Genomic DNA, 259,360 nt, shown 5'->3' with positions numbered 1-259,360 from the left:
AAAGTGGGATCCTGAAAATTATCTTGGTGTCATGGTGGAAAAGAACTGCTTACAAGTCTTCTGTGAAGTTTTTTAAGAAGCTAGCTAATCTGATTTTGGATATATAGGTAAGACTAATAATAAATTGGAAAGTGATTTTATGTCTGAATACATACAGCGAGACCAAAAGTGAGCAGCTATGTGCTTCTTAGCATCACCATTTAAAAGGATGTTGGAAGAATTGGAAAAGGGTTAGAAAAAAGCCCTTCCTCCACTTGTTTAAAATCTAAGGTCAAGATTTTTTAGTAAGAGATTTAAAGAGCTGTATCTTGGTTTATGAGAAAGAAATAGTTGAAATTATTTGAGTCATTAAGATCATGGCGATCAGGAGAGGTGCCTGAGGACTGGAAGAAACCAAATGTCACTCCAGTCTTCAAAAAGGGCAAGAAGAAGGACCCAGGCAACCACAGGCCAGTCAGCCTCACCTGTATCCCTGGAAAGGTGATGGAGCAGCTCATCCTGGACGCCATTTCCAAGCATATGAAGGACAAGAAGGTGGTCGGGAATGGTCAGCATGGATTCACAAAGGGGAAATCATGCTTAACCAACCTGATAGCCTTCTATGATGGGATGATTTGCTGGGGAGAGCAGTGGATGTTGTTTACCTCGACTTCAGGAAGGCTTTTGACACTGTCTCCCATGATGTCCTCATAGGCAAGCTGATGAAGTACGGGCTGGATGAGCAGACAGTGAGATGGATTGGGAACTGGCTGAATGGCAGAGCTCAGAGGGTTGTGATCAGCAGCGCAGAGTCTAGTTGGAGGCCTGTAGCTAGCGGTGTCGCCCAGGGGTCAATCCTGGGTCCAGTCTTGTTCAACTTCTTCATCAGTGACCTGGATGAAGGGACAGAGTGCACCCTCAGCAAGTTTGCAGATGATACAAAAGTGGGAAGAGTGGCTGAGGCACCAGAGGGCTGTGCTGCCATTCAGAGAGACCTGGACAGGCTGGAGAGCTGGGCAGAGGGGAACCTCCTGAAGTTCAACAAAGGGAAGTGCAGGTTCCTGCACCTGGGGAGGGGAGGAATAACCCCATGCACCAGTACAGGCTGGGGGCTGACCTGCTTGAAAGCAGCTCTGCAGAGAAGGACCTGGGAGTGCTGGTGGACAATAAGTTGACTGTGAGCCAGCAATGTGCCCTTGTGGCCAAGAAGGCCGATGGTATCCTGGGCTGCGTTAGGAAGAGCATTGCCAGCATGTTGAGGGAGGTGGTGCTCCCACACTACTCAGCCCAGGAGAGGCCACACCTGGAATACTGTGTCCAGTTCTGGGCTTCCCAGTACAAGAGGGACATGGAGCTACTGGAGCGAGTCCAGCAGAGGGCTGCTAAGATGATGAAGAGAGTGGAGCCTCTCTCCTATGAGGAAAGGCTGCAAGAGCTGGGTCTGTTCAGCGTGGAGAAGAGAAGGCTGAGGGGGATCTTATCAATGCATTTAAATATCTGAAGGGAGGGTGTCAAGAGGATGGGGCCAGACTCTTTTCAGTGGTGCCCAGCGACAGGATGAGAGGCAATGGGCACAAAGTGGAACACAGGAAGTTCTGTCTGAACATGAGGAAAAACTTTTTTACTGTGAGGGTGACAGAGCACTGGAACAGGTTGCCCAGAGAGGTTGTGAGTCTCCATCCTTGGAGATATCAAAAGCTGTATGGATAGCTTCCTGGGCAGCCTGCTTTAGGTGACCTTGTTTGAGCAGGGGTATTGGACTAGATGACCTTTAAAGGTCCCTTCCAACCTCAACAATTCTGTGATTATGTCAAAGAAATGAGAAAGGTGACAGAAGAATTAAGGACTGGAATCTGCAATCAGGCAAATTAAAATTAGGTATCTAGTTGATGGTAATAAACCCCTGGAACATATTTTTAATTGAAACAATAGAATTCTCACAGTGGTGACAATAAGACTACCCACATATAAGAAAGAATGATGAAGCACATTACTTCAGGTATCTCTCCAGAATTCAGTTCTTTCTCATTTTAGAGCTAGTGAGAGAGATGAAATGGAAGCCTAAAAAGAGAGTTCTGAGCCCTACTTGTACTTTTAACATAATGAGAAGTGCCTGCTTTACAAGCCCTTGTGCCTTCATCAGCACAAATAAGCAAAAATATGAGCAAATATGAGCAAAAATATGAGTCAAAGAAATGCATCAGTTGTTATCACTCTGGTATCAATAAAAGGAAATTGAAAATCAGGAGGGGAAAAGTGAACACAGTTTTTGTTCCCATTGAAGGAGAACTTTTCCAAGTAAATTGAGGGGAAAAACAATACCTGTTTTCATACAAATTTTTATATTAAACAAGGTATTCTTGTTTGAGCTCCAGCTTTTGTATCTGAAAGAAATGAAGCTTGTGCAGGGGGCACATATGCAAAGCATAAAGTATTCTTTCTGCAAGCATACAAGATACAGTTGTCATTCTCCATCCAATTATTGAAAGTAGCACATGGCTAGACAGCTTTATTTGCTGCTGAATCAATCTCTCCCTGACTTTTCTTGCAGATAAAGGATTTAAAACCAGTTATATCAAGTGATAGGATGGAGAAGGAATTCTCAAGTGCAATTACAATGATACCGTGTTCATCATGTGTGGCTGTTAAGGAAAGACTTAATTATTAGTATATAGTACTTTGGCCTCTACCTTTCAAAACTGATACCATTTTGAATTTGCTGTAGTCACATAAGCATAGGAAAAACTCCTCTGAGCATCAAAGAAGTTGTATTCAATATTTTTCTGCACTCTACTTTTAAAAATGATAAAGGAAAACTAATAAACATTAGGACTGTACACTTCAATTACTGGATTTACCAGTTGTGAGGATATTCATAAGGACAGATACAGGTGTCAATAGGAAAATAATCTCTCTCAAAGCAACTGCTATGTTTCTGTCCTCTGCACTGATCTTCACGGGAGATCAATGTAACACCTTCAAGAGATGAGTCTGGAAAGGAAAATTTATTGGATAAGAAAAATCATGGAATCAATTATGCTGGTTTCATGGCATGTTACAATCTTCCCTATGCCTTTTCTCTCCACTAATCTCTGTTGCATAGCTGCACAGTTCGTTTGTCCTTTTTCCTATTATTGGTAATGACCCAATCATCTCTTCTGATAATGCCCACCTGCCCCCTTCCTCTGCTCCAGAGATGGGAACTAACTGCCTTTTCTGTCAGATATCCTTGCCAATGGACATCTAGTTAAACTCAGGAATCTGTTCTTGATGTGCATTTAGTTCCAAAATACGCTGCTTCTGTTTCGTAATCAAAGAAAAACTTTTATAGTATTTCATTAGCTTTTCCCCATTTGCATTGATTGATCTAATCAAGTATCTCTAATGTTGCAACCGAATCTCTGTGTGCGTGTGTGTCTATCAGGGAATTAGAGATTGTTGCAATGGGAGTGTTTAAAAGTTTGATAGATCAGGCCAATTTTCAACTTTTAAACAAAACTTTACTAAATTCATTCATTAACAACACACTTTCTGCTAGTGGTTAGTTCTTACACATTATTAATCATTGTTGCTACATATATAAAACCGTCAGTCAATAACACTCGTATGCTAAATTAGCTGTGACTATACAGTACCGTGGAGCTGATGCTGTGCAGTTAGCATCAATTGCTGGGGTCCTTGCTAGCCTCCAAGGTCAGGGTGATCAGGCTTGAGAACTCTTCCTCAAGAGCAGTCGGAGCTGAAGCAGCCAGATATCCTTCTTCACCTTTCCCCAGTCATTAATAGTGTTTTATGCTTCTTGCACCCCTCCCAAAAGGGGGATCTCATCTGCTTCCGGTGTTGCTTAACTTGGTTTTGGTTTTGCCGGTCATCCGTCCTGCGTACTGAGCAGGATGCCCTGCCAGTTTGCATTCCCCGGTGCTTAGCTTCATCTTTGCTTTTTATCTTGCAGCTTCTGTCACTTGGGTGCCTCCGGAGTGCAACTACGCAAGCCTTTGTTTGCCCCTGTGACGCTTGCCTTGCTCACTACATGAAATGCTTGTACATTGTATTTGCCTGTGCCATCACAGTGTTACAAAATACTTAGTTGGTTACACTATTTAAGTATGCTTATATTTGGGTTCTGGCCAAGCTGGAATTACACCCTGATTAATACACTTACAGCTTTCACAGACCTCTCTACTTTGGTTTTATTAGCTACAAACCTTGCTCTGTATTATTATTATTTGCAATTCCAGTAAAGAAAGAGAATCATCTCAGATGGCTAAAAGTTTAAGAAAAAATCTAAATTCAGAATGAAAATCTTCAAGTTTTGTAGTTAAAGAACCAGATCCAGTATATCTGGATCATGCCATTTTCTAAACCTCAGAACACATCATCCTTTGGTGAACACTGGGACGCTTTGGTCTTTCCTTTCAAGGTATTTATTCCATCAAAGGCCTTTCTACAAAGTCGGTGTAGGCTGTAGTTCTGAAGCTGCGGCTGTTGAGATACCAGTCCTCAGGAAATTTGTTCAGCAGCTTGCCATTTTGTGCTGTAGTGACAATTACAATGTGAGCTTGTGATATTGCATCCCTGATTCAAACAAGCAAAGTGTAGGAGTTAAATCAGATACAGTCAAGCAGAGAATCTGCCTATTTTAGAAAGACCAAAGGAAGAGTTTTGTTTTCTTGCTGATATTTAAATGTTCCATTTATAGACAACCTTGGATTACTTTTGAGCATGAATTATTATTTTCATTATCAAAAAACTTTTATTTCATTAGCTTTCCATATTACTTTGGAAAGATGCACAAGAGGAGATTTATGTTCCAACAAGGATATGGGGTTGATTTTCATTTAGTCTCTTTTAAGAGAGGCAAAATCCTACTGTAAAAATTGAAACATGAAAGGCTGGGTGGGAGGAGAATATAAATGAGGACACATTTTCTTATTGTTTCTGAAATGTAGAATGCTCAGATCTTCTGCAAAAGGCTCAAATATTGTTTGTGGCTTTGAAGCAGGGAAATATTCCCCTCCAGCTGGATTCTTTCTATAAGCTGACTATCTGAATGTTACTATCGTGACCAAGGTTTATCTCTTCCATCTTCCCACTTTCTAGAATGTCAAGTCAAGGAAGGTTGAAAATGATTTCTTGTCCTTTTTCTGTGTAACATTTATTCTCTGGCTGAAGCATCCTGGTCATCATCTAAAATAAACATGCTGTGCAGTGCTACTGCAGCAGTCCTAGTGGTAGAATTAGACTTGTCAAATTTTAGGTGCGCGTAACAACTTACTGTTACTTTAACATCTTCATTTTCCAGATATTTTCAGGTAAGCAAAACTCATAATTGCAAATCTTACTGCCAATACTCAAAGCAAATACTCTAGTAATTAAATTGACACAATTTTTCTGGCTATAACTAGATGTTACATTCTTACTGATCATTTTTTATTAAATTGTACACATACAGAAATTGTAAGTGATACAATAAAAGCTTTAAGCTAGAGGCCAGACTTCAAGTCACTTCTTTTGCACTCACTGATTAGTCACACTAAAAAAATCTGACTTGGCTGAAGAGTAAAAAAATAATGCATCGGGATACGGATAATTTTAATACACTTTTATAATTTATACATTCTATACAAGACATTGAGCTCTAATGTATAATGAAATTCTACTGCAGTAGTCAATACTGCTGGTATTTCAAAGTATTGAATTGATTTCTTTTTCTACCTATCTAATTATTTCTACAATGCCCCAAATGTAGTATTATACATCAGTAATTTATTATGCTTTGAAATGTTAGTTTTGATACTATAAAGTTTTGATACTATACTTGTTTTCTTTGAAGTCATAGCTGCTCAGCTGAGAGGAAACTTGTTTTATGCAAGTATTTGCATGAAGGCATCAACATATGGTAGCCATGGACTGGTAAGCTATGTACATCAAGTTAATTGCTATCTCCTTCACACACTGGAAGTGGTATCTTGATTTTTAGCTATATGGATGATCTTTCAGTAGAAAATGTCTTCTTTCACTGTAATTTGAGTAAATTTATATGGAAATCATAGCGAGAAAATAAATATGAATGAAAGTGATAATGGGTAAGTCACTCCTCATATCGCACAAGTTTTTCAGAAATGTCTCTGTTAATATTGCTGCTTAGTTGTCTATTTTCAGTCTAAATTCCACTTTTCCTTCATATGGATCATGAACATTATCAGAAATAATTCCAGTTCCAATCACTCTGCACACTATTTTAAATTCTTCATTCCTTGTAATGTTGAGAAGTTTCACAGCTACCAAAGGATTAGTGTAGGTGGGCTAGGAGAAAGAAAAACCATAAGATAATTTAATTTTACACTATCAGTTTAGACATACAGCCTTAAAATTAAACTTCTGTCCAGCTCATGTAAGATGACATAAATGCTCCAGATATTTCATTTTATAAGAAAAACAAATTCAAGGACCCGGACACCCACCTGTGCCTTTTTTCCGTAATAAGGGAAGTAGTGCAGGTTAAAGGTACCATTCACGGGGTAGTAGTCTACTTCAAGTGGGCGAGAATCATCACCCTGTTTGTAAAGTAAGACAGAAGAGATGTCTATACAATTGTAAGTCAGCCCTGTACAAATGTTTTATTGCTGGTAAAAGCCATATAATATGTATTGAAACTCAGCAGTCTATTTACCTCCAGTCTTGTTTTTATTTTTCAAATAAAAACGGAAATCCCCTGCTGCTACTATTGCCAAGAAAAACAGTCAAGAGTTCATATGGCAACAATGAATTCAATGAATTAGAATCAGCTGAAATTTGCAGAAAGCCTGAAGGAGTTGCTCTGATTTATGAACTTCCCTATCAGGAACAGAAAGCAAAGAGCAAATGTCTTATTAAAGCAAATATATTTCACTATTATAATTTATGCAGCATAGAAAAGCAGTTTTTCAAGTGATTTAAAATGAGCCAAATTTTTGGTTCTTAGGATGTTTAGTGGTGCAAAAGGGTGCACAGAATTAAGAGTAATCCTACTGTATTTTGCCAGAACAATCTGATTTCCAGAGATGCAGGGTAATCTCTCTGATCACAATTGCACTTTGCTTGCTGTCATTGCTGCAGTGCTTGAAATCTTTGAAACTTGGACCCCATATACTTACTACATAGGTGCAGTCCACTCTTGGTGCAGTGCCATTGCCAGGGTAAAATTTGATAATCTGAAGTAGAAAACACACATTACTCATCTAGGAAATTGTTGTGAGATAAAAATGAGCAAAGGATTAACACAGGTTCAGATGCTGCTCAACATGTTGCTTGGTAAGGCACTGTCCAACAGATCACTTCATCTTACGTAGCTGGGAGAAAAAAACATGTCATGCGGCTGGACGTTTCCCGAGCAGCCCTGGATGGGAAATGCAGGCGTGCTCACTTCCATCCAGGGCTGATAGCACTGCATCTAGTGCCAAGTCCCGCTTATTCACCTGTGTGTGATGGTTGCTCTTCCTGGTGCCCAGGCAGTGGGTGTCTGTTAAAGCAGCTAGTTGCAGGGAAAAAAAAAAAAAGAAAAGCTGTATCCCCTATGCTTTTCATTATATGTGGTATTAGAAAACCCTGGCATTGGCAGAAAATCCTGGGCCCATTTTATCCTAGGAAAATATCAGGACCACGTTCTGTAGTGGCAAAGACAAAAGAAAGTAAGGCCCATGAGGCAACATAAACATGCCTTTCTCCATCCCGGGCTGGCACGCAGCCTTGCTGAAGAAAGCAAAAACTTTTGGAGGGGAAAGCCTGCGTTTCACCTGCAAAAATCAGGTGCACGTCTCTCCTCTCAGAGCTGGATCTTGCACAGACTCTTGAAAACGCTCATTGCCAGAGACTACAGTGCAAACCGAACCAAAAAACGAGTAATTTTGTCTGTCAGTAACTGGTGAAAAATATGAACTCTTTTTGTTGATGTACTGAAGCTGAACTAGATGCCTCAGGCTCTTACCTGAACACAAAAACAAAATCCTCGTCCCTTTTGCTATGTCCTGAAAAATTTAAAGGAAGCATGGAAGACTTCCTTTTCCCTCTTCAAATAATGTGTTGATGGTGTTTACTGAAGAAATACCCACCAGTCTTGAATTTTATTTTTACAGGTTCAGCTAATGGTATTTTCTGCAGCACGGAGAAGTAAGATGTGCAAGTATCGCATCTCTGAAAGCCCTTCATTTACAATCTCATCCTAACACTTTAACTGCAGGCACAGGATCCTGAAATTGCAGAAGATAAACTGTTTTACATGCTAGCTTGTCAGATAATAGCACTGTGGAGATGCTAACAAATCTAAACAAACACCAAAGCTTCAAAGAGTCTGTTTAGAAAGCACTTTGCCCTCTCTTACTTTCCTAGATGCGATGAAAATATCTCACTAGTTCTCTAGTAACCCTGCAGAACCTCTCAGAAAAAGCACAGTATTTGCCTTTCCAGTACAAAGCAGAGTTTAATGTTTGTGGCAATAGATTATATAGCAAGTCCCCAAATGAGAATTATGCTATCTGATGTTTCTTGATGAATCCTTTCCTGTGCAGCACTTGAGATTGTACTTACCCTGTTCATTTTTATAATTAAACAGGGGTTTCCTTCTGGAAATCCAAAAGTAGGATCTGTGAGGCCAGAGCAGTTTTGAAGCATGTCTGATGTAAATTTGCAAGATAGTTTTGTTTTATTTGGGCCATCAAAGGTGTCCTGGATGAAGTATGTGTCACTTGTGCAGTTGACATTCAGAAGCTGAGCAGCTGGCGTATATGCTAGATGTGTGAAGGAAGAAAGAAAAATTCCCCTCTGAAGTTTTTCATATATAAACTAGACATCCCAAAATCATGTTGGAGGTTATATCATGGGGGACTTTACTTCAAGGGAAAATGAGGTTAGATGGAATGAGGAAAATTTAAATTTAATTATTTTAGAATACCCAGGCCAAAAACAAAAAAAAGATCAAATTGAGTTAGGGCTGGCAATTTGTGTCGATAGTTCCATATAAAGTTCATTTCAGGTATAGCTTTTCTCAAAATGTGCATTAGAAACACAGAAGTATGAAATTAAGCCTCACAAGAGATGCAAATGTATTAAGATATGAACAGGTAGAGTGACTAAGGTCTTCTGGCTATACCTTTTGACGACAGTATGCAAGGGCTTCACAAGAGTAATGGCACTTTGATATTTGTAGTCACAGATAATATTAGATTTGTTTAGATAAGATTAGTTTAAATACCTTTTTTCCTTCCCCTGTTCCTTCAAAATACCTCTATTTTATTAAGACTGTCCAGGATAATAAGGAGAAAAAGCTCTGACACAGGACTCTACTTTTAATAGCTATATTTACATTTGTTGGATTTGCTGGTACCTTTTCAGAAGATATATTATCCACTCAAAATCTGTAATTTCAGGAGGACAAATAGAAAATGGAAACACTGATTCTCTGATTTAAGGTCTTCAGACCTAAAAAGGGAGGTGTGACAGCAGGTCTATTCAATATTATGCCGGAAACCTCATTACTTTTTTTACCTGTTAGAAAAGTCTGAAGAGTTGTCACGAATCCATCCCAGGTTTTGTTGTCAGATATGTTGTAATAGATTTGTAATCCTCTCTCGCCGTAAACATCCGGTCGTAATGTCACACCTTCAAAAGAAAAGAAGAGTGAAGGGAAGGCAGGGGCGAAGGGTCAGGCATAGATTAATTTCTTTAAGTCGACACTAGCTACTACACTGCATGAAGAGTTGTTATTGTAAACGTACTCGATTCCCAGTCTTTGTTAGAAAGGATTCAACCACGTACTGAAACCGTCTCAGCTGTGAGTTATGTAATTGAAAATCTGTGCTACTTCTAAACTTTTCTTTTCATGAATATCTGTGTTATCATCAGAATAGCTTGCAAAATCGTTTCAACAAAATACCAGGATAATTGCATCAGGTCGAAGAAACAGCACGTACTGCACCGTGAGAGACGGCTTCGGAAAAAGCCAGGCTTAATATTTTACAGGAATTATTTTGCCAGCCTGCAGGAGGTGCCTGAGCCCTGGGGCAGGGGTGTGGACGGGGCTGTGGTTAGGCCCCATCCTACCCTAACACCACAACATAAATGGAGAAAATCAATGCACCCCTATTTCTAGGACCTAGGATGCGTTTTCACACTGTGGCTAACCCGCGTAGGGATCATTTGGGCAGAATCGGCTCCGTTTATTCCATGTTTGCCTTTGCTGGCCCCCGGGGTGTTCCCAGCGCCTCCCAGCCCAAACGCGCGGCGGAAAACAGGGAACTCTGACACCCCACAGGCGGGAGAGGGTCCGACCAGCAGCAATACCTGGGGACTTCAGTTGATCTTGATAATCCGGCTCGTACGGATTCAGCGTCCGCATTAAGGAGTACAAGGCAAGCGAGAACAGCCCCGTCATCACCACGTAGAAAGCAAGGTAGTAGAGGCTGATCCACACTGCGGAAGAAACGGAGGTTAAAACTCTTGGTTTGGGGCGCTGGAGGCCGAGCAGAGCTGGGCACCAGGGCTGGCATTTTCCAATCTTTTTCTCTAAATTCAAAAGAATGCTCTTGTAGAAACAATTGGCTTTGCAAGAAAGGACGTGAAGGTTAGAACAAATATTCAGCCCTTCTTTGTTGACCACATCTTTTAGTTTGGATGCAGCAGCTGACGGTGTCACACTAGACATTTTTTGAGGTAGTTGGTGCTTAGCTCAGGTTATTTAAAGTTTAAGAGATTGTGCAGCTTCTTGAACTAACCTCACATATTAAGACCATTTATCTGCTCATCTGCTCATAAGCAAAACAGCCCATGCATTTCACTGACAAAAACAAGTTGCCAGTATTATTATTTATGTCACAGATTTCAGTATTATCTCAAGCGTGTTGATTTTAGACCTGTATCCTTTCATTGCCTTTTACAGCTGAAATCATCTTCAGCAAAATGCATCTTCTTGCTATTTTATTCTCCTGGTATGAGATTTAGAATAATGTTGTGTTTCTTTCTATATGTGCATAACGTGTCTTACACACTGCTGGTGCCATACAGAAGACCAGGGAGTGTTTTGGGTGGGCAGCTCATTGCAAGGCAGAAATCACTTCCTGCAGTCATTGGCACCTCTTCGCACCTTCTCCTCTCCAAGCTGGAAAGGTTCACATTTGATTTTCTGTAAAACTCGAATTCTCAGGATGGCCAATAAGCTCTGCCAGCAGGTTTCACATGAGAAAAACTTTCTTCTAGAAACCTGCAGCTACCCATTACCATCTGTGGGAAGAGCAGGGACCTTCTTTAAAATATGTAGAGTTGCACTATCCAGAATATAGATCATAAAACACATTGTTGATGCAGACACAAGTTTGGCTATGGAGAGCGAGGTTCAGCTGAAATGTGCATTAGTGTGCTGTGATAAAAGAGAAGATCTGTTAAACAGACAATAATACAGAAAAGGAATCTTGGAAAGGCATAATGTGTTTCCAGAGAACTGGACAAAAATTATTTTCCCATACTTCCCCAGCTAGATCTAAAGACGAAAAGCACAGATACAGGCTTCTGCATCATGCTGCTGCTTTTGCATAAGTACAATGAGGCCTGATTTCTGCAGGCCCTAGTAATATAAACCCATAAAGTAAATTAAGCAAAATTTCCCGTACACCAGAACTCACTATAGTCAACAATGCTAGAAACGTATCATAAACAAAATCCTTGGCTATTAATAAATTAAGTAATGTGCTAATGTGTTAAATTTTGTCCTTATGAAATATTTGGACCAGAATTGTTTTAAAATATTCTTATGCTTGTAGGAACCACCCAGATCAATGTTTTGATCTAATTTATTCAATTTAAAGGACCCTTTCTTCTTGTCCTGTTGTCTAGATTGCACGGGACCCCTAAACTGGTCTCTAAAACCTGTTTATTTCTGAAACAGTTTTGAAATGTGAAGTCTTGTTCTGTAATTTCACCTCAACAGCAGTGTAGCAAACAGACTTCAGCTTTAAGAACATGTCTCAGCAGCTCTAGAGGTGATTCAGAAGCATATATGAAAACCGATACTTTCAATAATTACGAAAAAGCTGTCACCACATCGTATCCCACTCATAAGGAGGACCCACCCCCCTCAAGACTTTTAAGCATACTGGAGGAAGAGAAGACTCTTGGGTGTGAAAACATACCCCAGTTAATTAAGGTCCTTCCCATAAACTGCTTTGTTTCTGGATTCCAGACGAAACGCCGGAAATTTTCCATCCGTTCACTGCAGGTCTTTTTTTCACTTAAAGTTGCCATTTTCTCACAAAATTTCCCCAAAAGGCGTCCTCCTCAGACACTTAGAAATTCAACAGCTGCACAAACAGTTGGCCAAGAAAAATACTTTGGTTTTTATACCTTCTTCTCTCCTGAAGGTCAAGGAGATTGCTTCCTATACCAATGAAAGCACCTACTTACAATTATCAATCCGCAGATACTGTTCTTTATAAACAATGTTGATAATGTTCAGTGTTCAGACTGGCAAAAAAAAGTTAGTTCCTATCAAATGCCCTTCTACTTTCTCTTGAATACCTTAGCAGATCTGCAGAATTATGTGTTTTGTAGAGTGCCTTTAAAGCTTGTGATATATATTCAGTGTGATAGCTGTTATCAAGGCAGATAAAGCTAAGGAGAACTTGTTTCTCTATGTTTTTTTTTTTCTTTTTTCAATTAACTTGCAAATACTGGGTACAATTCTCCCATTACAGTCTGTTCAGATATATGCGATTGCAGCAGGAATGTGTGTGGTAGAATTGACTCCATTACCTGTAGCGTTTGCTGTGTTTCACAGCTGGGCAATTTAAGACCAATATTTTTCTCTCTGTTTTCTCTGGGGAACGTTTTTATGCCATCTCTGATAATGCTAACTCAGATACAGAGGATATCCGTATCTTTTTTTCTGAATATCCCTGCCTCTTTCTCAGCATACCACCAGCAAAACCAGAAGAAAGACAGGGAAGAAGAAAAAATACTGTATAACAAATGATAGTTTTGCCACACAGGTATATATAAAGAGGCAGAGCTGCGATTGCTTGGGTGTAATTTACCCGCCATTTCCATTTGCTTTGCAACCGAAGGCCCCGATACGTTCAGAGACGTGCACTTAACCCTGCGCTCGGTGAGCAGCTCATCCAAAACCAGCTGTGTCCCAGGTGGGACCATTAAAAGCCTTAATGATCTTTCATTCTTGTTTTTTGTTGGTCTTTTCTAATTGCACTTGCATATGTGTGTGTGTGTGTGTGTGCATATACCTGACATGGAGCAACGGCAGCGCCTGTGCTGATGCTGTTGCAAGGGGGGAAAGGGCTGAGGCACTGCCGGGTGCTCAGATGGGCCCGTCTCCAAAATGGGGTGTGCAGCACTTGTCCCCGCCAGGCCCTGCAACCAGCCAGCTGCCACAGCAAGGCTCAACCCCTTCAGTTCCTCCAAGTTTCTGGGAAATAAGGTGACCATGCAGAGAAGCAGGACTTGAACGGGTCCCCAGCACCTCCAGCTGGCAGAAAGGCGAAGGGCACTGGAGAGCCAGAGGGCTGTGGGAGCACCCGGGGGCTGCATTTGCTGTCAGCCAGGAGACACCCATCGGTGGGGAGCCGGGCTTCACTCCCAGCACAAGCACTTTGCAACAAGGCGGATGCATGGGGACAGGGCAGGTCACGATAAGTCGGCTTGGCTGCAGAAAAAGGGAGGGCTCAGATTATGGCTTTTATTTTAGAAAGTGCCTCTAGTCAATGCCTCTCAATTCTTCTCATTGAAGTTGTTCACTAACGATGTTACTCTCTTATTGGACACCAGTGACGCCAAAGTCCAGAATTGCCCTTTGAATTCAGCAGGGCCAGGATTTCATCCCTTTGGATTTGGTATGTTGTCATGTCCTCACTTCGCAGGACACGTTGTGGGGTCAAACGTTTTAAAATGAGAACATATGAACCAATTACCTGATAGACCTTTGATTATTTGGATACTGAGACAGCCATAAGTGGTCTCATCAGCTGGAGTAATATAGCAATTTTCATTATCAGCTAAATAATGCTGAATTTCTGAACACAGCTAGAGATGTATTACGCTTTTCTGCATCAGATCAAGCAGCACGATAGTTTAGGCTAATAGCCACCAATCTGGGGTGTTTCATTTGTTTTCAGATTGTAAAATAGGAATCAGGCCTAAAAAACAAAAGTAAGTAAAACAAAATAAAACAAAAATAAGATTCACAGACATTTGTCAAATTTGTACTTCCCACAGAAAGGGGGGGAAAATGAACAAAAAGGTATTTTCAGTAATCACACCATGAACTAACCCATCTTTAGGACAAATACATATTTTAAAGTCAAAATAAGACAAGGAGATTGGGCAATAGTCTGAAAATAATGAAAATCAAACTGCTACTCAGTGTTTAAAAGTATTATACTCCACTCGTAGATATGTGATATCTTAACAGTACACAACTTGAGTACACAACTAAATCAACACAATGACAAACAATTTAACTATTCATAATGAAATCAAATCCTAAATTATGTTCTAAAGGAAAATATTGTTACTTCTGTGTTTTCATACCCCAAAGGTTGATCTAGAAATCAGCAAGGTTTCTGTTGCAAATAGATGTAAAGCATTGATCATCTAGGCACAGCAGAAGCCCAGCATAAGTATGTGTATAAAAGGTGGAATCAAGTCTGCCTAAACTTAGGATTTTGTATTCAGCAGCGTGGAAAGCTGAAGACAAAGCTAATGACATCGAGGCCAAGGATTTCAAGTGATCTTCTTCTCTCTTATATTACACCCTGTTTGTTCATGTGCATCACTGGAAGGTAAACCTAAAAGTCTGTTGAGTTCAGCACTGTTTTGCCCATGAATGACCAGGCGTCCAAGAAATGTTTCAGAATTTGCACGTTACAAAATAGACAGGGAAAATGATGGTTAAAGGAAGGGAAAGCTAAGTTTCAAATGGAGGGGGAGGGCCTGGTGGGTTTTAATGAAGTCTATAATCTGCACATAATCTGCTGACCTAGATTCAACAGTGCCAGGTATATTAGACAAGGATAAGGAAGCTAAGTGATTTAAGTGGATTATTTAAATTAAATTTCCTTATTTCTGAACTGGGGTTAGAAGAGCTCATTTAAAATTGAAAATGAAAATGCACAAAGTTAACAATAGTATCTACAATAAAAGATACGAAAAAAGGAATAATATTACAGATGGAAATCTGGCTTGACTAGAAACTCCGTAAATACAGATTACATAAATACATTAACCATATTAATATAAATGCATAAGTACAATTATTATAATAACTTAGGTATATAATTTTAAGTAATACATAAATGAAATACATAACTATTAAATATAATAACTTACATAAATTACAAAAATTACAGAAGAAAAACAAGAGGTAAAAAATCATATGACAAAAAGTGGTTGGATTAAGACCGTTTTTCTGTTAGATTTCTTCTTCAGTATTTGAAATGGTCAAATACATTAGACATTTGCCAATGAAAATGAAAGATGTCACTACTTGGAGAGTAATGGAACAGCAGACAAAAGCTGAGAAACTTGAGTTTTACTGAAGAAGTCACCCGGAGATCTGAGCCAGCACCTGAGTTAAGAAAAGAAACACTTGTGCAAGTCATGCTGTGTGTGCAACCAGCCAACTGCTTGCCACAGTCCCCGGGTGTTTGCAAACAGGCACCTCCTACTTAATATTAGATGGGTAGCTGCAAACACATTTTTCATTAAAAAGTTATATTTCACCTGCATGATTTCTAGATAGAACTAAAGAAAACAGGATGGGCTCGAAATTAAATAACTACTTTACAAGCAAATCCTCCTGGAAGCCATTTCCAGGCACATGAAGGACAAGGAGGCGTTTGGGATTTGTCCATCGCGCCCACCAACCTGGCAGCTTTCTCTTGTGAGACGACAGCTCGGTGGGCAAAGGCACAGCAGAGGACACCTCCTACCTTGGTTTTATCACAGCTTTTGACACTGTCTCCCCATAGTATCCTTGTAGCCAAACTGGGGAGATACGGACTGGCTCAGTGGAGTAGAATGTGGCTGGAAAGCTAGGCAGGTGGCCGGGATTGGAGGGTGGTGGTCTGTGGGTCAAAGTCCAGCTGGCAGCCGGGTACAAGCACCGTTCCTCATGGGTTGATAGTGGTGCTGAGGCCATTTAACACCTTCATTAATGACCCAGGTGAGGGCAGAGCACACACCCTCCACATGCTCCTTGGGGACACAGCGTTGTAGGGCAGCGGTTGACACACTGGAGGGCTGGCGAGACGTCAGCCAGCCCCAGAGAGGGGCTCGCCAGAGCTTCACGCAGCTCAGCAAAGGCAAATGCAAAGTCTGGCACCCGGGCAGGATAACCGCATGTCACAGCACAGGCTGGGGATTAACTGGATGGGTAGCAACTCTGCAAAAAGGGACTTAGGGGTCCTGGTGAACAACAAGTTGAACAGAAGCCAGTAGTCCATCCTTGCAGCAATGAAAGCTAACAGCACACTGGGCTGCATTAACAAGAGTACAGCCAGGAGGCTGAGGGAAGTGATTATTCCCCTTCATTCAGCACACACCAGACCCCATTCTGGAGCACTGTGTCCAGTTTTCAGCCCCCCCCAGTACGAGAAAGGCAGTAACAAACTGCAGCAAGCGCAGTGGGGCCACAGTGACAGCCGGAGTGGGAGCTGACGTGCGAGGAGACACAGTGGGAGTGGGAACTGCTCAGCCGGGCGTGAAGGCTGTGGGCAGGTCTCACTGCCGTCCTCACCCACCTAATGGGATGTTACAGAAAAGACAGAGTCAAACTCTTCTCTGAGGAGCACAGCAAAAGGACATGAGGTGACACACACAGGTTGCAGCAAATGAAATTTCAATTAGCTACAGGGAAAAACCTCTCCATGAGGGTGGTCCCACATGGGAACAGGGGCCTGGAGAAGCTGTGGACTCTCCATCCTCACAGAGACTAAAAACTCGGCTGGCGTAACCAGGGAAGGCCCTGCCAGAGGCCCCTTCCAACACTGTTCTTGCATCTCCAATTCCAATCTGTTTTTAATTAACAAGATACAAAACATAAAAAGAACCATAACACTGAAAAATCATAATAATGTTGTAATAGGGTAGCCCTTTGCATTTCCATATTTGTCACTTCCAGGCGTATTGTTGGACTTGACAAAAATAAATACGTCACACCATATGCAGTGTTATGGGAATGACCTGACTTTGAAGAGTTCTACCATCGTCTTGGCTGAGAAGGCCTCAGTATCCCTCAAATATTCTCCACGCAGCTCTGCTGCTCCCTTCCTAAAAGCTGGTGTATCGCATAAACTAAAGGTAGCAGCAGCCCTCAAACCTTTGGTGTCTGCTCTGAATCTTGTCCATCAAACATCAGTGATCATATACACTCATTGACCAAAAACCACGGAGGCATCATTCTCATTCCCTTCCAGTGTAGAGCTACTGGTAGACTATTGAAAAAGATTGTTTTTTAACCTGTGGTTTGTGGCCCCTGAGGGCTCTGTGTGGATGACTTCTAACAGCCTCGGGAGAGGTAATTAAAAAAAGCAGACCTATTGCCCAAAGACTTATATTCTCTGTACAGGGATCTGCACCTCTACCAAAAAAATCTCTGGGGATCCACAGTTGGTAAAAGCTAAATCTCACTGATTTAGAAGGCAACTTATGAGGGGTACTGCTTTAATGTTATAAAATGTTATAAATGTTATAATTAATGTTATTGTAGTCCTATAACCACTATACTTACACAATCAGTAAGTGCTGGCTTTGCCATTTCTTTATGGTTTTCTGCAGTTCTAACTGAAAATATAAAAAAATACATATTTTATTCCAGGCTTCTGCACCTAAATCAGAGGATTTTTCTTCTCCTCAATTTGCTGTCTAATCAAGCTGTGTTACTTTTGGTTCGGGTTAGTGTCAGTCCATACCTGCAGGCGCTGCGAGCCCCCTCAGGAGCAGCAATTTTCATGTCTCTGGGTCCCTGTGCCCCCCATTCTGCCCTCCGAGACTCCCGTGATGCCACAGCAGGGTTGCATGCAGGGACAAGGGTTTCCTGGGCAGAAATCAGGATCCTGGACAAGCAGCCCGGACCTTTTGTCTGGCCAAGGGGAAAAAAGGTGCTGAGGCTTGAACCCCCCATGTAATGTGGCGGCACAGGCTAACCCAGCCTAACGCTGACCTCACCCGAAATGAAACATTTTAGAATTTCAGGAGTTTTTTTATTCTTTGCCTATTTGGACATTTCAACCTTTCTTCCCGTCAGCTCTGGTTGGAGGCTGCAGACCGCCCCCTGCTCTGCTGTCACTGCTGCCACGAGGGCTGCACTCTCCTTCCTGCCGTTCCTCTCCGTCCCCCCAAATTTCTCGCCCTGCTTGCAGCTCCTCCTGCCCCATCAGCAGGATGAATTACGTCCCCCAGAGGTGAGTCTGTCAGTGTAACTGTGCACGTGTGCCCAGCCCTGTGTACGTGCACGCATGTGACGGTTATTTAAACACTCAGCTCTTCTTCCAAACTGACAATGATCCAGTGAATCAGGAGGCTCTGATGCAGATTTGCTGCGAATTTAAATCCATTTTGCAGCATTCTGCTGAAGACTAGTGCTGCTGTTGTAAAGCTTCTGTTGCTACTTGTTTTGCAGGTGAAAGCAAGATTTGAAAACTGTTTTCAGATGGTGGGTGGAAATAAAACTTATTTTGTTTCCGTAGCAGCATGACCTCTAAGCTGAAAAGTACAGAGCAGTACAGCAAACCTCCTGTTTTTCGAGACCTAGAACTGAGAAAGCATGCGAAAATATTGATTGCATCTTAGGAGGGGCCCGGAGGAGGCCCAGGACCGTGCGCCGTGCGCCGTGGATGTAGCCAGCCTGCTCCGAAGGTGCAATCCCGAGACGGCGAGGAAGATGTCCAGCACTGCCACCTTGCCTGTGGGCCAGGGCACGTCCCTGGCCCCTTCTGTTCAGCCCCATGAGGGACTGTGAGGCCCTGTAAGAGCTACACCTTATTCGCTGAATGAGTATTAAAGAGTTAAGAAATTTCCCCATGGGAATCTGGGGATTTTCCACCTCTCTGCAAACACACTGACTCAGAATTTGATGTTTCCCCTGAAACGCTGGAGGAAAAGTTTGGAATTAAAAGGGTAAAGAGTAATAACAGATTTTTCTTTGAGGGTTTTGCTGAACAATGAGTGAGATCTGGTTGCAAGAGCTGACAGAAGGCCTCTGTACCTATATTTCCCTGTTGAATTCCACATGAGGCCACAGAAACCTGCCTTTTCTCATCTCGTGCCACATCAGGTGGACAAAGTAACAGAGGTGGAGGGCTGTTAGTGGGAAGCAGCGATGTCTGAGCGCAGAGGTATGGCCAGTCCTGGGGTGCAAGTGGGGGTGAGAAATGTGCTGGAAGAGCAGAAACAGGTAACGGTGATGCACAAAGCCAAGCTCAGTGCTACAGCAACATGCCAGCTGTGTGGCACTGCTGAGCTGTGGACAAGGCTGATGTGTAACCATGACAAGTATGGAGTCTTCATGGAAAGTTTGTACATGGGAGTGAAGAAGAGCATTGCCTGCCTGAAGAGATTTGTTAAGACAGGACAGAGGCATGGCTACAGCTGCTCTGTGAGGTCTGCTGAAGCATTGGTTGGCTCCTGGCTGCTGCAGTAATTTGTCAGGACAAATTCCTGAGCAGTGTACAATTTCCTCTCATGTCTCCACGGGAAGGTTGCTGGCCTAAGCACCTTCTGGGCCTCATCTTTTCCCTATGGTCCATCAAGATTCAAGCAGCACCCATTTCCCCCCCCTACTGCGCAGGGTTTTCCTTCAGCCTTTAGAGCATTGCACAGATGTCCCGGCCTTGCAGTCTTTGCAGCCAGGTCTGATCTGCTTGCTGTCCTGAAGCCTCAGGTTGGGGCTTTTTGCCCTCAGGGTGCGGGGGGTGGGCATGCCTGCATGCTGCGGTGCATGCGGGAGCAGGCACGCAGCCCCACTGGGACAGCCATGAGGTGTTTAATGTACTCAGAGCTGCTTGAACAGGGGCTGATGTTTGCTTTCCCCGGCTGGTGTATAACGTCTGCATCTCTGACCTTGGGCTCACCATCGAACTGAAGGACGAGCATGCTGTGGGAACAGTCACGCAGGAGCATGTGGGTGCGCAAGGCCTGAGCAGAGGCACCTCGGGACGGCATGGGCAGAGGCACCTCGAGGCAGATAATTTGACCCCTCAGAGCTGCACTGCCCCTGCCTGAGGGTGCAACATGCACTGTCCGCTGAGCTGGACTGACTGCTGTCTTGGGGGGACTTGGATAAGAGCATGGCCCTCAGTTCCACCTGTGCTGGGGTTGGCAGCACGGCTAGCACCGGTTTTGGGGGCACCCTGAGATGTGATCTCCTGCCCAGCACAGAGGGGTTACAGACAGGGCCAGGGGAGGCTTCATGTATTTTCTCTCTCCTGCTGACCCAGTTGTGGACAAGGCAAAATCTGGCCTCATGGAGGCTCAGATTTGCCAAAAAAGTAATGGAGGTGTGTTTGGGAGAGCCTTGCTGTGGTGATTGGAGGTGGCTGTACTTGTACATACAAGGAGGGAGGTAATGTCCCTTCCTCTCTCATGGGTTTGTACCATTAGCGAGCTTAGGCAATAAGCTTTAACACCTCTCCTGGAGGACCATACCTTAAAGGTTAGACGCTGTCTGACATGTTAGCCCTCTGAGATGAACAGATAATGCTCTGCCTATTAACCTGAGCAGAAATCGATGATGACGTGCCTTGGATAAACCCGTTTTACGGAGACCTCATTACCAGCCATACCTGACTGTGCTGCGTTAGGTTTGCATGATGCTGAACGGGAGCTCAGTATTGTTAGTAAAACATTAACACCATTCACTCATGATAATGGGACTGATTTCTTTCTCCTGGGGCGGGTGCTCAGGAGGTGGTGGTGGGGGAAATACCAGGCAGGACTGCTGATTGCCCACCACCTTTTCATTACTGGAGGGAGCAAGGCTCTCTGATGGACCATAGGGAAAAGACGAAGCCCAGAAGGTGCTTAGACCAGCAATCCTCCTGTGGAGACGTGAGAAGGAATTGCACACTGATCAGTAGTAATTTGTCCTGACAGTGGCCAGCACATCAGCGGTGGGGTCGGCTGCCAGTTCTGTTGCGGATCCAAGGCTCGGCCCCTCCAAGCTCCTTTTGCCCCTGTGATTTCAGTCTGGCTCCCCAAAATAGGCCAGTCAGTGCCTTCTGCTAACTCCCTACTCACCACCAGCCCCAGGACGCCCTGAGTGGGGATACCCCCCTCGAGCTCCCTTTTTTAGTCCCATGCAGCAGCAGCAGAGGTGACACCCCCTTGCTGCTGCCTGGGCACCATGTGCCTTGATGTTGTGCAGCATGGGCCACACTAAGGACAAAAAATTGCCCTCATGTAGAAGAGGGAGAGGCATCTCTGCTGGGTTCCCTACCCTCTGCGTGCAGAGGTTGCCGCTGAGGTTTTATGTTAGGGCTGACATTTGAAGTTAATCTCCTATGGATGAAATGAGGATTCTGCCCTTCTGTTTGGCCTGTGGCTGTTTTCTATATTAAAAGGTCAGTTTTAGGCTTGCTCTGCCTTTCAAATGAATACTGTAAAGATAATTTTCTGAAATCTGAATCCTAAAGAAAATTTAGAATACAAGAGAATGCAGCAAAAATTGTTGCCAGTGCCTCAGACTGTAGAACATAGTGAAGAGGTGCTTTTCATATCCAGAACTGCCTTTAGTTTTAAGGTTTTGATATTTTTTTCAGGTGGGTTGTGTGTTTCACTAGCAATCCCTTTTACTTCTCTCCTGTGTCTCAGCTGACAAGAGAAAATGTGCTGACATTTTTAAGGCTTGGGGAGAACAGTTATTCTGTGTTTGAGAATAAAGACATCAAATCTGCAGCCTGAGCAATTCTGGTCAAGACAACAGTGAAAATATCTTTGGGTTAAAGTATACTGGTGTTTCCATTGCTTCAAGACTTGGGGCAAGTTATAAGAGCAAGGGGGGTTAAGGAAAGGCTCAGTGCTAGATTTATGATAGCAGGACGATCAGCACTGTGGAAAAAGCAAAGCAACGTCTCTTCAGGACTGACCTACTGCTCACCTCTGTTTTCCAGACTGAGCTTCGCTTGTCTCTGCTTTTCTGTCCTGCTCCTGTTTGGCCAAGCCACTGTGAGCCCAGCCAGCTCCCTCCTGTCCCCCAAAAAATGAAAAAAAATTAGTTATGCAAACCTGCTAATTTGCATGCAAAAATACATCTAGTAAAACCCAACGATGTTCCTTTCAGACTGGTAGTGAATGAGTGCCAAAGCCTGGCATCATGAGGGCAACATACTACTGCTCGTGTTGTCTTTCAGATGGAGAGTAATGAGGTCCCTGGAAACATTAAACACCCCTTGAAACATCTCCAGCAGTTCTGGCCTCGTTGACTTTTGCTGAAGGGCTTTCTCCATCTGCACAGAGCATCACAAGCATAGAGTTTCACGCAGCATTGCAAGGAAATAGGCCATGCACTCAGCCAAATGTCCATCTGCCTCTTGTTAAACTCAAAATCTTGTTTATGGGCAAAGGCGACACACATATACTTATATATAAGTGCAGTCAAGAATTTATCGTTAGTATTACTGAAATCTTAAGAGTCTAATCATTTTTAGTCCAGCTCTAATTGTTGCAGTAAAAGATAGAATAATAATGCAGTTAAAATTGTTAAGCACATACTTCTTAGTTTCTACCCCTTTCCCTGATGTTGTGCTCTCCCTTCCCCTTCTCCTCTGGTCCTAAGGTTGGTGGTGTCGCTGTGCTGGTGGTGGTGGGTGTTATGGTGAGTCCTCAGCACCTGGAGTCCTTCATGGGGAGGGATGGGGGCTCATGGTGATGGCTTTTGCTGCTGCCCTCGAGGAGCCTCTCAGGGGCAACCCTGGCTGTCCATGGACATGCTTGGGCCCCTGCACTCACCTCGCTACTCTGCAGCTCTGCGCTAGCACTGGAGGCCCTGTCCTGGGGCCGCCAGCGCCTGCTCCAGCCTCGCTATCTGCTCTCCTTCCTGTCCCTGAAGGTGCTGTGCTCCAGCTCCTCTGTTGCCACTTCATGAGGCCACTGCTCTCCTACCAGCTGGATGTTTCTCCCCATGACACCCTTATGTCGGAGTTGTCACTGTCTCCTTCTGCCCGGAGGAGTTGCTTCTTCCTCTCATCCCAATAAAGCTAGGACTGGAGCACACAACGATGAGTGCCAGTAAAGCACAAGGTTGCTTTACTTGCCAAGGCCATCTAGTCAATTAGGAGAACTGCTGTGACAGCTAAACCACGCCAAACAAAGCTGCAGGCAGGTCAGGAAAACGTCGGATGCAGCAAACTTGGTGAGCCTCTGCCCTGAGGCCTTGCAAACTCATTGCCAAGCCTGCAGCTGGTCCATGGCAGCACTGTACTGCAGGGCTACGTGGTTACACTTTCTGGGCACCTGGTTACCCCTGAGGAGAACAGATACCCCTCAGGGCTGCAGTCTGCGGGTGGCCCGGGGCTTCGCAGGGGAGCAATGGCCACGTCTCGTGTCTGTGGTGGCAGGAGGATCCCCTTGTAGTATCAAGGTGCCATCATATGTTCTTTAGCTAGTGAGCTGAAGTTAAATACTCAATACTTAAATTTTAATTAGCTCAGCCTTCAAATTTAACTCCGGAGTGCTTCAGGAAGGAGCTGCGTGTCCCAGGAGGAAGCCGTGACATGGCCGGCGGGAAGTGCCAGTGATCCCCAGGAAAAGAGTGGCACCAACATGTTTCCCAGGAAAGTTTATTTAAGCAACTGAGCCGCCTCTTCTTGTCCTCAGACGGGAGCACTGTGCCACCGTGTGGGCGACAGGAACCACAGGCGCGCTCTGCTGGGTTTTTCCCCAACTCCGCTCTTGCCGTGGGCCTTAATGGGATTGCTGTGCTGGGAGGGAAGGGAAACCAGGCCTAGTTACGGCTGCTTGTCCCAGCAAGTTGGGGAGAAGGGGAGAGGAGGGGCAGGGGAAGGGAGATGCTGTCAGATTCGTTCGCAAGTCGGAGTGTTACCTGCAAGCCAGGTTTTATTATGTACATGGGACACCGTGGTACAGACATTGCTTTTTATTGCCACCAAGGGAAATTTCGCGAGAGAGGCACCGGGAGCACCTGCCCCGTGCACCGGCTGCGAGAGCCACAGCGGCCCAGCCACGGCAAAACTGGCCACGGAAGCTGGCTAGGGGCAGCCCCACTGCGCTCTTGTCAGCCTGGGAGATGTGCTGACGTGTCCTCTGTATGGAGTCAAACATAACACAAGTACTGATCTGGCTACCAAAGGCCCGGTGACAGCAGAGACTGCCATTTGGTGCCTGCAAAAACATGCAAAGTGCTATGGGAGAGCATTTCATCTTCATACGTGTCTCCAGGATTTAATGAGCAGGAGCACCAGGGCACCACATTATCATCCCTTTTAACAGCACTGTGTCTCCAGAAAATGTTCATGTGCGTAACAGATGAAGCTACGCAGACAACGTCCTAAAGAAATGCCATGCTAGTACTTCTGCTCATAGCTTGGCATTGCAACTTAACGTGATCCCATTTACTAGGGCCGAAGCCCTTTTAGCAAGGGGTTGCACTGGATCATTCAGCTGGATTATTCTGGTGAGGAGGGGAGAGGGGGAGCTTGTGAGGAAGGCAGAGGTGCACAAAACAGCACTCAGACCCCAGAGATGGTTTTGAGCATCCCTTCCTGGCCAGTTTTGGCACATTTCTGTGTAATGCAAAGCAGTCCTACCCATGTACAGGTGCCACGGTTTGTGCTTGCAAGGATAGGCTTAAGCTGCAGCATTGGTCAGGCTTCAGGCTGCTGAGAGTAGGAATGTGCATTAGGTGGCTGCCACAGGGACATTTAGGTTGACATTAAGCATCGGGAAGTGAAATGTTATGAAATGTTACGGACATATATCTTTTAAATGGAAACATTGATTTTTTTCATGCATAAGTACGTGGTGATAGTCTGCACACTCAAGGCCTGAATCTGCAAGGAGCCAGCAGGACGGCGTAATGCTGTGCCCGGATGAGGAGGGTCCTGCTGTAGCACAGCCCCCAGCAGGGCTGAAACCCCAGCAGGGTCCCTCTCCCCATCGGCCGGAGGGGGGTTACAGCCCTCCAGGCGCCCGCCTGGGGTTGGAGGTAGGAACTGGCTCATCCCTTCTCTGCTGCTTGCACAAGCTGCCACGGCGGGTGGCAGCACCACTCAGCAAATGGGCGACTTTGGGCAGCGAGGCTGGCAGCTCTCTGGTGCAGGCCTCCCAGAGCACTTTGGGGGTGGCAGAGGGCTCCCCCAGGGCTGTGCGAGTCCTGGGAGACAAGCGTGAGGGTCTCCCGTGGGACCCTGCCACTCAGGGCAATCTCATTTATTCAAAAGCATATACACTGCCTTGGCAAAAAGCAAAAAGGAGACCCTAGCATTTGGCTTCCTTTTGCATTTGTGACAGAATTTTATTTTTTTTTGTCTCTGCCCATCGTTTTTTTGGGTAGGACTTTGTGAGGTGTGAAATAATAATGTGATTTTACACATTGTCAAGAAGGGACCAGCGGTGAAGTTCGATCACCAGTCTGATACGCTTCCTGGCGGGGTCACAGCCAGTTCCTCTATTTTGACATCTCTGTAAAAAATAGACAACAAGGTGTGGATTTAAAAAGCATAGAGATATCATAGACAGTCTGTAGTCAGATATTTTGATTACCACTTAGCAATACTAACTATTAATATGGCTTGTTTGTTACTAGTTGTTGACCACTCTTAACTAGACATAAAACAACTGGTAGTTTTTCTCCTTTTTGCCTGTGTATCAAAGGTCTCATCACCTGGTCTCTCCCATCTTGTCCTTCCCCTTCCCAGTCTCCCTCTGGCTACTACTGCAAAGAGTAGGATTCAAAGTTCAATAAATCCTCCTGCATCCAGAGGAGGTTTCAGGTTGGAATTGTTGTTTCTAATGCTGGTGCTTTTTACCATCTCATATGGTTAGCTCTGGAGAGCATGTATGAATAAATTCCATAGCTATAGGAAAAATGATTGATATTTTGATAGGATACTGAAAAATAACCAAATCTGGTACTTTGCTTCAGGGCCTTTGTATAAAGTAGCCTTTAAGCCAAAAGAAATAAAGTATGTGTTAAATGCAGGTGCATGGTTATGCAGGCGGTTTTGGACTCTTTGCCCTCTCCCCCATGCATATGTCCCAGCCTCTGAGGCCTCCTGCAGCTCTTTCCTTTCTGCCCTCACTGCTCCCACTGCCCCATCCCAGACAGTCTGTCGGCTCTTCAGTTTAAGGATGATGGTTAGGGGAGACACTCCTTGCTCCCACCAGCGCCCATCACAAGCTCCAGGGATTCATGCAATCCCTTAAAAACCTCTCTCCTGTCCATCTACCTGATAATGTGGGGACCTTGCTTATTATAGGTATTTGGGCCTCATGTGAACAGCCTGGACTATATGTCCGAAACGAATCTCAGACTGGGAATATTGCTTCCCCTCGCCTTTCTCTTCTTCCTTTATATTTCTGTGCTTCAAAGACTGTTGAGATATTGCTTAGCCAAGCTGTTAATAATTTACTAACTCTTCAATCTTACTTCATAAGACAGTTTTCCAGTCCTCTATTATTGTGGTTTTTATTTGAACTTCTCCCAGCTTGTCAATGCCTTGGGAGTAATAAGGTGCTCCGAATTGAATGCTGCTCGGGATGTGGCCTCACCAAACACAAACCCACTAAAATCAATAGCAATGTCCCCACTGACTTAAATTTGCCTGGGGATTTGGCTGAGGAATCGTGCTTTTCTGCTTGGTAACGTGATGTCTCAGCACGAGCCATTCAAAATGACTTAGGTCTTTTTTTAACAGCGCTACCAAATTTCAAATTCACGTGTATTTACTATTCAGCAAATTCTCCAAACCACTCTGAGTGCTACCTCTTCTCATAGCCCTTCCTCCCATTGAATGTTAGCCATTCACGTACTTCCCCTCTGGCTTAGTATCTTACACTTTGACATGCTGAAATCCACATTGTTTTCTGCCAAAGTCCTTAATCCTGCCAGACTCACTGTATTCTTGTTCCTTTTTCTGTTGCCAAGGCCCCATGCCAGCAGGCTGATCCTCTCTCTGAGCATCTGTAGCCGACACACACAGAGTCTCTGTTCAGTTTTCAACTGACATGAAACAGTAGCAATGCAGAGTCTGTGTCTTAATTTTGATGTATCTCGTTTAGTTTATATGCGTACCCCAATCACGGTCCAAGCACATTGAAAGATTGTACAGGAAACCTTATTTTTAAAGGTCACTCTGCTCAATATCTGTGCCTAGTTTTCAGAAATGAATTCTGCACCCTATTTTAAAGCTCCTCGGTGACTAAGGCAGGAAGCAAACACTCCTGCTCTCTGCACAGCTTCCTCTCCAGAAAAGTCTTCCTCCATGTGCAACCCAGCAGAGCAAAGACAAACAGCTTCAAAGTGTATCTTTCCAAGACTGAACGTTTGCTTGCATGCTAAGGGCAAGATACTGGGAAAACTGTATGTAATGGCATCACAAGGGACACCTGCCATCACTCTGTGGTACCACTGTCTTGTTCCGGTGCAACAAAGCTTCATAATATAAATGTCATCCTTCAAATTCATGACTGCACTCTTTACCTAGCCCCTGCTAGATCTTTAACGACAATATTCAGTAAATCCATCACTAACACAGGTATTTCCAGTACTTCATTAAACCTACAGTGTATTTTGAGGAAGAAAGAGCGTATCCTTGGATCAAGAATACTCTCCCGGTTTACATCAAAATATGGATAAGTACAGATAACTGCTGAAACTACTCTTTGAGAACAGCTTTTTAATCACTTGTGAACCCAGCTAATAGTTATTTCACCTAGATTACATTATCTTAGTTTGCTTAGAGGAATACTATGTCTACTGCCGCCCTCCTGGGCAAAGAAAGAAATGAGATTGGTCTGGCATTTTCAGCTTGACTTAAACCACCCTATTAAGTTGTAGGAGTTTATAAACTGATGGTTTAATCATTTTCCTAGCTCCTTCACCTGTATTGAAGTGGGACTGACTTATTTTCCCAGGTCCATCCTTTCTGTCTGTAAATGAAGGTGATGCATTTACCTTTCTCTGGACCCCTGGGAAGGAGGCTGGTCCTCAAAAAGTTTTTCAGAGATTGCTTTGACTCGTTGCTGAATTCCACTGCTCTCTGCCAGCTTGAAAACACACATTTATCTATATATTCTTTAACCTGATCTTTCTCTGTTCTGGCCTGCAACCAGTCTTAGCTTTGTTTGATATTGGGATGCTGCCGTCTGCCATTTGCTAAGTTAATTTATCCCAGGTAATGGTTGAATCAAAGTTCAGTCTCCCCTTCCCTCCCAACCAAAAAAGATGAAGCCATAACCTGGCATTAGCTCAGTGGGATGCACCTGACACAGCACAATTAACAGGACCCTTGCCAGATCCAAGTGTGTTTGGTTCTGCCTCAGTCACCTTCAAATTTTAGCATATTTTTAAATGCCTGAATCTAGTAACATGTGGCATTGTACATTCTGTTCTGTAGACAAGATAATTGTTTTCATTATTGCATTTTTAGGGCTGGGTCCACTAAAAGATGCTGCCCTGTCCAACACCACAGATAGCCCAACTGCACTAAGGATCTGCCACTTGGAGTTAAAATTGCCTAGAGACATCATGATTTGTTTGCATACAATGGGTTTACACATTCCTTGGGTATGCTGTATTGGACATTAATTCTCTGCCAGACTGGGCAGGGAAAGGTCAGCTTGTTTACCGAAGGCCAAAAAAGCTATTTCCGTGATCCAAAGCTGAGGGACTGTTTAGGATTTGCGCTCAGATTTTAGTTACCGGGCGGCTCTCCTGCTCAACAGCCCTGCTTTACATCTGTTTTTTGCCATTCAGGATAGCTGCAAGGAAGAAAAAGGGCTGTTGTCCCCCAGTAAGTGTGTTCCATGTCCTGGGGCAGGTGGTGGGGAATGGCTGGGCCAGGGTTTAGCCCTGCTCCCCACCAGCAGCTTTACAGGGCTCCCTGGGGGTCGATGCTGCTCTGGAGCAGGAGCTGCCTCCACTAGACCAAGAAGCCTGCGTTCCCACTGACCTGGGAGGGAGCACAGCCCTGGAAATGCCTTAAACCCGGGTAAGAAATCAAAACTGAATAGAAAGAGACTGAATTGGTAGAGAGGGAAACTGCACTGATAAGCTTCCCAGGGGGCATCTCCAGATGCAGATGTTAAAATACCATCAGAGAAATCTGCTTTTACAGATGTCTCTCATACTGTCTCATTGAAAATGTGTTTTCCCTGAAGTATGCATGGCTGATTCCTCTTCTGCTGTCATTTTGAGTTATACCGTATTTGTTAAGAGCTAAATCCCCGTGGGCCTTATTTCCCCTAGTGGTGCCAATGTTATAAAAAAAATTTTAATGGCATTTTTTTACAGGCTGATACAAGGTAATGAGGCCAGTTGGAAAATGTGGTATTATCTTGCAGTCTAACCACACTGGCTGCTCAGTGATTAATGAGCTTGCTTTACCATAGAGATGTCCTTTTACCCTTCCTGTCCCTCTAGCACTTTCAGTGGTCCTCCTGGTGTTGTTATAACAGACTGATGTTCTTCTAAATGACATGGCTCCCATCACTGCTGAAAGAGATGTTTGACTGTGTCAAATACAGTAATCTGAGCTATTTAAAAGCACGATCTAATTGTACATCAGTGCATCACTTTTTTCCCTGTGTGTGTCACTTTGCAATACGGGACCCCGAACCCAGGACTGGTTGTTTCTTCAAGAATCAGCTTTTATTCCCCCGCCAGCAGCCCGAGGCGCTGGCAGAGCACCCTGCTGTGGGTCCCTTGTGGGGCCGCCCCGAGGAGTGGGGCTCAGTGCAAGGGGGAAATTGCTCCCGGGGTCCTCCGTGCCGAGCAGTGAAGGGGGACACCACTGCACAGCTCTGGAATTAACTGTACGTTCCCCTTTGCCCATCTCCTAAATGGTGCATACTGAGAGGCTAAGGCATTTTAAAATGGTACCTAGATTATTGAAGAAAAGGTAAAAATGACACATTTGGTTTTTATCCAGAGACAGAAATATTTCTTATGTTCCAGTAAATATTGCTAACAGGGAAAAGATGAAGAGACGTTTCTTGAGGGCATGACTGTAAGCGCTAAGGAGAGATCCTCAAGAAAAGAAGAGGTGAGAGAAATCTGAGGACAAGGGTTGAGCACAGGCAGGTTTTACTATCCAGTGATCTCAGTGTGCCTAACTGTGCAGCTATTAAACCGCTGGTCTAAGCTAAACTGTCTTCTGATACAATCTTGTATTTAGCAACCTGGCAGTAAAAAAGTGCATGGTTATAGATGAAACAGTTGCACTTTTGGCTATTTGGCTATGGGACTTAGAAAATGGTATTTTTCAGAGAGACAAGGTGAACAGTTTTAATTGAGATGCCATTAATATAAATGCTGGCTGAATCAACATTTCAGAGGAAGGCCAGAGTGAGAGAAATTATTCTAAAACTGAGTGTTTCACCAAAATGGGTTAGGAGCATTTATGGCACTTTTATGTTTAACTGTCATACTGCTGAGATGGGAATATTTCAGAACATTGCTATGCATCAGAATTTAAATATGTCTGAAATGGCAGTTCTTTATATTGATTTGACTGTCTGGGATCAGCATTGGTAGTGAATAATGAAATTTGTGATCCCAAGGTGCCATTATGATGTCTGAGTACTGGAAATTAACCACCACTATAAGCAGAAGTTGTGCAGAGACCTGTAAATACCAGGCATGGTTCTCAAAATATATCCCGGCTGCTGTAAAGAGCTTGTTCTTTTCCTAAGCTATAAGACTAGCTGAAGCAAAGATGTATTCGTTACATTTATCTGTTGTTTCATATCTGTTGCTAGATTTGTTCCTTCCTAAAAGTAACCGTTAAGATGGGCGGACTTAGCAGGATCAATGGCAAAGATCATCAGCCACAGAATAAACTCGTAAACCTGATTCTCATCTGACTTTTATAGCATCACCAGAAACCAAACTTGTAAACTTGTGACACCAACTAAGAAAGAGAAAACAACAGATCAGATCTAGTCCTCAGTTTACCCCAATGACTTGTAAGACTCTATGCGAGATTCTTGACATAGATTTCAAAAAAAATCCTCCCCCTGCTGGGTAGGGCAGCTCCTGCAGAGGGTCTTCAATGAAATAGCTGCCAGTGAGATTTTGGCAAGTTTCTTTTACTGAAACTCAAAATCAAAATATCCTTTGAATAAGCAGAGTTTTTGATGCCATGTTCTTGTGCTATAAATAAGAAAATATGCAGTACATTCAGGAGGTCCCTTTGGTGACCAGTGTTGTGTGGCTTTGTTCAGTTCAATATTTAGGGATATACTACTGCCCAGTTATTGGGCCAGTATTTGAGTTCTTACCTCTACATTAATCAGCAAGAGGTGCCTGAATAATGGTATTCCTCAGAGAACTGCTGCTATTAGGGGAAAAATATTATAATGGAGAGATATCAGGAGAGAAAGTAAGAGATCACAGAATTATTCATCAGAAACTTTTAAATAAAGGAGAGAAAATAATTTTTCAAATAGTTTATACAAATCACTGATCAACCACAGGGTCATGATGGTCTTAGAGGGGCTGGGGGTCATCTCACCTCTTTCTGAAATATCCAAAGGTGTCAGTCAGGGGAGCAGGTGGGAACTGTAACCTCCCTTGCAGGGTCTCTCTGCAGCGGGGCTTCGGGATACAGCGAAGGCACTGGGAAGGGGAGCGCTCCCAGCCCCTGCGGCGCGGTCAGGGTCGCCTCGTGGCTGCCCCGGCTGCTCTCCCACCATGGTGGGGTGAAGGCCTTGGCTGCCCCGTTGGCATTTCCAGGCCTGAGGGGGGCACGGGGAGGCGCAGCCGGCACCGAGCTGTGAGCGGGACGGCAGTCCTTGCAGGGTGCCACTGCTTCTTTTGAAAGAAAAAAGGGCGGGTGTGCATGCACTCAGGGCAAGGAGGCATATTTACATATAATAGTCCTTAAATGAACCATGCACCAGTGCTGGGAGCGGTACTCATGAGCCCCTCAGGCCCCCTAACCTGGGGCACGTGCTTGCGCCATCTCCCTCCTCCCGGCCTCACAAGCCTTTCACTTCTCCTTGCCGCAATCACACTCCAACAGGGCAAGGGGTTGTTCTCTGGCCCTGTAACTCTTGGATGCTCTTTCCCTGCCTCCCCACACAAAAAAACCCTGCAGCCCCATGGCTGAGAGTAGCTCACGCAGCATCCGGGCCCCACGCCAGGTGGGGCGGGCGCCCCCAGTCTGCAACTGCGGCGCTGGGCTCTCAGGTTTCTGCATCGTGCATCTTGCCTGAGGTCGTAGTGGTTTTTAGGATGTGAGCTGTTGTCATCCTGGGGGGGGGTATTGTAACAGCGAACCTGCGCTTAAAAACATACAAAGGGAAACCACAGCCTCCACAGCTCTGTGGAGTGTTATTTGACTGCTTTGATGAATGAAGCTTCATTAGCCTTAGTGCTCTGCGTATTCGTAATGGGTAACAGCACTGCTTAATCCTTGCACAGCGGCAGAGATCCTCTTATCCAGGGTCTCAAAATATTCTCCAAAGAAGGGTCCGTACCACTGTGGTGTGCTGCAGATGGAGAAATGAAGGCAGGGAGCATTCACGTGATTTGCCAAAGGCGTATTTTGGGTATGACTGTGTCTGATAATTTTTCCAGCCCTGAAGCACACATGCGTCCAGAAATAGATTTTATTTACTGTTCTTATTTCCCTCTCTGGACATATTTTCAGCCGGGCATGAAAATGAATCATGAATTTATCTTTCAAGATTAAAATTATAGTTTCAGGGTTTTCGATGAAATTGTAGAAGCTTATTTATTTGCTCAGCGAGTGAGATTGAACAGGTAGTCATAACATTTTTACAGGTTATTCTGTTTACCTGGATATCTGTACTTTATATTCCAAGGCATAGCCAGAATGAAAAGATATCCTGCAGACACAAAACTGTGATGTAGACGTCAGACTGTAACAGAGCAGTGAATCAGATATTCAAGATGTGGTGATAACCTCTCGCAGCCCCTGCTGTATACTATTTCAGTATGAAGAAAAGTGAGTTAGAAATACCTTGTAACTTATTTCAACAATGCTATAGGTTCTTGTCCAGAAGAGTAACAGCACAGGGTCTTTGGTCCGATTGCCCAAAATACTTACATGTACACAGACGGTGCCCTTTTTTATGTTTGCAATACATGTTTATGTTAAACAATTCATGTTTTTCCTCCTGCCATTTATACTTCATTGTGCAATCTACCACTGTGAAATTGTTTCAAGCAAAATCTGACTTCACATTTGAAATGCAGCTTGGTAATAATATATCATTTGGAAAGTGTCTCACATAATAGTGTTCATCTAAAAAAAGAATTAGTGGTATGATGCATAATAGAACTAGAGGGAAACAGGCACAATAAGAAAAGACATGACTAATATCCGTGACAGGGAACAAGATACTTTTCAATTAGAAAGCCAGAGCATTATCTGAAGAAGTTTCTTTTGTTTTAGAAAGACATTAAGGCTTGTCCTACGGGTAACCATATAGACACAGAAATTCAATAAAAAATTCTCTATACTTCAATCACCGAAATACAGAAAGGACATGGGGGGTACTTTTCTATGAGCCTAGTGTAGGTCAGGAGAGAGGATTAAAAAAAATTCTCCAAGTGCTCCATTGCAGACTGGTGGAGAAGAGAGACTTCTCTGGGATTGCTCTGGGCAAAGTCAGGCATACCAGTCAGCAGTAGTTAGTAGTTGTTCTCTTCTTGGTTACTTATCCTATGCCCTTGGCTCTTCTAGCTCATGTAGTGGAAAAACAGACCTCCAAATGGTCTAGCACAGACTCGGCCATTATTTTGTCATGTTTTTTTGTATCTTACTCTTACTCTCAGCTGCAAATAATCTCCGCAGTGTCTCTGTGAAACTAATGGGCCTAGATAACTTGGGGGACCTGGACCTTATGCATGTAGGAGCCTATGCCTTGCTGAAAGTGGATAAAGTGCTTATGGCTAAGGGAGGCATTCATGCTGCCTCCCTACTGGCATGGGAACTGAGCATTGACATTAGGAGCCAGGGCACCCTGCGGAGTCAGCAGAGAAGGTGCCCTCAGATACCTGCTCACGCCATGGCTGGGAGCCCGGTTTAGCTTCTCTGAGGCTGAGTGTGAATTACTTACTTATTTGGGATCATTTCTGAACTCCTGAGCCTAGAAAGATGCCATCTCAGGTGAGCCCTGGCCATGCTACCCCACGCTTTCTGGGACAGGTGGGTGTGAACTTTCTTCCCCTGGCTGCACCAGCCACCAAAGCTGACAGAATTTATCACACATACGGAGATCGAGGTTTATGGTCACACAAGGAATACCAATAGTAGTATGGTGCTCAGGCAGGTTTGAACGGGGAGATTGGTGGCTTTATTCTCTATCAGGTTTGGAAGTTTTCACGTTCCCACATGCAGAAGCATACTTAGTCTCATCCTGACTCATATCACGGTGAGATCCAGGCACACACTGCTTTTGTCTCCCTGTTTTACAGCGCATGAAAACAGCAGTGCAGAGACTAGAGGAAGGAAGCAGTAGGCTTCAACTGGTCACTCGTCTGTGCTCTGGAGGGACCAGATCACTTGGGCACACAGAGCTATGCTACTGAGGTCTGAATGAAGCTTATCAGGTGCATGCAATTGCCTTTTGAACTTGTGGAGCGAAAGGAAAGCTTCTGATGCACCTTGAGAACCCACGTTAACGACGAGTATGTTTTTGCTCCCTGTGGAGATGTTCATGCCTGCTCCCTCCTTCGTTGTCTGCTGCTACGTTTCTCTCCTGCATTTCACCTTCTGCTTCTTTCACCCCCTGCTTTCCAGCTGCTGTGGTTTCCTGGTGCTCACCCAGTTTCATCTCCCACCACATGTCCTGCTGCGGTTCGCTTCTCTTCAGCTGCTTCCGTCTTGCTCAGAAGCTGCTCGCCGGCCACGGGATACTGTTGGGGGGCATTAGACGTTGTTTCTAGATGTGGCAGCAGTCTTCAAGTCACATGTTGTACTAAAACTGACAATCTGGGGGTTTCTAGCTCAGTCGCATTAACTGCTGGAGGGCCTGTCATGGCTCAGACAGCAAGGTAAAGTGCTGCCTCGCAAATACTACGTGCAGGAGGAAGTATTGCCTATCAGCTGCCAGCAAAAGCCCTGCAAAGAGGATGCTCTTCTACTCAGCAAGTGTGTGCCCTACAAAGCATACACTGAGAAGTGTTTTCTGTCTAACAGGTGCCCTAAAACGTGTGGGCTGGATAAATGTCTTCTTTAGGAAGTAATCTAAAATTATTTTTGTAATCTTGTAAATTATTCCTAGCTGAATTCCCATTTACATGCCTACCTGTTCATTGCAGTACTTGCTAACAGATGCCAACACATGGCCCAGAGCTTCCATTCCCCTGGGAGATACTGGACAGGAATAGGATAGCTCTGTGTATAAACATACCCCCATCACTGATTTGTACGTGGTTTCATTCCATCAAAGCATGTAAAGTCTTATTATTTGAATCCTACATTGGTGGGGTTGTGTAAGGGGTTGCTCAGAGAGAGATTGGCAACCATGTGTTTATGCTCATGTGCTGTGCATGCACATGTGTATGCTCAATTGTTCCTAAGCATTTCTGCAAACATATTTATAAATTGATACAATTTCAGCCAGTCAAAAGAATCAATATTCACTAGCAGTCAGTATGCTATCTGCCATTGATCCTCTTCTCTTACCAGCACAGTATGAAGTAAAAGTTCAGTGTATGCGGTAGCTGTTAACAGTTGCCTTTTTAAATGCATACTTTATATATATGCATGCACAATTGCACCGATCTGAAGGATTAAGCGCTAATTCAGTGAATACATGCTTTTCATCTAGAAAGTGAGAATGGATGAGAAAGCAGATTGTAATCTATTGACTACAGGTATTATCTGGTACTGTAGTTCCAGAAAGGCATCAGTGGTGTTAAGATTCAGTGCAAAGAGCAGCAGATGGAGAGATCTGTCAGGTTATTAATTAAACATGGGAATAATAGTTGCTACAGGAGGGCCATCCAGCAAAATTAGACCTGCTTCTCAGAGTGAGAACACACTTGTTCAGGTGTCCTTAACACATAGCAGGAAGTAGGGAAGCAGACCTTTATGGTACAATAGTGTTTGATTATTGGTCATCTTGCAGAGGGTGTGAATTAAAGAAAACTTCTATTTTCTAAATGTAAAGTTCGCTTTTCATTTAAGCTGTTTTTGCTAATACTTAGGGGACTTTAGATGTGAAGTACTGAGTATTAACATTTCAGGTGCTTACGCCCTTCTTGGGAATTTCATCCATAAGTCTTCAGATCAGTTGTAGATAACTTCTAAAACTGTAAGTTATGAGATCACTGTAGCAAAGACTAGGTAAAATTTCATGGTACATGTTGTACAGCAAGGAGTAGGAGCAGCTGTGAGCCATGAGGGCTTTCTTTGGCCTCCATGTCTATGAAGCAGTATGGAGAAGGTAAAGAATAGTTTTCCAAAAATAGTACTGAAAGTTCTACCTCTCAGATGACAGTGTAATAAGCACCACAGAACACTTTCATCAGCAAGGAGACAGACTGGACAACTTCCTAGGTCTTTATTATCTGTCATTTCTTAGGTTCTAAGAAATGCAAGTCAGGCAGTGAATATGAGAAAGTAAAATATTTTTCATTTTATTTTTTTAATTTATTTTAAAAGAATTTAAATTAACAAATTTCCTTCTCTCACTGGTTTAATGGGCATAGTCAGTTCAGATTGCTAAATGAAACCCAGTTTCATTAATTCCATTAGCAGCTCTTTACATGCAGCACCTCTATTGACTTCGAAAGGGATTTTACACAAGGAAGAAAAGTGAACTTAAATAATATGTTGTATTCAGGAAATTATGATAACTCATTTGCTTTAATACAATACATTATTCTTAATTTCCTCTAGTAACAGTAGCACAGAACAGCTAAAGTTTCTTACAACAGATATCCAGAAACTCAAGATCATTGATGCAATCGACTTCAACAAGACTGCCTTTCAGTACTCTTTTTGATGTGTCCTTCCCTGTTGGCTCTGAAGACTGGTCTTGTATAGATTTTTTGTTTTTACCAAACTGATGGAATCCTTAAATAAAGTCTGACTATTTGAACAGCAATATGAGCAGAGCATATAAGGTGTCCCCAGTACATACGCAGGGTGGCAAATGAGATGAATGCAGACATGCATGAATGAGATCCCAGCTGGGTGGCTTGGAGGCTGGGTTGAGGAGCTGGTCTCCCCAGTTCATATGCTACACATTTTAATGGCTTTCCTTTCATACAAACAGTTTGCAGGACACCAAAGAACATCTAAGATACACATTTTGTCTCTGTCTTGTCCCAGATCCATCATATTTCAAAGAAACCTGGGTAGCTGTAAATGCACACTAGTTCAGCTCGGTGTCACCCCACGGGTCACCACAGCACATGCTCAGTTCAAAATACGGTTGTACTTGCCGGGTGAGATTTTACACTCACCCCAGTTCCTCGAAACCTGCTAAAGGGGCTTAGCCAGACTCTAGAGGCCCTTAATCCAAAAACCAACTGATGGAGAAACGGCTCTGCAGCACACACTGAGTCTCTTGACACTGCTCTCCCTGGGCAAGACTGGCCCTCACTGGCCCCCCTCTCCTCCTCCACCCTGGGATACAGCTGGCTACTGAAGCCCGAGTCCGGCCCTGTTGGGCATCAGGAAGCCTGGGACAGGCCCCCCAAACTCAGCAGCTGCCAGGACTCAGGGTTAGATGAAACAGCAGGGGCTCCCTCATGACCTTGCAGCCCAGCAGGGGCAGGCGCCAGGAGGGACAAACTCAACCTCCTTTCGCCTTGCACCACTAGGTCCGTGCTCTAAGGCACAGTCCAAAATCTAACTGGCAGTGATCAGAACAGGGGTTGACTGATGGGATGTCCCTTTTTCAGTAGCACTTGTGCTAGAAGATGAGAGTGGTCATATGGGGTGAGACCAGAATGGCACATCGCCCAGGATGCTGCCTCCAGCAGTGCCCGGAAGCAGGTCCCAGGAGGGATATGAGGACAGAGCTGCAGGAACGCTCCCATGATCTGTGGCTCCAGGACTGCTTGACCCAATGGTGGTGACAATTTTTTCAATTGGTCTGGGTGCTTTCTGAGCCCACATAGACTTTTAGCATTCAAAAGGTAATGCAGTCCAGAGATTACTTGCATGTTATATAAAGAAATTCTTTTTTTTATTTTAAAATTGCTGTCTGCTAGGTTCATTTGCTGCCCTGTAGCTCTTGCATTAGAAGAGACAGTGAACATCTGTCCCCTGTTGACTTCCTTCCTTCCATTCATGATTTTACCGATCTCTCTCCTACCACCCCCTGCTCATCTTTTCAAACAGAAGAGCCCTAGTCAATTTAGTAGTTTCTGGTACACAAGCCACTTCACACCTTTGATCATTCTGATTGCTGTTTTTCTGAACCTTTTCCAGTACTACTGTAGCTTTCTGGAAGTGGGAAAGATCACAAAGTATTCAACTTATGACATGCCTCCTCCCCTTAAAATCAATGTATCTGTCCACAGCAATATTAATGGTGCCGATCACTCACTCAGAGCAGCAAACAGGATGCATCCAGAAGGGGCAGACAGCTATTCAATTACATTAGAGCCCAATAAATAAATGATAGATTGTCTGGTAAAGTGATCTGGGCTATCAGATGCCCTTTCATAATAAGGAAGCATAAAGCATTGTTTCCTGTTGGGAGAAGGCCTCCTTGCAAGCAACACAGATGTGCTTGGTGAAGTTTTGCTGGTTGCTACAGGTTACTTGGTGGAGTTCTGATAGAAAACTTTGTCTCTCCCTTCCTATAACAGCAGTCAGTCATGATTTCCTTCAGTGGGCTTTACAAATTCTCCAGGATATTGATGAGATACTGTGATGCAAATTAGCACAGTATATATGCTTTGAAGTTAGGAAACCACCCAGTAAGCCATCACTCATGTTCTAGATAACTTTGCCATACGGACTGCACATAGAAGAAATGCTATTATCTTCTGTTGAGGGATATAGATAGTTAAAAATGCACAATCCATGGCAAGACAGGAAGAAAGCTGATTTACTTTTTGCCAGATATCCCTTTTCTTTAAGTGGTTCTCTTTTAGCCCTAGGGATTGGATAAATAAGCCTGCAGCAATTTATTCTTGAAGGGAACAGTGCCGGGGTGCCTCCTGAACACTGTCTATAAAAGTTACTCACAATAGAAGATCAAATTTTATTCAGTAGATACAATAAAACGGAGCTGGACTGAACTAGTCCAGCATACCTCATATGCTTGTAAAATTATTCAGAGGCTGAAAGACAGACAGACAATTTATCTACATGCAGACATGTACTTGATGCTGTCAGTGCAAGCAGTCCATTTGAGTTTTTGAAGTTAGTGTTCCTCAGACAAACTGCTCCATGAAGACCAGTATCGGCAGAGGCTTTTTTCTGTGTTTCTCTTCCCTGTGTAAATTCTCTAGTGCCTCCTGATGTGGTTGTTCTCTCCTTGAAACCCTTCTGCAGTGAATACACTAACTTAGTCCCTCTCCCTTCTTCATCTGGTTGCCTCTTTCCTATCTATATCATCCTTGAGATATCTATTCCTTTGCCAAGTGTGAATAACTTGGCCAGTGGGTTCAAATGTCGTTAGAGAGGATTAGCAGGCAGCACAACTGCACAAGTCTCAGTTCCAACAGAAACAAGGGTAAAAAATCCCCCACAGAGAATGAAAGGAGAGAAATCACAGGATTTCAGAAACCTCCATGCATTCCTTGGCTAAATCCTGGGGCTAATAGAGCTTTCTGAGCCAATACTCTTTCTCACAAACAGGTGGAAGAACATCCGTGTGTTGCAGATACGCTTATTGCACAAGACTGAACCTGTGGACTCTGTTTGATATGGTATAGATAGATAGGTTATTTGCATATCAGCTAACAATAACCTGCAAAAGAAAAGGATTGGACAATTACTTTTAACATGGAGACTGTAAAATACATGCTTTTGGTGCCTTTGATGTCCACCTTGGAGTATGAAAGAACTGTAGAAATATCACTTGAAGGGACCTCAGTTTCAAAGGAGCCAAAACTAACCTAGATTTCAACATGCAAATCAGCTGCATGGCAGATTTTCAGTTGCAGCTGCACATGCAGACCCCGTGCTTAACATACTTCATACAAGCCAAGCCCACTGGTCCTTGAACACTGTGCATGTAGACATACTGTATATCCCTACATAGGCTATGTACAGAAGTATTAGCTCTTGTATTGGGCCTTTTCAGGGTGCCTAGATTTTCTTTCTCAGTTCTGTGAATATACATGTTGCTGACTCTCTGGGACTAGAGCCCCAAAGACCAGCATTTCCATATCAGAGCTCTTTAATTTCTTGGTGATTGACTATTTTGGAGGTAGGTATCTCAGTTTTCACCCAGGAAAAATGACAGATCTCAGTTGCTCTGTTGCTTTGTGGCCATATTTTCTGTTTGTGCAGTGTCACCCTTTATAGAGTGTGTGATGTATTACACCAAGTCTTTCTAAAGGAATGAGATATCACCCTGGATAATCTTAGAACTCCTAATTGGCAACATAAGCAACCAAGCATTATTTATAAATGAAAGTGAAGTAATCGATAGGAGTAATACAGACTCTGAGTTCAGCTTCCCTTCCTGAAACTTTCAGCATTGCCTGTACTCAGCACCAAAGCTCAGATCTGGCTGCAACTGGGTATTAAGCTGAACTAATAACTCAGCCAATATGAATTTTATTTTCATTCAGCATTTGCAAACTAAAGGGTAGGATATTTGTGGTACTTAGGGATTTGGGGTTTCTTTGCTCCTCCAAAGAATTCTGGCTTCAATCAAGCTCTTTTCTTGCATGTTTTCCAACTTCCAGACCAGCTTCTTTTTTGCCAGGTGCTTGCCGGTTTTTCCCTTTGTGGAGGTGCCAGAGAGAGCCCTCATGTGATATGAATAGATGGATTTATCATTTCTCTCATTTATTCCCTTCATCTCCTCCAGCCTCCAAGTGATGGCCCAGTCATCCTCCTGGCAAGGAGGGCTGTCTGTCTGCTAGGATTTTTACAAGAAATGTATTTACTTCAATGACTTTGAGGCAATTCCTGTCTAGCTGCTTGGAGGGTTGCTGTGAGGTTTTCTAGATGGCGATGACTGTATATATATTAAGTGTTTCATATGAGCATATTTATGACCTGTGCAACGCACAGCTTACAGTAGGACAGTGCCTCTGGAACGTGCTGCAAAATCATTGCTTTACCTAACGTCTTTGGGTTGGCAGTCACTACTATGTTTTATACTTGCCCTGTTGAAGATAGGCAGGGCAGTGTGGTTCCAAGGCCATGATTCACATTTTATATCTTACAATACCTTCACTCTTGGGCCTGCCAAGCCATTTGAAGAGTTTCATCACATGCAGCCCATGCTGGTTCAGGGTCTTCATCCCCTGAAGAAGAGTTAGGATCACCAGCACCTGTAGAAACTGCTCCTTTTCTTTGCTACAGTCAGAACTCAACTAGCCAGAGCTTCAAGTGAGAGATGAAGATCACTAAGATAGGTGGAACTGCAAAAATCCCCCCAAACAAGCAGTTGCACCCAAGCTGATAGGAAATAACTCAGGGCCGTGAGACAGGTCTGCTGCAATTATAGAGAAGCAATGCAAAAGATGAAAAGCAGATGAGGGAAGAGAGGGAGTATGATCAGAAGCAATGGTTAATAATCAGACAGGATACACAGTTAAGAGTGACTGTTCTGCAATACCAAGTGGAGGAGGGGAGATAATCCAATTCCAGAAACACTGCCAGAGCACCACAACACTCTGCCTGTCTTTTATTTTGGTAGCAGAACAGCACCACCAAATGCAAATCATCATTATAGAAGAGAAGTGTTCATTTCTCTCTTGTTCACTTTGCAACTAATTAAAAAATTATCTTCTATTTAAAAAATTATCTTCTATTTGTAAACTCACCATAAGAATAGGGTCATTTTATGTCTTGCTGAAAGCATAAACCAGGGGTTAAAATCTTGCAGAGTTTATTACCTATCTCCCCTTGCCCTCCTTAAATCCTTCCTCATCCATTCTCCTTTCTCTGCAATCAAGCCTTGCCCTTGTCCTCTTGGTCCCCTATGACTCTTCCCAACTGTTTCCCTCTGTCCCTCACCATGTGTCCCTCCGTGCCTGTCCCTACCATGAGACTCTCTCACCCCTAAGCATCTAGAAGGGTGTCCAGCCACTTGTGTTGTGGGCACTGAGCCTTGTTTTGGGGGCATTCCTTTGGGCAGGGTTCAAATTATTAAGGAAATACCCCCTCAAACACTTGTAGGCAGCATGATTGCTTCTGCCACTTTTCCAGAGGAAACCAGGAGAACAGCAAATCAAAAGCCTGTTGAATGAGCAGTACACTGCCAGCCTCCAACCCAGTCAAGGTGTTTGTGTCCTGTTTCCTTTCTTTCCATTTGTATTTTTCCTATTTTTTTTTAGACTTAGAGTCTCTAAGGCAGGCACCCAGACTTTTATGCTCGTATGAGAACTGAGGACATGATGGATGCTATTGGAAACATGAACAGCCCATACACAACAGACTAACTGTATACATTTGTCTAAAGGTGTCATTCAAGGAAATGGAAAGGACAGAAGTTTCCACAAACAACTGGTATACATAAATAGACAAGGAGGTAATATTAAGATTGAAGACCTGATGTTCTTTGCTTGTTAAGGAAAATGTAGAATGCTGTATAATAGGAAATTTTAAACACAATACAAAAATTACAGCTGATAAATCAGCAGGTAGCTTCTAGTTAAAAACCAAAAATCTAGGTAAGAAGTAAAAAAATGGAACAAAGTGCTCTAAGAAATAAAGGCTTAGTGTTTATTTACAGTGCACTGTAGTTAAAGGACAAAAGACATGGGGGGCATTTATGCCCAAAGCAGACATGAACAACCACATGCACACATGTGAATTGTTTGCCAGTATGTAATTCAAAGTCTCTGACGGCTGGGTTGGATTAAGCATTGCTGTTAGCAGGTAGCCATAATCTTCCAGGGTGATTAAGACCACTTTTGTTGAACTGTGTGGAAGTCCTCTAGATTTATGAGGACTCTGTAGTAATTAAAATTATTAAATGTTTGTGTATAGAAAGACCAACCTAAATACATCAGGAATTAGAATTATGTGTATTTTTATTTGATTGCTTTAGAAAGTTGGTTGCATTATAGCAGGAATGTTGGCCTCAGCTCTTGTTTTATTCTCATTGTTTATGCAGCTTTATTATCATTTTTCAAATTTAGCATTCTTTTTTTCGGTGAGGTGGAAAGTGGCCTTGTGTTTATCAAGGGCAAAAGACATGCACATGGGCACTGCAGGAAGCTGATATACATGAAATTTAAACACTAGTTCAACCCATAGTAAGATGGCCATTTGCCTGCAAGTTTAAGATCCTATGAGTTATGCCCAAGTTGGATTCAGACATCTGAAATAGACAGAGGCCAGGGACCTTTATGCAGAGTATGAGGAGTTAGGGCTTCTTGGCAAGGCAGCCCAAACCTTGAGCACACTGAGGGTCCACAAAGAGCAGTTTATAGCAATCCTGTACTCCAGGATTTAGGTACATCCCATAAGGCTGCAGGCAGATGTCTCTGTCCACTTAGTCTCCTTTTTAAGATATGCCTCTCCCAGCCTTTGTTTCCAAAGCATCAGTGGAGCTAACTTTTTTCTTTAAAGGTTTGGCCAAACATTTGGAGATGGTGGGAGGGATGGAGTAAGTTGCAGCAGGACACTATATTTTAGTGGTTAGTGTACTTTCCTGACACAGGGCAGTCAGGGATACTACCCCGTATGTCAAGACCTATTTTTCATTAAACAGTGGCAGGAAAGGAAACAAAATGAGTATCTTCTTGCTGGCCTCAGGCAATAATGGTGGTCCACTTTCATTAGGAAATGTAGGTAGTGTCTCTTCCCAAAGCACTGCTAAGGGCCAAGTGAATGCAGACTGTTCTGAGAGATGACCTTGGCTTGGTTTCCAACTTCCTGAGCGAGTTCTGTTGCCACAAAACTGTTAAATAAAATGCAGTCACCACCATACTTTTAACAGGTACTTGGGTTGAGGAGGGCTGCTGCACTGCTCATGGTAGGACCAGGCCCAGAGGCCCAGAGGTGTGCAGAAACAGTGCGCAGTGCCCCTGAGTAATGCTAGAGTCAAACAGGGAGGTGCCTCCCATTTTAGCTGGCAGCTGACTGGGGCTTTTTGAGTCACAACTTTGGATATCAGCTAATCTCAATGTGGTTTCAGTTCCTTAAGCCTTTTAATGGATCCAACCCTTAAGCTGTTTTTTCTGACCCTAAAAGATCACGATACTTTATATTTGTGTATAAACACTCAAGACTAACCTAAAACAGTCAAAGGACCAGAAAGAATATGGCTTTGTAGGTTAGATTTTGCAGTCATCTTCCCAGATATAAGTATATAACAACCCTGGTGGTATTTCTCCTCTCTAGTACTGTAAACGAAAGCAAAGTGGAGCTGAGTTTCTGCCCAGGGATGTTTGTGCCTGAGACACATCCCAAAGGCATCCAGAAGAGAGAAGCTCTTCTGTTCATGTATCCCACTGTAGCCAAATGCCACTGAGGACCCAGATTTTTGGAGTACCATTAACGCTGGGTATGAACACTAGCCCTGTGACACTGAGCTATCTGATGCTAAAATGAGACATAGGATTCCTGGGAATAATTGCTAGCAATTGCAGAGAGATTTAATGTACAGGTACAAAATTATGTCTGGAAAAGGAGCCTTTTCAAAACCAGGTCTTTAAAAGTCCCTCTTCCTCTTTGCTGTATGTTGATATTAAGTAAGTCTCATATTTGTACAGTAGTTTACTAGCGATTTCTGTTGGTGTTCCAACCTCTCTTTGAGTGCATTCAAGAAACTTCTAAACTTCTGTTTAATTTGAACCTTGAATACTTTCCTTGGGGTTTTTTTCTGAGCCGTGTGAATTTCTCTTTTCCAAAGATTGTGACTTCAGGCTTAGCTCATTTGACTGTGCTAACCTGAGCTGTGCCAAATTCTGACATCACATATAAAAGCTCCAGTACAAATGTAGGAAGGGCCAGACTCTAGACCTTAAATTATTCTAAGTGTACTGTCAGGGTAGAGAGCGCTTGGGTCTGATGCCACTTCCTTTGTGCACACCAGGCTACCGTTATGCTCAGCGGGAATTTGGATGCAAAAGGAAATGCAGTAGCAAGGCCCATAAAGGCAGACTGGGTTTAGGACATAAATGCTCCTGAGTGACTAAAAGGTAACTCTGGAAACGTACATTTGTAATCTCTGTTCATGTATAGAGAGCCCTCCAGGGACAATGGTCAAGTGGATCAGTAAACTTAGTTATTACTAAAGGAGCTATGCTGAAGGAAGAATGGCTTTCCCCAGAAGAATCTAAATGAAAATTTAACAGCTAAATGAAAGCCCTTTTGAAAGCATTGTTACAGGAGTAAACCATAACCACCTGAAGCGCTTGAAATAAGTCTCTCTATATTAGCAGATGTGATCACTTCTCCTGATTCATTTGGACCGTGGGGAAAGTATTATTTAAAATGGAAGACAAACACAGCATGTGTAGAGCTGATTATTCGGCTGCAGAAAGCAGCTACTTTGGACTGGGTCCTCTGTTTCCTTTTTGCGTTGTGCAGCCCAACAGATACAGACCCACAAAACTGCCTCTCTCCCTGAAGTCAGCCATTGTCCTTAGTGACCTTCAATGCAATTCAGGTTTAATGCAAACTTCTTGTGATTTCAGTAAAGGTTGGTTGGTTTGTTCTTACTAGAATGAGCCCATTACTAAACTAGATTGACGAATGTTTATTCTCTATAACTGAATATCTAGGTTCCCCGAAATGTGTAACTCTTGTTACATGTTGTTCATACCTTTGTGTGGATGAAATTTTGTTTGTGCAGATGTTTAAGAAATGGCTATTCTTTGCCTAAACAGAAGTACCGAGGAGCAAACAATGGTATATGGTATGTGTCAAATTGCTATTCAAGTTCATCTGTTATGTTTATTTTCCTAGGCAGGGTGCAGAGATGCTTGGGCAGGAGCAGGTATTTTTGTGCAATGAGGGCTGAGCCATTAGGTTCCCCACCCCAGCGCAGCCAGGGACTTCAGTGCCATCCAGGGAAGTTTCATGTTTCCTTGCTCCTCGGTGTGCATAACGCGAGGCTGAGGGCATACTCTAACACTGAGGGAATATTCTGAGGAGAAATTCTTCATTCATTGAGGGGAATCCCACGCCACGACCATAAAGACTTGGGGGTAGGTGACTGACCACATACCACAAAAGAGAAACAATGAACAGATGAGGTGAACAGCTTGTTTCTCAAAGACTTACATTTTGTCCTTAGGATTAATTCTGGTAACAAATCCATGTGTAGACGTTCAGATCAATTCACAAAGAAAGGGCCAAAGTAAAGTCAAAGATTTACAATTAGCTGCAATAAAATATCCTACTGGCTCCGAGCCCCTGTAAGGACTTATGATACGGTTCATGTTTTTTATGAATCCAACAGCATGTTTTAATGGGATGTATGAGCATGTCTATATAAATATTTAAATAGATATGTCTATATAAGGGAGTTATGGCAGTGTGACAGGTTTAGCTACGTGCAATTACATTTCCTTCACCAGGCATTTTTTACTGCCTCACCTGTACCCTGTCCCACTAATCTGTGTGCTTTGGGCCTAGTTTTCACAACTTAAATCTCGGACACTTTCAAACTGCTGCTACCACAAAGATGAACAAGTGATGTGCTCTCACCACCACCAGCTCTCAGCAAATGTTACCTTTCCAAAGAAGGATTTTTCACGTACTCCATCTCCACAGTGCTTCTCTTCTTGTCCTCTTGCCCCTCCTCATCCCTCTCAATGATACTAGCAGTGAAGAAATAAAATACTTTCCTGAAACAGTCAAGTTGCAGACCTGAATATCTGAAATCTCAAGACCCAGCAAGGCCAATACTGAAAGCTTTATCCAAGTGGAAATGGAGATTCCCAACTTTATAGCTAATCTCCTCACAGACGGTACTAAGACACCAGCCCCTAAAACTGAGATATTATTGCACATGGAAAAGCAATTCCAAACAGCTGTCAGAGAATTCAGAAACTGATCAGTTAGTTTCTCACTGTCTTTTGAGTCTGGTACCTCCGTACTAAGGCAGATGGCCACAAAATCATGTAAAAAATAGAAGCAACATAATTTTTAAGTATCTTTCCAAAATGTTTCTTTCTGCAGCAGCTTTTCTACAAGTATCTGGTTTGCATACTGCACCTCCTAGGTAATGTTTGGAGCTTTCATTGGCACATGTTTGGGATGGCCTGTATAAAAATCCTAGATGCCATTTCCAAGCACATGAAGGACAAGAAGGTGGTCGGGAATGGTCAGCGTGGATTCACAAAGGGGAAATCATGCTTAACCAACCTGATAGCCTTCTATGATGGGATGATTTGCTGGGGAGAGCAGTGGATGTTGTTTACCTCGACTTCAGGAAGGCTTTTGACACTGTCTCCCATGATGTCCTCATAGGCAAGCTGATGAAGTACGGGCTGGATGAGCAGACAGTGAGATGGATTGGGAACTGGCTGAATGGCAGAGCTCAGAGGGTTGTGATCAGCAGCGCAGAGTCTAGTTGGAGGCCTGTAGCTAGCGGTGTCGCCCAGGGGTCAATCCTGGGTCCAGTCTTGTTCAACTTCTTCATCAGTGACCTGGATGAAGGGACAGAGTGCACCCTCAGCAAGTTTGCAGATGATACAAAAGTGGGAAGAGTGGCTGAGGCACCAGAGGGCTGTGCTGCCATTCAGAGAGACCTGGACAGGCTGGAGAGCTGGGCAGAGAGGAACCTCCTGAAGTTCAACAAAGGGAAGTGCAGGTTCCTGCACCTGGGGAGGGGAGGAATAACCCCATGCACCAGTACAGGCTGGGGGCTGACCTGCTTGAAAGCAGCTCTGCAGAGAAGGACCTGGGAGTGCTGGTGGACAATAAGTTGACTGTGAGCCAGCAATGTGCCCTTGTGGCCAAGAAGGCCGATGGTATCCTGGGCTGCATTAGGAAGAGCATTGCCAGCATGTTGAGGGAGGTGATGCTCCCACACTACTCAGCCCAGGAGAGGCCACACCTGAAGTACTGTGTCCAGTTCTGGGCTCCCCAGTACAAGAGGGACATGGAGCTACTGGAGCGAGTCCAGCAGAGGGCTGCTAAGATGATGAAGAGAGTGGAGCCTCTCTCCTATGAGGAAAGGCTGCAAGAGCTGGGTCTGTTCAGCGTGGAGAAGAGAAGGCTGAGGGGGATCTTATCAATGCATTTAAATATCTGAAGGGAGGGTGTCAAGAGGATGGGGCCAGACTCTTTTCAGTGGTGCCCAGCGACAGGATGAGAGGCAATGGGCACAAACTGGAACACAGGAAGTTCTGTCTGAACATGAGGAAAAACTTTTTTACTGTGAGGGTGACAGAGCACAGGCACAAGTTGTCCAGAGAGGTTGTGGAGTCTCCATCCTTGGAGATATTCAAAAGCTGTTTGGACAGGGTCCTGGGCAGCCTGCTTTAGGTGACCTTGTTTGAGCAGGGGGTTGGACTAGGTGATCTGTAAAGGTCCTTTCCAACCTCAAACCTTCTGTGATTCTGTGATTTACCAGTTGTTTAGGCATATACCCAGTCATGTTAATAAACCTTTTCTCCCGCACTTCTAACGGTTCAGCACTCCATATGTTGGAGACATATAAGCTTATAAGCATATAAACTTAGAGGACCTAATCCTGCAGTGAGTTGTGTGCAAAAGGCATTTATGTGCCTTTAGAGTCTCAGTGAAGCTCATGGGCTGGACTGAAGTCAGAAGAATTTGCCTGCAGGTTTGCAGGATCTCCCTTCTCTATGATAGGACCACGGCAGAGGTGCTGGGGGTGTCCCATGGAAGCTGATAGGATGAATTACAGGGTGTAATGTTGAGCAGATGCCTACCACGTCTGGATCAAGGCTTTCAATATCTATTTCAATGGCTTCATTAGTAACAACATTCAATTTAAAAATAACATTTTCAGGGGTGACCTGGAAAAATATATAGGAAATCAAGATCCTGCAGAGCTGTGCCAAGAGGTCTTCTCTGCATTATCAACTCAAAGTTTCACAAAAGATGGGAAGATACAGCAAAATGCAATAATAAAGAAATGCTGCTGACATGCTCTTTCTTGGCAATTGTGACTTATTTACAATACCTAGACAATCTCAAGACTGTTCTTGGAAAGGGAAATAGCAGTAAATATTAGCATAAATAAATATTCAGGAGTGTATTCTTGTTGAAAGTGACGAACATATATTTTTGAATATATTTTCCTTGCATTTTTTTATGTTCCTTTGCACATATACAGTTCCTTGCATTACTTGCACAATAGATTCACTGAAAAAACACAAAGGTTTGAAGATGATTTATGAAAAAATTATGTTTCTTATAACTTCATTTTTCTCATCAACAAAAACAATAACCAATCACATGCTTATAGATCCTCAGGAAAAAGGGCGAGAAACCCTTGAATCATCTGCTGCTGTTGCATTTATGCTGGAATCAGTAGATGCTGTGGCTAAGGGGAACGATCTGAGAAATGACATCTTGGCCATCTGCATAAAAGAAAGCAGGAGAGATAGGGGAAGTGCTTTGATTTAGTCCTACTCCTGTTGCTTCAATTCAGTGGGATCTGTGGGGTCCATCAGGAGCATCCCCTTCATCTCTGCACAGCCCCTTACATCCAGTGTTTTAAGGGCTCTGGTTGTTGTGGTGCACAAGCAGGGAAGAGGGAGATCTGTTATTGGGGATGAAGGCCTTGCATACATCAAATACCAGTTTGACTCAAGGTCATTCTAATCCAGGCTGAAAGTTTATTCATGGCTTAAATCTCTTCAGCTAGAGAGAGATCTCTTGCATTCTTGCGGGTGCAGTCCTGCACTTTGTAAAATACTGTCCTTGTGGTCTAACTGCTTAAACAACAGGGATTCTGCTGCTTAAGTGAAAGCTTTGAGGTCAGGTGAAAGGTCTAAGACTGACAATTGAAGGAGACAAAGACTGAGAGACAAAAGAAACCTGGAAGTGACGTGCTCATCCTAGACCTAGTTTGTTGCAATCATTAGTATCACAATATGATGTCCTCACAAAACACTCTATTTAAAAAATGGACATCTGAGGAAAAGGAGGAAGACACACATATGTAATTTGTTTCCCCTAACCACTCTGAAAATGAGGGCCTTGCAGGTGAAAAAAAGGAGGGGGAAATGAGAAAACACTTTTCAAAGTCTCTGAATGTAGTTTTCTTCTATATATTTTTTCCTTTTGTGAAATGTTTTGGGCTGTGGTGGCTCTGGGTCTTCATCCTCTATCCAGATGTCTAAACATTCATGGCAGCAAGCAATAGTCCATCTCCTGGATGGTAAATCTCCAGGCAGCAAGTCACGGTCCCACCAGCTACTTTTTACTCTCTTTCTGTTATTGAGAGTTTAGTATTTTACAAAACAAAATGACTGGAAAACCATAAACTGCAGCTGAAAGTGTCTCAGCCATGAGGGTAGAGAACGCATTTTAAAACCTGTCACCTTTTTTTATTCCAGCTCTACATCTCCCCTTTATCTCCACAGGCAGCCTGTATCACCACATGCACCATTAATTCACGTATTTTCAAATGAAGCAGAAGAAACAAATCAGGCTGTGGCCTTCTTTTGTGCTGCCATAATGAACCAAGCCTGGAATTTGGAAGATAAAGTGCCAACATTTTAACTTTTAATTGAGGAATTTCTTCCCCACAGAGGTATCAACAGAGAATGGAGCATCATCCTTTATTTTAAAACCAGGAACCTAGGTGGTTCCCTAGAACCTTTTAGAAGGGAGAAAGAGATCCACTCTATTTTATTTAAAAAAGTCTCCATGGCTGCTGAATTTCCTTCTACAATAAGCATCAAAGGGTGACCCACTCATCTCAGGTCACTCTTCCTCTGCTGTTCTTCCCAACTGACTCACATTATCACACTCTCCAAATTTCTGCTGTTATCCTTACCAAGAAATTAATACACTAGAAACTGCAGTGCCTGTCAGAATTTTACTCTAATCTCATATTTCATTGTCCAGAGTTTCTGAAGAGTACTGTGAATCATCTAAGGTTAAGGAGTACATCAGTAAAACAATTATGGGATCAGTTTGACAAATGTCAGAATAGATCACAACTCTCATGGGGTTCTTGGTGCGAAGCTTAGTTCTTGGCTCTGCTCATTTTCAATTAAACTGTAAAACAGCCTGTCAAGGGAAAGGAAAAGAAGCTTTAACTGAGACTTTAAAACTGAACTGAGCAAAGTTGCTGAGAATATACTAGATGAAACAGCCTTAAAAAAGAAAGCACCTGGAAAAGAGAGGTGCAAGGAGTTCTTTTCCATTACTGAGACTGTATTATACATTGTCCTTGCCTTTAACAGTGTCTGCTACAGTGGATGTGAAGGGCACCTAAATAAGGCAAGCACCCAGCTGATATGTGGAAAGGTACAGGATGCCTCACTTACTTTCACGCTTTAAAAAAACCATAATTTAAATGGATAGTATAATTCACTATGCTCTTAAAGAAATTTCTGAAGATGACTTGAATCAGGCAAAATAATGAATCACACTTTACATTTACTACTTACAAGTATAATTGAAATTATGCCTGTTATAAGAATATCATTATCATATCTGTATTTCAGACTGATTTACTCTTTTGGCAATGACATAGACATTTTTGAAATTATGTCATGCTTTCCAGAGCAGTTTCTGTAATATGGCTTCCAAAAATTTATGATCCCTTTCTTTTTGGACTGGTATAGATACAGCTATATAACCTTTTTTACCCAGGAACAAATTAATGTAACAACTAGCAACATGAACTAAGGTGGTTCTGGTCTGGTCACACTTCTGTTGTGCTATAGTTGGTGCATTTCAAACATACCTCTACTAATTATCTTGCAGAGGGACACACCCAGTTTATATAAACTTAAGCGCTATCAATATCAAAATATTTTAAAACCAGGAACTTCTCTGGAAATCTTTTTAGTTTATTACTTTAGATTTTGAAGATATTTTCCAATAAACAGGCTTCTCGTTATGCAGAGTCTTCAATGTAATACTGGATTTGACAAATCAGGGTTGAGACTGCTAAATATTAACATATTTGTGAGCCACTGTAAGGTCTCATTTGGGAGATGGGGTGGGGACATTTAACAGAGTTGCTTGCACTTTTCCTGGAGTCAGTCAAGCTCCTTTTGTATGGATTAGATGTCCTAAATGACTCACTCTGCTCATTCCACTTTAATATTAACCCCTTTGCAGTCCATAGAAGTCCATTTCCACTCTCCTTGTATCAGTCTTATTCCCACCAATAGGTATTTCCTATCAGGTCCACAAAGGTCTGGTACCTGGTATTGCTGTACCTCTTTGTTGCTGACCTACTACTCCACAAAGGAAGTCACTTCAATCTATCAGAGGAAGAGCTGAATTTTCAGAGATTTTATTTCTATATCAAGTCAACCCTTTGGCATGCACCTGAAAGACAACAGATTCAAGTGTTTCACTATAAGCATGTTGACTGTTCCATGAAGTAAGGTTAGGACATGGTGACTTTATCTAGCTGTTAGAGTTTACAGAAATCCTTAGCATGTTTGGTTTTATTAACAGCATATTTGTACCATGGGTTGCTTGTCTTTTGATGTTGTACGTCTTCAAAGCTTGTGCTACCAAGGACACATAATTACAAACTGGTTATTTATATTAAAGGACTCTGACACATTATATTTGACATCTTTGTCTTTTGTCATGATTGTCTCCAAATCACTGCAAAAAAACCTCGTTTCTGCCTTTTGGTTATCCCTTGCATTTTGTTTTGTCTTTCTTTCTTACATCCTTTGAATAAGATGAATTCCCTTCTTTCACTAACCAATAACTTTTTCCTGAACAAAGCAGGATTGTCACCAGCCCCGCTAAAAGACTATTTACAGTTTTCTGTGAGGTCAAGTCCATTTCTCACAATTACTGTTGCCTTGATATGGTTATGAGCAATAGCACAAGAATCCAGTCTCTAGTGTGTAAAAGTTATCTGTATGACTTTCTATCATTTAGCTTTATTAAGAGATAAGTAACATAATGACTTGTGGTATCATTTGGCAATTTTTATTTTTTTTATTTTTTTTAAGGGCAATGTACCTTTCCCCAGGGACATTCTCCTATGACTCTAAATATACGTTACATTTGAGTTGACTTTGTCTAGCTCTTTTCAGTTTTCCTCTTGCTCCCACTGGAATATCCCACATCTGAAGGACAAATCCATCTATCTGAAATGGGTAACTCAAAATGAAACAACTTTACAAATATTTAAAAGAGCATTTTATATGAATCACCCATTAGGAAAAAAAAAATCAGAAATGAAAACTTTGAAAGACTGCAGAGTGCAAGTTTTGCACAATTGTTCTCATGATATGGTCATACCTTTGCCTCTTTCCTGATCAGTCTGTCTGAGTGTTTACCCTTGGGTGTCCATCTTTGTACACCTGGAGATGCTTTTATTAAAAAGTCAGCTGAGCACTTAGAGGCATCCAAAAATCAAACAGTAAATGAGAAACGAAGAGGAAAGGAATAGAGAACAGCTTATTGCTACTGTATAAATCACGGAAGCATCCACACCCAGAATACCATTTGCAGGTTTGGCCCCTCTCTTTTAGAAAGGATCTCAGAACATTTGAAAAGGTTCACAGAAGGATGACTACATTCTTTAATGGTATGGCATAACTTCTATAAAAGGGATTATTAAGCAGACTAGGTTTCTTCTGGCCTGTATTACCTAAAAGAGATGGCTGAAGGGATATGATAGAGGTCTATAAAATCATGAGTGGCATAGAGAAGGTGTACAGGGAACAATTATTTATTGCCGCATGATTGAATTGAGGGGCATCAGATGAAACTAGCAGGTGGAAGGCTCAAAACAAACAGAAGGTGTTTCTTCAAATGACACACAGATAATCCATGGAATTCCTTGTCACAGGATGTTGTGAATGTTAGAAGTTTACTAGAGTTCAAAAATTGACTGGATAAATTAACAGATGAAAAGTCTATTGAGAACAATTAAAGACTTTTGACCTGCCTTTGACATGCATGTACCTAGGTGTCATTCATGTATCTTAGATTCTCTAAACAACATTATGTACAGCTATATGTTCTTGAGTTGAGTGTCTTTTCAGGTTGGTACAGTCCTTTAAATCTTCTGCTAGTTAAAAAGAAAAAAAAAATACAGCTTTGTAAGCTGGCTGGTGCCAGGAAACAGAATTTTTAAAGTGATTTGCCCAGCAATTGTTTTTTTATAGCCATTGACTGTTTGCCTTAGAGTGACTTGCCTTGAACCTTTTTCTACTTCCTGCATGATTTCCTTATACTGCCCAGCTGAACTAAAGCAATGTATTCCTAGAGGGATTGTACCAGTAACCATGCCAATAAATACTATTTATAAATTATGAACAGAGCAATTCTACCTACCTCACTGTCATAATCCTCTGCCACTGGGTGACCTTCCTTGTTAAGAGAGTCCTGAGTTTAGTCTCACCAATGACTGGTTTACCTTTCAATTAGAGGTTCATATAACGGGAGGAGGAGACAGGCCCCAAACTTCTTCAGGAATATGACAGCAGTCTGAGTACCATGGGGAAGATTTAAGAGTGTCAGGGTTGTGTGAGCTGCTTCCCATTGGCAGTATATCTGACTGGACCTCTGAGTCCAAGGAAAAAAACTCCTGCTGAGAGCAGGAGTCATGTAGGAGGCAGGGGCTGTTTGCATGCTTTGAATTGTATTAAAAAAAAATAAACAACCCTCTCTCAAAAACACCAACAAAGAAGCCCATCATAGATTTCCAAAAGGAGTTACTCACAAAATAACCCTTGTGAGAGAACAAAGCTGATATTATAGGACTTAGCACGAGACTGGAGCCTTCTACAGAGAGACAGTGTAAATGACAATATTATAGAAGGGATAAAAAAAGGAAGCTGGAGAGTCATGCCCATTAATGGTCTGGAAGATGGAAAGTGCTGAGGTGCTTCCAATGTCAGGTACTATTCAATATTTTCATTGACGACCTTGATGATGGAATACAGAGTACACTGAATTTGCAGAGGACATAAAATCAGGAGAAACTATTGAGTATGTTGAAGGAAGTAAACTGGTGGACAGGCTTAGAATTCAAAACGATCTTGAATCTTGCCCAGCCTTTGGGCATCATAAGACATATGTGGCCAACATAGAGTGTGATGACACAAGGACTGGAGGAAAGCAATGGGAATGTCCACTGGCCTAGAAAACATGACCTGTGAGGAAAGACCAAACAGACTGGATTTGTTTAAAACAAAGAAGAGAAGACTTCAGGGACCCAGGGATGCAAACTTCACATGTAACCATCCTCAGCTCCAAACCATTCATCAGCATACTTACAACCTTCAGGACAAAAGACCAAAACCTTTGAAGCTGCAGTGTGGCACAGGAAAGGAGCAGGAGAGATCAAGGGCATCATGGAGGCCTTCAGGTCCTATGCTGCCAGGATATTTTTTAGGTAAAAAGGCCCCAAGACTATCCTAATAAATGGAGCATGTACCATGCTACACATATCAAAAAAACCTCCTAACAGCCTTGCCAGCCTGGTCTTGAAGCATGCGTGGGTGTTCCTTCTAGGCACATATCCAGCAAATGATTTCATTTTCACACACAAGCAAGGCACATGAGCTAGGTATCTCAGAAAGAGACCTTAAAAATATTAATTAAGAAAATCCAGGCCCAAGTTACATATCAAGATGGTGGAAAAAAAGCCTTTTGGCTTTAAATACAACCAGCAGCATAAATATAAATGAAGTTCTACCACATTCATAATGCAATGAAATAAATAACAGGTATTAAATAACGCATCCTGGAACACGTTTTTTGCAGTCTTTGCGGTGGACTCTTGTAAACATTGCCAGGCATATATACAGATCCCTCCTCAGTTTCACTGAACTGGGGAGACTGCATGGCTCTAGTAAAAGCTCTCATTGTTAGTTTCTAAATGTGTGAAGTGAACCTCAACCCATTTCTAATATGCTAGTATGAAATTCCTATAGTCATCAGTAATAGACTGTCTCCCAACTTCGTGTTGGCAGCACATTTCATAACCACAGATATACTCCTTATACCCAATGACACTGATGATCTTGCCTCAAGACTGGTCCCTAAGGTGGACCTCAGACAGTCCACCTCTTCCAGTATCTAGTCCCCTCTTTAGTAACCTCCTTACCTGTTGGCGACCAGTACTTACATTTGCTCAGTGTTGTTTTCTGTGAGGGTCTGTATTAAATGCTTAGCATAATCCAGAAAGATTTTGTTCACTGCATTGCTTTTGCCTCAGAAATCTATCACCTTAGCAAAGATATTGTTAGTCTGATGTGACCTAGCTTTGATGACTTATATTGCATTTGAACCCATTTTCCACTTACATGTAAGATTTTTCCTTGTCAAATGAACAGGGCATAGAGCTGCTGGGCCTTCCCCTCTTCCCCTAATTCCCTGTCTTTTTTTAACAGAGATTTCCTGTTCTCCAGCAATAGTCCTTCATTACCAACTTGACTAATTGAAAACTTTTTAAATTGAAATTATTTAATTAATCAATTAATTAATTGAAAACCTCCTATTTTCTTTCCCATAGGTTGTCTCACTGTTTTAATATCCTCTTTCAGGTACTTACTTATCCACTGGGTCTACAGTTGTTCTCTTTGAGTTTTACCCTCTTTTGGGGGATGAAAATGCCATACAGGATACATAAAGTAAAAATACCTTGGATTTAAAGTAAATCCATGATTCTTTCACATTCAAACACTTGAGTTTCTAGGTGCAGGCAGCCTCACAAATCAATTTTCCCTAATTCTTAATGTTTGTCTTGTGATATCCAAGACTGTAGGACCAGACCTATTTTTGACTCTCCTGAAATTTACAGCGAAAAACATGACTCATTGATCCTAGGTTATTTTCTATAATCAGCTTATTTTTAAAAGGTTTTGTAAGATCCTTGCTGTTTATTGAAAAGAAGTCTGAAACAACTTCCCTTTCAGCTCTTGTGGCTGCTCAGTGGCTGTCAGTAGAAAAAACTTATTGTCTATCACATCCAAGAAAATACAGTGCATTCCCCTATTTGTTTTCTGAACTCTATCTGGGGAATTAAAGTCTTCCATAATCTTCACTGTTATTTACTGTTGATGGAAATCTCTATCTGTAGCCATTCCTGAGCCTGAGGGTCTATAACAGACTTTGGTGCTTTTTTTATCATTCTTATTCATGGTCACTTTCACGCAAAGAAATATTTTATTTGTACGATCACATTTTCTGTCTTCACAATCCATTATTTTATTAATTGCTAAAACTACCTCTATCTTCATTTTTCTCTTTTCTACACAGATTAAAACCTTCAATCCCTCCAGGTCAGAGGATGCAAAGTCAAAGAACTGGCCTTGACTTGGAGTGGAAACAGTTTATCGTGGGCCTTAGTTCCCAGCTCAGTTGACTTCATAGGCTACGAGCGCTTTCTGAGATAGCTACCTCCTTTCATCTAATCATTTTCTGGGGAAATGAACCAAAGACTGAAGTAGTTAAATACATATACCTACACACATTTAGAAATTTGAGCAGAAGAAAAACAGGAATGATTTATAGCGGGAGTTACCTTTGTTACAAGTAGAAGACCATATTAGTGCAAGCAAAATGCTTGTCAACCTATCAAATACGTTGCCCATAAAAAAAATGTTCTTATGCTCTCCTCTACAGGGAAGTCCTAGAAATGGAACAGAAAGCACATACACAAGGTGATGTCTGTTGACTGTTTATTCACAGTTGTTCCCAGTCTGTTTCTGACAACAGTCACACATCCCTGCAGTGCATAACACTAAGAGCTCCTGTGTAGCAGCTGCAGTGCAGCAGCAGGACAAGCAGCAGGATCTGCTGTGGGAGTAAGAACTGTGGAAGGAAAGAGCCAGGGAGGTTTAGAAACTGATAGATAGCAAGTAAGAAAAAGAAGAGCCCTTCAATCTTGACTATTCGGGTTCCCCACCCTAACCTGTTTCTCAGAGATTCCTGTTTTTGATATTCGCTTTATAAATATATAATATTTATATATTATTTCTGGTTGCCATGATGTTTTACCTGTGTTTGATTTTAAAAAGGAGGGAAGAAGAAAGCTGAAATGAAAGCTGTGTAATTCTGATCTCTATCAGGTGACAGATTGGGCCATGTCATAGGCCAAGAGCAAATCAAGACGTGAAGCCAAGCCTGAGACACAGTTAGAACATATAATGAATTAAGTTATTGAGTGCTGCACAAATAAAGATCCAGCACTTGCCCTCCCTCTCCCCAAACACACACTAGGTCAGCCTCAAAATGAACTGTTCATGGTATGCATAGATAGTCTGGAGAAGAAAGGCGCCCAACTGAAATGTAAAAAGAGACGTTATCTCTTAAAAGAGAAAATAGATGGCCGCAAGCAAATAGACCTGCTCTTGGAGTAGAAGTGCTGTCTGTGCCAGGGCTTAGTTTCTGGCCAGTTCATTTCCCAGTCCAGGGCTGGGTATGGACCCAGACAGAGCAAAGATCCTGAGGGAGAGCATACTGCCAGTCTGCACCTTCCAGTCATGCTGGGGAGCAGCGTGAGCAGCTGGCCTGGGCTGGGCTGGGCTGCCAGGACCCTGATGGGGGCAGTGGCAAGACTCCAGAGAAGCCTCTTGGCAGAAGTGTAGGCACCCATGTTTTTCAGTTGCCTAAGGGATTACACAAAAGCTTTTTGATTGCCATCCCGTACACGGGAGCCAAAACAGGGTTCAAATCTTTCCTGGACCTAGGTCAAAAGTTACAGATCTGGGCTATTCAGTTTTTATATATGCCTTTGAATGATGCCCATTCAACATAAAACAACCTTTCAGCGTGGACCAAAGAAGTGCTGTACCCAGCCCTCACACGCGAGACCTGTGGGCACCGTTGCAACTGCTCCCCGGGAGACCGAAAGCCACTAAGAAGTACAGGGTGTCGTGCAGCAGCAGCGCACATGAGGGGTTGCAGCCGGAGTGGCCCCATGTCCATATCCGTTGCGGGGGGCAGCCACCCCTCCCCCGCCCCGCCCGCGCGCGGCGGCCGTTGGGGCACGGGGGGACCGCTGGGCCGCGCGCTCGCCCCGCCCCCTCCGCCGCCGCGCTCCCACGCGGGGTGGGCGGTGCCGGGCAGCAGGGGCCGCCGGCACCCCGCGGCCAGCCCCGGCCCCCAGCGCAGCGCAGCGCGGCACGGAGGCGCCCGCGGGAGATGATGTCGCCGCCGCCCGCTGCCGCGGTGGCGGGGCCATTAGCCGTGCTGGATCCCACAGGTGAGTCCCGGCGCCTGTCACGCCCCGCGCGGAGGCGCTGCCCCGGCCGGGCGCCCCGCGGGGCTGAGGGGCCGCGTTGTCTCGGTGCCTTGCGTAACTTTTCCGCCGCCGCGGGGTCAAGGTGCGGCAGTTGCAGCGAGGGAAACGTTTCCCCGCGCGGGCGGAGCGCAGCGGGTCTTGGATCATCCCGGGCGGTTCAAGTGAGACCGCTGAAGGGGAGCGGCGGCGATGGGTAACTCACTTCGAGAAGTGCCCTTGTCTCTCGTCGGTTCGGTTAACCGACTTAAGAGAGCAAAAAAAGCGAGGGCTCTGTTCGAGTTGTATCCCGTAGAGTTGGGTGTACTGGGGGATTTCGATGTACTACGCATCAGTAGAATTAAAGCCGTGTCGCGTCTCTTACTCATTGAGGTATTTAAAAATATCGATTTAGTTTTTCTTTTCTAGCTTTGCACTGTACTTATTAAATCCCAGTGCTGGTATTTTAACAATAAAATGAATGCCTGTCTATGGGATGTTAGTAGGCATTTCCTATAAGAAGTACTGTGGTCTCTTCGATGAGAATTACCAGTTGCTGTGTTAGAGTAGGTTGATATGTCAACAGGATGCTGAGCTGGCTGTGGCTCTTTTCCACTTGCAGAGAGGTTTATGGCCATGACGGAATACACAGCAGTTGATAGTGGCACGATCTTGGTTAGTTAGCCTCAAATCCTTGTAACAGCAGGTTTTACAGCTCTCGTTTCTAGTAGTTGAGTGGTTCATTGCTAAAAATGCTGTGATTCTTATATTTGCAGCTCATTTGCAGAAAAAGAAAAACATATGCAAAAGAATGGCCAACTATTTCATTATTCCAGTGAAATTCATTAAAGTCAAGAAAATACAGAAGATATTGCTGGGAATTACTCTGTATTGTGTCTGAAAGGATAAATAGAGACTTTGCCGTATACCCAAGGATTGTAAGAGCCAGTTAAAAACTGTATTAGATCTTAATTTTTGTCTTAAATTTTGAAGAAAAGTGGTATTAGTATTGAAAAGGTAACAGTGGAAGATGTGGCTACTGTAACTTAAGTATGTTTTCAGGTGGACAGTGGAAAAAGAGAAATCTGTATGCTATCTTTAAACTAGTAATTAGCTGGTCATTAAATTATTTATTGGTGAAACAATTGCTGCCAAAGCAATGAAGTCATAGTGATACTGCAGGATATCACTTACTATAGCTATACCACAAAGCATCAAGCAGGGTTTGGGCTTTTTTTTTTTCCCCCCATATGGGATTCTAAGAGAACGCAGGGATGTTTTCTATGTACTTGAATATATAACACACTTACGGATTCTTCCTCACGAATTCATAATAAAGATAAGAGAGACAGGCCTGATAAAAGCTGCTATCTTGTGGCTTGAATGAATGCTGTTGCATCTGGTTTAATTAGTTTCAGCATGCTGGACAAGTCAAGCATTTAATCAGGAAAGAAAAAGTAATCACCAAAAGCAGGTGTGAATATCTCTTTTAAACATCTCAGTCCATCACATTTAGTTTTTGGAGGTGATGAAGGATTAATTCAATTTCACTGACATAAACCATTTGTGAATATACAACAAAGACCATAGCCAAGAGAGGTATGGTACTGAAGTAAACACTGCAGTAATTAAAAATTATTAATTTAACTCCATAGATCTTCCCTTTAACATTAGCTTGATAGCAGCAAAGCACGGGATACAGAATTTGCATTATCCCTTTGACACTATGCTCTTCTGTCTGTGGTGGCTTTTTGCTTCAAATTTTCTTTTTATGTATGGTTAATGCCTCTCCATATGAAGCACAATATCATGATTCTTTGCAGCATTTCATAATGAAAATATACCTCTTTTTTTCTGCTACAAAACTTTCCTATCTTATCTTTCTCGTAGTAGGATGTTAATATACGTTTGGCTGGAACATGGAGAAATAAGTATCTCCACTTAACATCGCCTTAACTAGATCAAAGAGAAATGTGTAAAATGGTGTGCTATTAGTGTCCCCCAAAATGTGATTTACTCTGTATGCATCCTGTAGCAATTCTTTCCTTGCCAAAAATTATTCCCACAGTTTTATAGACTTTATGATGTCTGGAGCTAGATTTTAAAAGGAGTGGTAAAGTTAGTAAAGTATAGTTGCCTTGGTCTAGATTTAGACTTTTTTGAGTTAAATTGCAGATCATATGCAAATGTTCCAGAGTTGAGAGATGCTGCTTCACTCTATTCTTTCTCTCCTTTGACCTACTATGATGGACACATTTTATTATAAGTTAATTCCTTTTCCTTTTAAACTCACCCTTTTCTTTGTTCAAACCTAGACCCCACTTTCCATCTACAGATCTACCACTGTGCACTCTGACAAAAATCTGATCTATACGCTCCCCACAAAACCATGCTTCTTCCCAAATTTGAATTTATTCCCCTAGCTATTGTGAGCAGAGCATTATAAATATAATTTTCTTTTCTGAATGAAATGGGCAAAGGATTCTGCTGTGTCTCTCACTGTTGTGTGGCTACAAGAGCTTGATCTTCAGCAGGTACTTTTTCTTTTTACTCTCAGGAGGATCATCTCAATTTCTTTCCTCATGGGCCTTTCTGTGTCCCAAGGAGATAGCAGCCTGGTGTCTCTCCTTGTTGTCCTGATGGTGTTCTCATCCCTTTTACTGGGGTGGCAGGGCTTAGAGTCTCAAACAGATGCTTTGTCTGACAAATATTTAGTAGGCAAAGCAGAGAGTGTTTCTGGGACTCTTCCTTTTCTTGCACAATTTAAGACTATGCCAGGCAGAGTATAAGTCAGTAACATGGAAGCAGCATTATCGCTCTACTCTGTCTCCTAGCTTGTACTATAGTGTCCATTGCTGCAGTATCAAAACTTGATTAATACATCGCTGGCCAAAACTGCTGAAGAATATTGCCAATAGAAGGTAATAACATTTTCACACCCTCTGTCAACCCTGACCTCAAGCTAATGCTAATAAAGATATGATGAGAAGATTTCTTTCCACATGCTTGATTTTTGGTATGCTGAGATATGAATTTGAAGCACTAAGTAGGTTGGAGTAAGGTCCAGACTAAGATTTTATGTGTTCTTACTGAATCATTGTTAAAGGAGTTAGAGGAGATAAATGTCAAAATTTTTTGGGGGGTGACTTCAGTGTTAACAACTTGGAAAGTCAATAGCCTTTATTAACGGTGTCCTGCAGTACAAGAATGTCTGCATTGGAGGAAAATTCAGTCTAGAAATACTGACAGCAACATTTCCTCTGCTCTTAACTAACTGTTCTGTATATGGTCAGCCTTTGGTCCAGCCCCTGCCGCAGACACTGACAGGGAAGAAGACTGAATCAGACCCTCTCTCTGGGCCATGTTCCTGATGGAACAGTCTGGCATTGGTGTTGGCTACATGGACCCGTGGGTAGCTACAGTAAAAGAAGATCCAAAAAGCTGCATGGCAACTGCTATAAACACCAGTAAACAAAGATGTGCAAAGTCTTGGGAGCCAGCATGACTGAAATAGCAGAAGGAAATTAATAGTAGAAACCCTTTTGTGGCTATAACCCTTTTCATCTGAAGATACTATGCTGCTTTACAAATATTAATTTTCCTCACAATATGCTGGTGACTTGAATGCATACACATTTTGATAAGGGTGCCAAAGATTTTTATTGACTAAGGGAACCCAAACAGCCAAATCAGAAACCACTTTAGAACCTGATTTCTACCCCTCTCTTCTTAGCGCATGGCAGTCTTCTAGAATACAGGCTTGTATGTGCTGATATCTGCTCCAGAAAGGGCCTTTCTGTACATCTGTAAGTCTTTGCTAAGGAGGGAGTTTGCGGCTGCCTACATGTAATTATGAGAGCTTCCAAACCATAGTACAAAAAAGAAGAAATATGATTGGATATTTGCATCCAGTTTGAGTTGCAGCTAGTGAAAGATCAAAAAAAGGGGAAAATTGAAGGGTATCACAGACATAAATTGCTTATGCTTCCTGACAGGTGTAAATTTCAAAGTTAAAATGTAGTTCAGTCTGAAAAATGACCTTATAAATAATGTCATCTTGTTCTGGTTTATCTCACTAAATCCACATCAGATTTCTTCCAATTGTAAATAATAGCATGCTTTTTGTAACACGTTTTCTGAGCAAACTCATGCCTTTATTTCTTGCACATCATTATCGCTAAGCAAAACTCTGGAAGGCAAGTTGGACCCTCAGTTTATCACCATGCAATCTGATTAACCTTTGCCTGTGCAGGTGTTAATTTGAGAAAAATGTTGTGGCTTGGCTCCTCAGGCAGTTTTCACAAAAGCAGACATGAAAGGGTTTCAGATACACTTGGCTGAGAGGCATCTCTCCCACTGACTTTCAGAAGGGTTTTTGTTCCTGAGTCCCCTTAGAATATATCTATATGGCAGCTTCAGTTTCGTAAGAGTGGATATGAGCACGCATACCCAAGCCACCTTTAATCTAGCTGTCTGGAATATCATAAAATCATAGAATAACTCAGGTGGGAATGCACCTCAGGAGGTCTCTAGTCCAACCTCCTGCTAAAAGCAGGGTCAGCTGTGAGGTCAGACCAGGTTGTTTTTCCAGGGCTTTTTCTGGGTTGGTCTTGAAAACCTGCAAGGATGGAGATGGCACAACTTCTCTGGGCAACCTGTTCCAATGCTTGACTGTCCTAATGGTGAAAAACATGTTTCCTTATACCCAGTTTGAACCTCTTGTGCTCCAATTTACATCCACTGTCTTTTGTCCTCCTGCTGTGCCCCAATGTTTAGAGCCTGATTCTGTCCTCTTGATAACCACGTTGCAGGCACTGGAAGGCTGTTTCTAGGCACCTCTAAAGCCGCCTCTTCTCCAGGCAGAACAAGCCTTGTTCCCTCAGCCTCTCCTTGTACGGTGAGTACTCCAGCCCCCTGACCTTCTTCAGGGCCCTCTGCTGAACTTGGTCCTGTTAATTGATGTCTTCCCTATATTGGGGACCCAAAGCTTCATGCGGTATTCTAGATGTGGTCTAACAAGTGCCAAAGAGAGGAGAGTAATCACTCTCCCTGATTTACTGGTGATGCTTCTGTTAATACAGTCCAGGGGGATGCACTTGGCTTTCTTTGCTGCCAGGCCACACTGCTGGCTCATTTTCCACTCATTCTCTCTCTATCAAGCCCTCCAGCAGAGCTGCTCCCCAGCCTGGCAGTCCTGAGCCTGTATCCTTCCAAGGTGTTATTCCTTCCCTTGTGCAGGACTTTGCATCTGCCTTTGTTGAATTCCGTAAGGTTTCTGTTGGCCCATTTTTCCAGCCTGTCTAGGTCCCCCTGAATGGCATCCCTGCCCTCCAGAGTACTTACTGGTTCCCCAGTTTGGTGCCATCTGCCAGCTTGATGGGCATTCACAACATCACCTCCTCTAGGTCATTGATAAAGACATTAAACAGGACATGTCCCAAGACAGACCCCTGCAGTACTCCATTTGTTACTGGCCTCCAGGTAGAGTACAGTCATTAATCACTCCCTCTGGACCCAACCATCCAGCCAATTTTACCCATTTGGTTGTCCACCCATCCAGACCATAACATCCCAACTCGGATACAAGAATACTATGGGATACAATGTTCAAAGCATTGCTAAAGTTGAGGTAAATGACATCTACTGCTCCTCATATCCAGTCATTTTGTCATAGCAAGCAGTCAGGTTGGTCAGGCATGATTTATCCATAGTAAATCTGCTGACTGCTGCCAGTCACCCTCTTCTTTTTCGTGTGCCCAGAAATGTCTTCCAAGAGGACTTGCTTCATGATTTTCCAGGGAACCAAAGTGAGGCTCCCCAGCCCGTAATTTCCCAAATTGTCATTTTGTCCTTTTTTTGAGGATAGGTGCAACATTTGCCTTTCTCTAGTCATCGAGGATCCCCCTATCTCTGTGACTTTTCAAAGATGATAGAGAACAGCAAGGACATCAGCCAGTACTTTTGGCACCCTGTAGGCACCCCATCTGCTCCCACTTGAGAGCTGAGCTCTTTCAAGTAATCCCTAACTCAGTCCTCATCCACTGCTGATCATTTCTCTTCTCCTTGAATCCTGTCTCTGGAAAGGAGACCTTGTTGGTGAAGACAAGCAAATCTGACTACCTTAGCCTTATCTATGACTGCCATCACTAATTCATCCATTCAATGCTAAGTCCACATTTTTTTTCTTTCACTGTCTCTGTAAAGACTTGGCAAGTGGGGGTGATAGAGTGGTTCAGCGCTTGAGTAAGAATGTAAGTTTCTGAGAGTGTTTTATAGCCCTGGGCTTTTCACTGCTAGTCAGACTAGATGGATTAAAGCTGGCTCAGTTCTGTCTGCCCATGCTGCTGTCTGATTTCTTTACTGCAGTAAAGTAGCCTTCACCTGCTCTTCATATTGGTAACCTTGGTCATAGCTAATTCTCCCATCTTCCCTTAGCCCTTCAAGTGTTTGTTTATTCCTATCTGTCACAGCAATGCTCCATTTACAGGATGGAGTTTATTCCTCTCCCAGTTGTGCCAGTGTTCATGGATCTGAGCTGTAAACTGGAGTTTTATCAGGGCTTAAAATAGCCCTCCCCAAATGAGTTAAGTCATTAGTCTCAGTGCTCTTAGGAGGCAGAGGAGACAGATGAGCAGGATGGCCACTTCTTAGGCTGACTTAAATTCTGAGGCAAGCATCTTGTAGAGCCATTGCCTGGGTAGTGTCTCGATAAACACACTGGGGATACACCAGCTTTCCTTTGATGAAACGGTGACATTTTGAAGCCCTGCAACTCAGCAACCAGCATCTCATAGCCAGGGATATCAGAGGATTGGAAATATGGAGAATAAACCAGGGTTCTTCTCTGAAGCATTGAGCAAAATTGCATTTGTGAAGTCTCTGAGATTTTTTAAGACACCTGGGTACTTGTTTTAATATGATTTTGCAATGGGGATTTCTTTGAGGGAGCCTTACATTTCTGAATGCAATTCTTACAAATGCAACCACAGGCAAGTGGTTTTCTTATGCCAAAACTAAGAGTAGGCCTTACACATTTTTTTGACTGTTGGGCCCTGCATTCACTCACACATACTTACATAATTCTGAGGTGGTATATGGTCTGTGAGCTGAACTGGCTGTAGAGAGTGCACAAAGATCCATTTTGAACATTCATTTTTCTGTAGTAGCTCTTTAAAGTATCCATTAATTCTGAAAAGGCATCTTGGTTACAAAGCTTCACCGTTTCCCCGGCCTGATTTTCATGGCTGTGGAGGGTTGGGTTGAGGATTCTCAACAGTGAATGTTGATCTTACCCTCAGGAATAAAGTCATACTCCAGTTCCCTTTTCCCTTTGAACTGTTATTCTTGGATAGGAGCATTCACTGGAAATATTTTCCAGAGAGAACAGTACAAAGGCAGCGCCCTTTTAATATGCGACTTTTTTTTTCAGTGTATCCTGATATCATCCCTCGCATCACTGTAATTCACTTACGCAGAAGAGTAGATTACACATCTGTAGATATCACTGTATTATTATGTATATTAGCCAAATCTCAGATAATTCTCAGGTCTTTAAAAGTGCTGATACTTGAATATAAGTCATCACTAACACGTACCTTTCACTAACCTCCCCACACATAATCAGAGGCAGAAACAGGAGACTCAGGGTGTGGTGGTGGGAAAGCAGGCTCCAGAGGACTGGAGCCCAGGAGCTACTCAACGAGGGAAGGTTGTGGGATAGGCTTCCTCTTCTGTTGCTCACATGCTCTTCAGAGTGTCTTAGTCACTGTTATCTGTAGAATAACAGGGGGAAGGTTATATGCATGACAGTGCGGTAATAACATTGACCTGCCTTTTCAAGTTTCCCTATGATTGAAATCATTCTTTACTAAAAATGTGTAGCCAGTTACAGCTGGTTAATTCCACTGTCTTTTCCCTTATCAACTTCCTTTTTAAGGATGCCTGTTTATTTATGGTCTTAAAGGGAAGTAGTTAAGAAGTACAGACTTTTCAGTTTTCTGTTCTTTTATTTTTTCCCCTGCATTTACTGTATTTGGTTGAAGGGGAAGAGAATAAAAATTTCCGCTTGTCAAGTAGGAAGGCCAGGTTCAATCTGGGTCCAAAATGCATTGTTCGAGGGAAGGGTGTGTCCATATGTGGGGATGTGGGAAGAATCACATTCCAGATATTAATTCTTGAAGGAGCATAGAGCTCTTTGCTGCACTGAAGAAACCCACCACTACCACTAATACAGTCCTCTGTCCCATAACATGATCTTTTTTCTAGGGAGAAGGAAGATTAGTGAAGGATTTGACTCGCTTACACTAGTTGAGAATTCATTACTGCTAAAGAGTTTCTCAGCTGGCTGCTGAGAAGTTTTGAAGAGGATTGAATGGATGCTGAGAATCTAACCTCTTTTCTGTATTTACCTTTCTGTGGCTTGGAAAATGAATGTCTGAGGGCAGATAAGTCAAGTCCATGGCAAAGGCCAAAATAACTTGTGGAGAGAAAAATCTGGAAACTCCTCTGATTTCCCACTGAAAAACATTTCTGTAACATAAATGGACTGGTCAGCTCAAATTCCCCCCAGCACAGGAGGCTTGGCTGGTTTATGAAACAGCTGCTGCCACTAAATTGATAGCTTCCCAGGGACATATGGTTCCATCATATAAAACCAGTGCATCCTTGCACAAGGTTTCACACGGACTCAGCAATCTCCACCTTTTTACAGAATAAAGATTCTTCTTTCCCACTACTCCTCCTTTGACATCAATGACTTTCCTTGTTGCTTTAAAAGGTGGTGAGCATAGTCAAGCATCTAACTGTTTCCTAAATCCATGGGGACATACTATGATTTATGTGTCTCCTGTTGTAGGCTACAAAGTTATGCAGTAGGTTGGACAGATGAGAACTACAATAGTGTAAACACTATTTTGGGTTATTGCCTGGGAATCTGAAATTAAGTAGCTTGATCCATATACTGCTTGAAGCAATGGATTTTTTTTTCTGAGACTTGAGGGGTTGTCAGTGTACTTGCATTTGGTGTGCAGTGTGCCACATTTTCGTGCATTTCTTAACACCTAGCTCCTGGAACCATATCCCTGAAAGCAGCATCTTTGAGGAGGGGGAGAGACCGGTTTGTCATCTTAGCATTTTCAGAAAAACTTAAAAATGTGAACTCTAAGAACTCAAAGACCAGAAGACATGTAAAAGCACAACCACTTCAAATATTTTTAAAAGTCTGGTAGAATTATCAAATCAATTGTTTTACTTTGTTGGAAGGGGTACTGCGGAGTTAAAAGTCTAAGGTCTGCTTTCCTTTTTTGGCCATGTGAATTGACTTCATTGAAAGAACTACCTTAAACCCCATACGCTTAGTGAAGAACTGATTTATCACCTCACCATTTCCATATCCCCGGTGACCATCCATGCATTAAAGGGGAATTGCCAGAGACAGACAACTGGGGCACAAACTGGAGGGGAGATGCCTGGAGAGTCATATGAATTAATTCTTGATCTTTAGCAGGAAGACTTTATATATGCAGATGGCAGAGTCATGTGTAAGCTCAGTAGATGTTATTTGTCTTCAGTAAAGCTGGTTGCATTTCAGACTTAAAAAATGGACTCATTTTGTCTGGTTGTTCTACTGGAGGAATGTCAGCAAACATACAGATTTTTATTATGAATATATTTATTCATTGAAATTATTTGACTTTGTTTGCAAACTTAACTAATATACTCTGACTTTTGAAATGTAAACATTTAACTGAGTTACATGACTTTAAATTGACCACATAACTCAACTGACTCTTGGCAAAGGCCTTCTGGTTGCTTTCTGGCTTTACTTCCTCATTTCCCCTGCTTTTGCTTGCAGCAGGACCATCGTGCCTCACCTATAGGGAATCTGATATCACAAGAATGCCTCCTCTGTCACACCCCTCCCTGCCTGGGGCTGTTATCTCCAATATTCGATGCAACACCACAGCCTCCTGACCCACCCTGAGACTCTGTGTGCCACACTGCTTTATGAGGCCATGGAGAGGGGAGAAGTTGGTACTGCACTGCGGACAGGTTGGGTGCTCACTGGAGATCTGTGTGGCACAGTTGCAGCCTAGCGTAGGACTGTGTTGCACAGCCAAATGCTCCAGAGGTGACCCTGCGCAGTGTTGCCTTGCCTTTGAAAGCAAAATGCACCTGGAAGGAGGACCATGGGCTCTCTGTTTGATTCATTTGGTTGCATTTTGTTGGTTAGGGTGACATATTAATTGCTGTTTTTAAATAAGTCTTACATAAGTTTGCTCTATGGGCTGAGGCTCTGATTTTAGTGATCTGTGGTTGCAACTCTGATATACCACCACAGTAACAAGATTCAGTGTCTTGAAGCAGGCAGAATGCAGTAGACAAGCCTGCCATTTTTCACATCTGGGTATCTGAATCCAGATCCCAGGGAGAATGGATGTATTTCTTTGGGCTGCTGCTGTTTAAAAAGGTAGTCCCATATATCATGAGCTGATCAGCTGCATTACAGCTTTACTTCAGAAGGTATAAATCGGTTTGCTTTCCTTAATGAATATGAAGAACCCATTCATTTTCATGACAGCATGCAGAGCTTCTTCTAACCTTGTTTCAAATATAAATTTTTATGTTCTGTCCAGGTAGAGTCAAACTGAAACTTCACCTAGGTAAGCGTTGTTTAAGGCCTGCAGGATTTGACTTATGGATGCGAGCAACAACTTAATTAAAAACACCACTGCAGTTAAGGCATAATTATCATTGCTGCTAACATTCAGTTCAGCATAATAAAAACTCATCTTGTACATGTACACAATGCATGTGTATTAAACTATGTGACACTCTAGCTAACCCTGTGTGTTTTTTAAATACCCCTATTGCCTGCCAGCTATTTACCTTAGTGGAACAAGGGGTTAACAACAGAAAATGCTCTCTTATTTTGTATTTGTTCTGCCATGACTGCAATGAAAAGCTCTCTTTTTTTTCCCCCCACTCTCTACAGGGCAGTTTGCAAAAAGAAAGAAGACTTCGCTATGGTTCACAGTCTCTCTGCTGGTAGTGTCTATTTTCATACTGACCATAGGTCTGGCAGCTACCACAAGAACAGAAAATGTTACCGTGGGAGGTTACTACCCAGGAATCATTGTGAGTAAAGAAACAATTTAGATTATTGCGTGCAACTAGATGCATTATTATCAGCTGGATATAGGCAGCTCCAACTGATTAAAAAAAAAAAAGAAAATTCAGTCCTGTTGCATTTCACAAGAGGGAGATGCTGTTTTCATCTAGTTCTAGTGTGTTTGTGATGCTGCCATAGACTACAGTCCTGCAGTTTATTACGTCGGGGAGTGAACTCAGTGTTTGTCTGGAGTGCCCCCAAGAGAAGGCTTCAAGGGGATGCAAGGGTCTGATCACATGGGGTTAAGTTTGCACTGCATAGTAGTATACTGAACTCGTGGGCGTATGTTGGAGCCTGTGCTTGATTTCCAACTAATCTTTATTAAATGTAGGTGTCCAGGTGACTGAACAACAGACATGGGGTAGAGTTAAATGACCTCTTAGAGTTTTACTATGCTGATGGTAGGGAGAGTCACTCTGCTCTTGTGTCCATGTGCCAGGAATTCTGCTGGGTCAAGTGCGTGGAAAATGCTCCAGATAGACATATGGAGGCCTAGAGCTTGCCTGACCTCTACATCCTCTTGTACAGTCTTGGTGTAGAGGTTGGATCAGGCACAAACAGATGAACTCCACAGACTCCATGGAGCCCTACGGCCTTTTCTGTTCCCATCATACAAGGTCCCTTTCCAAAATCCTTAGTCTTGTTTTGCCTTGAGAACAGACTCCTTAAACATGTTCCTGCATTGGGCACAAGCACAGCTGTCTTATCATTCTCAGTAGTGAATGCTCAAATCCCATCTGCTTAGTCCTGTAGTGCCTCTGTGACCTCCAGGGAAGCGTAGCCCCACAAGACCACTGCCAGTTCAGCCCCTATGGCCGTTTTCTGATCCCTGAAAAAGTGATTAGTTGTATCAAGAAGGGTGGAAACCACTGGAGTCAAAAAGCTTTTTGAGATGCCTGGATTGAGTTTTAAAAAAGAGGGGCAAGGAAAGGAAATAGAGAAAGGACTATCTGCCTTATTTGGTATCTCCTAGCCAGCTGAGACAAGGCAATTGGTGCAAGGTTAAGAAAGAAACTCCCATACTTAGGGTTAGAAATCTGCTTAAGTACATGGTTCCACCTGTACCAAAATGTCTTGCAAGATACCATTAGCTTTTGTTCTCAATGGAATCAAATGCCCAGAGAAGAGGAATATGTATCTTTTAATACCATGCATACATTTTGCATTGCCATTAATAATTTGTGAGTTAGAACTGTTCTTCCTAAGCAAGTCCTCTTACATCTTAGTGTCAAGCTGAGAACAGGTCTTTCAGAAAGATAATTTTGGGATAATGATCTGGAAGGAGTGGTGTTTTAAAAATAGAACAAAAAGTAGTTCCAAAAATAAAACCTTAAAAGAATGAGTTTTCCTTTCATTAAACTAAAATAGATAGATTAATACTGATAAAAGTCTCCTTAAATAATTTTCTGTAATTTGAATTAAAACATTTTAGAAGACCACATTATCTGTATTAATTCTCTTGAAAGAAGTTTCATTTTTAAACAGTTATCTTTAATAAGGGTAACAAGTAATAAACCCTTGTGCACAAACCAGTTAATTTCAGCATTTAGTTTCTTTTAGGAAGCAAACAATGTCTATTCACTGAGCAGAAAAGTATAATATACTAAAATATTTTTTTGAAATCTTAGAGTCATTAATAATCTGATAGAAAAGCTAGAATTTATCAGAAGACTTTTTATTAATAATTTTCTCAAAGATTGTTAGAACTAAATAATTTTAATAAATTTCTGATTTTTTTTCATGAACATGTGATGTATTATTGAAGTAACTGAGAAAGAGTAATGGTTAATAGTCAGTGTATCCTTTATTGGTTAATACATTAAAGATTCCAAACATTTAGCAAAAGTTAAAGGTGCTACACAAACCCTGCAAGAAGTATTACCAAAAGCCTGTTTAGATGAATATGACAGAAATGATGTGATCCTGCCTCGTTGCTGGATGTTATTGACTCCAGCGTAGCATTGACAGATAGACTATGGGTGGGCCTCTCATCTGACTGTGCAGTCAGCCACCTATTTTAGAATAAGCTGAAAAATCCTCTGAAGGTGCTTCTCTTTTCCACTGACAGTAGAGGGAGCTTAGAAAACTGTTTTAGCATTGATCCTGAACTTCTACATAGCTGAAACTAGGTGAGTGAATCCCACATTACATGTTTAACTGTCCAGCTCAAAGAAAAAAAAATTTTGAGTACAGACAATTGAAATTACAATTAAAAGTAAGGTCTATTTCTCATAGGATTCAGTAGTAAAACATTAACTTCAGAGCAAGTAGATGAGCTCTGAATCTCTGCTGACCTTGGGTAAGGGATTTTGGTCTTAAAAAGCATGCAAAATTAGGCCTTTACCTTGCCAGCGTAAATGAGACTATTAACTTGCATAGATTTACTTGCATGAATAAACATTTGCAGAACAGCGTTTAAGGGCCAGAACCACAGAATCATTGGGGCATCTGCTTAGTTCCCATTGGCTTCTAGAAGAGTTAGGCACCTTAATTTCTCTGCACATGTGGTGACTTATCATGTTTCAGAAACAGTTTTTTTTCTATATACATCTTGACAGAAGTATGTTTATATAGACCCAGAGTAACTTAACATAAAATATTTCTGTGTTTAGATAAATTAGTATAATGTTGCTCATTGGAAGATGTGCATTTAGTAGATTGCAGCTTGGTTGTCCATTTGAGTTTAGGGCTCTGTTTTTGTGGAACAGGTTGCAAAGCCAAAGTTTAAGCTTCTTTAAGCTCACTTCCTTATAAATATTGCTTATATTTATTTCATGTCACTTGCCTATAAATACTGCTTGTATTATTTTCATTTGTTATTTTTATAATGGTAGCATCTTTCAACCAAGAGGCTACAGGGTCCAATTATCCTGGTCACCATACTGACCTTGATTCCTGGAGCTCCTGACAGAAGGAGCCTATCTAAACAGACAAGAAAAGAGTGCACATAGCATGCAACCGATATGGTGGCTTAAAGCACCATCTCTATCTGTGGTTTTGCTCCTCCTGATTTAGTTCTTTTTGTTCTGCATTTTCTCGTTTTTTCTTTACATGGATAATATTGCTCCCCTCCATGCCCTCTGAGTCAGCCGTAAATGGAGCTTCATGGATTGTTCCATTTGGGATGAAAAATTGGGGTTGGAACCAGGTGTCATTTTGATGTAGTTATGTTAATTTACAAAGTCACAGTCCCCTGAACACAGTGTCCTTGCTCATGGTTCCAAGTCTCTCTTCTATTCAGCAGTCAGCACAGATGCTCTTGTGCACTTTTTCTATGTCTCTGCTTTTAGTACTTTTCCAGGCTGTATTAGGTTCTTGGATGCTGCCTTCTCTCTCTGTTTCTCTGGTGTTTGCCTCCTTTTCGCATAAGTCTTCTTGAAGCACTCAATAGCAAATTCCCCCTTCCTTGCATTTGCTTTCTTGAGGAGGAATGACAACAGATTCCTGCTGTGATATTGAGCGATTAAAGTGCTTACAAGAGATTTGCTTTCTGCTGTGGGCAGTTGTGCATAACAGCAAGGAGTTCATAGGCCCTGCTTAAGCCCTTGGCCGGGAAACTTTGTCCTTAAAAATGCAATTATGCTTGGAAGAGCACAGTTGTACTCTGAAACAGGTTCAGAAACCCGGTTCCAGAAAGGGGCCTAGTTCCCTTAACAGAAAAGGGTCAGTCATGCTCCCTCCATGGGATGGAGGGATAGGAGCTGGGGAGGGGTGGTGACTGGGGAGTTCACTGAGCAGAGAGGGATGTCAGACAAATAGTGAAGAGGGGAGCAAGGGGGCAGAAGTGAAAGGGGGATTGAGACCGAGGTAACTGTGCAGAAGCAAACAGACAGTCAGTGCAAGGAATGAATTCTAGGGAAAAATCCCAGTGACACTGGCACCCCTGCTGTGGCTGTTTGTGAATTTGTAACCAGATAAGCTTTAGGTTTTTGCCACTTAGGAATCCCCCTTTTCTTTTCTCCAAGCCTACATGAGCCCGGTGGGGATCTTGAATATGGGGAGGTCTGATGAAAGGGAGGTCCTGCCTGTTGCCACTGTATCTGATATAAGCCAAGAATCCCAGGAGTTTTTACCTCTTCAGACCCTCGCTGGTCCGCCATAAAGAGGGGTTTTTTCCTGCCAACCTCATGTTGAGGTAGCGCTGACAAGAATGGTAAGGCCAGATTCTTCCAGCTTCCTTTCCTCCTCTTTCTCTTGAGGTAGCTCTAAGTATTGCAACTGTCCTTTGGTGATATTAGCTGGGCTGGTCTTTTTGGCATTTTAGCAGGGACTTTTCCTGGGATATGTGATAATATTTTGTCATTCAAACTAAGCAAACCCAACCATAAAGATTTGAACTTGGGTCACTTGCATAGCAGCAACACATTCATTTTTTTGAGGAAAACTGTTTGTCTACAGTTGCCTAAAGCTTTGCCATTTTCCAGGATAATTATGCATAGGCTAAACGTAAGTGTTCTGCTAATTTTTGCTTTACAGTGTGTAAAAATATATGTGACTATAGTAACAAGACCCAGGCTATAGAAGGGTGTCTCTGACCCAGGCTATAGAAGGGTGGCTTCCCTTTACTGCAATACAAAATTTGCTCAGAAATACCTAAGAGCTTCAGTTCTGGGCATTCCCTATTGCATTATATGATTTATGGTCAGCAATAACTTTAGGTAGGCTATTTCACCCTTTCCCCTGACTCAACCCAGTTAGTCCATCTGTATGAGGTATCAGCTTAGATGTCACTGTGATGCTTTGGTAGGTTGACCAAATAAGCCGATCTTATGTGTTTATATTGTTTTTGTTCTCTGCCTTAGCTTGGCTTTGGATCTTTCCTAGCGATTGTTGGCATACACCTGGTAGAGAACAGAAGACAAATGGTAAGCAACAACCCTTTTTGTTTTCCTTTTTTGTATCAGAATATATTAAAAACATGAAAAGAAAGGATTTCCCATTGACTTAAACCTGCTGTATCTTCACCAAAATATTAATTATTTGTTTCACCTTTCCTGGGAAGATTCTGAGAAGTACGAAGTGTTTGGTGACTCCATCTGCACAGGGCAAGGCTGCATGCTGTGGTTGGAGGGGCTTAAGGGTTCATCACTTCTGAAAGGAAAAACCTCCCTTCCAGTTGTATAGACCCCCTCCTCTATCTGTGTTGATTCTGCCGTTCACCTGGGTCCTGAGTAAATCTTTAGTAGACCCAGCAGAAAACAGTATGTTCTTTTTTTTTTTTGATGGATTCATTTCCTGCCAGTTAGTGAGTTGAATCGAGCTGGTACAGGGTCAGATGAGTGCTAGAACTTGGGCGGGATGGGGATAGAGGCAAAATGCGTGAGATTTCCCAGTTTGGGCAGCAACGGACCACATAATCATCTCAGCCATAATATGTGATCTCAACCTGAGTAAGAAGTTTAAGTCAGCAACATTTTCCTGAAAATATGTCTGTTAAAAAAAGAAAAAAATAAACTCCAGAGCTCTTACTACCAAAATTCTCCAGCTAGGTCAGGCAGGATCTAACCATGCTGTACAGTTTGCTTTTAGATTTAGCTTGGCTTTGCAAACCCTTGCTTTTATTTATGTGAGGAAGTCGCATAAAGTCCTTGGGACCGTCTGGATAAAGGAAGGTTTATGGGACAGGATTTGTGGAAAGTCTTAAAGTTTCCTTGCTCTCAGCAAAAAATAGTAGTGTCTTGGTTGAATAGCAGCATGTCCAGTGTGCACTTTACGCTAGACTGATTATAGCTAAGTGTCATGAAATACAATAAATATCGTAGTGCAGAGCCTTCACTGGTATAAATCAGGAGACTGGGGTTAAGCTAAGAGGAGGAACCGATTGACTGACTTTGCTTTTTACTAATGATTTACAAATAGGCTGTTTGTTGTTATTTGCTGTTTTTTTCTTAGTAAATGCAGTCTTGATCCCACTATTTGTAAGCAAATACCTTTCATAATATTTTTTTGCATTATCTGAAAGTTTCAATGATATATTTTCAAGTATTATCCTATTTTAAACTTGTGTTTCTATCTAGGTTTCCCAAAGAAATGAGATTTATAAGGCCATGATATTTGCATGTGTCTTTCTCTGTTTCCCATTCCATTTTTTTGAACCTGTTGACCAATTTCAGGCAAATTTAGCAGGAATGTTGAGACTTCAAAGGCATGAAGCTACTTCAAGTTTCATAAAAGTTTGCAGGTGGATAAAGGAGAGAAGTGCAAATTAGTTCCACATGGTGGTGAAGGCTGCAATGTCAGCTCACCTCTTACTAACACTAGAGAATCCAAATGAGACATGACCTGCGAGACACAAATCTACAGCAGTCCAGGCCTCGTTAATTTTGCTACTAACAAAACAGCTGATTCATTTTTAAGAATTATTGTCCTTGATTTCTACATAGGAGACCAGAATGAATAGCTGGTTCCAAGTTACAGACTCAGTGGTGGGTGGATGAAAATAGCATTGTTTTGCACAGAATTCGTGCTGCTTTACTAGCAGCCATAACATTTGGGGCTGTTTTACCATTCAGTTTTCCTCTAAACTGTCTCTTAGTTTTCTATCTCTTCTGTTCTTAGCGGAAAATAAAATGGCTGGCCAAAAGAAGTAAAGTGAGTGAGATGCTGCTAAATCATGTAATGCCCAGTGTGTTATATCATTTACCCAAGGACTGTGGAGAAACAAGCATCCAGTGTGTTTGGTATTAGTGCCTGTTTGCATTTCCCAGCATGGAACAAGGAAAACTACTTTCCGCTAATAGCACTCAGTGTTATGATCTGGCTGTTGAATGATTGTGTTTCTGGGGAACAAATCAAGAAAATAACTAGGGAGTTTAATTAGGCTTCTTGCCTTGAGTATCTTCTACAGTGGGCTAAGCCTTTAACACTGCCATTACTAATGCTGAGTTTCTTGTTTTTAAATGTTACGGAAATGAGTTTGAAAGGGTTTACATCATAGTACAATTGAGGGCAGTAATTATTCCCTGGAGTGTAACTGAGTATATTTGACTGAAAAGGCTTAGGTAGCTTGAACAAGGTTGCAGCCATCAGTAAGATTGTAAAGACTCAGATAAACATGGAAGTGTAACTGAAATGTCATATTCCTTTAACTAAAAACAATATGAATTCCATCAAGACAAAGGTGGGAAGGAAATTATTTACTGAGTTGCTTCTACTTGAGGATCTTGTTGGAAGTTGTGGGCTTTCTGAGGACCCCCAAGGAACTAGCAGGTGATTGCTGTGAACAGGAAAGGGGAAGCTAGGCAAGGACAACTGCAGGAGGCCTTGACTTCTCCTGGGAAAAGCTCCTGGGAAAAGCTCTAGCTAGGAGTGGCTGCTGCTAACGAGCTCTCTTGGTTGCCCCTGACCAGAGGGAGTTGGGGCCTTTGATCCAGGTGGCCCTTGATTAGGGCGGGTCAAGCACCCTCTTAGCCAGTGCTAGGGAGAGGCCTATATAAGAGCCAGGCCTAGAGCACAGCTCCCAGAGTACAGTGAACAGAGGCAGCAGTTTGTGCAGAAGGGCACAAGAAGGCACCTTTGTTTCTGATCCCTGTGGTGTATGCTTCCTCAAGTATGGTCGTGACACGCCGCACAGCGCGTTCCCCAGTGGCTGTTGGAGCTGCTGTGTCAGAGGCTGCGACCCAGACTGACCCTCTGACAGTAGATGTGGCTCTACAGGTCTCAGGCTGCAGGGAGTGCTTGGGGCCTCTCCGGGAGGCCTGGGCTGGCAGCCAGCTCTCCTGCAGGAGGTGTGCTGCTGTTGACGAGTTGTGTCGTCAGGTAAGGGAGTTATGGGAGGAGGTCAGTAGGCTGTGCAGCATCTGATAAGATGAGCAAGAGATAGACAGGGTATTCTTGGAGACTGTGCAGCTTTGGGAGTCCCAACCCCCCACAGCAGTGGAGTTGCTGGAGGGCTCTGTGCCGTGTGAAACGGTACATCATAACACTGTAGAAGAAGGCTGGAAACTGGTCACTGCTCATGGGAGGAGAAAGGCTCCTACTCCTCCCGAAGACTTGCAGCTGAAGAACAGGTTTAGTGCCCTCCAGGATGAGAAGGAGATGGGCATGGCTGCAAGTCTTTGGGACTTCGGGAAGTACCTGGGACAACACACCCTGTGCCTTGCTGGAACGCCCGGAAGAAGCAGCAGGTGATTGTAGTGGGGGACTCCCTGCTGCAGGGGATGGAGGCATCTATCTGCCGACCTGACCTCATGTCTAGAGAGGTTTGTGGCCTGCTAGGGGCTCGTGTGAAAGATGTCATGGAAAGACTGCCAAGGCTTGTCCATGCTTCAGACTATTACCCACTGCTGCTCTTCCATGCGGGCGCCAATGACACCAAGGGCAAACTGGAGACCATCAAGCAGGATTTCAGAGCTCTGGGGATGGTGGTCAAGGGTCTGGGAGCCCAGGTCATCTTTTCCTCAATCCTGCCAGTGAGGGGGATGGATGAGAGGAGGAGGAGACGGACTTTCCAAGTTAACGACTGGCTGCGCCGCTGGTGTTGGCAACAGAGTTTTGGTTTCTATGACCATGGGACCCTGTTTGAAGATCGACAACTGATGGCGAGAGATGGGATCCACCTCATGAGGCAGGGCACGTGGGTCTTTGCAACAGGTTGGCCAGCCTGGTAAGGAGGGCTTTAAACTAGGAAAGATGGGGGAAGGGGAGAGTTATAGTGCCAGGGTAGCTGGCAAAAGACAGCTCAAGTTGGGATGCCTCCAGCAGGTGAATGCAGCCAGGGAAGTGCGCATGGGATGTGGCTATGGAGGATCCTCTTGTATCCCTCCTGGGAAACCTGCATGCTCGATCACCTCTCTGAAGTGCCTGTACACCAATGCACGCAGCTTGGGGAACAAACAGGAAGAACTAGAGATATGTGTGCGGTCACAGGGCCATGATCTCATTGTCATTACAGAGACATGGTGGGATAGCTTGCATGACTGGAGTGCTGTCATGGATGGCTACGTGCTTTTTAGGAAAGACAGGCCAGGAAAGCGAGGTGGTGGAGTTGCTCTTTATGTGAGAGAGCAACTGGAATGTATTGAGCTGTGCCTAGGGGTGGATGAAGAGCGAGTCGAGAGCTTATGGGTAAGGATTAAAGGGCAGGCTAGCATGGGTGACACTGTTGTGGGTGTTTACTACAGGCCACCTGATCAGGAAGAGGAAGTCGATGAGGCCTTCTACAGACAGCTGGAAGTAGCCTCATGATCCCAGGCCCTGGTTCTCATGGGGGACTTCAACCACCCTGATATCTGCTGGAAAGACAACACAGCAAGGCACAAACAGTCTGGAGGTTCCTGCAGAGCATTGGTGACAACTTCTTGACACAGGTGGTGGAGGAGCCAAGGAGGAGAGGTGTGCTGCTGAACCTCGTACTAACAAACAAAGAAGGACTGGTGGAAGATGTGAAGGTCGGGGGCAGCCTTGGCTGCAGTGACCATGAGATGGTGGAGTTCAGGATCCTGTGAGGAGGCAGCAGGGCACTCAGTAGGATCGCAACCGTGGACTTCAGGAGAGCAAACTTTGGCCTCTTCAGGGACCTACTTGGAGGAATCCCATGGGTTAGGGCCCTAGAAGGAAGGAGCGTTCAAGAGAGCTGGTTAATATTCAAACATCACTTCCTCCAGGCTCAAGAGCGGTGCATCCCTATGAGTAGGAAGTCAAGCAAAGGAGGCAGGAGACCTGCATGGATAAGCAAGGAGCTCCTGGCAAAACTCAACCAGAAGAAGGAAGTATACAGAAAGTGGAAAGCGGGACAGGCCACTTGGGAGGAATATAGGAACATTGTTAGAGTATGCAGGGATGCGACGAGGAAGGCTAAGACCCATTTGGAATTAAATCTGGCTAGAGATGTCAAGGACAGCAAGAAGGGCTTCTTCAAATACCTCAGTAGCAAGAGGAAGACTAGGGAAAATGTGGGCCCTTTGCTGAATGGAGTGGGTGCCCTGGTGACAAAGGATGCAGAGAAGGCAGAGTTACTGAATGCCTTCTTTGCTTCAGTCCTTACTGCTCAGGCCAGCCCTCAGGAACCCCAGACCCTGGAGACGAGAGAGAAAGTCTGGAGAAAGGAAGACTTTCCCTTGGTGGAGGAGGATCGGGTTAGAGATCATTTAAGCAAACCTGACACCCACAAATCCATGGGCCCTGATGGGATGCACCCACGAGTGCTGAGGGAGCTGGTGGATGTCATTGCTAAGCCACTCTCCATCATCTTTGCAAGGTCATGGAGAACAGGAGAGGTGCCTGAAGACTGGAAGAAGGCCAATGTCACCCCAGTCTTCAAAAAGGGCAAGAAGGAGGACCCAGGGAACTACAGGCCAGTCAGCCTCACCTGCATCCCTGGAAAGGTGATGGAGCAGCTCATCCTGGAGGCCATTTCCAAGCATGTGGAGGAAAAGAAGGTGATCAGGAGTAGTCAGCATGGCTTCACCAAGGGGAAATCATGCCTAACCAATCTGATAGCCTTCTATAATGGAATGATTGGCTGGGTAGATGAGGGGAGAGCAGTGGATGTTGTCTACCTAGGCTTCAGCAAGGCTGTCAACACTGTCTCCCATAACATCCTCATAGACAAGCTCAGGAAGTGTGGGCTAGATGAGTGGACAGTGAGGTGGATTGAGAACTGGCTGAATGGCAGAGCTCAGAGGGTTGTGATCAGTGGCACAGAGTCTAGTTGGAGGCCTGCAGCTAGCGGTGTCCCCCAGGGATCAGTCCTGGGTCCAGTCTTGTTCAACTTCTTCAATGACCTGGATGAAGGGACAGAGTGCACCCTCAGCAAGTTTGCAGACGATACAAAACTGGGAGGAGTGGCGGATACACCAGAGGGCTGTGCTGCCATTCAGAGAGACCTGGACAGGCTGGAGAGGTGGGCGGAGAGGAACCTCATGAAGTTCAACAAAGGCAAGTGCAGGGTCCTGCACCTGGGGAGAAATAACCCCATGCACCAGTACAGGCTGGGGACTGACCTGCTGGAAAGCAGCTCTGCAGAGAAGGACCTGGGAGTGCTGGTGGACAGGAAGTTGACTGTGAGCCAGCAATGTGCCCTTGTGGCCAAGAAGGCCGATGGTATCCTCGTGTGCGCTAAGAAGAGTGTTGCCAGCAGGTCGAGGGAGGTGATTCTCCCCCTCTACTCAGCCCTGGTGAGGCCACACCTGGAATACTGTTTCCAGTTCTGGGCTCCCCAGTACAAGAGAGACATGGAGCTACTGGAGAGAGTCCAGCGAAGGTCCACTAAGATGATGAAGAGAGTGGAGCATCTCTCCTATGAGGAAAGGCTGCGAGAGCTGGGCCTGTTTAGCTTGGAGAAGAGAAGGCTGAGAGGAGATCTTATCAATGTGTACAAGTATCTGAAGGGAGGGTGTCAAGAGGATGGGACCAGACTCTTTTCAGTGGTGCCCAGCGACAGGACGCAAGGCAACGGGCGCAAACTGAAACACAGACAATTCCATCTGAACATGAGGAAATACTATTTTCACTGTGGGGGTGACAGAGCACTGGAACAGGTTGCCCAGAGAGGTTGTGGAGTCTCCTTCTCTGGAGATATTCAGAACCCGCCTGGATGCCATCCTGTGCAATGTGCTCTAGGTGACCGTGCTTGAGCAGGGGGGTTGGACTAGATGATCTCCAGAGGTCCCTTCCAACCTCAGCGATTCTGTGATTCTATTTTAACTGGACTTCATTTGAACAGTTACTTCAGTCAGATTTGAGTTGAACCTGGTGTAGTTCTGACAATTTTCTGGCCCTTGTAATCACTTGATACTTCATTTTTGTTTTTTTTTAAGTTGAAAATTAATGTAGATTCAATTACACTTGTGAAAAATTTATGAAGAAAAGGTCATTTTAAAATTGATTATATGTTTCTCTTTTTGTCTTGAAGTTGTATGTACTTTTTGCCTACCCTCTGTGATTTCAAATTTGTTCATGGCTGTTGAAATGCCAAGCGCCGTATGAAATATGTAATGGTTAGCAGAGCTATTCCAGCAGAAATCCAGCACTCAATAAGTGTGAACATGAAAGAACAAAAGCACTGTCTGGCAGAATGGACAATGGTGTGTTCTTAAAACACAAAATTAAAAATGTTGCTCCTCTTTTAAATGGTTCTCAGCATCCCAGCATCCAGAGTGGGAGTTTAATGTGCTGATCAAGGTATAACCCTGAATTCAAAGGGACTGCTGCTTGCAGAATCAGGCTCTGCCTCATTGACTAGCACTTGAGCTCTTAACATTCACACTTGCCTCTGCTCTGTTGAACTTGGCACCAGCAGAACAAAATTTCCGTTTAACTAGGGATAAGATGCTTTTGCACTGATTTGGGCTGTTTATAACTTGCAAACAGCAGAAATAAGAATAATGTGTTGATATCCCCTTTTGCCTCTCTTTCCCCCCACAAATCAGGCTTCTCTTTCCCCCCAAAAACAGGCTTACACAGCTAAGGTCATGGACTGAAGAGTAAATATAGCTGTAAGTTGTTGCATTCCAAAGGCATATTTAGCCCAGCCTGATGTGTGAAAAATATGATACTGCTCAAATCAGATGGATTTGATTGTAAGACATGAAGTGTCCTTGCTTGTTTTCTTGCTTGCTGTCTCCTCATGTTACAGTACAAAGTATTTCCAGTCAGAAAATGAGATGCTGAAACTACATACAGAGGTATAAAAAGCTGGAATGAACTGGGGGAAGTGACAGCAGAGCTGAGCTGAAAGCACTAAGCAGTGCTGAGGAGGAAGGTAGACACCTCTTTCTACTGAATCACTGGTGTTTATTTCACAAAGGACAGGTGGAAGTGCTGTAAAAGGTTTCCTAGGTTTCTTCTCAGATAAACGTGGAGGGTGGTATGAGCTAGCACCCAGAAACAAAGCACTCTCTAAATGTGCAATGTCGGTAAGACACCGTTTATGTTGTTTTAGCTAACCCAATGGATACACCAAGCACTGGCTCACACTTTCCATTCACACATCTTTCCAGTACCAATCTCATGAAGCCATACTGTTCACAAGGCTGAAAATAAACATGCTGAAACTCTGGTGCCTATAAGTGTGATTGCAGGATACAAGGGCACCATAACTGTCAGTTTTTTTAACACCTGTAACATTGCAGTTCTGCCTACAAGAGCTCTCAGTAGGGTAGTGGGAGTCACCCTGACAACAGCAGAACTACAGCAAAGCAGCAGCAAAGGAAGAAATGGAGAGCAAGGAGGAAGAGGAGAAGGTATGGAAAAGAATTGTAAAGAACCCAGAAAGAGGGGGAGGGTCAGAGAAGCAGGGATGACCCCTAAGGAGGTGTAAGTTATCACAAACTTCAGTAGTACTTGTGATGAAGATGGTTGTCTGCAGCAGGTCTGAGTCCTGTATTTATCCATTGCTGAATCTTGCTGTTGATTTTTTTTTTTTTTTTCGTACTAACACACAGTTGATTTTCTCAGGGACAAGTCTAGGACATACTTGGATATAAATCTAATGCTCAGCTGGCTAATCCTGGTCCTTGGCTTGTTCACAGAGATGATCGTAGTGATTTTAGCTGAGGAGACATTGCTTCTGACAAAAATGGAATTTGAAAACATGAGGGAGGTTAAAACATGGAGCTCTGCACACAAACAGAAAAGACAAAGCTGTTTCTTCAGACTTCTCAGGCACCTAAGTTTAGGTGCCTGAATATGCTTGTTTCCTGATCTCTGTCAACAATAATTAGATTTCAAATTAAGTGCTGAAAAACAACCATTGCAGAAGTTGGATAAGTGAAGCAAAGATAATTTTTCTCTTCTCTTTTTAGTTTAGACTTTCCTGCCAATGCACGTGTTCCTATCTTGCGCTGATATGTATGTGAGGTATATTATCTCTGATTATTTTCTTGACGCTAGACTTTGTATCCATTTCAGAAGAGCTGTTTCAAAACAGTTACATGTGCGCATGCCACTTTTCAGAAGTATGAGCCAAACCGCTTTCACTTTTTGAAATCGTTTGTATTTTGTAAATAGATTATATCCATCAATAATTGCCCTCTGGATATTTTGTGCAAAGATCGTGGTTGTTAACATATACCAAATAAGAGACATTGATATGTATACCTACCCAGCTCTGTTCAAGGAAGTTGTGCTTAATCTACTTTTTGATGCAAAGAACCTAGAAGAAACTGGCTTTAGTGCAGATTTTGATCAAAGATGCTAGTTACTGATAGAGTTCATGTCACATAAAAAGCTAATGAAAGCAGCTTGTTTACCTAAAGAGAAATACCATTAAACTTCCGTAGTCCTCCTGAGACTATCTTTACTGTTCCTGCCCAAATAAATGCAAGAAGTCTGTACTGTAGTAAAGGGAAAATGCAGATCATGTGAAGGTAATCATTGTCATTATGAAGGTATTATTTCTCCCTCGAACTCAAGCTTCTGACAAAGTCAACAGCACTTCTTTGTATCTGTGATTATTTTTTGTGTCCACATTTCATGCAATTCAGAGAAAGAACAATTAATGTTGATGTAAAAAAGATAAGAATTGAACAAATTAGCAATCATCCTTGTCTTGTTTAGCACCTTTAAAATGATCAAAACTGAAAAGACCCATTATTATTTTTTCCCAACATAAATTTGAGTTAGATTTTGTGGTGTGTTTTAACACCATGGATCAGAAACAGACAGGGAGATTTACATAAAGACAACGTATTCAGGGATACTGACACTTGTTTGAGCTCAAGCATGTTTCTCCTTGAGAAGACCTTCTTCACAGACTATAGAAATGGGCAGAGAAGAACCTTGTGAAGATCAGTAAAGGAAAATGCAGAGTCCTGCACCTGGGGAGGGGAGGAATAACCCCATGCACCAGTACAGGCTGGGGACTGACCTGCTCAAAAGCAGCTCTGTGGAGAAGGACCTGGGAGTGCTGGTGGACAGGAAGTTGACTGTGAGCCAGCAATGTGCCCTTGTGGCCAAGAAGGCCGATGGTATCCTCGTGTGCGCTAAGAAGAGTGTTGCCAGCAGGTCGAGGGAGGTGATTCTCCCCCTCTACTCAGCCCTGGTGAGGCCACACCTGGAATACTGTTTCCAGTTCTGGGCTCCCCAGTACAAGAGAGACATGGAGCTACTGGAGAGAGTCCAGCGAAGGTCCACTAAGATGATGAAGAGAGTGGAGCATCTCTCCTATGAGGAAAGGCTGCGAGAGCTGGGCCTGTTTAGCTTGGAGAAGAGAAGGCTGAGAGGAGATCTTATCAATGTGTACAAGTATCTGAAGGGAGGGTGTCAAGAGGATGGGACCAGACTCTTTTCAGTGGTGCCCAGCGACAGGACGCAAGGCAACGGGCGCAAACTGAAACACAGGAAGTTCTGTCTGAACATGAGGAAAAACTTTTTTACTGTGAGGGTGACAGAGCACAGGCACAAGTTGTCCAGAGAGGTTGTGGAGTCTCCATCCTTGGAGATATTCAAAAGCTGTTTGGACAGGGTCCTGGGCAGCCTGCTTTAGGTGACCTTGTTTGAGTAGGGGTGTTGGACTAGATGATCTTTAAGCTCCCTTCCAACCTCAAACCTTCTGTGATTCTGTCATTCTTTATGTGTGTGTATTCTTTTCAAAGTATAGCAGCATCTTACTAGCTGATAAGAAAAACAACATGTAAGCAGCTTATTCTTTGAGAGCATCTTCCTTGTCTCTTAAATCTAGCTGTTAGACACCTGTGATGAGTTGCCCTTTGGAGGTTTCTCTCTCTCTTTTGTCTCTGGGAGGAGCCTTAAAGAGTATTTTAGACTAGACTCCTGAGTATTTTAGATGGCTAAAGTGTGATAGGAAGAATCCTATGTTAAGTGACAGTTATATTTCTCTTCTGTAATACCAGGGGGATGAAAAAAGATATACTACAAGTCTGCACAATTCCGAGTTTAGATAGGGGCAGCCTCTGTTTAGACTGCCCTGTTTCTTTTCAATGCTATAAACATGGTGCAGTTTTGGATATTAGCTGCCTTATTTGGCAGGAATCAACTTGGTGACCTCTTTTTAATCCTTTCTGGGAAGGACTCTGAGTGTGGTCTATTCATGGTGAGTCTGGGAGATTGGTATAATTCCTTGTAATGCAGGAGAATGTCCAGCAAAGCCATGGGGAGAAGCAAGGGAAATAAAATGGGGACCTTGTGAAGGCTCAGTTATTTCAGCTAAAGAGGAGGAGGACAGATGTGTGTCTGTGGATATAAAAGCATCTTCGAAAGTGAAGACAAGTGAAATTAAAAGAAGAAAATTATATAGACAATGAAAAAATGTAAATAACTGAAAAGTTGATTTTACTTTATTTTAGTTAGTATAATGTTATGAAAGACATTGTTTTTGCTGGTGCTATGCATTCCATGAATAAAGGGCTCAGTAAAATATTTTGGAATCTTTTAATGCAATTCTTTGATCTTTTGTATTTAAAGTGAGGCTTTCCAAGTAGTAATACAAATAAAACTGATAAGTTTAGTACAAGTACTGAAGACATTAACTTAAAAAAGACTTAATGGAAAGTTCAAAATTTTATGCACCTATGGTCTTCTGTAAGGTTTGAATGACTCAGTATTATTAAAAGTGCATCATGTTCATTCTGAATATTGGGTATGGAGTGGTAATTTCTGCTATTTTTTCCCATTTTCATTTTTTTCCCAGAATGATAGAATAACTTAAGTTGGAAGGGCCTCTGGTCCAACAGCTTACTCAAAGTGGGGGCAATTTCAAGGTTATATCAGTTGCACAGGTTTATACTTGGACAAATTTCGAATATCTCCAAGGATGTAGATTTGACAGCCTCTGATGGCTTCTGTTCCAGTGCTGGACTGCTGTTTTCCTTATATCCAGTTGGAATTTCCCTTGTAGCAACCTGTGTCCATTGCTCATTGTACTTTCTCTGTGCACCTCCGAGAAGAGTCTGCTCCTTCTTCTCTATACCCTCTCTTTAGGCAACGGAAGACCACAGTTTTATCCCCCTAAAGCCTTTTCTTCTCCAGGTGAAACATAGTTTCCTCAGGCTGTCTTCATGCATCATGTGCTCCAGTCTCCTAACCAGCCTAGTTGGTTGGATGCCCTTCAGTTTGTTTCTGTCTTTTTCATACTTGGGAGCTGAAAACTGGACACAGTGCTCCAGAATGGGGTCTGGTGTGTGCTGAATGAAGGGGAATAATCACTTCCCTCAGCCTCCTGGCTGTACTCTTGTTAATGCAGCCCAGTGTGCTGTTAGCTTTCATTGCTGCAAGGATGGACTACTGGCTTCTGTTCAACTTGTTGTTCACCAGGACCCCTAAGTCCCTTTTTGCAGAGTTGCTACCCATCCAGTTAATCCCCAGCCTGTGCTGTGACATGCGGTTATCCTGCCCGGGTGCCAGACTTTGCATTTGCCTTTGCTGAGCTGTGTGAAGCTCTGGCGAGCCCCTCTCTGGGGCTGGCTGACGTCTCGCCAGCCCTCCAGTGTGTCAACTGCTGCCCCACAACATCACGTCCTCATTGAACATGCTGAGGGTGCACGCTCTGCCCTCAACTGGGTCATTAAACCGGCATCAGTATCAACCCATGAGGAACGGTGCTTGTACCCAGCTGCCAGCTGGACTTTGACCCACAGACCATTGCTCTTTGTTCCCGGCTGCCTAGCTGGTCTTTTGTCCACCTTGTACTCCACTGATGCAGTACCTATCACTCCAGTACAGCTACCATGTTGTGGCTAGACCATGTTAGGACTGTGTTTCAGAAGTTTGGAGATTGACATCTCTTTACTTGTCTGTCACTGATCACTCACTCTTTTGCAAGCTAATTAATCACTCTACGATCACTTTTCTGTTGGAGAGGTGGGCACAGTATTATCAGGCACCTTGCTGGGTGCCACTGAGGCTTCGTTAGTTCATTATATAAAAGGTTTATGCACACTCTTCACTTCTAAGCATCTAATAGAGAATCAGAAATAGAAAAATGAAGTGACATGTCTTCCCCACTCCTTCTCCTCTTCCCTGCCCCCAGCCAAAAATATTTTTTCACTAGGTTAGTGAGTTAAAAGGTACGTGGAAATACTCTGTTAAAATAAGTGTAGCTTATAAATAAGTGGTGGAGCATAACTAAAATAAGTGGTGGGTCTGCACGGCTGAGAGTGGAATGTGGTCTATGGGAAGAGGGAGTGGGGCCTATCCCTTTTAAAAGGAATAACCTGTTAGATCAGCTCATTGTGTCATGAAACCATAGTCTAAGTGCTGTCTGTGAGGTAAATGCCTGAAGTTAGATTGTATAAATTTCCCCACAAAGTGTGTTGAGAACTTTGAAGTTCAGGGACTCAAAAGACAAATGTAGCTGCTCTTGGTGTGTGAATTTCCAAAGGAAGTGTGGGGGATATTTCAGCTCTTCTCTGCGTAGTTCCTTGTGGATCAATGTCTCATGGCATGTATCTACAAGCCTGTGCTTTCAAATTTTACCAGTGCAAATTCATCAGCTAGTCATGTGAATGTATGTTTATGTGTAAATAATATAATATACCATATATCTGTATAATATGTAACATGTAATATGTGTTCATGTGACTATATTTTAACAACTGACATAGGCTGGCAAATCCCTGGCATAATGACAAAGAGGTGTTTTTGCCACTATGTCTTATTTTGTTCACTGAATCAGAGTAGGCTTTATTGTGCAAAATACGTTTTGCACTCTTTAGAGATGTGTTTGCTAGGATTGTTTAGCTAGTAAAACTGTAATAGGAAGTACTGTCAAGCCTGTAGTGGTCTTTCTGTTCCATCAGTCTGTCTGATTTTCAAGATGCCTTAACACCCAGGTAGGCAAGAGTAATTAGGTCTTCTGAGAGCTTTTGTTTCAGGCAGTCCATGTTCAGGCCCTTGGAGTGTGTCCACCATGGGAATTTTGAGCATTCCTGAGAATGTCAGGATTGTCCCAGTGGGGACTCCTGTTCCGCTGCCTTTGGAGTGCTGGGCCCACATTTGGGCTCCCCAGGACAAGAATGACACCGATAAACTGGAGTGATTCCAGGAGAGGGCTGCGAAGATGATCAGGGGCTGTAGAACTTGACATATGAAGAGAGGCTGAAAGAACTGGGTTTGCTCAGCCTTAAGATGAGAAGGCTAAGGGGAGATCTTATTTCTATCTATAGCTACCTAACAGGAGGGCATAGAGATGGTGGAGCCAGACTTCTCAGAGGTGGACAGTGATAGGATGAGAGGCAACAGGCACAACCTGGAATGGGAAATTCTGATTAGATATGAGGAAGTAGTTTTTTTACCATGAGGGTGGTCAGACACTGGAACAGCTTGCGCAGGGATACTGGGGAATCTTTATCATTGGAGAAACTCAAAACTTGACTGAACGAGACCCTGAGCAACCTGATCTAATTGGTCTGGCTTTGAGAAGGAGGATGGAGCAGATGACCTCCAGAGATCCTTTCCAGACTAGGTTTTTCTATGACTCTATGCCAGTGAAGTAAAAGTCCACAGGCTTGCTTTCTGCTGGCCAGTGTTTATTCCACCACCATAAACTAAATGAGTCCCATATACTTTGTGTGAGGCTCGCACACAGTCTTCCTCAGCAGGCCTTGCAAGGAAAGCTCATAAATATCTCATAAATTTTATAGCTGTGCAATGCCATGGTCTCTTTTATATTCCTTGATCTCACATGCCCAGTGAAGCTAGGGTTGTTGGCAGTTTATCTTAGCACTAACCACCTGCTGCTTGTGTTAGAAATCACAGAGCGGGGAGAGAGGCCAGGATGCTACGTTGCAGCTTGGAGGCAAGTGCCACATACCTGGAGATATGCCACCAAGCAGGTCCAGCTGCAGCCTAGCACAGTAGTGCTTTCTCTCTCATATGATCCTATGCTGGTCTACTGATCATACAAGTCCCAGGTCTTGCCTACCCCAGGGTCCCTGGCTTTACAACTCGATGCAGCGCTAGCTCAGTCTCAGTTAAGAAACTGCTGTGTTTTCACTGTTATCGTTGGCAAAATAATCTGAAAATTCAATGCAAAGGGGAAAAAAGTAGGAAATAGAGACTGGATTCTGTTTGGAGGACTTTCTTGGCAACCTGAAAAGCTTCAATTTGCTTTTGGAAGTTTAAATTCTATAGAAAAAGAAAGTGTGTGTGTATATATATATATACACACACATTATATATATATATATATATATATATACACACACACACACGTATCTATATATATATGCATGCACCATCACAGCTTATTTTCCCCATTCCAGCTTTTAAAGATTGGCACTGTTCTTTGGAGGGAGACCAAAGCCACCAACTCAGTTTAAATCCCCCATCTTGTTAAAGTGGAAGTCCTTCAGGGTGTGGTTCCTTTAAAATCTGTGTTTGAACACAGCACACAGTATTAAGTACATAATAGGACATTTCTGTTCTGCTAGTCTGTTTTTTTGTGCTGTTTATGTAATGAAAGCATTTACTGTCACACAACTGAGAACAGAAGTATACTTTATGACCCATGAAATGTGTTTGTAGAACAATAAAGAAATCTATTACTCTCCCTAGCAAGAAGGAGGCAGAGGATAAAAACAGTCTTGATAAGGAAGCCTGGGTAAGCGCCTGTGTGTGTGGATGAGAAAGTGAGGTGGAATGTGCCCAGAGAAAAAGACAGGTGATTTCTGATCCTCTTTTTGAAGAATGAGGTCAAACTAAATAGACGAGTCTCCCAGTTGGCCAGATAAAATCTTCCAGACTGTGCAGGTAGAACTTCACTACATAACAGCTTGTAATTTAATTGTGATGCATTTCTGATAAAGAATGTGTCTTGAGAAACCAGTGCATCACTTTAACATGAAAGAAGATTTGTAAAGACACTAACAGACTTTGGTGTAAAAAAGCTTCCTGCTGCTAAAACAGTACTGGCTGTAGTAGTCTTGATTTATATCAATTCTGCCATTTTTTACCAGGAAGCACAAACATTTATGACAAATGGCATGCTATTTATTTCAATTTTATTGTTCTCATACTGCTCTGAACAGCTGCTTTTGTTTAAATGATGAAATGATCTTATTTTATTTTAATCAATAAAAGAGCATCCATGAATGGAAATGTGGTGGATTACTATATCAGAGCTGCAGATCAGTGGATCTAAATTCATGTTTCAATTTTATCCCCTTTCCTTTAATGCTGTATTTAATTTTTGCTTCTTGTCTATGCATTTGGTATCCTCAAATCTGTAACTATCCTTAACCATTCTTAAAAAAGTGTTTTTATTGATGTTTGCAAAGGGAATTCTTACCAGCTTGATATGCCTACAAGACTAAGGTTCGCTTATGCTGGTTCCAAAACTGTTAGCGTATCTCCAGCTGTAAAATCCAGCTGATCTTGGGTTTTGTGTTTTTTTTCCCCTGTATAATATTACTCTGTCCTCACCAAATCCAATACATCCTCCTCTCCTTCCTCATTATTCCTCTTCCTTCCTTACGAGTCCCAGGCAAATGACTGAAAGAAAGTATCAAAGTGGAAAAGAGAAAGCAGAAACCAGAGTATCCAACATCAATGGAAGGAAAGAACTATTGACAGAATGTTGGTTTTGGCAGCACAGATACTTCCTCATCTAGGTCCCCTCTGTAACCGCTGAAAAAAAGACAGGTACCTTCAGAAAGTAATTCATCCCATCCTAAAATAAGTGTAGAAGATGTCTGGAAGAGCCTGTCTCTCCACTGACTACGGAAGAGCGTGGATGACCAAATGAGATAAATGCTTATCTTTTAAGTAGCTGAAGTATGATGAACTCTATCCTTAGGAGACTTTTTTTTTAGCAGCTCCACCACGTACAGTAAGACTGTTGGTACCGTCCAGCAGAATGGATGTGAACTGCCACTTTGCTTTGGATGAAGCACTGCAACATTCTCTTTTCAGAAATATATACTGCAACTTCACACCTTGTACTTCTACTGAGACAGAGTCTAACTGATTCCTAAACACAAGCCCATCTGCTTTGTGAAGGCATGTGGTTCCCAGTCTATACTTATATCCACACAAATGGATCAAGTCATGAGGGTACAATACCAAATGTTACAATAATTTTGCTCTCAGAAGTCATCTGAAATCAATTCATGTGAGTTGCTGTAGAATATCACAAAAAAACTACGAAATAAAATGCTAAAAAACATAGATATATAAAAGATGAAAATGAATGAAAAAGTCTATTGCCAAAAGACAGCACTTGGAACAAAGTAGTAATTTGGAAGGCCAGCTCTGATTCTAATAGAAGTAACTTTGGAACAGGAAGACAAGGATATGCAAGAACAGGAGAAGATGAATGGAGAGCACCATTACTTGTAAAAACACAGTACATTTAGAACGGCCCTGAGGAGCTTCAGTTCTCCTTTCAGTGCTGCTTTACCTAACACTAAGAAGCTGAAACAGGGGAAAGCGTTTTGATCATATAATTAGCACTGGGCTGAGAGAAAAATACAGATACAGAAATACAGAATACAGAAATACAGAAACAAATCTTCCTTAAAAGCAGCTAAAACAGGGGTGGAGCAGAACATGTGCATTGCACCTGCTCACACTAGGGAGGGTCAATCATTAGGACAGTTGTATCTGCTCAGACTAGGGAGAAAATGAACCAGTGCTGTGTGAAGAAGTTGAGTGAAGTTGAGATGCCCTGCTGCTAGGAAGGAATCAGTAACTGTGTGGTAGTGGCTACTGGGATATGAACAGGGGTCCTCGGATGCTATGGAGGCTTAAAAAAACCTGGTCTGCTTGGTGGCTAGTGCACGACAAATTACAAGTCATCCAGTTGAGTCCAGCTTCCATAGGAAAGTGGGATACATGGTAGGAACCAACAGAGAATTTTGGTTTCCTTATTCCTGAGCAAGCCTACTCAACCCAGTTCATTCTAGTTTTATTAGCATTGATAATAAAATTAGCCTGCCCCAGGAGATTAAAAAAGAGAGTTTTTTAGATTGTCTTCTGTTTTTTCTCTTGGAAAATGTGAACCAAGTACACTTTGATCTTTTTCCAACATGTTCTTGTTTTGGTAAGATCTACTGGATGCCAGTAACTGGAACTCTAAGACTCTCCCAGACTCTCAGGAGAACTGACAGTGCACAGCAGAGGTGACAATTTTAACTGAGCCAAGACTACCGTTTACTCACTAATGAATGAATTATCATGAATTTAATCTGTGTGCTCATTATTTGCAACATATATTAAATTCATTCTCTGACTGCAATGTAACTGTGGCTCCAGTGTTGAAGTTTAAGCACACATAAACTGCTTGATATAGGTTGATTTCATTCAGTAGGTGGGTTGTTCTAGTATAGATTTGCTCATAAAACAATTCCTTGAAATAATTTCCTGGCTATTTTAGATCTGGTTTTGCAGCTGAAATTGGATTATGAGAGAAGGAAAAATATATTAATCAGTTAACCCTGCTCAATAGCTTTATTTCATGTTTCATAATGGCTATTGATTGAATTCCTGCCACTCTTTCATTGCTTGAAGATAAAAATACATGAAAATTCATCTTTATTTCATACAGCATCTTTCACAGAAACTGTATCGTCAAGTGCTTTAGCAGGTTAGAAGAAAAAGTAAATTACAGCAAGAATAGTGCAAAGTGGTATAAGTTAAGGATTATTTCAAGAGAGAGTTTTCAGAGAATAAAGATAATTAAGAGAGACTAGGGAACTATTGGAGTTAACATATAAAGTTTTTAATTGGATAGTACAGTGCTAAGGCAAGATGCTTCCATGACACTGTTCTAAATGACTGAAGTTGCAAATGACTTGAGTTGTATTCAAAAACTGTGAGAGCGGCTTGGCCACTGCTAGCTAACAGGGAGAGGGGGAAGGAGAATGGGAGAGATGCTGTACGTGTGGATGACTGGGGAACCTTGTGAGGAAGCTTAACAACAAGGATACTAAAGGGGAGTTTTGTACTAAGGGCTTCCACACTCTAAAGAAAAATGATAAACAAAGATGCCTGCCTGGCAATGGCTGATATCATTATGTCCCTATTTGACAAGGTATGAAGTGAAGAGGCCATAAAGGAGGGCTGCACAACTTCTGAAATAATAGCAAATTCAGGTCTAAAAAAGAGAATTTAAACTAATAGAGACATGAAGATAGTAGTGAACATGCTGATGAATGCAGAAGGAATAATAGATGGAGACCTCTGGAACAGGTATGCCAGCATGCTGGATTGTGAAAACTGTTAAGGAAACCAAAACTGATGGAGGAGGAAGCAGAGATGGGTGTTCCTGTGCTTCTCCATAAGAAAATACTTGTTTTGAAAACATGTAGCTGAAAAAAACTGAGCCAAAGCCAGTTAAACAGTTAGTTAGTCAGCGTGCAGGGAAACTTGCTGGGAAGAAATCATTGAGCATGTATAGAGGTATTTGCAGTAGAGTATCTGCAGCAGAGAATCCACTGCTAATATTAGAAAGCGAGAGAAAAGCAGAGTAGACTGCCTCACTGACTCAGGTTAGTGATTACTGTTTCTGTCTGTAAATGTGTATAGACAGTCCCGTGACATTAAACACTTGCAGAGAACACTGGCTGTCTGGATGCCTGGGAATTTGCAGAGCTCCCCCAAGCTTCATGTGCTGAGAGGAACATGCAGCCTGCTGGTCACCATCTCACACTCCCCACTGTGCAGTGTGGTACTGCTGCCTGGCCCCTGCCCTGAGGGCCCAGGAGCTGGATATTGCCTGGTGTTGGATTGTTCAGCTGTGCCTGATAAGAAGTTTCCCAGAGCTGAGAGAGACAGTGGCCCTGTGTGGCAACCAGAAGAATATGCTGTCATTATATACATTCCCTCACAGCAGCCTGGCTCTTTGAGCCACCTCCTATCATGTGGTCAAGCACATCCATCACACAACCCTGGGCATGCTGTCAGTTAGATCAGATGCTCATTCCCTCGTCTCCATAACTGGCATAGTGAATGTCACAAATAAAGTTCCCAATAACCTGAGAGGCCTGTTTACCTGACCAATAAAGAAACAATCTGTGTCCTAAAGATCCGGTTGTGTCCCTGGACTGCTGAGGTTAGCTGATTCAGATGCTCTGTGCTACCTCTCCTCTTGTGTGTTACCCAACCGTGCGGGAGAGCTGGGACCATATGTCACCTTGTTACCCATTTCTCAACAGCAGGCAGTTCTACAGTCCCTTGCCAATGGGACTGTCCCAGTTAGATAATTACCTGCAAAAGCTGAGCATTGACACCTCCACAGGAGAAAAAGAGAAAGAAATATCCATTAGCTATGCCTACATATGATATGAATTACCTGTGTATATCTAAGGACTAACAAAAGATCTTGTGAATTCTGCCTTTTACCATTTTGCCCATCAGGATGTGAGACAAGAGAAAAGAGAAATTTTCTGAAGGAAAATGCTGACTTTAACTTGAAAGTGGATTCTAATTTGTTTTTTCTCCTTGGCAAAATAATTGATACCTCTCATGTGGTTTCTGTATTCTTTCCCAACATTTGTTTATCTAATTAATCCTTCCTTTTTATACTTGTGAGGTTGCTTAAATTTCTCATGGGAACTCTCCCCTGCCTGTGTTATACCAACTGGCCTTTTCATGTTGCTGTTTTTCTTAATTATCCCTGACATGATACTGGAAAACAGTGAACTTCTTCACAGGCAGGAAGACAAAAGTCTCTTTGACCACAAAGAGCAAAACAAACCCACTTTATATCATTTTTTCATTATGGTTAAAACATACCTCTTATTTTGATAATCCCTAGGAGTGCAAATTACATGAGCTGGTGAGAAAACCTAATAGTTGCTGCCATCACTTCTACCTCCTTTGCTTCTGTCTTGGCCATATGGTGCCACCCTCTCATTTGCACTGGGTCTAATGCTTGTCTCCCCTTATGGTAACCTGATTTAACTCACTTGTGTGAACAAATAGTTTTCTGTATGGTGAGTGAATTTAACTGGCTTGTTGTGTACTCAGGCAAGCACTGGAGATGGTATGAGGGAATGCACTTCTTTGAAAGGGGGAACAGGAGAAAGGACTGGAAGCAGGAACCGAAGCTAAGGACAGGAGGGGAAGACTCCTTTTCAGATGACAGTGGGCAGTTACATAGGCTCAGCTACATACCCTGAAATGGTAATAACAACAGTGTGAGAGAAGAAAATCTGAATCAATTACCGACAATGAATGTATTCAACAATGTATTACTGGGCTTGCCAAATTCAACAGTGATGATATTGGGGAAAGGCTGTAGATTTCTAACTTGGTCAGTCAATCTAAACACAAGACACGTCTGACTACATCATGTGTGCAGAGTCTCTGTCTGGAGGCCTTCAAAGATGTCTGCCCCACCATCTTGGAAACAGAGGTATCTGCTATATTGGCTACATTTATTAGATGTACTATATTCAGAAGGAAGTTCTGTGTTTATGGATGGGACCCAACCACAGACCTTGTCTTCTTGGGCTGTTCTCTTTATGTGTAGTTCTTTCAGTTGCTCCCAGGACTGTGCTGTTTAAACAGTGACAGTCAGTGTTTTTTTTTCTCTCCTCCTTCATTTGGAAGCCAGTCTGGGAAATGGTTCTGCAGGCTTTGGGTGGGCAGTCATAAGAGTCTTTCATCATTAGGAATTCATGTCATTGTAACCAGTGCTACAACTGAAATTGGCATTAATGAGTAATGAACATGACATAATCCTGTCTGCTGTGCTGTGGCAGCCCTCCAGCAGAGCCTCAATTACAGCAATGCTATTACTGAAGAACCAGCCTTTGGAAAGAATAGGTTGGCAGGCCATAAATTGTGAAGCGCATTACCTAGTGTAATGAGAAACCTCCTAATTAGCCCAGTTGTGAGAGCCAATGTAGGAGCCTTGCCTGAGCTTAATTTTCACCACAGAAGCAAAAGTTCTAGCCCAAGGGCAGGGGGCAAAATTGGTCTTTGTGGGAGGGGGAGGGGCCGTACAAAGGAGGAGATGCCAAATCAGAGAAAATTAGCTCACAGTTAAAGGTGCTTTTCTCTTCTATCCTCCTACCTCACAACACAGGCAGTATTTTGTTGATAGCAGTATCTCAAGTGGAATGCAATGAGTTATTTTCTTAGCTTTACAGGCTATTAATCTATAGCCTTCTTCAGTTGTCATAGTAACAGATGCAGTTCCTGGTTAAGATTGTGCCAGGTATTGAAAGTCATTGTGTTTTGGGTGGGGATACAGTTTTTGTAAACTTCTGCTCTTACATCTTTGACCTTAGTATACTGAAAAAGTGCAGTGAATTTGTTTAAGCCTGTATCAAGCTCTGAGCTTGGAGACATAGGGAAATCGAACTAGTAAAACACTCCACAGAACTAAACTCTTTCTCTGGAAATTTAATGTTAGGGACAGCCTACAACAAACTGCCCCATGTATTTCTTTAACAAATACGTTTGCTTCAGCTTGTGTGGAGATAAAAAGGGCCTTACAAACCTGTGGCATAACATTTACACAGCCTTTCGCAATGCCTTTACTTTTGAAAGCAAAAGGGATTGAATGACAGAGTTTCTCAATTTATATCAGTGAGGGTAATTGTGATTTTTCCTCTGCCTGGAAAAAACCCCAGAGACTTGATGAAGAGCACAATGCTTGGAGTCACTGAAGCCTGTGCAATGCGAAAGTAGCCATTTAGCATGAGAAGATGAGCTTATGAGATATAATGTTACTTATATCTGATGCAGCAGTGATGTAGAAAACAAAATCTATGTATTTTCCAAAGTTTCAGGTCTACTTAGTCTGAATGGAGAGAATGAGGTATCTCACAAAGCATCCAGCACTCAGAAGTGATTGCCAGTATAACATGAATAGTCATGCCTTTTGACTGAAGGCAGGTAAAGGCTAAATGAGAGCTGTGAAGAAATGAAGTATGTGTCAGAATTGTGACCTGGAACCTAGCAAGTCTCACAGGGATGTGTGATGGTGATATTGAAAACAGCTGGGGGATACTAGCCTGTAACAAGCAGGTGCTTATGCTTCAGAGTGATGTAATTTTCTGTGTGCTGGGTCTGCTAGACAAAAGTTGGTTGCATGTCTCATGGTGTCACATTGTAGGGGACACCATGCCAGCAACCTGTGATTCAGTACATAAAGTACCCGGGGACCTGATGTGTGTCGGTGAAGTATGAGAAAGGCTGCATCAGACTCCTGTGATGCTCCAATAGAGGGGCGTCCGGGATTCTTTCAGATTCCAGGATTAGCTGCGCTGAACTCATTTGTCAAGTATGACAATTTATTAGAGATAGGAGATTATAACAAAGCTAAAAGTATAGCAAAGCTAGAAATACAACAGAACTGAAAATATATATACATATCAGAGCCCCATAGTTAAACAATGGGTGCACAGTACAGTGACTGCTCTTGCTCCTTATGGGCCACCCTTCCGGTATAGTTTTCCCCAGTTTCTTCTCACCACACTGTTGACATCAGGGGCTTCCCCGCAGACGGATGGGTTGTCAGGTCTGCAGGCCAGCTGACGGTGGGGCTGAGCGCACACTGAACGTATGTGTCTTACTCTCTTTTGTAGCCAGTCAAGACCATGACAGCCCACAGTCATAGAAAAGCTGTATGGCTCTAGTGAAAAACAGTGTGCACATCAACAGGTAACCTAGTGCTCAGTCTACAACACTGCTCAGTTGATAACAACGTGCCCATTAACAGGCTCCACAGCACCTAGATGTTTATGGTGCGAGTCTGTGGTGTCACTTATCCTTTGCCTGGTCTTGTCAATCTTGAGGTCGTTAGAGGGTGTGCCCCTAGGTGACAGCAATCCCACAGTGTGGTCACTCCAGCTGTGGTGTACCTGGGGTTCGTTAACTCTTGGGAAGCACTCCAGAGGAAACCCCTCTTCTATGGGCTACACCATCCCGAGTCCCATATTTGCCTGTGTGGCGCCTGTCAACTCCCTATTGGGCATGGTTGGCATGGTCTGTGGCCCACTGTAACTCCAAAACCAGGCCTGGGATTTGTATTGGGAGACCATTAGTTGCCATGTACCTGTGCGAGGTACAGTTCTGACAACTGAACAGATTACCTGACTGACCTCCATGACCGAGGGATGTCCCCCAGCATGATTCTCTTCTCTGGACTCACTTGCACGGCAGGGCAAATGCCAGTGACTTGAGCCATGTGCAGCTGGTGGCGCTGTATGTCTGCTAAAGGGGCATGAGCTTATCTAATACACATGAATTCTTAGCAGTAAAATGTGTGCCTTTCTTCTTAAAGAAGGCAGTATGCAGGTGTTTAGCTGTACAACCTTTAGTTTTTCATTTTTGAGTGCTTTTGTATTTCTGTCACATGACTGAAGATAATAGCTCTTCACTTAATAGTGTGTGCAAAAGTCCCTCATTCTAAGTGCTATTTAGCTCCCCCATTTACTAAAACATCTGTGTTAAACAGCTGACTTTCAGTTTTAACTGTTAGGCCCACAGAGTACAGTTTTCACTGTTTAGTAATGGACTTTATATTTCCCTTGGAAATAAGAAAATTATTGTATTCTCTACCAGAACTGATAGTAAATATGTTCCAATAATAATAGTTTTAGAGAAGCCTGGTTGCATAGCAATCCAACACTGAGAGCAAAGCTCTTTCTTGAGTAACTGTTAACATACATTGTTATGAATAATGAAGGATTTTGCTGACAAAATATACTGCTATTAAAAATGGAGATGACATGATGTGATGGATCAGTATTTATTTTTTAAAGGTGCTATTTCTTTTACCTGTCAACTTCTATTTTATACTAGCTGCCTCTTAAAAGAAAAAAAATCCTCTGTATTCATTTATGACTGTACTGCTTTTCCTTCTTGACACTGCTAGGCTCAATAACCTCACAACTCCAGCAATCATGCACCACTCAGGAAAATTAGCTTTTGAATTTACAACAGCTCTTCATTAGACTGTCTTGGCTGCTATTTTAAAAGTAATTCATTTTATAGTTTGTTTATGTGCTTCCACATTCTCACTGAACAAAGGAAGGCTTGAGAGAGAATATTAATCTGTGATTTTATTTTAAGGAATTCTTTGTGTTCTCATTATTGTATTACTGCCTTTGTCTTTCTGAAACATATATAAGTTCATTTGAGTAAGTCAGAAGAACCCCAGATGATGTAGCATCACATTCTGCAACTTCTGCATTCTGCAATATTACTTTAGTCAAGAAACTGTCCTCTTAATTTCAAAGGGATCATTCACTGAAGTAGTTGCTAGTAAGCATGAATAAGAACAGCACAATTTGGCTGACAGCCTTTGACTTCCACACAACTGCTTGAAGGGTAGGTGGTCACCAGCATGCCTAAGGAGTCAATTTGCAGTACATCTTTGTGTGTGGTCTCTTATAGCTATATGGTGAACCTGAAAGGCCAGCAGACTCTTATTAGGTGATTTAAACAATCTCCAAGAGTGGAAAATGTTGGTTCGGGGATTGTAAATCATCAATAAATTGCTCATGTGTGAAATGGAAAGCCATCCTGAGGTCAGCTTCCAGTAAATTCATCCTGAGCTCAGGCAATCTAGAAGCACCTGGCTAAGCCCACTAATTATTTGATTGACTGCTATGACTTCAAAAACAAGATAGGGCTGTCAGACAATAATGACTTAATCTGAACTTTCAAACACTGCTGCTTTTTCAAATAAGGAGACCAGGGCTGTAGCAAATCTACCTGCAACAGGGCAGCACCAGCCCAAACTTTTCTGCAGTAATGGTAGTGCTCTACAAGGAATACACAGCCTTCTTGATCCTATGAGTTGCATGCCAAGATCTTTAGATAGCCAGATTTGCAAGACATGACCCACCATGCTGGAGAGCCAAGAGATAGCAGAGTTCAAAGACTGATACAGCTGGCAGTGTTTTCTTAGGGTTTCCATCTCTTCACTGCAGGATGGAGCTGGCTGTGATGGGTGTGCAGCTGGTTCACAAGATCAGCCAGTAACATCAGCTTCAGCTGCTTTTGCCTGCTTGTCCCTCCCTGTGCCTAGGATTCAGATTACATAGCAACCCCTGTGGCAGTGCTGGCTTGTTTGTGATTACAAGATATGGCCTAAAGACATAGGTTACCCATTTTCTCTGCTCCACAAGCTAATGAAGGATTAAAAGAGTATATCAAAAAGCATTTGAAAGCTGTGATTCTTTTGGGTTATTTACTTTTAAGCTGTACTTTTTGCTGATTCACTGAGAGCTCTTATTTCCAAATGTTTGATATAGCTTTAAGCCATCTTTCCAATGCTATAGGGTTCTAAGGCCATAATTTCTTACTTGTCCAATATGCATTTTCCTGAGGGAAAATACTAATGCTGTGTCCCCTGTTGATGCTATATTAACTTTATACTGTCAGTATTACAGTCCCAATTTGATAATGTATCTGTAATAAGTTGCTCTGAGATGAAACTTGGTGCCCTCTCTATAGGGTATCTGCTGTAAAAGAGTTCTAAAAGCTGATTACTAAGTTACAGGTGTCCGCAAAGACAGTGTCTTACTTTTAATAAGCTTTATTCACTTGTTTCATTACTTCTCAGGAAAAAAATGCTTGATATAAAGATTAGATGACTGAAAAAGCTGATGTTTGGCGGTGACACATGTGAATAGGTTTTTCTCTTTGCTTTTGCTTTTTCAAGTTGCAGCAATTAGGATGCAAACATCAGGTCAAATAAGTGTGGCTTGTCTTTCTCAGTGAATGCTCAGTGTGACTGTCAAAATCTCCAAAAGATTGCAGGGGAAAGGAAAGAGAAGGGAGATACTGAGAAAGCAGAAAGAGTATCCTGAAATCATTAGTGAGTAGAGTGAAAAGACAGAGAATGGGGAACACCCTCAGCAATGGTTTCCCACATAAACATTGTACAGTATGATTTATAAAAGAGCATAGGCCTGCCCTGTAGAAAGTAAGGTTGGTTTAGAAAATTGTTTTTTGTCTGGTTTATCCTGTTCATGGATGACACTCTTCTTTCTTAAGCCATAATATTCTAGCAGATTCTACCAAGCATGCTTGCTTTCTTATCTGCTACACTCAAAGGCATTTCTGCTATTGCAGCTGTGGAATATAATAATAGAGTGTCCATATGCAAATGTTGCACTAAATCATTTCTTGTGCACTTCAAAGTTGGGATCCTTGAAGGAATTCAGAAGAACAGTAATTGCTTGAAAAAAGGTTTTGTTTAAAAACAAAATGAAACAGGAGACATGATTGGACTCTGGACTACTTAGACTGTAATCCAGAGAAGTCATTCTGAAACAGAATGTCAGTCTTAAGATTGACACCTGTTGGGATAGAGTAAAGAAGATGGAGCCAGACTGTTTTCTTTGGCACCCAGTGAAAGAACAAGAAGCAATGGGCACAAATTGAAATACAGGAAGTTCCATTTAAAATTAGGAGAAAAACCTTTTTTACTGTGAGGGTGGTTAGCACTGTCTCCCATAACATCCTCATAGGCAAACTCAGGAAGTGTGGGCTAGATGAATAGACAGTGACGTGGACTGAGAACTGGCTGAATGGCAGAGCTCAGAGGGTTGTGATCAGCGGTGCAGAGTCTAGTTGGAGGCCTGTAGCTAGCGGTGTCGCCCAGGGGTCAGTACTGGGCCTGATCCTGTTCAGTTTATTCATCAGTGACCTGGATGAAGGGACAGAGTGCACCCTCAGCAAGTTTGCTGATGATACAAAAGTGGGAAGAGTGGCTGATGCACCAGAGGGCTGTGCTGCCATTCAGAGAGACCTGGACAGGCTGGAGAGCTGGGCAGAGAGGAACCTCATGAAGTTCAAGAAAGGCAAGTGTAGGTTCCTGCACCTGGGGAGGGGAGGAATAACCCCATGCACCAGTACAGGCTGGGGGCTGACCTGTTCGAAAGCAGCTCTGCAGAGAAGGACCTGGGAGTGCTGGTGGACAGGAAGTTGACTGTGAGCCAGCAATGTGCCCTTGTGGCCAAGAAGGCCGATGGTATCCTGGGCTGCGTTAGGAAGAGCATTGCCAGCATGTTGAGGGAGGTGGTGCTCCCACACTACTCAGCCCTGGTGAGGCCACACCTGGAATACTGTGTCCAGTTCTGGGCTTCCCAGTACAAGAGGGACATGGAGCTACTGGAGCGAGTCCAGCAGAGGGCTGCTAAGATGATGAAGAGAGTGGAGCCTCTCTCCTATGAGGAAAGGCTGCAAGAGCTGGGTCTGTTCAGCGTGGAGAAGAGAAGGCTGAGGGGGATCTTATCAATGCATTTAAATATCTGAAGGGAGGGTGTCAAGAGGATGGGGCCAGACTCTTTTCAGTGGTGCCCAGCGACAGGATGAGAGGCAATGGGCACAAAGTGGAACACAGGAAGTTCTGTCTGAACATGAGGAAAAACTTTTTTACTGTGAGGGTGACAGAGCACTGGAACAGGTTGCCCAGAGAGGTTGTGAGTGTCCATCCTTGGAGATATCAAAAGCTGTTTGGACAGGGTCCTGGGCAGCCTGCTTTAGGTGACCTTGTTTGAGCAGGGGTATTGGACTAGATGACCTTTAAAGCTCCCTTCCAACCTCAACCCTTCTGTGATTCTGTGGACACTGGAACAGGTTGCCCAGAGAGGTTGTGGAGTCTCCATCCTTGGAGGTATTCAAAAGCCATCTGGACACGGTCCTGGGCAACCTGCTCTAGTTGACCCTGCTTCAAGCAGGGGATTTGGACTAGGTGATCTCCAGAGATCCCTTCCAACCTCAGCTATTCTGTGATTCTGTGATTTTGTAATGGCAGAAGCGTTATAAACAATTTGGGGTAAGAAAAGCTTTCTGAAGGTTGACAAGCTAATTATTAATTTATTGCAGTGTCTTTATCTATATGTGTGAACTACCACCACGGTAGCAAAGCTCTAGAGATTGATGTGAGCCAACAAGAATGTGGCTTTTTGCCATGCTTCCTATGGACACCATTGCTGTTTTATTAAATAAGTTGGTTTAGGAGAAATCATTACTGAATTTAATAACTCTTACATCTGACTTAATTTTTACTAGAAAGATTTAAGCTTTTCTAGTAGACTGGACTGTATGTCAACTCAGCATCAAGAATTTCTGCCTTTTCTTTTTCTCCTGCATGATTGACATCCTGCCACACCAATACAATGTGAATGACACCAAGGGAAAACATCATTCAAGAATACTAGAATAATTAGTGTAATTGTTTTACTTAAAAAATTATATTGAAAACATTACTCAATCTGTTTTTCTCTTCTCAGTTAGTAGCATCCATCGTGTTTATCAGCTTTGGCGTGGTAGCAGCGTTCTGTTGTGCAATAGTTGATGGAGTGTTTGCAGCACGACATATAGTAAGTAAAGTGATTTTCTGTTATCTTTCATTTTTGATTACTTATGTCATTTCTAGCAGGAAAGCATTTTCTTCTGGTTTAGCAGCATATTAATTTTTCTGATAGTTCTTCTTAGAGAAATGTCTTTTGGCAAAAATTGACAGGAAAGCCCATCGTGCCAATACCCAGAGATTTTGCCAACCACTTATTCACCTCTCAGAGAGTTCCAAATACTGAGGTGATGTAAAATGATGTAATGATAGGCATGCATAAATTAATACCTGCTTAGGAAAGGAAGGACACTTCAGCTGCCACCAGCCTTTTTTTCATTTTGCAGATAGTCTGTGAGCACAGTCAGGATTTGGAATGCACCAAACAGTGAAGAACACCAAAAATGGCATTTCTTTCTTTAGTAGGGAAGTGGATTGTGACAGCACAGAAAGGGTCATTTTTGTGGAGCAAAGAGAGCAGAGAGAGTGGAAGGCTTTGGTTAGAGGTTGCATGAAAGGGCACCTACTGAGTGACAACAACCCAGACCTGACCATATACCTGCCATCAAAGGGTTGATCATGTAACCAGAGTGACTAGTATTTCCAGCGTGTCTTCCAAACCCAATCTCCTTTCTTCCCCAAAACCTTTTACCATCTTTGCTTCAAAAGGACATTTATAGTACTACAGAAGCAGTAGCATTACCAGTAGTTCATGACTACCTATCAGTGCCTAGGCATCTTTCTCATGTCCTAACACCTTCTTAAAATAGGCACTACACAAACTTACAACAAACAGTGATTTTTTTTGGCTCACAAAGTTTGAATTAAAGTATTAGGCAAAAAGAATCAATCAAGGGACAAGACAGACAAATTAGAGCATGGGGTGATTTGCACAGGTCAGTTTCATATATAAGATACGTATTGTGGGCTGCTCTGTCTTTTGTGCTTAAATACCTAACAATCAACCTAAAGACAACCTTTTAGTTGAGCTTTGGTTTGAAAAAGTATCAGGAAATAATAAGTTAAATGTTTTAATAGTCACTGGGACTCAGATGTACTGTGCTGCATAATACAGCAAGTAATGATGGTGTATGAGCCCCACACTGGTACAAAATATCACGGGCCTGAGCATCTTTCTGCTTATGTTTGTTGAGGGGTAACATAACAGCACTGGCATCACTAGAACTGTACCTATTTTTTTGTTATTGAATGCATTGGAAGAATTAGGCTCTGGATCATGTGAAACATAAAGCTGTAAAACTATGTCTTTTTTTACTCTTATCGAAAAGGACTTTATACCAAAATGTGGGTTTCAAAACCTCATGTGTATGTCCCAAGGAAGGAGACATCTATTGGTATAAACAACTGAGTTGTGCAATATGAACATGAATAAACACTCTGCATTAAAATCATGTTTTGTGCTAAACAGAGCCTGCCAGAAACTGAAGTGGCTTGCTTTTACTCTGATTGGCACTGCTGTTGCACTGCATGAAAACTGGTGTAACTTTATTTCTGATTAGGGTGGGAGTGTAAGACTAGAGAGCCTTTCCATGAGAGCTACTTAAAAGAGGGGGGGAGCAGATTCCTGCTCAGCCTCCCTGCTCCTGAAAATTCACAGTGGTTGTGCCCAAGAAAACAATTGCCATTTATTCAAGCATTGGGCCTGACTCCTAATTTCACGGCAATCAGACTTATTTTTGGCCTCCTTTGATCTGATCATTAGGAAGTGTTCAAATTGCACTTATACATGAAGAGAAATGTTAACAACTTGGGTTCTTTTTAAAAAGAATCTTTACATTTCATGCTTACTGACTCCCCAGATCACTCTCCCACTTGCTGTTGGCTTGTAAGATTATAGTTTACCTGTGCAGAGCCTTTAGCACAATGAGAGTAGCTCCAGTTCAGCATCACTTTTCCTTTCATTGTGACTTGCTTGGTTTTCCCTGTGTTTCCACCATGCTTTATGGTATGGTAGCTTCTTAGTCTTCCATGATTCCTTTGCAGAATTTGGAAGATCAGCACCATTCTGAATATAAATATAGTGTGATCTGTAGTCATCCTTTGTGTACAGCATACAATCCACACCCAGAGCAGGAGGGACGTTATATTAACAGTTCAATAATGAGTCTGTTCACTCTCAGCCTGAGAGCTGGGGTGGTGCAGGGTGCTGTCTGTCTTCCCGACTGTGAGCACCACAATCTCCCTGCGGTGTGCTGTGAGCTCTCTGATGCAACAGCTGCACTGGCTTTATGACTGTGATACAGTTATGCAGCTACAACCCCACACTGCTGAGGTTAGACATAGTTTTGACTTCTGTAATGCAAGCTACTGCGTCAGAGGACACTGTGTATGCTGAATCTCAAACACAGAGACAAACATCAGCCCTTTCGTATTTCTAGGTGTTTACTTCATCAGTTTGCACTCTTTTGGCCTTACGTTCCTTTCACATACCTTATTTAGCTATTCTAGAAAATACATTGCTCCCTACCTAAATCAAACAGCAATATCATATTTGAACATTATCATACCTTTAACTCTGAAGAAACAGGATCTCATTCATAATACCTAGGTTTATATTCACCTCTTCTTTATCAAAACATAAGTAGCTGCATGGCTTTTCTTGTTGTCATGGCATACCCTTAATGTGTGCTTATGGACATCATCTCATTCTATTCCTCTGTCTAACAAGGAACTTAATAAAATCAGGTAAAATGAAGATGTACATCACCTAATTTCTCTTATTGACATACCTGGGGAAATCTGATGGGGCTGTAGTGTAAGGAGACTTCCAATTTGTCTTATAATAAAGCTGGGACCTTATCAAAACAAGGTGGGTCATGCAGACTATGGTATCACTGCTGCTGTATTAGTAATTCATTACCTTTCCTCTGCTTTACGTAGCTAATTTCCTTTAGGAGGAGCAGTAACAATGCAGTAAGTCCATTCCCCCACAGGCCTGTACCAACTGTTTTCGGGCCTGTGTTGTGCTTTTACTACTTTGGCCACTGCCTTTGGGGGATAACTGCTGGAGAATGGGACTAAACTGTCCTCCACTCAAAGAAAGGCCAAACTCCTGACACATCATAGTAGGTGCTTAGATCTACATTAAAGCCTTAATGCTTTAATAAGGAGATGTTGGGTTGTGTTCTCTTTCATCTCTGCAGTATCAGGGTGCTGATACCAAGTCCTCAGGCCCCTTCCTTCCTGGAGGGGAACTGCTAGCTGAAACCAACAAATACAACATCCTTCTTCACATCAATTCAGAATAAGAAATGTCTCCTATTTTTCATTTTATTTTTAACTTCATTTGAGTTGGGAGGAATGCTGAGAAGACAAATCACAACATTATAGATTTTTCTCAGTGTGTGCCTGCTTTTGAATGGAGACTATTACTGTTGCACACTTTCTCCTGCTCTTATAAACTGTAGATGGAATAATAAAATACTTTCTCTGTTCTGTTTTCTTTTCAAGAAGGCAAAAATTGACAAAAATTATTCCTGGAGGGGGATGTATTTCAAAAAAGAGATATTTAAATTATTTAAGACTCATTTAAAAACACTTTGCTTAATAGAAAGCTCTGGAGCACAGCACTTATAAAATTAAAAACACTGAAGGAAAAGTAGTTTGATTTAAAGTAGCACTAGCTTATCTGAAAAATAATGCAGATGTAATTTACTGTGTTAATTTTGCCATTGGTCCCTTCAGCTGCACTCTTCACCTTCAAGAAAAACAAAAAAAGCCAGAATCAAATGAAACAATTCAAACCTAGAATGAATGTGCAGTGATGTGATGACTTTTAGCTTTGTGGTTATCCCCAGGCAGAACCTACAGTAGCCAGCAAGAAGAAATCCACTGATGAGGTGAGGAATTTGCCTACAAGAGTTTCCAGAGGAGGTCAGGAAGATGACAGGTAGCTAAAGCATGGGCAAACATTTTAAGCTGTGGAGACAAATGCTTTTTATCATCTTTTTACATATTTAACTGGGAATCAGAGAACATCAATACTGATGTGTGGACCAGTCACATTTTCCAGTAGTATGGGATTAAAAGAGACTCTGACATGTCTGAAAGCTCTGGGAGAAACTCAGGACTCAAGGGAAGTCTCCTCTGCTTGACTATGAGAACTGTTCTTTGGTCTTGTTGCATAGAGTGGAATTCACACACAACATCAGGGCAGATTTATGAGAATAGACAACTAAAAGGTAAATCAGAGCTGAAGAGCTTGGGATATCAAGAATGAGAACACCAGAAGATGTATAAGTGAAGCTGCAACTTGTGACTGTTGCCCTTATCCTTTCTCTGGGCACCCCTTTGGTTCTGTCTTCTCTATAATGATCCTTTAGGTAGTTCAAGGCAGCAAAAAAATCTCATCCTAAGCCTTCCCTTCTGCACACTGAACAAGCCCCATTCCTTCAGTCTGTCCTGCTACATCATGTTCTCTAGACTCCTGTTCATCTTAGTGACCCTCCTCTGGTCTTGCTGCAGTTTGTTCATGTCTTTCTTGTATTGGACATGGACTAAAATTGGACACTGTACTCAGATGTGGCCTTGTGAGTGTTCATTAGAGGGGAATAATCACTTCCTCCAGCCTACAGGGTATGTTCTTGCTAATGCAGCCCAGTCAAACTGCCAACTAGGCAACTGGTCATCACTGCTGCAAGGGCCCCTTGCTAATTTATGTTCAGCTTGTCCACAGGCACCTCAGTTCTTTTTCTGCAGAGCTGCTACCTAGCCAGCTTGAACTATTGCATGGAGTTATTCCATCCCAGATGCAGGATTTTGCATTGACACTGAACAAAAACTAAAAGAATACAGTCAATAGATTTAGATTCAGGTTCAGCCATTTTTAAAGAGGCATTAGATTTCTCTTCTAAAATTCTATCACCAACAGAAAAGAGGTTTGGATGCTTTATTAATTACCATTTCACTAACATTTTGGGCTTTCTTTTAAGCATGACCTGACCTGAATTTTCTGTGTTTATAGAGCTTAAGTCTTTGATAATGACCCCTGTGTATCTTATTGTTAATGACTGTTACATCCTCTTAACTGAAGTTCTGTTTTAGTGAAGTTTATGGTCAGGCATGAACTTGCTTTAAAAGGAAGTGATTTTTAAGAGAGTCTGATTTTATGTGGTGCAATGAAGGGACAGCATAAATCTACATACTGGAACTGCTGTGCATATGCACTCTACTGTCCCCTTGTTATTGGAGCCCTGTTCCTCTGCCACAGAGAGCTGTAAGGTCTAATAAAAAGTTTGGCCAAGGGCTGTGTGGCTAAAGTATCTTAAAAGTTTTTCCAAGATGTTCCTCTGAAATAGCCATTATTTCAGGGAACATTTTGCACTGTTGTTTTGGGATTTCAGAACTCTATTATTATATGGATAAACCATATTCCATTCAAGCATTTTCTTAAGTCTCCACAAGTAAGGAACTAGGAAGGAGGTAGTGAAATGCGAAATGTTGTGAAAACTGGTCCAGAGACAGGATAAAACGAATTTACCCATAAGATTATCCTGCCTAAGATCAGTGGAGACCTGTTGATCTTTACTAGAAAACATGAACGCAAATGGTTGCTTTGTTTATGGAGATCTGGAGACTTTTTTATTCTTGCTGCGCTTCGTTGGATCGCAATATTGAAATGGTGGAAGAATGAGAGAACATCTGTGGGTTTTTTGTTTTCTGCTAGCATTAGTTATTCTGAAGGAAGTTAGACCACAAACTGTAGAGCCTCTGTGATAAAAATGTATGATGCAGTGGTCCTGAAATCCTGTATTGTATATATATGATAAGTGATCTTGCCTAGCTGAAGCATTTTAATGTGACTGAAAGTATATAGAGGAGAGGCTCCTTGGTGCCTCAGGCTTGATATCACTCCTTTCAAGTTAAGGTTAAAATTCCCATCCTGCTCAGAACCAGAGACAACACTTTAGATTTTGATTTACAATAGTAGATTCTCACAAGTTGTTCTCAGCACTTCAAATGCACTAGAATTGGAACAGAAATAGAGGCAGGTTCCAATCCTGGGCCCTCATTTTGCACTCTGACTGTATGTCTATGTACGAGCTTTACATTTACTGTAAGGTTTCAGTCTCTTCCACTGAAGTTATGAAAACTCATGTAGATGTTAGAGGGACACATGTATGAGGAAGGAGAGGGTGCTGTGGAAGGGCACAGCTGCTTGTCTGTCATGAGATCTGGAATGCACATCGAACCAGGCAGTTCTAAACTGTCCCTTAGATTCCCCTCCCCTTCTGCAAAACCACTTCTGCGTCACATTCATGTCATTTCATTTTCAGCTGTTCTGGTTTCTTCCGCTTGATTGTGTGGGCTGTGAACTGCTGAAGCATTATCAGCTGGGTAATTACCTATAACTTTGGGAGTTTAGAAACTAAACTTGAAGTATTTGTCCTCTCTTCATGCATGTTAAGTCAATATACTGTTTAGTAAGAGTGGAATTATGTAAACTCACTTTCTGGGAAGAGCAGAGATTTGATGGGAAAGTGAGTCTTACTTTGGAGAGTGCTGATGTGAATTCACCTCTGGTTAGTAGAGCTCAAAAGCTGCCATACTATGTGATGGAAATATGGTAGCCCCATCCAGTGAACAAAAAGCTACATTATAAAACTGCAGTTCCAGCCAGTCCCAGCAACAACTAACATTTGAGTGGGTGTGGGTTTTAGTTCTTTCAGTTTTTCTTAAAGGATTTAGACCAGGACTATTTTGCCTTGTGACTCTCAGTTCTGGTTGAAGTACTGTAAATACAACCCTTCCTCCCGTGGGAAGTTGCCTACACTTTTGGAGCCAGGCAGTCTTGATCCCTCTGCTTTGAATTTATTGGCAGTCACAATGTGACAGTCCTGGTGTGTCTGCACACTCGTGCGATTCAGCACATGAGCTGCCTGGAACTGTGGAGCTCCAGCTGGAACTACTCTGGGCCCTGAACATTTATACATTGCTGCCAGCCATCACGTTCTCTCTGGCCTCTGTGCTACAGCTACAGACCTGCTCAGGGAGGTGAGTGTTGCTTTTTTCTCAGAGAAAACATGTGGAAAATGTGCTATTAGTTATGTGGTATTTTATGCCTTTAGACTGAGAAGCTGCAAAATCACCATGGCCAGTGACCGTGCACGCAGGAACAATGAGTGGCAGTGAAACTAGGTGGGTTGTCCTCTCTTCCTTCAGTTGCTAAGAAGGTAGACTGTATATGCTCAAGCCTCTGCTCTTTTCTGCTGTCTTTTAGTGGCTGGGGCTGTTGTGGGCACAAGCACAACCCTCCTCTAAAGTCAGAGTGGGGAATGCCCTATTGGGAGAGCTGGGGCACTACTGCCTCAGCAGTGGAGAACAGGCTCAGCAGAACTGCCGTGTCCAGGTTACCATCTAGGGAGAGCACTTAGGAAAACATCAGGAACCCGATTCTCAGGGCATTGATCAGAAAGCCAGATCAGTATGCTTCAAAGCTGGTAAAATAGTGTATTGCTGCTGAAGTCTACCCCTGCTGAGTTACAGAGAGCACTGGTGGAGCTGGGGGGAACATAGGGCTTGTGAGTACAAACGAAGGATCGAGTGTTAGACTGGAAACTCCCAGGGCAGAAGTCCAAATGTATGGACTTGATAGGACACTGAGCCACTTGGTGCTCTAGCTTCCTTCACAAGTAGAGAGGCTCCTGAGGAAAACAGCGAAGCTACGTTAGCAGTCTGAGTTTTATCAGCCTCAGCAAACATCTGAGTTTTTAGTGTTTTATGGGTTACAGAGTACTGTGGCTCAGGTCAGCTGTCTGAGGTCAAAAAATCTCTGTGAGCCAACTGAAATAGGGTGGCTGTCAAAAAGTGGCACCCTCCTTCCCCTGGCTTCATGTTTCTTCCTCCTCTCTTGTATACCAGTACTAAGGCTCATGAGCCTGCCTAGGGACAGACTGAAGGGAAAAACCATGTCATATGTGTTTTTCCCCCTGCTGAATTGGTTCCTCATCCAGTTTATCAGGCAGACACAGTTGTCAGTGCCTGCACAAGGTGAGAGGTAGAAAAGCGTAGCTGGGAACTGGAAGGAGAGCAGGACCAGTTCTTTTGGCTGCAGCATTCACTTGGCTCAGCTTAAAGTCAGTGTCAAACCAAGTTAGAAGCAGTGAATCCAGTGATGACTGAAACAAAGAAACATTATGAGACCGCTGTTTGGGACAGTAGTTGATCAAAGAAGTACAACCTCAAATGAATTAAAGATCTGATAATGACCCAAGGAAGATATTGTTATAAGCAGAGATCTCCAGGCAGGAATGCCCATGCACTAGCAAGCTGCATGCTCTTTGCTGCTTCGGAGTAGGCAGATGCTGGATATAGGTACACAAGAATTGATGCGTTTTGTGGCACCATCTGGTGGTTGTACATGTAATGACCGAGAACGTCAAACCTTTTCCCCTCTGAAGTTTCTTGCGCAGACTACAGAAACACAGCCAAAAATTGCAGCAGGGGTTCTCTGGCAGCTTTGCTGATAACGACTGCATTTATGCACTACAGTGGGACTTCATAAAGCCATGGCTTGTGTCAAGCCCTACCTTCATGCCCCAAAGCCCTGCGCACTTCAAGCCAGGCTCTGCAGATCTTTTAAGAAGCCGTTTGAAAATGTTCTAAATGAGTCTGTTGGCTTTTCATTTAATAGAAAAACAAATAGCTGTATTTCATTTCTAACAAAGTTGTTACCTTGACAACTGGTAGTAGAAAACTCAACTCCAAGAATAAGTAATTTCTCATCTCAAGTTATCTAGCTTCTCTGGAGAAAAACTCTGAATGCATTTTACTTTCTCCATGCTGCTGCATGAGACATAATTATGGCTAATTACTTTTAATTCCATTTCCATCCTGCATGACTCATTAATATAATCGCATGGCATAGCATATACCATAAAGGGTTGGGTTTTTTTCAGCAAGAGTGAGCACTAATCATTTCTAACTGAAAGCTAGCACTAGTTCAATAGTGGTGTTTATATTGAAGATGTTCAGTTTCCAGACATGCGTTGTTTTACCTTTAATATAGAACTCTCAGACACTTTTCTTCATTATCACTGAAGGTCTACCGAGATGAAGAATGTTTTATTGATGAGCTTCTTAAATACAAAGTGCTTTAGTTAGCATGCAGTGCATTTTTAAGGCAATGGTTTACCATCCCAGAGTATTAAGTACTGGTATTAGATCTTGCATCTGACAGTGAGATGGGAAGCACAAAGCCCCTTTCTACAGTACCAGTCCATTACAAGGGGGAATTTATTCTTTTTTGTGGACTTAATTTAAGAATTGGAGTGAGCAGGACACTTGCAGCCAGCTTAAAGCCATTCTACCAAGATTTCTCTTTTCAACTACAAGATGACTGCATTCACATAACAGTTATGCTCATACATCCAGATGCAACTGGATATACTTTAAATCAAAGGATAAGTACTCTTCCTTGATCCTGACAGTCCGGATGGAGGAAGTGCTCCTCATGCTGGATAGGTCTCCATCCTAATTTGGAGAGCCCTGGAACAAGTTACAGACATCTACAGATGGAAACTCCACAGTGATATTTGCTTTGGTGCACACTCCACAAGCAAAATCATCTCTTTCTAGGTGAAGGTCTCCTCCACAGTAACTACAGTTACATCAGTGCTCTTGTAGGTTAGCATGTCTTCCCCAAAAGAATCTTCCTTGGTCAAAGGAGGACTTTCAGGATGCCTTTTTGCCATGCTAGTACTTACAGGTGACACGCACGGATGAGAGGGGAGAAAAAGAACGTATCATAGCTGTAGGATGGAGTCAGTGTGTTCTGGAAGGCAGCAGGTCTGAAGAGGGATTAAGCATCAATGTGGTAAAAAATCTGAATGTAAAGGCAGGGTGATGTTGTAGCTAAGTGAGCTAAGATGACCCTTGAATTAGTGGGCTGTAATGTCCACTAGGAAGAGGAAATTGGGTTACCTATAATGATAGGCATTTTATAAGTAGCCATGTCTACTATGCTGCTATGGAATAAACTCAAGCACCAGACCCCTGCTGAATTGTTAGCTCCCACTTCAGCTCTGTTTTAGACCACACCTGCAAGCTCGCCTCAAAACAAATCTGCACTACCTGGGGTAACACTAAGCTGTGTGGATGAGACCACTTAGTCTCAGGATTGAAGATCAGTCCCTGACTCTCTTTATTTGGCAATATAGGAATAGCCTGTGAGACCATTGCTAGATTACTGACTCCAGCTCTGGTTTTTCTCTGTGCTTCACAGAGGATGTTGTCAACTTGGAAGGAGTTCAGACAAAAAAAATTGAAGCTTGGAGCAACACCTTCTAGCAACAGAGCTCAGAAGTTTCATTTATTTTATTTATGAAAGAAAAGGTTGAGAAGTGAATTGATCTTGGCCATTGCAATGTATCTACATAATCAAAGGCTATCTGATAACAGAGGGCTCTTAAGTCTGTTACACAAAAGCATGTATCAGTGCAGTAAGTGGAAGTCAATGCTAAACAGATTCAAACCATGGAGTAGACACAGTTTTGATGATAATAGTCCTGAACTACGGGAGCAGCTTTGTCAAGGATAAGGAGGGTTCTCCATCACTGAAATCTTTAAATCCAAAGTACTTTTCTATGTGATCTCATGAAACTTAGGCAGAAGTTATAACCTGGATGCAGATATTGTGGGGCAAAACTATTTAGTCTGTGTTATTCAGAAGATCATTCTAGTGCAGTGTCTCAAATGAAGGGTCTTGTGGGCTATTTCCATGGTCAGGTAAAAACTCATGTTGCCTCTTGTCAGCAGGTTTCCCTGTGCTATGCCAAGATCTGTTTGCTGCTAGAAAATATTTAGGAGTTTACAGTTTAAAAATGTTTGAAAACCATTGATAACAATTTCTGATCCACATTTTCTGGACTTCAGATCTGCAAAGGAAATGTAATCTTTAACATGAGCATAATTGAAATAGTATCCCTACTAAAAACAGTGTTTCTCAGGTATCAGATAATACCCCAGAAAGCCCAATAATGAATCTTCTGGATGCACTGAAGGTCTTGTCAGCAAAACTTGTCAGCTTGCTAGTGTTTTCTAGGCTAAAACATAGAGCACAAGCACTGTATGAGGGGCAGGGGAAGGCTTCGGAGTATTTTTCTGAAGAATCTGTGGTCTGATGTTCCTCTGCTTTTGGCCAGGTAAGTACTGCACATACAGCCTGAGTATATTAATATTACAGAGAAGCTGGTAGGGTAGTTTAATTTAGTTGCCAGACATTTTCCAGCAAGAAAAGTAACTGCAACCCTTTTTTGGAGAACCTCTTAAGATCTTCCCCTCCCATTTGCAGACTCTCTCATATTGGCAGGGACAAAGCCCTCTGGTTGTACAGCTCCTTTTTTCTTTCCTCCTTGAAATTCCTTTCAGGTTTAGCTGAGTTGAAAATTCTTAAAAACCTCTTTTTCTTCCCTGCTGTGACTTGTTTTGCTGAGGGAAAAGGGTTGGCATGGTGTCAACCAAATATAAATGTCTAAAGCATTAGGTAGCATACACATTGTGTTTGGATGCCAAAGAGCAATTCTCTTGTCAACGGGAAGGAAAAAAGAGATACCTGCTTTCTTTCCCAGCTACATCTCTCTAGATCATCTGCAACATGGTCTCCTCATTCCATGCTGCAACCCCTGGGACAAGGCAAGAGAGAAGTCTGTCTCAGGCCCTCCTGGCTCTTCATCTAGGCTACTGTAAATGACAGAAACCTTCACCGTTGGGGAAAGCAAGGACTCATTCAGCTTTCCATAGTGCCATAGCACAAACATTACTTCACTGGCTTTCCCTTGCTGAGATGTAACACTCCATATTGAGATTCCCCTTTAATATCATTGGTTTGGTAGGTCGAGCTGCAGTAGTGAAACTTCGAGGTAAAACTTCCTTGAAGATGCAGTAAAGGACATCCTACTACATTTGCATGCAATAAGGAGGGAGGAAGACTTCTCTTTTATTTTATTTTAAAATAAATTAGTGATTTGCGCTCTAAGAAGATATTACAGGAATGACACACACGTGAGTATGTGAAAGTTAATGGTTAAATATCACTGCTATTTAATTATGTGACCTTGTCTCACAGAGAGCACAAGGTCAGTGCACAACAGAGCAGAACTTCCAGTGCATGGGGGTAATAGGAAATCTGGCACTTCCTATTTCTTTGGCTTGGAAACTTAAATCATTTTCTTTTAGCTTTGCTTTCAGTGCAGTTAGCTAGATGCAGTCTCCACTGACTATTTTGTATTTATTTTGTAAATGAACTGTAGAGATACAGAGGGAAATTCTGCACATTTTACTCACATGATTCCACAGGGGGAAAGTGAGCAGGCTTTGCTTCATGTTTAAAGTGACACAGATATTTTAGTTTCTGTAGACTGTAATCCTCTGCATCTGTACAGAGCACTATGTGGCTCCTCTACACCCAAAAATCAGTTTGGGTGGGGGGAATTGGTTTAGCTTTGCTGAATTAAGACTTTTGTTGAATTAAGAGCTGGGATCAAAATGAATAACTTCCATCTTTATCCTTACTTTGCAAAGCACTAGCCATCATGGAATCTATGCAAAACACACAAAGCAAGTTAATAACAATTTAATCATGAAGAAGGTGGTGACTGGGGCAAAGAGCTTGCAGTCTGCTCTGAAAAGCATAATCTACTTTCCTTTTATGGGCTGCCAGCAGAAGAGAATTTCCTTCATTGTTTCCTATTCTCAGAAGCATTTCCAGGGACTATCAACAGGTAGATACAATAGATACTCTGTCAGAAAAATTCAGAGCTTCAAGAAGATACATAGAGGGGGAAAGTAGTTGCTAGTTGCAGAATTAAGACTTAATGGCAGTAATACTTTGCATTTTTTTCCATCATTTGTTAAGTGAAAACTGGTGCTTTGAATTGCCCTGTGCAGAAACTAGTGGGGTGAACAAAGGAAAAGGTGCCATTTATTCACATTGATCTAAACCAGCAAAGCACAAAAAAATCCTTAAATTCTATTAGAGTTAAAATTTAGGACACATTTAAGTGTGTGCTGCAGTTTGCCCGAGCAAGAGGTTTCAAGAGAGCAGAGGTTTTATTTGTCTGATCTTTAAGATGAAACCATGATTAGTATGAATAATAATACCATGTAGCAGAAATTGCTCTCTGTGTGTGGCTGACTGTACGACTGCAAATAGTGTCCAGTATGTTCTCAGGTATTCAATAAATTTTTACTGAGGATCATTTACAGCTCTTTAGAGCATATGAAAAGATGTATTGTACCAAAGTTGATAAATTATGGAAATTCATGCTTGTAATTTATTTAGTTAGTCTGTGATGAGAAATTTCAAGTTTTAAAAAGTGTGTTTATAAGATATCTTACCTATAAAGGAATTTCTACAGAGCCTACTGTGAATTTCCCTGTGTGTATGTACATGCAGTTCTCTCCATGCTCCAGTAGATGCAGTGTTTTTTGTCTTTGGATTACTGAACACCCTGTATGTGAATATCTTTGATCTTCTGAAATGCACTTGAGCTTCAAAATGATGAGCCAGTGGAGATGGGGAAAAGCTCATTGTACCTGAACAACCAGCATATGCATGAATCATTTCATTAGTTCTTTAGACTGTCTTAATTTTATAACTTATGTTTCTCCATTTCTCCCAGGGTTTCTGTAGTGAACCCTTTACTCTCTAATGTTTGTATTTTGGGGTCTAGTCCTGCAGTCCCTGCCACTTGGGCAAACCCTTTCACCCTGGCATCTAAGTGTGCAGTGATGTCTGTCAATGGGGGACTTCCCTCAACAGGGATGACAGGCAGCTTTGATGGCAAATTCCTGGGCATAAACACCTACTTCATGTGTTTTCTACTCAATGCCTAGCATAAAACTTCAGTACACAAAGTTATTATATTACCTAGATTATAATGGGGGACATTTAAAGACCCCTGTCAGTACTTTGCTGTGCCCTGAAAATTAAAAGCAACAGTGTTTCTCACTGCAGTATTAATTAAGATTCAAGCATTTTGTTTGAATACCTGTTGCTCAGCTAGATGCATTTGATGCAGCCTCTTTTCCTTCTCTTTAATATAAATTAAATTCAAAAGAACATGTAAGAATGAAATGTAAAAAACTTACATTTGAGTCAGCAAGATATTTAATACTTCAGTTGTGTAAAGGTTAGTGTCTTACAAAATGACAGTTCCTGCAGTAGTACGCTCAGAGACTCATATATTCTTATACATTCTAATAGTATTAAGGCAAAAGGGGAGGAGGAGGGTTGTACTTCAGATTACATTACACTACATAGTTACATTAACAGAAACAGAATAAACAGTTCTTGCATTCTTGTGAAAAAGATAATTACTCACATGACATATCATCATTATAATCAAGACAGAGCAATCAGTTCATATAACAAACCCTATAATCAAGGTAATGTAATCGATATAAGTAATCAACTATAATAAACAATTAAATATATAATTGCATCAAGCAATAACTAAAATTACAGCTTTGAATAATATCAGCTAACCATGTCATTAGAAACCTAGAAGCCAATGGGAAACCTAAGATTTTAACTACACAAAATAGCTATTATAGGTATCGTTGGGAGGTCTACCACCTGACCATGAGAGACATTAGGTAGTAAAACTTGGCTAAGAAAAGTAGTCCTCTTCCCAGTGCCAGGCTTGGATATACAGGAGGTCTGGTGTATTAAGAGAGTAGTCTTCCCCCCTAGAGGTTTGTATTGCCCCCAGCTCTCCAGTACAGCCAGACTGACTACCTCTAACGCCATACTGGTTTGCAGCACAGCAGAACATGCAGAACCCGAGCTGATGGGGAGGTCACCCCACAGTTCTGCACGCACCTCTCTTCTTCCTGCCCCCACCAACACCTGCATTGGCTAGAGGTGCCCAGGCTGCTGGCACCTGCATGAGTAAGTGCAGGGAAGTCAGTTCTTGCTTTTTTTACTCATCCTGCTGCACTGTGCATGCTGGTGAAGGCTGATGAGACTCTTCTGCTGTCTTCATGCCAGGCAGAATGTAGCCAAAAGCAACTGAAAAAAATTATTTGAATAGGATTTAATCTTCTTCCTAACAGAACTATATCTATCCAAGTACAGACTTCTCTGTGCCCATCAACTAGCCATGGGTCCTCTCCAGTATCTGGAGACTTTTCATTTGGCTGCAGTGGTACAACCAGCACAGAAATCTCCCCCAAATAAAGGAGGATGAGGCTGAGGCTACCACTATGAAATATTTTAAATGGAAGAAAAATCTGTTAGGAAATATGAAGTGGGACAGATCAATATATGTGGCCTTTCAACTGTGACAGTATGCAGGTGCTTTTTGAGTGTTTGGTGCTTAGAAGGACCTGAAACAATTGTCTACTGCTTCTAAGCATTAAGAGAAGAAAATACTGTAGGACTTGGTCTTTCAAATTAAATAGAAATTCTAAAAAGAGCTCATGGATAGCACAGCACAAAATAAAGCTGGTCTGTGAGAGAAAAGAAGTGTTTAAGCCATACCAGCTGCTTTTCCTATTTTCAGCACTGGATTTAGATTATTTCATAATAGCAGACAAGACAGATGAGGTCCATAAACTGGAAGAAGATTAGCTTCTAGCTTCTGTTCATGCAGGGTGTACAGGGAAGCACAAGAAAAGATAAGCAGTGACTGCAGTCACAGTGATTCTCACATCACTGCTCTCATGGCATGACATCACCCAGAGAATTTTAAATAAATACATACTGACTACATCCTAAGTATTTAAACAAAGCTGAAAACAACTTGTTTGCACCAGGAGATCACTAATGTCTCCTAGTTGCAGTAGGGAGTACAACATGGACAGCTTGGCTGTTGAAAGGTTTGCTCCACCGTAAGTTTGGGAGCCCTGACTTGTAAGGCAGGGACAATACTTGTAGACATTGAATCAACACACAATAGTCAAGTGCGCAGCTTAGGTCAAAAGAGCGAGTAAAAATCTGTTTGTAAGGCTTAGAGACTCTTAATACTTTGTTAATTGTAGGCCTCTCTCCCTGGTGAATGCTGAATTTTGAAAAATTGGCAAAAATTTTGAAAACCTTCAGTTCCCGACAGTCCAGTCTATTGCAGCCCCTTGGCAGTAGCATAACCTCAGGGCCAACCAGAAGTAGGACTGCAGGAGTCCAATAATGACTTGCTCCTTGTTTTTTGCACTGACCCTTCCAGCCCCCAACCACCATGCACTGTACTCCCCCTGACAGCCTGTGACTTTGTACATTGTGAGTCAAGATCATGCTCCTAAGGGGACAAACTACAGAGCAAAAATTAGGGAACAAGCAGAGAAAGGGTAATGGTATTACTGGGGAGGAAAATTGCTGAAATGCAAACGTGACTAGACTTGGAGGCCCACTTGATGAATAAAAACAAGAGTGACGTTCAGGTTCAAAAACTGCTGATGTTCTGAGCGTTAGAGGCAATGAGGTAACAGCTGTTGATAACTCTAGAAAAGGCTCTCTTGGTAGATGGTCAAAATGCAAAGCAAATAAGAATTATCAGTACAGTTATTTTTTTTCCCATAATTGATTATTCTTTCCCAACTTCCCAATTTCATTTCAAGTAACATACACTTTTTTTTTTTTTTTAATTGCTGTCTGCAGAATTCAGGGCTTTATTTTCTAGCATCTGGACTACCTATCACAATGTTGCTTTTTTAAAACATGGGGTTTGCAGCAACCACAGTATTCCAGATTATTGTCAGCCACATGCTCACCAATTTATTAAGCATTTTGGATGTTTTAGTGATTGAGAGAGAGATGGAGGTGCAGTGATTGGTTCAAGTCCCTGCCCTTTTAACATCCATGGCACTGACTGAAGGAGCGTATCTGCTCACCACAGTGCAGCAAAGGCCCAGAGCTGCTGCTTGGCACTCCTGTAAGAGCAGTCCCTGACGTTGATGGGTGAGAAGAGAAGCCCATGGAGCCGGGTGCTGGGGACAGGCATGCTCTGTCTGACCCCTCTTTTCATAACTGCTCTGTGAAATGCAGAGGTTTTTAAAATAACTCCATTACTTAGACACATAACATTCCATGAGTAGCATTTTAACAATTATCTGTGTGTGTATAAACTATGTATACAAAAATTTAACTTTGCATGAATTATCGGTAAGGTGTTCTGTTGGTCTACCAGGAGATCAAAGGTTCTTTATCAAGCACGGGGGAAGATACAGGTCTGTAAGAATCTAGCCAGTTTAAAACGGTTATTATGATTAGTTTACATTGTTTTCCATCAGCTGATGTGGGGTCAATATTTGGAAATCTGGAATGGGAGAGTTCAGGAGGTTACTATTTCTGCCCTTTTCTTAAAATAGTGAATTTATGCAAAATAATTTTTTTTCAGAAAGCCTCTTCTGCTCCTGAAATTGGAAACTGAAAACCAAATTGCATATTCAGCTGTGAAGCAGTAAAAGCTGAAAACAATTGTCAAAAAAAAAAAACTTGCTTCTGATTCCAGAAGGTATAATCTTATGCTTTATGTGAGAGTTGCAAGGCACAGGGGCACACAGAAGTATAAGATGTTTTGTTTCTTACAGCTGATAGCTCCTCACCGCAGTATTGAGAATACTGTCCTGTACCTTTTACCCAAATATTCATTAATGAGCTTGTCACAGCCAACATGGAAGTTGTTCGTAACATTTTAAAAAATGCACAAAAATATTCTTGTTTATGAGTGAAAGCACAAAGGTGCTTGTACTGATCACTCTTTAAGAATCCCTGGGATCTCTTAGGAGTGGTGTTTCTCAGGAGACACCCATCTATCTCATTGGGAATGTTGTTGAAAAAGATTGTGAAATGGTCCTTGCACAGGGAGATGTAAGAATGACCAAAAATCTGGAACACTTCTCCTCATTATTTTATGGGGTGGGATACAATCAGCTTGAGCTCAGGTCCCCACACAGTGACCCAATCTGTCTGCTTTCCCGGACTCCTCAGATTTTGGCACCTTCTTTCATGAGATTCTTCTCTCTTTGGTCTGAAATCTCTCAGGGCTGTGTGCTCCCCTGTGCCTGTTGTGCAGACACAGGCACCCTCTCATGCCTCCAGCTGCAGGGACAATCAGTGTTAAGTAGACAGATAGCTGTGCTTCAACTAGCTCTCAAGAAAAGCCTAAAAGCAAGTTGTATTAACATCTATTTGTTCATATTTACATGTCTGCTTTCAAGACGTTACCAGACAGCCTGATCTCGAAGGGAGCGATAATCTCCAGGAACACACAGCTTTTGGCACATGGCTGAGCTGGCACTAAAGAACGATGTTTTGGTTTGCTTTTAAAATTAAACTTGAAAAATTTTGGCGCCTCCCTTTCCTACTCACTGCTAGCTATGCTATAGATGAAAAAGAGCTGGAAAAATGTAGTAGTAAGACACAAATAGAAAATGAAATATTTCAAGTTAATGAGCCACCGTAACCATGAGTCTGGTTTTGGACTTCTCAGTTTTATCTATATTAGTCTTTTACATGTGCTCAGGACTGTTCTGTGGTCCCCAGGCCAGCTGGCATGGGATGGCCCACGTCCTTACTGTCTAAGTCTCTTAGAGTCACAAATAGCATGGCAGTGTGCAAATTGCTCATTGGGAATGGTCCTTGGCCCATGCTAATTCCCAAATCATGCCCAGGAATTATTTTGGAAGAGTGATAGTTCACTCTGGCCAAAGCTATCACAGGCACTGTTCTAACAATTTAATGGGATAGACGATCAAGTTTCAGGCCTGGGAACATTCCCTGGCACTGATTAATCTGCTTGTACTGATGCAGCCATGGAAGCTAAAACTAAATAAATACTATCACTGGAAAAAAATAACCTTTAGTCTATAATTATTTTAATAAATAATTAGTAATATTCTGCATCTGTAAAGTATGGGATAAAATTCAGTCAATATAGTTTATGCTATACCTCAGTTTTCAGAAAGTGGACTTAAACATAAGGGAAATGGAATTTTCCCTGTGTTATCCAAAATATATGCATTCTCCAAGGGAACAAGAACTGGAATAGAAAAATCTACTTTCCATACCTCAGTTAAAAGCCACACAGCTCCCTCCCCCAAAGATGTTATACCAAATCCACTGAAGATACTGTTCAAAGAATGTTTTCTTTACAAAAATAATGCATTGCAGTGCTCCCACTGTCAAGGAGTTTTGTTTTTTTTTTTTTGCTGTATGCTCTTAAAAGAAAGCAACCAATGAAACCAAAATCCTCCATATTTGGACCAAATTCTTCTCTTTCATGGCATAAAGCCTTCCCTCTTAGCTCTCTGTTTATAATTTCCAGGTTCTAATACACATGCAAATGAAATATTGAAATAAAAACCATGGAGTAAGATCAGGGAGAGCTGCAGCTTGCTCTGCCAGTTTCAAGACGATTGTGATTTGCATGAAGTTAAAGGTATCTGGGTGTCCAGATTTTTTTGACACCTCTGAAAATTATAACCCAAATTCTAGTGTCACTAACAATAAGCCCTGTAGGAGCAATGCTAGTCAAACCCCAAAAGCTCACAAATGTTCTTCAGTAGCCTAATCTTAGAAGGCACTGAAGTGAAGTCCTGTTTTGGCTGAATTCAGCATGCCTTCCTTTGGCTTCAGTGCATCAAGCTTGCATGGAGTGCCACAAGTTCAAAAGCATTTCCCAACACAGCCCATTACAAGACCAGATATTACCAGGAACAACCCCTGTTGTTGGAGCAGAGCTATGTGATACCTCCCATTAATATATAAATATATTAATAAACAATAAATAATAAACAATGTACTCCCCTTTTGTGCTTCTTTGATTAACTGCCTTTAACTGGAGATGGGCAGGTGGGAAAGGTCTGCTAGCTACAGCTGTGCTGATAAATGTGGAGGACAAACACTGGTAGGCTGGCAAAATGATGAAGAATTATGTATAGAAATGTAGTTGCATGCTTAGGTTTATTTACTGGTGTAAAGGAAGAATGGTTGGGTTTTGTTCAATCCTTCTGAGAGCTGGAAAAGATGAGTTCTTAGCTAATTGTGCTTGGCTTTGTTGTTGTTTGGCATCCGTGTTACCCAGAGCTTAGGAGTGGTAGTCATCTTTTCTGCCTTGTGTGTGTATATTCAGGTCTTTTTATTATATTCTGATGACATTTTTACTTTATGTATGAGTGTGTTTGTGTATAATGTGCAGATACAGTCAAAGTGCCATAAGTCTAAGTTTAGAAAATGTTGTTTAATATGACCTTATTTATTTATATGCAGTAATAAGAAGGGATATAACAGAATATTGTTGATATATATTTTAAAGCCACTGTTAATAGCTGGAAAAAACACATATATCTAGTATATAAAAGTAGTTCTGCCTCTACCAGTAAGCAGTAGAGGCAGTAGAGGCAGTAGAAGCCTATAAGCAGTCTATAAGCAGTAGAATCAAGGACTGCTGGGTAGCTGTCACATGAAAGGGAGGGACGGAAGGCCCTTCCTTATCTTTATAATTTACGTTTGCCTGCCAGAGCCCCCCTGTTTGAGGACTTTCCCTGAGACAGTTTCGCAAAGTAAAAAGAATAAGATTTTATTAAAGCGACAGATACAACAGGTTCGGAATTGCCGTTGATAAATGCACTTGCTGCTACAAATTTTCTTTCTATGAGCTCAAACTAACGATTAAGCGCTTTCAATAATAACATATTTTCCCGGTAACGTCCGGAGGTGCAAGTCTTACCAAAGAGGTGGTGTCCCTGTTTGGGGGAGGGGAGAAGGAGGCTCGCTCGTCAGCAATCTCCAGTGAACAGGTCGGCGGTTCAGTCTTCTTCCCTTCCAAAAACTTTAGTGAATTATCCTTTGTTTTATAGTTGCTGACGGTGGGATGTGGAAGCGCGGCAGACATACTTCATTGGCCAGATTGCCATTTGCGCGGTTGTTGGGGGTATGCCCCCCCCCTTATTTACATGTCGTTATGCAGCAAAGGGCGTGATTTTTAATATGGTAAGCAGGGATAATGAGGCTGGGGGCACCATAGGTCAACAGTTAGTCTGTGAGCAGCAATTATTTTTGGGATGCAACCCTTTGTGGTCAGGGGCGGACCGTGATACCTCCGTATCGCTCCCTCCTCCGCCGTGCAGCTGGAACAATCTGTCTGGCCTTCACCAGCTAGTTCGTTACTCATGTTGCAAAAGGGTGGTGTGCTTTGACTGCCACGTACTGTTTTTCCCGTGTGCCCCCTTATCTTTCTCCCTGAATTCTCTCTTGTTCCCACAGTAGCCTATATTCATACACAGTCTGCAGCAAATAATATAAAAATATGGAGTATTTTATGAGCAGCCCACCAGGAATACTTTCATAGCTTTGAAATATGTCTCATTTTCCTTGTTATCAGACAGACCAATAAAATACAATGGGTGCTAATGCAGTGTAACATGTTGCTGGATAATTTTTAAACACTTTTTAATGTCTGCGTGGCGCCTTATTCACAAAAATGCCTTAGTAGTCAGACAAACCACAGCATCTCTGTGGCATGTAAATCAAATTTGAATTGAAGCTTATACCAATTCAGCCTTTCAGCATCCCCAGTGTACATGTACCTAAAACCTGTATGCTTGAAGTGTTAAGTTCTGTGGGTGTCTGAATGTAGTCATTATCTAATCTTTGTTATCTTTATACTCTAGATCACCATACATTTGTTTGACTTGGGTTCACCAGACTGACTGCACATATGGATACATTTAGAAGAACAAAATGAATATAGAAAGCTGGTTTTATTAGCACAGTGGGCTTTATTTTCAAAACTAGTTGCATGAAGAAATGTACACATTTACCATGATCATGCATGCAGATGCATTCACTGCCTTCACAGTGATTGCTTCAGTGTCACAGCTCTCACCCTTTTCCTGCAAAGCAATATAAAGCAATAATAGCTGGTATGGCTTAATCAGTCTCCCCCCCCCCCCCCCCCCAGGAGTAGTGCTGCTTCCAGTCACAAACAAAGTCTGATCAAACCCATGTTTGTCAATGTTGTGATGTTAAACAACACTAGCCCCAGTATTGACCCCTAGGGTACACCATTGATGACTGGCCTCCAGCTGGACTTCATGTCACTTACCCCAACCCTATAAGCCCAGCAGTTCAGTCAGTTTTCAGTCCACCTCACTGTCCATTTATCTACCCCATACTTTATCAACTTGTCTATGAGGATATTATAGGTTACAGTGTCAAAAGCCTTACTAAAGTCAAGATAAACAACATGCACTGCTCTCCCCTCATCCACCACAACACTCATTTCATTGTAGAAGGCTGTCAAGTTGGTCAGACATGATTTCCCCTTTGTAAATACATGCTGACTACTCCCAATCAGCTTCTTGTCTTTCATATGTTTGGAAGTGGCTTCCAGGATTATTTGCTCCATCTCCTTCCAAGGGATAGAGGTGAGGCTGACCAGTTTGTAGTTCCTCAGATCCTCTTTCTTGCAGTTCTTGAAGACTGGGATGACATTTGCTTTCTTCAAGTCCTCAGGAACCTCTTCTGATTACCATAACCTTTCAAAGGTGACTGAGTGTGCCTTTACAATGACATCAGTCAGCTTCCTCAGTCTTCATGGGTGCATCCCATCAGGTCCCTTGGACTTGCGTATGACCAGTCTGTTTAAATGTTTTCTAACCTGATCCTCCTGCACCAAGGGTGTTGTCTTTGCTCCTGACTTTTCCACTGGTCACAGGGACCTGGGACTCCTGAAGGCCAGTCCTTCCATTAAAGACTGAGGCAAAGAAGGCACTGAGTACCTCAGCTTTTTCCATGTCCTTTGTCACCAGTTTCCCTGCCCCATTCAGCAGCAGGCTCACATTTTCCCTAGTCTTCCTTTTGCTGCTGATATGCCTGTAGAAGCTCTTCTTGTTGCCCTTCTTGCTGCCCAACCTGTTCTTCATAAACATCCTATATCTGTCCATGGCAGCCTTCCAGTCTTGTGAGCCACCACATCTCCATGATCCCAGTGAGATCACAGCTCTGCAACTGCATGCAGACCTCTAACATTTCTTTTTTGTTCTCCATGGTGAATGTGTTATTGTACAGGCACTTCAGAGGGGCACCCAGTCATGCTGATTTCCCGGAAAAGGTATGAGAGCTGTTTCCGTGCTGTCCTGTAGGTGCTTCCTTATTTATGTCCATATACTTGAAGCAGGCCCCAGTTAGCCCTGTCATGTTGGTCATGAGGTCACTCCTGTCCACATCATCCTGCTCACTTCACTTGCCAAATCAGTCCACTACTTCCTCACTTGATTGTAGATCCTCATCTCCCTCCCCTGTCTTTCCTAGTTTAAAACTGTCCTCACCAGGTTGGCCAGCCTGCTGGCAAAAATGTTTTTGCTCCGATTAAGTGGATCACATCTCTTCCAAGCAGTCCTTGATCCTCAAAGAGGGTCCCATGAACATAAAAGCCAAATCCCTGTTGCTGACATTAGCTGCACAACCACTTGTGGAATCGCAGGGTCTGTCCACTCCTCCTCAAGCCCTTCCCCCTCACCAGCAGGACTGAGGAGAAAACCACCTGGGTCCCCATGCCCTTGACCATTGCCCCCTTCCAGAATTTTCCAGGATCAGAGTGAAGCTTGTTACTGCTGTGCATATGATGGACAGCAGTTTTTTATGGATTTGCTCCTCATGGCAGAAAAAGCCATTTCTGCTGTTGTCTTGAGTCCCTTCTGCTCTCCTCACTCTCCTTCTTTCCTATTTAACCCCCATGCAACAGATGAAATCAGGGCTGGAGGATGCTAATATCTGAAAGAAGGGCGGTCCAGCCTTTGGCTGGTCCTACTCTTGCTCTGCTAGTAGAGAAACTACAACCTGTTAGTCCTCCCACCAGATCTGTCCCTGGAAGTCATGACTAAAGGCTTGTTTTGAGTTTTGCTAATCTACTCTGTAACTTGGATGCAACAAATTGGTAACAATACTTTCCCAGACCTACAGAAGAACTCTGTCCTAGTTCAAGACATGGCGTGCTGTTTGTGTGGTATTCGCTTTCCCTCTAGAGAAAGAGTTACTGAGCATTTTTTTCTTCTGCTTCTGTGATATAAGTAAATATTTTTGGATGCAGGAAGTTAACCTTTCCCAACCCTTAGTAGCTGGTGTCCAAACACTTGGGTTCGCCAGGGTAATCGGAAAGTCAGGCAAGTTGATGTGTGAGTTTTATTCATTGACCTATCTGCATTCCTGCCTAGCTCTGCATTTTTAATGAGTATCTAGTTTGGCTCAGCAGATTTATACAGTTCACACTTCATTATCCAACAAATACAGAATACTGAGAAATGATCTTAGGCAGTGCAGCTCTTCCTGCAGTTTGGGATTTTTTCCTAGATGGGCCGTAGAGTTTTGAAACCCATGGTGCCACAGTGAAACTTAATTGACACAGATTTCTGCTAACAATTCAGGATTCCTTTGCTTGTAAATTAGCATGGAAAGAGGGGCTGACAGATAGTGTGTTTCCATCTTCTCTCCTGGAAGTGGTTTGACATACTGGAGGGCACTTGAGTGCTTTTGCTGGCACAGATCGTCACTTAGGACTAGATTTAAAAATGCCAAAATGTTGAGAAAAGACTTCGTTGCCAAAAAAAGTTGTTCCCACCCTTTGCTTTGGGATATATGCTTGGTCACAGAGAACTCTTCAGTCATCAAATCCTCCCTAGGCAAATATGGTCTAGTCCTGAAATTGGCTGAGGTATGCATCCTATAGCCTTCAAGTGGCCATTTGCCAAGTTCGGAAACACACGTCTTCCTTCTGGCCAAGGATATTTTATTGTGTTCTTCCTTTATATATCTTGTGGGAACTGTCACAAACAAAATATGAATTAAGAGCGGTGAATGCATCTTTTGCAATAAGCTTAAATAGAAAAGAAGGCAAAAGCAAACTTACTGTGACTTGCTTCTCCTTAATGCCTTCATTTCTCAATTATTCTTTGTCTTGCTTTTGGCTTTTGAAGTATATGTAGTAAGTCAAATGCTTAAAACATTAGCTATTTTACCTTGTCTGTTTTCACTGTGGACACTGCTGAAATCCTTTAAAAAGGAACTCCTATATCTTCAAGGTGAATAGCAAAGTAAGGTTAGGTAAGAAACTGTACCAGGAAAGAGAGTGACTGGACCATTCTCACAGAACAGCACTATTCAACACTGGGAAAGGAAGTTGTTAAATGCCAAGGGTAATGTCCTCTCAAATGAGGTAACTAGGGCAAAGAAAAATTAATATACTCACATAGATTAGTGGCAAAATGAGGGAGGAAAATATAACCCTGAGGAGATCCATTCTGGAAAAAGCCAGCACGGGAGTATGTGAACTGCTTATCCAACCATCTGTTTTGGCTCCAGCTCCACAGAGATGTAAGCATGGGGACATGGGACATGATGACTTCACACTTCTTACAGACGGAGTGCTTTTTTGACTGTTTTTTTCTCTTTATAGGAACCCAGACCTTTGTATAACAGAAGGTGCCAGTTTTATTCAAGTGGAATAGGATTCCTATATGATGCCTACCAGACAGAGGTAAACAAAGTAACATCATCACATGTTCATTTCCATTGTGATTTGGGGAGCTGGGGCAGAGGGACAAATGTTTGAGAGGATCTCTGCATATGTTGGGCACTGATAGAAACCCAAATGTTTTTTCTTCCACAAGTGATTCCTCACATGTCCAAGCCTCCCATCATTGCAAATCATAAAACCCAATGAAGTTTTGAGTCAGCTTCACTATTTATATCCAGGGTATTTACTCTGGGACTGAAATGATTCCTAGCCTATCTAGATTGTATAATAGCTGTCTGGAATGTATTTGTCACATTGGCATCTTTCTCTAAGAAGGTTTTTCTTGACTTCAAGTGGTATAGGAAATATCTAAATGAATCCATCTGCATTGCCCAGAGGACTTCAAATCTCTGTATTTATCGAGCACATGCCAAGAATGTCAGTGGTCTGTATTCAGCTTTTTTATTATCTCAATGACATTAACATGGTTGGAAAAGTGCCCATACCCAAATGGCTAGCCTGCTGAGAAGTCCAAATTTAGTTTCTTTTCCTATTTTTCATTTTCTTATTATGGTAAATTGGTGGGAGTAAAGAGGAAATCAGCCAGAGCAGGATTGAAAACAGACAAAGAGTGGTGTAACTTACAAGAAGCCAGATGTCCTTCACTACCATTCCTCCCATGGCTGTGAAAAAGTGTATGAGGAATGTTGCTGTTAATAATTTTAGAGAGCTTAGCTAAGTATTTTATCAGATTAAAAAGCTAATACTGCTTAAATCTTGCTGCTAGGGCACCCTGCTGTTGATTCCAGAAAAAAAGCATGACAAAATATTTAATTAACCTCCTTGCTTAAAGACCTACCCAAACAAACCTATGACTTGTGACAACACCCTTTCCTATAAGTTTTATTCCATCCTCTTCTGAAGTGTGCATGCACACTCAGACACAGATATGGTCCAAAAAATGCTTCTGATTCCTCTAATAAGCATGTAGTACTCTCTCTTTGCTGGGGTCACACTGACTACACCTCCCTGCAGGTAAGCCCCAGCCATTTGATTCTGGTGACATACGTTTCTCCAGCTCTGCAAATTCTGGGAATGTTTAAAGTTGGGCCGCCCTGAACTCCTCACTCTGTTCTAGCAAAAAAAGTGTATCTTTTAAAAGTATTTAGCTTGTAATAACATTCTTGTCTGCTTGTCCACTGAAGTGTTTTTCTGGATCTAGAGTCAGCATGTGCTAATTCAGAGTTAATGATCCACAGCATTTGAACTTGGCTTTCTCTTTTTTGAAGTTAGCCAAGTAGTGACCAGGGGACATGCTCTGCATTCGAGGCGAACACCTAACCAGGAAGACAGATTGTTTACTGAGTGTGAGTTTCCTTTCAGTTGCCATCACTAGCCTGTGAATGGTCTCCAGCTCATGGAGTTTGCTGGCTTCAGTTCTTCCCTTTGCTCAAAGCAGAAGGAATTTGATTTTCTTGCAATTACTATGAGGTGAGAATATCAAAATGATTGGTGCTAAGAGGATAGAAAGGCACAAACAGCCAGAACATGAAAAGGCTAAATATCTGGTCACTGAAATGAAAAAATAGGATTTGACATGCAGAATACCCATGAATGGCCTATTTCCACCACCCTTACTCACACCAGACAGTTATTTGTTTATTTTGATTTATTTACTCATCTCCTAAAAAGGAGTGTCTTGATGTCTTCCTTTTTGCATGTTTTAAAAATGTAGTGATAAAAAATAGACAAATATAGTAACTTCCTTGGCCAATATTTTAATGCTTTGTAGCCTAGAATAGGTTTAAAACATATTTAAGATCTCGCTGATCTCCCTCTTCTGTCTTCCTCTCCTTCTACAGTAAAAAGGGGCAAACAAACTGGCCTTATTGCCAGTTGGAAAGTGGAAAACTACTTTTTTTTCAAATCAAAAGCGTGCCCCAAAGCCAATGTATCATGAAGAACCACCTTTTTTAGCAGTCCACTCCATCTTATGAAGCAGTCTGATCCCAGCCATGCATGTGTAACAAGAGAAGAGAGGGGTCTCTGAGATACGTGAATCCCAGGCCACGCTGATCACATGCAGGGGGTCAAAATCAGAGTCTTAAGATCTACTCAGTGCAAAAGTCTTAGTGCTTTCCAACAAAATGCACTTGATAATAGACACACTGGCTCCAGGATCAGTTTTCAATCATCTGCTTTGAGAAGTAGCCACATGTGATGTTTCAGTCACTTCCAAGCTGGACCTTGATTAAGCTGATGCTTTCATTGACAGTTACATACTTCTTCTACAGTAAATTGCAGCTCAGGCTGAGGAAGACTACAGCTGATTTCAGGTCAGCAAAGCCCTTCTGTGTGAAATTCCAGTGAGTTCAAACACAACAGAACAAGGTTAACAAAATGATGTCATATCTCAGGACGAGATACTCTTGTGACAGGTGGGATGTGTCTGTATCAAACTGAGAACTCTGTTTCTGGATTGCAACTTAGACTGAGACACTCCTTTTACAACTTAACTTCCATTTTGGATTAGAATAGCTGATTTGTATTAGAGACTAACCTACAGCCTTGCTGTGGGCAATAAAGCAATCCAGAGCCATCATTTTAACTTCCTTTTAACTTCTAACACCCTTTTAACTTCCGCTGCTCAAGCAAATCCTGCTAAAGCAATGAGTGTGGCAGGCGTGAGACTAGCAGTGAGATGAACTTTGTCTGATATTGAGTGTGTGTGTGTGTGTGTAAGGCTCTCATTTCTGTTGGGAACAAACACATGTGGAGTACAGAATCATCGACAAGTTTTCACACAAAAAGGATGCACAGAGCCAGAACTTATGAGCTGAGAAACATGCTTTAACGTCTTCTGTGGAGACTGCCTCACGGACTAAAACATTCATGACTAAGCAAGAGTGAGAAAGACTATCTGAAGGAAGGTTTTTCAAAAGCAGGCATGCTGTTTTTATTCTTTCACTAGGAGGAATTTTCTATTCAATAAAGCATTTTATTTTCATTTGCAAACAGAATATTTCTCAGTGGTTACAGCATATTTTTTCTATCAAAATAAAAAATATAGAAAGAATGTTTTTCCTATCCTGCTAGCTTTTAAAACCTGACACTTCTGCAGGATTTCAAATTCAATAAGCTAAAGATCTCAGAAGAAAGGCTTTCATACTAAATATTTCAATTAGCCTGCTATAATAGACAGAAAAGATATATGCTCACCACACTTTAAGTGTCATTAAAACAGTTTCTTGTCTGGATGGAGAGTGGCTTGCGTATGCTTACATTTATTGTTCTAACATCTGTCCAAGCCCTGGAATTCCTGCTCACACAAATAACCTTTTCAGTTTTATATTTGAGAGCCTGCTGTAAATGGTACTTATTTGTTGAAGTGCTTGGATCTTTTCTGAATGGTTTTGTTTGTGTGTTTGGGGATTGTTGCTGTTATTAATTATTTGCTTCTTCAGGAGGGTGTTTCCAAAAAGAAAGAGCTCACTTGTACTAGGAAGCCGTTCAGAGAAGTTGGCATTCTTGCCCATTTCCCCACTGTTACGCAGTGGTGTGGTTATCCACTTCAGTGGCTTGCCGTGATGTATCTTGTAAGACTTGTGTTCCCTGTGTCACAGCCGTCAGGATCCCCATCCTACAACTATGGACTCTGGGTCTTAGCAAAATAGCACTGAGCATGGCAGCAAAGGGCTTGAAAACCCTGGCAGCTCTGGCTGCAGCTAAGCTCTTGGGGCTCCAGGGTCCATGGCGCAGATGCCTCAAGACTCCGGTACTGCTGTCCCAAATGAAACTCCTGGAAGCGCCAGCAGGTCCTTCTGCCCAGCAGTTGTGGGTTTTGGACTCTCAGGATCCTTTCTGCACAACAGTAAATAAAACTTGCCACTGCAGCAGCTGCTTAGTTTGGATGAGTAGGGTGACTTGAAAATTACACTGAAACACGGAGAATAATTGTCAGTCTCTTCTTTTTTGGCAGGTGATGTGTTATACCTTAAACAGCAAGTGCCAGCTGAAAATAAAGAGTAACACATGCTACTGCTGTGACCTGTACAACTGTGAGAAGTAAGTACCTGTGTGTAGTTAATATGTTCTCTGAGAAATCCTTGGTTCTTTGTCCCTCCTTCTAAATGATGGAGCTTTTTGCCTTTAGTCCAAGAGAAGTACCACACAACAGGCTACCTGGCTATGCGCTGATGGGTACTTGCTGGGAGAGCAAAGCGCTTTTCAGCCACTGGCTATAAGACCATTGCAAAGCCAGTAGATTTGCTTCCTGACTTGCCATCAGTGCTGGTCTGGGAAGGCAGAAGGTCCTGACATCATTTATTCCTGCACTCAGCTGCACAACAGGTTTTTATGTCTCAGTTCTGCACTGCATGTGGATGCCTTCCCCAGACCCTGCCCATTTCTCCTCCAGGAGTTTGTATGCTGAGCAAAACAGTTCCACTGTGGATGGAGTCCAGAGGTCAATGGAGAATAGCTCAGAGGTTACATGTTAGTATTGTCATTATTTCAGTTTCCTTTTTTTTTTAAACGTGCCCATAAGCTCTTTGCTGTGTGACTAAAATCGATCACTCAGTCTTAGCCCCATCAAGATTTGCTGTTGTTTATGCAATGCAATTTTCTCATGAGATTTAATTAAACCGTTTTTTTTCTACCAAACTGTGGGAAACAAAATAAATAGGAACATAGGTGGCCATGAGTAGAGATTATGTTGTAGACAAACGCAGAACTCTTTTGTTAGTATCAGCCTCTGTCTGCAAAAAATTTTACTAAATTGCCATACAATAGATACAGAGGGGCTTGTGAATGTCTCCTGAAGCTTTCCACTTGACTTCATCATTACAAAACATGGGATGAGGGAGGATAAGAAGGGAGGAATTGTCTGGATATGCTTTTGAAGGTCAGCTGAAAGGTTAACACAGGGTTGCCATGCAGCAATTTAACAGGAATAAAAGGGTCATTAGGAACATCACATCATAGCCAAGCTCAAGGGTTTATAATGTGGAAGACAGATAAAACAAACTCACAGAACTGACTGCACACCTGACACATACAGAATTCAACTGCAAGCAGCATCATGTCTTGCCACATATAAGATGCTGGGGAGAATTTCCCAGAACGGAGCTTCTGCCCAACTTGCTCTCTGCACACCTCACTTCCATCTCATCATGCAACCTCCATAACTCTCTACAGTTCACTCACACTCCCTCTGCTTTCTTTCCCTCTTTTTCCCTCTTTTTTCCTTCCTACCTCTTCTGGGTGGTTTTGTTTTGTTTTCTTCTTCTCCTCACATGTCAGCAGCCTTGAATGACCTAGACCTCTGTAAGTTTTGGCTAGTATGCTGCCAGACATAAAGGTTTAGGTTTAGGAGAATGAGGCTGGCACAGTGAAGTAAATACATGTGGCTTCTGCATAGAAGAGTAGATCTTGCCCAGATCCTCTTTATACTAAAGAAATAAAGTGAACTTTGGGACTAGAGGGAAGACATCTATGCACTTGTATTTCTCATGCACACAGACACAAAGTGAGTGCGGGTATATGGAATGGATTAAAATCCCATATAAATGTTAGTCTTTTGCTTGTGTAAGAGGTGTTATATCTGGTCATGATGGAGGTATACAAAACAAATGACATGGGAAAGGTAAACACCTACACATTGGTACCTTTTCTATGATAGACAAATGAGGGGGCATCTTAATTGCAAGGCAGTGCATTTACACTGAATGCTTTCTTCCACAGTACACAATTATCAGCTGAGTTAACACTGAATTGAACAGCTCAGCTCAATGCAGAAAAGCACAGGATTATTAAAGGAATGAAAGCATCCAGAGTTATCAAATAAAGTGACTGAAACTCTGTTGCTTAAAGCATATGGTAATAACAAGAAGAGATCAGGAAAAAGCTCCCTCTCCATGTCTCCAGTGCTGGTTTTCTAAGACAAGCATTTTGTCTGAAACATCTGGGACTGATCACTGCTGTGACAGTATTTAGTGATATAATTAAATATGTGTGTTCTGCCAGGGTCAGGAATACACAGGGAAGAGCAAGAGCTTATGGGACTCGCATGGACAAATCCAAAGTAAAGAAGCCATCTTTCTGACCTACAGACTTGGCAATTTCAGTACACAGGATGGCCAAAGAGAAGGAGGAGGAGACACGGTCATGTGAAGTGACTTGGTGCCAGCCATACAATAGACCCGTGCGCAGTCAGGATCAGAAGTCAGAATTCATCAGCCTGATGGCAGCTGAAGCTACGAGTTTATTTAGTCAAGCAACATCTGGGCTCATATAGTAGGGTCCAAGTGAATCCAGCAATAGCTAAACCACAGTGCCAGGACCATGCCCCACAGTAAATGACTTGACATTTCCAGAAATTACTGTGTTTGGCTTGGTTCTTCTCAGAAGCCTTGTGGGCTTCTCCATGCTGCCTTTCCCTGAAGTGCTTTCCCTACCCACCATCTCCACTAGTGTCCCATGTGCTGGAGAGAGGGGAACAGAAGAACATTTCACAAAATGCTCACTCTGCTTTCCAACATAATCTGATGGCAATTTCCTAGCAATTGCAAAAACAGAGCTGGCATGTAAAAAAAATCTTTCCATCTTAAATAGCTGCTATAGGAGCTCAGTAGTGGGCCAGCATTAAAGAAGATACTGGGAAGAAGTGCAGGAAATACTGTTTTCAAGTTTTGTAGTAGGATGTTTCTCAGTTTCAGCAAGATGAGGATTGACTTCACAGCATGCCTGATTTACAAAATCCATTGCATTATTTACAATAACCAGTGCAGAAATATAAACAAAGGTTTCTGGATAGTACAATCCATTTTAAAGGCACATCATTTAGCTGTCCGTTAATACTCTACTCTGTGACATCTGTTAATTTCAAACCACAGACACCATAAACAAATGTAGCCAGCTGGCAAAATCTCCTTTCCTTTGGTATCATTAATGCTTAAGCAGCTTGTCTTCCCCATCATTAGAGATGGCAGCAGATTTCCAGGCGAGCTGTGAAAAAAGCTGTGCTAAGCATGTTTCTGCTGGTAGCTGCTCTCTAGTGCATACAATGGCAAGGGCAGCATCCATTTATTAGGACTATGTCTGTGTTCAGAGATCCTTAGCAAAAGAAAAGAATCCCTGCTGGCGCCAACACTGATCAGCCAAACTGTTAGTCTTATTGCTGGGGCTAACGCTGGCGTTAGCTGAGCCAGTTTTTGTCTACAGTGACTTTTTCTGGTTCATCTGAGCAGTATTTGCACCTGTAAGTGGGAGTATGGATCAAGTACTTCGCCAAAGAAGAAAGTAAGCAGGAGGGATTCAGGTCCTCTGGTGCTCTGTATTACGTGCAAACTCATTGCCACAGTAATGATGTTGTTTCCATTCCCTTTCAGTTCAGAACAGTCCTCCAGCTACTATGAATTTCTCGGAGTGAGCAGCTGTCAAGATGTGGTTCACCTGTATAGGCTGCTGTGGTCCTCCACAGTCCTGAATATTATCGGGTTGTTTCTGGGAATTATTACGGCAGCCATTCTTGGTGCATTTAAAGACATGGTAAGGCTCACAGTTTTGCCTTCTGTGATGACTTGTGTGCTTACTGGTATTATCAAATGGGTTACAAACAAAGGAAGCATAAGTGTACAAAGGAAGCGCTTTAAACATATTTCTTGCATGATCTGGTAGTCTGGAGTCACAGCTTTAGGCTGATCCACTGCCAGCTGCTCACAGTTAAGTAGGTCAGGTCTGGTCAATACATGAATGGATGGGAAAAAGCAGACGTCCGTATGACTCATGCTAGTGATTTACTTGGTAGTATCTTTTTTTTTTTCTAATTCAGCAGTGAACATGTGGGCTAGCACAGAGTTGGAGGATGCTAGTATATAGATTACATGTAAAACTCAAGTCCTAGCCGTGACAACTGAAGCTTATGTAGTTCATTCCCCAAGAACAGGGATTAACTCTGATGTACCAGTTAAGTTTTTATTTAAACAGTTGCATTCAGGTCACATTAATCTTCTCTGTTGTTTCACTAAGAAATGCCATTCCTCACTGCTTCCTGTGCCACACCATTATTTTGTGCTGATATGCACTGCTGCATTCAGAGGAGACTGAATGCAGGGCACAGTGTGATTTTGTAGAATATTGCCTTATATGCCTAGATTTTCTGACATGTAAAAAGGGTGAAGTACCTGTTCCTGGATTATCACTGTCATTGGTCATGCTTGCTACAGCAGCGCCTAAAGATCAACCAAGTGGCTCTCATTTTTCTGAGCACACAGAGCAGAAGATGACCCCTGCCCTGAAGAGCTTCCAACCTAAGTGGGCAGAGGTGTGGGGACAGGGGTGAAATGCCTGAGCAGAAGGGAGCTGTGATAGCATCAAATGCCTCATTAGTTCCATGATGTTTCTGGTGGCTATTCAGGAGAAGATAAACTAAATAGAAAGAAAAGTGAAAGGAAAGAGAGAGAGATGGAGCAAGGAGGAGAAAATAAGAGTTCCAGGTGTGATTTGCACTGGGGGGAACAGACTGTGGGGCTGCTCAGAGCTGGGAGCCAGTAAGCCAAGGACCCAGTCAGAACTGGAGGGCATCCAGGGCCTGCTCTGACTGCTCAGTTGGCTCCTTCTCCTCCAAGCAGAGAGTAGTGCCCATTTCACACCTTTCCTACATTTCTGGAGCATCACTTGCCAAAAGTGACAGGAGGGCTTAATGCTCGAGGGGGAATATCTTCCCGTAACAGCAACAAGTTACTGGTTCATGCTGGTGCATTAATTCCTGGTGTTGCCCCCTCTATCAGTCCTCAGGTAGCAGGAGAAATTGAGGCAGCCCTGGAAAGTGCACCTCAAGTGCTGGCCAAGGCACAGGAAGGACATGTCTGGGATGTTCTGCAGCTGTATCGTATGGGGTATGAGCTAACTAGGAGCTCAGGAGCGGTAGCAACTGAATCTCCTTGGCCTGGACATTGTGATTGCTCCCCTTTCATCGCTCTGCCCGAATTAATAGCTATGCTTCCCTGTCTGTAGGCCAAATCCTTCCCTTCTTTGATACAGGGATGCCAGAGAAGATTGAGAGGAAAGGGACAGGATGGGGTAATGTTGCAGGCTACCTGCAGCCTTGCTGCCAGCTGGCAAACCTCAGGAAGCTTCTTCGGGAGGTTTTGGCCCTGTTGTGCTTCTGGCAGAGCACAGCCTGGCTGGGCACTGGCTGCAGCACGGCCTCTGTGGCAGCCCAGCTGCTGGGCCTTGGGGCCAGGAGTAGCTAATCCGCAAACATGCAGCTAAACAGGGCAAAAGCACAGCCCTCATCTGGCCGCCTTGGCTTGGTGGCTTTTGTTAAGATCTTGCATGGTGCCAGATGTTTAAAAAACCTCCTCACTTCTGTGGATACAAATGATTGGTCCAATCAGTGGTGAAGCCTGGGAGAGATTCACCCAGAGTGTCCCTGGGGTGACCGCTTACATGGGAGCTTACAGAGGCTTACTGGAAAAGAGAGGAGTGAGCAGCAGCTGACAGCAAAAGGCCTGGAAGTATGCTGGGAAGGGACTTTGGCCTTCCTGGCCTTCCTAAAACATATCTCCTTTCTTATATGCAACCAATCTCGTGCGTTTCCCTTAGCAAGCGTGTCCAGGCTATCTACAGCATGTGTCAGGGCTTTTAAAAATGACACATTAGAGCAGGGCCATGTGAATTATCTGAAATTTGCCTTTGTTAAGAGTTGCAAAACATCTGCTGGAAACTTGCCTTTCTCCAGCATAAGGCAAACAACCACACTTAGTCCCCGCATGTAAAAAATGTGCAGCTGACCGATCCTTTATGCCTAACTGCAAGAGGACTGATGCAAGGAGTGGATAGCAAACTGCAGTCAGCTAGTAATGAACAGCTGTGGCTGCTTGACAGGAGGGATTGGAAGCAGCTTTCTCAGCTTAATTCATCACCTCCCTCTGAGATGAGTAATAGCAGAAGGGGAACAGAAAAAGCTACAGTGGGAAAAGAGGGGAAGAGCAGTGACAAGAGGAGGGAAAGACAGCTATCATCCACAAGGCTTTAACTGGGCTGTGAAGTTTTCTGGTGCTGCTGTGTCCCCCCCACCACCTTTTTTTTTTTGTTTTTCTCTTTTCTTCTTTAGCTTTAAGGTGATCAAAATGTTGTTTATTCTGTGTCCCTGAGATGTGGGTCCCCTAGAGTAGGGGCCAAGCTCTAATTAGATAAGAAAAAAGGAAAGCAAGGGTTTGGTTTAGAGCAGTGTCCTGCCCTGCCACTATCACCTTCAGCCTCTAAAGCCTTGTGCAGGCAGGTACAAAGAAGCTTTCTCAGTGCTCCCTCTTGCAGGGGGATCTGGGCTGCAGCAGACTGCTGCAACTGCTTCTGCTAAGGGCCGCTGCAGGAGTTGCCAGTGCTTCCTTGAGATGTTGACTCGAGGGGTGCAGAGAGCTGGCAGGTGCCAAGCTGTGGAGACCTTCCTGGGAGAACTGGAGTTTCCATGGCCTGGCACGTTCCCTGGGCTGGAAGGCAGCGCCTGCTTTGAGCTCTGAGCCCTGCGACCAGGCAGCAAAACGCCACACAAGGAAAAGGCAGCAATAGCGACCGTGCAGCTTCCCCCCAAGACGCTGTTCTGGAGCAAGTCTGTGGAGGCTCCAGCTAACAAACCTGATCTGAATAAGCTGTTTAATGTCTGCTCTGCAGCGGGAGTGGAAAAAAAACCCTCACTAGCTTAAGGGGAAAGATGAGTTTGTGTCAATTACCTCAGCACAGGAACCATGCTATGTTTGTGAGAGTGCTACTAAAGAAGCAATCCAAAACGAAATGACTGTTTCTTGCTCTGGCCTGTGCTTTTTCAGGGTCCTTTTGCGTTACCTACCAAAACTGGCTTCCTGATCTCCTGTTTTCCTTCATTATGAAAGGCATAACTCTTGGGAGAAGTGGGGGGCCAAGAAAACATCAAATAGAAGAGGGGGAGAAAGAAGAGGACTGAAATAAGAAAAGCAATTAAAATTGAAATTAGAAATGTGAGAACAGTTTTCTCTCTTTCAAGATGTTATCTTCCCACAGAAATGCCCATTGGTATTTTCCACGGAGAGCTCTAAAGCCCATTGAAATGCCTCAGGGCATTGCTCTAAGGTTGACTTCCAGAAAAGACAGGGCTAGGCTGACTAGTCAAAGAAAAAACATCATGTTTATCTCTGGGTAATTCTGGCTGCCAAAACATGTTACAGAGGAAAGAGTTTGCGAAACACAGTGCAGTTGCCTCTAAACCCATCACATTTCCTGAACAGAAAAAAGTAATAGTGTTGTTTTGGTGCCTGTGGGTTTTCTTTCTTGTGACAAATTCCCTCTGGACCCTGGCATGCTCCCCCTGGTTTTGCTGCATGCCAGAGAGCCCTGCTGGCTCAGTGGGAATCACTTTGTCCTCTCCTCACCCTGAGGTGTCAGTGTCCCCTGTGTCATCTGCAGGGCTGTCCCCTGTAACCAGCTGGGTGCAAGGGGAGCTAGAGCTGTTCTTAGGGTATGACGGGATCTTGTTTTCAGATCTACCGCGTGCTGGGCTACAGAATGCTGGTGAGCGTCTGTAGCATAATCACCTTTAACAAACAGCAGGTTAAGATATAATGCAAATAGAAGTACATACCTACAGTATCCAAAATGGTGACACACCATGGTCATTTCTTTTGCAAGAGAGAGGTAAAGGAATGAATGAAGAACTTAACTTGCTAGTACCAAGAGTGAATGTAGAAGGTCTCTTCCATGCCCCCAGTATTTACATGTTGACTTGTTGATGTTTTTCTGACACACCTTGCCAAGGAATCTGCCTGACCTGTGTTTAGGGTTGCATTAATCAGAAAGACCTCTGATCCTGCTGGAGTATGCCAGCTTTTTTTTTCAAACACCTTCTTGGACTTCTGAAGGGAATGTAGACAGATTAAATATCATTCCCTTTTCTCTCCCCTTCTTCCCTCACTGTCCTCAAAAAACCCCCAGCAAAACGGACCCTGAACTACTTAGCTACTTTTCACATATTCGTGTCTTGGCATTCCTATAACTAAAGGTGCAGTCTGATGTTATAAATAATCCTAGCTCAAAAATACATGTTTTGGCAGTTCTCTGTGAGATCAGCAAGCTGAACTTTCTCATTCTGCCACTGCACAACTGTAGCACATAGGGAGCAGCAGCATGTGTGGCTGGGTGCAAGGAAGGCCACAAGCCACAGCCCTGCTTTCCCCGCTGGGTGTCACGTGGAGCTGCTCTGGAAATAAGCACTGTCGCCTCTCCTTTGAGATGCCCAAGTGGCACTGCCAGTGCTCGACTGGCCAGTTAACAGCTCCTTACCGCTCTGACTTGGGTGCCTGCTCCTGTTTAAAATGTCTCTACCTACCCTTGTGTTTTATGTGACTAATTTAACATAGTGTCATTACCAGAATACTTGATATTAGCATCTAACTAGCTTAAATATACACAAATCATACCTGTGAATCATTACTGGCTCCTGGCTGAGACCAGATGGCCTGATAATGAAACGCTTTTATCAGTGGATTTGGGATGGGTGACTCCCCAAACCTGTCTGCCAGGACTGTTGCAATGTTTGTCCTTAGCAGTTGGAGAATATGGCTGCTGCTGGTGCAGAGGACATAACAGGATATAGAGAGATTCTTGGGGTTGGGACAGAGACACCTATGATGAGCCACAGCAGAACAGTGGTGACAAATTCAGAACAGATATCTCTGTTTCATGTTGTGCAAAAAGACTGTTTCTTGCTTTGCTTATGTCTGTAGTCAGATGGATCTGAAGTGACAGAGCCTTCTCTGTGGAAGGGCACGTGCTGGACCCTGATGCAGCCCTCATCAGGGTGAGCCACATTTTGGCTTGTATAGCTGCTGGATCTTAGGCAATCATCTCATTAACTGTTTCTTGCTACTGCTCTCCACAAGGAAGTTTTTCTCTGTTCCTCCCCATTGTATTCACCCAGCAGGGCAGGGAGACTGGAGGTGTTTTGAGGAGGGTACCTTGAAGGTGAGAGACTTGCCTTCTACCATGAAATAGGTTTCTACTTTTGGGGTAAGCCTTTCTCTGTGCCAGTTCCTGGGGTGCCAATTTTCTCTGCAGAGCTCAGGCCTAGATTGTCAGATACCCTCATGTGGCATACCAGTGTCCTACAATACATTTTCCATGTATGGACACAATTAATACACCCCTTAACCACAGCCTGCATCCTATCTCTGAAGGGTACAGTTGTTCATGTCTCTCACTGATAAATCTGAAAGGAAATGCCAAAAAAGTCCTGGCCTCTTCTCTCAGTATTTGTCTTACAATCACCATGTTTTATTATTTCAGTAAAAAGCAAATTCCATGCTCTCATATACGGGAATCTGCTAATAAAAACAAAGGAGAGAAAAGAAACCGCTGAGATTCTCTCGATTTGCAAAGCAGATGGCCCTGAAAATCTTTTACACAGCTCCACTGTCCTTCACAAACGGTTACATAGCACAGGATTTTAGGCACACAAGTCCTCTGTTACATCCAGGTTTTTATTCTGTTTGTTTTTTCCCCAGTTCTATCACTTGCTTTAATATGAGCCATTACGTCTTCCTGCAGAATTTACCTTGCGTGGCAGTTAAGGGACATGCCAGTAGAGCCACAGGATATGATCAAGGAGTCAGTTCAACTATGATGGAAATGAGAATCCCTCCTTGATTTCATGCAATAGGAATAAGATAAGGGCCAGCAGGAGAATCCACTTCACAAGTGAGAGGGAGCCTGTGAAAGAGCAAGTGCTCCGGATGGGGAGGAGGTCTTCGTAGATCTGTCTAGAAAAGCAGAGGAAAAGACAGAAGGGCATCAGCTAGTTGCTAATGCAAAGAGACTGCAGCAAAATGTGAAGGACTAGGGTGTTTGGTGTTCAAGTGGAAGAAGAGGAGGTCAAAGCTGTATGTTCTGCTCTTCAGGGTATCTCTGTTCTGGAGTCCTGCCAGTGCTGCTGTAACTGATGCTAGGGAAGCACCAGCAGTCTTTTTCCAAGGGAAGAAGATTAAAATAGCTCTGTAATTCTGGCCAAAAAGGTCAATCCAGATACGCTCTGCTCTCATTCTGTCTGCTACTTGATTTTTGTAGTATTGTATTATATTGGAAAACAGAAAGCTACTAAATTGTCAAGTCACTTATATTAGAACCAGTTTCTGCTCCAGCTCTCTCTACACTGTGCTAATATATTGTTGTCTTTTGTGCTCAACAGGTACCGCTGTCCCAAATTGCTTTCAGTGCTGCGCCTCCTCCTCAGATCCTGTACAACCCTGCTCAGCAGATCCTGACATACGCTGGGTTTTGTCCTTCTGCAGCAACTATTTCTACGTATCCATCCTACCCGTTACCTCTTCAGGTATAGTACAAAATGGCACCGTTCTTACTCCATCAGAAAACCATGAGCTGCTCCTCAGTACAAAGTCTGCAGTGGTAGATCTTGGCTCCTGTGGAGTTTGACAAGAGGCAGGGTCATACAGAATTTGGCAGAAAAGTTTACACGCCTTACTCTTTATATGGAGAGACATAAACAGATTAGGACTCTTCAGGTAGAAAGAAGACAAGAGAGGGGAGGAAATAAGGGGTCTATGAAGTCATAAGTGATATGGAAAGGATTGTGGCTGTATATCACTGATGGTTTTCATTGCACAAAATTTTGGTAGCCCCAGTAAAGCTACAAGATAGCAAGATAAGCCAGAAATAGGAAGGGCTTTTACACACCAAGGAGGACTCAAATGCCACAAGATGTTGTGGAAGAATATAAATGAGAGGTTGGGGACTTAGTCCATCAGTTGCTATTTAAAACAGTGCTTCAGATATTACCTGCAGCCCAGGAAATCTCCAAATGGCTGCCTGCCACAAGTACCAACAGGGGCTTGACAGAAGATAGAGCCCTTCTTTTAGTCTTCCCTTAGGCATCTGTTACTGACTACTGCTGAGACAGAGGTACGGAGCTGGCTAGACTTTGGCCTGATCTGCTGTGGCAGTTGACAGAGTCTGGTCAGCCTTACAGTTGAGGCTGGCCTAAAGGCAGGATGGAAAGTTGCCAGATTTACATTTCTCTTCCCTTGTGGGAGGGGATAGAACATGAATTGAGTCAACTCTGCTTTGCTTCCTTCAGAAGGATAAAGTGCAAGCTGTACTCTGAGCTTGCACTGACTCCAGCTGGACTGGAAAGGGCAATGAGTCGTGCTGAGGATGGTGTTTGCTTTCTTCACCCCAGTAGCCTGGTGATGGGGGAAGGTACGTAGGTGACGAGAGGGCTCTTAACCCTCCTTTGCCAGAGAGATTCAAACCTTCATCTCCTGTTCCTATCCCAGCAGGGTCTGGAATAGCTCCAGTGGAGAAAGCACCATTCCCACCACCAGTCTCATTGGAGTTGTGTTATGGTGGTTACACCAAATGCTAAGACTCTGCAGTCTCTGTGGCAGGGTACTTGTCTGGGAGGGGGGTGACCTAAGGGCTGTTTTCAATGTTAATCACAGAAAATACAGGGGCAGCCCCAGGAGGAGGGACTTGCCTATACAGGAGGAAGACTGTGTTCAAGTTCTCTACCTCTTCGTTTACAAGATCAGGGTTCTTCATATGGTTTCTCTTCCTGGCCCTTTTGCATTCGTTTCTGCACCGTGATGCACTGCAACAGGCAAGAGAAAGAGAGTTCCCATGCCTGCATCCAGCCTGGCCAGACAGTAGGGCAGTCTCCTGGCAGGTGGGTTTGTAAGTCTTTGGACTGAGACAGAGCACAAACACAGACAAGTGCTCTAACCTGCAGGGTCAGCACCACTGCCACCCCCAACTCATACCAAAGAGTAAGCCCTGCTCTGTCCCTTGAACCGTTGTTCACCTAGCTCTTCTCCTGCACAATACTTAGGTGTCTGCACCTAATCAGAGTCTGGATTCTGCACCAGGTGTTGGCACACATATGTTCTGCAGGCCTGAGTGGACCCTCTTCCCTCCCTCGCCCAGCTAGAAGGCCAACAGTGTTCCTGTGCCATGCCAGGGCATTGTGCCTGGCACAGCTGACATCAGTGACCTTCATGACTCTGTTTGGCTGGTGCAGCAAAAAGTGGACAAATTGAGGTGAAGAACATAGGGATGAGCTGTAAATAACTAAATACACTGAAACTCTAGAGCAATCATAGGAGTTCTCAGATTTTTAAAGCACAGTAAGGATGTTTAATTCAACCTAATGACTTGTTTCTCTTTGACTGTGTAGTGCTAGACCAACAGGTACTGCATGTTTTGTAACCCTTTTTAATTGAAAACACTGCACATTTAACGTGGACTAGCTGTGGACCACCTACCCACATCTGTATCTGGACTATATCTATTCTGGGTAAATAACTGATCATCCACACCAGGGATTGTTAGCACGTGCCTGATGTGGGTTTGGCCCCGACCATCTAACAGTCTTCCAGCAGCACCCAGGTCAGGAGACAGCAAGGATGATGGACCATTCCCAATAGGTCATTTACGTACAGTCACACTGGCTTGGTGGCAAGAGTTTACCTGTAGGGAACTGGTACGTGCTGTGTCAGCTGGTCTCAGGGCTAGAGAACAGTCCTTGGTGCATCTTATTTATTAATATAAATTGGGCCAGGCACTTTTGGAGATCACTGGTTGAGAGGAGAAAAAGGCACACTCAGGGATCTTTTTTTGTTTACTTTTAGCTGAAAAGCTGTGCTGTTCTGCAGAGTTCGATTAGCACATAGCCAAGAGTAGAGAGAAAAGGGGATTAAAAACAGAGGAAAGAAAGAATTAAGCTGAAGAGATGCATGTAAGTAATCGTAAGGATCAATTGTAACTGTTTGTTTAGGCTTGCATCCACTGAGAAACAGAAATACATCATTATATTCACCCCAAATTCTTAACATTCTTTTCTTCTTAAAATTCTTTTGCATTCCAAAATAAAGTCAGTTCTTTTTCTAGATTTTTACTTTTTCTAAGAAGTGTGTTCATTTGTCTTCTCTCCCCTTCATAACAGTCAGAGGAAGACATCACCAGCTGTCCCCAAGCCAGGAAAGGTTAGCAAGAAGCACTGGGTTCCAAAAGGGAAAGCTCTTAATCCTTTTCCTGGGGAAAAAAAAAAAAAAAAAAAGAGTAAACAGCCTTCCTGCATGCGCTTGTATTCCTGCATGCATTTCAGAGAGAAATAATTACTGCATCAGTATAATGGAATAGTTATATAAGTAGAAAAAAAAATCCATCATAATAAACTTACATTTACCCTTTTGTAATTTCAACTAAGAAGCATGCCTGATTTGGACCAGCCAGATCCTTAAATGTCATCCACTTCTATTACTTGAGAGCTGTGGACTGAATCCACAGGGCTGGAGGCTTTCATAACCCACCCAAATGCTCCAAGCAGTGCACAACTGCATAATGTAGGCCTTCACAACCCCTGCTCAGCTGTTCCTGATCCTTAAGGCAACTGCAGACTTTAGGGCCTGGGATTCACCTGGCTAGACGTAAATGCTGGCTAACTGTAAATGCTGTTGGCATTTAGGTATCTAATGCTGTGTGACATGACATCTGGTCACACCTGGACCCTGCTGCTGCCCTGGGAGGGCCCAGGTCCTGCAGCCTCTGTGTCATGTCTGTGTGGACACCTGGGATACCCGATAGCATCCTAAAAAGACTAGAACTTAAACAAGGGCAGCTGAATGGAGCTCTAGGTGTCTGCAGTGTAGGTGTCTTCACCTGTGCTGGTCTACCCTTCAAGTCCACAGAGCAAGCTAGGCAATTCTCACACACGGATAATCTCAGCCTAAAGAAGATCTATGAAGTGAGCAGCACAAATGCACCCCAAAAGGCCTTTGCACTGACCCACTGGGGTGGGATTCAGTTCCTACATGTCACTCTGCTGTGAGCTTAAATAGCTGTGCTGTTGAGCCCTTAATTTAGACATCAAAATCTGAAGCTGAACCCTATCCTGGAAAGAAATTCAGTTGCCTAAAGCTAGGGCATCTGAGATGGCCTCATGTTTCCAAGCTATGCACACAGGACCCAAGGTCTACACCAGACTGACACATATCCCTGGTCACAGAGGTCTGGCAGGGCACCCTCAGGCATCTCAAAAGCATAAAGGTTTTGCTTTCAGGTAGGCCAAGAGCCACCTGTGCCTTGGCAGTGCTGAGTCACTTAAACCTGTGTTGATCCCCAGAGGTGTGCCAGAGCCTCAGCTCCCAGGGCACTCTCAGAGCAGCCCTTCCAGCACAGGCCCTGTACAGGCGGGGGTGGTGCTGCACATGCTGTTGGCCAGTCTCAGCACACAATGCCACAAGCATGGCAGTGTGCACCATGTGCATGTGACGCCCATGTGGAGTCTGGCCTCTCACCTTCAGGCCTCAGCTCTTTTTTAACCTAATTGTACAGCAGAATGGACCCTAAGATGCACCTCGCTCTCTGGCCAGTGTTCCCTTGGGCCAGTAAAGGGCCATAGTTGCTCCTCCCGGGAATGTATCCCCCCGCCCAGGTCTGGGTTAGTCTGGCTTGTAGCACTCCCAGGATACATGCTGCCCCAAGTTGCATTAGCTCAGAGTATGAACCTTAATATTCACCTGACGCTCCCACCATGGACCAGACTGGTTCCTGGTGCCCTGCTGAATCCAGTATCTCACTGAATAACTGTTTTCTGGAACAGGGTGAAGAAAGCCTTAAAAGAAAAAAAATCACATAGCTGCTGGTAGGAGCGCCTTAGTTTACTTCATACTTCCTTGTACACAAACAGAAATCAGAAAAATGCAAAAAAGAAAAAAGTGACAACAGGAATTCATTTTGACAAAGATGTAAGCCAGCATTTCTTTTATTTACCATGGCATGTGCTAACACTACTACTTTTCCTTTACTGGTACAGTTCAGTTGTAACTAGTCTTGGTAATGAGCCTGCCAACTGCTCGGGTAAATGAATAGCTGTGCAGGGGCTGCTGGTGATGCCAGTAGTAAAGGTGGTGCCAGTCCTTCCTGCCAAAGAAGAACACATTACAGAAGCAATTCCAGACAGACAGATGGAAATGGTGGCTGCAGTTTGTGGTGGGGAGGGTAGGGAAGCAACAGCCAGAAAAAACCCCAAGCCCCAGCTACTACTCTTGGAGATGATCTATATAGCAGGTCCTTAAGTATACCTGCACTGCCTCCAGGAGAGTTAAAGGGCATGAACAACCTTCCTGTCACAAAGTCCCCATTCTCACACAGTAACCCTGCAGTCAGTCATCCTGCGGCGCAAACGCAGGACAACAGTCTCTTCTCTGTGGGGGTTTCACTCCCAGGGCTGCGCCCCGCTCACCCAGAGTCCCATGGAGAAGCTGGCACCACGGCATGGGGAACGCCAGCCTGAGAGGCCACAGGCTAAGTACCAGCCTTGGTACTGGCGCTCTAGATGAGGACTACTATTTTTTTTTTGCATGGTAAGTACCCAAGACAGCCGTGTTTACTTACCCAGATTTTTCATTTCCCTTGAAATAGATCCATGATTACTATTCTTTGTTTTTTTTTTTAAATTCCAGGCTCTTTAGGCCTGAACCTGAGGGGAACTGAGCACACAACTCTTCTGATGAAGCCCATGGACTGGCATGTGTTGGCATATGAGGGGAGGAGTGAAAAATCCTGGCCCTCTGAAATCAATGGCAAAACTTGGTTTAAAGTAGTGGTGGGATTTTATCCAGAACATTAGTCCCTAGATGCATCCTTTTAACAAACTCTGCTTGTTACTGAACATGGGCTGCTTCCTTAAGTCTGTCTATTTTTGTGCTTCTTTCAGCCAAACCCCATTATAACTGAGACAGCCAAAGTGAAAGACTTACAAGGGGACACATGCCTACATGTAAAATTTTCTCTTAAGAGGAGTCTGCATTTGGCACAGCAATAAGACCTTGCATTTATGCAAGTACTGTAACTGAGATAATTTAAGCTTCACAGTGATGCCTGGAAACTAGCAGCTACATGTAACCTAATCAGCCAGACAGGTACAGTGAGTCACCTGGGAAGCCAGAGCATCCCTTGTTGCAGAAATTCCTCTTCTGTTCTATTGCCTAGCTGTATGCACAATGCCTATTAAAAATTACTTGGTTACAGATGTAATCTGTCTTGTTTCACTACACACTGTAACTACTATACTTAAGCACATGCTTTAATACTCCAGTGAGTGTTGTGCTGCAATGCATGAGAAATTTAACTATCATCTGGCTTATTATATAATATGTACATGGTAGACACTTAACTCAGAGCTGCAAATGGGGTTGTAATCCTTTATTGAAGAAGGTATTTTTCTTTGTCTATATACAGCCTGCCAGCAATTTTCCAGGAACATCATCTACTGACATTTCTTTATCAGAAGAAACTCAGCCTTCATCTCAATCCAGCTCCAGCTACGGTCTTCCCCCCAATGCTCCACCCCTCTATGCACCGACTTACTTCTTGCCTGGAGAAAAGCCTCCACCGTATGCACCGTAGAACAAAGGGTTATTTTAAGTAGTTGGTAGGCTCCTTTTGTTTTTAAGTTTTGGAAACTCTGTGCAGTGCAGGCGCCAGACTGATCAAGGATCCTGCCACAGAGTGTGTTACAGCCACTCTGCTTTAACCCATATCTCACTGTGAACTGAGCAGAATCCTGGAAATACAAGGGCAGGCACATCACTGCGGGGGTTACCAGTCACCACTCAGTTTGCCTGCAGTCAACTGCAGTATTGCTTTCTGGCTAACATGAGTGACTTTTTTCCTTCTCCATATACTGCAGAGCAACTTTTCTTCATGAGGAGAAAGGAAGAAAACACTCTGCATACGTGCTCTGTTTTCATAAGCCAATATAGAGGGGTTTTAGTCTGTGTTGTCTGAGTAGGTAGTTTGGAGCTCTGAGTCAATCACTCTGCATAGGAAAAGACCAGATGTTTGTTTCCTTGTAGTATTTATTTAATAACCCTTTTTCGGTGAAAGTGTTGTACCAATAAAAAAAAAAAAGTGTGGCAACTATTTTACAATAAAATTTACTGTGTATATTTGTATTGTATCTAAGGCTGTGTAAAGACAGGAAAACTGAAGAACAGAGGAAAAGTATCCTACCGAGTATTCCCCTCCTTCAAGTTCCAAACACAGAGGTTAATTTTATTGGGACTATTTTATCTGAAGTGTGTCACATCAGTGTGCTAAAGGTGCAATTTCCAAACAGAGATTTAATCTATACTTTTTAGTGTTGGAACTTATTCCTGTCCAGTCAAAACCACTGCATGTTGATCCCAGTTATTTATTTAAACTGATCAGGACCTGGTCCAGTAATTTTATAACCACTGAAACAGAACTGATGAGTGGTCAGAATTCTTTTTCACATTTTTTTTTTTAAATTTTCTCCTATTACTGAGAGTTAAAAAATACTTTGACAAGGCTAAGCAGAAACCCCTTCAAAAGTATCATCTACAGGAATGAAGTGTCATCTCCGGCATGCCCTCCCCATTGTGCATCGCATTAGCGGGCATCCCTCTTAGCATGGGGCTGCCGTATTTCGTGGCAGGAGTGGCTACACAAGGATGAAAATGCGTCAGATCACTGCATCCCTTCACTACTTTCTGCTCCCAGAGGAAGGGTGGAGCTGCTTGCCCTATACATCTCGCAGTCTAGACAGCAATGAAGCTATAGACATTTCTTAAAAGGCCAAAGAGCAAAACAGGGAAAGGAACATATTTCTCATTTACTTTTTAAGCAGCTACTTCATATTATGAAATAATAAAAGCCTATATAAACAAAACCAACCTACTTGACAGTTTCCTTTGAAAGGAAGTGACACCATCAAACCAGCTGAAAATAGAGCAATGATTGGAATGATTGTCCGTTTACATAATACTTTCCACCTTTCAAGAAATTTCTTTTAATTAATGCGCTGTACCCCTATTTATAAAAAGCAGATTCAGTACTAATACACATAAAAATCAGAGGTTAGTTTATATGGACTATAAAAATCTCTGTTGAATTAAAAACATTTTTCTGGGATGCTAAGTTTTAGGCCACTGATATCAAAAAGGTGACATATGAATCTGGTAAGAGAAACAAAAGTCAGAGAGGAGCCATCATATTTTTGGTTTAAACATGAATTTAATCAATCCAATATGCTTAGTTCTGTGCAAGTGTATGCTGTAAACAGTACACATCACCCTGATCATGTACTTAATGGAAATGCGCACTTATTTCTTTTTGCTTACTATGAATACTACCAGGGGAACCACCCGCATTCACTTTAGTGACTCAAAGCCTGGAACAGACTTGCTCCCTTTGAGTTGACCACCTAGACTATTTCCAAAACAAAAATAAAACCAACATTTCCCTTGGACTGAAGCATAGTGATTGAGGAGGAATGGAGGGGCTAATGTTTATCAATTTTTTCATCTTCTCAAAATGGTATATAGAAGCAGCTGCCTCCAGTGTGCCACTGCTGTAGTGTATTAAGAACAATCAAGTTTGATGCAAAACAAGCCCCCCCTTTCTGTAATTCTCCAGATTTACAAACTCTGGACTTCTCTTCTAAATTACATTTTGGGTTAGGGTTCTTTGTGGTCTGTACAAAGTATTTGGTCTGTACGAAGTATTTATGCATACAAGCACACATGTGCACAGTCCTAGAGCAATTTTTGCTCTGAAAGAACTATAATTCCATTTCTTTAAACAATTTAATTCACATAATATTAAGTCTGAAACTGCAGAGTACTACATTGTACCACAGGATTCACATTTCCAGTATCCAAAATAATTCTGGCCTCATAAATAATACCACTTACATTAACACAAAGGTCAGACATATTTGTGATTCATTTATGCCACATAGTATTTTTTGGGGAACTACCACAGAAATTACACAAAAATGCCAGACATAAGACTATTTTGCTAGCATGCCTCCTCTGCAAAGAACAAAGTCTAACATAGGGTTTGTTTCATCTACTTGGTTTAAAAAATACTAAGTGCTTCCAAGCTTGTGCTGTTTTCATTAGACCTACTCCAGGCTGAAAAGATGGGAGATGTATTTTAGAAAAGAACTACAATAACAAGGAAAAACAAACAGAAAACGAAGCACTACAGTGGGGAAGTACTGTTAACCACATACCTTCTATTTCTGCTCTCACTGAAAATATTAAACTGACATTTTCTAGGTTCTCCATCATATCACAAGTTGATCCAGAGTCATCGACTCTAACAGAAAGCATTCTCAGTGATAACTTGACTTCCCTTGCTAAAAAAAAGAATCACAGAATCACAGAATCGCTGAGGTTGGAAGGGACCTCTGGAGATCATCTAGTCCAACCCCCCTGCTCAAGCAGGGTCACCTAGAGCACATTGCACAGGATTGCATCCAGGCGGGTTTTGAATATCTCCAGAGAAGGAGACTCCACAACCTCTCTGGGCAACCTGTGCCAGTGCTCTGTCACCCCCATAGTGAAGAAGCTTTTCCTCATGTTCAGATGGAAGAAAAGAAAAAAGAAAAGTAAAAGAAAGAAAAAACATAGAAAGGAAAACCCCATACTCCTGGGTTTCTCCTGGGTACACACTCCACCAGTGAGCCTGTCCCTTTATATTACTGTCTAGTTAGCAAATATCCCTTCAAACTTTATATCTGGTCATACCTGAGTGTGAAGAGTCTTCTGAGAGGTCCTTCCGCAAGTGTATAAGAGTGGGGTGGCTGAAAGTGACAGGGCGCTCTGGTCTTTTCTGCCCTACAGTGTTACTGCTGACTGGTTTGGTCATGATATGGAGCCAAGATGTCATGCTGTCTACTGGCTAAGACAGTAGCTGCCTTTTCTCTGCTAAAAAAGCAGTGATCCTTACCAGCAAAGATGTTTGGGGTATTATTCCCCATCTTCCATCCTTTCCTCTGGGACAGTTCCATCTCCACAGCTTGGTCACAGGTGTTGGCTTATGTGCAGATTATTAAATTAATCTGTGATCTCTGTATTTAACTAGGCAAAAAAATTATATAGAATGACTAGGAACAATTTATAAAAGACCTTGCAGAATTAGACCTTTTCCATATTAATCATCTGAAGCACGGGATATCCTTAGCCACTCAGTATCGGGATTTCCACCACAAGAATATACCACAAGAATATATGTGTCTCTCAGTTCATTACTCTATTTTGATGCAAGATAAGGACCAAATAAAGCAAAATTTTAAGTGCCTCTAAGCAGGCTAAGCAAAGCCCACCCCAGCTTCACAAGGAAACTCACACTATTAGCTCAAAAGTTAAATGCACTTTACGGTTCTACAGCCTCTCCTGAGTAAACCTATGTGCATATTCTCACCACACTGCAATTCAGGCTAGCTAATGTGCACGGTCTCAAACCTCAGTGCTCCCCTTAGGCTCACAGTGAGTGAGCCAAAGCAAAAGTTAAGCAGCAAAAAAATGTCATCACCGCATAATATTCCCCAATTCTTGACACCTCATCATTTGCTTCAGTGGTTATTGATGCAAGACCCATATGGCTTTCAACTTATTGAGTCCTCTAATTGTTTCCTGCTGATCCAAGTTTGTTTTCCATTTTCTGTCAACCAAGAGCTTTTCTAAAGGTCACAACTGAGTCCATCTGTGGTACCAAGAAAAGAAACTGTAATAGTAATAATAATAGCAGCAACCATTTGCTCTCTAGTCTGGAGGATATACAATACTGGCATAAGTATATAAAAATAATCTCCAAACAAAAATAAAACAGGAAAAAAACCCTCCCATCAGTATTATCTCCACCTCAGGCACAGCCTGCCTCATTATCCCCAAATTTCAGAATAAAGAATAATCTCAGCACAGGTAAATTAAAAAGTTGTATGTAAATATTTTATTCTCTCATATTTTGTAAATCAGAAAGCAGTGTTTGGTAATAAAAAATAATACAGCATTATTATTTTTCTTCCAGTCCACACTCATATATTACCAGGTTTTCCACATTACACATAAAACTGTCTCTTACAGCCTGAACATAACATTCACTTTAGGTATATTCTGTACTTTTGGCTTATTTAACATTAGTCTTCTGAAATATTTACAAATATATTACAACCTTTAAACATCAAAGCAAAGGAGTATTTCAATAATCAATCTGACATAAGGATCAGTAGCTCCTACATAACTTCAGTGTTTTAGAGAAACTATACACGCAGTGCAGTAGGTCTGAATAATTTATATCTTTAAAAAAAAAAAAAAGAAAAGCATTGAAAGTTTCTGAATATAAAACTTTCGCATTGCAGTGGTACCTACTGACCTGCCTCAACTGGAGGACAAGAATGTGATGTGATGTCACTGTGCTTGTAAAGAGCCTCATCTAAGTCCAGTGCCTTGTTACTCAGCTTCACAGTCATGCAACCATGGTAGAACGCAGTGACTGGAGTTGAAGTGACAGGAACGTCTGGGCAAAAGGGGAGACAAACATTTCTGAGGGCCTGTTTTGAATAAACATCTGCCCCACCATACTCAGATGATCAGAACTTTGATAAATTCAAATTCCCCTCTTTTCCACTCTAGGATTTCTTCCTTCCCCTGACCCCTCTCACAAGAATGCAGGAGCATACTTCCAGAGATAGGAAGAATGCCTTCTGCTTTCCCACACAGCAACCCATTCTCCCAAGCTGAACCCTTGGCTGCTCTGCATCTGTGCAAGGCCTCCAGCAGTGATGAAACTGCGCTGCTGCACAGCAGCACAGCTTTACACCCGTCACACTATGAACACTGTGTTCACACTGCTTTTCCATCCCACTGTTTTCTCCTCCTCCATATCTGAACCCCCTATTTTGTCTTTAGTGGAGCTGCTAAACCTTCCTCTAATGATCAGTCTTATTCTTTCAAATATTTGCTGAAAGATTACAGCAAGAACTTAATGACAGGAAGGCCCTCTCCATACACAGAATTTACCACTTGCTGCAGTCACCTTTATTATGCTATATATCAGCACAAGGCAGTTGCTGGCATTCATCAGAAAGGTGCTGAAAGACTTCAACTGAGTTGACAAGACCAATGAGAATAATTTTTTTCTAGGGAAATCCACTGATGACGTCCTTCTAACCAGTTTCAAGGGCAGAAAACAAATAGCAATGAGAAGACTTGGAAGAAATTAGTCAATCTTATTACTAACTTCTGTAACATCAAAAACACACTGACCTTAAAGAAACAAAAATGCATGTAGTAAAACATAACAGGAACATTTAAATGAACTGTCTGTCCTTTAACCTTCTCCAAAAGCTATTAGCTTATTTACAGCCCAAAGCCAACCCAGTCAAGCTGGTTGTGCAATGGAAAGCAATGAACATCTCATGATTATTTAATCTCAGAGTGATTCAGGTAGCTAAATAAACCCTTTATCTCTACATTGAAGCAAGGACAAATTGAACAATAGGTTCTTCTGTTAGCCTGAGAATTTATGTAATTTAAAGGGTCCTGCCTGGAGACATGCAGGGCCAAATTCAAAGCTAATGTAAGCAAACACAGCTCACACTGAGGACAGACAGACTCTGGGACTGCAGACAGAGAAAGAGTGTTTGTGTGGGATTTGTAAGCCACAATAAGAAATTGTAACTTCTTCAGCTTCCTTAATATCTTACAGGAATGGCTCGTACTTGCTTAAACAAATGATTTCCTCTCTTTCGTATTCCCTCCTCTGTTTACCGAATTTTACCTACTTAAGAGAACTGGGCTCAGACTGAAGAAGTGGGCATCAATGTTTTAGTACCTCACATGAATGTAAACTAAACTTTGACCTCAGAAGTTGGCAGTGTTGACTTAATGGCTTGAACACTCGTCTAAGGGATCATGCAGATTGTTGTTACATGTGTTACAGGAATTACTGAAGTGTGTGGGCTTTGAGATGGATTTGTAAGATACTATCAAAAAAAAAATTTTCTTTGTATTATAATTGCAAATCAGGTCAAGTATTTATTTTCCTATTATGACTAGGAATGGATTTGTCTCAGAAATGTGGTTCTGTAAAGACTCAAAAGTCTTGTTTAAAGTCTCATTCACCTGGTTGGTATACACATTACCTGGAGAAATACCTACGCATCATGTAAAATTAAGTAATTTAGGATTAACCTGGACTGAAAATACAACAGAAAAGGTAGCAAATGTATACATGTTCCCTCTTATCTCTTAAAACTCTACATATTTCTTCCATGTCTGCAATATTATCTACACTTAAGGACATATTGCATATTTCAACCCTGGATTCTTTCTTATTCATGGCACATGGAAATAAGAGATTAAGTGTGACTTTATTTTTTCCAAAGGGTAAGAAAGCAGGGAAAAAACAAAAATAACCTAATGTTATCAAAATCTGAATAAGCCAACAAGGATTCCCCCCACTTAATTCGATCTGACTTTTTGGTATAGCTATTTAACCCAGAGTGAAGAATTCAATTGAAGTGCTAAAATGTTTATTCATTTGGCGAATTGGCAAGGTTTCTCAATGCAAGCATTGAGTTCCTCTCAATGGCAAAAGCAGACCACAGGCAGAAATTTCTGTTGCTGAGTGGATCAGATCAAAGGGGGAAAGGAGCTAAATCTAGAGAAGCCAACCTGGTCTAAATGGCCATAACTACAATAGCTCACATTTAGTTCTAGCTACTGTCAAAGCTAACCATAGAGAACTCAGAGTTACAGAATGGGGCTGATTTTTGAGCTGTGAAGGTCTCTGTTGTGTGTTTGAGAGCTACTTAAAAGAAAGCAGTTTACATCTCTTGCTTGTACAATGGCCTGCTCAGACAATGTAACCCTCAGCAAGTTTGCTGATGATACAAAACTGGGAGGAATGGCTGACACACCAGAGGGCTGTGCTGCTATTCAGAGGGACCTCGACAGGCTGGAGAGAAGGGCAGAGGGGAACCTCATGAAGTTCAAGAAAGGGAAGTGCAGGGTCCTGCACCTGGGGCAGGGAGGAATAACCCCATGCACCAGTACAGGCTGGGAGCTGACCTGCTCGAAAGCAGCTCTGCAGAGCTGGGAGTGCTGGTGGACAACAAGTTGACCGTGAGCCAGCAATGTGCCCTTGTGGCCAATGCAGCCCATCGTATCCTGGCGTGCATCAGGAAGAGTGTTGCCAGCAGGTCGAGGGAGGTGATGCTCCTCCTCTACTCAGCCCTGGTGAGGCCACACCTGGAATACTGTTTCCAGTTCTGGGCTCCCCAGTACAAGAGAGACATGGAGCTACTGGAGCGAGTCCAGCAGAGGGCTACTAAGATGATGAAGGGAGTGGAGCATCTCTCCTATGAGGAGAGGCTGAGAGAGCTGGGCCTGTTCCGCACGGAGAAGAGAAGGCTGAGGGGGATCTTATCAATGTGTATAAGTATCTGAAGGGAAGGTATCAAGAGGATGGGGCCAGATTCTTTTCAGTGGTGCCCAGCGACAGCACAAGAGGCAACGGGCACAAACTGAAACACAGGAAGTTCTGTCTGAACATGAGGAAATACTTTTTTCACTGTGAGGGTGACAGAGCACTGGAACAGGTTGCCCAGAGAGGTTGTGGAGTCTCCTTCTCTGGAGATATTCAAAACCCGCCTGGATGCGATCCTGTGCAACGTGCTCTAGGTGACCGTGCTTGAGCAGGGTGGTTGGACTTAGATGATCTCCAGAGGTCCCTTCCAACCTCAACCATTCTGTGATTCTGTGAAAAACTAAAAATTGTGGTAGCCCCTTGCTTGTGCACTAAATACCCCTGTTGGGAAGAAACATGTTATTAATTGTGGACTGGTGTGATCAGTTCAAAGAGAATGTCAGCTGGGGAAAATCACCACACTGGGCTTCCCAAGCTTCAGTCAAAACTGCCTGAAGTCACTGGAACTAGCCATTTCATCGAAGAACCTATATACTAGGAGATCATGTAGATCTAGGAGTCAGACTGCAAGATTTCAGAGATAAAAGGGCAGAAAACCTTATGTGCGTGTTTGAGAGTCTGGGGAGCAGGTGTTGTGCACTATGGCATGAAACATTTAGCACTCAAAACAGCTTCCTGGGCCAACTCTGAGACTTCCTATCAAAACTGAAGGCATATACAAAGACTTTAGTGGAGCATAGATGAGAACTGAGATCGCCTCAGGAGGAGTGCTTAAGCTAAGGACATAATTCCCATGCGTTCTCACGTAATGAACATTTATGTCTCCCTGCAGAAGCCTATGGCACAGCTCCTATGGATTTTACAGGTTTAAGACAGTGACTCTGCTTATAGCTACCCTTCAGAAAAATCATTTCCTATTGCTGACCAAACAAAACCCCCTCTTTCTATTTTTGCCTCCAGCTGTCCTCAGGAGGACACAATCATTCAAAAAAAAAAAAAAAAAAAAATTATCAAGGGTAAGCCTGCTCAAGCAGAAACAGAGAAAGAGGCTCCTAGGTTTAATGAACACAGAGACTATTTCCTGACTGTCAGCTCAGCAAGGTGAGTTGGAGTCTGTATTCTATGCTGCAAACCTGGATGCTCACCTGGCAATCCTCCCATGTAGGTCTTCACCATTGACTGCAAAGAATTCTCCAAGATGGACAGGCTGTCCTCTAGCTCTGAGGTACTTAATTCACTCTCTCCAGCTTTCCCATCTACACTCAAGGATAACTGATCCTTCTTGAGGAGGATGTCCACAGAGTGTTCCCTCTCATCGCAGAGATTTATTGCCAATCTGGACACAACCGTGTTCTCCAAGGCCAAGATGATAAACTGAACAGCAGGAGAAAGAAAAAAAAGGGAGTGAGCTGAAACACATACCTAGCCACAGCTACCCAGGGCCAGGATGAGCCCACTGTGGCCTTGTTTACAAAGATTTTGCAGAGCCACCAGAGAACTGGCCTTATTATTATTGCTGATCATGCTCTGAGCTCATTTGCATAGAGGCAAAACCACTGAACCAGTGGGACTGCTTCTTAGTTACAGTAAGACCACTTTCCTCTCAAAGGGAGTTCTTAGTGGGTCTTAAAGAGCTTGTTATATTGCACTGGAACTAAACAGAGTGAGTCTGAGCTGCTTTCGTGTAAGTGAAAGTTGGCTCATGGGCTTTAGTGGAATTACTCCTGATTTACACTCATGTAATGGCAGAATCTAGCCCTATTTTATGAATATCAGTAAATGAGTAGCTTGTACTCTGTTATAACTGGCCTTTCACAGCATGTGAAGTAACATCTAAGCCTGTTCCTTGACTACCTTGGGACTATTACTGACGGGTTCCAGAGATTGCAAATTCTTTGCTTATGGCATTATTAGCTTATATGCCAGAAAAAGGTAACAAAATATGCTTGGATTCAAGAGACCAGTTACATCTTTTACCCAGACCACATCTTCAAAGAGCTCCCTAGTAGTCCTTAGTATGTACCCATTAGAAGCAGAACTTCAGTGTTAGCCAAGTATCTCAGTCTCCACCCATGTTCTGAATTGGATAGTGCAAATAGGCACACAGAGTGTCAGGCAGCAAACCTGATGCCTGTTTTTGGAAAATAAGTCTGAGTTCCTAGGAAACAGCAAGGTGTCTTTTTTGGAAAAAACACTTAAGTCTGTACCTGTTGTTTAAGTTTCTTTGTGGAGTGATAGTCAATCAAAGATAGTGATAAAGGGACAGATGCTTCTTCTGTAACCAGAGCAAAGAGTACACCAGTATCTGTCGCTGGTTGAATTACAGCATTTACTTCTATTTTCCAATTTGTCTTGGTTTCATTTCCAGAAGAAGGTTGCACTACAGGAAAAGAAATGCGTGGCAAGACAAACATAGGACTAACAGCTCAAATGGTAGTCAGTGTAATTTCTGCCTGGAGAAGAGGATAGATGGGATGAGCATATGGAGAGATTGCTACATTTCTTTTATACAAAAAAAGCCAGGGCATATGAACATATAATCAGAAAAGAAAATGACATCAGCTTTGTCTTGTTACCTTCCACATTCTGCTGCCTTTCAAGTCAAAAATGACAAGGTTAAGCTTTTTAATCACAAAGAGATTCATATTCCCACGGCTGCCAATCCATCATATTCAAAGAACTGCTGCAAGATAGGACACCCAATTTTTACATCTTTCTTGACTGTCAAAAGATGATTGAGGGATCTAAGTCCAAATCTGACACACAAGAAACACTTCTACAAAAGCCTGTATTAAACTGAAAAAGGATATAAGCAGCCCATATTGATCACCTAGTCACTACCTAATAATCAATTATCCAATGCTTGGGATGTTTTATCTCACTTGTTCAACTCTGAATTAAAAACTTGTTGGAATCTTTCTTACTGAGCCAGCACCCTTGTAATTTAAAAAGTGATGCTGGCTACGAAGAAAGATTTCAGTACTGTTTCTGTGACCAATAAACAAGTTCTTTATAAAGCTGACTGCTACAGAACCCCCCCAAAAGAGGATTATTGTTTGTAGGAAAAAAAAGAATATAAATATGCAGGTGCTGAGGACACTTTTCTGCTGAATGTTCTCAACTGCACTTCAGACGCTGCATTGTCTCTACTTTGCAGCTTTTGAATCTATGCAGTAAACAAGATGACAGACACCTGATACTCCCTAAGTTACAGTGGCACAGCAGAAAAACCCACATAACGCTGCACAGAAGGCTTCTGGAGAGGAGGACTTGTACACAGAACTAAAATAGATGGTTGGCACTTGTAATGGTTTAAAAGTACTGACAGTATATCACACATATAAACAAACAGAATAATCCAGACAAAGAAAAGGTGTCCTTCTGAACGCTAAATTAGTACGGTCAAGCTTGGTTTGAAACTTGCTATTACTGTATCTAGGCCAATTTCACCCAGCTCGTATCCATGAAAAGCTTAGGGTGTTTGTCCCAGGCGTAACAAGTATCACCCAATGATTAAAAGTAAATTTGATCTTGGGTATTTTGCTACAGACAATATTGATTTTCTGTCCATCATAAACCCAAGATGCAGCATTACGGCTTGCAGTTCTCCTTACTTAGGAGAAAACACTGGAAAGGCCTGGAACCAGCTACAGTGTTGATGGAGGGACTGTGAAGCCACTAACAATGCAGATGAGCTGGAGCATATGCCAGCCCAGATGTCAAATTGCTGAAGCCACACAGAGAGAACCCAATCAGTGCTGACCATATTCGCACTGGTTCTAACTAGCATATATAGGCCTTCCTTTGTTGTGAACCACAAGTTCAGCTATTCTTTTTCCATCCAGGCTGGCATACATGCAAGTTCTAAACTTTATTTTTGCTCTACCAAGTATGTCTCATATGACAGAACAACAGCTTAGAAATTAAAAAAAAAAAAAAAAAAAAAAAAAGTACTTACTGTAACTAAGATTAAATGCAGCAAAACCTCGGCCAGGATAGAAGGACCCTCGTCCTGCTACAGAAAAGCACTGCATCTTGTCATTCATCTTTATGGTCTCTTGGATAGTGGTATCCTCCCCATTCAGCCAGTTCCATGCCCGCATGCAACCATCCAGCCGAGGGTTTATCTAGGAAGATAAAACAGTATCTTGCAGCTTAAATTGCTATTCAGTGAATAACTGATTCCAGGTGCAGAGGAATCATATAAGACTGAAGTGTATTATGATATCAAATGCAAAAAGAAATCATTTCAACATGTTACCAGTATGTAACCCAATTGGCTGCAAGCCCAACCCTGCAGCCCCAAGTAAATAAGCAGTATTCCCCAGGGACCTCCCAAGATCAACTTGCCTCCACAGAATTGAAGGGCACTAGTAGCTAACGCAGGCCCCAACTTGGTTGTATTGATTCTGTTAGCCATTTCTACATGCTAAACATCATTATGGCATTTACTTCTAAAGCTCTGAAGCCAAAGCTTTTTAACACCCATAATTCTGCATTGCAAATACTGGATGCTAACTTGAGGTAAAAAGATCATACTTTGTGCCATTGCAAACAGCCTTCATGACACACAGCATGTTGGACCTGGCCATGGTATAAATTGCTATATTCTGGCTTTAGGGAGGGATGCCTAAGCCACAAGATGTGCACAGTACTCTGTACACACCTTGTTCGCTCCAGCTTCTAGTTATGTTATCCTGTACCCAAATGTTAGCACTAAAAGTGAGACAGTAGCTAAGGAGAAGGCTCCTTGTAAAGCCTCTAAATCAGCAATATTATCCCCAATTAACTGAGGCAGGGAGAGAATAAGTGTCCAAGGCAGGATAAAAATCTCAGGAGTTTTTGGCTCTCAGTCCTATGTTCAGACCACACCCCTAGTTTAATGTTTCAGACAAGCAGTGGCCCTGAATGACTTCTTGTAAGGAACAGAAGCCTCCCTCAGCCTGCTGCATTCCCAGTCATGGAGCCACAAGCTTGTCACCTCATTTAAAAATAAAGAGATGCCAATCTTGGCTTCAAGGTGCCAGCTGTGTGTGTGGTAGACATTCAAAACAAATTGAGCAGTAGCTATTTCAGAAATATAGCAATCAGCCAATCTCACCCAAAGAGTGCCTTTTATTTCTACACTCCACTTACTTCAACTGGGGGGAAATAAAGAGAAAAGAGCCCTGTTTTTCCTTGGGTCTTACTAAACAGAGACAGCAAAAGCAAGCAGTGGCAAAAGTATGGTATGATATACATGAAGCACAAATTTCAGTCACAGTGCAAAAAGTGCCCCAAAACTGCTCCAAAACCCAGCGGGCACAACCATCTCCTCGCACAGCCACAACACACCCACTGATACACCTGGGCCACTTCAAAGCCAGCAGGATCACTATTAGTTCTCAGGGCTTTACCACATGCCCCAATTTTGCTGTGTCCTAATTCTGCAGGCCAAGGGTGGAATAGATCTCACCCAAGCTTATCCATCAAAAAAAATCAGGAGTCTCACCTTCCCTACTGGCTTAGGCTCCCTCTATAGTCAATGGAGAGAAATGCGTATCCAGAAGGTGATAACTCCACCCATTTCAGGGCAGGCTGAACTGCTCTCAGGAAGGACCTACATTACCCCAAAAGAAGATGAAATCAAGCCCTTCACACATGCAACACAACCCAAATGATCATGCTATACTTACAGGTAGAATAAGGTCCTTTGTTTTGAAAGGAATGCCTCCTACTGTCAAATTCAGCTGATACAGTCCTTTGTCTAGAGTAAACAGGTCACCTGAGACAGCTATTTTCATAACTGCATCCCTGTTGACCTTTATAACCAAACTTCTTTCGAGTTCTTCGACAGAGATCTGAAGAAGTAAAATTGTAAATAGAAAAATTCAGTATAAAAAGAATTTAATATCTGCAGTCTCAACTAAAGACAGATACCACTAGTGAAATCACCAAGATGGAGAAATATTTTCTGTCCCTGAGCCTCTTTATTTACCGTCAAGTTAAATTCCACCTTGATACATAAATCTTTACTCTATAAAGAAACCTGGAGTTGCCTAGGCAAAGAGAGCCCAGCTACTTCAAAACAGCTAGATGAAAATATATAAGTGGATCAACTACTTGACATTTGTAAGCTGCTAAATAACAGTCCATGCAAAGTTTAAATGCAATAATGAGTTATTAATTAGTAACTTCCCATTGCAGCTGCATGCGAAAGGAAAAGCTGGGAAGACAGATAAGAGGATGTCTTTTGTTGGACCAGTGAAGGATAACACAGAAGCTTTCCAGCCATAGCAAGTCTAATCTTTAAATATGACTGCTGAAAAAAAGAACAACAGAAGATGGCATATCTGAAAGGGTAATAAAAATCTGAAATAGGCAATAATTTTTGTTTTGAAAGGTCTATGCAAGTTTTACCTCCACTTCTCTGAAGAGCTACTTTTAGGAAGAGTCTGTCACCACTGAAATTTCAAAAATCTGCCATAATTTTTATTGAACTGCTATACTTGGGGTATCGCATTGGCACAAAGAAGTGCCACAAGGTGCCTCATTGCAAAACAAGAGCCCAGGCTGCACAGAGAAACACTATAAAGCAGCCACCTCTGGGGAGGGAGAGGAGGAAGTCAGGCACAAACCTGATCTGTAACACCCTGCTTAACAGTGACATGGATTCTGTTACACACAGGACATTCTGGGGCTACAGAGGAAGGCAACCTCTTTCTTCTTGTAGGGCAGAAGAAAGTAGTAGCTATTTCATAATCTTTACCACAGCACTCCTCCTTCCCACTACATGACAGATGCTCATTCTTCATCTGTAAAGGTCTATTCCCTGGGACATCCAGATACTTGATTTAAAACCCTCTGCCAGTCAATCACTGTATAGAACCAAATATCTCATCAACAAGTTTAGCAGTTATTTAGACTTGTTCTTCCTTCACCCTGCTAAGTAGGTCAGGTCATGAGTATCTTTCTCTTCGCATTTTGAGAATACCTGTCCAAAGATTGTTTCGATCAGCCAAGCTGAGCTCCTTGTCTGTGGATGTAACGTAAAGAACGACAGGGTTGAGCATGTTTATACTTGGACACTCCCCTTGGATCGTCGTCTTAAGTAATGAAGATTAAGGGGATTTGATAGTTGAAAAGATTATTAACAGAATATCAAACTCTTTCCTTCTCATTCCAGTACAGCCTGGTTTATATTGTTAAAACACTGTTTACATCTGAAGGTTGCTCCATGCTGTATCCTGTAGGACATGAATTTACTTGTCTTAAATTTGCCTGTTTAAAGTAGCATCTACACTACCTCACTGTGTTCAGTGGAGACACATGAGCCAGTTTTAAATAGTCTTTTTTGGGTACTGAAAGGCTGTGAAGTCCACTCGATAAGCTGGGAACATTAGTGTGTGATCAGGTCCTGGCAGCCACAGCCAAACCAGTTTAGGTATGATAGCTGTCTAGCTAAAACCTCATTTGGGTGTCTCTACCCTGTGCTGTGGTCACCGCTATCCCACTGCACAGGGGTACAGAACGCCACAAGTTGCTGGCATGGACCGTCTCCCTGCTCCTAGCAGAGACCACAGGCAGCCATGGAACAAACAGGAGTGGAGGATGTGGAAAAGCTGGCTGAAGCAATGCCCCCGCTGTGTTTCCTCTATGAAGAAAACCTTCAACTTCCGGGGCGACAAGTGCTTCTAAAATTTTATTAAATGATATAAGAAGTATTAACATATAGATCTTAATTATATTCTTTTAAAAATTAGTCTGAGTTCTTAGCTGCTTCTGATCATTAAAATAAAAAAAAACAAATCAGTGGAAACTTTCATAGCAGAAGGGGTTAATCCCCATGGAAGTTCTTGAGGAATTCCAATTTAGGAAATTACATTCTGCCTACTTCGCACTGCCCTCAGGCAGTTTCAGCTGTGGTTCCTTATATTCAAAGCTTAATTGCTGGTGCACCACCATCACCTACAAACCAAAAGGGGAAGCATTTTAGTAGTGAGCAGACTGCTCTAATTCACTCCTACTGTTGTAAGGCTTAACTAGTTACTGCTGGCGGATAGTATGCTCTGAGACTTTCAGGTGGTTGGTTCTAGTAGCTAAGTGCTCCCATACAGTTTAGCCATAAGGACAGTCAGTTTTGTGTTTCAATTTCATGCTCTGTATAACTCATGGTGCACAGCCAGCCTGTCTGCTTTGTGCTGGAAAGCAAGTGGACAGCACTGAAAAGGGATTAGACTAGAGACAGCTGCAGGGTTAAAGCCAAATATGAGTCTGCTTATGACTGCTTAACTTTCAGCTCTGACATTTAACAGTGCAGGTAGTTGATTATTTTTGCTAACTATATTGTCCTCATATCAGCACTAAACTAAACATTGAAAATAACACAAAATGCTGATTGTTTTTTTGGAAATGCAACACAAACAGAAGGCAAATGTACCATCATCAATTCACACATGCCACTTCGTTCAGCTGCATTACACATAAATAATTGTATGAACAGTTTTTCCTGAGGTTTGATTGTTTGTGTTTTCAATGCTGGGAATGATCAGCTAAAAATAAATTAGAAGACATCAACATCAGAGAATACACCTAGGTAAGAATGTTGGCCTTAAGTTTTGACGATGTCTTAATATTTCCATAAAATTGTGCAATTTTTGTTCAAGAGACCAAAAGACATACGATGCTGATGGCTTTTTGATATGTTCTGCTTTTAAATAGCAACTGTCTTTTCATTTGCTGAAAGTTAAATAGTAAAATTACTATTTTCTCACAATCCTTATAAAGTTCCCACAAGGATCCAAAATTCACTGTTCCAGGCCTTACCAAAACTAAGGGCTTGATCCTACGCACACTGAAGTCCAGAGTAAAGCCCTGAAACTGCATTTAATGAGCCCGAGTTATGACCTCTGAAGGTTGTTTGGGTTGCACTTCACAGAATATGAGGCTGAAAAGTACACAGAGGTCCATACTTAAAATAACATGTGTGGCTACATGTTTCATAAAAGGAGCCACATAAAAATGCATAACCCTTCCTTGAAAGGATTTCCAAAATTAAAAACCATGCCAGACAGAGGAAAGAGGAGAAATCAAGGAAGGGAAGAATGAGAGGATCATGTTTATAGTTGCATGGCTCATCCATACAGATTAGAGGGTATTTAGAGATAGGGGCGACATTGACTGTTAAGCAATAGAGAAGAAAACACTGGCAGGGTGGAGGCAAGGGGAGAAAATGAAGCAGGGAAAGGAGAAACCAAGGACTAACAGGACCCCAGTGACACAAGCAGCATCCCAAATCTCAGAGGTGAGTGAACCATGAAGTCAAGAGACTAAAGGTTCCTTCCCATTACTGCTTTTCCTCTGTAGTTAAATCCTTCTGCCTTCAGCAAGCATCAGGCACAACATTAATAATTTAACTTTGGGAGACAGCTGCACCACCAGAGCTACAGCCATTGACTTCAGTGCCAAGCAAGCACTCCTGTGCCAGCACTGCATGATTCTCCCTCCTCTGCTCATACCATACTACATCTTTTGGCAGCTGCGAGGCCCTGCCCAGCCTATGCTGATGGCAGCACTGCTGATGGCAGTGGCAGCAATGCAGCACCTCTGCCCCCCTTCGGTGTGGCTGCTCTCTTCTAACACCACTCAGGGCAGGTGCTGCTGTCACAGCATCTGCAGCTTGGTCTGCACTGTCCCCAGAAGCTGCACAGAGTCTTGAAAAGAGTTTCCAGTGGATTTATACAATGTCTAAAAAAACCATGCACAGACAGTACCTGCTGCAGCAAGCAGTCTGATCTCAAACAGGCAATTTCTTGGTGACAGTGGTACACGGGGATAAGACCCCTAGTTGAATGGCAGGAGACTGGCAATTGTAAATATCACCTTTAGGCAATAAGCACTTTTATCATATTGCCTTCTCCGCCTGCAGGAAGCGAACACAGCCTTTGCACTGTTTACCCTGTAACTCCTATGCGTTTGAACATGCCTGTATTACTTAAAGAAAGAAAACAAATTCCAGACATCTCCCCCAAAACTGATACAGGAAAGTTTGCAATTACTTCACAGAAAGGTCTGGCACTTAATAATTATGTTACACTCCTATGTTAAATGGTTTAACCAGACAATAACTGTTTTATGTGACTGCCAAATCAGCCCAGTGGCATCAATTCCAGTTTTTACTTCTTCCTTCACAACTCTAAAGGCCAGGCCATACCATCCTCCCCCTGCAGGCAATTAGAGATCACTGTATTTCAGATTAGCAGAAAGAATCTTTAATTTAGTAAGAACTGGCTTGAGGCTATTCCTACCTGTAAAGATACGGCACATTATACATTTTACCTGTAGCTTCGGTGAACCTCTACCACTCTGCATTTGAAATCCAAAATTATTTGTTTCATTGACAGTAAGGAACTGAATTAAACATCACTTCATGTACTGGAAATATTACCAAATGTCAGCAGTTGACAATACATGCACTCAAGGACAATCTATCTGTTCATTAGGGAAAAAAAAAATTTCCACCTTGCTTTTTTTTTTAAACATACAATTCTGAAATTTTTACACTAAAAAAGGTTTAAAACAGAAATAATTCCACAGTTACCAATATCTGTGTTTCTCTCATATGTAAGTTAACTCAGAACTTCTCATCCATTTCCCAAAACACATCAACTTAACTAACGATCAAAAGATCTAATAGTAAAAATTAAGTATGGAAAAATGAAAGTGTGGAGGGGAAAGGCACAAGTGAGAAGATGCATATATAAAATCCTAACCTATTATAGATCATACTGCAGGAGGTTTTAGTGATCCTGTCACCAACGGCAACACCCAAGTATATGATACTTCCCTAATCATCAGGAGACATTCTGAGAGAGTGTCAAGAACATGAATCCATACAAGCTCCAAAATGGAGCACATCTTGTGAGATTGCTGGGATTATGTTTCTAGTAAGCAGAGATCCATTTATTTTCTAATAGACTATGTCTTTACACGGGACTTTACATGGACTATTTTGTATTTAAATAAGCCTTCAGAGTTTAAGAAAGGATACTATAGCATAAGAAATCACAGGCCAGAACAGAGCCCTGTGAAAAAACAAAACAAAACAAAAAACAAGAAAACCAACAACAAAAAAAACCCAAACCAAACACACCACACATCAAACAAACCAGCCTTGGAAACTTTCTTAAATGAAAAACTAAAGAGCTTTTTCCCTCTTCCTCCCTTCCTACACCCACCCAGAGGGTGTCTTCTTGAACAGTTAAAGCCAACTTAGCACCGATCCGTCTCAGAGGAGGCACTGTGCCTGCTCTATTTATGCTAGCATTGTGCAAACTAGTGATGCACTCTAGTTTACCCTGGATGTAAAGAATAATTCAATTTGTTAGAAGAAATACACTATACTGTTATTTATACCATAGAACGTATAATATACCAGCATGCAAGCAAAAGCTCTGACCACTGAAATAATAGGTTGAAAAGGCATCTTCTCGAAAATACAAATACACAAAAGCTTGCTACACTTGACAGAGCCCAGCAGGAACATGCAAAGAAAGCGTAAGATCGCAGAAGTGGTCTATACTCACTGTTTGCCACATGCCATGGTTGATAAGTGGTCCACTGCTGGTCACGCGGCCTATCCCATTGTATTTCAGCTGCAGCTCTAACCGTCCTTTGCGCAAAGCCAAGACTACCCATGTGCTGTCTTGATGGCCTCCAGCAAAGAAAAGGATACCTTCAGGATCAAACGTTCTAAAGTCGAACTCAGCCACAAGTCTGACCACACAGGTGTCAAGAAATAAATTAGTTATGCAGAGTTCAGAAACCACAAAGTACTTCCATACAGATAGCATCAATTCTAATAGTTATAAAGCACTGTTAAAATGCACTAGCTTTTAATGCATTTCTGAAAGACTTCAGCTTGAAGAGGGATTTTAACATGAAGTCATGACTAAAGAATACATTACTGTACTTCAGCAATTATCTTAGGAGCTCTGTGGTCAAGACTGAGTCTCTCAATTACTGGTTTGGATAATGTTTAGCATAACAGGACTCCATAATCCAAACAAATAATGATGATCATAGTAGTAAGTGTTATTTTAACAACTTAACTGCATCGCATACATTAAAGCTGCCATTCAAAATTGTCCTCACCTTGTCGGTTGTTTCCTTTTAAAACGCAGTCTGATAACAGGGGTTCCACTGAACATCCTCCCCAGGTATAACGATTTAATACTTTTTGCAACAGCAAAAGGCACACATGGTATAATGTTCTATAATCAAAACATATTTTCCTCACACAACAGAAAGAAGAGAATCGAACAGTATGCCTTTTTTTTTTTTCTTTCAAACATATAGTCGCTACACATATAGTAGTTTAGGGCACTTTAATGGTTATACTCTCAAAAGACAGTCATTTCAATCCTGAGGACATTTCCTCCTTCTTTCTCTCCTCACTCCTATTCATCCACCATGGAAGAATGTTTCCCATTGCAAAATGAAACCATTCTCATAAGGTACAGCACATCTTCTACTGCAGCGTAGTACTTGCAACAAAAAATGTGCTAAGAACCTGCTATTGGTTGGTTTATGCAGAAGCAGCCTGTGCCACTGAAGCCCACCCACCTCAAATGACTGAAGCATGAAAGTGTAAAGCGCAAGTGCTGTTCTGTAACTTAAACCATATGCCCTGAGACCTCCGCACCGTCTTACTGGGTCTAATATAGAAAAGCTTGTGCAGCCAGGGGTAACTCACAGCCAAATGGGGGACAGGCAGTGCTATCACTGCCATGGTCTTTTCAGAATAGGATAGGAGAAGAGCTTGAGAAACTTCAAGTGAACATCCCCCTGTACAATGTTAATGAGATCCTCCTTCTCAGGAGAGCTACTGTCCTCAGTAGAGCCTCCTTCCCAGCTTGCATGACCTTAGCAGTACAGTTCTCTTCTACTGCTCACTCAGCTCGAATGGCTTTGGTGCAGAGCTTCACCAATTATTCTTAATTGCAGTATAAAAGAAAGGTCTGCTCTGCAGTTACTGGAAAAAGACTAACTTACCTCACAGGTGTTCATGTCTTGGGAAAGTTTTACTCCCCCTCTGCCATCACAGTGACAGGTGTAACTTCCTGGCAAGTTAACACAGGTCTGTTCACAGAGCTGCTCTTCACATTCATCTATATCTGCAGAAAACCAGCAAAGGAGAGAGGAGAAAACAGAAATTTTGTTTGTTTAAACATGAATCATCTGTAGCAAAAAAAAAAAAAAAAGTTATTGGTGCTGTTTTGCTGCACCTTCCATTTGAATGTGCCCAAGTACTCCATAGCCAGTACTTACCCTGTACCACATCCTTACAGGAGGGAAGAGCTAGTATTAGCATCTGCACAAATCTGTTTTCACACACAGATTTAAGCTGTCCAGAGCTACACAGCAAGTCAGTGGGAAGGCTGGAAGAGAAACTCATCTTCTGGTCTGCTGGTTCAGAGCCCTAGGCTTTAACTTCTAGACAAGACTTCCTCCCTTCAGACCCCTTCTGCTACTCCTATGCTGACTGGCTCCTGCTCCTTCAACTCAGGGTAGCAGGGACTGCTTGCGCTGCTTGCTTCATTGCTACTCAGCAGCAATGGATCCTTAATAGACAAGCAATAGCTGAATTTCTCATTCATTATTTTCTTTTTCTTTTCCTTTCTTCTTCTTTCTTTCTTCTTTTTTCTTTCTGCTTTTTTTCTTTCTTCTTAGCACATTCTTTTTCTTTGGCATGTTTTCAGCCACTTTATAAACAAATGCAGGAAAAAAATTGTGATGGCCCACAGAGATCTCTTCAGGCTCAGATAAACACCTCAAGCCCCATAGGGCTGGTGGATGTGTGATTCAAGTCATTACACTAACTTAGAAAAAGGCAGGGAGCAATGCTAGTTTTGGAATACTTTCAAAACTTACTCAGTTGAGAAAGCTTGCAGGCTATGTAGCCAGCAGAACTGTACATAGTCCCATGCATATTAAGCTCCTAGTTCAGAGAAATACCATATGACAGGTTTTGAAAGAACAACAGCTACTGCTCTGTTACTTTTCATGTCCTACAAAGAAAGACAGCAATATGCACAGATGCTTCTGAGCTTCTACCAGATCTTGTACTTGTCATAAATTCAAGAAATCTCAGTGACTCCAGCTTGTACAGCTTGATTCAAGCCAAAAAAGATGACTGCAAACTTAATGTATTTGCTCACAACTAGTGAAAGGCAACAGAAGTCTAGTGTCTAAGCAAGATGAAAAAAAACTTTTAATAAAGTGTACAGTTAAACTTCTGTGTTTTTATAGCTTTAAAGCATGTGATAAATGCTAACATGATATTACTTCATGATCTTACCTTGACAAGTCTTTCTCAACTCATCATATTTGTAGCCTGCATCACAAAGACATTTGTATGAGCTTATTAAATTTTTACAGCGAGCTTCTCCACAGATGTCTGCTGATGCTGTGCATTCATCTATGTCTGCAAAACCAAACAATTAAACAATACCCCTTCAGATGAACATAATCACTTCAGAGTTCACACAGTGGAGTGGGCTCGGGGTCAAGTGATGTGACTATTATTTTCATAACTGAAAAACTAATATCTTTAAGAATCTACCTTCAGTGTTAGCTAGCTATAAGAAACGATTTCAGGTTTCCAAAATCAGTTGTTTCTCTCTTTAAGTCATTAACCACTTTTAGAAAAAAACAATGCAAAGTGAACCAGAAGAAAAACTGTAAAAAAAATAAAATAAATAAAATCCAAAAAGCCACTCTGTTCAGGGGCACAAAGTCCAGGATAAAGAGCAGAAATCAGGAAATGACAAAAGCAGTCTGATTTTTAACATAACACAAAAGGAACACTTAACAACCACAGAATTTTGTTCTCCTTCCTCAGACAACCAAACAATCCTTTTTCACATTTACTAAATCAAGATCTAAATCTGCTGATCTGCAGTGATAAAGGAGAGTTGAAGCAGCCTAATTTGCCACAAAGAAGTCTTGTAAGAGATACATTGTGGGATTTCTCTACAGAGACAGTTGATGGGCTGGCACTAGCTGTCCATAAAACCAAAAAATGTTTTTCTACCATGTTAACTAATACCTAGCAAAATCCTGGTGTTGACAAAACATTTGCAGAATATTACGAGAGAGTTTAATATTTACTTCTGCTTTCTAATACATGTTAATACTGCAATTATATGTTACAGTTGGTAATTTTGCCATGTACGAGTGAACTAGTCTGTGTAGCCGAGTAGGTTACAAAGCCTAGTCTACAAACCAACAGACAGAATGAACCTTTTAGTGTGTATATGTAAATCACAGAATAGTCGAGGCTGGAAGGGACCTTTGGAGACATCTAGTTCAATCTCCCTGCTCAAGCAGGGTCAGCCACAGCAGGACTGTGTCCAGCCAGATTTTGAATATCTCCAAGGATGGAGACTCCACAGCTTCTCTGGACAACCTGTGCCAGTGTTCAAACTCATAGTATAAAAGTTTTTTCCTTATGTTCAGATGGAATTCCCTGTGTTTCCATTTATGCCCACTGCCTCTTGTCCTGTGTCACAGTGTTCTAATAAACAGTACTAAAATGTTATACAAATATATGTACACACCACAACTAATAAATATAATTGTGAGTCAAACCCACATTCAGTGTCCACCTATCCGTGCCAACTGACACCAGAGGACCATTCAAAGGTGAAGATGTCAGCCTCACTCTTGGCTCTTCTAAGTGGCTGTTCTCATTAGAAAGGGACACCACATAAACTTTACAATTATCACTTTAAACAGGGGAAGGGGCACGAAAATACAATCCTGCTATTTGCCTTTTTTCTGGTAGCATTAATATGTTGTTCAGCTGAGGTGGCTAAGCTGTTTAGAACTATGTCATCATACCATCTGCAAAAGGTGTATAGGCAGATTTGCTTGTTTTTTTTCCATGAGATTCACATAACATTAACAGCCAGCCATGACCATTAATGAGTCTATGTCTCAACATGCAAAAGAAGCATTTTTAAAATCTCAGTTGCTTAAGTTTTGTTGATATAAATTCACTCCACAGTTTCAATCAGATACTTCTGATCCTCACTTTCTGTTCTCAACTGTTATGTAAAATAGTTGCCTCCCTTCACTAGGGCCTTTCTACAGCTATTAATATTCAATTACAGTCTTCCAGAAGAAATAAAAGCTCTATTCTCTGCACTTTACCCATCTGAATTTATAAGCTGCTGCACATATCCAAATTTAGAAAAAATAAATTAAAGTAAGGAACGCACAAAAGAAAAACAACCAGCTCATATACTACAACACAGTGAGACTGGAAAGAATCATAACAATGCATCTGGCCAGCCCTTCCTCCTTTCAATGTCAGGATATGAGGCCTGATCAGCTGGACCAATTTAGCCCAATCCAAGCCATAAATCCTCTGTGAATCATGCCTGTGTTATGATGTTGGAGAGCAGTGCGGTGTGACCACTGACAAGCCCAGGCATGCAGGGCTGGCTGGAGCACCGACTACAACCACAGCAGAGTGCAGCTAATAATAACCACCACCAGGAGCAGGGCTAGGCAGGAAGGAGACCAGGGCCACTCAGTGCAATCCAGCACTCTGAAATACAATCCCAGATCACTAAGAATTTGCTGAATCAGCTGAAACAAACTGAGAGGCCGGGGAATGCTTACCTTCACATGTTTTGCTGTCTCTAAGAACATAACCGCTGTAGCATGAACAACGGTAGCTGCCTATCTTGTTGAGGCAGATCTGGTTACAGCCACCATGTTGCACACTGCATTCATCAATATCTACATCAAAAGAAAGTGTTACAGTCAGCTTTTCAGCTCTGTAAATAATCTGGAGAGTGGCAATGGGATAGGAATTGGGAAGGAAAAAGTCCAGACAAGAAACATTATTACATCTGCAACATAACAATATAAAAAAGTACAAAGATTTCATTCAATCACTGCAAGTATGTTAGTTCATTTAATAATAAAAAGGTCAAAGAGGTAATTGAACTGAGAATCTCCCTCACAATTATGAGCATGTAGAAGAGTATTTTTAGTCACTGTGGAGGTGAAGAGGAGGAGCCCATCTGCAAAAGCAGACCTCTCGCTTTTCTAGAGAAAGAGATATTATAACTAACTTTTAAAATCCTACCAAGACCAGTAAGCTTGGGATGAAAGCTTTGAATAAAACAAGAACAAAATATCCCTACTACTGCAGAGCTCATCAGAACATAAAAACAATAAATTCACAGGTACTGAGCACTGTGAGTGAAACTGCTCCACTGAAATTAACAGTAAAAGTCTGTTAAATTCAGTAGAGCCTGGATTTCACCCTCTGTGAGCCCTACCTGGTCATTTTATCCTGCTTGTATATGGGAAACTAGAGTTAGCTAATTGGTAGAACAGCAAATTTCATGGCATTTTATAAGAAAAAGAGGGGACATACTTCAGACTGATCAGTTGCTGAGCTCTCAGAGCTGTTCGTATACTGATCAGCCAACTATCACAAATGCCTAAATAAGCTGCTTGAGAGTGATCCCATCATTTTCCCACAATTTCACAGCAGAAATACAGGTTTTGGTTCTCCTGCTGTCTTGGTTGCCACAATCCTGGACTGGCTGAACATGATTTCTGGCAATTACTTAGTTCTGGCAGGCAGAACAGCAGTAGCCCTGGTAGGAAGCCTTGCACACAGAAAAACAGAAAATACTAAACAAGAGGAAGAACTTCAATAATCCATAAAGGACACAAAGTCCTCTTGGGCCCAGAAACTTCTCACACAAATGAGTAGTTTCTGCCTGAAATCCCTTTGGAATCAATGGGAGCATGCAGTAATATATAACTGGACTTGGAATAAGGCCTTACTAGCAAGGAGGCTTTAACATACTAATTTTGTCCATTTGGGCGTCAACAACGTCAGAACCCAACTGTCTGCTAAAAGTTACTGTTCCATTGCAGTGGTGTCAGAAAGGAGCATGGGCCAGCTTCTCAGGCTCTGCAATGTGTAATCTGTTACATCAGGGTTAGCAGTAGCAGTTGAAGAAATTACCTTTGAAAAGTCAGTACATCTTAATTTCTACTGTCCCTTTCAGAGGGGTGGGACAGAGAGTTGGGGCATAACTTCTTAGATCGCCTCAGCAAAAACAGGCTGAGATGCATGAAGTTTATTTTTTTTTAAGTTGACATTACATAGTTATATGATGCTCAGAAGGGTAAAAAATATGAGCATTGTGTAATCCAGATTCAATACCATGACTTTTGAATTGTTCAGCACAGTATCAGTGATCATTTAAAAATACAGCAAAAATAATACATCTTTGTGACCAGTATCAAAGATAACAAAATCTCAATTACCTTTTTCACATGTTTTTCCCTGCCAGCCAGGTTTGCATTCACAATAGAAGTCTCCCTTAAGATCTTCGCATCTGACAGTCCCCTCTTTGTGACAAGGATCAGGAGAACACTGGTTTGGCAAATCTGATTTAAATAAGCAATAAAAAAAAGAAACAAAACAGAGTAATACATTGAAGTCACTGACAGCCAGATGTCCCACTCTTTTGTTAAAGTCAAGACACTTAAACAGTAATGGAATCACTATCAAAAATACTCATACCTGGCAAAACTGGGAGCTAATTCATCGTACTCACATGCTGAACAAGCTATGCCAAGAATGTGGCACAGTACATGTGCTGGAATCCACATCATTACAAAAGGGAGTGAACTACTACACCCTATTTGAAGGGAACATCCTGAAAACAACTCAAAGCAGCTAATTTTTAAGAAAATGAAACTCTCTCCAGTTTTGAAGAAAATAGAAAGAAGCCAGCAATTCAGTACTCAAGGAAGGATGGATATTCTTTTCAATTACTCTTGGTAGTTTAGCTGAGGATCTCATCAGGGTCGATAGGTTTGCTGTTAGCAAAGGGCTGTATTTGATATTTTTGACAGAGCTGTCCATGTAGTCATTTCTGGTATGTAGAATGAAAATAAAAAAGAAATACCAATGTGTTAACAGCATAAGAATCAAACAACTAGACCAGTTTACAGACAGCACAAGGCCCCTACTGGGCCAACAGAGAGTAAATTCCAGTGGCACAGAGGTTCTGCCACTGATTTTTAAGCCAAGTTCCAAAAGGTGGCAATGGGCATTCTCCATGGGAAGGGACAACCCATGCCTCCTTCATCTTCACTGTGAACTTTGGTGCCCCAGATCAGCAATAGTATAGTGCAAGAGAGTAGTCACTGGATTTGGGGAATGGTTGGGGGAACAAACATCAAACTATTATGTAACTGCTCAGAGAGTAGAATTTACGCATCCAACTCTAGAGACAGTGTTTTGCAGAGATAGTCAAATGAAGGATCAGGGAATACCCTCTTCTCCATAAAAAAAAAAAAAAAGAGTTGGTAGCTATCATGTTGTTTGCTGCTATACAGGTGTGGGGTTCAGGAAAGAGAGGGGGCTTTCTGCAGGCCTTCTATATTTGGGGGAACTTTAATCACAGTCCATTCTGCCACAAATGTCAACTTATACAAAACATGGTAACATACTGCTAAGTGTTACTTTTCACTGACTTCCTCTTCACATCAGGATGGGTTTAGGGTTTCTTTGCTAGTAATTTCACATCTCAACTTAGCCCCCTACATTCATTTAATTTGTGAAGGCTCTGATCAGGTTCAAATGGTTCTCAGTGCACACCAGCATACAGGATGCACTGAAGGAGGAAGTCCTAAGACATAAACACATGATGCCCAGGCTTCTCTTCTAATAAACACACCTGGCAGTTTATTTTGCCTGGCCAACTATGTTGGAGTGGGGATGGCACAGCCACAAAGCAATGATTCTACCCAGTCCTTTTGGTGCATCATACAGGAGCTGTTGCAGCTGCTGCAGCTAGCAGTCTTTGGAGAAAGAATTATGATGATTAACAATGCCTTCTCCAATCCTACAATCTCGGCAATACATCCTTACAAATCAGCAGAACCCCAGTTCAGTCCAGAAGGAGTCCAAAAGGAGGAGTTTACAAAAAATGATCAGACAGGTAAAGTCAGAGCCCTTGATTAGCAACAGTCCTATGCATCAGACCAAGAACTACGTTCCCTGCTCAGACAAAATATACTGATTTAAATGATAAAATAATCACAGACTTCTGACTCATTCCTGCTGTAAAATGATCAGAGAAACTAATACAGTATAAAACACTATACAGTCAAAACAATATTTAAAAGATGTTATTAATGTATGTGCAACATTGGCAGCCTTATGTACTTACACTGGCAACTTTATGCACTTCTTTCATATTGCTAAGTATTGACTAATTATTAGTCGCATTATAAAGGAAAAACTGAAAACTTACCCAGAAATACACCACATTTTTTGCTCATAGCAAATCAAAATCACTGCAAGGATACCTAGATGAAGTATCACAGGCCACACTTGCTGCAGGCAGAAGGTGCTCAGTGGATACACACTAAGTGAGCAGCAGGAAGGATGCCTTTTCATACAGTGGTTCTGCTGAAACCAGCACTCAGTTCACACTCCTAATTACTTTCTGAAACATGATTTGTGAACTGATGGGCATATGGGGCAGCAGGGAGGTGTGCAAGGAGAGGAATTGTTTTTAGCTTAGCAGCCTAGTCAGATTTCTCAGATTAAGAAAAGTTAAGACCTGAATTAACTCCTACTTTTGTCAGGATTATATTATTTCTACATTTCTCTTAACTTCCTCTATGTGACCCTGAAAGTCACCTTCATGACAGGCTGCTTTGAAAAAACTTTAACATTTCTGTGAGTGCAGAGAGAAGCAACTTCCTTTGATGCACTTACATAGTGCTTACAGTACTATTGCTTGCAGTTACTGATTTAGATGTGAACATGAAAAACATTTCTAGATAGCAGTGCCACCTAAGACTGGTGCTACGTTAGGCATAAAAATAAGGCAAGAGAATATATGGTAACATTGTATAGCATTTGTATTATAGTTATCAGGAAAAAAAACAGTCAAGAATCTCAGGCTGCACTGTACATTTCTTGCTAATGCAACCCACAGTGGATGGCTCTTTCTCAATCACATGAACCTATGCTGTTTGTCATCCTTGCAGCCATGAATTACCTGAAGACTCAAGTTAGCAGTACAGAGTGCTGCAGTTTATCCAGCCTACCACGGAGTATCACAATAAACAATATGAAAGTTTTGTTTACACCTTTCTCTGTAGGGTATTTAATTGAGCTTCTAACATGAGGACTGTCTAGTGCAAGTTCAACAATTATCACAAACACACTTGTCCACTATGAGTATGTTTTTAATAAAGACCTCATTGTTTTTCTAAAGAGGACTAACGGGTGACAGAAATCAATGGATGATTCGCAATGGCTATCAATGAATATGGTGGGCTAAGTCAAGGAGGGCAAAGCAGGAAGAGAAGAAAGGAGCTCTATAAAAGGTCATAAAAGATAACATCTCCACAAGTGAAAGAAATTGCATTTCTAGTTGTGATTTCATCCACCTCAGCCAAAACACAGGATGGTTCCAGCTCCTCTCACACTTCAGGTTTTTGTCTTCTGTATCTAGCACAGCTTCAACCTCTAGCTAGTGCTATGCCACAGGGAAGATCCTGAGCCTCAGCAAAATATTCTATTGTGGGCAAGGGAAGATGGAACTAGAGGGCTGCTCAGGAATGGAATTTGACCAGCACCCTGCCAAAGAAATATGTATTTTCAGTATCTTGTCTTGATGCTCAAAAACTAATGCCTGAGAAAACTCTGTAGGAAAAGCATGGATACACAATTCTTACTAAAAGCCCCACAGAAATAACTATCCACTCACCATGAACAAGGCCTAATTATCTTCCTTCCCCACCATTCCAGCTGTGCAGAGTTGGGGCAAAGCCACAGACAAGGCAGAAGACTGGCCACACAAAAGAAAACACAGCTATGTGGGCTGTCTATAACATGCACCTGCCAGCGTATCTCCAGAAATATCTCTGCTCAGTTGAGACAACACAGGGGGGTTGGGGAAGGAGTAGTGGTGGAGATAAGCCGAGGAAGGCCAGGTCTGATCGGCGTGTTTCTTTTTTTAGACAGTCCACAATTTGTATACAGTAAATAATGATTTATGTACACTAAACCAAGCCTTTTTTGGAGCAGCACAAACTAAGCCTCCCAGACATGGAAATGTTTTCAAAGTCACTCAGTAGCCAAAACAAGTCAACAGGGTCATGTACAACTTATCTGATGGATCCTCAGGCCTCTGATTCTTTTCCTCAGACTGCATCCTTATGTGTCTTGCAGAGCGAGATGGAAAAAAAATATTGCCCAGCAGAATACTACCCTATCACAAACCATGATAGATGGCAGGAATAACCACAGGCATTTCTACTGCATCAACACAATGCTAATGGTTTGCTCCTCTCACCATGGGAGTTTAACAATATGGGAGGCAGCCTTACACTCTCCTGGTGGCTTCACAACTGTGTAATTCCACCAGCTGCACTAAAGTTGCTCTGATTTACACCACTGTAAGAGAAAATGTAGCTTTTGTTTCCATTCATTTACATGACAGTAAAAGCACTAAAAATAATAAAAAATGTGACATGCATGGATATAGCTCATAAATGCAGACAAGAGAATTGGACTATCAGATCCATTTTGAAGTTTGTACGGGAACAAGATTTTACCTGAACACACTGCTGCTTCTAGTTCATTACTCTGTATTGTGAATTTATTTTTTGATATTCACGAACAGGGCAAATTAAAACTTCACTGGAAAAACAGTGGGTTGTGAAGATTACAACACTCACTATTAAAAAAAACAGACACACAACGTAAGGACCCTATTGTGTTTTTTAAGGCCACATGCAATTTTATTTCAAAAAAATCCTGTAGAACTTATCAAGCTCTCTCAGAACCAAATCCCTAACTTCCATCTGGCCTACAGCATCTCTTTTAGAAAAAGATCCAGATCCGCAGACCAAAACATAGGCATCTATGTCTAAAGCGGGTGTCTAAACTCTCACTGCAGTCAGTGGAGATCTAGTCAGTACAATAAATAGGGTCCATAAGGCGATTCAGTTCTCCCTAAAGCAGATACAACTCGATAAACTGAATCACTCCAGAACCCACTGAATACAGACTAGCTCTCCATTGATTGTAACGGGACCTACTTCTCATGCAGGCATTTGCATCTAGATATCTGAATCTGGAGCTGAATCCTACGCGCAACCCTGACTTAAAGACCTTATGAAAAAGAGAATTCTCAAATTCCTCACTAAGCTCTCTGATCAACATCATGGTTAAAATTTGTACCTTATTTCCAGTATAAACTTGGCTCATATCACCCTCCAGTCCTTGGATTCTGCTATGTCTTTGTATGCCACATTAAGAAAGTCTTCTACTACCTTGTTTTGAGAGGAGAAGGAGACTCTTAAGAAATATAAAACTTAAATGAGTCTTGCAGGTACAGCCCCACAGAGCTACATAGCCTTTTGGCAGGATCTGTAAAAAATTAAGGGACACTCAGGAATTGGTTAAGCACAAAGTTTGAAATTCTTTCAAGCACACTTCAGGCTGCTTCTCCTTTACTTCTCCTGTGAACTAACAACAGCTAGCCAAAACTCAGCCATTTAAAAATATTTTCATATTTTAATGGGAGAAAATAGTCATTTTATTGCCAAACCACTGCATCTGCAATGGGCCAAATTCCTAAAAACTATTATTCAGCTTTTATTTTTTTCAGTACACAGAGAACACCATTACCCATTAGACTTGCATTTCTAAAACACTGATTAGCTATTCGGAGCAAGTGTTTCCAGTTGATACCACCATTTTTCAGCAGCAACTCACACCTCTTTGCCATGCCACATCCACAGGCAAAAGGAAGCATTCAGGCTCACTTCCCACTTTGAAGTAGCTTGCATACCACAGCTGACACAAGTACCACAGGTCTGAGAATTCCCAGTTCAGAGGACTCTAACATCTGTAAGTGATATTTCTGCATTATGAGGGCAAGTCTTGACATTCTGCTTATTAACCTTGGAATTCACTCTTCAAATGAAGGTTGCTGTAATGTAGTTTAAACATGAAAGCATGACTAATCCTCATCCTGTTTTGGTAGCACTGGTGTGAACACATGACTAATCAAACTTGATCATGGTAAGATATTGAGCCAGAGGGGTAAAAATGAAAAAAAATATATATATATACACATGATTTTTTCCCCCCATTTTAACTGATCTGCTCCTAGAACATATTTAGCGTCTTTAATAACATCTTTAATAACAGAAATGTTTATGAAGCTTTTTATCTTTAGCACTGCTAAGCTTCAAGAAGGAACTGCAAAGGTATTAAAAGAGTTAACTAAATTCTGATCTCTAGTGTTAGTGATGAACAAATACCCCTCCCCCTTCTACACAGACATCAGACTGACTTTCAAAGTGATTATAAGCTGAATTTTTAAAGGTGGTAATATTGAAACCATGATCACATGATAGGTTAACCTGACCTCCTTACAGAAAGCTGTCAAAATCCTGCACAAACCTGGGTATAACTATAAGCTTTTTTTAAGGTTACTTAACAGGGCAAGCTGAAGTTAGCATTCAAGAAAAAATAAAATGAAGGATCAAGTATGTTGTACAACCTTTTGGTAAAACCTATTCCTTGTCCCTCTTGCTTCTCAGATCATTCAGACCTTAGGAAAGTGGTGGGAAAGAAATGCCTTACATCCTAAAATACCAAATCACTGAAAGAAGACAGATAGAAGACAATACGTTCTAAAAAGGACAAAGTCTTGTTATGTTGCTCAGCTAGATAGGACAAGTAACATGGAGTCTTGAGCACAGAGAACAGGAAGGACAGTACTAAAATACTATGAAAAATGGAAATGACTGAGGTGGTTCCACTACTTCAAATAGAATGACAGATACATTTAACTACAATATACAATACAAAAATGCTTACTATGAACGCATGTAAGGAAATCTGTCCTTCTTGAATGCAGTGACCCATATCTCTGAATACAAGCTGAAGAACAGAAAATGAAATTATTATTATTATTATTATTATGATTACATGGCAGCTGTTTAAAGCATATAAACTGACACCTGGCCTGCTGATGTTTCATTAAGCAAAGTTTTGGAGACTGGGTGCAAAACCTCTGCAATATCATAGTCTCCCAGATGCCTTAAAATTCATCAGCTCATATAAAGTTTTAGCTCTGACATACAGTAGAATTATAAGCCGTCCAGAGAGCACAATCATTTTACCAGATGCTACTATGATTCTAAAAGCGTGTTAGTAGCTACTCAAATTTGACCCACAAAATAGCAACAATCTCTTTTAAATCTAAAAAGCACATGGAGTTTTCTAAAATTGTTGACATTTGCGATCTTAAGTCCTACATATTAAACACAAATAGAAAACTATGGTGGCATGACAGTGATATAGTCAATACAATAAGCCAATGGATCAATCATCAGTAAAAGTATTTTTTAATAAGGAGATTAGTCAATAGCTCAGCTGATTACAAAGGGAAAAAGGTAGAAGACTTCATATTGTCCACAAATGCTGCAAGCTACAGATATAAATGCAACATTAATACACATTTTAACATGCAGAAAACATATAACGAATCTCTGTGTGAAAATCTATGCATAAGTAAAAAAAACACACCTCAAAATCACATACGGAATATACAGTCTATTTTAGAAGTTAGAAATGCATTTTTATTGCAATTTTCATCACATTCCTTAGAAGAGACTTTAGCTGTAACAAGCTCCAGTATTAGGCACCACACATTGGCACTGCCACATACCAGCACTGCCACAAAGGGAAAGTAAGAGCTGCAACTCACCCAAGTATCTCGGGTAAAAATATTCCTGTAGGAGAAAAAAAAACACAAAGATTTACTGGAATAATATTTGTTTCTGTTGTTATTCTATTAATATTTAACAGCTGTTGTTAGTTTGGTGGTCTTCCACAGTGGCTGTGTAAGAAGATTCAAACACAGAAATCTTAATTGCTTTGATTCAGAGCTGGAGGACACACAATATTGCAGATGCACTCGGTCTCATGAGAGAGGAAAGTTAACATTTGCTCCAATCTCAATATGCATTTTTTTGACAGCTGACCTGTCAAGTGGCACTGGCAGTGACCGAGCATGAAGCCACTTACCCACTATCCAAGAGGTAAAGGTGCTGATCATGGTATGAGGTAGAGGAAGGAAGAGGAATCTAGGGACACAAAACTAGAGGGAAAGTACAGAATCACTTAGTTACCTAGTGCCTCCTTGGAGTTCTTCTACTGATGCAGAACACTGGCAGCACCATAACCACTAAACTAGAAGGTGACATTTTGCTTTTGTAACAACGAGCACGCTACAACTCTAATAGTACCCACTGCCATACTGCCCACTACCTCACATTATGAACACCGCCCATCCAAAGAAGGGAATACTGAGAGCTTGCAAGCGAGCGGAAAGCAGAGATCATCATAGCTGCTTGTTTCAGAAAGGTCTAACTATATCTTAAAACAGTTTTATATGGGCAAAAATTGCCTGAGAAAGATTAAAAGTGCAGTTTCACAACCACCTTCCCTTGATCTAAAACTGAACTGAAAAAGGCATTCCCACCCTTTTCATGGTCCACAGCCACTCATTACTGTTTCCCGCCTTGGGTCAACACAGTGTAGCCATATGGTCAGACCAACAGTTTGCTGATACGATATGGATCTAATCTTTCACACTAGAAAAATCTTCAGCCAGGTGAGATCTTGCCAGCTGCACGTTGCTTGCACCAACACAGAAAAAGGCCAGGAAAATGCATGAAAGGGTGGGAGATTGGCCTAAACTGACCATTAAAGCACATTCTTAAAAAAAAAAACCAACGTGTGCAATGAGGGAAAACTTGTGGATTGTATCAGTGCCTAACTTTTCTGTTAAATTAAACCATTTCTCAACTAATTATGAAAGTTTATGCATACTATAATTCTCTTCCGCACAACATGAGCAATTCCTACATAATAGCATATCTGCAATGAGATTGGGATGGTAAATACCCTGTCTTCCACAAAATTAATTTGGGCTGTATAACGTGCAAGATTAGAAACTATGTCTTATTACAAATGTGTGAATAAGCTCACATAGGATACAGACATGTGCATACCACACAGACAAGCACACACTATGAGTCAATTCACCCTGGACTGTCTAATGCAATCAACCGGTTGACAAGGTCATACAACCTAAAATAGTTTTGCATTGCTGTCATTCTCCAGAAAAAAATCAATTGCTTTTGGCAAATATGCTCCAGTAACTGAAATTCACCATGTAAACATTCAGCATAAATCATGACAGCTACAATAAAAAGAAGCTGAAGATGTAGTTCACACTTAACCAAATTTTCAGTTCTGACAAGAGGGCAATAGGCTTACTATTTCTGGAGATTGAGTTTTGTCATGTCTTTTTGGGTTAACAACTGACTGAGGAGCAAAGAACTTGTGAAGGTCCCCCTCAACTTTTTTTTTTTTTTTTTTAGTTCTAGCTTTGGAAAGGATAAGGCAAAAAAAACATCAAAATAAAAGTAAATCTAAACAGTCTGAGTACTCAAATGAATATCCAGCTGTGCTATAACCACAATCTGAACTTCAGCCAGCACTTAAGGAGAAAAAGATAGCTGCACGTGATGAAATATTCCAAAGGTTTTTTTTTTCATTATTTCCCCTTCATTCAATATATGTCCCAAAAATGTGCGGATGTATTTAACTACCAATACCAGGCTAATCCAAACACTGCAAGAACAACTTTTTCTGCACTGAAAGGTCAAGAAACAGGAGCTTTTATATTCATGGCTGCCAACCTAATTGCTCAAAGTTGATGATAGCAAAGACATAAAACTCCATTTTCTCTTTTACCTGTGATGAAGGAGCTGAGTGCTAGAAAAATTGTATAAGTTTATTTTTAAATGAACAATTAAGGTAATTAGCTATTTTGGTTGCATGCACAAACGGCCTTCTAAACACAAACTCGGGGTATAACACCTATAATGCCAGTTTACGGAGTCAGCCAACAGAACACCCATAGTGCCTCTGCTATTACTCCTGACTTGCTCAAAGAGCAGGAGAGTGAAACTCCAAGACACTGTACCACCATGAGCTTCATTTCATGAGGTAGGTAACGGAGCAATTTAAACAAGAGACTATTAACGTAAATTTTAAAACAAAACACAGTAATCACAGGTTCTAACATTATTCACTGTTGTATGATAAACTTTTCACTTTTCTCCCTTACCAATTTTCATTACAACAGGCTTCTAAAACTATAATGCCAACATATTTCCATTTAGCCAAACAGATTAATCAAGAATGAAGATGAAATATCTCTGGTTTTCTTGAGAAAAGGAACTTGATTAAAGTCAAAGTAGCAGCCACTTTTCAAAAAACACTGATCAGAAGTTTACCCAGTTAGAAATTCAAGTTGCACCTAGGCTGCACAGAAAGATAGCCAGACATGCATGATTTCCAGTGTGAGCACTCAACCCTACAATGCCTTTTTGCAGATTTCTGTGCATTACTAAGTCTTAATGACACATAGATCTCGGGGAAGATGAAACCTCAGCCCTATACAGGATCAGGTCCTTATTAAAAGTCTCAGACTTGTCTTCCTTCTATCAGAAGTCTTCCATCCCATTTTCAGGATCCAACAAAAATGCCAACAGAAATGCTTTGAGGCTTGCTAACAAAAAGGTCAGAACATCAAAAAGCATGGCAAAATATTCAGTTACTATTTTGCTCATTTCTCACCTAGTCACCTTAAACTTCAGGCTGTGAACCCTTCGCCTTTAGATTTACTATCATAATCACTGCTGGAAATAAAAGTACAAGAAACTGGCTTTTTTGATAAAAAGCTATAAATGAATATGTATTGGACATAAACATCTTCTAGACAGGCTCTTGTAGACACTGATGTCACCAAACTTTATAATCGTTCCATCCAGCAATAACAGCTTAGAGCAAATGAGGAGGACAAATACGCTGTAGCCTAGACCTGACAGGAGCACCAACCTCCACCAGAAAGCAGCCTTCAAGAGAACTGATTTGGACAATCTGAACCTCTCTGTCTGCTCCTATCAAAATAACTTTAAAGCATTTCCATCTCTGCTTCTTGTGACTCAGCACACCTTCTCTCTGCCTGGTTCCCACGTATCAACCAGCATGACTGTGTGATGTCAGAAGTCTCAGTTTTCATCAGGCATCAGGAAACCAGAAGACTACAGACCTGCATGCACTTTAAGTTACATACAATGTGGCAAATGCCATCAGAAGTACAACTCAGTGGAGAACTCAGGAAGAGAAGGACAAATAGGAGAGACCAGGAAGTGCCTTGCATCTACAAGTCTCCACCCTTCCAGTGAAGTGGAAAATATGGCATGAGGCCAGTCCCTCCAGACAGGTCCTTGCTTGCTTCTTTCAGCTCAGTTCAAGAGACCTTTTTTTTGCTGTCCAGGAGACAGAACTGTCCTTTTAACAGAGAAGATTTAAGGCATTACAACTGCCATCCCTTCCACACAGACACACATGCTAGGTGAGTCTTTTGATGCATTAAATAAAATTACTGGGTTTCCAGCATTCAACAGAGCAAGATCTAAGAGTACTTGCTTTTATCTCAGCAAGAAAAACAAAACACTTTTTCAGGAGGTTAAGGAGTTTCTCTCCCACCTCCACCCACAGCTCATTCCTACCCCTTAGAACACAGTCATTACAAAACTTTGTGTGGATATCTAAAACGAAGAGAGAGCTTAAGTTTAAAAGTGTCATAAAAAACAAAACGAAACAAACAAAAAAAACCCAGTCCCCCAGGCTGTGGGTTTTGGATTTGTTTATTCTTTCAAACATGAATGGTTGAGTGAGCCAGTTAAGAATAATTTCTGTGGAGGCACCCCCATGATACCCCATATTGACACAACAGAGGAGGACAGAAACATAAAGGTAAGAATGCACGACAGGGCTGTAGAGTTGAAGGGGCAGAAGTTCTTACACCAACTTCCCTGCCAGAGGAAATGTATCATGTAACTACACTCGCAATCTATTCTAAACTCTATGGCCAAGCTCACCCTCAGTGGTACAATCCAGAAATTAGTGAAATTATACTGAGTATGCATTTGTTCTGCCACATTTTCAGAGAAGATGGAAGAAAACCAAATCAGGCCAGTCCTAACATGAGTCACTGTATATAAATAGCCCTTGTAAAAACATAACAAAGACCCTGTCTACACTAGGAAAATGTTCTCACTGTTGCTTAAAGTGATTGGCAACACTAGAAACCTCAGCCAAAAGGGTCTGCCAACTGCTTCTGTTTGTTTTGCTTGAGTACCAGGTCAGGTAATCCTGATCAGCACTGAATCTAATCAACATCTTGTTTGAGCTCTACTGACAGCTGATAAAAAATGTAATCTATGCAAGGGCTGCCATACCGCTAACACCAGAGGATCTAATAGACTTGTATTAGTAACAGTAATTTCTAAAAAGTATTTTCTTAGTGCAGACAGGCTACTCAGTCTCTGACAACACCCAAGTTGATAGTGTTACAAAAACAAAACCAACAAACACCCCATCGTAGCACACACTTTCAGGCCTTCTTCAGACACTATGGAGAGGCATAAACGGGCACAAGTCCAACTAACTTTGCCTTTGCAGCTCTGCTTTAGAAATAGAACAGTTCCCTCCAGAAATAAAATACAGAAACACAAAGCTTGTGTCAGAGCACAGGGCTTTCCCTACTAGTAAAAATTTCATTTGCCTTCAGCACAATTGCTGCTTCTGTAGATCCACAGCGTCTGCAGAGTAACTCATAATTGATGTATATGTCAATTTGTTACTTATTACAGTGGAGTGACAACTCCCACATGATGCTCTTTTCTCATAGACACACAATGACTCTCCCTTTTCCTCTTTCCTTAGGGACTGAATGTTCATTTTAGGCATAGCATGACCTTGTTAACAAATACACTTCATGTTTCCACGCTGCAGGCCTGCCCTATCCTAGCAAAGAAATAGCTACTACTGATCTTAATTGGCTGTAACTTACTATTTGATTTGGGTTGTTTAACTGTTATCCTTTGGGAATGCAAGTCACATTAACGCTCAAGAGCTTTCTATCCTTTTTTTTTAAACTCGGCCCAAGGCTTTTCATGCACTGCAAGTCTCATTTTGAATGATTAGGCCTTCCTCCCATACAATGTTCTTAAATAGTCCTACAATTCAGAATTTTAAACCTATCGTTATAGAAGTTCCGCTCAACTCAATGCAGAGTTTCTTGCACAAGCTTCGCTTCTCCTCGTGAGGATTTCTACAGTGCCAAGTTTGTTTGCTTCCTGTTTTGTTTAGGGGCAATGTGCACCCACAAGCAAAGAGCAAACAGAATTTCTCCCCATAATTTGGCAAGTGGGGCTTTCGATAACTGAGCAGACCATGTCAATATCCAACAGCAGCCTTGAAGTCTCATCTCCTACCACCAAAGTCATAGTTGTTTTGGGTAGTATCTGGACTTTGTGTCCATTTGCAGAGTATCCATTTCACACGGTCTAGCTACTCTGATGCACACAGACTATGACTGAGTTGCTTTCACTGAGTTGTTGATCTTTCCAAATGCTACAATCTTTGCTAGAAGATGCATTTAAAAATCACCCTTTATAGCAGTTGTTCCCCTGTTTCATGAAGACTAGGCATCTCCACAGAATCCTGAAGACTGAAAACAGAAGTAATTATCATTGTAGCTCTCCTCACCCTCTGAGAGGCTGGACTATTTCCCAACAGCATATTGAGTGTCATTTCATCAAAAAATTTTGCACTGAGATGAGAAAAACCCACCAGAAATTACAGTGCACAATTAGGGGGAAAATGTAATGAAAGGAAAGAGGAAAAAAACATGTTCTTGTATGTCATGGCTGAGCAAAACACAGATACTTTACATTTGCGAAGACACAGGGAGCACAGAGAGCTGGTTTCTGTATGCAGTCCAAGGCAGGACTTGATTGGACAATAACAATATGAAATGGATGTAACTGATGCTGAGGCGCAAATATTCCAACAAAAATCACTTGTAGTGTGATCCCAATGAGCTGGTTGCATGTTTTTAAGTTATGCTTATCCAATCCATTTACAAGTGCCTTGAGGTTTCCTCCATTGCTTCAAGATTTAAAGGCTACTTTTCCTCCTGTATTAATCTGCATTTTGAAAAGAGGATCCCAGTCTGATGTCATATCTTCACTCGATGTTGCTTGCTTGACTCCTTACTGGCTGCAATAGTTGCAATACTGCAAGTGCAATTAAACTAACACTTGCTGAGAAATTTCAGGTATATTAAGCAAAACTGTATCTGAAATACACCTAGTTATGCTAGGTGTAAGAGGCTATCTTCCTCCAATCTCATACATTGTGTCATTACTTTTTGCACTTATTTAGGCCATATTTAAACAGATTGTATATCCCATCTAATGCAATTTAAATGTTTGTGATTTCTCTCATAGGTTAACAATTTATCCACTTAAGTGAAGAAAGATTTTATCTTTCCCTTGATAATTTGTAAATTGTTTCTGACAATTTTGTGAAGACTTTTTTTTTTTTTTTTTAAGAACTCATAGTCACAATATTCAGCAATTTTAAGACATTGCTAGATTTCGCCTCAGGGTGGATAGATAAGAGAAGAACAGGGCAGTGATATGAGAGACAACACTAGGACCTTGTGACAGAATCTGATCTTAAAATTCTGGTCCACTATTTTAGTAACAAAGTAACTTTTGCTTTTCTGTTACTATCCTGAACAGTTTCTGGAATTGAACTAGGACTCACTGTTCCAGGAGTGAGCCAAATGCAGTAGCTCCCCAGATGCACGTGATTTTGTACAGTGCCACAATGACCATTCTCCTTTTATCTTATTTATGCGTCCTTCTGTCCTGGCAGGTGGCACAAAAGGACACAGAGTGAAGACAACATCAACTCTTGCCCCCCTTCCTGGGTCTCCTCCTTACTTCCCAACTTTAGTCTTCCACTGCTTTCCACTGCTGATACTCAACAGAAGAGGGAAAAAATCCAAAACAACAATTAAAAAGGCAAGTTCACAACCTGCATGCATGCTGGCTGTTTAGAGAGCCTCTAGAACCACAAGTCATAACAAAATAGTGATAAGGGTAGAAATATGGAAGGGAGACTTGCTCCGAAGCTCCAATCAGATTCTCTAAACCTTGCTTCTTCATTCATTTCTTCAGCAGCCTGAGCTGTGACAATGCTTTTTGCTTCTCCCTTTGCACCTGGCCTTTCCACCCCATCCACATTCCTTTCTTTCCACTGTGCTGGCACAACCCTTTGTAAAGCTGTGTAGCAAACTGAATAGGGGAACTGATCCAGCTGCAGAACAATCATTTTTCTCATTGGGTTACTTTTCCTTTAGATCAGTTCCTTAAATAAGTCCATGCGGTTGCACAAACTGCTGTGCAGGCAGGGTTAAGAGAAGAAGCCGGGGGTTTGCTTAAACCAGCTAGATCAACCCAGCTTCCAAATGTGAAAGCAAAGCTGGAAAAGTAACATGAGTGGGGAAGTAAACTGGAAGAATCTCTTCCCACTCTTTCCACTGCTTCTGTTTTCAAATTGCCAAGGTTTTGGTCATTTAGCACTCACTGAACTACTTCACTGGGAACTGAAGTAAGAGACAATGAACATTTTTCTGCTTCTTTTGTAGTTGTCCTGCCCCATTATTTTCTCCTCTTCAAAGCCCAGTGTTGTGTCCCACAATCCCCAGAGCAGCAGTGCTGTCCGTACTTTCCTCATTAGGTCTCTTCTTGGTTTCTTCCAAAACTCTGATGCGGGTTCCACCCTTGTTCTTCAGACCTATTTAAAAGTAATTGCTAGTAATTCATTAAGTTCATTTAAGAGCTTGGAGTGCACACGAACCACAACTGCCAATTTATACAGATTCAGTGTTTCCCTTACCTGATTCTCAAGCAGCTGTAATAACAAAGTGTGTATTAATTCCCAACAGGCTGCTGCCTCTCTTTTTTTTTTTTTTTTTTTAATTTAAAACAAAACAAAATGAGCCCATAACCACAAAACTGTTTTTTTAATTGGCTTTTTTTCTCTCTCACATATTTATTAAAACCTATTGTATTCCTCTAAAAACTCTGACTTACACTCACTTATTCTACTTTTTCCATTGTCTTCCTCCTTGACCCAAACCTGTATAATCCCCCTGCTTCAATTCACCATTTTTTCCATCCTCTCTTTGAACAGCCCCTCCATGCAACATTAGCCACTTTTGTTTTCTAACGTTCCCTCCCTCCTGCCCCTTCGGAAGAGTAGTGTGTTGTATTTTCACAATGTGATGTTTCATTATTTCCAGCTCTATTCTTAACTGTTGAGCTAAATTCACAGAAGTGAAAACAGATAAAGATCAAGTGGGCATGAGTCCAACAGTTGATGGAGCTGGAGGTGGTGGAGCAGATGGAGCAGAGCTGATGGAGCTTCTACCAGCAGCAAACTTTGCTCACCCTTTTCAATAACATGCGATAATGCAGCATTTAGCTAATAAATGTAGAACCTGCCTTCTAAGGCAGGCAGGAGTATTTCTGTTGCTCTCCTACTATTGAACTCCACAACCACAAGCAAAGGCTGTGTCTATATCACCAAGCAGATAGATGCATCCTGCTTCTCCCAGATCAGGGGGACCCACTGGAGTTTGGAATGACTCACTCCCATCCTGCATTTGCTTTATAAGAAACTAGGGGAAAGGGGGAGTAAGGGAAAGAAGAATCTGGTGCACAACCAGATCTCATTTCAACACAGAACTGGGATGCCACTGTGGCATATTCAACCTTTTCTAGTTTCTTCTTCTCCCCTTCAAGCCATTTCTGGACAAAAATCTAAATTTCCCCATGTTTCCTTTCTTAAAATCTACCAAGCAAGTATCACTGCGCCTGGGAATACATTTTTTTCATATACTGTGTTCAAGAAGGTTAAATCATCAGCACAGGGTTCTCCAAAAACTCTCTCTCTCTCGGATGAATTCTACACCAACAAGAAGAGATGTAACAACTGTAAATACAGTCCTTCCTCAATACTGTGCCAAAATGCCATGACAAATGGATACATTGAGAAGGCTTTTCACAGCAAATATAACAAGATTTTTTCCTGGATCTAGATAGGAATGTTCTATACAGGGATGATGACATCTGAATTTAAAGATGATATCAGTATTATGCACGTCTAGGCTACACTACATTCACTACATTACTCAAATTTTATACTTCTCAACTCTCCCACTTACCTTTCTTTCTCTCCTCCTCCTACATGCCTTCATGCTATTGTTATTTGTATTTACAAATGTGTATCTACATCACTATTCTTAGAAATATGACCTAAATATTGTCTGCCAAGCATCCTTCCTAAAAGATGGGAGTAAGGTTTGGATGATGCTGATCTGTACATGCAGCTTATCCGTATTTTATCAAGAGCACATCATGTAATGAAACAAATAAAGAAATAAAAACAATGAGCCAATCAAACTGACCATTATCATTCCCTACACATTGCTTCAGCTACATTTCAGAGATTCTTGATAAGCTCAGGCTAGAAGAAAGAATGCTGACATTGCTGGATGTCCTGTTGATATCAATAATTTTCAAGACCTGACTGCATAAAGCCCTGAGTAGCCTAATCTGGTCTCACTGTTGGCCCTGCTATGAGCAGGAGGTTGGATTACAGACCACTTGAGTCTCTTCCAGCCTGAGTTATTCTGGTATTCCATGCCAGCTTTCTGCATATCTAACAAAACGTAAGTTTTAATATCAGTTTGGATACAAGTCCCTCAAAAAAGCAATAGAACTTATCACATGTATACCTGTGAATCAGATGTTCATCCTGTACACATATGAACAACGACTAGCTTTCCATGATACACTATTGTGGGACAAGTCCATAAATAATAAACAGAGATGGCTAGGCCCTTCACTTAGTGTAAGCTGACATGCTTCAGCATTTTTGGCATGGCCTAACAGCTTTCAAAGAACTTCAGCAGGGCAATTTCAAAGGTGCACTGCAGAATGACTAGCATTTCTCCATCAGTAACAACAGCAAACATGATGAGTAGTGACAAGCAGCTACTGTACCAACAAGCAGTAACACCAAAAGATGAGAATAAGAGGCTACATTCAAACACCTTCACTATGTTGAGACCTTCGAAATAGAGAAACTCCTTGTACAAGGAGACTTTTGCATTACATTTAAGTGAAATCCAATGTTTCCAAGGACACCAGCAACTACTTTCCCTTCTGCCCTTTGTTTTACATTCTTGGATAACCACATTTTTAGAGCAGGTAAACCAAATTCCCGACCAGTTTATCAGTCAGTTAACAAGCTATAATACCCTGACTGCATACCAAACTCAAATATTTGTGCAGTACTGCCTTTTATAAGGCCTCATCAACATTTTAAATAATATAACATTCTTATCTCTATATCCAAGATATTTTGCAGCTTCACCCCATCTATCACACCTGACATATCTTCTAATAAATTTTATTTAGAAACAGTCCTCATACCTCCCTTGAATATGCCTTCCATCCTTATTTCCCCACCCACCCATCATTATTATCCATTCATTTTTCTGTTGAGTACCTGTAGCATAAATGAAATTATAATACAGGAACCATCCCAAATTCTGCAACAGTATTTAAGGATGTTATAAGCAACTTCATGGAAAAGATAGGCTGCAAGACTCATTAGCCTAGGCTCACACTTTTTTTTACCATGTATAGTCATACAAATAGCACAGACTGGCTTGGTTTTTTGGTGTTTTTCTTTTCTTAGGAAGCAGAACAAAACTCAATCTGAAAATATTTCAATTGATCTTCCTTCCTGCAGTCTGGGCTAGCTGATATTTTCCGTAACATAAAAGACAAAAGCTGCATTAGCCTGCAAATGAATGGCTATTTAGCCCCACCTAGTACCCTATTATTAGCAGTTGATGTAAGTAATCACACATGTGGCAACACCCACATTCAGGTTTCAGAGAATGTGTATCTTCTGCTGACTGCTTGCAGCTGTTTCTTTGAAAAGCTGATCAGTGAAACAATGGAAGAGGTACAAGACATTTCATTTCTATTTAATGGCCTGTCATAGGTACCTTTCCATAAAATATTATTCTTGACTAGATATTATAATTGGCTGGATTAAGCTATGGTTTTACCTGGCCAGCACCACACAAGTTACAGTACGGCCTTGCTTCATCTTACCTAAACTTCTGGAGCTGTCTGATTAAACCAGTTAATATAATTCTATATCACACCTTTAGGTCAGAGTCTAGGTTAGGCCTTAAAATTCTCTTCACACAACCACAGGAGAATTAAGAACAGGAAGGTTTCTAAGGAAGACTCATACATTTCAGTAGATCATCTGATGGAGACAGGGGGTCAGGGAAGAGATACAAAGCTTTTGTGCTCACATCACAAAATGTCCTTTTGTGAAGACTAACAGAGAAGCAGCAAACTATTAACTGATCTTTAACCTTCAATTATCAAGGCTGCAGGAACATTGCACCCATAGCACAGAAGAAGTAAACATCCAAATGGCTACGTTCATGCTCATCTGGAGCTTTAAAGCGTAAAACTCTGAAGACATGCAGACAAACCTGACAACACAGATCAGCACTGCACTGATGTGTTCCTTGCAGCTTGCATATTATGAAGTTAGGGCTCAGTGCAAGGCAAAAAGTGCTACAGCTGTTTCTTGCTGATATGGCCAAAGTAGCTAATCTCTGTGAGCAGATCCAATAGGCAGAGACAAAAATTGCTGCCTTCCTAAAGACCAGTAAAACTTCGACAGTAATCTGTACATTTCCCCAATTAATAAAAATCCTCACTTTACCAACATGGTCCAGCTGCAATCTGAGGATGTGCTGAAGCGTGACTGCAGTTACTGCAACTCCTCAAACTGCTAGGCGTTGTTTTTCAACAGTTTTCATCTTTCCTGAGTCAAGTTTCTCTCAGCTAGCTTCCTTCGTCTTTCAGTCAACAGGACAGGATGTACAATCCAGCATCAGTGAAATGACAATGTGATAACTTCCTAGTGTTTAAGAAACACTTTGGTTACCTTAGGTGCATATTAAGGAGACGTGAAAAAATCAAATCAGATGAAAATGCTAGATGAGGAAAATACATATACTGCCATAAAAGTAGACATCTGTACCTTACAAAGCACTGAAGGCTTCTAATATATACAGTAATAACAGCCCACATATATGACCTCTGTCATTAGACATTAGAAAACTGCTCCTGAACAGCAACTGCTACCTTCATGCCACACACTGATTTGAAGCTGGATAGGCAGGGTCATAAATCCACCTGATAGGAGGTGCCATGACATAGTTGCTTTCCAGTAAAATTCAAACAAAGTAACAGCAAGGAGCAGGGCATATTGCACGGAGCAAATACTTTCACAGTTCTTTGGAATTTTGTGTCTCAGGAGAGAAGGTAGGATCTTATGCCACTGCAGACCTAGAAGCATTTTAAAACATTGTACTTTGATATAGAAGTATATGTAAAAAAAGCAAGAGGGCAGTGACATTGAAAGCTGATCTAGCTTTAACGATGATCCTTCAGAGGATTTCAGAACTAGAGAGAGGCCTAACAACAGCAATGAAGGAAATGCACAAAAAAATTAAAATCCTTTGCAATGACAAAAGGTTTATACTTAAAACATGCTTTAATGACATGACATGGCTGGATCTTATAGAATTTATATTACACACAAAAAGATTTTAAAACTCAAATGATTTCAATATTTTCATTACAGTAAGAGAACTATACATTTTTTCCAATGCACAGAATAACTGCCAAATATTGTTAAAAACTTGTGCACACATTCACACAGTCTACCATCTTCTAAACTGATCTATCAATGCATCCTACATTACTCACCTTTAGCAACTTTCTTGGTCAGAAGCCAGTTAGCAAAACTGGTGACCTTGGATCACCTTCTTTCCAGAATGCTACAAAATCACATTTGGGATTCTTCCTGCATCACTGCTATATAATGAGTATTTGTACCAAATTTAAAGATGTCATTCAATGTGAATATGGAAATAGGTGTGTCAGCCAGAGTCACCCCCATTATGATCATCCGTATTCTGTATTAACTCAGTTGTACAGGACACTGACATACACTGCTGTAATCAGATGTGACTGCGTGTATATATGCAGGAGGTGTATTATTAAACATTGCCTGTGCAAGAGCTCCATGGTAAACTCTAAACTGAGGATGCTCAAAAAGAAAAGCCAACATCAGAATTTCTTTGCTGTACTTACTACTAGTGCTTTGTAACAACAGTCTATTGCAGTGTATATCCAGTGCTCTGAATTTGCTAATGAAGTACACATGTCAAGACTTGTTTGACTGAAACATAAAACATCTCAAGAGAGTCCCTCCCTCGCTGCTTGTGTGCATCTATCTGTATATACGTATGTATACATGCATACACAAATATACACACACACTCTCTCCTATTTTCTCCCTAATGCATCACACAATTAAGAGGAACACACTGTGCAATATCAAGCTTCAATTTGAACACCAGGATATCCACTTCCCGCTGTTACATCACTGCCAGATAATCTCTGCAATGAGAACAGCCTATTCAAAACATCATACAGAGGAGGTGCAAAGTAACTGGAAGAGTAAGCCAAGCTTAGGAAAGCAACACAACTGCATCCACATACCGTTCAAACACAGAAGAAGATTGAAGAGAAAGTCATCCATGAGAAGACTGAAAAGACTGAAATTCAATTCTTTACGCAGTCTGCAGGCTGTAACTGTGAATCCACACTGACTTCTAGAAATGCATCAGTGCTGTATTTCTAGACATGTGCTTTCCTCTTTTCTAAGTGACAGGTCCTGAAACTAAATCACTGATTCCAAAATGCTAACCAAGGTGAATATGACCTGAAATGATTAAAGTATGTTTCTGATATGCTTCTTCTGAGAAACTTGTATTCTGACATACTGCTTTGGGACAGCATTAAAGGGATTTTAAATACATCTGGGATGGGAGGGTGAAGGAAAGAGGGAGAGTAAGGTGTCCAGACAGACAGGCCATAACATTGTGCCATGGATTTACACCACAGGTGAACAAGGCACTTCAATTCTTTTGAGACAACAGTCACGCCAAACATTGTCAGCCAGGGCCATTTACCCAGACCATCCTCACTGTGGTGTTTTTTAGCCGGACGGCACTGACGCAGCCCTTGCTCAGGCTAAGTGCTAGTTATGCTGTGTGGCTTCAAGTTATTTACCTAATGCTTCCTCCTCCTCCAAGCAGCTTCTCGAGCTGTGCAGGCATCTGGCACCCACTCTGGCCACCAGAGCAGGCAGGGAAGAAGAGAGGGCAGAGCCAGACAACAAACCGAAACCTCAGCGGCGGCTCCGTCCCCTTACCGTCTCGGGGTCATTTTCAAACACCTCCCGGGCCTCCTCCTTGCTGCAGTGCTCCTCCACGCACTCCCTCTCCAGGTGCCCTTGCTTGGTCTCCTCGAAGATCTGGTAGGCTCGGCGCTGCCTCTGCCGCAGGAACTGGGCAGCCTCCGGGGCGCGCAGCAGCACGGCTGAGCCGCCGACCGCCGGGCCAGGGAGGAAGGAGGAGGAGGAGAGCAGGAGGAAGGGGAGGCAGCGGTGAACGGCCGAGCCCAGGGCAGCCCGGCGGCGCGTCTGACCCGGCGGGCTCCCCGCAGCGGCGCGCCCCCGCCCCCCCCCCCCCCGCGCACCAACGGTCGCCCCGAGCGGCCGCCAACGGTCACCCCCACCCCGCCGCCCCCCGGCCTACCCGCCCGCGACCCCGCGGCGAGGCGCCCCACGACCCAGCCGGGAAGCCGTGCGCGTCCCCCCGCCAGCCCAGCGCACGCCGGCACCTTCCCCAGCCCCCCGCCGCCCCCCGCGTCGCTGCCGGGACGGAGGCGGTGGGAGATGCTCCGCGGGGCGCGCGCGTGCGAGGGGCGGCGGCGGGGCGCTGCCCCCCCCCGAAGTACTCACTCTGCGAGGAGTCCGCCGCCAGCAGGACGAGCAGCAGGGCGGCCCCGAGGGGCGCCGCGGGCTGCGGCATGATGCGGCGGCGGCTGGGGCCGGGCCGGGCCGTGGCGGAGCGCGGCGCGGCGCAGCGGGGCGGGCAGCGCGGCGCGGGCGGGGAGCGCGCAGCCACTGTGGGAGCGCGGAGCCCGGCGAGCCCAGCAGGGGAGCCGCGCTCCGCTCGCCCAATCGCTCGCGGAGTCACCGCAGGGGCCGCGGCGCAGGGACACACCTAGCGGCGGGGCGCGGGCCCAAAGCCCCCGGCCTGGGCGCCTCCCCGCCGCCCCCAGCCGCCCTACCTGTGCGCTGGCCCCGCTCGGGGAGGCGGCGGGAGGGCCGGTCCGTGACACCCCCCCGCCTCGGGGGGGAGCCGCGTTGGCGTCTCCATCCCTCCGCTAGCTCTGCAGCGGGGAAGCTGGCATCCAACCCAGCTCACTTCTGCTTAAAATAAGGGACTTGGATCCCCCCCCCCCCGCATGCATGTTTTCTTCACAACTAAAATTTCAGTTGATAGTAGTATTTTAGGGTAAACTCTTAAGGAAGGGAAAGGATATGGTTTATACCAGTAAGCCGCATGCCATTCTGCACTGTCCCTTGCCCATATCCTTGGTGACACGAGATATGTCCGATGTAGGAAACCTGCTACCTGTAACCACAGCAGCAGGGGCAAAGCTCTGAGCTGCGTTCAGACTCCTTACTGCCACCAGCTCAAAGCCGCCGCTGTTACCTGCAGATCACCCTGCAGACAGGTAAATGTGACAGGTAACTCGGGTAATACCAAAGTTGTTCTTCCAGATACCTGTAATGGCATAGCTTATGTGAAAAAAAAAGTTGTCTAATATAATTTTGGTATTGTGTTTTGTTTTGTTTTGTTTTAGTATTTAGATTGTATATATCTAGTACGGGCTTTGTGTAACAACAATAAGTTACCATATACATAACTAATGTAAATAGTATATTATGTATAATTCACATAACTGACATGAAAACATCAGCAGCAGCCCACTGGTTCAAAATCAGAGGTTCCTAGGCTTGGATTCTGGGCTTGGCAAGGCTGACAGCAGACAGATAGGTAAGGGATATAAGAGCATATAAAACAGTATGGGAGGGGTCTTTTCTTTCCATATTCAGCTTCTGAAGTGCAGTGGAGGAGCGCCCTCAGATAAAAATGGTGTCTGCTATCATGGCGCAATGTGCCACTCATCCATGAATTTGTCATTTTGAACTACTTGTACTTCTGGTCTCCATGTGTGGCAGTGAGGTCCAGAATGCGTGCAAAGTCTAGACAGAAACTTTTTCCTGCCAGTTTTAAACCCAATGCCTAGTAATTTTATAGGATATCCTGAATTTCTGTCTTCTAAGAAACAGTGAGTTGTCATATCCTATTTGTCTTCTCCATGCCATTTTATAGACCTTTGTCATATGCCTCCTGAGCCATCTCTTTTCCTAAGCTATTCTTAAGCTCTGGTCTATTTGGGCCACAGCTTCAAAAGCACTGTGAGCTGGCATTGCCCTCTAAAGAAGCAATCCCCACCAGTCCCTGTTGCTTGTTCCCGTCCCCTTGTCATGCCCCCTTCCTTGTGTTGGCAGTGAACCTGCTGGGAATAACCCAGCAGAAGAGATTAGTTTTAATTCAGAACAGTTCCCTACCTGAGCTGCTGCACAGCGGCGCAGACACAGAAAGGGAGAGGGCATTCGGGGTAGCAGTGAGTAGCCAGGAGGGAGCCCACTGGCTGGTAATTTCAGCAGCCGACCTGGCTGAAACCACTCGGGAAGCTGCAGCTCCACCTCCGTCGGCTGTGGGGCCTGTCCTTCCCCTTGAGCTTGCTGCAGCACTCGCTGGGCACCATGCTGAGCCATTCCAGCTTGCTCGCTTGCCGGAAAACTCTTCATTTCCTTAGCGCGTGTGTATTTTCTGCCAGGTTACTGTGCTGAAGCATCTCAGAGAAAGGTCAAAGAAGCACAAGACGAGGAGTGGGATTGCGGCAGTGAGGACACAGGTTGCTGTGGAACAGCAGCCTGTACCTCTTCTCGTACAGAGGCCATTCCTATCTTTGTTTTCATCCTTCTCTCTATCTTTTCCATTTATATTGTTTTTCAGATGGAGTAACCAAAACTACATGCGATAATCAAGATGTGGGTTTGCTGTATTTAAACACTGTGGTGATTTTGTCTCTTTCTTTCTTCTTTTCTTTTTTAATATTTCCAAACATTGCATTTGTTTCTTTTTACTTCCTGACCTGGTATTTTCAAAGAGTTATAACAAAAGAGCTGAGACCTCCTTCCTGAGAGGAGCTGCTTTTCTACTAGTAGATACATATGGTAAGGGTTGCCTTCCATGGCTACCCCACCTTGCATGTATCAATATTAAATTTTGTCATTTTATCACCTTGTCACTTTAAAAGTGCTAGTAAGTGAAATAGCTGAGCTAATCTAATAGCTTCTTGCTACCAAAAGAGGTCATCTAGGTCTTCCTTCCCTCTATCCTTTCCCCACATCCCTGGATGCACAGTTTTCCCTCCCCCTTCTGTATACAGTTTTGTCACTCACATCACCCCTCAGCAAGCCAGTTCAGCTCACTAAACCAGCAGCAAAGTATTACCCTTCTCTAAGAGTCTTCTCAAACTCTTGATTGTCAGTTTAAGATTTGAATGTTCAGAGCAATTTTGTATTATCTGCCGTCACCATGGCATTAAACTTCACCAGATATTTTCTGAATATGCTGAACAACAGAGGTTCTCATGAGTTCTTCTGGAAACTGCTGCTCGTTTTGTAATCCAGTGGTGAGTTTCCTATCTTTTAGCTGGTTCTTTATCCTTTTCCTTTTATTCCATAAGAACATACTTTAAGAGCCTAAGGTGAAAGACCAACTCAAAAACTTTTTGAAAATCCAGGTATCTTATATTATCAGAATCACCCTCATCTTCATAAAAAAATCACTCTTTGAACCTCTAATGGACTTGCAAAACATGACTTCCTTTTTTGAAATCCAATGTTGATTCTGCTCCAACGTGTCATGTCTACTAATTCTATTCTTGGTTATAGTTTCCAACAAGTTGTCTGGTACAGACAACAAGCATGGATTTGTGTGGGCCCTAATGTCTTTTTAACAGTCACATTTTCCACCTTCCATTCTTCTGGCACTATGGGTTTTAAGGCTGATTTAAGCAATGGGTTGCACAAAGCAGTAGTTTCATCTCCTTCATAACTCATGGGTTGATACCAACTGGTCTTGGCTATCCCAGTGAGGTCTCAGGGAACATGGAAAGCAGGATAGAAAAACAATGCAGAAAATATTAAAACAATATTATATAAAATACTTACACTTTCAGCATGTCCCATTTTAGCCCTTCTTTTGACTTTAAAGTAGTGTTATCTAAGTAAGGGATTTCCAGCCATAAATCTGAGTTTATAGGATCAGAATCCATTGGTTACTAGACAGTAATAAGAAATAGGCAGCAAAACATAATTTTGGGGAAAAGCAATAAAAAATACAAGAAGGTGCTACATAAGTACCTGAAAATCAAAAACGGTTTAGTCAGATAAGAGACCTTGAGCCAGGTATTCCAAATTCTGAAAAGTATCAGTCAGTCCCTCTTCCTTACCTAGTTCCAAAACAAAAACCAAGTTATCCTTTGCCTTTCAGTGAAAAACAATGCATAGCATATAGCTGGGTACAGAGGTCATTGCTATAGAGTATAGTGGAATCAAGTATAAATGAATACAGTTCATTAGGTTGTCACAACTAGTAACATTTGTAAGTACAAAGGTGTAGAATGAAATTGTAAAATGTCCTGAGGAAGCAGGCCATCAGAAACCAATGTTTCATGACTTCAAAGATACTGAGATATGGAGAGGAGGAAGAAATTCCCTGGCACTTCCTCCCTGCCTGGTGTACATCATTCCCTCAGCCAAGGCACTACGGGGAGTTTTCTTGTTCACTTCTGAAGGACCACCTTATTCATGTAATGTGTTAGCTTGACCTCAAGGAAAAATGTTTAGACCTATGTCCTATGGGTTTTCCCATATTGTCAAAGTATATCAGGTTTTAGGGACAAGTGAGTATTTCACATGCTCATTCCATGTTCATTCCATGTTCATTCCATGTTCATTCCATGTTCATTCCTTGTTCTTTTTCCTTCAGCACTGCTCCAAAGATGATTTTTCTATGTTTTCTGTATTCTACAAAGAAGGAGGAGTAAAAGATTGTGAGATTACGTCAGCGTATTTTAAAAATTAAATGGTTGCAGAAGACAACTTACTTAACCAGCAAATCCCTGTGAGAGTAAGAAAGTAGATTCCATGATCCTTGACCTGAATGCACTGCAGGCTGGGCATATGCCAAATATGCTTTAGCACATCAAAATCTGGAACTTGCTGCTTAGTTGTGTGAACTACAATTCGTAGCCTGATGCCAGGAAATAAACTGGAGTTTTCAAGGACAGGAAGCTCTAAACTGTCGTCCCCTCTGTGTCTGTCTTGGTTCCAACTCAATGGGATTTCCTTTCATTAGAGGTCAAAATTGTGACTGACATCCAACAATGTCTTTAGGCACTCACAAAACCAAATATTAATCTCAGCAGCGGCACTCCCTCTACTGCAAGTGAGGAAATGTGCACGCTCTTGGACAGAAGGCACCATGGTCATACACAGGTGATGCCTCCTGCTAAATGGCATTGAGCAAAAGCACCAAATCTCCTGCCGCAACCTATGGTATATTACAGCTCCCTGGTTGTTAAATACCACTGTAGGTCACAGAAGGCATTGGACTGGCATGTGGGACCCAAAGATCTATCTTCTGTGTAATCTGACTCACCATGATCCAGTTAGCACCAAGAGCCCAGGAGGCAGGAAGCACAATGGGGCTGTTGTATTTTTCACGGCAACAAGAGGTTGTGAACAGGCAGGAGAAATTGGAACAGGTCCTTACATGATACACTCCACTTTTTACTTCTTACTTCCTGTCAAAAGAAGAGATCACCTTTCCTCCATTTTGGAAAAGAACTCTTGGATCCCTGGGATCCAAACATCAGATTAGGGAATTAACTGCTTTGGCTAGACCAGGTGTCAACAAAGCCACGTTCCTTTACCACCCACCTGCCTTTGTGTGTACTTATCCAGTTATAAGTAAGAACATTCTACAGTATTTTTATGAGAGAAGGCATAATAAATTTCTTGCTTGAGGACAAAGCACCCATCACACCCTCATTAAATGCTATTATCATATCTCTTTACGTTGCTATTGAGTGTTAACGTTCTGCAGAGGTTGAAAGAATGTGTTGATTTTCAGCCATGTGTGAGCAGAGAGACAAGGGCGCCAGCTAATTAGATAAATGAAACTGAAATTACTGCAGGCAGACAAACAATAAATAATTCTAGGAGGTCCTTGACATGTAATTTACATTAAAAAACAACACTCCAAGCATCCTACTCTCTCAACACAGCAAAAAAATTGTATATTTGATTTTATGGAAAGGAAATACACAAAATTGTTACTGAACTAGTGTGACTTTGAAGATGAGCTGAGGATTTGCATATCTGCCTCAGTCAAAGATGATGGAGGTCCTGTGGCAGTGTGTGGAGCTTCCCCAGATGGACCTAAGTTAACCAGAAAAAGCAGGTAAGGGTTTCCACTCTAGAAATTTAAGATTTTTTTCTTGACATCAAACACAAATTGAACCCAGGCTGCAAAATAGGAATCTCTTGCCATAGTAATACACCCCTGACCTCCGCTGCTTGGGAACCTCCTGTGGTCGATCAGGCTGGACCCTCTCCTAAAGGGGTGAAGGAACACGAGGCAGCTGCTGATGCAGATGAGCTGGGGCTTTTTGCACAACATATGCTTTCCTCTTTGAAAACAATAGCGTTTGAAACATGTCAGCTTCTCTTAATGTCAGGGTGTAAAATGAATCACAATCAATCAAAAGTGTTAAGTGTTTGCATTTATGAGAAAAGGAAGATGGAAGAGTGAAAAAAATAGGATACAAGCCTTCTAAGAAGATTTCTGGGCACTCAGCATAACAATAGATGGTCGTGTGGCTCAGCTGAAAGATCTTATTCATGCGTGAAACCTTATTCAAAGATACAGGTTGATGCAGAATGAGAACAGTGCAGGAAAAATGATCTGTCACATAGATGAGAGAGAAACTTTGATTAAAAACAATTAGAACCCACACCTTCATTCACGCAAACTTGAGATCCCTGGATAAATATGAAAAATTGCTCCCCCTTTCCATCTTTCAGACTCAAAAAGAAAAGGGTTAATTTCCAAAATATACACAATTTTAGTAGAGGAAGAGATGGATGAGAAAACTAAGCAAACACAGACTTGAGAGGAAAAGACCTGGCTAAAGAAATGGAGCTGGATGCATGGAGGGAGATGTGGGAGAAAGGTTATTTATCTCTCAGATGCAATTTAAACATAAACACACAGACACAGACACACAAACTCATAAAAAACTCCTCAGCTGGGATCTCTCTCTAATAAGGATCCAAAACACGTTTTCTGACAGTGATGCATTATGCTGCAAGGGCTGGGGAGGAAGGGAGAAAGGATCCTTTTCCCACACTTGCTAGTCATGCCCAGACAGCCAAATATATGCTGGACTGAATGACCATAGGAATAACCTTTTAAGGGGCACAGTTTATCTTCAGCTCTATCCATTTGCCTGCTGAAGGCTCATCTGCAGAGGAGATCGCTGGACTCCTTCCTCTACAGCCGCTTGCTGAAGCATTGCTCCAGTGGGGAAGGAGCTGGTCCTTCATCCCCACCGTTTTCATCCCAGGGACAGTGTGCTGAGGTAAAACACAGGGCATCCTGGTGATGAAGCAACTACCCAACAGGCCATATTGCTACTAAAGAGTCAAGAGAAAGCAGTATAAACATATGGAGCCCATTTCTGACTTGTGCAGAGGACAAGAGTTCAGCAAGCTATAAAGGCTGAATCCCAAGCCAGACTCTCTGAATATGAATGAACTTTTGAATGATGTAAGGTATTTCATCAATATTGCTAGTGGATGTGGTTTGTATTTTGTAAGGCCAGCTGTATATTAATACATTATGTCCTGCATGAGGTCATTGTGGTTTTTATTCCCATGTGTTCCACGTGTTTTTTTTCTAGGAGTTTTTTAGTTGCTTGAATAAAAACTAGAATAAATATAAAAAAAATCAAGGGTGGCATGAGGAGCAAAAGAACATTGCAGCAAAATAGTAAGAGGAAATATAAGTCTGTGCAGTGTGTTATTTCCTACAGAACTGCACCAGGGATAGCATTATCACTAGACTGGTGACAGGACTCCCTAAGAGATTATGTAAATTGTTTCTCAGAGGCATGAGAGAATGGACTGACATTTCCATCACTGCCTTTGAAACAGGCTTCTTATCAGAAGAGAATGATGTATCCTTTATTGTGCTCATTAGCTCAAAGCAATAAATACATAATTTAAAAATTGCTTGTGTACGGAAGAGTGACGGCTTATTGGAAGTCAGTGACTAAGCTGCCAGCTACAGTGCAGTGTAATGGGATGACGAGAAATGAAGCCACAATTTCCATCCAGCATAACTCTTGCAAATGTTTGGCACTTGTGAAGGAGCCCCACGCTGAAACTGCCTCCCCGTAGCCCCCATCGACTTTAGGAGAGCAGAGCAGAGTTGTTGCTGCACTGCACTTCCCAAACTCTTGGTCCTCGGAGCAAGCGGGAAGAGTTGCCTGGTAACCTGCAGCTGTCTTCTTCTCCTTTCCAGCTGTTAAACCACACGGAAAGGAGCTGAATAACAGCAGAAGAGAAATACACTTGATAGTTTGTCTGCTTTAATGCCAGCTTTAATATAAGAAAATAGGAGTCCTTTAATCACATCTCTAAATTGTTTACCAGAACAACATAGTTGATGATTGACAAAGTAAGAAAAAGCATTTTAACCTTTTACCACAATTAACATTTTGCCTGTTGCTGTGTTTTATTTTAGGCAGCTGAAAAAGCTGATACATAACCAGTAAGCTCTTGTGCTGTTCAGTGCAGCAACACTTTGTTTTTGTCACTCACCTTTTTCCTATTAGCAGCAGGAAGTAGTTATCTCCTTGCTGAAGCCAAGTGTATCCATTCTTCTGTCCCTAATTAAAAACCAAACACAAGGGGTAAGAAAATAAAATTCCACAAATCTGAAGAGCCTTAAACTGAAGTATGTTGCTGCTTTCCGTAATGTGTGTACCCTCTCCTGCCCCTGTTTATATGTGTGTATACATACACATACAGATTCAGGGGCTGAAAATATGTTAATTTAAAGGGGGACTGTAAAGGAGGACTAAATATAGTGGAGCAGATATTTTTCCTCTGGACTAAATATTTATTATTTTGTGTTCAAAGGACACCTTTTTTGCAGCAGCAGCAGAGTTTCCCTAGGTCCACGTTGCAAAAGGAAAATGGGGCTTTCTGTAGTCTTTTACTGATTAGCCACTTGTTCCAGCAAGGTTTGTCAATGTGATGCTATAATCTTCGGCATGTGTGAAGGATGGGGAAGAGGTAATGGAAATGGGGATGGTATCAGAGCAGGACAAGACATAACATAACAGAGAAGCTGAAAAGTCATTTTCTGAAAGTGCATGTAAAGATATGTATTAAAATAACAAGTTCAGATTTACTTTTTGAATGGAGAATGGAATCTCTGATGTACTAGCTTCTTCATCCAAATGGCAATTTGCATAATTATATTAATAATAATAAAATGAAGATTTCTCCAGGCTAAGTAAAGCAAGAGTACTGAGTTTTATTTTGGTTATTTCCAGAAGGGAAGCTCTAGCTGCCCATTTTGGGAGAAAATGGGAAGTGAAGGAGGCCTTTTAATGTCTGTGTGGTAGACAAAGAAACATGAAAATGGAGGTTACATCAAGGCTAAATTAGCAGGCCATGACACAAAACTGTGATCATTCAGGAAAGTACTTTCCAGATGTAATGTTATTGATCAGCCTGTGATTGACTGCCATGAAATTTGTGTCTCTCAAAGCTGGAAGAAAGGAAAATGCCTTCAAAAACAAAAGGCAATCAAAATACAAGGTCTAAGCTAGATGGGAGGCTTTCATGTGGGAGACTACTCAACAAAGAGCTTCTGCTGGAGCTGATATGAACTCTTTCTGAGAGCGCTGGCAACAGAAATAAAATAAGATCTATTCTTGTTTAAATTCAATAAATCATAGTTCAGTAACATGTTATTTAAACCAGGAAAATCAGGGAGGGAGGGAGGGAAGTTTCTAGGTGAAATATTGCTTCACTTTTCAATTTGTCTGTAATTTAGAGTGCTCTAAAAGTTATGGTAATGTGATAAGACATTGCTGATGGAAGATTGTTTTGAGCCTGTGTTCTGCTATGTTTTTCAAATACTAAAACTTTCTAACATCAGCACTTAACAAGGACATGAAGTATATGTCAAGAAAATGCAGTATTTCATTCAAATGTAAGCAGATCTTCAGTTAGATGTATTGAGCCTCGCTTGTTTGTAAGAAAGCTTGTGTTTTATAAAGATAGTGATAGAGAGTAAAAAAACAGGAGGCATGCACAAAAATTTAGAAGGTCTTTGTTCCTCCATTCATAGATATATACAAATATGCACATATATGTATCTCCGTATCTACATATATTGCCATATCCCAGCACTGTATGAACATGAATCAGTTAAGCTTCTTACAATACTGAGACAGGAAAGTATTATTCCTGTTTACAGACTAGAAGGCTGAAGCCCCAAGATGAGGAAGTTCAATGTAAAACCCAGGAAGAGCAGGAGCTGACTTTCTTTTTTTAAGGCCAAGTTTTATGCGTCATCTACAATACCACCTTTTCAGTTTGACTGAATCTCAAAATTTGTATGGTGGAGAGGGAAAAATCAGAGATAGAATAGCATACAAATAAAAGGAGAGAATTAATGTTTCCTTTCAATCTGAGAGAGAGAGGTTCTTTTCCCCATCTTAGGCTGTATCAGAACATTAATTGAAAAACAAAGTCCTGATGTGGCTTCAAAAAGCCACATATCTTTGACATCATTGAACAAGCTGTGTCAGCTCTACCATAGGAAAGGGAAAGTACATGGTTGAGAAACCATCTGAGATGAATTACACTCAGGACACTCTAATTAAGCTCTTCTTGGGCCTGAAGGACTAGAACCGGAAAAAGATGTAATAGCTTAAAGCTACATTAGGTGGCAATTTAGGTGCCTGTCTCCAAAAATAACAGTCCAAAAGACTCTGTTCAACTGCATTGTAAGCTTAGAGGCACCTAAATGCCTTGGGCACCATTACATTTCAGGGTGACCCTCCCCAGGTGAGGAGTTGACAGGACCAGGATCGCCTGTGAAGAGACAGCCTGGAAGACATGCTCCTCACACACCCACCCAAATTTGGTAGACCAGAGCTCCATGCAAAACGCATATAGAGGTCAAACAGGTCTTTCTGGAGAGGCAGCACCCCCCCTCTTACAGAGAGGTGCTGGGGGCAGGGTAATCCATCTCCACCAGCAGGACACAAGTTCGGGGCTTTCCTCAGCTGGGATGCTGACTCCCCGTAGCCAAGGAGCGCACCCCCAACTCCTATAAGCAATACTACTGAGCGGTGAAATATTGCCAGCTCAGGAGGCAATGGAGAAGGCTACTGTGATAATGTAATGTATGGGCAGGACACTCAGCAGGGTGTAGGGGATCTTGTATGTTAGCCTCGTTTCAATATTTTATCCAATGACCATGCAGTGTAAAGACATTGCCCACATATTTTATATAGGACCCAACCTAACACCAGATAGTGGACTCTACTGCAGATTCTTCTTCACTGGATTTACTCATAGGTGACTTGTATTGACTCCCTCCGAAGGAAACCCAGTCATCTAATTAGCCAGTGGTTTCCCTCTTGTTTATAATCAGTTTACATTCATCTACGGTTTGGCAGCAACTGCACTGGGTGAAAAAGGCATGACTTGCATGAAATTATATTTTGCTTCTCAATTATTTAACCAGGAATTCAAATTTTAAGTCCCAGAAATTATACGTTGGTTTTAGCTAAGAAGAATTTCAAGTATCCCTTTAAGGAGCCAGCATTAAACAAAATATTCCAGGGTAAGTCAAACTGATCACAAGTAAAATATCTGTGAAAACACCTTAATATCTGAAAAACAACCTTCAGTTATCAGCTGGCTAGAAAACTAAGTTCAACTGTTTCTTATGAAATTTTTCCAGTTCTTATTTTTATCATTAAGTGTGTATTGTTTATACATTGTGCTCTAGAAATATTATTATATAAATGTTTTTATTGAGAAAGGGAAGGGTAGGAAAAAAAATCGACAAATAAATCCAGCCTATTTAAGACTTTGAGTCTGTACATACACTGCAAGAAAAGTTCTCACAGCATGGCTCACTATGCCAGATGCATTTTCTGCCTGGAAACATCGCTCAGATTGCCATACAACTGGCAACTCTGTCAAACCCAGAAATCTTAGGTATGTGCATCGCTTGTGTGGAGATCAGCTCGTAAGTGTGGTCAATGCATAGCCAATGCCCGCTTGGGAGTGAAGCCCACTAAACCCCATGCACAGTATCCTGAAAGCACTGGACTCGCTGCATGTGTGCTGTACAAGATATTCACCCTGTCAGAAATGGAGCAGCCCTGATTGTGCAGCAGCAGCAGGCTGTAGTAAGGCCAGCCAGAGCGTTTCAAGGCATTTGGTGGTGGGGGGACATGTGCCATGCCAGCAGCTCTGCTAGTGCCCCCGGCTCTCATGAAGGTAATGACACTCTCTAGCCTTTGGGCTGAGAAAGGCTCATGAGATCAAAGCTTTGCATTCGGTGCAAAACGTAAAATAGAGAGGGGAGTAGGTGCCCCATCCCACTACCTGATGGGCATGGGGGGGCTTCTGTGATGCAACTCAGTCACGATGGAGCCTCTCAGCTCCTCCCGCCATTCACATGGAGGCTGCCTCCACCTCAAAAGTGCTCCTTCCAGGTGCACTCCCTTTTTCTTCCCCTGTATTAAATTTTAAATATATATAGCTATAGTATTGTGCAGCTTCCGATAGTGGCAGATAAGCAGATTACAAAGACAAATTATTCTGGAAGGGCAGAAAACTAAAGCAAATGACATTCCCTGTGTTTTTTGATATGTACAGCTCGATGCTTATCTGCCCAATTGTGTGCTAGGGAAAGAAATGACAGGATTGTTCGCCTTGTCCGACATCATTGACTTTTACAAGAAAAACTGTGAAACTCTTTGTGTTGCCATCAAACAGAACTGGGGCCTTCACATTGCCAGAAGTAAAGCGGGTGCTCTGGCCAAATTAAAGAAAATGGAAAGTTGCCAAAGAAAACATTTTTGTCCAGCTTTGCTTATCTGATGTTACCAGCATGTAGTGATACTTTATTGTAGCAAGTTATTTCCTCTGTTAAACATAGAAGCAAGAGCAAGTATGGATAAACAATGCATGCAACCAGACCCAAAACATTTAACTATTTTAACTTACCGGGATGGGGGGGAAGGGGGAGATAAAATGAAGCATTTCTCAAAGAGTCTAATTCATGCTTTCTGGAACAGAATTTACTAATACAGATAAGAAAGCATAAACCACAGAGTGAGTGGTTGTTTGGCAGCCAAAAGGTCTCCCTGGACTTAGGTTTGTTTCAAAACATGGCCACTTTCTGCAGGGATGGGATGCAATGGGATGCGATGGGATGCGATGGGATGCAATGGGATGCGATGGGATGGGATGGATGGGTGAGCGAGACAGATCTCAGATTTCAGGGCCTGGGAAATGCGTGCATGAGGAAGTAACTGTCTCACCTGTCTTTAGACATGTCTGAAGCAGATGTCTACGTCTGAGCCACTCATCCCAGGCTTTCCTTATGGTAAGCAGAGGGATGTAGACACCTTTAAGGGCACGATTCATCTGAGCTATTTCGAGGGTCTACTTTGGGATGAAATGAATCACACACTGAATACCTATTCATGGGCTAAAAAGAGATTACTCCAGAGTGGATGTCTATGCTAGACATATCCATATTTTGTCAAAAGAACCCATGGGTCAGCACAAAACTTGCTCATAGTAGTTGTCATTAGTAGTCATCTTCGGCTATTAGGACCCGTAAGGCTGCATCCACCAGAATGGCAAAGGGAGGAATGGGAAATTGGAAACCTTCCTTCTTATGAATAAGATCTTGGGGGCCCCTACACTGTTCCTGGTCTAACCCCGGATGCCTCTGCTGTCTCCTTCTTCCTCCATAGATGAATAACCTTGACTGTCCTTTGCTCAATCAGAAAATCCCGCCAAAACTGAGAATTGAATAGAATATATGGTAAAATAAAGCAAGTGTCCTCCGTGTCGATAAGCTGAAAGCCTGGACTATTTGTATGTAAAAACCTTGATGATGGGGATGGGTTTCAGAACGGGAACAAGTGAGAGGCAAGACCATAGCAGTGCTCTGTGGAGACATCAGAGAAGAAAGATGAACGCGTTTTGCAGCAGTGTGAACCTGTCGGTGGCCACAGCAACTGCACTGCCCAGTGATGCCTGGTTTAGCTTTGCCGTTACCTGTACATCCTCCAGATGTTTGAGTCTGAACTACCTTTACAGCCACCTGCATTCTGCTTGCCATAGGCAAAACACAGTTCACACGCACAAAATCAGCGTAGCAGCCTCTCTGAGTGCTCTGTAGTCCTCTCACACTGCAAGAGGCAGAATAACCTAGTTACAACTGATCTGCTGTGATGTTGCACCTCTTTTCTTTCATCATTTTGCTGCCCATCAATCACCCTCCAGTCCTCTGAAGGGCCCTAATGCAAACCCTACAAAGAAAAAATGTAAAGCTGCACAGTGGCAAGGAGGAGAGGCAAGGATGATCTCCCCAGTTAACGCAATTTCACAAGTATCCCTCCATTCTTCAACCCTAAAAATGGATGGCTTAAGTGTCTAGAAAATTCTGGTGCATCCAAGACCATAAGCCTTCTAAGGAAAAGAGCACCTACAAAAAATATTTAGAAGAGAAGGGATATGGTGCAATAAGCATTACTCATTATACCCTTTACAGTAAAATTACCACCATAAATCAATCTTTATCACAATAGCTTTGTTGCAGGGCAGTTTGGTAGGAGCATATACAGAGATTAAAGAGAGGGCCAAAGGGATTTCCCAAAACAAAGAGCTGAAATAGGTTTGTGTGGATGAGACAGTTTCTCTGCTTTAAGGCCACAACATATCTGTGGCTGGAAGATGAAGAGTGCCCTTATGAGGTGGGGGTTGTCGGTGGGGAGTGACATGCCCTTTGGTGCAAGGAGGGAGGGCAGAGGCTGATCCTCAGCAGCCAGGCAGGCAGTGCCAGTCTCATCTGACTTATGACTTCTTGAAACTTAATTATGATTTATTATGATTTAGCATGATGCATGCATGGTTACTTATGTAGAGTTATTAAAGAAAAATATTTGTTGAATATCCACTGTCACCAGGTCTGTGGGGCTGGCTCAGGTATGGTTTCTTAAACCTCATTAAAAATAAACTCTGCTATTGCCCTGGAGACTGAGCCGTGACCGTGGATGTCATTTCCCCAACGATAATCCCTGTGCCAATGGGCCTTGTTTGCACATCAAAATGCACTTTGGCACGTGCAGTCCCAGCTCCTGCCTGTACCTTTTCAATTATATTAGGCCTGGTGAGAGGCAATTCCTTCTGACAGTATATACTGAACCACAATTCGGGACATCCATTAGTACAGCAGCAAAAAAAAAGGTGTTTGCTAACCCTTATGCACATCAGACAAGTACTGACTGCAATGAAGTATATTCCATTTCTGCAGAAGGTCCCAAGGAACCTCGAGGCTGAACAGAGGGCTGTAGAGTTGTCTCGTTCCCTGCCAGCAACCCCTGGACTTCATCCAAAATTACCTGTGGCTTCTCAAATCCCGTTGAATTGGAAATGAGAATTAACAATTAACATGTAGATATTTAAGTGTAAGACATTTAAAAAGCAACACACAGGAGACTGCATTTTGGCAGCCTACATACAAGATTAAGGGAACACTATAAAGAATACGTGTATATAAATGTTTATTTGTTTTCCAGTGTGTATATAAGAGCCACGATTTAAAATCATGGGGTTGAAAGTCAAGAGACAACAATTCAGAATGCAGTGAAATGCCAGTGAATCTCTGGCAAGCAGTGGTGCTTTGCATTTCATTACATTGTCACACAGTAGGATTTGAGTTATATCTTATCAGGCTTTCTGAATTAGGCCCAGTCCAGAAAAGCTCTCGAATGTGTGTAACTTTAGGCATGCAAATAGTCCCCTGTATGTCAGTGATTTGAGTGGTACTACTTATGTTCTTTAATGATGTGAAACTGTAAGTCCAGATTTGTAAGCTGGATCCAAATCCTAAATAAGAATTGACAGCTTGAATGCCATTCTGAAATGAAATCTCTGAGTCGAGTCCTGGGCATATTCCTTGAGAGAATCCACCAAACTGAAAACTAAAAAACAAAAACCAAACAAACCATGAATCTAGATACAGTCTAAATGTCAAGGAGGTTAGCATCTAGAACAAATATTGTTGCTGCCAAGTAAAAGTAAGGAAGCAGGGCAAAAATCTGCAGAAAGTACCTATGTTCCTAAGTTTCTTAAACCTCATTAAAAATAAACTCAACAAAATAAAGGTTATTCTAAGTAACCTCCATTTCTCGTTTGGGGGATTTCTTTAATGAGCATGTAGAATTCAGGTTAGACTCAAGCCTCTGCAGTGTAGAAGGCTCTAAGACCCACAGGAATCTCCTGGTGGCTTGCAGTAGGCTGAGATGGGACCTGTCTGAATAGGACAAGATAGGATAATTGGTGCATGCATATCCCACTGCATAATTGTTTATGTTCTTGTAGATGTGTCTGTATAACATCTAAAACTGAATCTTATGAACACCAACAATTCTGTGGATCTGAGCAGAGGAGAAATAAAATTAAACAGAACAAAGGAACACATAGATTGCATTGCATGGGAGAAGTTATTTACCATGTCTTTGGGGACATAGCAATCGCACCCACACAGAAACAGCTCATCCCACCTTACCATACTCCATCTGCTGGGTGCAGTTTTCCAAATGACCATGTGCAAGAACGTGCTCCATGGAAAGAGCAGGAACACAGGGGAGTTTGTCAGGCAGCCATACATGGCAAGGTGAAGCAAAGAGCACAAGTATGGTCTTATTGGCTACTGAATTCACAGCTAATGTGGAGCTAGAAAGGGAGCATGGAGAATCCACTTCTTTAAAAGTACTTTGATTTTGACACAGTCAATCTTGGTAAGTATTTTTAAGGATCTAATTATAATACCTGGCAGGAAACCTCATCTCTCTCTCTCCCTAATTTCGTGTTTTCTTGGTCAGCAGAGATAAGAGTGCAGCTCCTTCAGGTAGCTAGAGTTGCCACCTCTCCAGTCCAACACAGGGAAGTGTCAGGGCCCTGAGAGCGTCAATGAGCCTTACTTGCCCCTAGCAGCCTCCCCTGAGCCTCCTCCACACACCCTCTGCCCATTTTCCTGGGAGCACTGAACAAGCTCTGTTTTTTGCCCTGGTCCTTGCCTGAGCTGGGTTGCAGGTAGGTTCGTGCCCAGCCCTGGCACCAGGGCGCCCAGGCTCAGTCAGCCAGCACTGCCGTGCCCAGCAGCACGACTGCCCTTGTCCAGTGGCCTCATGCCACCGTGGGTGGCAATAGTGGAAAATCCAAATTGGGGTGGTCTTTGCTTTTGTTTCTTCATCTGTGAGAAGTGTTCAAAGGATAGAAGTCAGAATCAAAGGGTTTGCAGTGAGGAAAAAAAAAAAAAGCCCAAGGGAAGCTGACTAGCTTGAAAGACTTCATTGTTTACACCCACTCCTTTTTCCTTATTGTCTAGGAATTTGGGAGTATTGTCACATGGAGACATCTTAAAATGTAAAGGACAGGACAGTCACGGAAAGATGCACCCTGACCAAGATCCCAACATCAAATAAAGATCTTCTTACAACCAGTAACTATAGCATGCTTGGGGTGACTGTTATACATGGACTTATGACTTATGCAGCCTGCCTTGATGCAACGGACTTTATAGATCCCTGTAATTATAAATGGGACTTACTGAACTTTTCACCAGCCCTGTTTATATTTACACATTCTTGTCTGATTAGAAAACTGGATTTTTTTTTGTTTTGTGGCTCTTTTTTGTTTTGTCTTTGTGACTGTAGTATACTGAAAAAAAATGGAAATGTCAACTATATCAAGACAGTGACTGTCTGGGAATACTCTAAGTACTTTCCTTACTACAAAGAAAGAATGATAAGTGTATATCTTCCTTTATCTCTGGGGGAATTACTGAAGTCTTCCGGGAAATTCTCCACTGTTAAGACTTTTTTTTTTGAAAACAACAAAGTTTGCTAAACTTCTAAGAGGTGCTTGTGTCTTCAGAGACACACTCATAGGAAGCAACTGATTTCCCTGCCTCTCCTTCTGTTAGAACCACATTTATCTTTGCTACAAGACTTTACTTGGGTATGGAAGTTGCATGCCAATGCAATGGTCAGGTACCAAAATTTTGAAGGTCTTTTACTTTTCAGACAGGATATCACGAGTCCCGTGGTATGCATTCCACCTCTTCTAATGCCTCTGTGGCAGCAATCTAGGGTATCTGGCACATCTTAGATTAGTCACAAAGCTTAGCTCTACCTCTTCATTCTGAAGAGTTAGGCTTCTTTTTATTTCTTTGACCTCTTATTTTAAAGTTGACTTGCTTTCCAAAAAGAGAAATGTGACAGAAACATGTCCTTCTCCTCTTATAAAAAACGTGTTCTCCCACATCTTAGAGAGATGAATGTGCTTCTAGTAAATCTCTGTTGAATAGTGACACCAGCAAAACTGAGATAATTTCTTCACTGTTGGGCTTTCCTCTCCCTGACAGCCTTTCCATTGTCATTCCATCAAAGTCAAAACACGTATCTGGCTCAGAGCACACTAATGGAGGCTCTTCTGACATCCTCACATTGCAGGTGGAGATCTGAAAATGGCACATCACTCTTCGCAGAAAAACCCGTAGTCAAGTCATCTATACATTGCCACAAACCTTTCTGCTTCTGTCTGCTTTGCAAGGAACAGTATTTTCATTCTTATTTAATTTTCTCTTGAAACTTGTTTTGCTGTGTTTCTTCTCTTTTCCTCCTACCCATCTGCAATACTCAAAAAGCACTTTTCTTCCCCCTTCTGCCTCTGTTTTCTCTTCTTTCCCACCAGGTCTCCAGTGACTCAGAAGAACATGAGTTTGTCATCTGTTCTGTAGAATAGACATGTACATCTCAGCATACTCTTTACTATTTTTCATAACAGCTTGACAACATTGACTCATCGCATCCTATAAGCTACTATATGTTGCAAACCTGACTGTGGAACCTCACATTCCTCCTTATTGAACTGATTTTTTTTTCAGACTATTACACTGATTTATCAAGATCTTTTGGAATTCTAATCCTGTTCACTAAAGTGCTTGCTACCCTTCCCAATAGATGGTCTGCAGAATAAGAAGTGCTAAGCATAATCTTCACTGCATTATTGAAGTAACTCATGAAAATTTTGAATAGGAAAACACTCAGACCCTTCTAAACGTCCATTTCACGCTTCCTTTTCTTCTGATCATAAATCACAGATAACTTCTCTCTGAATAGTTTTCCAACCACTTTTTCACTTCCCTTGATTTACTATACTTATGTAGCCTGCATGAGGATATCATGTGAGATGGCTGCAAGATCTTGTCAAAATGAAGAGATATTGCTTCTCCCCTATCTGCAAATCTAGTGGAATAAATAAATAAATCTATTTCCTTCTCTTTAAAGCAAATTGCTTTATTTTGGCATGACCTGTCCTTGACAAGTCCTTACTAAATCTTTTGTCCATCCTACTTCTACATTCAATCCATGCTACTTCTGTCTGTGCTTTTTTCTGAGACTTACAAATTCCTGGTTTGTATCAGGCTGTCAAGCCTTTCATGAGTAAATAAAATTGCCAGTTAAAATCCAGTCAGAAACAAATGGAAAGTTTTACAATAGTTGAATCAAGTAAATTGAGCAAAATAATCAAGGTGGTCTCAAACCACTTTCCAGTGGGTAGGTGTACATGTCACATTAGACCTCCACACATTGACTTTGTACTTTCCAGATGACAAAGTAGAAAAGGCACGGACTGAGTGATACGTATTTGGATTAAGTATGTTTGCATTTCGACCAGCCTAGAGTTGCCATTTGTTGTATTAAAAAGCTGGATTCACACACATGAATGTAAGAAGATCAGCTTTAAACTAGTCCTTTCTTATTTTAAAGTATGTTTCAACACAGCGACCAAGGTCCTTTGGTCATTAGTGAAGTTGCTTTGAGTAGACCTAGAGAAGTGTCTGGGACTGGAAGGGAATACAGTTTATATCACCTGGCATGTTGCTACTTCGTTGGACCCAAGGTGTCTGTAAGGTCTTCTTACTCTCTCTCAGGTCTTTTATTTGGCTGTTGAATTGCAGCTCACAGTAGGAAGGGTTAGAAAATATACTGTATGGGAAAGATTTCAAAATCCTGCAGCATTTGCATCCCTCTGCTCCAGTAAAATCAGTGACAAAACTCCTGCTGCCTTTGGTGAAAGCAGAGTTAGGTGACCTCTGAGTGTGTTTAAATGCCATTTTGTGTTTGATACACTTAGTTAGTTTACCAGGAAATACATAAAATAAATAAAAACATACTGGATGACTCTTCCCTCTCATGCACCAGAGCTGGTCTGCTGGAGTCCTGCGCCCTCCTCACATTTTTGGTGAAGGATGGGAACGGAGGTGGGAAGTGTCACAGTCCCTGATGGCGACCCTCCTGCCCACAACGCCTTTCCTGCTGGGGTTCCCAGCCATGCAGTACTGCTCCCCCAGGGAAAGGAAACGCAGAGGTCATCTGCTTCCTAGGCAAGAGTAATTTTTAGGGCAGAAGTAGTAAAATCACAAGAAGTTTTGCTGCTTCTCTTTAAGCCAGTCCTGCCAATTGCAACTTCACGATTAACTGTCCCTCCCAAACCTGTCACAACACTTTGCTCAGGGGTGTTGTTACAAGGTGCAACCAGTTTAGTCTGTATCCATACTCCTGATCAGGGAAATAGCTTGCTTATGTGCATCAGAGTTAGCAGAATTACGGTCTTTATTGCAGACCGAAGAAGTGCTCTGTTCTGCGGGTCACTCGAAGTGTATTTCTAACTTTAACAGAACCAACCACAGTATTAAATATTCCCCTTGGTAGCAAGTGAGTAGAGAACATTTATTTGACCTAAGAAAAGTAAAATAAACATAATATTTTCTTTCTGAAAATAAATAGGAATAATATATTGGAAAATTAACCTAAAATAGATATTTAAGTCATGAAAAAATGGCTTTCCTCTTTGTTATTTCAAAGCATAATCATTTGTATTCGTTTTGGCTCCTTCAACAACAGGCTAGTGGTGATGAAGTAACTGAAAAAGAACATAAATTACTGAATCAGAGCATAGCAGGTTTTGTAATATTGTGACCTATATATTCCTATTAGGTTACTTGCTACATTTGCACGGTTCCAAGTTGAAAAAAAAATGTGTTTCTTTAGGAGCATAGAGTTGGATGGTTGGAAAAAAAACATATAGAAGATAATAATAAAAAAGTATACAGCTGAACACAGAAAGACAAAGCTGTGAATTAGTGCAATTGTCCTTTTTCTCTAAATCTATCTGTTTATCATAAATTTTCGTGTCTGTGCAGGCATACTAAAAGATATTCAGTGATGTGGTAGTTATTGGAATCATTACAAAAACAACAAACCTGAGGAGAAAGCCACTTTTTCAACATTTACTATACAGGGCAAGCAATAAAATGTACTTATAAAATTGTGAAACTCAGCAAGCATGCCATAAAAAAAGCCCAGTTTTGCAGCAGGTTTCAATTACATGTATGGTGGATTTCAGGACAGTTAAATCAGATCCTATATGCTGGATAAATCATGGTGGAGATTTTTCAAAAGTGTTCAGTGTTTTCAAAATAGCCCTATAATGAACTGTAGGCAGAATTTTGCCTGTTCAGGCTGAAACAATGGTGAAATTGCTTTTCCTGATAATCCAAGAGTGTATGAACATATTGGCTAAATATTTGGGTTGTCTATTCAGACTTGTTTTAAGTTCTTATCATATGCACACACAATTTCTATTCTACTAGTCAAGCAAAAAAAGTAAAATACTAGCAACATGAACCTTTTCCCAGTTTGATCATTAAGCAGCAGATGGTGGTGTATTGAGAATATGTTTTAAATGGAAGGAGGAGGAGACTAGAAAAAGATTAAGTGATTTGTTATTTGGTGATGTTTTACAAGTAAAGTGAATGCTGTAAAAAAACAGCCGTAGACTAAATGTGGCCTCTATGAGCTTTAAAAAAAAAACCCAGTACAGAGTCCTGCCAGTCCTTTAGGAAGACAATTGCAAAATCATCAAGTCAAACACCATAATCAAATGCTCGTCTAGACATAATCCTCCCACCTCCTTTTCAGGCCTTTTTCCTCTCCATGGTCGTTTTTGAAATACCTCAGCAGTGACTGCCTGCATATCCTTGCAGAGAAGTAAGGAATCCCCATGTGATGGTCCAAATGTCCTGGCATTTTATTTCTTCAAGCCATATGATTTGAGTAGCAAGTTTCCATACAAGCAAGAGGAAAATTAGGAGAAAGCATAACCCTGTGATGATGTGCTGTCAGTAGGAAAAGATGAATATGGCACAGAAGGTGTTTTATGGGATTCATGTCCGTACGTCTGTGGCAGGGTGGGTGTCTGTGTTGGCAGTGGCTTGCCAAGTCACCCAAAGAGGGGCACATCATCACCTCAACCACCACTTCCCATGGGGAGAGATGAGGCTGCCATGGGCGTGGGAGCTGAGAAATAGCTTCTAGGAAAGATACAAGCAGCCATGGGAGGACTTATTGTCCATATGCATCCCCCTCCTTTTCCTGGCCCTCCCCTCCTCCTTTCCCTCCACTCTCAGCAAATCCTAAGGTGAGGAGAAGAGCACAGGGGCTTCAGCTGAGATGGACACAGGGCAGCCATCAGAGCTCCTCCCCACAGGCGTGTCTCGCTGTGGTTGTGGGCAACATGGTGCCTTTTCTCCCAAAGGCTCTTGGGTTTGCTTGGCAACAACAGGACTGGGCTGTAGGGACCCAGGAAGTGAGGGGGAAGGGCTGGTGCCCTGAGGGGTCCCAGGGCCTGGCAGAGAACATGGTCCTTGGGGCACCAGGAGCAAAAGGGGCTGACAGAGGTACAAGAACCTGGGTGTTCAAGGGGGCCGTGAAAGGAGGTGTGCTGGGAACTGGGGTGGAGGGGTATCAGGGCTGGCTTTGCTGGAGCTCAGGGAGTAGGGATGCTTTTTGGGCGGGGAGAGGACTAGATAGTTAAATCTGGTTGCTGGGTTCAAGACATCTGGGCCAGGCCAGCAGTGGATGTACACAAAGCTATGAGGACTTGGCAGGAGGAAGAGTCTGGCACTGAGGAGCTGGACAACCGCAGAGTCGTGGAAGGGGAGGGCACTGGAAGGGCTCAAGTTGTCTGAGGACTGCAGAGATCTGACGAAAAGCAGGACAAACTCCCATCCTGTTGTTGTGTGGTTGGTCAGTGCCTTAAGTGAGTTCAGTGCAATTTCCTTCCTAAAAGAAGATGTTGTTTTGAAGTAAGCCTGTATGTTTCACGAGCTGTGCCAATATACTGGCTGTCCCTAATCCTGTTCCAGAAGAGGAATACATTGTTTTGTCTTGATAGGAGGTCAAAGGAAGAAGGGAATGGACTGAAACCACATTCCAGTATATTTGTTATTTCCAAGCTCCTAATTGAGAAAAACAGAATTGCACAACATTTTGTGCGATTTCATCCATGGTTGTTCTCTGAGGGAAAACTTCCAAAATACATCAACCATTACAAGAGACACTCATGTGGACAGCTGGGCAAATACCTCCTTAAAAATTCCAGCAGGATGAAGAACAAGATTTTCTGGAAATCACTTGGTGCAAAACACTGTCCAAATTCCGTTTGAACTGAGAGGCACGTCTACAGATGAAGCAGGCAGCTTTCAGGTTTCAAGGTCAAGTGCTGTTTAATTCAACCTCTGTCATCAGGTAGGAAGACTCCTGCACTATTAAAAATGCTATGAGCACCAACACCTGTTCTTTCTCTGACAGGAGCTTGTGGTTTTAGCTTCTCACTTTTGGAGTGTTCAGCTTGAGATGTTATGGGAACATCTATTCTGCTAGAAAAGGTCTGGGGAGTCAGCTTGAGCCCTGGACCTCCAATTGCCCACAAGCTTAATGGTTAGCTCTGTTTGGACTGTTCCACACAGCTCTATCCAGGGTGAGTCTGATCTAGAAGAGCATAGCCCTAAGCAGTATGAACATGAGCCCTTCAGTGCTTCTTGACCTTGGGACACAGCCCTCTTTAGTTTAGCTGTGAAGACCTAGCTTGCAAGTCCTGCTTCTCTGGAAGAGCTGAGCATCCACAACCTCTGCAGCAATTGTTTTCATGGCATGTTCATAGCAGCTGTGGACTCAAAAATCCTTAATTTCCTTTGAATACTTTGGTTTGTTTTTTCAAATAAATCAGTGAGCTCTGTTGTGTACATAGAGGATGCTGGATTAATGGCAGTGTTTTGCTTTCTTACTGCAGTTCAGTGCCTAAAAGAAGCATACAGCTCTGCAGTGATTATTTCAGTTTTGGGAATCAAAGGCAGCTCGCTACTTGGTGTTGCAATATTTGTCAAGACAGTACTTTTCCTATGATACCTGTCTGCTGTGCAGGCATCTGAAGGGCTGGATGACTGACTTCATGATCATTTGTTGTACAAGGCACAGGAAAAGGAGAGCACGCATTGCAAGCCAGATGGAGAAAAACAAAGCACTGATCTCAGACATACAACAAACACAGGCTACAACGACTTAACTGAATAAATCAGCAGAAATCACCTTTAGTTCTGGCAATGATGCTGCAATGATAGAGAAATTTATAACAGCAGTTGTTTCACATTTCCAAAACAGTGGGACCTGCAACACACATTTTGGCTGAAACCAGTTCCATAAAATTCATACTGTGGGACTTTGCTGCCTTTTAACCAAGCTGCATATTCTGACTGCATGTCTTGCCCCCAGAAACATTCTTCTGAGCCCTGTAACCACAGGGAGTGACTCTTCTTAGTCACTTTCTCAACCTGGTCTAATCACAAAATGCCTGAACTGGACCTGTTGCTGTAGAGAGTTTCCCCTGCAACATAGACGGAGGAGGGGAGCTGTGTCCCACATCTCACATAAGCATGTCCCAGGGACACTAAACTTGTTGCTCCTGGTTTTGAAACTGCAAAGCTGTAGAAGTTTGTATCCAAGTCACTTGTTTTCGCACTGTGTCCAGATGCCCTTTGGCTTTGCTGCTTTTCAGACTTTCTGAGTTCATGCTTCTGGGCTCTCGCCTAGTGTTAACTTTCAGTCTTTCAGGCTGAGTCCAGAGTCTAATCTCACAATCTGATCCTGTTCCACAGAGGTCGTGGCAGTAAGATAAAGACCCTTTCCCTCAGTGTGCATCTTTCTCTGTGTTGCATCCTCAGCACTGTGTGATATTTACACTTTCTACTATTATGTGAAGAAACCAGACAGGTTGGGGCCTTTCACTGATCACCATTCTCCAACTCAGATTGGACCACATTCAATTTGCAGGGACTGTATGACTTAGATGGTGGTAGACTGTGGTTTGAATTGGCTTGTTGCAATTTATACTTGTGGCCTCAGATGTATATCCAGGTACCAAAGAGCTCTATAGAGAAATCTACTTCTTCTTTGAGTAACCCTGCAGCAATCCAGCTCTGCAGAAGTCTTACAGTTCTGTCCCTAATCATTAGATGAGTTTACAAATCAAGGATCATTACTCATTTGTCTTTTTGCAGCTAACACATACTGTCCAGCATGCATGAGGAAATCCAGCAAAATATAGTAAGCAAAGGAGTCAAACAAGGAGAAGAAAAATCTGCAACTCTATAATTAAAGCAGCCAAAGAAAACAGAGTTCTGGAATAGCAGTTACTTAAAGACAAAAACTCACAAAACTCAAAAATGTTAAAGTACACATTAGCCTGATTTCCAGAGTCAATATGTGCCCTGTGCAGCCCTAGTGTCTGTCTGTCTCTAACCTCTTTTTGAACAAGTTTGACACTCCCCCACCGGAGCCAATTTCAGTCAGACGTGAGTGTGGGTAGCTATTTCAAAGATATCACATGCTTGCAAGATCTGTGAAAACCAGTAGCCAGGTAGGGGAGAAAAATTTAAATGAAAACCATCACAGAAGGGAAACCAGAGAGTGCTCCATCCTTAGCTGCTCCATGCTGCAGCAGCTAGCATGTGCATGCTGTGGGGTAGCACAGCTGGCAGGGTGAAATAGGCAGCTACAGATGACATGGGAAGGAACAATAAATATTGTGGAGAGAGGTTAGGAGTCCTGGGAAAGACATGGGGATACTCCTTTGGCTGTTTTAACTTTAGAGTTTTAACAGTTTCTTCCCCCCTTTTGGGGTTTGGGTTTTCTTTTCTTTTCTTTTTTTTTTTTTTTTTTTGGTCCTGAATTAATACCATGTGAATACAATTGTATTTGGGATAGGCAAAAATCACAGCTTCAAAATCAAAGAACAGCAAGTGCAGAGGCTGGGACTGTGGTTGGGGTTATTGCAGTAGGATGCAGAAAGTCACAGAACAGAAGAAGCCCACAAGAAACCAGGCACTGTTGGTTTTCCTGATCCCAGAACCAGCTTGGGTTCTTTCTCTTTTTCTCCCCTCTCATTATTTTCCAGGACATCTAAATTTCTGAATAACTCATCAAATCTAAAAGCAAACTGTGGCTACAAGAGCATATCTGCCTCAACTGTATCTATCATAGACTCACACATTCTTGTTTTTCCTTCCACTGCCACCAATTAATCCTAAATCACAAAGTTTGGGTGACTCTTAGGTTAAACTCTTGCACTGTTCAGCATATGCAAGCCTGAGTCTTTGGTTTGTTGCATGAGGCTGACAGCTCAAAAAAAAAAAAAAAAAAAAAAAGCCTTGAGGCTTCATTATCTTGCGTTGGGGGTAGTCACATGCATCCCTACAGAACGAGGGCAAAAATGTTACCAAACCGGAACATTATCCCTACGCACCTGGGTTATGGGGAAGTTGACACCTTCACAAGGTGAGAGGCAGCAAAGAAACAAGCTTGAGAGTGGCTCATGGCCTACAAATCATTTGCATGGCAACTTTGTGCTACTGTTTCCACAAGCCGTCCTGAACTTACCTGCTTCTAAACTTACTGCAAAAATTATCCTGAAATGATAGTATTTATGAGGCCATGTTTACAGGGAACATTCACAAAAAAAGTTCAGAGAAGCCATACGTAAAACACTGACCTAGGTTTTCTCAGTTAATCCACAATAGCTGGATATTGTTATAGTACAAGGGAAGTTTGCTCTCAGAGATATCCCATAGGATGTTGTTTCTCTAGCAGCTGCCAGGTACGTACAGCTGAACAGGTAAGAGTTTAGCTCCACTCTACGTTCTCCTGAGGTCCCCAAACCCTTATCCTTTGGGATCTTAGGAAAAAGTGTGTTCAGCTTTACCTCAGGCTACCTCGTTGCATAATTTTGAACATCAGTATTCCCCCAGGCACAGGCAATCGCAGCAGATCCGATTTACAGGAACTATCATCTCATGCACTCAGCGATTGCATCATGCTTGTCATCTGGTCCCCATGTTTCCAGCTCCGCTTATGCCATGGATATTTTTGATTATCTGGTGCCATTGGTAGGGGAAGCCTGTCCCGGCTGGGTCAGGCCTTTAATCTGTAGCTACAGCGGCTGGGCTCTCGCCACCCATTCCTTTGGGTCGCGCCAGTAGTGGCACCAGGAGCAAGTTTGTCTCATCCCAGCAAGCAGGAAGAACAGTTTTCTTTCTCCGAGACATTAACTAAAATAATCTCTTCCGATTCACAGTTCGCCTCCATAAGGGGAGCGACTGAAAATTACAAAATTATGTATTTCATCTCAGAGAAACTTTGTCTTTGCCAGCTTCTCCGGGCAGAGCCCAGATGCATTTGTGAGGGACGTTGTGTGGCTGAAAATAAGCAGAACAGCAAGTGAGGCAAGGGCCTGATCCTGGCTGACTGCTGCTTCAATAAGTGGACCTCACCATAGGTGTACATGTGACTCATTTACAGGAACAAGTGCCGATGCTATGGCTGTAAATATTTACTGTGCAATAAACCCTAACGAGCCCTTTTCCCTCCATGTTTTCACATTTTCAAGGCAATCAGTATTCAAAAGGCATTGCTGTCCAGTATCTCTTATCTTTCAAGCTGCTTTCAGATACGCAAAAGTCAGTGATTTCTGCTTCTTTTCAGTGAAAAGAATAGTTATTGTTTCTGACTAAGTTCAGAAGATTTTGTCATGTCTGATTTTGCTGGAGGCTCCAGTCCTTCACGCCAAGTTATGGTATCACACAGTAAGAACAGTTAAACAACCCCAGATGGCCTTGTTGGTTCACATTAGCCTCTTAGGTTTTTAGCAGCACTGTCGTATACCCTGTTAATCTTGGACGGCATATATGTTACTTTTCAGAGCCAGGTTTGTCAACAGTCTAGGTGGATTCTCAAGGGCTTCTTTCTGGAACGCTGTGCACTTCGACTTGGCAAGGGTTTAAAGTACACCATGGTTTTGAATAAATCATAGCCCCATGTACTACCATAAAGGAATGTGGATGATACTTTTGTGGTAATCCACAACATCTTTGTGGAGATTTGGGGAAGAAAAACAAATAGTGCCCTTCCAGATATTTTGAAATGCTACCTCCAACTGTGAGGGAGAAAAAGTTTAAAGAGAAATTAAGCTGTCATGAGTTGTTTGGACTAATAACCACTGGTAGAAGAATAAGCTAGCTTCTAAAATATTGTTCAGTAGAGACTTCTGTGGCTGATATTTTTACTACTCCACACAGTACAAGGAAAGGCAAAATATTCAGTGACTTGGTAGGTAGCTAGTGAGCTTTAAAATAGTTTCATCACACAGGTTTTGGTTTGCATAAACTGAAAGACATGGCAAAGCTCTTACTGAGTGCTATGGCACAACAACATACATAGCATTTCAGGTGGCTCATTTTGCTGGTAACAATTCCAGCTGTGGTCTCAATCAGAATATTACACCTGCAAAGGCTGAACTAAAAGGATCAGCAGAGACTTCGCAGCATGGTATAGTATAACACGTTTGCTAGATTTACTGAAGTGTTGGGTATGGGAATTTCTATTTAAGAATTCATTCATCAGGATGCAACAGAAACTTTGACAACTTGTTCAAAAGAAAAATCTGGTCCTCATTATCTGAATGTGCTATCTCATATTAAGCTGAAATAGGAAGACACCATTCTTTTAGCCCAGTTTGGGACAAAGACATTATGACTGTATCCTGCCATTGATCTATATCTAGGGCTCCCAGCTATGTCCATTAGGAGTTTTGGAAAAATATCAATAGCAGGATACAGCCCTTTGTTCTTTCATTTTTATAATCACAAGGAATAAGAGTGAAATCTGGATCCCAGGACTCTGAGCTGGCCTGCAGTTATTAACTTTATGAGAATGGCCTGCATCCCTCGATGAGAAATGCCTTTGGAAAAACAGGCCTTCATCCAATAGATTCCAAAATCTGATATTGCCAAATAGCAACTACTTTCCCATTGTACAAGCATACCAGCCATTGTAGAGCATTGGCGGAGATTTGTATCTAATAATTGCACACTCTCGGATCTTCCTTTCAACACTTCTTGACCTACATCCATTTATTACATTTCGATCGCTTCTCAAACAGGCATAGATATGATTTCACGACTGTTCTTGACACGCAAGGTGGGAACACGTTGCCTTAGCCCTGCACGTGCCCGCTTGGCTGGAAAGCCATGAGGTGCGTCCCAGGAAACGCAGATAGGGGCTGGGGACAGTCTGGGCTGAAGGTCAGGCTGTAGCTTGACCCAGCCATGTTCTTCCTTGAAGGACCACATGCCAGGGTTGATATGCTCGTGGTTGCCCCAAGGCAAGTGCCTCACTCACCAGTGTCAGGTCCAGCCTCTTCCAGTGCCAGGTCAGGGCAGGGCTAGAAATTCTTCAGGCTTAAAACACCTGAAATATGTTTGTTATAGCTGCAGATGACATAGCATCAGCTCAGCAAAGCAGGATTTTAGCTACTCTCATGAACATCTCCATAGACATAAATTTTGCCATTGGTGAGCCAAAGAAAGGTAGCACTCGTGCAATCAGTGATCATAACATTTGTGTTCCACACACTTTCATTCTCTTCCCATTTGATCTTTTGCATTTAATGCCAACCCAGAAAGTTGCTGAAGCTTTTAAAATGCTTAGGTAGGAATATATTCTGGAATTTTAGCCAAGTAACTCAGACTAATTTGTTTGTCTAAATATTTTGATTGTGGAAATTTATTTTCATCCTAAGCACTCTTGTGAAAATTATTTAGGCATTGTACCTGTTCTGAAAAAATGTCTTGCTCCTCTATAATTTTTCAGTCCTTGGGGGGGCAATTTAATATGTAATACTATTAATAGACCAGGTTAAAAAAAAAAGACCTTTTTTTAAACTAGTTCTTGCCAGTAATGGCAGGACTTTAAATGAAGGCTTTTATTCATTCAGAACACACGCAGGAACTCAAAAGTGAATGTTTATGCATATTGTTTTATTAAAAGATTCAGATTTCCATCTGAATATGAGGAAAAACCTCTTCACTGTGAGGGTGACAGAGCACTGACACAAGTTGCCCAGGGAGGTTGTGGAGTCTTCTTCTGTGGAGATATTCAAAACCTGCTTGGATGTGATCCTGTGCAATGTGCTCTAGGTGACTCTGCTTGAGCAGGGGGTTTGGACTAGATGATCTCCAGAGGTCCCTTCCAGCCTCAAGCATTCTGTGATTCTGGGATTCTGGGATTCAAAACATCCTTCTGAACCAAACCAGAAATCAGTTTTACAGTAAGATACTTGTTAGTAAAAGGAGAATAATTTTGATGATGATCTTATGGACAGATAATTTCTGATAATGGAAAAATTGCAATTGATTTCTGAGTTGTAGATTGAAATCTCTCTTTTCCATATATGCACAGCATTAACAGATGTAAAGAACAATGCAGTAAAGAATAATCAAGGGCAAAAGGTCTTTAAGCACAGTATTAGGCAATGCCCCAGTTAATTTATAGGAGAAGACTATTACTGTACTGCTCTGGTGATTTTTCACATGGACTTTGATTCTAGATGATGGGCGAGTGAGCAGCCTACCAACTCCCAGCTAATCAATACAAATGTGTTGGTCACATCCTACTGTTAACGTACTGATTGGTTAAATGTTTTGTATTTTAAAACTGCATTAAAGGGAAAGGACCTTGGTGTTTCTCTTTAAAAATGAAGTCCATTTCAATATCAATCTTAACACTCTTGCATATTACATTTATCTTCCCTGTCAAGGTGCCAGTGGTAATATGCTGTCTATATAGCTCACGGGCAGCAGTTTCAAAGCTTTCTGTGTTGGGGTTTCTCAGGTACAAAGCCCAAAATCTACCGGACAGGGAGACAAAAAGGGCACAGCTGGAGCTCAGCCAGGATCACCACTTGCCACATCTATTTTGATTCTCCCATATTCGTTTCTACCAGCCCCAGCTCTACGGTTACAGTGTAGTTTACAGGATTTCTTTTGCTCTTTATTTTGGTCAGCTTGGAGAGAAAACTATGCTCTCCCTCAGAGCGGAAGGTCACCAGCCCCCAGCAGCATGGGCACAGGGCACGCTAGGTTGGCTGTGAGCTTTGCAAGCCTGTGAGGCTCAGCAGAGAGCCCACTGCACGTCCCGTAACTCATGTCCCTTCCAAGCTTTTCCCTGCTGGCTCATTGAAGAAACCTCGAACGGAGCAGGAACATTTTGAAATTTGACCGTGAAGAAGCAATTGAGGGGTTCAGGAGAGGACACAAATAGATCAGTTGTACATCACACCAAGCTTTTTCCCCTTGTAAATCTCCTCAAGTAAGTAAAGATGCAAAAATAAGTATGTCCTGCTGGCTCCAACCATTTTTGAGTAGGATCACAGCTCTGAATTCAGTTTCCACAAGGGAGATTTCTTTTTCTTTTATTTGGATAGTGGTTAAACACAATATTTGGGTTTTATGTTTTTGTTCTGCCTGAAGTGACACCTCCCTGCATGTCCCAAACTGCTGCTGCTGCTGTATGATGGAGAGGCAAAAACCAGGAGTGAGGCTTTTGTTTTGGACTGCTTATGGGTTTGCAGGCATTTCATGGCTCATCATAGCTGATGCTGGTCACAAAGCTCTCCCGCGCTGGCGTGCTATAAGCCAGCCAGCAATTTCAAAAATATTTTTATCGTCGCTAATTACCCTTCAGGGAGAATGTAAAACAGACTCTTTATGGAAATCTCTGGGCTGTCTATGCCTAGAGGAAAAATACAAGTTTGATGAGCCATGCCTGCTGAACAGAGTGTCATGGCAATTGCCTTCATGTGCCCAGCTTGTGTCCATCTGTTTGGGGGGTATTCACAGTTCGCCTCCTCACAGCTATTGCAAATGCTGATACCTGTTTGGGTGAAAGAGTCATAATTCATTAAATATCCTCCTCAATTTCCAAAATTAACACTTCATTCAACCTTATGGCAGCGGGCTGCTGAGATCCCAAGTTAAAACAGCTATGTTATAATCACTTGTTCTAACGTAGCTGCATGCAGGTGCAGGGTACGGTAGGGAGAGGCTATTCACACATTTGGCCACTGCTGCTACGGCTAGACCTGGGATATATTCTTGGTGTCTGTCTCTACCATATTAACCAAAATATCCATGTGGGGCGAGTGTCAGGAAAGGTGCTCCTGTGGTATTTAGGGGCATTGCAGCACTCCATGCTCTGCCCTGACCTGTGCAGCACTGGCAGGGCTGGTTCAGGCTAACCTGAGTGCACGCTGTAGCCAAACAAGGTCCCAACCTTCTCCTTTACCCCAGCCACACACTATTTTGCCTTTTTAGTACTGTAAAAATGCTTGTTCTACTATCACAGCTAGCACTTGGGAAAGGTAGCAAAGGAAGAGCATCCAAATGGCTGGGAAATGGAGGGAACATTAGAGTGTCTCCTCTGGTCAACAATATAGATTATATACATATATATAGGGAGATCATAGTTTAAGTGCATCATGAAGCTGCACCAGAGTGTCCTTGAGCCCCACACCTGGCCCTACTTCTGCCGACTGCTGCAGAACAGGAGCAGTCACTGGCCCCTTGGAGCCCATGCGATGCCATGCTGAAGTGTAGCAAAGAGCTAATGTTGAACGGTTACAGCAAGGATGGTGTTTGTGTTGCAAGGGGAGAGGGAGAAGGAGAAGAAGGGGAGGGGGAATTTATACAAAAAAGGAAAAAGAGAAGGGGATAAAGACTTTAGTACAATTCCTTCTATGATGCTGAGAAAAGAAGAAGGAGAGCTGCAAAGTAAAGCTGATGGGAGAAAGTAACCTTGACCCAACAGTCATGCAAATCCATGGAGAGTCTTGCATTGGCAGGACTGTGGACTATTCCTGAAAAGAAGACAGTGGACAGCATGGGGCTGGGGAATATATCTTATCCATGCCAGTACTGACATCCTTGTTTCCTGGAAAATGGTGCCCTCAGTAGCACTCAAACAGACCATGGGCAAAAGTTAACACCACTCAGAGCCTAGGTTACAGCTTTTTAAAAACAAAGTGCTAGGGGAAGGAGGTGTTACTAAGCTGCCTGTGGTTGCCACCAAGCCCTGGTAAAAGCGAATGCTTCAGGCATAGTCTACCCGTCAGCTTTTGTGAGCACTCAGAGGCATGGTTTTTAGCATTACGAAGAGCTGAAACACAAAGTGACATGGTTGCACATCTTGTGCAGCCTTAGACCGCTTCCTTCACTCTTCAACTTGGCCTCAGAGCAAATCTTGAAGAAATGAATTGCTGGTCCCTGCCTCCAACCATGGAAACCTGGATCTGCTTCTGGCCCAGGTCCAGAAGAGTCACATAGAGCTGGTGGTGCAAATAGCACCTCATTTTGTAGATTTGAACATTAAGGAGCAAATTAAGGATAAAACATTTTCTTTAAGTTTAAAATGACATGCTTTTGCTGGATTTGAGTCACACTCAAGCTATTTTAAAACTCTCTTAGAAAGTTTTCTTTTATTTTTCAAAAGCAAGAACTGTGGCCCAAACAATGCTGAGCTTGAGTGGGGGGTCAACAGAAATCTACATCCCAGTTTTTCAGTTTAGCTTATCCTGCTATAATAAACAGTCTCCAGAGGCACAGCAGTTGTAGGAGAATTTCAGAAACTATCTTGTACTTGAATGCTGTTTGTTCTCGAGGCTTTTCTTCCACAATTTTGCTTCTTTTGAAACTCTTCAATGTGCAGTTTGAATGAGTATCTGCCTGACTGTGGTGTGCTTGATTTTTAAAGGCACAAGGCTCAAAAGGCTGAGGACCTGATAGATCACTGAAAGACTGAACTGCAAAGTGGAGTAAAAAGCAATAATTTTAAAACAGCATTCCATATACAAAAACCTTTGTATCCTGATGAGCTTGAACTCAGCCAGTTTTTTCTTTGAAGAAGCCGAAATTTTCAGCCTGAAGCCCTTCCTGAAAACACTTGCGTGCTTGAGCTGATGTGATCATGTGAAGACACTTTTTTTTTTTAACCACAGAAACTGAAAATCTGACTACATTTGCTGACCATAGGCTTTAATTCCATCAGGAAATGTTGACTTTTGCCAAGGTTTATATGCCTGTGCCTTTTCTGACTGTGCCATTCCTGATCCTGTATTTCCCACAAGGGAAGAGGTAACTGGCAATACGTGATATTGTCCACATCAATTAGGGCCTGATTCCTGCTTAGTTCTTGCACTCCCCATTCCCCTTGATACCAGGCACTTGCCAGGATCCAGGAAAGCCATCTCTGAGGGCCTGAGCAGCAAGCAGCAGAGTTTCCAAATTACGAAGTTAAACTACTACTAACCTTAAGGCATGCTAAGACAACACAAGCCTGTGAGCAGTGATGTCTTCCATGAATCCTGCCACTGCTGCCAGGTAGAAGTGGGCAAAGGGTGTTGGGTTGGTGGCCCATCCTCAGTGCGCCCATCCTTCTGGGTTGGCCACCAATGCTGGCAGCCAGGAGTCAGTGCATCAAAGCTGTGCAAGTGGGGCTACCACAACTGCAAAGCAAGAGACAGGGCTGTCCAAGTTCAGATGAAATGAGTGCAATGTGAAAGTCTGGCTGAGATTGGAAGGACACACACAAACATTTCACACTGCAAATGTGTCACTGAAAGGCACTGGCCTTTCCGAGCAGGGACTCAGGGATACTTCTGAGGTCAGAGGCACAGAAAGAAGCACCGGGGATTGGTTCAGGAAAACAGCCTGATACTCTTGTGCCCCGTAAGCTAAGAGTGTGATTGCCCATTAGCCAGGAAAAGCACCTTCAGCAACATGTTTTTTCTTCTAGCTGGCAATACCTCTAGCTCATTCTATCACAGCATCTCAGGGCTGAGTTACTTCCATCCATGTTTCCGCATGCCCTTCCTCCCAGCTAGGACTCTCATCAATAACGCACTCGGAGGGTTATCTTTCTCTTGATAGCCTTCCAGACATTCAGCTTTGAAGTCACAAAATGCCTCCAAGAAATGTTGAACAAGCAGGAAGCAGATATCTGCTGCTGGCACTTGCCTTTTCGTGACAAGCTTCCCTGACACACAGAGGTAACATTGGGTGCAAAGCTGCTGAAGGCTGCACCTTCCTCTGTTTGCATGCATTTTTCTTGACTCTGTAACGTGCAATGACACAAGTGTTAAAAGAAGTTAATTTAAAGAGTTGCCAGGAGGCAACTGCAGACAAGCCTGGCTCATGATGAGTTTCAGCTCAGAATATTGACTTATTGTTTGTGTGGTACACACCTTCCTATTATAAAGGCAAGGAAAGTTTTTGCAGCCATGCCAAAACATGAGCAAACAAAACAAAAATTAAACACCCGCAAGACAGAGGTACTGTATGGGAGATTCACAGTCTCAGAAGGTCCTCTACTTTCTGGTCCTGCCCAGCGTGTGCAGCTAGCCCATGGTTCCCGGTGAGATAATCCCCATTCAGATAAAATGCTGTATTACTGCCAGTTCTTTCCAAGGAGGTTACACATTCTCTAGGAACTTCTTTCAAAGCCCAGTGAAATCCACAGGGATATTCCCACAGAGGTTTTTGGATCAGGCCCTTCAGTGTCAGAGGTTAATGTAGCATGGAGGAGGTAATTTTCAGCAGAAGCATAGGAGAGGAGCAAGTGCCCATGACTCATTTTCCATGTTATTTTTCTACATGGCGATTGAAAGTCCCATGCACAAACCCTCCAAAGTCATTATGTTTCGTTTCTGGAAAACAGTAGAGATGAGGAAAACGCCGAACTCCAGTCACAAGGTCAGGTCACAGACCGATCAGGTACCTTCTCCATGAGTGCTATATCTTTCCCATGTGGTTTCCACTTTAATTGATACACCAGTGGGGTGAACTGCTTATACACAAATCCTTGCTTTCCATGTTATTTGAGTAGATGAAGTTCAGGCTGGCAGAATCTTAAACAATTCGACCTGAACTGCAATGTGATCAGTCCTTCCAATCCTCAGTGCTAAAAATGTGGCTGAAATCCTGACTTTATGGTAATGAATAGCAAAAAAGTCCCTGTACACAAGAGATGTCAGGCTGTAATTTAAGTCTAACAGTGCAATGATAAACAGAATAAAAAATATGATCACTGCAATTTCAGTACGGGATAATAAACTTTTTATGGATGTGGTAAACTCAGTCCCAGAATGATGCAATGATGCAATAATTTAAACAATAATTCACAACAGCCAGCAAAATCAGACAAAGCTTTCATTGACTTCAGCGAGGGCAGGATCGGTCCCAGAAGACTCTCCGGCCTTCTCTGGCCAACAGTTTACAGTATTTAACCTCATGTTTTCCAGTGATGAGCCATGCAAGTGGTCTGTTACCTCACTGTGTCTCACAGCTTGGGGAATCTGCTGTAAGAAAACATCTACTGAAGAAAGCGCAGGAGGAAAGGATGAGACCTACTTTACGTAATTTAAGCACCCAACTCACACTTTCATTCTAAGTGACTAATAAAGCAGTTCTCCAGCATTAAGTGCCAAAGTGCCCTGGACAGTTAAAGGTGGTGCAGGTGGATCCACACAGAGATCCTGTCTGCCAAGTGCAGATGCATAAAGTGAATCTGAGAGTATCGGCCCTAACTTGTGTCAGATATGATGGCTGGCCTACCAGACTGTCCTAGACATGGGCACTCCCACATTCCTAAATAATCTCTTTTGTGATAAAACCCCAGACTGTTTACCACAGAAGGTGAAGTTTCCTAACTGCTTTAAGTCAATCTAAATGTGAGCTGCTGCCGAAAGGAGCCACCCCATTCTTCCCTTCGCCTCTGGCCCTCCGTTCCTACCCTCCTGTGTGCTGCTGGAAGCACACAACTTTTTGTGGTTTTGGTGGAGTTAGCTTTCAGTCAGAGTGGTTCCCCTGTCCGACTTGGATGTTCAGCCTCACAAGCCCCAGGTCTAGGAGAAGAACATGTTTTGGAGGGACTGCATTTTCAGCAGCATTGTGAAAACACAGCCTGAACTGCCATTTGTGATAAATCCTTCTGCTCACCAGTGCCAAATATAAGGGCAAAATCCTGACTTTGTTGTAGTGGAGGGCAAAAAATCCAAGAACAGATGGGATGTCAGGAGCTGCACAAGGCAAGGAGAAACAGAAGAGGAAATCTGAGCGCTGTCATTGCAGGCCAGGGTAATAAACTCTTTACGGATGTGGCAGATGCAGTTCCAGTGTGCCCCATACTAATTTATGCCTTCAGCAGCAGTGAATACTTGCTTGAGTTGATCTTGAAACCATATCCTACAAGTTGGGTACTGAACAGCTATAACCTTACTGAAAGTACCAAAACAGCTGACTAGAAAAGGTATTGGTTCTCCCAAACTTTGATTTATGTTCACACAAACTGCCATGGGTGAAGAACTGGGATGCTGAAAATTTAGACATCATGTACCACACTAGGGTATGGGGGCAGGGATAAGCAGAGATGGAAGGTGGAGATAGTTATTTTGGAAGTCACCTTTCTACTGTGTCTGGAAGAAGGGAACATTTAGATATAGAAAGTATTTTTGATTTTTCCACAGCAAGATCTTTTGTGCTTCCTGCACAATTTCATCACCTTCTGCATGCAGAAGAGATCTCCAAAAGGAAAAAGAAAAAAAATTCCAAAAACTAGAATAGCTTCATTTTCCCTCCCAATTCTGCCTGTTGACTCCTGCTTACAAAAGATGAGAAAGGCTTGGTCTGGGAAGAAGGTCTCAGGATTTCGCGGGATGCAAGCTCTGACTTCCCCGCGGCTACCTGCTCACTTGGCAGGCAGGAACCTCTCCAGATGATGCAGCTCTGCAAAAGCTATCTAGGTAGCAAATCTCCTTAGATGCTTCTCAAGTTTTCAAGCGATGGGGTTTTGCACAGAGAAGCAAGGGAATTGCTGCAGTAAGCCTTCCTAAATTGCATGCAGAGGCCATGTGGCTGTCGAGCAAGGGGAGCGCTGTGTCGACGTGGGCTGGAGAGGGCTGGCTGCCGCCAGCGCATGGGCCAGGGCTGCCTCGTGGCAGACGCTGAGCTGGAGTGGGAGCATGACGACCTTCGAGCCGCACAGCTTATTGTGATATTCAAAGTCAAGCCGTGATTTCTTGTTCAGCAAGGCGGATTGAAAACATAAGCAGATTGTTCTTCTGGCCTGGCTTGGGGCCCGCGGGTAGCAGCTCCATGCTGACCCAAGTCAGGCTGCTAGTCCCAGGGAAGTCACGGCTCTCATGTACCAGGGTAAAAAAATACAGGCTGAAGCCACACTTCATTAACATCACTGTTGTTATAACTGATTAGGGGACAAAAATAAATAAAAATAAGAGCTGCAGGTTTAAACTGAGGAGTAGTCGCACCCTGGAGCAGGCACCAGGTTTCTTTTTCCTTCTTTTGGGATCATGTCAAGGCAGCAGCCAACGGACTTTGCTCTGGGCTGCAGAGACCCAGTCCTTATTCAGCAGTGGGGCAGGAAATTATAAGAGCCTGTGAAGATATTCAATTCCTCAGATGCTCCAGAGGTAAAATCCTGGCTGTACTGAAACCAGCGGGAACTTTGCCATGGCCTTCAATGGAGCCATGATTTCACCCCATAAGCATTAGTTTTTCCTCTCATCTCAAGACCGGTGTAGATATTAGAAAACTGCAGCAGCAGCCACTCTCAGGGTGCTGAAAATAAATAGTCTAGGACACAAACCTGATTTCTTTGTCAAGAGTGGCGAAATGAAAATAAAAACACAGGCCAGAGAGAAGCATGGATGCAATAAAGCACAATTAGTGCAAAATAGAAGAAGAGAGGCAAAAAAACAGGTTCTGTCCTCAGTAGGAAACTATATTTACTGCATTCTGCAAAAATAATCAGCTTATACATGCAGCTTAAAAGACACTATGAACTTTGTTTTCCTACGGATATAAACTGTGTCTTTCAGTGCTACACTGAGGACAGCCTTTGCCTGCCTTTCAATGCGAGAAGCACATAAAACCAGCAGAGTTAATTTTGCAACAATACACCAGACAAAAGGGCCTTTCTTGAGAAAAGATAATTTTCTTGCTGAGCTAAGTTTAGATTCAACCAATCATTCCTTTTATCACCAAGAGACCTACTGGCATGAGATGATGGTGTGTGGAGCAAGACAGGTATGGAGAACACCAGCAAAGCAGAAGATACTCCATTTACCTTTGGGCTTTTTCCAGCATAGCCAAAAGATGCACCAATTCCAGTCTTCATGTAGGGGAAAGGAGAATGTTTAAATTAAACAAAATTTCTTTTTTCTATTTTTACATCCACATGGCACTGCCAAGCTGTTCAGAATTTGCTAGCTTCACCTGGAGTCATCCAAGAGGGTTGGCTCCCACATTAAATCATGTGGCTCTGCAAGACACCTGACCGTGCCATACACATGATACACATGGTCATGAAGACACTTCCCATGGGTGACTCCCCAGGCTACTCTGTTGGCCTTTATCTTAGACTTGAGTCCTTTAAGGCATGTTAATTAAGAATGTCTGGTGCAGAGGAAACACTTCTTAATTAACATGGCTGCTTTCTAAAAACATCTTCTTGTAACCTGGACTGCTGCCCATTTCTGTTGAACATGATAAGGACAAAAGCTGTTTGGGTGAGTTTAAACGAAACCAAATAGGAAAACAAAACTGATTGTAGCAGCAAAAATATGAATTTGGAGGGATGGCTTTTTTTAGACACTTCTCATATTGTAGCTCAGAGGAAATCAGCTATGTTGCATAATTTTTTAAAAAGGGCTCAGACTTGAAACTTGCCAAATGACCCAAAAGTTTTGCAAATGGAGGTGCACATAGTCCACAGCAGTTGCCAACCCACAGGTACTCAGGGAATTTTGCTAAGTATTGCAGCTGGTAACCAAACTGGGGAAAAATAAACAAAATTTTTCACAAAGACAGCTTGCTCCAGACAAAATCTAGTGAAGATTAATTACCTTTTGCAAGATGATTGCTGAAGATACAAATGCATTTACCTGCTGCAGTAAAATATGGCCTTATTTTCAGTGTTTCTTTTATACTTGGTGCATATATGAAGATACCGAGCTATGCTGATGGCTCTAGTCTGACCAACTTTAAGGGACTTCCAAAGATAAAAGCACAGCACTGAGCTCTCTTGCAGGCTTAGAGTTTCCTGCATTGACCCTGAAGGAAACCAGCTGAGTCAGTCAATGGGATGTGCGGTCCTTGCTCCTATGAATATTAAATTTCTTAATCCAGAGGGGAATTCTTCTACATGGAAATGAATAGGATCTTTGAACTGATTTGAATCTATGTTTTCCACCAAGATGTTATATCTGCTGGGAACAAGGACATCTCACCAAAAAGCTAGAGAAGTTTGATACTGTCCCATAGTAGAACAGAGAACTTAAAAACAGGAAAAATCCTCTCAGCTTTGACCATGTGGCTTGAATTTCAGTGATCGTCAGCATTCAACACAGAGCAGTTGCCTGTCTGCAATGTAGGGAAACCCAGCTGACCTCACAGAAGGGGCTAAAGTTGAGAAATCAGCTCTACTAAGGGGGTATCTGAAGCTGCCTTGAAAGCCAGCTAGCAGAGAAGACCAGAAACCTTTTCAAAGCCAGATCTTCTCAAGCCTGGAAGTAATCTCATGAGCACAAGGAACCAGGGGACTGATAGAAAGAGCAGATCCAGATGTGCCCAGAATGGACACTAGACAACCCCCGAGGTGTCTTACAGCAGTGAGGATCTTGGCAGAAGGAGGAAGGGGAGAGCAGTTTGAGGGGTGGAGCAGTTTTTCCCTTCAGATATGTAGTTTTTTGAGCTTTGTCTGTGACTAAAGTGCCTCTGGCCCAGAAACTCCTTCGCATCATCTATATTCCCTTATTTCAACTGTCACAGTATTCCAAAAAATGAACACAGCAAAAGCTTTCAAACGAGGCAGTAGTTTGAAACTATGAAAAAAAAATATCCAAAGAAGTAGTTTGAAATTTCAAACGTGTCAGTAGGCCAAAGAACAGGCAGTCTACAAGAAGCCTCTCTTGTGAAAGCTGACAAAAGTCCCTGGAAATGGCATCTCCTCTCCTGAGGACAGGGAAGTTGAAGAAACTAGGGAACTAGAGGAGTCCTTGTGTTGGGGTTCTGGGAAAGACGTACAGGAACCACAGTGAAAACAGGAAGGATTGGATAGCCAAGCTGTTTTGGGGCCATTTTAAGGCAAAAGGATATAAGAATGTTTGAGTCATGTCAAATCAAGGTCCATCCAGCTAAATATCCTGTTTCTGACACAGTCACTAGCAGATACTGCAGAAGGAGCACATAGGAGCTAAGCATAATTCCCTGGAGCACTCTCCCAGAATCTAACAACTTGCAGACAAAGTATTTTCTGAGCTGGAGGTGGTGTCCTTCTGTTTATACATTTTTGTTTGGCCACAGTGCATTTTGTTCTACAGTTTTGCCCAATCAGCCTTTGAATTCATATAAACTTACAGCAACTGCACTATGCTGCAGGAAGGGACCCCATGGCTTACCCACACATTGTATGAGGGACCATCCCCCCCTTTTTTTTTTGAATCTTCTAGGGTTTTTTTTAACACTGAAGCTCTTCAGAAGGCCAGGCCCTGTCTGGTCCAGCACAGCACAGAGTAACATCACAGGGCTGCAAAAAGTGGGACCCCCATGGCACCATGGGTTTGAAGGAGTGGAGTCCTCGGACAGCTTCATACACAAATCTATCACAGCAGACACAGGGAATATAATGAGAGAGGGACTATCTAATTGCTGGAAATTAACTCACCCAGCCTGGCTCCACTAACTTCACGTGCCAAATTCAGAGCACCAGCTTGTTCTAATTTACAACCAAAGAGAAATTAAGCTGAGCATTTAAAAGCTATTTGCTTTTTTCTCTGGAGGTTGCTGGTATATATATCATAGCTGGAACATTCCTACAAAATGTGATCTCCAGCTCCCATAAGTGAGATCTCTATTCTGCTATATTGCAGCTAATGTGTCCAGGCAGTGCTATGCCGTGGCTCAAGTCTTATAGGTCTGTTTCAGAGGACAATGATTTTCCACCTGAGGTTCCTACGGTTCCTCAGCAGACTACTTTTAAAGTGTCTGTGAAACACAGCTAAAAAAGGAGGTCTTTTGCTAGTAAAAGTAAATATAGGGAACCCAGGCTGCCATGGGAAAATGTTTAGGAGTCTAAGAAACACAAAACATTGCCAAGCACTGCCAGGGAGCACGCAGTTTGTATTTCTGGCTGCTTATGTTGTGTGGTTTATCTTGAGGGCTTTTTTTTTCCTTTTCTTTTCTTTTTTAGCTTGCAATACCACACCTAGTTTGTTTTGACTATCACTTGGTTGTAGGTATGTAATAGGGACCTGCTGGCAGACAGCTGGATACAGAGTGATATTTGCACAACTTGCTTACATGCACAATCATAGAAAATGTTCTCTACATACATTTTTCAATCATGTGATCCTTGGAGACCCAGATTTGTTACAAAGTACAGTGATATTGGAGAATGTTATAATTGCCAGTTGATTTACAGTTGCTTCTGCAGTTAATCAGTTTTATTATTCCCTGTTCTCTCAATTCTATCACTAGTTATGAACACATAAAAGCAGACAAATGAATAGGAAAATCCTCTTCCCCAGTTAAATGTCTTGAGTATTTAAGTGTTTTTTTTCTTTAATACCAAAAGAAACTGGATCATATTTTGTAATCTAACATTAATGGTTTTTTTCTTAAGCTAAGGCTGTCAGAATTTTGTGGTCATAATAAAAGCAGCACAATTAACATGTCTCTATGTATCAACACTGCAAAAAAAAAGAAAGTCAAGCTGGCATTAAAATAATCCTCTTAAAAGACTGAAATTTTCTACACTCAAAGTCAGCTGAGAGTTCCCACATCAGGAATACTGAGACACTTCCATGGGGCATTCTAATGATTTAAACTTGTCAATTTAAATTTACATTTTCAAATATTTTTGGTAGGATAACCATGCCAAAAAAGTACTTTGGCTGGGCTCCTCTATCTTGCTGGCTATGCGTATCTGCAGAGACAGCACCTCCCCTGCCTGGCAGCGGAGGCTCTGTGCATGTTCTGTAACTTCACACTTGCTAGCAGGATTCTTGGAAACCATGTGTCCCTGCAATCAGGAAAGGAACAGCACTGGGACATTGTGTAAATTTTCCTGTAAGATGCTGGATGCTTCTTAGAGGTTCCAAAAGCAGGCGGTGGGAAGGAGGAGCCTTCCATGGCTAAATAAACCTCCATTCATATTTAACTAAAAGGACACCTTTAATTATCCTTCTTGGTTCCTCCTCTTCCTTGGTTCTGCTCCAGCAACCTACCAGCTCATGGAAAACATCTTCAGGGCTCAGGGCTATTTGCCACCGTTGTGATATGCCAGGAAGTGCTCATCAAACAGAAGAGTTACCTCATATTTTTGGCATAGATAGATAGGAGGACTGATAGAAAAACCCCAGCAGAATCCATCACACGAGGATCAGTTCTCTAAATCAGCTCCTAAAACAGCTCAGAGGAAAATGGCAATATGGACACATGATTGTATCTACCCCTTCTAGACACTATATGCTAGTAAACAAAAACTTACCGTGAAAAACAAGATTTTTTCACTATCCATTATAGAATGGATTGGCTCTGAACTTCAGTAGGATCATTCTCTAAATTAGTTAAGCAAACAAGTTCTCTGTGCCATATCTCAGAAAGAAAGTAGTTGGAAGATACCACTTAGAGAAGATTTGTCTCAGCACAATTTTTCTCTAAAAGGTGATTATTTTTCTCTCCTCCGGCATGTTTCTGTTCCTGGGACCCAAAAATCTTGCATCTGATCAGAGACCAAATATTCTGTGTATGGGACTGTTTTTTTAACACATTGCTGTACTCTGTTACAAAACTACTTGAGGAGGCTTCCAGCAGTCAAGAGCTAAATTCTTGTGTGTGAGGTTAACCACTATTATCCTGCCTGTCTCCCTCCAGAGGAGGCTTCTGGACAAGGGTCTCACATGGGCTAATTTGAAGAGGGAGAGATCATTGTCTTTCCCAGGGGAGATGGAGCCAACCTCAGTCAGTGGAGAACTATATTACGCCTCAGTCTGCAGATTTTGACTTTCAGGCTGTCATAGTCTTTGCCTTCTTTGCAGCAACTGCAATTAGCTCATAAAAGCGTTGAATAGCAACAACAGATGGTAACTACTTGGGAGTATACATCTCCACTGCTAAATAAAGAAAGCCTAGGAGTAAGTTCAAGCACCGCCCGCTGCCCCATTCAGCCACGCTTATTTGTTTGCTCTGGCTCTGCTTTGCACTGCTCCAAATCACGCTCCCTGGGGTCATGCACGGGCAAAGCGATGGCAATGGCTCAGTCCAGAGGCCTCACACACAGAGCAGTACCAGATTTGGCTCTCTCCATCCTACATGGTCCCACAACACTATCCAAGAAGGTTTTGCTTCTTCAGCCACTCTCATGTCTGGCCCCCTGGAGACACGCTCCCACCTTCAGTTTCCTGCTATGAGATACCGGGCTGGTTAGCTGCAGTGTGGGGCGTCATGTTATTTCTGACCCTTTGCACTGAAAAAAAAAAAATCAAAAACCAAAAATATGTCTTCGGGCCAAAGAGGCACCACCTATGGCTCAGAGGAGACCCAGGCCAGGTGTGATACAGTGTGAAAGCAACCAGTATGTTTAAACCTGCCTTCTTACACAGGGCAGATACGAGGCAGTAGCCTCGGGGCCAAGGATGGGTCCCTGGTCTTTTATATTTAGCAGTACAGAAGTAGGCTCAGTCATCCTGGAGAGAGGCTGGAAAGAGGCTGGTGAACTGGAACTGGGGTTTTCCAGCCCAAATCATTCTTCTGAGCCATGAGACTCTCTGTTTTAGTTTGTTTTGATGCTGGAGCTTTTTCCGAGTTGTACTGAAGGAAAGAGAAGACAGGTGACAACAAAATAATCAAGCCTCTGCTGCCAATTCACTGAGAGGTCTTGAGCAATTTCTTTACAGCCTGTTCTTCAGCTTCCCTAAGAAAAGGCACAGTGTTTGTAGGGGCCAGCTACAGTTGGCAGTCAGTTGTGGTGGTTGCTCCACAGCAGCCTCTCTTGCTGAGGGCTGGGCAGCAGAGTTAAAAACAGTTCGTGTACCAAAAATCTCCCAGCCTGATTTGGGTTATATCCCTGCTCCAGATAATGGCAGATGGGCAAGCAGAAACTTTACAGCAGACAAATGAACCTTGCATATTTAAGTGTCGTCCCCCCCCCCCCAAAAAAAAAATCGTCGTATATGCTGCTTGCTACATTGGATGTACTTGGAATATTTGTCCAGTAGTAAGATATACTTTCCTAATCCCTGTCTATCACTCAACTGCAAGAGAAAAAAAGAATTGAGTGAGAAATAGGAGAGTAAAGTGGTTTTCTGTCTGGCCATGAGGTAGCACAGTTGAGTTATTCACAGCAAAACCCACAGCTAATCTGCCTCAAGCTTACAAAGTAGTGCTTCTGGAGGCAGAAATCTTCTGTCATTTTGCATCAACCAGACCAAGAGGTTAGGTTAACCACTATGTTAATTTAGTTTTGCTGATGAATCAGGCCATGCCTATGCTTCTTGGCCTTTTTTCCCTCCTCTGTGCTCTTACATGAAAATTAGAATTTTGTTATTTAAGAGCAGACTTTCACATCAGGCTTACATCATGCCTTTTATCAAGGTATTTCCAGGCACCTGACAATTGTTGGTTAAAGCTGATTCTAGCAGGCACTGAATAGATTGGGGCTGTCTATACCCAAACAAATTACCCAGTTCCCAATAAATCAGAGGAGGAACAAAGAAAGCGGGACCTACTTAGAGAGTGAGGAAACGGAAAGCATGCTCTTTAAAAAAATTTACAAATTTGAACAGGGAGTTCTATGTGAGCTCCTAATTTCAGGCCATAGCCAAAAGGGTTAATCTGTTTTTTGGCTATGTCCATAAAGAAACAGATAGAAACAGGCAAGAACTGGCAAATCTGTTCTTAGACAATTGCATCCAATTATATTATCCACCTTTTGAAGATGCTGAAAAATTGGAGAAGAGTGTAGTTTGCTGCCAGACAGAGACATTGTCTGGAAAACATCAGATAATGGCCTACAGAACATCCACTTTCTTCCACAGCAGCTTCTCAGAATTTTTTTTGTATGCTGTTGCCAAGCAAATCAGTTGATCCGGATGGGATGAAGAAATCCAGCTTGCAGAGATGCTTTGCTGGCCCCCTGCAAGCCCATTGCTGTAAGTGACATATTTCCTCCGGTAAAAATGATCTCAGGGAAAGGAATAGGAAAAAAAAAGACTGTCTGATGAAAAACTTTTTCCATCTGCAGCTGCAAGGTTGATCAGACCTATTCAAAGGCAACTAAAATGACACTACCCTTAGCATTTCAAAGAGGCTACATGAACATCAGATGAAATTCTTCAGCACCAAAAGACATTTACATTAGGAGAAGGAAATGGTGCTCTCCACAGTTTCTACAGACACAAGCTGTGCTGACATCTGATGCGATTTACTTTCCTGTGCTGTGGGCATTAGAAGCATTGCCCATTACTTAATGATGACATAACTGACATATAATTGTTTTCACAGTGACAGTGACTGATTTGGTTCAAGCAAGGGATAGCATTGCGTGTTTCCCATGAGTGTGGGAAGCTAGCGGCAGATATATGCAGGTAACCTGGAAGGAAACATTCCCTTCCCCATTGATGGAGGCAGAGCAGAGAGAAGGCAAAATGTTACTAGAGAACCACGTGAAACAGCAGATTTTACCCAGCCCGTCAAATATTTAGTAGCAAGCCTTATGCTTTGTAAGATGGAAAATGACCTGTAGTTCCAACAAACATCATAGGGCTGCTGAGGTGGAGGCAAGCCCTATGGGGAGGAAAGCTATGGTGACCTTGGAATATTTGTTGGACAGCTCGATCCAAGCTGGAGCAGCTCTGCTGCAGACAGACCTACATCACTGAAGCCTAAGCAGCTGCCCTCAAGTGTCAGCACTGCTCAGACTCTTCAGCCCTTTGACAGCCTGTCTGTGTGAAGGGCTGCCGGGAGGTTTTGGAAGGCAGCTTTACATTCTTTCATAGTATTACACTCGACAGAGTCTTCAGATCCAGGCAATAGAAGAAAATCTCACTCCACTTCCTTCTAGCCCTCAGAATATCTCAGTGAAAACCAGTCCTCTAGTTAAAATACTGCAACAGCTCCATTTGATGCTGTTGATACCTACCAAGTGAGGACAGTGGTGGCAGTGAGCAAGCATTATTGAATGCACATGTCTGTTAAGGGTATATAAATGTCTCTCATCAAGCAATTGTCCTGCATTTGGCTCTACAGAATTTAGGCTAACAGGAGCAATGATGCAGTCCAGGAAGAAGCCTGTGGCTATTTTGCACCTTCCAAATCAGAGGTTTCCTCTAGGCTAACATTGCTTAGAGGGTTTGTATACCCAGTGGCTCCCAACAAGAAACAGAGTAGGCACCAAAGAAGTTTGGGAACTGCTGTCCTGTGCTGTGCAGGGTTTTTGTGTGTTATTTTTCAGATTAAGATGCCAATTCTTAGTTTCAGTAGGATTCAAAAAGGGTTAAGACCACATGGGGCTGCCTCTCAGCAAGGAAAGCTGAGTAACCTACCTCTCAGTCTCCGGCCCAAAGGAACTGAAAGGGTGACCAGTTCTCATGATGTACCTCACCTGACTCCAGGTGTTTTGGTCTGTATGTCTATTATTAGGCACCCTGAAGTAGCATCCCCTGGACATGGTCCACAAACAGGCTCCTGAGGGTCAGGAGCTGTACATGTGGTGACAAGTTGTCTCTGCTTCTCCCCTTCTACAGCAGAAATCACACAGTGCTTGGGAGTGATTGCTTTGGGTTGGCCTGGTGCATAGCCAGGCACTTACCAGCAGTCCCCAGGGATGAGGTGAGGCTGGGATCCTTCATACCCAGCAGTGAGTGCCCCTTACTTTTCCCCAAGCCATCAGAGAGGAGAATAGGGGAGAGGAGGAGACAGGATGCCAGAGGAATTACCTGGGGGCAAAGCATCACATCACTGAGCCCTCAAAGCTGAATCTCTCCATGACAGGTGGAAAAGGGCTTCTTGGGATGCAGCCACCTCGAGGGTGGGTCAGAGAGAACTTGTCCAGACCAACAGAGTCATTTTGTTTGCTGATGATTTAAAACTCAGAGGGTAAAGTTTTTTAAACCCATTTAATGAAAGACAGTATGTGCAACTCTTGGGCTGAGCTGGCTGAGGTGCATGTCACTGTATCAGAGAAGTCCCAGAGCCATCTTCTAAATCCTTACTCCTGTGACCCTGATTCAGGAGAAAAAAATCCTAGAAATGCTCCATTACTGTAGTCTTCTAGAATGCAGTTATTCAGTTGCCACTTCCCAAATAAGCACCCGGTTTGGAAGGATGATATATTAGCCCTCTTCCTGAACCACACTGAAGCCTTCCTGAAGCCACAGGCTTCTTTTCTCTCTTCAGTATGGATGATGGGAGACTGTTGAGGCAGCCCAGCTACCACGGGGAAGCAATCTAAAGTACTTCTGGATAGTGATCTTTTGAGAGTGGGGCTCTCACTGCCTAAGAAAAAGGTAGTTTATCTAGTACGTTATGCTGAGTGTTGATCTTCTCCTAGAGAACACAACTCTGTTCTCACATACTCACAAAAGCAGCACAGGCAGAGAGCTGCAAGCCTGAAGATTTATACTCTGCAGTTGGCAGAACTCCCCAGAGAAGTTAAAATCAGCAGGTGTTTTTTAAATGGTGGTGCAGTTTAGCATTGTCTTAAGAATGTCTCAATTTCTGGTTTGGCTTTCTCACTTCAGATAAACTAGGATGATAATTGCAGACAAATGCACTGCTAAGTTTGAGGCACCTAAGCTGGCACTAGGTCTAGCCCTACTGAATGTGCACATCCACCCATAAATACGGTCACCCCTGGAGGTCAGCTGTCTTCCTTCTATGTTACCGGGAAGATGCTCCTAGCAGGTTTCTTAGAGCTGAGTTTGCTCTCACCCTTCTCAGCTTTTTGAAATGCCAAATTCAGAGAACTCAGCATCCATGGAAAAGCTTTCTGCTAAGTTTTAGCCTGCTAGCGTCTTCCTCAACCTTTGAAAACATGCAAGGCACATACAGAGCTGTCATTCATGGGAAATGGCCTCTTTGCTTTCTGTTGACTGGAAATCTTCTAGTGTCATCTCACCCATGTCTATTATAAGTGAAGCAAAACGGATGGCAGAAGAAAGGATATTGTATTTATCACTGATTTCTTCTCCCTGTCATAGGCTTTCATATTTGCAACAAATGCATTTCAAGAAGAGCAGCCTGAGCCCAAAGCTACATCTCCCTTGCAAGATGAGCTTGCTTTCCTCATTCCCCCCAAACTTGCCACCAAAAATGCTGCTTTGGATTATGAAAACAGGACCCTGATGCAAGAGCAAGGTAAAATTTAGGCTGCACAAAATGTGCTCTGGGTATATGAACAAACCAGGCTGAAGCCCTGCTTTTCTGTTTAATTAGCATCTGCTTCTCAGCTGGTCCATGTCAGCCCTCACAGCCAAAGATCACTCTAGTGTCTGCAGACAGACATCTCAGCTAACCAGTGCATAAATCATATAGCCATTGGCAACATAGTCGGGGAGAGCTGTCTGTGCCCCAAACATACGGTTCCTGCCAGTGCACCTCAGACCAGCCCTGCCCCTGTGTCTGCCTGTCTAAAGGTTTCTCCTAGGGTGGCACAAAATGCTGCAATTTAGTAGCACTGCGGAGGAGGGGCTGGCTGAGAGCTGCTTCACTCCCAGGTCCCAGTGTTGGCTTGAAACTGCAGGCAAACATTTCTTAAGAAGGGATTTCTGCAGATCAACTATCACATGCTTTCCAGGGAAAAAACACACAGTGCAAGCAGAAAGAAATCTGCTGATCTATGCAGAGTGTCTGGGGGAGGAGGGGAGAAGCTGCAGAGCTTGTGTGATTTGCACTGCCTCTTTTAGGATGGGCGCTTGAGAAGTGCTCCCAACCCCACGCTCCAGCCCCGCCAGGGCAAGCTGGGCACATCTCGGGATAAGCCTGTTCACCCACCTCGCCAGCAACCTCCCCGGGCTCCCGCAGGCCTGTCAGTGGTGGCGGGCGGTGCATGGAGAGCAGGGCCTGCTCCTCCCAGGAGAGCTGCTGGCAGCGGCCGCAGGAGGATAGCGAACAGCATTCTACATACTACAGCATACTGCAGCATTACTAATGCTGTAAGGCCAAGCGGCCTTGGGTTTTCTTCCTAGTCATCCTTGAAATGGTCGCATGGCCAACTCTGGGTTTACGGTTTCCAAGCTGTGATCCATGCCACAGGAATTGCTTGTGGCACTGAAGAGTTAAATATACAGTTGTTTTCCAATGCAAGTTTAACAATAAGGATGCACTGCTCACCCAGTCAAGCGGGTTTCCCGTCCCACATTGCAAAAACGGACAGAATAAGCAGCTTGAGGGAGTAGAGCTGCTTAAAATAAGGTCAATACTATACAAGTACAATGTGCTGATAAAAAATCAGTACAAAAAATACAAAAGTAAACTGAAAGCAAAAACAGGGAAATTAATTGCTGCTTAGGGGCTTGAGATCTAAGTGACAACACGTGAAAACAGCCAATCTTCTCATTTTGTTCTATTTGACATTGCTGAGGGAGTGAGAGATTTAGCTTTCTGACCTCCTGGTAGAGTTTGCCTAAATCTAGTTTTAGAGTGCAAGGTACTCAGTCAAAAACACTGTGGACACATGACACTAGCCTTGAACCTATCTGCTCAGAGTCTGCCTGTTCAAGCTTATTCAGAAGTTTTGAGGGAAAGACATTGTCCTGGCAGCCTTTATGCTACACCAGGCCTTGTCCATGCATCTCTAGCTTTATATCCAATTGAATATCTTTCTGTCCTGCTGCAGTAGGCATAAAACTAAAGCACCAGTATAAACGTGCAGAGCATGTTCTGGCTAGCTTGACAGGAATGCAGTGGTGCACTCGCATCTGATCTGGGCTGAATGTGTCATGCCCGGTGACTCAATAACGCACAGACTAGTGCTAATGCTCAGAGAGTGGTGCTCACCAACTTCTCCAAGCTGGGATCATTGCAAAACAGTGCAATTATGAACAGTGCTCTGGCGTTACCTGGAGATACTGCATGAGAGCACCACCACCTAGCGGTCCAATCAGCCCCTATCATGGCAAATGAAGGAGAAAAAGACACTGAGGAGAACCAGGGCTTGCAGGAAAATCACTGCTGCAAAAACAACAGAGTGAATAAAGAAGTGTAATAATGCTCATCACAGCAGCTGGGCTTCTCTTATCACCTTGGGTGGGGGTCATCTCACCAATCTGAGATGTCTTTACTATAAGGTCACCTACTGGAAATGGTCATGCTAGGTTCCTTGCACAGTCAACAGAAGAGAAATGGAAATTTCTTGGGCTTGATTCAGTTCATCCTAAGGTAGCTATCTAAACTGGTGAATCACAATCTAGAAGTGCCTATCTCTCTCCTCTGACTATTAAAGGAGGCTGGGTGACTAAATGAAATGTAGGCATCTACATAGTAGACATTACATTTGGAGAGATGGAACCCATCCTCTTTGCCTTATAGTTGTTATTGAGTTAATTTGGAATGCAGATCCAATGGCTCTGCAATGAAACATCAGCAATTGTCAGGTAAAGTAATACTCAAACAGCACTGTCAGAATTATATATGGACATATTCAGCAGAACATAATCCCCCCTCCTGCAAAAGAAAATTTACTCCTGATTAATACATTTTCAAAGCGCCTAATATCAGTTTTTGAGCACCAGCCCCTGCTATATACAAGCATTCAGATGAGTGAGATTTTACAGACAAGAATGATTGCATAGTTGCCTATGGCATCAAAATACTTCTCTTTGCATCCCGCAGCACTGAGGTTGTTGCATTTGTAAAGGAAGAAAAATAAAAACACTCCACAGAGAGCTCCACAGAGAAGCTCATCAGCACAGCCTGAATCCACAACATCTTCCTTCCCTGTAATGTCATATCACCACTCAAGTGGCCTCCTTGACTGAATCAAGTCAGTGGTGCTACATCGCTGACAAAGGTACTACCAGGAGGAATCAAGAGATCTATCTGACCTAAAAATGTAAAGAGAAATGGTAAGTGAAAAGTCAAAGCCTATATTGAATATCACCAGGAAAGAAACTAATTCACGTTCAGGTCTCCTCACCACCAGCTCCAGATGGGGGATCCTAACAGTAATATGGAGGCTATCAGCCTTGGGCTGAGGTAAGTTTGCTGACCTCCCAGGCTGTTTATCCTCAGGTGACAGCTCAGCTCAGGATTTTAGAACAACCACTGCCATAGCTTTACCTACATGTAATGTGATTGTTTTCAGCATGCTGTGCATGGCCTGGTCCCTGCACGTACCCATCTGCTCTTGTGCTCACGTCACGCAACTAACACCAAGGACACAAGATGGCTCAGGATCTTCCCAGCAAGATCGAAGTCCCACCTGCCTGGGAGCAACTTGACGGCCCAAGTTAAGGCTGTCCACATGGACAATAGGGGCACATGGTGCCGGTTCACGCCTTCTGGTACCAGTCAACTTAGATGCCCTGTAGTTCTTGAGTGCTCTATCCATCCAGTTACCACATCTTCACCTTCCTCTCTCCAACCATAAATGTCATCCAGAAGCTGAACAGTTTTGCTGTTTCAAGAGGTCAGAGTTGTTGGGTTTTTTTTAAGATACCAAATCAAATAAAAAAATAAAAAATTTTGCAACTGATTCTGTTCTTGTACGGAGCCCATGTCCACTGCTCCCACTGGAATGTACTTACAGCTGAAGCTAAAAAAGATGGCAGAGCATTTTTCAGAGCAAAAAATGCTTAAAAAGTGAAAACAGATTTCAGAATCATTTAATTATCAAGTCATAACACAGAAGAGCATTTAACTGATGGCTACCCACGTGAAAAGCAAAAGAAACCAAAACAAGTGATAAGAAAATATTTATTCTGCTAAACAGATTCTTGGGTTGTGAGATTATGCATAACCTTTTTTGTAAGCAATAATAGTTAATCCTAGTTTTCCAGAACCAGCTTTTGCAGGCTTTTATTCCTCCCAGAAATATTTAGACAACGATAACTAGACTCAGTGTGATCTAGCTATTTGGACAATGAAGTAGGACAGAAGACTTTTACCCAAACTTTATTTCAGCACAGCCTGCAAACTGCTCTGCTCACTGAGGGTCCCAAAATAAAAGACATCTTTGTGTACTACGAAACGGTTAGGCAAGAGGCAAACATTCTAGTATCTAACATTATAGTATTACTATATCTAGTAATATAAAATTTACAAGCCTCAAATGAGGAAAGACAGAGGATGTGCAAATGTTGGGGGTGTTCAAAGCTGGAATTAGGTTCAGTTAGGTTTTGCCTGGCAACTAATGTGCCAAATCTGAGCATTTGGGTCAAAGCAGCAACTAGAGCCACTGGTTTCCAAATGTGTGGAAAAATAATTGTGGCACTACGATGCATGCCACATTGGATCATTTCCTTTATCCATATATTACTCTTTGGCAATCTGCCCCTCTTCACCTTCAGCAGGATGCAGCTTTTCCTGCACAGCATTCTCATCCAACAAGAGCACACCATCATTTTACATTATCCTTTCCTGTTAGCTGTCTATGTGAAGGCTAAATATTTTCCGTACCCAATTTCAGACAATCCTTCCTTTTCTTTTGGCCTTTTTTTTTTTTTTTTTTTTTGTCAATGTGTCTTCAGTTCACTAAAATAGAGAAAAGTGAAAAATGGTTGCTAATGGGAATGTCTTAATGAAATATGTTCAAGAACATTCAGCAACACTTGGCATGCAGGTCTACTCCAGAAACAATTATGCACACGACAGCTTTTACTTGGCCTGCACCCTCTCTGGGCTTGCTTAGAAAAGTTCCTGCCCAGCTTTGCACTTTGCTGATTAATCCTTGCTGCAATCAGTTGATGTTACCAGGCTACCTATAGATTTCTTGCAAGTGGAGCAGATCTGATACAGCAATTAGAAATATGGGATCATGAAGTTTTTTCTTTTTTTTTTAATTTAAAGAGAAGGGCCATGTATTCAACAGACTTTAAAAAACCCAGAACAAGGATGTTAGGTTTATTCTAATTAACACTGACGCTTCCCATGGAGATAGGGTTGGAAAATTGATCTGAAGCTGGTCCTGCTTTGGGGGGGAGGTGGGACTAGATGAACTCCTGAGGTCCTTTCCACACTAAATTTCTCAGTGATTCTGTAGTAAGTGATGATAACCTGGGTCAGTGAAGTGGTGAATAAGACATCTGAGACATGGGCAGGGGCAGGCTGCCGGACTGGCAGCCTGGGGCAAGAGGAAGGTGATGGGAACGTGGGTGAGATGGAGGGCGGCGCTGCTAATGGCTTGGTGGGGAGCCAGGACGGCAGCGGGTGGAAGGCTGCCTGCAAGGCTGGGAGGAAACCGGAGCAGGGGTGTGGGATGTGGACAGCTCAGAGAAGCCATTAGGAATAGGGAAAAGGTGGAAACAGGGCCTGAGGGTTCACAGCAGGGAGGAGACAGGCTGTGCGGGAGTGAGGGCATAGGACAAAAGCCTAAGGACAGGGTCTGGCCAGTCATGGGGAGCAGCAGCTGCACAGGCATAAGATGGGAGTAGAGACAGGCATGGTTTTGAAAGGATAGGGCCAACGTGGTACATTTGGCAGAAGGAAGGACAAATTGGCAAAAGAAGTTGTGCCAGGCAGAGCAAGTCTGCCTCCACCCCACCCCCATGAGGAGCACCTGGCCTTCCTCCTTTTAATGTGACGGGCTGATGCTCACCTACCTGGCCAGGCTTGCACTTCTCTTTGTTCCCCCTCTTCTGCACTCACAACTTCTAAACACAACAGAAGGCATCAGCCATTTCCTTCTGACACCAAAATAACTCAGGCGTTGGCTACCCTCTACCTAGAAACAGTCCCGACTCCCCTCCCGACTCTCCAGACTGCTCAAATCAGGGCTTTTTGGTCACTGTTCCTCTTCTCAGCTCCTTCCCCCATCACCCCTCCACCCACTCACACCACTGTGGCCACAACAGTGCTGATTCACAGGACAAGCCCTCCTCTGTTATTCCCAGCCTCATCTGCCTCTTCCGCTACAGCCAGAGACTGCTGGCATAGAGCCACATGCCGGGGCAGGCAGGTCACCCAGGGGAGGTTTGCTCAGGGGCTGTGAACGGAGCACCCTGGAGCAGGACATCCCAAGGGAGCACCAGCCTCAGGCATGGGGCTGCTGAGGGGCGAAGCAACCTGCTGCACAGTGGGGGCAATGTGCGTTGTATCAGGCAGCAGGGATAGAGCCGACCGGTGAGCAGGCAGAAGGCAAAGAAAATATAGAGAGAGAACAAAAGGCAAGCTATAGGAAAGCTGGTGCTGAGATGCATGTCTCCATCGGCTCTTGCTGTGGATGGAGCCAAGCTTCTTCGCTGGCTGGAGCAAGCAGTGGCGAATGTTGTAGCTGAGCTGTTTCGACCAGAGCTCGCAGACCAAGAAAGAGCTGTCTCTCTGGCAGGGGACGGTGACAAGCAGCAGAGCTGTGCAGGGAGGCATTACAGAAAAAAGAGGGTGGAGGAAGAGGATTACCACAGACAAGACAGAAATTGCATCAAAGGGACTTCTCTGGAGGGAAAAAAGATGACAAATCTTTCAGACAAACAAGGTTCAGGCCCAGAAAAGGGCCCACGATGCTCTGCAGTGGGGACCCTGCCTTTGAGCCTGTAGCACTCTTCACCAGAGAAATTCAAGGTTGCAAAGAGCTGGAGGGGAGGCTAGCAGAGCAACTATTGCAGGTCCAGCTCCTTGGTAAATCCTTTGAAGAAACATGGTACCATGATAGCGAGAAGAGACAAATTTGGGGGCTGAATTTCACTCTGATTTTGCCTGTTGTCATGCCAGAAGAGCAGCAAGACTGTTGGTCAGTAGCCATGCTGCACATACAGAAAAGGGAAAAGATGACTTGACAGGGACAGGTGTCATCCACCAACCTCGTGTATTACTGGTAATAGACAGTAGTGCGGTTTTGTGGGGAGGCGGACATATAAACAGGCATTACTGAGTTCAGAAGAAGTTCTCGTTACAGACAGAGCTGCACATCAGTGATTTTAATAGGGAGCATGAGGTGGGACAGTGCTGGAAGCAAATGAATTTGGGGCAGAGCTGGAAGATGCATTTGCTGGTGGCAAAGCCGTCTGGGGCGATTTGTTCCCCTCCAGCCCATCAAGCTGTGCTGATGCAAGTGTTTGTGAGGCTACTGTAAACCTGGTCAGATAAATAAAAGATCCAGGCTTCTAAAAAGTCTCTCCCTGTTTTTGAGCAACTTCCCCGCCCCGATGATTTCACTGATTCGGTTACAGCATAGCCCCACGCACAGTTGCATCAGTGCTATTAAGAGGATGTTGAACTGCAACAGGGTGGGGGCGGGGGGCAGGAATCTCTTAAGGGGGCTTTACCACAAGATGAAACATGCCATGAAGGTGTCCTCACAGCACTGTGGCTCAGCAGGAGGCAAAGCACTTACATCTCTAGACATCACAGATGAGCCTGGCTATTTTTAAAGTTGCTCTCATCAGCTGTGAGCCTCTCCAGTCATTTCCATCACAGGCATAGGATGTCATGGCTGCCAAAGCATGACTTCTAGAGAGGATAGGGAGTGGGAATTACAGCTCAGTTGTAACACAGAAAACCTTGCTAAAGCAAGCAGAATACAAGGTATTTTAGGGAGGCTTTTCAGTGTACAATTTTTGTTTTCATCAAGTAAAAAATTCCCTTTTTCTTCACTTGTAATTCATAAAATTCATTTCCTTCCTTTATTCTCTTCAGCAAATTTCTACTACACAAACACAACTACTACAGTTTTAGCTTCTGACCTGAAAAAAACACCTCTCTACTTATCTAATGAGTTTACAATCAAATAAACTGTTTCAAACTTCTAGTGCCTGATGGCAACACTGTGCACCGTGGTTACCTGTATCAAGACTTATTTGTTTTAAAGTAAGAGGAGTTAGTGTCCACATCCGGACTAAAGGATAAGAACATTTAAGGACTTACTTTTTCTGAGGAAGTCCAACTATAAAAATTCTTTTTGATAAATGCATACATTGCCTGGTTGAGCTACGGTTATTCTAATCAACTCTCCTGGAGTTCAGTACATTTGTTGCGGCCCCAGCTGAGAGTAAAAAATGGATTTCCACTCAACAGCTTTAGGCAGGGCAGGGTAACAGTGACAACTGTGATAGAAGTTAAAGCAGCTGAATGAATTCAGTAAAATTAGTCAAACACCACACAGGCCCCACACTTCTGGGGAAGATGTGCCCTCAACATTGAGAAGAATTGTGTACAAATAGGGTACATTTCTGGCAAGATTCAACATAGCAACTTGATGGCTTCCATGATGGCTTCCTTCCAGTTTTTGCTTACACAGTCCAGCTGCAGAAGCTTACGTGTGTAGTAATCCAGCACTTCTGCCTTAAAACCTTGTCTTTTCCTTAGTGTCCCCTTGAGCTTTGGAATAATTCATTTACTGTTGAATGACATTAGCTCAGAACCAGAAATAAATGCCTTTCCCAATCAGCCTGTTAGCCTTTGTCTGTAGCAGCAATTAATACAGAAGATGCCTCACAGAGAGATGCTTCTTTATCTCTAACATTATTATGCAGCATCACTCTGAGCCCCTGGCTACTCCAAGCCCTTTGCCTTAGTCCTCCCACTGCATTCATTTCCTGAAGCAAATAACAGGGACTGGCAGGATTCACGCACTCTCCTAGTATCCAAGCCAGCTTCTTACGGAGGTCTTTCTAAGCATGCTTACAGGATTAGAAGTTGAAATGACTTCTTTGAAACTGTATTTTGCAGAGAAGGGATGGAACAGGGAATTGCATCAAAATACAAATGCCTGAAAGAGAGCTGTCACACTAGTAGCCTTCCTAGCCCCGAATCAGGATCTCAACAACAAAAACACTTTGCTTCTCACGTAGACAGAAGTTTTCACCAATTTCTCGCAGTTTCCTCAATCTGCCTGGGAGGTTCAGGTCTTGGGGGGCAGTCACTGATGCTCACTTCAGTTAGTCTCTGTAAGGGTGTGATGGACCCTGGGTAATCTTCTCATTAACTATATGCCACGCCCATTGCACATGGGACTTCTCTGGTTTTCCATTTTATTTGGAAAAGTTGCCAGGCAGGAGCTGTGTTCTTCAACCCTCTCAGCCACACGCAGACCTCACTAAAACCTTAGTGGGTGAGGAATCAAGTGCCACAGGTGCCAACAGAGCTTTGAGATGGCATTGGCACATGTGAGGCTTGTCACTCCTGCTGTCCAGTTGACTGGGTCACAGAAGAGCTTCAGACATGACAGCAACAGCATGAAAATGCCCAGCAGTGGTTTGTCATTGCTGCAGCAGCTGTTCTTCATCTCTACTCCATTCATCCCAGAAAACAAACACATGCGTACAAGAGTGACAGGATTTTACCTGTCAGCTAAGCTCCTGTACATTGCCTTGGGGAAATCTAACAGGAATGATTATTCCTCAGGTGCATCATTTCACAGCTTAATCTCTCCCTCTAAATTCCTCACTTCTGAAATGCACAAAGATATTTGGCCAGGTACACAACCTCCTTTGGACTGGCATGGATACAGACCAGGATTGCTCAGATTCTGTCACCAGGTCAGCCTTGCTTTATCGTACTGGTACCAGTGACAGAGAAAATAGGCACAAGAATGGTCCTTGGCCTCTGGAGTCCCAGGAGAAAATAGACCGGCTTCTGATTTTTTTTTTTTTGGTCAAAAATAATTTTTCATCTTTCAGGCTGGGATAGACAACAAGGAAAAAGAAAGAAAACTGACCTGGCACTCTCACTTGTGCTTCTTCCCCAGGTATAAGGGATGCTGCCCCATGTATCCTTATCAAGTCATCTCTCTCATGGGCAGGATTTGCTGAATATCTCTGAGGCTAACATTAAAAACTTCTGCTGCAACAGACAGGAAATAGAGGCTAAGCAAGTAGTGAAAGTCATGTTTTAATGCAGCCCTCTTGCCAACCCTGTTAATTAAGTCACACCACAGAAAAGCAGCTTTCAAAGATTTTCTGTGGGGCTTAAACTCTGGGGTGACTGTGTGAAGCTAGGGAACCTCAGCAAGAATGAACCACAGTCAGAATCTGTCAACTGAAATCAGGTAGCCCATGCTTTCTTAGAAAGCAGCCATTGCCTGATCTGACAGTAGGTTCCAAAATCCAAGATTTCTAGACATTGCCTAGGCTAACAATTTAAGTGTTGAAAGTGAGATTAGGAAACTTAAATTTGGAATTGGACAGCAGAGGTTTATACTGTGACCAAAGGTAGTACCTGGAAAACAAAAACAGAGCCAGCTCTGCATGCACTGGGATAAAAGACTTCCAGAAAGCACTTCTGTGTTGTCATGTCAAGGTACCAAGATCTTAGAACTTTTTCATTTTGAGCTCTCTTGGTCTCCAGGTTCCCACTATTTTATAGTTGCCGATTCTCTCTGGACACCAGCTATGCCTCTGTGGTTTTAGAGTTTCAGGGCTGGTTTTCTTCCTAAGGACTAGAGATGTTCTACAGGAGGACCAGAACTGGGGTGGGAAATCAGTACATATTGTGACAGTTGGAGACATCACACATGGAATAAAACAGCAGCCAGACAAGACAGGTAATCAGGAAGAGGAAATGACTGTAAACACTAAATGAGATAAAAGCAGGAATTTGAAGG

The 259,360-nt window shown here is 42.5% G+C and overlaps 3 protein-coding genes across 12 annotated transcripts; 1 reads left to right on the top strand and 2 right to left on the bottom strand.

Moving 5' to 3' along the window:
- Positions 1 to 6,123: 6,123 nt before the first annotated feature.
- On the bottom strand, positions 6,124 to 12,249 carry ATP4B (ATPase H+/K+ transporting subunit beta). The gene is made up of 7 exons (XM_067289715.1): positions 12,138 to 12,249; positions 10,297 to 10,425; positions 9,502 to 9,615; positions 8,545 to 8,744; positions 7,116 to 7,172; positions 6,444 to 6,536; positions 6,124 to 6,285 (listed from the first exon to the last, which is right to left on the bottom strand). The coding sequence occupies exons 1-7, from the start codon at positions 12,247 to 12,249 to the stop codon at positions 6,124 to 6,126; spliced, it is 867 nt and encodes a 288-aa protein (XP_067145816.1).
- A 47,295-nt stretch (positions 12,250 to 59,544) lies between these two features.
- Positions 59,545 to 151,428, top strand: TMEM255B (transmembrane protein 255B). Of its 7 annotated transcripts, none has more exons than XR_010884006.1 (10): positions 59,545 to 59,619; positions 70,628 to 70,770; positions 75,607 to 75,669; positions 104,905 to 104,994; positions 130,376 to 130,456; positions 134,415 to 134,500; positions 137,824 to 137,983; positions 144,651 to 144,794; positions 150,195 to 150,399; positions 150,719 to 150,780. XR_010884006.1 is itself a non-coding variant. In XM_067295509.1 (10 exons), exons 1-9 carry the CDS (start codon positions 59,559 to 59,561, stop codon positions 149,815 to 149,817), a joined length of 942 nt encoding a protein of 313 aa, XP_067151610.1. In that variant the 5' UTR covers positions 59,545 to 59,558; the 3' UTR covers positions 149,818 to 149,841; positions 149,941 to 150,274. The 7 variants fall into 7 exon arrangements, 5 of the variants coding, with proteins under 5 accessions (XP_067151610.1, XP_067151605.1, XP_067151630.1 ...); XR_010884009.1 differs by lacking the exon at positions 150,195 to 150,399 and adding an exon at positions 149,079 to 149,223 and having other exon boundaries at positions 150,719 to 150,766; XM_067295509.1 differs by lacking the exon at positions 150,719 to 150,780 and adding an exon at positions 149,704 to 149,841 and having other exon boundaries at positions 149,941 to 150,274.
- Positions 147,437 to 199,856, bottom strand: GAS6 (growth arrest specific 6). Of its 4 annotated transcripts, XM_067295482.1 has the most exons (17): positions 199,764 to 199,856; positions 199,173 to 199,339; positions 184,552 to 184,576; positions 183,660 to 183,722; positions 177,062 to 177,184; positions 175,388 to 175,507; positions 173,058 to 173,183; positions 171,752 to 171,873; positions 170,852 to 170,970; positions 170,284 to 170,473; positions 164,395 to 164,559; positions 162,678 to 162,846; positions 160,927 to 161,099; positions 159,865 to 160,093; positions 155,663 to 155,806; positions 148,996 to 149,090; positions 147,437 to 147,508 (listed from the first exon to the last, which is right to left on the bottom strand). In XM_067295482.1, the coding sequence occupies exons 1-17, from the start codon at positions 199,831 to 199,833 to the stop codon at positions 147,497 to 147,499; spliced, it is 2,112 nt and encodes a 703-aa protein (XP_067151583.1). In that variant the 5' UTR covers positions 199,834 to 199,856; the 3' UTR covers positions 147,437 to 147,496. The 4 variants fall into 4 exon arrangements, with proteins under 4 accessions (XP_067151583.1, XP_067151589.1, XP_013809633.1 ...); XM_067295488.1 differs by lacking the exon at positions 155,663 to 155,806; XM_013954179.2 differs by lacking the exons at positions 199,173 to 199,339; positions 199,764 to 199,856 and adding an exon at positions 196,608 to 196,776.
- Positions 199,857 to 259,360: the final 59,504 nt, after the last annotated feature.

Source organism: Apteryx mantelli, chromosome 1 (assembly GCF_036417845.1).
Source record: "Apteryx mantelli isolate bAptMan1 chromosome 1, bAptMan1.hap1, whole genome shotgun sequence".
Taxonomy (NCBI): Eukaryota; Metazoa; Chordata; class Aves; order Apterygiformes; family Apterygidae; genus Apteryx; species Apteryx mantelli.
This window is presented reverse-complemented; position numbering and strand designations above follow the sequence as displayed.

Excerpts from the sequence above, each read along its gene's own strand:
- ATP4B (XM_067289715.1), bottom strand. The coding sequence starts at position 12,249 with ATGGCAACTTTAAGTGAAAAAAAGACCTGCAGTGAACGGATGGAAAAT. Across the intron at positions 8,745-9,501 it reads TCTTCAGACTTTTCTAACAG|CATATACGCCAGCTGCTCAG; the intron begins GTAAAAAAAGTA and ends TCACACATCTAG. Across the intron at positions 7,173-8,544 it reads TAATTATAAAAATGAACAGG|ATTATCAAATTTTACCCTGG; the intron begins GTAAGTACAATC and ends TTTCTACTTCAG.
- TMEM255B (XM_067295504.1), top strand. The coding sequence starts at position 59,559 with ATGATGTCGCCGCCGCCCGCTGCCGCGGTGGCGGGGCCATTAGCCGTG. Across the intron at positions 75,670-104,904 it reads TAGAGAACAGAAGACAAATG|TTAGTAGCATCCATCGTGTT; the intron begins GTAAGCAACAAC and ends TTCTCTTCTCAG. Across the intron at positions 144,795-150,718 it reads CCTACCCGTTACCTCTTCAG|CCTGCCAGCAATTTTCCAGG; the intron begins GTATAGTACAAA and ends GTCTATATACAG.
- GAS6 (XM_067295482.1), bottom strand. The coding sequence starts at position 199,833 with ATGCCGCAGCCCGCGGCGCCCCTCGGGGCCGCCCTGCTGCTCGTCCTG. Across the intron at positions 175,508-177,061 it reads GGGAAAAACATGTGAAAAAG|ATATTGATGAATGCAGTGTG; the intron begins GTAATTGAGATT and ends CTTTTGATGTAG. Across the intron at positions 162,847-164,394 it reads CAAAGGACCTTATTCTACCT|ATAAACCCTCGGCTGGATGG; the intron begins GTAAGTATAGCA and ends TTATCTTCCTAG.